This window comes from Cyrtonyx montezumae, unplaced genomic scaffold (assembly GCF_038088225.1).
Source record: "Cyrtonyx montezumae isolate F1298 unplaced genomic scaffold, pur_monq_1.0 scaffold_8, whole genome shotgun sequence".
Classification (NCBI taxonomy): Eukaryota; Metazoa; Chordata; class Aves; order Galliformes; family Odontophoridae; genus Cyrtonyx; species Cyrtonyx montezumae.
In genome coordinates, this window is record NW_027072089.1 from 61,562,004 (window position 1) to 61,840,448 (window position 278,445).

Sequence of the window (278,445 nt, forward strand, 5' to 3'; positions counted from 1 at the left end):
CTCAGACAGCTTTAGGGCTCAATCCCATAATAAGATATAGAACGTGGCACACAGATAAATGGCTTAAACAAAGAACTGTTGTAATCTTGCCCATAAGGTGTTAATAAGGATTTCCCACATCATTTCAAACACTAAAGCTTGTGTAGGAATGGTATAACTTTATGGCATCAGTACAATACTGAGTTCAGCCAAAAGAAGACCTGGAAATGACAGTGATTTAAAGTGAGCTAATACTGTGGCTAGGCTTGGTTTTTAAAATAGGACTGTACTTGCTGTAGCAGGTGCAGCAGTAATGAAGTCAGGTGGTTCAGCTTGTTTGATTTGTTCTACTCATTTTATCTGCTGATAAGGTGCTTATAAGGGAACTGACACCAGGAAGATTGTTGTGATTTTTTTTATTTAATTATTGCTATTTGAAAGATTAGCTCCAATGCAGTTCTGTTCCCATGTCCTCCTCAGTTCCTTGGGAACAGCTGCATATGCCAGCTCTCTGGGGTTCTAACAGATCATGTCTATTTCCATTGCTCTCATTAAGCCAGCTATGTTTGACCAATGGAAAGGAAGTTTATCACAATATGGCAAAGCAAAGCTATGCTCCCAGAAAAGCAGTGCGTCCATGATATTAGATCCAAGGGTCTTTACCCTGAATATGTAAAACTGGCATGTAATTTGCAAAGATTATTGCATCTTTACCATAAATACAGAATTCATGCTTGTAAGCTTTCAAAATACTTACAAATCCTATTAGGAATTATAAGACTATAACATGCTGTATAACCACAACACTAGTATTATCTCTCAGAAATCCCTCTGAAGCAACTGAGATATGGAGTGCTTAATAGTTTTATCTTCTTTAGTTGATTCCCCATGATTTAGACAATTTCCAGTCTGACACTGCCTTGCACTTTTTACAGCATTCCTCATTGGTAGATCCCAGAGCTCTTTACTAGAAAGACTAAATACAACTTCACATTACATAAATAAAGAAAGGGGAAGTAAGGGAAATCATGTAAGACCACAGACACAAAGCCAAAGGGCCTATTCACTTTTGTTCTGTGGATTTCATCTATTCTAGTTGGCGCACAGTGACTCTCATGAGTTCTCTCTCCTTTTACAGCTCCCATTAATGGTATTTTTGAACCTACTCAGTCCATCTTTTGCACTCTGAAACAATGTATGTTCTGAAGAGCTTCTAGGAGATTTCTGTCTCTGCAGTCTGATTAATCAGATCTGGACGCTTGGGGTGAGAAGTTAAGCAATCCAAGCTTCTATATGGAGCTGCTAATTGGACTGTTCCACCTTCTGTGATGTATGTTACAGAATGGAGTCACAGTAGTTTGGGTTTTTCTTCACAAACTTTACCAATTTGTTAAATTGGCTAGACATGGAGAGTGATAAACCTAAAGTTCCCGAGCACTGTGCTATTTGTGTACCTTGAAGCAGGGTCCCTGAGCCTGAGCCTCCACCTCACGGGAAATGACTTCTGACCAGCGCAGGTCTGTAAATATCCCCTAGGGAATACTAGTTACAGGATGGGGAAATGTGTCTCTTCTGAAGCACAGTGACCCACTGGCTACCAGCAGTTCCATGTAGGTCTGACAAACAATGAAGCCCATCCTCTAATGCAAAATATGAGAGGTTTGGCATTGCCAGCTCATTGCATCATGGTTGTGACAGTAGTAGGTCTTCTCACATTATCACTGATAGAGTATTTGTAAATTAAATTGGAGTCCTAGGCAGTGGAAGAACCTGCCATAAACTGCAACTGGCTCTTAAGGTGGAGATCACTGCACTGGCATGCAACATGACATATCACTGAGCCAAATCCAAGATCAGAAACTGCTGATGGCCGAATCCAAGAACCAGACAAAGTAACTGGAAGCTTTCCCTGGCCTCACTGCCTCGAGGTCAAACCATTGCTAGAAAGAGTAGAATTAGAGTATACAATGATTCAGGAGTCCATATTAATTGGAGCAAAACAGAAATAATCCAGAGGATGCTAAACAGTATGTAGCAAGATCATATATGCTGGAGAGTCAAGGCAGGTAGTCATTTCGGCTCACTATCAAAAAATAATGAATGCTGATTCATTTGCCAGGTAACAGAAACCTCTGCTGGATATGGGAGTGTAATCTCTGCCTAGTTTCATAGCTGTACCCTCTTTAATTAGCAGTATGTGGTGGATTAACATTTTAAGAATTCACATAGGAATAATTAATATGCTAATGCTGTTTTTAATAATCTTCATAAAAGCTTTTTAATAAGTTTGGTGGTTTAGCCTGGCCAGTACAATTTAAAAGCTTCAAATAAACACTTGCCTCTCTTTAGGAAGAGCTATCTCTAATATCAGTGCCATAACAAATGGCTCTTTATTAGCACCAGCTATAAAATGGGGAAGGAGACCAAATTAGTAAAATCTCAGTAGGACAACAGCTGCATCTTGTTTTATTGCTGTCTTCTTGGGAGAGCTGTAGAAGAGGAGGAGAGGCAAGACCATACAAAAGATGACAGCCTGCAAGAAGGAGGCAGTCATCTCCAGATTCTGTGAAGTCCAGAGGCCTTTAGCCAGGTGATGGGGAATTGCTGGGAATTGCTCTCACCTGAGGAACATGGCCTGCAACAGGTAGAGCTGTCTCTGGAAGGGAGGTCGTCTCTCCCATGTTGCACTGTCTGATTGCAACTCAAAGCCATAGCACTGTACAGTATATCTGAACCCTTTCATTCCTTAATAAGGTGTTGCATTTGATGTTTCAGTGGGAATGAAACCTTTCTGTAATTCTTTTTTATTTACTGGAAGCTCAGATAAAGGTAGACACAGACTACTCTAGATCAGACCATGGGATCTACAAATGTCCAGGGGAACTGGAAAATGCAGCTGTTTGAGAAGGACAGAGAAGCTCTAAGGACATAGGGTTACACTTCCACTGTAGACTTTGAAAGCCTACGAGGAAAAAAATAGATGCACCTGTGAACATGGGCTGGAGAAAGAAGGATGCAGGTGAAGGAGAGAAGAAGTCCAACAGTATATTCCACTAGGATTTAGTTCCTACAGCTCACCCAATAGAAAAAAGATGTATATGCTAGGAAGAAACGAAATGTTTATTCTCACTTATGCACTCACCTTGCAACATCTAGTGTAATGCATTTACCCTATGTGCAGAAAGGGGAATGACAAAAGGGACTGTGAGCTGCTGCTGAACAGTTGCTGTTCACTCCTCCAAAGGCAGAGGAGTGTCTCCAGTCTTGTTTTGTAAATCCAAATCAGCCAGGCATAGCCTTGGCTACATTTACCCGTATGTCTTTGCTATTCCAGCCAAACCTGTGACCTCCCTCAGGGATATAGAGAGAGGAGGTCTCAAGAGACAAACTGTAGTGACTACAAAAGAGATACACTTGAAATCCATAGATGAGAAGCTTTGCACCCAGGCAAATCTATTTGCAATGGTAGGTTTTAGTTCCCTACTCGATCCAGGTTTATGTTAAAAGTTTACATAGCCAGATGTTGTAAATATAAATTGGTACATTAATGCTCATTTAAGAAAAAATAAACTATTGCAGATATTCCACTGGGAAAGCTAGAGTATGTTTTTCAAGATCCCTAAAGCCAGGAATTCTCATCTGCTTCATTTAAGAGGTAACAGATATTTGGTTTTGCTCTGGGAAGCAGAGGCACTAAATCAGAAGGGAGTTAAGGAAGAGTCCATTTTTCAGGACTCAAGGGGATTCTGCGTAAGTTGCATGAAGTAAACTCAATTTCAGCACTTTGTAGTGTTGTTTTCTGTTACTCACTGGCTGTGACTCACCTTGATTGAGATACAGCTACCTTTGCAAATGACACTTTGGGTTCTGTGCCAGGGAGCAGTAATGGTAATGACAGGTCTTATTGCAGAGATGCAGTAAGGTTTATCAAAAAGCAAAAGAGGATATCCTAAACCCTTTTTAAGCTGAGTTGTACAAATAGTGGTATAAGGCTGAGTGGTGTAAGGCTTCTAAATGGCTATTTTGCTTTATAGTTTTTAATGACAGTGAACATCAGCAAGGAAGAACAGGCTGATATTCTCTCTACAGCTTGTCCTAGAGTCTGCTACTATGTTAAAACAGTGCAATACAACATCCTACCTGTTTACACTTATGAGTTAGTTTCTTAAACCCAGCTCCAGCTGTCAGAACTACTATGTAAAACCAGCTGTGGTGTGCATTGGGCCACTGGGGTTGCCCCATGCCAAATACGGCCATTTCCAGACAGCTCCAATAGACCCACAGTAGGGCACATCTGAAACCATAAACCATGAGTTTATGGTATATGCTTAGGAAAGTGTAAAACTCTTGGACCAGCAAAGGAAGAGAAGAAAAAAAGGGAGGAAGAACAGCATGAGCAGAAAAGTGAGAGAAAAAAGAGGGGAAAAGGTGATCCAGGTGCTGGAGCAGAGATCCCCTTACATACAAAGGAGAGGACTGCAGCGGAGCAAGTGGATGCTTCCTGAAGGAATAATGGCCTGTAGGTAACTCATGCTGGAGCACCTTTACACTGAAGGACTGCAGCCTATGGGAGGACACACACTGGAGCAGGGGAAAAGCGTGAGGATGAAAGAGTGGTGAAGAGCTCTCATGGACAACCCCCAGTACCCATTGCCCCGGGCCACTTGAGCATGAGGAAAGGAAGAGAAGCTGAGAGTGAAGTTATACCTGGGAAAAAAGGTGTAGTAAGGAGAATGGGGTTTTTTGTTTGTTTTTTGTGTGTCTTAGTTTCTCATTACCCAAATCTATTATAATGGGTAGTAAGCCCAATGGTAACAGATAAGTGATTAGATTGTCTTTTTTTCTCAAACCCACCTCTTTCTTCTTATTTTGTGTCCTCTCCCCACACAATTGAGGAGGAGTGAAAAGCAGCGGGTGGGGGCCTGTCAACTCACCACACCTGAACAATTCAGAAGTTAATTTACTAGCCCTGCCACACATCTAGTGTCTGATACTGGTTGTCTGCCTGTGCTCTATAGTTCTTCTATACTGTATTTTGTGCTAGTTTTTCAGTTCTGAGTTAGAAGGCATTTGAATTTTTCGGGACTGAATGAGGAAACCTAATCTAGAGACTAGGGAGGAATTTATGAGCGTGAAACAGCTAAACATGGAATGTAATGAGCAGAGAGGAGCAGATAAGGTAAGCAAAAATTGGCTAGGGAAAAGGAAGGATATGTGTGTGTTGGCACAAGAGCAAGCGCCTGCTATCAGGTGGTTTCAGAGCCATGTGTCAGCTTTACTGGAGGCATAGTGGAAGTACTATCCACTAATCAAGGTTTATTGACAGTGTCATATTTTGTGTCTAAATACTTGATGTAGTGGGGAAATCTATGTGTGTTTTTAAAAAAATATATGGGAAGAAGATTAATTTGGATTCACCTTATAAGTTTATCTGCTTAGTATTACTATCAAAAATAATTAGAATCACCAAAAATTATTTGTGCTATTCACCACACTGTTTCTACTTACAAACCTGCCCAGTTTTTATGTAGGTTTTCCTAGGTTTATTTGTTTCACACGACAGTAAGTTTGCATATGCTATGGCTATTCCATATTTTTCTGAAAGGCTTTCATTATTAGTAATGTTTTCCTATAAATTATCATCTTTCTATCTGCTAACTTTTCCAAGTTGCTTGCCAGTGCAGCATTTATCAGTGTAGCAAATCAAGACACTCCTAAGATAATTATATTAAATATATGGCAGCCCTGCCTTCCTGAGAGGATCTTTTTGAAAACAGTCTGTTGGAAATTTGGAAACAGGTTTTTGTGTATAAACTGCTCACTACTCTTACATCTCCAAATTTTTTCTCTGAAAGAGTGGTCAGGCACTGGAATGGCCTGCCTAGGGAGGTGGTTGAGGCACCATCCCTAGCGCTGTTCAAGAAGCATTTAGATGAGGTGCTGAGGGATTTGATTTAGTAGCTTAGTGGGTAGGGATGGTGATAGGAGGATGGTTGGACTAGATGATCTTGTAGGTCCTTTCCAACCTAATGTACCTATGAACCTCCTCCTGTTTATTTGCTTTTACAAACATTGCTGGAGAGAAAACTGGGAACCAGCTCCTGTGGCTAGGGAGCTCGTTGAGGAAGGTTGTATTTGAGTGGAAAGTTGCTCTTAGAATGGCAATCACTTGCCAGAATCAATGTCTCATTATCAGCATTTATTTTTATGGTGTATTTTTAAGAAGGCTTTCATCAAAGCCATCTGAATGGATTACACTATCAAGCAAATTTTGACATGCTGTGGGCAATGTCAGGTTGTATTCATTCAGGAAGCAAAGAGGGAGTAGGACAAAGTTTGGATTTGTGTTTACCTCAAGGGATGATTAAGTCTGTTACTGGATGAAGAGAGTTTATATATTGAATTTATTTCTATCTATCAGATAAATGCTAAAAGGAGTGAGGCACATCTGCCAGTGTGGGAGCAACAAATGTGATTTCCTCCCTTTTTTTTTTCCCCTAGCACAAGTGCATTTTAATTAAAAGTAAGTGGCATATATATTGCAAAACCGACCAGATGGGAAGGCTAGCCAGGTAACTAAGTGAACTGAACCATGCTCAGCATTGTATCCTTCCAAATTCACTTGGCAGATACTGTAAAATACCCTCTCTTTTGAATAATCTAGCATTGTGAAGTGCTTCCACTTTTGAACTGTAAAATGTGAATTTTTCTTTCAACCTACAGCTGTGTGGCTACAAAACATTCACCAAAGTGGGTGATGAGGTGTCACACAGCACAGTATTTTGCACTCTTGTTTGGGGATCTCCTATTTATCATTAGACTTCTGTGCCATGTATCTAATGGGCTTTGTTATGGAGCTGAGATCTACAGTAGCATAGATTGTGTGTTGGCTTTCTTTCACAGGCAGGTTTATGTATTTTGTTGCACACACTGCCTTTCATCCTAACATCTATCACAAATGTAAGCATATGGATCTCTCAAAATGAAACTTTCAGTAGACTCAGCTTGTTTGATGTACAAGGAAGTAGAAATTGAAATGTATTTGGTAAGGTGACACAAAGTCTTGATGAAACTGATGGACCAAAGCCACTTGGTGTGGGTATTGCTGTTAAGTACTGTGTAGGTGTGAATTCTAGACACTGCATCAAATGGAAAATATTGGGCAAGGTGTTTTTATTGTTTCTTATTGAAATTGATATATTATCAACAATAATGTCATTTTGGGGCATTTTTATTTATAGACTTTCCCTGAGAGTCATCCAGCAGACAGACATCTATTAGCAGTTCTCTATAATCTTTCATCAGACCTTGAAGATGGGTTAAAAAGGTGTTCTGAATTCCTACAAACATTTCAATGCTGTGAAATGTTGAAGGCAGGAAGAATTTTATGCTGGGCAGGGCTCTGAGCAATCTGATTGATCTGCACATGTCCCTGTTCATTACAGAGGAGTTGGACTTGATGACCTGCAAAGGTCCCTCCCGACTTAAGAGATTCTATGGTAATTTTGTGACAGAAGTGTTCCTTTATGCATGTGAACCAAACTGGCACAAAAACGTGAATCCTCTTTCAGTTAAAATACCTGAATAACAACAGCAGAACTTGATGTCTCACTACACTGCAAGACCAAATCCCATTTCAAATGCTGATGAGGAATCCAGCTGATTTGCACAGCTCCTTATGATCCAAGGATGCTGACACTTGACATGCCTTCAGATGGGAAGTGGATCAGCCAATGGATGATGACTTATTAGATCACTGTTAGCTAACTGTGAACATGAGCCCTTTATTTCTCCTAAAAATAGCTCATGGGTTTTTACATTGTTCAGGAGCTTCTCTCTGTGCTGGTAAATAACCCTTCACGTATCTTATGTCACTTTCTAATAGTCTGGAAAACCTTTAAAATCACAATAAATGTGCCAGAATGACCGCTTTAAATAAACAGCCATTTAGCTTGCTCGCTAAAAGTAATTTGCATCTCAAGAAATAGAAAGTGGGTGTTCACTTTATAGATGAGTTTTTTAAATTAAGCTCTTTATATCATTCTGGGAGTCTTAAGAACCAATTTTCTCTTCCTCATTCAAAGTGTAATCAACACCTGCAGGGACAGCATTGTGTTATTTGTGTTAGCAGAGACCTGAATGCACCTCCCTTAACTAATGGGCTGGAAGGTTTTATACTGGTATATCAGAATTTGCTATTAGTGGTTATAATGAAGTTAGCAAGGTAATGGATAAAAGAGTCGTGGACTTTCCCAAGGCATAGAGCAATCAGAAGTAGAGGACTTTCATTGCCCTTGAAGATGGAGACTTTTGTTTCAACTTGTAGAAACAGTAGTACTTGGTATTAAAATAGAGCACAGAAGGTTTAATTTGTTGCTTCTGACTCAAAATAAGGGATAAAAGTAATTTCATTTTAAACTTTGGAAATCAGATTAGTCTTAGCAAATTATCTTAACTTTTCCTTGCAGTTAGTGAAGAATAACAGGTAGCTTCAGATTAAGGTACCTGGGCTGTGCTGACCAGGGTTTACCAAAGGCACAGGCTCTGATTTGCACAGCTTATTTCTCTGGGGAGGTGGTCAGAACGCTATCTATGATCAAACCACCCCTTCTTAAGTAGCCTTAGCTCTGTAAGTCCTTTCAGACATGGGAGTGGAGGAGATACACAAGTAGTCTTTGAAGCACAGATCCAGGTATGTCTTACTTGCCTTGATTAAGAATGGAGTATTTTGAAAGCTCCTATTATTCTGGCTCTTGAAGTAAACTGCAACCCCCCTCTTTTTTTTCCCTCCTCTCCCAGGGATTCTCTTTCCTATGTCAATAGGAGACTTCTCTATAATGGTGCTTGAAATCCCAGGTATACCTACAATTTATATTCATGTCTATTAAGGGATTTAGGCTGCAAAGTAGAACTGAGTTTAAAGGGGTTTCTCATCATTTTGTTATAAAAAAAGCTGTTACAGTAGGATGCTGAAAAATGAGATATACTGAAACAAAGACTATGGGAAACAAAAATACATTATCTCCTTATCTGTCTTAACACTCTGTCCTCCTCCTTGAGCAATGAAATGCAATCCTCAGGTGTTTCTCATACCTGCAAAAGTAGAAGAGAAGCAACAGGTGACACTATCATTTAAGGAAGGTGAAAACTGTTTTCCTCTCCCACATTAAAAAAAGAAAGTGGCATTTTCCTTTCTTCAGGCTGTACCTTTTGTGGCTTGTCTTTTCTCAGACCAAACTACCTTAGATGGTTTCTAAAAAATTCACATAAAGTCACCATGGGAACTGACAGAAGGATAAAAGGAAAATAAAAAAGATCAGAGAGCTGAATGGTGGAGAAAGAAAGAGCTTTTCAAGTTCACCCTGTGCTTGAAGGCACTTTGCTTATATCTATGCACTCATACACAGACGTACACTCACTCCTGACTATTGAGTTGAGATATCCATGGCAAAAGCTAACAGGAAACTTCAGAAAGTTTTGTTATGAAGAGTGTCAACATAGACGCAAATGTCAGTGGGACACTCAAGCGAAAAATCAAAACAGAACCAGATCTTGCTGCTTCACGTTTATGACAAAGAGCAGGGCTGGATGGGCTTGTCCTGTAACACTTTGTCCCAGAACTGAGTAAGCTTTGAAATGTGAACTACATGCTAGGCTTGCTCATGGCCTGTGCCAGTAGGAGCTGTGTGGCTTTTCTTCACCCACAAGCTTTGCAAAGATTGTTTCTGAAGTGTTCTCTTGCCTTCATCCTACACATCCTCTATAACAACCAGTGATGGAGACAGGTGATACTGCAGGGACTTGTGTCCTCCTGATGATTAACTTCTTGGTAACTAATATCAGCGAGACTGGCAAATGCCACAGCTGCTTGTTTATCAATCTGCAATTCTCCTGCCCTGCAACAGAGAACTCCATCATATCTAACCAGCATATTGTTGTAGTCCATGGCACAAATCAAGCTCTTTCTCCATGAGCTGTGTTGCAGCTGATTTCCATGTCTGTTAGCTGGATACCTTAAGCATTGGAAGAATCCTGAATGTTGTGTTCCTGCACTGAGCAAATGAAACTGCAGGTCTGCTTGTCAGAGATTTATGGAGGACGGGGGGGGTCTAGACCCACACTGGTGCTGGAAAACTTACCAGTTTATAACCACTTTCAGTCTTCTCACTGCTTTTTTTCTCCTTTTGTTTTCATTTATCTGCATGTCAAAGAACTGAAGTGTCTTGCTGCTCTGCTGCCATTGCCAGCTGTTGAAGTATATGTGGAAAGAAAAAAAAAAGCAGTTTTGGTGCTTGGGTAGGAAAACGTTGGCTGTATTGGATACTGGCAGATGGCAATTTCCCTCTTTCTGTCGTCACATAACACATTTTCAGTGAGATGTCTTAGCCAAAAAATGAAAACAGACCACATGCTTTAAGTAACCTGAGTTTCTTTTGACCAGATCCGAGCCTCTTTCCTTGTCCTCCATATCCTCATGTTTTCCTAGTCCCACGGGGACTGGGCAAGGTCTTAGCCTCCAACAAGAACACATTTTCTGTGGACAGTACTGACAACTGCTTGGCAGGATTGTAACCACCTGTAGGTACCATCTGAATTTTCACAATTTCTCTGTGCTTCTTCCTGTTTCTTTCTCACTTTTGTGAAAAATGTCTTCTTGCAATATTTATGCCTCCAAGGAGGCATTTTTTTCTGTGTCCTGTGCTGAGTCTGAAAATTATAGAATCCTTAAGGCTGGAAAAGATCATCTAGATCATCTTGTCCAGCCATCAACCAGATCTACCAAGTTCCATCGCTAATCCATGACTCTTAGTGCCACATCCACATGTCTCACATATCTCCAGAGATGGGACTCCATCACCTCCCTCTGCAGCCTGTTCCAATGCCTGGCCACCCTCTCTGTGCAGAAATTCTTCCTAACGCCCAATCAAAACCTCCCCTGGTGCAAATTGATGCAATTTCCTCACATCCTATTACTGGTCAACTGAGAGAAGAGAGCAAAAATCTCAAGTTATAACACGAGGTGGTGTTAAAAGAATGTTATAAATATAACATACAACAGCCAAGTGAAGAACTATGTCAGTAGAAAGCAGGGAGTTTTCTTTTCTTGTTGTTGATGATGACATTGTTTGTTGTATGACCAAATGATTCTACTCCTGAAAAGATGTGGCCAGTGTGTAGCTTGAACGGTACCTGGTTTATGAGCAGGCACTCATTTTTTGTTATCCTTTCATTATTTTATGGGCTATTTACCAAATTCTGTACAAGCTCTGTCATGAAAAAATGAGTTATCTTTGCACTGTGGGTCTTCATGTGGCATTTATGGCTACAGTTCTCAGCACTTGACAGATATTATTTTATCAGTGCTCCTTTGAGTGAGAGAGGAACTATCATCATTTCTACATAGCAGAGGAAATATGCAGCTGAGAATTTCATGAATGCTGGTGCCCTGCTCCCAGTGCCAGCACTTCTACCTGTGCGAGGTCTCAGTGCAGCAGGAGCAGTGCTTGCCTCCAGCCTTCCATGCTAGACACCAGGGGCTCAAACTCAACAACTTGCCAGTAGCAAGCTATCAGTAAGTTGGTGTTGCAGAAAAGTCTCTCTTGCTTGCTTATTCTACACAGGCATGGAGAGAAACTGGCCCTTGAAGGGTTCCATTTGGCAATGACAGCCATGAGATGGACCAGGGGAGAGTGGCCATTCTCCCCTTGCATATGTGTCTTGGCTGGTTTCCCGCAGGTCTTTATTTAGTCACAGATAACAAGTTGTAATTTTAAAAGCAGCAGCCCCATAGATAGGTCTATCCTGGGTGGGAAATAAAATTGGAGTTCTCAGAAAAGCATCAGAAACACGATGGTGACAATTAGCAAGACAGTTCATTCCCATGAGCTAGGAAAGCATAGCAAGCTTAAATTTCACCAGTGACTTTAATGTCATCATAGTTAAGGTTTAGCATTTCACTTTGAAAACTTAGTTTTTTTAATGCACTAGCTGCACTTCTGATGAGAAAACTAATGAGTTCTATTCTTTCATTTTAGATTACCTAGTTCTAGGTGATGTATCATGTCTTAAGTTTTTCATATGAATAGGAAGATGCAAAACCCTTCCTCTTTCCCTTCACCACTGTTAAGAGACAAAACAAAGTCCTGCCTGCACGCACAACTCACTCAAATCCATGTACTGTGGCATCCGGTCTTAACACAATGCCTTTTCTCTCATGTAGGACCTGAAGTCCTACCTGAAGGAAATGCCTTTCTAGGAAGTTGGAAGGTCACTGCAGCTTTTAGCATGAGTCACCTTGGATTAGCTCAGCCATAGGGCAGGAGGCCCTGAGCAGGGACTGTGGTGTGGCAGCACCTGATCTGCAGCTGCATTCTTGTGAAACTTGCTGTGCAAGATCAGCCCACAGTGGTCACGGTGCATACAAGGAGCTTTGGGATCTGAAGAGCAGCTGAGCTCATAAATCACTTCAAAATAGCGTAATTTTTATTTTCCCCCTTTCTCTCAATTCAGAGCATCTCCTTTAGTCCCTCATCTAAAACCGACTGGAATAAAGAAATTCATTTTGTAAACTCTTTTCCATGTCAGACTTCAACTATGCCCTAAATTTTATATTCTTTCATGGCCAGATAAAGTCAAGTACTTGATTTTAAGTAGTTCCAGTATTTTTGATTGGTATGACTTCAAAACAATATTTAGTTTATGTAAAACAGGTTTATTTTTTTCCATGAAAAATGTTTTAATTTTTTTCTGTTTTGTCACACTCTATGTGCAGTTCTTTTCCAGTCACCCTGACAACAGCAAGGCTAAATGGTGAGTACCAAAAGGCTGCTGCTCTCATACGATGCTATGACAGTCCCCCTCAGCTACCTGGAGTGATTGCTGGCATCCTGATTAGTGCCTGATGACCAGATTGTTCTGCATCTAAAGAGATGGGATGAGTGTTCTTCTATGGGTGTCCTGCCTAACAGATGTAATTGCCATTGATGATGTGTTATCGCTGAAGTGATTTGACTTGTCAAGCTTTCAACTTTGAAATATTTGGATTTTTCTGAGGTTTCAGCTAAATGAATATTGTTTCACTTTCCAGTGTGTGCTTTCTAACCATCCCTTTATGCTTCCTTTATTCCACATGCTGTGGAATGCCAACTTAACGCAAGAAAAATTTGTTGGCAATTTGTGTTATATTTCTATATGTAGTATGGATTAGTTCTAGGAGAACTGCTCTCAGCTACCTGAGGTGCGGTCAGATGAGTTTCTTTAACCTGTACCAGCACCATAGACTCAATTAAGGTTGGAAAAGACTTCTAAGATCAAGTCCAACCACCAACCCATCCTCACCATGCCTGCTGACCATATCCCTCAGTGCCACATCTGCACATTTCTTGAACAGCTCCAGGAATGGTGATTCCACCACCTTCCTGGGCAGCCTGTGCCAGTGCCTCACCACTGTTTCTGAGAACATATTTTTCCTAATACCTAAACTCAACCTTCTCTGGTGCAACTTAAGGCCGTTACCTCTCACCCAGTCTCTGTTACCTGGGGGAAGAAGCCTAGCCTTTTCTTCTCCAGACCAAACACTCCCAATATCCAGCTATGAGTATACAGTTTTGAATGAAAGTGAAATGAAACAGTTGGAGTTCAGCAAAATTAAACAGCTACAGAAATGGTAAATATTCATTAGCACTATATTGTTGTTTTGTTTATATCTGCTTAAAATAACAAAGCACTAAACAAGGCTCTCAGAATTGTAAACATAGCACAGTATCAGCAAGATATACAGGATTCTCAACAGCGTCCTAGCTGTAAGTGATAAGAAATAGGAGACAAAATGAACTGTAGAGAAATCATTTTGTATTTAATTTCACGTGTCTGTTTAACCCAGCTATTTATTGTTATGAACAACTGATGCTATCAATGTATAGGAATGCAGCCAAACATGCATTTAATAGCTAAAAAGAAAAGTTTGCAAGTTTCTAATCAAGAAACATTATACATGTTTCTATGCTATCAACTCTTTAAGCACCTGTTTTACATTATTAGTATATGTGTGCAAACACACATACTGCAGGTTTACATTTCACAGCCTTTCTAAAAGGAAGCTGTATTATTCAGCGATGCCATTTCTATAGGAAGTTGAGCTGTGTGGGATTTGCAGAGATGTGAGTCCCTGGGTCCTCTTCTTGAGTCCCAGCCTCTTGGTGCTGGGCCTGTGAGACTGCAAAGGAGGTGGCTTTGGGACAAACAGGCTTGTGTGGCTGTGGACCATTCTCTATGTAGGTCACAGGACTAGACCTAGAGCCTCCTGTGGGCCTGGCTGCCCTTCTGCAGCAGCACCGTGGTGTATTTGGGGACACGCTCTATTTAATGGTATTACGTGGGGAGGGACAACCTCCTCCCTTCGTTTCTTTCTGATCGACCCTAGGTGGCTGACGTCACATTGGCAACCCTGCATGATGGTGACTCACTGCATGCAAAGAAGAAGTGCCAAGGACACCTCAGTAGAATGGATTTGGGTCTCCTCCTCACACATCTGATGGCTAAACTCAGCAGTATGTCCTTGTTGGACAGGGTCTTTTTATTACTGATACTTCTATTTTTAGCATTGGATCTATGATGAAGCACCAACGAACTCCAACATTACATGATTAATATCCCAAACAGAGCAGACTGCTATCAAATTATGAATTGCATTTATTTATTTATTTTCTGAAGATCCCGACTTTGTGAGCAAAGCAGCTGCCAGTGCTCCTTCCGACTGCAGAGATCCTTGGTATCCCCAGCCTCACTGAGACAGGCGGAGCAGAGAGCAATGAGCTCTTGAGGGAGGAAATGAAGGATAAAGAACCCTGAGAAGAGTTCAATGACAAAACAGAAAGGAGGGGAAGAAGTTTTTTATGCTTTTGCATGCAGACTTTTTCCACTACTCTCCTAAGGGTCCTAGTAGAGCTTCCATCATATTTACTCACAAAATTGAGCAAGAGCACATTTTTGCACATATACTAGGACAGAGCAGAGGTCTAATAAAGCGTTAGGTTTCTTTTCTATTTGAATTATAAAAAATTTTGCTAGCTCTCTTCTTTGTAATTTATTCTCTTAAACAAATCGACTTGCTGTTGCATTATTTATAAAACCCAACCCATCTTCCTGGTGTTTCTTGTTTATGGTTGTACAAATGCAAGTTTTACAGCAGAATGTGGTGCCAGCCAACCCTGCTGGAAAAGGGCTTGGGTGCCTTCCCCCAGGAATTATCTCAGAGGAGACCAGCTCAGGTTAGTTTATTGAGTTTTTTACAACCAAATTGAAAGACCAAGAGCTGTGGCTATTCACACTGGAGCCCTTTATGTTGGATTGCATGTTTATGAATCATTTTTTCTCAGAAAGATCAGTGAAGGCAGTGGCATAGGCTGCCCACAGAGGTGATGGAGTCACTGTCCCTAGAGGTGTTCAAGAACCGTGTGGATGTAGCACTGAGGGACATTGTTAGTGGGCATGGTGGGGATGGGTTGGTGGTTGGACTCAGTGACCTTAGAGGTCCTTTCCAATCTTAATCATTCTGTGATTCTGTGTTCCCAGAATACAGTTACTTGAAGCCAAGCTCACTGGGAAAAACTGAGCCTGAAGGTGAGATGTTTGGCACGACTTTCTAATTCTACAAAAAAATGTTCGTTGTGTTGCACATTCACCAAAGAAGCAAAAATTTGAGGGTTTGAAAGTTTTATATTATGATCTTATTTCCATTCTTCTCATTTGCCTCATGATCATGAGAGTATCTTTATTTATTTATATACCCACTTAAATATGTACAAGACAAACAAGTAAATATATCTAGCATCATTTCTGTCGTATCAGTTGTCTCTTTTATTTTCTGTGAAAACTGTAAACACAAGCTGACACAGCATTAATAAGCTACCTCCAATGTAATTAATATAAAGAGCAGGCATGCTTCCCTAAGGAGCACCAAATCCATTCAATTTCTATTTATCGCAGCAGGTTACTAGTAAACAAATCTGTATGTATTTTGCTCCTTGTGACCTGTGTAGTGATATTGCAAGAGCAGGACTCACACTTTGCAAAGGCTCGCTGCCATAGCTACCACACTACCTGTTCTCCCAGTAAAGACCATGATCTCTCTTTTGCCTCTGCAGGGGGAAGATAATGTGTTGTGGGCATAAAGGAACGAAGTCTTAATATCTCTGATCAACATGACTGAAAGTATTGACATCATGTTAATATGACAGATCATTTTAAGAAATCAGAATGATATTAGGATGCTTTACTCCATGCTTGGCAATAGCATTTAGGTCTGACACCCAAGAGTGCCTAAGCTAACCTCACTATTCAGCAAGGCCATAGAATCATAGAATGGCTTGGTTTGGGGGATCTTTAGTATCACCCAGTTCCAACCCCTCTGCCAAAGGCAGGGTTGCCACCCACTAGATCAGGCTGCCCAGGGCTCTATCCAAGCTGCCCTTGAATGACTCCAGGGTTGGGGCATCCACAACAAAGATGAGGAGATTTACCTGCACCTTGCTGTCCTGATGTAGACCTCTATTAGCAGCTAGTGGAACCAGTCTGCCTGCCTTAAAGAGTTAATAGAAAATTTAATGGAAAAGGAGTGGTGCTTATCTGGACACAGAAGGATGGTGTTGCTTATAAACACTGAGGCAGACAGAGAAAGTTCAGCAGCAATACATTAAAGGAAAAATTAAATGCAGGCTGCCTAGACAGATTTTTTTTTAATATCAAAACATCACTTTTATCAAAAATATTGATCTGTCTGCCAGGAACCCTAGAGATATTCTAAATGCAATTGTAAATATATTATACTGAGATAGTGTCTGGTGTTTCCAAAAAGCCATTCAGGACATAGAGCGAGTGTCTTGCTGGGTTTCTCTGAGGCGGCTGTGGCTGAAAGATGCTCAAAACTTTTAAGTGCTGTTCTACACTGAAGAGAACCAATCTTGGCTTGACTGGGGAGGTAACTGGTTCAGCATAAGTAATTTCATTCTACAAAATCATCAAGGTGATCGGCTCAAGAAGTTGATGATCTTCATCCAGGTATTTCATTCAGGCTCTGCTATGTTGGTGTTGCTGGCGTTAGTAATTAATGAATACAATTTTAATCCTGCACTATGCTCCTTTTCAGAACTCTCAAAGTGACTGTGAGTTGCTGGTTACTCATAGGCTTAGTTCTGCATTTGCTTCCCATCTGTAATCAGGAAATATCTTCCCCAGAAATACTAGTGTTGCACAACTGAAGCAGAGCTGTGACACCATAAGCAAGCACTGTGTGTCTGCTTGTTTTGCTGCATGCTGCAACCCCAGCTAGCTTACATCATGTCTATCAATCTACCAGGAAAACAGTCACAAGCTGGAAGGCTACAAAACAGCCTGTGGCAGATGGCTACATTTCTGTCTTACCAACCTGTCACGTGCTTGCAGGTGTATTTCTGATATGTATTCCATCCAGTGTCTCAGACGTGATTCATTAAGGTTAACGATTCTTCTGTCTGCACACATCAGTCATTCTAAGCTGCATACTTCAACCACAATGTATTTAAGGACTTGTCATTAATTAAATGTAGTTTGTACAGTGATTTGTAAATGTGAAGTGCTATCTGAGGACTAAGGATTAATAATTGTCATATCCTCAAGAAAATTACAGAAGTACGTCCACATTTTTCCCCCGTCTGTTATCCTGGAAGGAATGCAATCTCTCTATCAAATGTAGTCTGCAGGGAGATGCGTGCAAATCCTCAGACACCTGTGTTTAGTATTAGAAGCATGTTGAGCTATAGAGGTCTGAGTGTTACATAATCCTCCTTCTGATGCCCCCTGTTTGTGTGTGCATGCTCAACAACAATGTGCATGACTGTAAGAAATGGGGCCTTTCTCTCAACTTTCTGGAAATATCAAGTACCCATCCTCACGGGTTCTGTGTTTCCTGTGCTGTCTTTGGGATATGGATGTAATTTTGCTACATTTTGCTAAGGGCCAACATGGGGCAATTCTGCTGCTCCACCTACAAATATGCAGCCAGTCTGAACTTTACAGCTCGCTCAGACAGGGCATTGCATCCACTTGCCAGCGAGAGAAACAAAAACATAAAAAGTGTGAGACAGAGGACTTCTTCCTCAGGGGTGAAGTAGTGTTGGAGAAGAGAGCACATCAGGAACTTATTGTTAGACAATTTATGTGCCTAGGATCCCAAGGCATGCTTGTGAGGATTTGCTGATATACAGAGACCGTTGTCTTTAGTAACGTTTGAGGATAAGCATCACACTGTATTCAAAACTGATTTCTGCAGGGAAAGAAACGGAATGGATTTCTGCAGGGAAAGAATGCTTTGTCTTACCAGGCACGCCAGCAAGGCTGGACAAGTCAGAGCTCCACAGATTTTACTTACTTACCACTGACTTCTGCAGAAGGTAAGTAGAGTGTGTATTTTCTAACAGTGCAACACTTAGAAACTTAGCTGTTGAAAGCATATTAAGAAAAGTACTTCAACTTGGAAGCTTTTAAACTTGGCGTGGGTTGGCAGAATAGGCTCATTTTCACTCTTGCTGCTGGCCATAGTGTCCACCAGAGCGGGAACGCCTCAGCAGACTTAGTTCAGGGAACCCTTTTCCACATGGAGGTCCTTGATGGGAGATAGGTTTGCAAAGGGATACCAGCAGAAAGAACTAAGAAAGTGAGGTGTTTTCACCAGAATTTCTAGTGATTTGTAGTGATTATTTACTTGCCCTTTTTTATTCCCGTACCTTCCTCATCATATCCCATTACATGAGGATATGCTCTGACAGGGGATGAATGGAGTGAAGTTTCCCCTCAATTTCAAGAGAGCTTGCAGTAGCTTTGTCTCTGTTTCCATGACCAATATCTCCCCTGTACCATACTGCTGATCTCTAATGGCCATCAAAGTCTTGCTCAAAGATATACAGTAGACCGGTAAATATCATCATCCATTAGTAAGCACAAGAAGAAAAGCTGATTTAAAAAAAATAATCAAATAATAAATTAATAAATTAATGTTGTTTCCGGGGTATATGAAAGCATCTTGATCATAGGATAATTAAATATTAAACTGTGGCCTTTGCTATGTCTGCACACATCAGGTTATGTGCCTATGTTGCAATTAAGGACTAGCAGATCCCATTTTTAGGCATGGAAAATTTTGCCTACCTTTCATGAGTATGCCATGAATCATAACATTTCTTTGATTACATTTCCTGCGCTACTAGGACTTCAACAAAAACTTTTGTTTTATTGTTCAACTTCAACAAAAGTATCTTCTTTGTTGCAGAAATAGCAGCCCTTAGTTAATTCAATCAAAGCCATAGACCTGAAAATATAAGTATCCTCATACCATTAAAAAGAAAGCAAATTGTTATTTTGGGTAGCCCATTACAAATCCTTCCTTAAGAGTAAAATATTGTTACTGGGTTTTCTACTGATTTTTGTACATTTGAATGTCATTCTGGCACTGATGAAGCAGTACATTGACAGAATATACGAACCTTTAATGAAAACATAAAGATCCCATACATCTTGCAAAACAATCTTCACATATATTTGGCTCTATATTGTTGCAGGTAAAACCTATACCTGAGAGGGAGTAGATGAGGAAACAGCATCATATTACAATTGCTGCCACAGAGGAAGTCTTTAAGCTGGAGACTGTGAGTGAAAGAGATTTGACAGAAAGGAAAAATGAAATGTAGATCTCACGTCAGGAAAGAAGAAATACACAGTAAACAACTTCTTGAGGATACCAAAATGTAATAAGCAATTTTTAATATGGTTTGTTTGTACATTTTTCATCTTTTTTTTATTACAATTTTGGTTATGATTTAGCTTCCAGGCCATTCCCTCCATAAAATCCAGACAAACTGCTTCATGCTGCTATTTATAATAAATGACTAGGAAAGAAAGACTTGAGTGAACAAGTTTTTATAGTTTAAAAATAATTTTTGGTGGATGATATTTGTTTGGCTTGTCACCACTCACCATTTCTCAAGGCCCCAGGAACTTAATGCTTTTTCAGATATTACTTTTTACTTTTGACAGTACGTTTATTTGCACAGAAGATACAGCTGTTTGCAGGAGTGGGCATAGAACAGGTACTATGAAACAAAATTCTTCAAAAACAGGAAATAAATTAGCCCAAGTGCTCAAAAGAGATGGATATTTAATCCCAACCTTTATAAATATGTGCTATGATACCTCAATGCATTTGCACTTGGGGATAAGATTTATCTCTTTTTTGCTTCCTTTTCCCTGCCCTTCCTAACACATCTTTTTTTGTGGGGTTTGTCTATCTGCAAGAATATTTTCAGACCTTGCCATTTGCATTGATCAGTGTGCTGATTTGAATGAACTGGTGATGAATGCCATCCAACCTTCACCTGATTTCCATGCACTGCCCTTCTCTTGTCTGACACCAAGGGACATCTGTCCTCAGCTGCCATCCACTTCCTGATGCTCCTCTCCAGCAGTAACATTTTTCTCATCTCTGTGTTATTGTTCCTGTCCTGGGATTCTGTTCCTCCAGCTCATTTCTCCCTGCACCTCTTCTACTTGTCAAAATCTTTCCTTCATCTTCCTGGGTGACTCCTGATCTTCCTATCCCACCAGTTTCAGCTTCTCCTCCCACCCTTGTGGCTAGTCAGGCCAGGCAGTCCCACAGTTTCTGTCTTGTTCAAATTCTGTAAGTCCAGCCCTTGTTTCAACTCTGCTTAAAGCAGGGCAAGGTCACATGGGATATATGGAGATCTTGGAGTTTGCCTGGAGCCATGGAGGAAATACTGGAAAGTGAGCTTTTATAATAGCACTTGTGGAAAAGCCTTTTTAACCAGGGATGAACAAGCATTCATATATTCATAAATCATTTTCTTTAAATATTTTAACATAATTTTTTATTTAGTGTATTTTTGCTATACTGGAGTAGTGTCACTAAACTGTGTGTTCACTGGTTACACAGAAGTGAATCTTTCTGAAAGAATTTGAAATGCAAGGTGAGGCCTTATGTAAATACATGCATGTGCTTAGGTTGGTCCTCATCTATTCTTTTAAAGAAGAGTTCTGTGATTTTGATGTAAGTTTTTATGATTCACTCACTGGCTCTTTTATTTATTCATGTAGTTTATTCTGTACCCTTAAGCTATCACAGATATTGTATATGATGATACTTAATTGTTTTCAGCCACCAAAAATGCTGATTGAAAATTAAAATGTTCCCATTCATTCATTTCTTTCTAGAGATATGCACACTGAAGATTAATAGATTTGTTCTTATTACTTACATGGAAAAAAAAACACCTCAGTAGCATGGTAAAATGCTTAAATTAATAGTACTACAACTAGAAGTCCTACCTGCAGCTAGTTGGGGTTTTAATTAATATTCCACTTTAGTCTTGACCAGCTCACTAAAAGCCTTAGTATTTGAACTTACTCTTCATTATTTGGTTAATGAACTAAAGAAAAAAAGATCAAGATCAACACATATTATCTTTCAGTGAAGATGTACGATAGTCCATTGAGGTAAAGTAAATCCATTAAGGAAGGGGGAAATTACCTTGTAAGGCCACCATGCTGGTGAAGCTCATTCCCGCATTTTCCTGGGAAAGGAATAGCAGAGGCAGAATGAGGAATCATTTATGCCCAAATTAAAATGGAATGAAGATAACATGGCAGGTTCTCTCAGGCAGATGGCAAAACAAGGGCTGGGTTTGATATGTTATGTATGAGACAATTGTGTATGCCACCCTTAGTGTGGAATTAAATTGATTCCCAGATGTTGCACGCTCCAGGTATTTCACCACTTTACTACCTTGCATTCTGCAGGACAATTATGTCCTGTCTCTTTGTGCCCATCAGGAATATTGGTGCACAAATGGGAATGAAGTGCACCCAGTTACATCAGATTCGTCATTAACAGTCTTATACAAGTAGAGTTTATACCAGCAATACAATTCTCATAATTGAAATTGATTAATGTGTGAGAAGTGCTTTCTTTTGCTGCACTAGATTTGCCTGCTGGCCACAGGCAAAGAAAAACAGGAAAGGAAACCTTCTCGGAGTTACAAGATCAGAACAGAGAACAATGCAAAAAACTGAATATGTTTCCAGATCTTTATGATTTGCTGCCAGCTCTGGCATCAGTACCTTTGCATGTAGAAGCAAAGGCAGGTAAGATAACTTGAATACGAGTTAGAAATGGTTTTAGCACCGTTGTCTGGAATTACAGCAAACCTTGGAAACAGAGCACAAAATGTATTTGCAAATGTTAAATATTTTAGAATTCAGCACATCCCTCTTCTCTATACATGCATGCATCACAGCTGTGAAAAAGTGATGTTAGTCATAAGTTCAAGCCTCATGCCCAGCATTTCCCAACTGGCAAGTTTTTAATTACATTAACATTCGCATTTACTTGCTTCCTTGTTCCTCAAATGAAGATTAATTTTCTGTACAACAGAGTTCTGAATGTCACAGGATTTCTGCTGTCATCATTCACAATATTTGCCAGGGAGTAAATAGTGAGAGCTATTCCAGCTGTTGTGAGGAAGTCTGAAGGTTGATGACAAACAATTGCATGATCTTTCAGGATCTCTTGAGAATAAATACCCAGTGCTCACTCACTGTCTTGATATGGATAAACCTTTGCTTAAATTTTGAAGTAACAGTGTGACTTCCAAAATCTGAGAAGTCTGTTTTGTTCCTTTGTAGTGTCTTCGTGAGTAGAAAGGCTTGTGGCGTACTGGAAGATAGAGAAAGTAAATCACTGTAAAGTGAAATAAGAACAGCAGGAAAAGTTCTGAGTAAGAATTATGCTCTGTGGTACAATTTGGACAGAGGGGATTCATAATTTACATTAGAAATAAGATAAAGGACTTAAAATGCTGTAGGTACTTTATTAATGCAGCTATTAATTAATTTTTTATTACGGATATGAGAAAAGATGGATCATCTCACAAGTATCCTTTCCTAAAGACTGTGCAGTAATTGGATGATGAACGAGGCAGTGGTTGCAACAGCGGTAGGAATAAGAAAAATGTTGTTGTGCAGAAGGAAATAATGAATGCCTTAGACTGAGAAACAGCATCAGAGACTGTGTATTGCTGCTGTGGTTTTCAAGCTTTGCATGCAACTGCAGCTGCTCTCCTGTTTCTCTTTTATTGTAGAAAATGTATTGCAAGCTGACTCAGTGAGCTCTTGAAGTCCAAATGGCAGCAGAGCAGTCCAGGTAGCAGAAAGTTCAGTAGCTATAACATGCACTGATGCACAATGAGAATCTGAGCTGATATTTCAGCCACTGGTGGTAGCATCTTAAATACCAAATCTTTTCATCACGAGGGGAGAGATGAAGGGGCTGTCTTCTGCTGATGTCTGGGATATGCTGCCAGTGATGAGTCCAAACTTAGTGTCCATGGCCCCGGGGCCTCTCAGCTGTTCCTGTGGGACAGTAACTCATGGATGCATGCTCCCTGTGTGTGACCCTTTACTAAAATTAAACTCCCACAAGTGCTTTGTCCTCTGGGTGTGGATGCAAAGCAGGGACACAAAGAAAGATGGAAAACACAGCACTGAGGACATGGAGAGATATGACTCTGTTCTGGTGTTTTGCAGAAGAAGGTCAGAAACTGGATATGTTCCCGGATCAGTACTTGGGGAGGAGACAGCTTAATTTATTTCTTATAATAATTTAGGATCAGACTTCCCTTCCAGTACTTGAGGGGAACTTATAAACAGAAAGGAGACATGATCTGATTGTGACAGGACAAGGGGCAATGGCTTTTAACAAAGAGGGGAGATTTATGTCAGATGTTAGATGGAAATTCTTAGAGAGTAGTGAGGTGCTGGCACAACTGCTCAGAGAAGCCGTGGGTGACCCATCCCTGGTGCTGTAGGCCAGGTTGGATGGGGCCCTGGGCAGCCTGAGCTGGTGGGGGGGGCAGTCCTGTCCATGGCAGGGGGTTGAAGCTAGGTAGGTTTTAAGGTCCCTTCCAACCAAAACTATTCTATGATTTTGTAATTCTATTACGATTTTTATAATTCTGTGATCCTATTATGATTCTAAGCATAGCCTGAATTTTAACTCTTATTCTTCCCATGGTGAAACTTTCACAGGAAAATCACAAGATGTTAAAGTTTCAGATACCCAGCTATTTGGCTTTAATTTATTTACAGCAGCCAGGTTCAGTGCATGCCTGCTGCCATTGCATCCCTGCTATTTCACTAAAACCACTTCTGCCCATTCAGAGCACTCTACAAAGTGCAGAAGCGCTTGCTGCTCAAAGGAGATTTGTTCTGCTCTTGCAGCATTTCCACCCTTTTGTGTTATTATCAGTTTGAAAGCTTTCAGGAAGATGTGATCCTCTTTGGAGTGCTGTCCTTCAGCCACCCCTCAGCAGGCAGGCTGGCTGCTGCTCTGCGCCCATCAGCAGTTGTGCCAGCCTGTGCTTTGCTGCCTTTTGACCTGTCGTGAGGCAGGCACAGGGACCTGAAACCATAGAACAGGGAATACTGCATCAAATTCAGCAGTAACACAATCTTCAGTCAGCTTAAAATGACATTGAAATGGCACCCTCCAAACCAATGTGATGCTGCTGTGACCCCAGAGGCAGTTGGCAGAACTGGGCCATTTAAGCTGTGACCTTGTTAGTGGGGGTCACTTCTTAAAAGTATAAACTTCATTTTTTCACTTGCACATTACTGGTAGCATGCTGGTTTATGACTATTTCATCAATTGTCTTCCACCAAGTACATTCTGCTTCACACCTCTCCCAAACATCAATACTCTTTTTGCTGTCGCAGCACTGCTGTCCCTGTTGCTGCCGAGCACGTTGATGCTAATGGGGCTCACCACAGACCTGTCTAAAATGCAGCAATCCCCATACACGGAGAGACTGCTAGGAGTGCCTAAGTCAGAGCTGGTGATCAAAGTCTGCTGCTGTACCAAGATTGCACTGTGCTGGAGGCAGTCTCAGCTGCTGGCTGAAGATCACTTTGTGCTGCTAGGAGGGGTAGGAGGAGGGGGATTTCTAGGGAAGCTGTATTTTTTGAACAGGACAGAACCAAGAGAGGCTGTAGAAGGGCCATAAAAATAACATCTTTATCAAGCAGTGCAGAAGTAATAGATGACTTACAAGAAGAACAATGAAACAGAGGGAGATTGTGGTGCTGAGGCTTTTTAGGAGACCCAGTTTTCAATTTGATTGTGTCTGTAATAAATCTATTGGGGTGCATGACTGACAAACTGGCTTGCACTACGACTTGCTGGCATGGCTTAACTGTTTGATCTGGGCCTAGGTCACCTGTTTTTCAAAATTATCACATATACACTGACTTGGTGGAAGCATGTGGCAGGCACTGCATAATGACAGTGGTAGGACACAGCATCTATGTAACTCAGGATACCCCCTGTACCTGAAACCCCAACCTGGCACCGTTTGTCCTCATTTAGCAGCAACCAGCACAATCTGAGACAGATTTGCCTTGGATCTTCTACAGTTTCTCAGAAATATACTCATCCCATCCCCCAAGCCTGTTTAGTGGAAATAAGTTTACCTAAAATGTATGCTAAGGATTTCCGAAATGAAGATGGATTCTAAAATGCGAAGTGAAACAAATTGGGAAAGATGGCTGGAGTCTCTTTTTCAGGACATTTGAGATTCGAATAGATGCCTGGCGAGGCCTGCAGAGGTAGCACACTAAGCTGAAGCCCACAGAAATAGATTACAAGCTATTTAGGTCCTCCTTGATGTATGATCAGTTTCTTTAAAATCCCAATACTTCAGAAAATCTTGCCCACTCCTAATATCTACAGATGCTTCTATAAAAGCGAATATAGCTCTAAGGCAAGGGAGAAGATTTTTTCTGTAAACAGATTCCTTCTCATAAAGTGATTTGGATGAGCTGAGTGAGTTTTGAAACCAGAGCCATTGCTGGGAAATTGTTGAGCCCTCAGAATAGTGAAATGTTTCTGAAATCTTCCCAACCAACTCTGTTTACAAGAGCAATCATATTATTTATTGTTTTACTGTCTACATTTTAAACAACAAAAAAATAGTACAGCTTTTTTTCCTTCGCAAAGGGCCCAATGCTATGTTGCAAGCAATAATTACTCAAATGGAACCTTGATAACGAATACAAGTATAAAGCCACTTAAAATGATTTTTGTTACACTTGGCTGAATTGGTTTGTTTCATTTTCTTTATTGGTTTACAACGTTCAGTTTAATTTCTCTCTCTTTCTTCAGTAAATGTGACATCAAAGGTTCTCCTCTCCTACCATTACATCATTAGCATCCTACCAAAAACCCTCAAGTGCAAGCTCTGCTCCCAGAGTAATGTCTGGTGACAGATAATAGCAATGAGCAGTTAGTAATCATTTTAATTGTGGTTTGGAAAAGCGACTGCTGAGCCAAGCCACGTGGCTCAAAGCTACAGCCGTACAGATTTTTTTACCTCCAACAGCTGGGGAGCACTGAGCAGTGCCGTAGGGAGCAGAAGTGGTGAGTCAGTTCTCAGCCACCAGCCAAAGCCCAGAATTGTTGGCATTACTGTGTTGAATTTTACTCCTAGTTACAGAGAAGACAAGTTAATAGAACATTCTCGCTTGAAAGACCTCTTATTTAGCATTTGTCATCAAAGGAGGTTCGTAACATGTTGGTAACAACGTCCAGTTCTTGATTGTGTTGATACAAAAACTGATGTTAGCCAGTAAATACGGGATGAGGTTTCTTTTCCATGCTGAAAGGATATCTCAGGCTAACTTGTTTTCATTTATTTGTGTGAAGAAAGGTGGGACACAATTTTTGCTGAAGCAGCTTTGCCATTTCCAATACATACATTCTGGGAATTTTTCTTTGAAAACCTCTGTCATTTTAGCACTCAAGCTTGTTGAGTTCATTTTGTATGAAAGGCTTTATAACGCTCAACTGTCAAGGGACTCAAGAACAACCTCCCTTAATAGGATGATTTGATGGAGAAGAAACCAACATGATTAGGATGTACCAGAAATTGAGTCATATAAGCTTTGGTTAGAAGGTGACCTTGTGCCATACAGCATGACTTCATTTCTTGGCTAACGCTCCAACTTTACTTCACTCTTTAAATACTGCTAAGCTGCAGTGACTGGTGTCTGGCTTTCTCACAGTATTGCTCTCACTGGCACCATGTACAGGTTCCCTTTCTAACCCACCTCACTGTGGTGCCCTTTGTGAAGTGACTTTCTAAAGTCCTGAGGTCAGCTCACACCTTTCCTAGGAACAAATGTGGCACTCAAGAGGGAATTGATGGAAGAGGTCTAATGTTGCCCCTCAGAATAGTGTTGTAGAGAGAGCATCTCACAGCCTTTGTACTCTCAATGCAATGGGAGAGACAAAAAAGCTGTCATTACCTAGAGAGACAAAGGTGTTAAATAATATACTGCTCCTGGAGTACAGAGGTTTGTTTCTATTATTTTAGTATGTATTCCAGAGCTCAGTATACATTTTTTGGTGTAAAATCTAACTTCTTTCAAAAGGAGGGTGGTGCTTCTTTCCGCCACAGGGAATATCTGCATTTTGTGGTGCTGAGGCTTTGTGCCACCGAAGTGCATAATCAGTGCTAAGGATTTCAGCCTGCTGGAAAAGACAGCCTGCAGTGTAGGTAGGAAAGGCACATGGAGAGGAGAATTTGGAAACAGACACATCGAGGAGTTTAATTCCAAAATCTCACCACAGAAAGCGATGCCATACTCCACAGCTCAAGAAGAATCTGCGTAGAACAGAGGAGACACAAAATCCATTGTCAGTAAAGAGTTACCTTTGGAACTATATTTTAACTTGATTTCTGAGATAATTGCAAAACTAAGAGTGTCTATTTTTAATATTCTTCCTCCCACCAAAGAAATCCCTCAAGAATGGGAAGTAGCACCTGTTTATAGGCAAAAATAGTGTTGATTGCAGTAATGCTGCATGCCAAACTGGTACATGATGCCTACTCAGGTCTCAAAAATTGACAGCTATTTGTAACTCAGCGACCTCTGAAGGTCTCAAGTGTCACCCAGCTTTACAGTTGGAGGCCCTAAATTTAAAGGCCCTTAAATTTCTTGCTGCAACGGAGAAAAGACAGTCCATTATTCTCTACTATCTATGACTTATAACACGTCAGACAGTATTATGGGATTTTTATTATGAAGACTTAATTCTGGGTCAATCAAGCTATATTATGCTGTATTGGAAGTCAGCATGTAAAAGTGTGAACAAGATTTAGGTAAAGGAGAACAAATGGCCATACACAAGCAAAACTGAAAGATCAGAGGGGCACACAGAAGCAAGATGAAACACATACAGTTGTCATAGATAGGAATCCACTGGTCTTCCAAAACTCAGAAAAGAGAATATCCTGTTGTCCACCTCTGTGTGTCACATCAAATCTTGAGGCCAAAAATCCAGCACTGGATGCTCCTGGTCTCTACATTATGCACATCTCTTTGTCAGTCCTTAACAAGACAACTTCCATGACTTCACTGTGTTTCTGCTGCTATCACAGACACTTATGGTCCATGTAGGATTTGCTGGTGCTGCCAGTGAGCTCTGGACAACAAACATATGCCTGAGGAAAGCACTGTGAGATAGGACAGGCCATCCAGCCAAATAATGCTGTGCTGCTCTGGGAAGGACCCTACAGCCCAACAGTAACATATGCCCATCCTCAAGTTACGTTGCTCATTTATTCTGTGTTAAGCTATGAAGGTAGTGCTGTTATCCATAACTAGCTGAGGATTACCATACAGATAACCTCTGACTTCAGATCACATAGCAACAGAGTGGGAGGCAAGATGTTGCTGCAGGGAGGGAGAAAGGCAGAAGAGAGGGACTGTGGCAATGCCTTCTTTACCATCACTGCTCTAGAGGGCTTCCTTTTCCTACATGGGCACTGTAGTCTGCATGAATAAATCTCTAATGGGAAAATAAATAAAAGGATTTAGCACTCCCAGACTGCAGAGTGTGGCAGTGCTGTGAATCCATCTGAAGAGATGATCCTTGAACACCTTCTGAAGAAAGGCAGAGACAGTGGCAGGGGGAGGGGTCTCTTGGAGCCTCCAGGGGAAAGTGGCAAATCTCACAACACATGTACCATGCTCTCTTGACCTCAGAGCATTATGGTTCCTCCAGGCCAGACTGCAGAGATCTCAGTTACCCTGGTCACATTCCACTGGTGAGCAGGATCTGTGGGGTTTCAGAGCAATCTCCTCTCACCAGTGGGGAGGTCCAAAATGTTCTCAGCATGAGGCTGCTTCTCTGTGAGCTCTGCTTTCTGTCTCTTAGTCAGCAGCACTGAAAATGCTGTGTCTTTTGTCACAGAGACTTGAAAGGAAGGTTGGCAATCCAAGATTCACAGCAGCAAGCTGCTGCAGCACTAATTCCTCTTTGCTTCCTTCTGAAGTGGAGAGCTGATGGGAGCTGGGTTCCCTTCGTCCTGGAAGCAGCTGAGTGGTGGCTGCTGATCTCCAGCTGCTGTAGTGCAGAGGAAGAGTCTTTTCACCACCTGAAGAGCATTTGTGAGTACATCCCTTGTCACCTGGCTCCTTTCAAGGAGAGACCAGTGGCTCCTCATTACAAGAAATACACTGAAGCCCCGATGTGTGTTCAGAGAAGGGCAACAAAGCTATGAAAGTTCTGGAGCACAAGTCTTATGTGGAGTGGCTGAGGGAACTGTAATTATTCAGTCTGGAGAAGAGGACACTCAGACCTCATAGCCTCCTGAAAGGATGTTGTGGGAGGTATGAGTTTCAGGTATCAGATAGTATGAGAGCTAATGGCCCTCAGCTGTGCCAGGGGAATTTCATGTCAGGTATTAGGAAACATTTTTTCTCAAAAAGAGTGGTGAGGCACTGGCATAATGCCTTAAACATCTGCAGGTATTTAAAGAAAGTGTTGATGTGGCACTGAGAGACATGGTTAGTGGGCATAGGTTGGTAGTTGGACTCTATTATCTTAGTAGTCTTTTCCAACCTCAATGATTTTATGATTCTATACTTTATGTAATAGTCCAGCAAGCCCATATTTCCTCTGGAACCAAAGGACCCTTCTCAGATACTGGATGTCAGCAGGCTTCAGCAGACAGCCTGGCTGAGAGGAGCACCTGGTGGCATGAGGTGATGCTCAGTGTGTGAGCAATTCCTCTTGCCAAACAGGGTGGAAGCAAGCACCTTCAGGAAGCAAACTACACTTTCAGTAGTGTGTGTTTGGGTGCAGCTGCAGTGTAAGTGTTGAAGCCTGTATCTGCTGTCGTGTGTTGGAGAGAAGGAAAAAACATTGTTCTTCTTTGGATGAGTGTGCATGAAACTGGACTTTTAAGTGAAATGTATCCATATATGTAAGCAGCAACCTGTGTGCTCAGGAACTAAAATGCGCCCTATGTGCATATCCTAAAACAAGTGAATACTCCTTCCAGTACTTTCTATATGCACATAATCAGGTATTCCTCATTTTCTGTTACGAGATTTCCCTGAATTAATTTTCTCTTTGCTGCTGAAACCTATTAAAAGCAAATGATGGTGCAAGCAGCTAGAACTTATAGGTGTAATGTTCAGTTGTTTTCATAATCAAAAGAAAATATAATCTGATGGATCACCTAATAGAAAAACAAAAATCTGTGCACAGTCTCCAGCAGTATTTGCTTAATGAATTTAAGATGGCATTGGTAACAACATTTCTCATTGCTGATACATTATAATATAAGGGGAACTATATTATGCACACAATAATTCTGATGTGTGCCTTTTAATACATTTTTACCATTGAAATGTAGATCTGATGGCTTTAAATGAGTGCACTTTTCATTTATATGTAGAAAAGTGGAAAGAAGAAAGAGGAGAAGGCTTGGAAAAAAAAAAAAAAAGAACATTATTAGAAATTAAAAGGAGAATAAAGGGACTCTTTATGACCTGAAACATTTGGGTCATCCTTCATTTTCACCCACCACACATATCTTATAGGTTCATAGGTACATTAGGTTGGAAAGGACCTACAAGATCATCTAGTCCAACCATCCTCCTAACACCATCCCTACCCACTAAACTACTAAATCTATGTGTAAGCAAAAGAGGTTCTGAGATCTTGTTACAAATACGTGTCAGTGAGAACACATCCAGCTGCCATTGCTTTTTGGAAGGTTCTTACAGATTTTTCATCAGCAGTATTATCCATTTTTTGCATTCCTGCAGAGCTGGAACCCTCGTGTGAGTGTATGCACTGCACCCATGGACATTTACATGCATGAGGTAGCTGCTGCTAATGTATTCCTTTGGGCTGATGTAAGAAAGAAACGGAAGAAAAAATGGCTGCTGGAATTTCTTAATAAGGTTCAAAGGGATTTTAGTTTTAAGTGATATTTTGTATTTCAAAAAAAAAACATACAAAAAGTTGCTGAGTTTCAGCAGCTCTTTTGTCATTGTTAGAAAATTTGCCACAGGGGGTATATATGCAGAAGTGGAAAATTCATAGTACATTGCCCTCTCTGTTGGAACTGTTGTCTTTCATTATATAAACAACAGAAATGAACTGCTAAAAGATTGGGCGGGTAGGGGAAGCCATCTTTTTCTTTCATTGTAATCTGTTTTTCTTTAGCTCCTATTATTTATGAGAAAGATTTAGGTTAAAATCCATCCTGAATCTTTTCCCAGAAATGCCAGCAACACAGACAGTGAGAAGTCGCTTTTCTCATGTCTTGGTCACTCTGGCATGGAACAAAGCACAAGACTGCTGCAATTTATACTCTGTAGCACTTTTTGCTAATTAATCCTGACCCCAAACAAAGCAAAGGAGAGAAAGAGAAGTGACGAGTTAAAATAATAAAACTAGCATTATGCAAATAGAACATTCCCCAGTGGTTTGCAGGGTTAGCATACATCTCCTCTTTTTCTCCTCATGTCCTCTTTTGCTTCTCTGTTTTATTCATTCTTTTTAAAATTCTTATTTTTTTAATTCATCTCCATATATTCCAGCACAAGCAGCAGAGCACAGATACAACTCTTGAAGCACTCTGGTTGTGTGTATGAGGTACAGCTGCCCATATTGGGGTTCTTCGCTATGCAATGGTATATGATGGTACATGCCCATCCTCAGGCAAAAAGCTCTGAGCCAGCGGGGTGTTGTGATACAAATAGATGTGCTGTTACGATCAATCACAACTATATGCCCAGAGGAGTTGGTCTCAATGATCCTTATGTGTCCCTCCCAACTTGGAGTGTTCCATGATTATATTGTGTCTGCAAGTCATCCCTGGGAGGTAAAAATGAAAGGCTTATACTTCTTACTGTCATTTTTCTCCTTTACAGACCAAAGCAGCAATGCAGGTCAGATAACAAAGGGCCATGCACAAGCTCAAGAAAATGAGTAGGTGTTGCCAGGTCCCAGGGAGACTCCTCAGCACCTTGTGCTCAGGGTAATTCTGTTCTGCCAACTCCTCCATACTCCACACTTAGCGATTTAAGGGTATTTCAGTAGTAAGCAATGTAAGCAATAAAATAGAAATAAAAAAGCTTTCTACGTCAAGACTGATAGGATTTTGACATCATTCCATTTCCCCTTTCAAACCTACCTATACTACCATTTCTGCAACTCTGTGTAATATATCTTGCCAGGACAAAAACGCAGTGATGCTCTGTGTGGATGAGGGACCACCATTTTTAAGATGAAGGAAGCAAAAATACCAGAGTTTTAACTAACTCAGATCACAGCATAGGTGCCTTGTGGTTTGATGTCATTCATTTTCATTCAAAGCAGATGATCCAAGAAAAAGTTCCAGTCAGTCCTTCTTGACACTGGTAGGTTACACACAAACAGGAAACTCCTTCTCATGAAGGACTGAATTCAGAAGGCGTGTCCTTGGCACATGTGCGTACAGTGTGTACTGCATGGTGTCCTGGAACACAGTTGCAGACACTGCAGTATTGCAATTAACAAGGAATTGGAGCAGGTCTCTGTTGCACAGCCTGTTCAGTCTTGATGTGTTACATCCGTTAGAGCTGATGGAAGAGCAAGCTAACAGCAAACTGAAGAAGTATGTCGACTGAAGTGTCCTTTGCCTTGAAATGTTTGGGATCCCAGCACAAAGTTTCTTCCCGTCTTGCAAAGAATAGGCAAAAGTTTCCAAATATAGAATCATAGAATTATTCAGGTTGAAAAAGACTACTAAAACCATCTAGTCCAACTGTGACATAGTGGATGCAACATGCCAGGTGCAATCAAGAGTGAGACTGAATGCAAATTAACTGTCTTGATAAATGAAATCTAAATACCTACACCAAACTACAGCCTTCTGCTCACTGCAGTTTTGACATGTGAAAACAAAATGGCGCAAAATTTTGTGATGAGCAGGAGATCTAGAATCAAAGAACCACAGAATTGCTAACGTTGGAAAGACCACTAAGTTCTTCTAGCCCAACCACCTACCCAACCTCACCATGCCTAGTAACCATGTCCCTCAGTACCACATCCCACGGTTCTTGAACACCACCAGGGATGGTGACTCCACCACCTCCCTGGGTAGCCTTTTCCAATACCTCCTCCTTTCTGAGAAAAATTTCTTCCTAATGTCCAATCTGAAACTCCCCTGGAGCAACTTGAGGACATTTCTTCTTGCCTTATCTTCCCACTGTAGCTGGAGTACAGGTAAAGAAGGGGTGTCATAGGATTCTGAACACGGACAGGTGGTCCCACACCTCACAGGAGGAGGCTGTTGAAAAAGCAGGCTGCCCAGATCTTTGTGTTTTAGCTGTTCCCTAGCACTTGCTAGGCATTGCCACATTGCTCAAGCTGTATAACGGAGACTGGCTTCTTCCCTGCTACCACTTTGAAATGGCTAATACTTCATGTTGCTTTAGAAAGACAGTCTCTCACAAAAGCAGAGAGAGAGATGAGAGAGATTTCTAAATTATTCAACAAGTCTATGCAAATAGTAACTAATTTTTTGTGATGCCATGACAAGGTGGGTAATTATATGTTATCCTTTATGACAGGCAGAGACATCAGGTTTGAATCGCTGGCTCCAGACCAGAAGAGAACTTTGAAATAAATTTTTGTGGGTTCAGGTGAATTGCTGGATGAAATCCTAGTTTGATCAGAATGCGGCTTTTCATTTTCCATTTTTGTCTCATCAAGAAACCTGGCTTGGAGGAACATCCTTTGGCTGAGCTGCTACAATACGTTCATAAATTATTCACTTGAACCTTTCACAGTCAAAAATGACACTGAGTGTACCATGGAAATACATTTTTGAGGGTAGATGAGTCACCTGGGTTTCGTTGCAAGTAATGATAAAAGATGATTCTGTTACTTACCTAAATTTTATCCTGGCTGCCTAAAATGCTGTTACTGCATCCTCTGTGTGCAACCTGGCCAGCCAGGGCTAGGTGTGAGGTCACGTCCTAGATGAAGCAGCCACTGCTGTGGTGTGTCAGAGCTGTGTAGAGCTGGAACATCTGCACCCAAGTTAGGTGCAGCCCCTTAGCAACCTGGAGCTGGCTTGTGGTCTGAAACAGATTTTGTATCTCTTCCAAAATCTGCCACCTACAACAACTCTATTATCCTACAGATGACTCACTGAACTCTTGTGGCAGTGATCTCCAGATCCTAATTAGAGCAACAACCTGAACTCTTTATTTGCATAGGTTTCCTGTTCTATCTGCACCTTCTCTCTGCCGTTCCTTATTTTACTTCCCTCTGACCTGTCTCTCTATGCTTGTGCCCTTGCTGACCTTCCCTGCTTCTTGTGTTTGCTCTTCACTCTAGACTCTGCTTGCATGAGTGAAGATAAGGTGACCAGAACAGCACACAGTGCCCCAGCAGCAGTGACACAGGAGTTACACAGCAGCATGATGACAAAATACTGTTTCTTCTCCATCATGGCACCTGGCTAACAGACCTTTGGATTGTAGGCAGGCTCTCACCGGAGGTGTCAAACTGTACTCACTGATGAAGGCAATTAGCCTTGCCCTTCGAGTGCCCTGGGATAGCCACATTCATCCCTGAGTACATCATGCTGAGAACTGAAATATTCTACTTCTTTTGTGGCATGTTATTAGCTAAACAACCCCACAGTTTTGCTATAGTTCTGCTTACTTATTTTAAATAAGGTGTTTAGAAATCAATTCGTGCAGTGATGTTTACAAGTGTGTACAAGCAGATATGGTATGTACTTCTTTAAACTTTTCTTCCATGTTAAAATACATAGAAAACTGCCATCTACCCACTGCTCAGAGGCAGAAACATGATTTTTGGTACTGACAGAGGCAGGGTTTATGCATGCAGCTAGTACCCAGATATCCTTTTGCTTTAGAATCATTAAGGTTGGAGAGATCACTAAGATCACCTGGTCCAACTGCCAACCCATGTTCACCATGCCCACTAACCATGTCCCTCAGTGTCCCGAATGCCTCCAGGAGCAGTGACTCAACCACCTCCCTGGGCAGCCTCTTCCGATGAGGAGTTTTAGGATTCTTCATCTCTGAAATGGGGGGTGGAAACTTCCACTCCAGTATGACAAGGCAATAAAGATGCAAATACAAATGACGTTGAAGGTGACAGCTTTACCAAACAAATCAAAGCCATCTTTTTTTTCCTTTTCAGTTCCCATTATCAAAACAGAACCTAGGGTCTGTCTGTGAAGTAACTATCAACCAATCCATACAGTTAAATATCAATTTTCAAATCCAGCAGATCATGTTCACAAAGCTTTAGAAGCATGTATGTTCTATCAGAGGCAGAACATCAGTGGAGGGGTCACACAGGACAACTGAACCCATTTATCTGTTTTTTCTGGAATCACCTCAGCAGATTTGCTGATTAAATAATAAGCACTCTTTGCTCCTGCTGGCTGGATTTAAGGCTCAGCATACCTCTGAACTGTGTGATGACCACAAATCAGACTCAGGGAGTGGCACTTTTTTGGACAATAGGTCAGTGTCTGAATGTCAGCAGCTCAGTTTATCTCCATTCTTAATTCTGGCAATGCTAAAGTTGAAAACAGCTGATATATTTTCAACAGCATGAGAACTTAGCTAAGATGAATAAGAGAATACCAAGCAGTGCATTGAGGCCAAAGGCTGATAGCTTTCAGAACATGTTTTCCCCTAATTACCCTAATAATGTTTTTTTTTTTTTTTTTTGGGGGGGGGGGAGTGGTTGTTTGTTTATTTGTTTGTTTTTCAAGTAATGGGTTTACCACAGTTTTCCAAACAGATTCTTACATTTATGCTTTCAGTGTCTGAGCAGGCATATTATCTCTCTCTCTGGATTTGCATCCCAGGGCTACATGTGTAGTTAGGAGCATCAGCTGTGAGAACAGATTGTTTGGTCTTTATTATCAAAAACTTCCATCCTGGCCAGTGAGTAAATGGAAAACAGAGTATAAGCATTCTATGAATAATACGGGGCAGCAATAAGTAAAAAATGCTAAGTATTGTTAAAAAGATAGAAATTCCTTTTCAAGCACATCTGTAAAAAGATCCTTGCACTCTTCAGGTCTGATAGGTTTAGCCTTGAGCAGTGGTATGCCAGCAAATTGCAGCATTCTTGTAGTTTTAGTCATTTACACAGACATAACTTGGACCAGGAGAGAAAAATAAGAAGACTTATTTTGTCTAAAAAACTGGGAGTTTGAAATTTTCCATTCTGAACGGAGGGAAAAGAAGCTTGCTCAGAAAAGAGAACACAGATAACAGAATGAATGTTGCCAGCTGAAAACAATATGGAGATTGCTCTGTGGAGAAAAAACAGCTGAGTGAAATAGAAACACAAATAAGTCAGCCTGTGCTTCTCATGGCTCAGGCAGCTCCTTGGACAACCAAATTTCTAAGTATCTTTCTTTTAACAGTGGTGATCCTGTTTTATGTATTTAGCTAAGTATTCATTAGTCTGAAAGCAGAGGTAAGAGGTCCTCTACATCTCAGAGGAATGCTTTAATCATTTAGCACTTCTTGGTATGAATCTCAATCTCCTTTGCACCTTAGAATCAATTTGGGGCTTGGAAAAACTTCTGGATTAATGTATTGAGTTAAATGAACCTGTTTCACCTACCTGAAACTTTTTCTTGAGATAGACTTACAGAATAATTCCACATCACCGTTGTTTTATATACGTTGTGTGAGAATGCTTTCTATTTTGGTGACCTATTTTGGTAGATGTATTCTGGTTAGATCAAAAAAGACCAAAATAGGTTTTTCCCATTGCTTTTTCTGTTTTTGTTTAGATGCTGCATGCAGGGGTTGTTGGGAAATTTATTTTCCTATGTTCCCCCTCCAGAGAAATTTGTTTTTTCCAACTCTGAGCTTCTGTTGAAAGGAGATGAGTAACAAAGCCTGGAAAATACTGAAATGTTGTCCCTAAAAGAGTGCAATCTTCTACTCAAATAAAATGGATCTAAATACATGCAGAACTCTCAGAAGAATTATAAAGTGTCCTAGTGAATCTACCTGTCTCAATGCTGAGTTGCTGAAGGACTGCTAGAAATAGTGAGCTCAGTCACTAATGGTTCTACAGTCTCATGAGATCTGATTTCGAGTGGTTTTGTAAAGTCTTCCAAATGCTGCAAAAGGTGTTCTCTAATGCACAAACAAAACTCTGCCTAGTGGAAATGGTGATCCTGAGGTGGCATTTTTCAATCAGATATAGGATCCACAAAACAGAAGACTTCCAGCTTTGTCAAAAATATGTAGTTTTGTCTCCTAATTATATTCCTGATATGCCCCAAAGAAAGCTCCAAGACCGGTAGGATAGGCTAACATGACAAATAGCTTGTGGTACAGAGAATAGGATGCATGAGAAGGAAGGGAGGAAAATAACTGAAAAAGAGTAGAATTATTGGAGAAATAGAAGTGTGAGTAGCCTAGGAAGAAATGCTGAGTCCCGTTGGAGGCCTGTAACAAGCAGTGTTCCCCAAGGGTGGGTGCTAGGCCCAGTCTTGTTCAGCATCTTCATCGATGACTTGGATGAAGGGCTAGAGTCCACCTTCAGCAAAGTTGTAGATAATACAAAGCCGGGAGGAGTTGCTGACCAGAAGGCTGTGCTGGCACTCAGCTTGATCTGAACAGGCTGGAGAGTTGGGTGGGGAGGAAGGACAAAAGTATAGTCCTACACCTGGGGAGGGGTAACTGTATGCATCAGAAAAGGTTAGGGGCTGACCTGCTGGAAAGAAGCTCTATGAAGACAGGCCTGGGTGTACCGGTGGACAATGGGTTGCCCATGAGCCAACGATGTACTCTTGTGGCAAAAAAAAAAAAAAAAAAAAAAAGCCAATGGTATACTGGGGTGTGTTAAAAAGAATGTGACTAATGGGTTCAGGGAGGTGATCCCCCCCTCTAATCTATCCTGGTGAGGCCACATCTGATGTTCTGAGTCCAGATCAAAAAAGACAGAGATTTCCTAGAAAGAGTCCAATGGAGAGTGACAAAGATAATTAAGGGCCTGTAAGAGGAAAGGCTGAGAGACCTGGGTTCTTCAGGCTGGAGAGAAGACTGAGAAGTGATCTCATCGCTAGTTATAAATATCTAAGATGCAGAAGTCAAGTTGATGGAGACAGATCCTTCTTAGTGGTGAGCAAAAGTGGAAGAAGGGCAGTGAGCAGACACTAGAACACAGGAAGTTCCGTACAGTTTTTTCTCAGTCAGAGTGACAGAGCACTGGAACAGGATGCTCGGAGAGGCTGTGGAAGTCTCCTTCTCCAGAGAAATACAAGACCTATCTGGATTCATGCTACCTGCTTTAGCAGTGGGGTTGGACTCAATGATCTTCAAAGATCCCTTCTAGCCACTACAATTCCATGATTCTTTGAAGACATTTTGATTGAAGGAAATCTGTGAGGTATGATGCTGAAGAGTACAGAAGAAGCATTTATTTTACAGGAAAATATCCTAAAGCAAGTAACTTTGCTAGATTTGGAGGGAAAACAAGGTGTAAAAGAAAGAAGAAAAAATGAATAAGGTACACACCTTGTGTAGGCAGGTGTCAGGAAGGCACTGCCTATATATGGAGCAGCAGAGAAGAGAGGGGGCACCTGGAAGGAGTTAGAAAAGCATTGAACAAACTTGATGACCTGGAAGGTATAGGAGAAGATAGGGACAAAGGCCTAATTGAATGCTTTTGAGAGTTAGAAAAAAGGAAACTGGTTCACGGGCCTGAAATGATGTAAGTAATGAGATGAAGGAGTCAGAAAAAAAAGAAATTGAAAAAGGAATAAATCCTTGATGCAGCTCAAAAGGAAGGAAAATAGGAGAATTGGAGATTACAAAAACTGCATGTTTGTTCATGTTTCTCTGGGTATGACTTTCTTTCTTCTTCCTGGAAGATCTCTCTAGTATTAGAGGGCAGTTGCAGCTTTGACCAGAGAGGTGGTGGATGCCCTGTCCTTAGAGATAATCAAGGACAGGCTGGACAGGGCTCTGAGCACATGGTCTGCTGTAGGTGTCCCTCGTCATTGCAGCAGAGTTGGACTAGATGACTGTTGAGTGTCCCTTCCAACTCAAATTATTCTATGATTCTTAAGGGTTCAGTGTTCCCATGTTGCATTTGAGTTGGCAGAGACCCAAGGATCCTGATCCCACAGAGAGCCCAGCTCGGTGGCACCATGTGGGAATCTGATGCTGCCATGTGAAGATAAGTTGTGTGGCCTTCTTTAGATATGTCCTAGGACCAGTCAGGGTGGAAAACTGAGGCAGTTTTGATCAGAAGTTACGTACACAAAAAGGAAGAGGCGGATAATACCTCATCTGTACTTTTATAAAAGACTTTGACATTACTGCCATTAAAATAATTTGGATAAAACCTGAAAAGTGCCACAGAGTGCAGGTCTCCCAGTGTCTGCCCTGACTGGTGGTATGCAGTGATTTGGATTCCTTGGAGTACTTCACAGTTTGGCTCATTAGCTTGGTTTGAAGGAGCAGGGCACTGGGGGGACAAGAGAAGGTATGACAGCAAAATGCAGAAAGAGAAGACACAACATGCCATTCTACAGTGGGATTGTTAGTTGTAAGGTAAGTCAGACATCACCTGTGAGCTTCAAGCTTCTCTATGCTTTTCAACATCTATATGTCCATGTAGGAATCCTTCAAATGCTTAGTTATAACTCAATAATTTATTAGAAAGTTTCTTCACTGATACTTTGCATGTTTCATTCCCAAGACAAGAGAAAAGAGGTGGAAACATCTGTTCTCAATACAAATCAGATCAGCCCCCTTCAGTTTCTTTGTCATGGTAATTGGTAATTACAGGAAAAAAAAATCTTAATTTAAAATGAAGATTTCTCCAAGTACCTTCTCTACACATGATCTGTCAGCAGCCCACCTCTTGGTGACATGTACACTGGAGGTTAGAACAGGTCACAAAGAATCCCAGCAGCCACCTTTCCTCAGAGCATGAGGAACGAGCACAAGGGCTGGAGCTGGGACAGTGAACATGGAGACCAAGCAGTAGGCAACAATTGGATGAAGGATCTCTGCCTGCTTCTTCTTGGGAAAAGCAAGGCAACCTTGTGTTACAAGGTACGCCAAGGTCTTCCCATCAGTGGTTCCTGTACTGCCCCGTCCCATAGAGTTTTATGGATGGCCATGGGAAGCTGGCTCCAGCAGTGTGGTGAGCTGCTCTGGCAGGTACTTGGGCTACATAGAATCATGGGATGGAGAGATTAGGTTTGAATAAAGTCGATACAAGCTCAGCATCTGGTAATTTTCAGAGCAGAACCAAGAATTTTAAAAATGGTCCTGGAAAAGGGGAATGTATTTATTCTTAGGAAAAGGTTCTGCTCACATTGCTGAAAGTGGTCTTAATTTGATTAAAAGACAGCAGTGTGTCTTTGTTTTCTTTTGACTGATATGGGAGCTTCCTTTCTGATTTTGACAAGATACATGCATTTACTTATTCCCAGCTTATGCTGTAGTGCTCCTGTTTTTTCCAAACTGTTGTAAAATATGGAAACAGAAAAAAAAGTACTGATATGAAAGACAGTTCCAACTGGCTCTGATACCTGACTGTGTATAAGTGTGCTGAAATAAAAATGTAGCCTCTCAGAAAATGTGAAATGGGCAAACCTGCACACCCTGTGTGCAGCAGAAGAAATCTTCTGAGAGGTAATAAATGAATAATACTGGTAGTCACCAACCTAAAACAAATATGCTTCACTGCTAACCAGAGGACGTGTGAACTCAAATACAGTCGCAGTTTCAATTATAGAATTTTATAAGACATTGTATTTGTCCAGAAAGCTTTTAAATTTAAAGGTAGAAAGCACTAACTGTGTATATTCAGTGAGAAGTATCAAACATGCCTCACCAACAGGGGTCATTGTTATCTGAATTGGGCTGGTCAAATCTTACCTCTCCTGAGAGCTGGGGTAGTACTCTATACAGATAATGTCAAACTGCTTTTAGCTCTTCTCACATTATCTGGACTTTCTAACTGTGTAGCAAGCAATTAGTTGCCATTTACTGGTAGTTTCTCAGTCCTAATGGAGTTAATCTAGAATTATGATGGTATTACCATTAACCCTTTTCAATCTGGTTTTGCTTTACGAGATTTTTGAAGAGTTGTTTTTGCGCTCCTATTCATTCTTTACCATAAAACCTGTCAGAGGATCTCATACATATAGCAAATACGGTGTATTTGTCCAGTATCTTGTGTCAGACCTAAAAAAGAATTTGTGGCAAGTGAGCTCATGTGGGAATATCTGAGTGTGCCCCAGACATTAAAAAAAGGCTACTACATTACAAATAGTTGTGATATTGTTTTGGGTTTTGGCCATTTGAGCCCCAGGTGAGAGCCTCAGTCCTTGAGGGCTTTGGTCATTTATCTGTGTGAAGGTTTATAATATTCCTAAGGTATAAACAACTGTAAACAAAATGTTATTGCTTCTATAGACTCTAACACTTTGTGCAAAATCACATTCACACTTCACTTACCATTTATTCCTTAGCTCCAGAGAAATCAGGACCATTTATTCCGAACTGCGTGAACATAAGTGAGAAGACACGGAGGGCAGGAGCTGACTAGGCGCACTTTAAAGGAAGTTTGCAGATCAATAAATACAGGTATATCTGCTACAGTTGTATCCGGAGGCTGCACAGAAAGAGGTAAGTGTACTTTTGCGGATCATAAAGCTTCCTGAAGTTCTACAGGAAACGTGGCTCTGAAATTGTTTCTTTTGCCTTCATGAAGACTGAGTGTAATGAATGACATAGGAAAGCCACTGCCTTTCTCAGAGACAACTTACACTTCCTAAGTGGCTCATCAACTGTCGACTCTGCTGATGCCAGTGAGAGCACAGTCAATAAAGATAATTGTGTCTAACTCAGGAGATGAGAAGTAAGCAGTGCAGTAAGAGAGCTTGCTTGGGATCTGGACACCTTTTCCAAGGACAGCTCTGACACTTTAGCATGAAAAATCATTTTAAATTGCAACTGAAAGACAAACATTTGAATTTTTTACTCTATTTAAAATTTCTGGGTATGTTGACTTCATAATCTTCTCACTTGAGTCATATTTGATTGTTTCATTTAAATCAGGAAAAAATCTATGCTTTTATTTACCTTTTTGGTTACTTTCATTTACAGACATCACGTTAAATGCAGCATAAGTTCCAGTGCAACATTCAGTGAGAATCCATTCTGTCTAAACTTTCTGACCTGTTGCAAACAGAACTTCATTAAGAGCTCACCATGTTTCTGAAGGCTGATTTGTCTTTATGTACATAATAGAGTTAAACTTAAGTATTTCTATATGCTTTGTAGTCAGACATGATTCCTGCATTCGTTACATAGAAGTTTAGAGGGGCAAATTATTTCTCTCCTGGAGCACAGCTTAGGACAGACAGAACAGGCTTTTTGCTATGCCCTCCACCCTCTTAAACTTTTATCAATATTAATTTGCAGCTCTTTTGGTCCCTCTTGCTTCCACTTTTTCCTTTAATGAGCATGGAGAAAACTGCTGTATTATGAAATAAGAACAAGATTCAGGTGAGTGATGTTGGCTGAGAGTTGCAATATGAACGTGTAGAACAATCTTTACTTCCACCACTTCCATGTCTTAAGCCCTAATTAACTTCCCAGTGCTGTTGGTGGGACTACAAAGTAGCTTTGGGGCTGCCATACCACAAAGCCTGCCCACAACAAGGTTTGGACCTGGATGTTCTTTAAGGTCCCCTTCAACCTAAGCCCATCTATGATTCTGTGATTTTTTTTTTTTTTACCTTTCATTCACATCATTCAAGATTTGTGTATCACTTGGGATTTCTTTGAGCTTACCCCAGCATGCATAGTCCCTGGGCTTCTTTTTAAGGGCTGCTCAAAGACAGTAGTCCCTCTGTTTATTGGACTCTGAGACCTTACTGTCTCAGTGCCAGTTGCATGGGGGGCAGTTGGTGGTGTGGGGGTGTGACACCTTTTCTGATGTTCCTGCTGGCCCACCTGGCTTCCAGTCACTGCTCCAAGGAGCAGAGCAGCAGGGGATCTGCCTGTGCTGCGCAATTTAGGGGTGCCCGAAATGGCAGTAGGCACTGCAAATGACTGAATCCCAATGTACCTCCTTTTCCTGAAGGAAATAATGGGAGGAGAGAATCATGAGATACTGACGTGGAAATCCAGGCTTCTAGCTGCTACTGTCCACAATGTTGCTGCTGTAGCCCTGCAGTTGCTCTATAATCGCTCCTCAATGGCTTTGCTTTTCCTTTTGATTACTTTGCTTTTAAAGCTGCATGTTAGGAGCTGCAGCCTCACTGTTTCCTGACTGAAAAGAGCTTGTGTGAGGCAGGACTGAGTGAGGCTGCCCGTGGGAATCACTGCCTGATGCCCTTGGTTGGCTTCCATCCTGGTTACTCTCTGTGCTGCAGACACCAAGACCCAGGTGCAGGGGGTGGGATGATTTACTGTGCATCCCTGCCATGCACACAGAGCAGCATTTAGGGTATTAACAGAGACAAGGAGCTCTGTTTCTGCAGCTCACTGGCTGCAGGCTGGTTTTAACCAGTACTCCCTCTTGTCCCATCCTGATGGTGCAATCCAGTGCTGTTGGTGCTAATTTTCTAACAGGAAAATGCCTCCCAGCCTCCCTAGTTGAGGATTTTTCTGTTCTCTTAAAACACAAGACTTAAATTCCTCCCAAAACTACATTTCACTTCTGTGAGAATTTCTGTGAGACCTCTCCTGCATTTCTTGAACCAGGAGGAAATAAAAGGATAATTATTAGAAGTAAAATACATTATTAAATGGGAGATGGCATGTGTCAGGCTTATTGATGAGAACTTTCATAAAATGTAATATTACTTCATTCCTACCTTAATTGAAGATATTTTCAGCCTAAGTGATGTGTAACTGCTCAGTGATTTAGCTCTCTTTTATGAATAATTATATTACATGTATTCTCTCTGTATATTTCCATTGATACATAGCATTAGCGTCTCTCATAACAACCTCCAAAGGGCCAGGCAGACCTTACTTTATTGAATCCCTTTGAAATCATTTTATTTTGCTCTCCTAAAGTCAATAATTAAATTAATAAACATAATGAGAAACCTTTCAAATGAGAGGAACATTCCATCTGCTTATGATCGAATTCCCTGGACACCCACCTACTAAAGATTTGACAGGAGTAACACGAAGCTACAGCATTCACTATGTAGTTCATTTTTTATCAAACAAGACAGAAAGAATGAAGCCTTGCCTATGTTTGAAAGCTGTATCGTGTTTCTGCCATTTCTTTAGGCACTCTTACAGAAACCTTTTAGTTCTCCCCTTTTCATCTTCCGCAGGCTAATGCGGTAGAAATAGCTGTTCGGTCATTAAAAAAATGATGGTGATTTTCGCATGAAACATAGGTAAAGTCTCATCTTTACCCCGTGTTCTCATGAAATAACAGATTTTGAACCATGATGAAGACAGAAATAATTACTAACAATTTAGCAAATAAATCTTCTAGAGCCATATGTAATATTAACTGCTACAAGGAAAACTTCCCAGGCAACAGACCAAGCTGAGATTAACAGGATCTTTTTTAAGAGGCATTTATAATGTAAATTTTTAAAACCAAACAGTAAAAAACACTTTGACCAACCTTTCCATTATGGCCGCAATCCACATCTAGACCCAATGAAATAAAAGGCAGGAAAACTTCCAGCAGCCAGGCCAGGGGTATGCAAATGTCTTGTTCTGCAGTACACTGATAGCAGCCAGAGAGCTCAATTTAAAAGCACTACTTCAAAGCTTTCCTAGGAAATAATTGAACACTTAATGATTTTAAAGTTCCATGACAGCTCTAATGCCAAATTGTGGTTTAATTTAATATATTTAGCTAATGATCAACATATATGTCTGGATGGTGCTTCTCTGTATATGTGTATTTGTGGCACTGCTGCAGAGATTACTGAAACAAGAGATGAGGTGGGACAGGAGACTTGCCCCAGAAGGCTGGGGTGGGATGGATAGGTGGGGTTTTCTGATGAGGTGAGAAGTGTCCCTGTAGGTAGCAGAGTAAATTTGAACTGTGTTCTTTTATACCAGCTGGTTTTGTTTCCAGAGCAAACCAAGAACACACCTTCACAGCAGAAGACCCAGATTTGCCTATGGTAAAGACAGATTGGCTTCTGCTAAGGCATTATTCGGTGACTCTGGTGCCTCTGCATAAGGTAAGCTGACTGTTGTCTCTCTGTGAAGGGTTCTCCAACAGATAAATCAAGATCCATAGTGATATCCACAGACTGCTCTAACAAATTGTCTCTCACACACACACACCTCTCTGAGGCCATTTCCCCTCTCCCACCCACTACCTTCACTTACAGAGATGAATGTCTGCAGCCCATAGAGAGTGACTCTGTAGGTGAACACAGCAGGTGTAACGCAGCTTGGCTCCAAAGTCAAGTGAGAAATAGTAATTTGAGGAAGGAGATAAATTGGGTAAAAGGAAGCAGTCAATCCCAGTCTCTAATCCCAAAGTGCAGAACATCCCCATTGAAATTGCTGTTGTGTTTTCTCAGTGTATAGATGTTATTGATGAGAAGGTACAAAACTTATGAGGATTCCCAAGGGAAAAGTGAGGAAAATGTGACTGAAGCATTCATAGACAGAAAACATGTGAAATAGAGCCTAGGGAATGGTAATTCCCAATTTTTCACAGGATACTAGGATCAAAATAGGTAGTTCTGTCCCACACCATCTGTAATTCAGTGGTGATCTTCATTGCTGTGGGACAAACAGGCGTGTGTAGCTCCATTACACAAGGTCACCATGTGTTCCTCTTGCTTCTTTTCACTTCTCATGCTCTGATGGAGCTCCAGTTGTATCACTTCTATGTAGCCACACTACATTTGTCATTACTTTGTACCTTTGTTCATCATCTCTTCTGGTCTCAGGGCTGCCTCTGGCTTCTCCTGCACTCCTATGAATTCAGCACTGAGATATGCTGAATGGTTACCGCACAAATGTTTATAAAGTCAGGGGGGAACCAGTATTTGCCTTGTGAATAAATGGGAATTTTCAGCCTCTCAGTCTCTGAAAGGCACATGGCCTCAAAAGGCTGTCAGTCCTGTTGGTGAAAAAATTATCCACTGAAGCTCAATGAGTAAAAATGTTTGAGGGCCTTGCAGCATAAAGAGGGGAAAGAGAAATTTTAGCCAGCCTGGTCTTGTAGAGGGATTAATCCTTCTTTATAAATTAGACCCTTTGTACCTATGAGACATGTTTGATTCCATTCCAAACCGTGGCAGTTATTTGTGCCAAGTGGGAAGCCAAGGAGTAGAGAAATGTCTGATATTTAAATATTTTAAAAGCCCTTCTTCTAGGTTAATATTTTATTAGCAGCAAATATGCCTCTCTTTTAGTGTTTAAATATGCTTCTCACTGTGGTGAAAGCCAGACCATTGCCACATTGCTCCAGCACATTGACCAGCTAGTTGGTCAGTACATAACAGAATACTTGTTCTATCAAAAATATTAGAACGGTTTTCTTCACGTATTTTTGTTGAGGAATGTACAGTAGAATATCCAGAATTTGCATGAAATTTTGTATTTGTTGAGATTGTGGTAGTGACTCAGACAACCCTGACTAGTTCCTTCTTCCATTCTTTCATACTGCCAGTCCCACTGAACTAATTAAAAAATTGGGGAGCCCTCCAGTGGCTAAAATTATAGAGCCTAAATTCACCAGTGTCTCTTTAAAGAGGTACCTAAACATTCCATGGTGCCTTAAGACTTTGCAGAAGTTCTTAAAATTTAAAAACAGAATTTTAGAAATTGTTACCTTTTTACAGAAGAGACTATTTTTAAAAGGTCATTCCAGCTAAGTACACATGGAGGCACTTGGGTAAACAGTCCTATACGGAACATAAGAATTATCAACTCGTAGTTCTTAGACATCTGCTTTCATATGTATGCTCTGGGAATTCTAGCATTTTTTGCATTTGGTAATAAAATCGTTCTTCCACTCTACAGACTGATACTTAGTATTCTGCTCCAAAAAGGCTGAGGGAGGGGCAAAATCATAGTCTCAACTCTCTTGACAACCTGTATATTGATTTCTTTGCAAACTATGCTGTAGATTTATCAAGAAATGATAGTAACTAAAGTGGCTGTTCAAAGGAGGGAGAAAAATATATACACCTAAAAAGAATCCTAATTTTGAGTCCCAGAGCTGTAGCTTATTAAGTAAAGTGGCCAAAAAGTGTTGAGAGACTGCTGATCCTCCTGATCTCACTTCTAAAATGCTCATTGATTTCCTTGAATGAATATTTGGACTACTATTCTGTGGGGATGTGTTGAGAAGAAAAATAGAATTTTTTGTCCTTACAATGTTGATCACATCCTACCGCGTGCTTCATGTTCTGTATAATTGGTCACAGAATGAAGCAAAGGGAAAATAAATATTATTTCTATAAATTAGGGCATTCTGGACCATTTTATCTGTGCATAATTCCAACGGTCCAGGAACCTAATGCAAAACTTAGTTTAAGGCACAAGCCTTTAGCTCATGTTCTTGGAGAAAGATAAATGGACCAAACTTAGAAAAATTCTAATTTCACCTTTGAGCCATGCACATCCTCGTGTAGGAAGGGCTGCTGAAGTTGGTGGAGTCACCCAGCCCTGAGCTCCTGATCACCTGCAGTTCATGGCCATGATGCAGAACCAGTTTAATCAGCAGCCCAGGAAGCACTAGGAGCCTTCTAATTAGCCATGAAATGGTGCTGCTACCTTGAAAGACCTGTCGGCATTACTTTTCCTCCTCTCCTGCGTTGCAATGGGTTACTGCTGCCTCTGTGTGCTGCTCCTACTGATGGCCAGAGTACTTTGTCTGCAGCTGGAGACAACCTCCAGTCTCCCAGAACCTGAATGGTGGGATGTGTGTCATAGTCCTGCCATACGACTAACTGGGAGGTTGCTTGCCTCAGAGTGTCCATCACCCAGTCTATCAGCACTGGGCTGCAGGGACAGACAGCCACCCTAAGAGAGTCTGAGTATCAGCTTGCTCCTGAGCATGATGGCCAATGTCCCCGGTGCTGCACAGTCACTGGCTGCCATTGCTACAGAGGTCCAGTAGCTCATCCCTGAAGAAAAGCAGGTGCCCAGCACAGCCATTGATCAGCTGCAAAAGCACAGAAATAGCAGGGGGTGCCTACAGGTTGCAAGCAATCTGTGTCAAGAGCTGTCAAAAGCTGTGGTTGCCACAGGGATTATTGGTTTGTGCCAGCTGTAGTTGATGGATACCAAGCTGATGAAAGGAGACAGGATAATGTGCCTTCTGTTGTTTAATTAAGGATCTTCTAGATCTGCATAAACTGAAAGCTCTGGATGCTGAAAGCCACCCACATGCACCCCAATATCTGTAACAATGAGAGGATGATGGGGAAAGTTGGTTCTTCCCCAGAAGTACATGTGCCTATATGAAGACCTTTGTGCAGGATGAGGCTGTATAGCAATGCTCTCACCCTTCCTGCCCAACAGCTCCCTGCAGATTAATGTTTGTGAGAACCTTTTCTTATCACAGGGGCTGCAATCTTTACTTAATAGCCTGAGGGAGGGACACTGGGGGTTATTCTGCACAGCACAAGTGATTGAAATACGACAGAAAACTATTAACACGATCCCAAAAGTACTGGCTCACAGCCAAATATCTTTTCTACAGTCGTTTTGAAGACAGTGATTAATAGCATGTCAGGGAGTTGCTCTGTATACTGAACACTACTTGGAGGACTGTAAATAGATAAAACTGAATGATTAACCACCATATATTGAAATAAGAACAGGTACCCAAAGGGTGCTGGGAATCTCAATTGTTGAATTCTACTTTTATTGCTGTTAATGGTAGGTATCAAGAGGGGATGAATAGCTGCCAAATTAAATTTGCAGCTAATCTCATAGTAGGAAGCAAAGACACTATCACACAGGCAGAAACCTTATTTGGAGGATATAGTAATAAAATTCAACCTGGGCACTGCAAGCTAATGCAACCAGAATAAATGAACAAACGTGTAGCTGTTTGATGGGGCTGGAGGTGTGTGGAAAGCATCAGTGTCGAAAAGATGCTGGGGAATGGGTTGAGGCAAAGGCAGAAAATTGGCTGTCAGCTTGTAGCATGACCTGGCAGTGGGGCTGAGCAGTATGTAAGAACGAGACTCATGGCTGCGAATCTGAGCAATGTAAAAGGGGTGACCCTCACCTCAATACACTTGTGAAAGAAAAAAAGATCCCTTCTATGACAGCGGATTTGAAACTTGTGAATAAGAGGATGGTGATCTCAGGGTGAAGAGTTTATTCAAAGTTTTGGGGTGGCTTCCACACCAGGAGTTTCCACAGAAACCAGGATTCTCTAGTCTGGAAATAGACCTGTCCAAGAATGAACGTGCCAGCATCATCAAGCAGAGTGGGAAGGAGGGTGGAGAATGACTGCTGGTTGTCTCATGTAAGCCTGTTGTCACACTCAGTGGCACTGAAAGGTGACCAGGACAGAGTTAACCAAAGGAAATCATTCTTTGCAGAGATGGGGAAAATCAATCATACTAGTTTAAAAGCAACTCACTAAATTTACAATGATCTACTCAGTCTTTTAAGTGCCAGAATAACCCTTCTGGATCCAGAGATTTCCAAAGGCTAGAAGAATATTCTAGGAAAACGTGCCTAACCAGTTCTCTATTCTTGTTCATGTGGCTGCTATGACCATGGTCAGAGACTCCAAAGTGGGCCAAAATGACCCACAGCCCAATCCAGAATGGCCACTCTGATGCCTCTGTTGCATGCCACAGGTTTTCCTGACCATTTCCTCTTGCATAGGCTGTCTTGCCACTGTGTGAGAGCTGCACTAGGCCAATCTTGGTGCCTTGCTTCTCTCTTCTTTTATTGAGACAACTCATCTCAATCAAACTTCATGCTCTTGTGCCTTTAGTGACTATCTCTTTCAGTAGTCATTCAGTAGCAGGGCAGGCAGAAACTGAGAGGAATCTAAGTGTCTGAATTCTAGGAAATAGTTTTTTCTGAAGATTTTAGTGCTAACTTCTTCCTTCTGGGAAGAAGTCTTCCTGAAAAGTGATTTTTTTGCTTCCTCTGTTGATTTCACTTACTCCATAAATCACTTTCCAGTCTTGCTGGTGTTGCCTTTGCTATGATTCTCAAACCTGCACTGGGACAAAGCCTTGGCTAGGGCAAAGCATGCCACAGAGCGACCATTTTCCAAGGTTCTCTGTACAGCTTCTTAGTGATGAGTTTCTCCTGTTCCCAGACAGTCCTTCAGTTAAAGTTAATGGTTCTTGCAGAAACCTTTGTTGTACCAAGCAAAAAGCCCAACCCCAGAGCAAACATATTCTGTTTGACTACCCACTACATACAAATGGGGTACAGTGTAATGCCCTCTATCCTCTTCCAAGATTGTTGGTTTTGGGTCAACATACTTAGCAGGTGAAATTGCACTGGCAGCTCCGCAGGGTAAGCACTACATGCTCAGCTTCTCCATTTCTGCCCTGACACAAACTACAGATGCTTTTGAAGATTGTAGAAATAATCAATAATAGATTAAACTGCACGTTTTCTTAAGGCACCATGACTGTTTACAAGTAATAAGTGTTTATGAAATAAGGCATCGTAAAATCACAGAAATGCTTTGATAAACCTGACCCTAGATTCTTTTGCATCTACAAGACCTTTGATACCAACTTATTATGCTAGGGGGATAAATTTAAATCTCTGGTACACTTTTTACTTTTAGCAGTGACAAGCCTGCTTTGTATTTGGATCCAGGGGGCTAGTCCCCCAGACACAACGTTTTCTTAATGATGCGCCTTTTTTGATGAAGATGAGTTGGTAAAGCATGAGGATTACATTTAAATTCAGCTGTATTTATAGTTTAAACATGGGAAATTAGATGAGGAGAGGAAGAGAAGAGAGCTTATGCTAATCCAAACAAATGTGAGAGCTCATAACATTTTCAAATACTGTATTTGAAATCACATTACATTCTGTTTGCAACCCAGTGCATCTGTGAAACAGGCTGCCAGAATATGATCACCTGTTGTTATAGACCCACTCCCAGGCTTTTAATGACATCACAGGACACAGCCACAGGAATGCCTGAATCATGTGTTGCATATGCGAAGGACAACAGAATTTATTAAATAACTAATCTTGAAAGCCTGACTTTCACCACTTGCAGGTGGACAAATGAAGACAAAAAGGCAGAAATAGCAAGTCTGTGGCCTCACAGCAAGCCTGACAGAACCAGAATGGAAACGCAGGAACATGACATAACCTCCAGAAGCCTGACTGCCCTGCTGGGGATGCACTCAACCTCTACCTGGAGATAGAGTACCAGAATATCCCCAGTTGGAAAGGGATATCCAACCTGACACAGCTCCATGCTGTTCCCTCAGGCCCTGGCACTGTCACAGAGAGCAGAGCTCAGCAATGCCCCTCCACTCCCTGTGAGAGCTGCAGCCACCATGAGCTCAGCCACCTCAGCTCCTCTGCTCTGCACTGAGCAAACCCAGGGACCTCAGCCACCCCTCATACATCTCCCCCTCTAGATTTTGGGGTTGTTGTGTTTTTCAATCATCCTCTCCATCAGTGCACATTAAATTGTTTTACTTTATCCACTCATTTCCATCCCCCACTACTTACTCCTATAAAACAGGCCTGCTGGCCTATGTTTGCAGTGCTGGAAAAGGTGTAATAACAATATTTCCAATATTCAATATTTTTGTTCAAACCATCTTGAGAAAACATTTTTTAATGAAACACATTTACTACTCCTCGATTCTGTGTGATCTGTCTGATTTCCTAACTCTTCAAAATGACAAAAAACATTTGTCTGCTCAGAGATGCTGGCCCTAAGCCCATCTCGCCTACGGGCTGCAGTTGTATGATAAGAAATGTTTGCCTAATTCTCCATACTCTGGAATTATAACCTTAGTATAATGAAGAGAAAAAGCCCGTTACATAAGCAATTCCACCAGAACATGGAATTAAAGGACGAATCCAATCTAGGCAACTCAGGGGAGCAGATGTATTTGCTTTCAGAGATTACCTCTTGGAGAGTGCAAGGATACCACAGTGAGAGTTGCTGCTCTAAAATCAAAATACAGATGACTGTAGTTGCAGTGAGACTGCTCCTGAGTGTACCAGAAATGTTTCTGCCTTTGCTATCTGCAGCTTGCTCTTGTAAAAGGGTGGCAGGTAACCAGTGCAGCATGGTTCTAAAAACAAAAACAAAAACAAAACAGAGTCCAACTTTGTAAGCTGTCAGCCTGCTCAGGTAGATGTTAATTGACCTCAGCTCTTGATTTCAGTGCTTTGCTAGGCTGCTGGGCTAGGCAGAAGAAGGCATGTGATGCACTCTGCTTTTAACAAGACTCTGTCTGTGCCATTTTATTTCTGCTGTGGATGGGATGAGACACAGATGGTAGTTCTTGGTGAGTTGTGGGTATTTCTGCAAACACTTAATGACCTTGCAGCAATTACAGAAGATAACATTATATATTCTCCCCCTTCCTCTATAAATCACATATTTATGTCTTTTAGGCTTAGGGATACAATTGTCCCATTGCATGGCTCACAAAACAAAATGTTTCTTTCTCACTGTGGTGACCTAATACTGTGCAAATACCTCTTTGTACTTCCGGATACCAAAAGCTACTCACAAACAATAGATGAACTCTTTATGTTTATGCGGCTTTCCCCTTCCCCAAAATTGTCACAGCAGTTTCATTTTGAATACTCTAGCATCTGTGAAGTCTGTACTCCACAGTGTCTTTGCATTCTGTTTCTAAGCACTCTCTGATATGTTCCTTCCTTGACAATGCTAAGCAGCACAGGGGCTGATCTCTTACCTCATTTCCAGCTTTCCCAGGGAGCTATGGATGCTCCTCTGCCTGTTCTATGAGTGAGCATAGTGGCCAGTCACAGAGTATTCTAAAATGGAGAAGAGCAACTGACCAGAGACTTGTAGGTGAAGCAAGCCCCTGAGAAGTCTGATGCTGGTCATATGGGTTGGTCTTGGCCTATCCACACACACTATTTTCCATCCTGTGATGAGCATGGCCGTGCTAGAAGCACAAGCAAAGTGTTAGGTAGATTCAGCCAGCCTGCAGAGCAATAGGATGTACTCTGTACAAGGGAGAGTTCAGTTGCACTGCCTCAGGACTTGTCACCACAGGACAGCCAGGATACCAAGCTACTGGATCACCAAGATGGCAGCCAGGTGCTGCCTGCTGGGGGAGGAGGAACCTCATGCAGCGCATCATGGCATGGCCATCTCAGCATGGAGATGGGCCCCTGGGGAGGAAAGGCTAGCCAACGACGGAAGCAGATCCAGTTTAGCCATTCTTGTGTGTGCCACCAAGCATTCAAGCAGTACAAGTGTAGGCGCTTGTGCTCTTCAGTGCTCACCTCCCACAGCAGCCAGTCTGAAGGATCCTTTCCCTAGCACTTCTCTTTACTTGTGAATGGCTTCTTCCACAAATATCTACTAAGAATATGGACAGAATAAACCACAGGTTACAGGCAATTTTTTTCCCTCTGTTGCTTTCATCTCTTAAACTAGCTGAAATAAATTAGCTATGCTGCTGCCTTCAATCACTGATCACCTTCAGCAAGGCTTCCACTTTTTCACATCAAGCTTGCAGATCAAAGTCCTATTCTTTGTCAGATTAGCTGATGTAGTTTGAAAAGTAGCCAAGGTTTGGGACATAATGGTTTCTTTTTTATATTTGGAATAGAAGAAGCAGAAAAAAAAAGCATCACTTTTGAAATACAGGTGAATCAAAGCAATTTCTTCTCTCTTTCTGGCAACATGTAATTATTTACATAGATTTGACTTTCATATCATATAAATATTGGGGGGAAAATAATGATACTTTAAGTTTTCATTAGTAATGGAATAAAAGTATTCAAAAGGAGCGTTCACAACCAAAAGTCACTTTGCCATGAAAATTATGTAATTGCTACAAAAAAAAAAACCACTAACCAGAAAGCATATTTTCAAGACTGGAATCAGCTAACAAAAACTCTTTATCCAATGAACATATATTCACAGCCATATTCAAAATCTCTTAAATTCAATGGGTATATCTTGATAAGAATTAAAACAGACTTTGAAATGGGTGCTTTTAAAGCCAAAACAAACAAACAAAAACCACCGGGCTGTTACTGAGGAAGCTTCCTCTCCATTATGAAAGATAACAACTGCAAACCACAGTTTTCTTGCAGATTCTTCATTCACTTTCGTAATGAGCATGAGTGCTTAGTCCACCCCCTGAAAGTCCAGACAAAATTTGTTAGTAGATACTCCATTTCTACCGTAAGAACTATAGCAGCTCTGGAGCAGGGAACAGAAAAGTAATTGATTCTCACCCACTGCTGTAAATTCATTGTTTCTCTCTTGTCAGTCACTGTCAGGGGTAGTGTAGGAGAATGACTGAGAAGCAGATGGCTACATCTAATAAATTTTGCAGGCTCATTTTGAAACCAGCAAGGCAGTCAGCAGAAACTCTTCTGCCTGTGTTCCTGTCACTAGGAGCACTGAAATCATGCTCTGTGTGCTGCTGGTTAGTAAGCTGGTCAGGTAGGCAGTGTCAGCCTCTGCTGAAATGCCCAAAATACTAGAGCAAGTTTCTTCCTCTTTAGTACATGTCTCCTGGAGGTGGGAGCAGAGGAGAAACCTGGTGAACAAGAAGAAATAAATAGAATGATACATACCTCCTTCTCGAGGCCACTTTGATGCTCGCTAGCACAGCTGCGTGCACGATTGCCAAGGACTTGTTAAGTATTCATCAGCAGCAAGAATCAATTGCTGGATCGTTCCGCTGGTGGTCTTACTCCCTCAGCAGGACTCATTCTCCTTCTTGCTTTCTGACAGCTCAGGAAGCTATTCTCAGTGCTAGGTTGAGTAGGCCCCTGTAAAATGTTGCATATGCTTTCAGCAGTTTTTCAAAACAGTGGTACTTCGTATGTATGTATGCATGTACACGTGCCGTTATGGGTACATTATTATTAGGCAGGCACGTTTTGCAGCCATGCCAAATACTTGCTCTCTGAAGAGAGTGCAGGGAGTCAATTTCTGTTGTCAGTGGAATCCAGGAAAGAAAAGAAAATCTGTCTTCAAGGATTCCTTTAAGTGAAATATATAATATTTTCTGTAGGTAAAAGTTTTCTCACATTTCTTCCATTTTACTAAGTAGGTGTGAATGCATATTCTGAGCATATAAAATCGATGGAGAATAATTACACATTTACTAGAAGTAGGAAAAATGGTTACATTTTACTTTTAGCCTGAGAACAACTATGGAAATAGTCTTCAAATAGGAAGAAAATAATGGTTCACCTACTTTTGATAGAACATTCTTGCAGGTACCATGTGTCAGAGTATGTCAGAACAGTTTCCCCTTTCAGACAATCTGCAGACAGAGGACTCAAATGCTGTTGGATTTTTTATTTTATTTTATTTTTTAATATAATTTGCAATTGAGCAGGAGAAAGCATATTATGCATGTTTTTTGTCAGGGGAGTTCTGTGTTGTAGGCTAGAGCTCATGGAGTGGAGCAGGGCACTTACCAGCACAGCGAGGCAGCTGCCTTGCAGACCTTCACAGTAATCCATGGAAAGAAGGAAAAAACAAAAGATCAGATAAAAATTTTCAGAACAAAATCACATCAAGATGGCTTATTTTCCAGTTATGTAAAAAATCTGGATGCTTTTTAATCAATAGCTTCCCAACCAAACCTGAACATTTGTTGGTTTGCTTCTCTGCATACTACGATAAAAGCAAAGCATTTGGTTGAACATTCTTGAAAAGCTATTTTTGGCATGTACAACTTAACCATAGCTTGCAAATTTTACGTTTCAAAATGCAACTAAACATTTCATACGTTGTTTAAATATCTTCAATCTACTACCAGGTTGTAGAATGAAAAGAAATTTAAGCAGAGAAGCCACTGCTGTGAAATCAGCCTTTGAAGAAAATACATATTGCACACCTGATAAAAGAGCACTCTAAGACAGAAAGCCCAGTGCACAGAGACATACAAATAAACGTTTGATACAACTGTGGATCTCCCACATGTTTAAAGAAGCCAAGCCATAGACAGCTAGGCATAATGGCCATAAACACAATTAGTGCAAATAATGCATTGTTCCAGGAGGTTAGGTCTAAGAACATGACTTCCATGCTGATCTCTGCTTTTCCATGCTGTTTTCCTGCTGGGAAAGCATTTACTATCTATGAAACCTCTCCTTCATACCTTCTCGTTTACTCATGAGTATTTTTGTTAAACACCACAGGCAGCTTGTACTTTCTACTTTTTAATTTGTACAAAACAGGTGATCATTTCGGAAAAGAAGGGAAGATCACTTTGTTTTGGGAATTACAAGTATATTAGTATTAGAGGTGTTGTTTTGTGATATTGAACAGCTGATAGTTGTCTGTCCACACATGCTTTCCTCAAACTGAGGAAAATAATATATAATTTCAAAGACCAAAGGTGTCTAATACATTCTACTGAGTTCCAGCATCAGGAATTTACTGGTGTGAATGCCTCCTTTTATAACTCCTCTTTCCCCACCAGTAGTATTTCACCATTTATGTGAAAATAATGCAGGACACAAATAATATTTTCCATAAAATAGCAGTAGGTTTCAGTCTCTGCCATGTTTGTTGTGTTTGCTTACAGCAATAAATTACTTTCTTTTTGTGGGGAGACAAATAAGATATGCTAGTATATAGTTTACTTTTCTTCAATGTCTATCTTGCAGATTGAGATAATTGCACATAACCATTGGTTATGGAATAAACCTTTAGAGACTGCAGCATTTCTAGCACTACACAAAGTAGAAGGTGTGGAGTTTTGCTACTTCTTTTATGTGTTGCCCCTACAGCAGGTATTTTGCCTATGAAAAGAGAATATGGCAAGAAAACACACTTGCAATCCTTCCAGTTTCAATAGTTTGTGTCCATTATTACAACTTAAGAGCAGGCAGACTATGCAATTACTCTTACAAGACACAGACAGGCAATCCTTACCCTAAGAAAATTGTGCTGATCCTACTTATACATGTGGGTAATTCTACCCATGCAGGTGATGCTACTGAAACCAGGGTAGCTCCCCACCTGATGCAGTTCTTAGCAGCTGGAAATGTGGTTTTTGGACTTGGGCCCTTTAATATTATTTGAACCATGCTGTGGTTCATTTCTCATAGTGGGTAACATATTACTCCACGCAGACTCCCTCTGGCTTCGGGGAATCTGTTCACATTGCAAGGACCAATTCAGCAGTCAAAATCTGACCTTGGGCACTGCGTGTGTTATTAGAGCAGAAATTCATTTTGAGCTGTGCTTGGGGAAAGCCCTACACACCTCCCCAGGTGGCAGCCATCAGTGTGCATGGTGCTGCTCCCCAGATCTACTCCATGCAGCAGCTCTTCTACGTGTGCTATGCAAACTGCCAGAAGTACTATTCTCACAAGCTGCTGTGCAAACCTCTCCCATCTCTAAAGGCTGCAGGCTCCTGGGTTCTGCTGGCTGTGCTGCCCTGTCCCATTTGTGAGCCTTGGTGAAATTGCTTCTGAACATTTAGGACCTGGAGTGAGATGTCAGGAACAACAGCTGTGGGCTCTGGCACGAATAAGATCCTCCAAGCCAAATTTAGGGGAAACTCCACAAAACTCTATTGATTTTTTTTCTTTTCTGTACTTAATTCAATATCACTCTAGAAGGATAGCAAACTGATAGGATTGTGTTTACAAACTGATAGGACCGTGCTTTTAATCCTTTACCACGATGTCATTTCAAGATAACTGCCTGCTTTTAAAAGGATGTGGACTGCCCACAACTATTTTGTCTGCAGGAGGTATCTGCACAGAATTTTCATTGTTGAGTGCAGAGTGGCAAAAGCATTCATACGGATGGCTCACTGTGAAACCTGGAACATACAGCACCCACATCAGTCTGTTGATCTGATTAGGTTTCCCTGCTTCACTTCTCCCCTCCAGCGAGGCAGAGCTGGTTGCCACAAGCATCCCCTCCTGCTGCTAGGAGGAGCAGGTGAAAGATGAGGGAGGGAGTGACAATGAGGGCAGCAGAGACTCAGGAGAGAAGAAAGCAGAGTCTTGAATGACTCACACTGGCATTTCAGGGATTGCCCTTAAGGGTGTCCACTGGTTACTGCTCTCACATCTGCAGTGTTTGAGGTGTAGGAGGTCACAGTTCTCAAGATAAGTGAACAAACATAAGCTTTAGGGCAATGCCCCTTCATATTTCATTCCATGGAAAGTATCTTTCTATTAATACTCCTAGAAAAGGCCAATTGCAGAATAATCTGTCCTAAATTCCCCATCTCCCATTTGTTACACCCATGAAGTTATGGGCACAATCAGCTTGATCCTTAGGATTACTCTAACACAGAATCATGGAACAACCTCTTACAGCAAGGGCCAGATTAGACCTACATTCCTCTTTCATTTGCCTGAGACCACAGTGCATGAAGTTCATGGCTTTAGTGTAGATATGACCACTAAGAGGCAATTCATGCCTTGGCCATTGGTCCCACTGTTACTTCAGAGTATGCAAATTTGCAGAAGGCAGCAGCAAATTGGTGCCATTATAACTCTTTGTGAAGACTGGAACCTGTGCTACAGATTTTTCCCCCCCTTTTTTTTTTTTTTTAATTTCCCTCAAGTCAGGAAAGTAAATATAGAAAGAACTCTACAAGAAATCTTGAGAATTATGTTTCTATGAAAGAACTTCCAGAAAGTAACAAGTGACTAATATTACTGATGCAACATGAATATAATAGGTGAATCTCAGCAGTATATCACAATCATGATACCTATGCCTTAGGGTATTAAGACGTGATGTAAACTTGAGCACTTTAGAGACCTTTGATCTCTATTCTGTTACAGAGATCTGAAAGCAGTATCTCATTAAAATGAGGGGGAAAAATGAAACAACACTTGAGTCTTTAAAAAGCTGCTGCTTTCTGGAATAAAATAATAAAAAAAAAAGATATGTTGTTATCAAATTTCAGATGTAATCATGAGCCTGCAGCATGAAATCTTGACAGCATGCTATTGTGATAAAATCTATAGGAAAACTGTCTGGACTCTTTACATTTTTTAACAGAAGTTCAAGGAAAGGAAAATATTAATTGGAATGGCCACAACCAGATGAAATTACACATTTCTTTATAGACAGTTATCCAACTGCTTTGAACAGGACACGGGGGGAGGAATTCACTATGAGGAAAATCAGGTATTGGAGCAGTTTGCTGTGGGCTGTTGTACTGTCTCCATCCTTGTAGGTTTTCTAGACTTATCTGAATAAAACCTGAGCGCTCTGATCAAATAGATCTCAGAGCTAACCCTGCTTAAAGCAGAAGGTAGGACTGTGGACTTCCTTGAGGTATCTTCCAACCCAAATGCTCAATGTACACTTTTGAAATTGCACCTCAGCAGTGGCTAATTGTCCTGCTTTGTGAACTATATATTACACTATATATATTACACATTGAAAGGGGGTTACCTTTTTATGGGAAAAATGAAACCTGAACATTTACATAAAAATGGAAGGTGTGAGAGTGTCAGCTGCATGCTTCTGAGCCTTCTGGCTAGGGTGGTGGCTCCAAGGGGAGGACACCCATCTTCAGGTCCCTGCTGCATGACTCAGAGTAGAGGTTTGCACCCTACACTTCTCCAGATGGGTTGCAAATGGCAAGCTGTCTGGCCCAGGGTATGAATCAGCTTGCTAATCACCCTTGATATGCATATGGTCACCACTATGTCTGTGCCTCAGTGAGGCATCTTGGCTTGAGAAACAAATCCCAAGCCTTGAATCCAGCAGCAATCACAGGTGGTGCAGCTTGGCCCAGCATCAGAGGCTGCTGAGTCTGTTTCAGTTCCTTGCTGTTTACAGGTTATGTTTGAGATTCTGCAACGGCTAGAGCAAGGTCACACGGCAGCTTTACTCCTTCCTGACATGGCCCAGCTAGGGTAGATAAGAAGCATGGGGGTAAGAGCAGATGTTAGTGGCCAAGTTGGTTCCTTAGCCACCTCAGTGCCAGAATAGAGGGCTGCAGAGAACCCCTAAGCATGCCAGGGTTTCTGGTGCTGCTCTGTGCTCCCATCATGCCACTAGAGGCTGGCTACAATGCACAGAGCCAGAAACTCCAGACTGTTAATCCTGCCTCTGAAACAGTCTCCTGAGGCCTCAAGGAAAGCATTTCACCTCTCTGTTGCAACTTCTCCATCTGTAAAATTGGGATAATGACATTTTACTAGATTGTAGGAGTGCTGTGAACTTTAATTAAGACAGGGTTTGTAAAATACTTTAATGAGGAAAGCACTAAGAATGAGTAGATTATTTGATTAAGCTGGCTATTGTGGTGCTCCCAGACCTGCCCAAATGACCCAGGATCCGTGTGCACAAACTGCAGATTGTTATCCTGAAAACCTTCGAAGATAAGCATTGCAGGGCTTGAGTCTTGGGCAGATGGGATTTGGTTTGGGAGCTCCCATTTTCAAGCACAGAAGTGTGCAGTACCTCCACTTGCTGCCAACCTATTTTCCTCCATTTTGCAGATAACAAACAATGATTTACCAAGAGTTGTCTTAAAAAAAGTTACAATTCTAGATGATGGAATAGCCACAATACCAAGTACTGGATGCAGGGTGTCCTTTCTCATGGCTTTTTTTTTTTTCTGTGTGGTTGAAGCTGCATACATAAGGTGCATACATATCTGTTGTTGGTCTATGCTGGTCCCATCCAGTCCACATGATGATGGACTGGATGGGACCAGTACTTCAGCTCTTACAGCCAAAGGTAAATCAGGATTGACTACACTGTATCTTTGGTCTTTCAGGTTGCCAAAGGACACACACATAGGGATGCTGTGGGGAAGTTACACCTCTCTGCAAGGACCCTTCCCAATACCTCTTCTTTTCTGGGTGGACAGAGGTGCAGATGCCACTCCCTCTTGGCACTCCAAGACTATCAGGAAGGAGCAGCTCCTCCAATTAAGTCATCTGGAACAACAGTTAGGCTTGCAACTCCATATTTTAATCTGAGGAAGATTTAATCAGTCTGGCTCTTAATGCCAGCCTGTTGCTCTCTGATCGAGAATTATTTAAGCTATTATTGAAATATTGTGCTCAGATTTCTATTACGGTGAGTATTCACAGGCACAATGCTCCTCTTGAGCAAATAAAGCGGAGTTGCTTGTATTAAACAGAATTCCACATATTCACTTTGTGTTACTTTCACACTGCTGGTCAGGAATAATGATATTTGTCTAGTGCTAGAAACAATTACTAGGAGTCATATTTTGGAGACATTTCAAGCAAGTTTCTGTGATGGAAATTGGCTTTCGGCATTTCCAATTTCTTTAGGAAACCAACATCTGCCTGGTTTGGGGGTTTTGCACTACAACTAGTGCCAAGCTTCCTAACTGAGTTTCCATTCTTTAAATTTTAATCATGTTTGCAAATTTCAGACACCTAAATCAGTTTTCCTTTCATCGGATATAAAAGATTACTGTCCGGAAAGATGAAAAGCCACTAATCTAGCTAAATCCATGCTGCTCATTTGTTGCTTTTTGCTACAGACACCTTGGCTCCCAGGTATCCTCAAGATTAAGCAGCATCTTCTTTTAGATTTCAGGAAAGACTATTTCAGAGTAGCTGATACAGAGTCAGAACAATGACCACAGACCAAGAGTAATGAATTTAAATGTTTGCTTCTACTGCTCAGTTCAGATTCCTGACGTGGTATATATGGACATGTGGGTAAAGAAAAATTAAGCTGCTGAAATGAGCTACCATTCAGGCTCAGGAAATCAGTCAGTGCTACTGATAATTACAATTTCAGAGAAAAGTTCCAGTGAAGTTTTTTTGTTAAAGTGTTCCTGAGAAAAACTCTGTTCCCCTTTTTTCATTTATGTGTTCTTAATGAGGGTTTCAGAAAGGTACTTTCAAGATGTATTAAGAATGAGAGAACTCCAATGGCTGCCCCACTTAAAGAATATTTTTAATTGCTGGGTTTGTCATGCATTTGAAAACCACTGTGTGGTAAATCCAATAATCCAAATTATTGTTTCTTAATCCAATTAGCCATTTAATTAAACTGTACAGAGTCCAGCGGTGCTGCAAGATTTAATATCTGCTTTTGGGTTTGCTTTATTTTAGAATTTCTGTGTGCCATCAGAGGACAGAGCTCTAGCTCAGAAAAACAAAGGTACCCACCATGCTGCCATACAGAGCAGGGGCTCTCAAACATTCCTATCACATTTCCCACTACAGCTGAACCAGATAGAACTGTAGATCCTATCATTAGCAATGGCATTTTGTCCATTCCTCTGCCACCATCATGCTCACTGCTGTGTACTTACTTCAGTTTCCCCAAGACCATCAGACGACTTTCAAATTTGGACAGAATGCTCTCAGGGGTTTTGAGTCCAAACTGGTGCAAAAGTTTGGTTATATGAAGTATCAAAGTCCAGGAAAAAAGACTAAGGGGAGAGGATGCATGTGAAGTCTGTGAATTATACCAAAATAATCATGAAACCATAGAACATCCCCAATTGGAAGGGACCTACAAGGATCTTAGAGCCCAGCCTCAGCTCCATGAAGCATCACCCAATATTCAAACCTGAATATTGAAATCTGAAAGTGCCGTCCAAGTGCTCTTTGAACTCCAGCAGTTTGGGGCCATGCCCACTGCCCTGGACAGCCTGTTCTATGCCCACCACGCACTGGTGAAGAACATTTTCCTGGCACCCAATCTGACCCTCCCCTGACACAGTTCCATGCTGTTCCCTCAGCCTATCACTGTCATCAGAGAGATCAGCAGTGCCACTCTGCTCCCTATAAGGAGTTGCAGCTGCCATGAGGCCCCAGCTCAGCCTTCTCTGCTCTGGCTTGAGCAAAGCAAGGGATTTCAGCCACTCCTTTCACATTTTGCTCTCCAGACCATCTTTTTAATCCTCTTTTGGGTAATTAAAAATAGTTATATGACCTTATTATATTGAGCCCAAACCTGCACACAGTGCTTGAGGTGAGGCTAAACTGCAAAAAGCAGAGCAGGACAACCCTTTCCCTCACCCACCTGGTTCTGATGTACCACAGGGTACAGTGTGCCAGGGCACACTGCTGACTCAGATTCAGCTTGCCATCAATCAGAACCCCCCAGTATAAGCAAACTGAAGTAAGCATGAGCAATAGTTGCTTTGCTCTTGACAGAAGACCTCAACTATTCAAACATACCTTTCATACCCCAGTATATCTTGCTACATCTCCTCTAGTTCTTGTGGAAGAGAAGGAAGGATGTTAATGACAGCTCCCTCGTGCCCACATCTGGAAACTCTTCCACCCTTCCTCCTCGTGCTGGAGGTGAGTGATCCACACAATGCTTCCTCCTCCTGTACAGAGGGAGAGGCAGGCAGAGCATCAACTTCCCTGAGCAGAGCTCTGATGAATTCATACATCCTGATGTGCCACTTCCTGCATTAGCACAAGCTTTGAGCCAGCAAACAACTTCACTAACAGCTCTGAAAGTGAAACCTTTCCTTTTACCTGCACACAAAAAATGCTCTTTCTGAAGCAACTAAAATTGCTTGCTCACTCTGCTAGGAAAGCAATATGACTGCAACTGTGATTTATGCTCTTGAAGATGGGACATTAGACTTTGCCCATCTCTGGACGGAAGGTGGACATGAGAGAGAACAGAAAAGAAGTACTTTATTTCTCTAACTTTATTCTTTGGTGCTTTACCCTTTTGTCAGGTTCACTCATTTTATTATTTCTTTCATTTTCACTGATCTTACACCTCCAAATGTCTCCTCCAAATCTCTGCCATTCAGGAAGACAAGAATAAGCCCTTTCATGCTGCGATGCTGCTTATCAGACAGCTCTGCTGCCTGATGAGTGGAGGTCCGAGTTTCACTCTGGCTGTGGAGTTCTCATCAGATGCTGACTGCGATTTGTGAAATGATACATTAGCTGATAGCTGAGGCATATAATTGCACTATTAATTATACCTGCTTCAAGGGGGTGGTAAAAAGATTCAAGCCAAAAAGCCAAATACGGACCATCATCCTTGTTAGCATGAACATTACCTCTGCCCTGCACCAGCCTTTGTGATGTGCTTTACCTTAGACTCCAAGCCCACTCATAGATACCAGCAGCCTGGCTACTCCTCCATAAAGACACAGTCATGCTGTGGAGAACTCAGTGCGTGTGTCTCACAGATGGCAAATAGCAACTATACTCTGCAGCAAGGTTAGCTGTGATCTGGACTGCGCCTGCCTCCCTGCTCACCCTTTCCCCCATGCCAGCAGCAGAAGCAGCACAGAAGCTGTGCATCTCAGAGTGGGAGGTGTCCATGGGTAGCCCTCGGCTCTCCCAGTTGGCTGGGCAGAGCTCCAGTATGGGATGGCTGCCAGACTTTTTGCCTGAGGACAGGGCTGGGGGGGTTCAGTTATGTGTAAGCAAGATTTTTTTGGTCTGACTTTACCAGAGGAGGCCATATCATTCTAGATTCCCTTTCTTAGTTTTACAGAAACAATTCTGTAGGCTGCAAATGTGTGCCTCCAGGCACTTTAGGAACTGCATAACACCTCAGCTGAACATTTTATCTTGGAAAGCAGGGAGTTATTTCACTGCAAGATGGAGACGGTCCTTGTTATGTAGCTAGATAAGAAAGTTTTCAAGAGAGTTACATGTCGGTTCTAGATTGTACCTGACTATGTTCCCATCTGAGTTTTCTGAAGACTCTAAGGTAAGACTTTTTTCTGTTTAACAAGCTTGAAAAATTCAGACTTTTCACCTAAGTGAAGAAATTAAAATTTTTGTGGGTGGGCCAGAGAAAGAGCAAAGTGCATGTTTAGTTCCAGGGTTCAAGGGAAGGGCGGTGTGTGAGAAGGGCCATATCATGATGTTCAAAGCACACAGTGGTATACAGATCTGGCAGGACAAAACACCATGCACAGTCCCATTTTTTTCTGTCACTCTTGGAAATTAAAATATAACTTTTTTTTTCTCACCATGCTGTGCAGGACTGTCACAGAAAGAATGTCATTGGACAAGAGGGCTTGGCACATTCATCCAGAACACAAATTTAAGGTAAGCTGATCTTCCAAAGAGCTTGTGCATGGACAAGCAAACACTCATCTTTTCCCCACCTCCATTTATTTATTTATTTATCTATCTATCTATCTATGTATTTACTTATTTATTTTAGTCCAAGACTCAAGTTTTCCTCCCACAGCAAAGGCGCTCTTGGTAAAATCCCGTCTGGGAGCCCAGTAGCTCCTAACATTAGCATGCATCATTATGCAAATACACCCCTGCTGTTCCCACACTTTGGGCAGGTAGCAATCTCAGCTCCCCAGCACATCCCACAGCTGCTTCCAGCCACTGCCACCAGACTGTGGCTTAAGACTGGATTGCCATAACCACATTTGTCTCGACTTCAGTTCTGACTTCTTTTTCAATAGCTTCTGTGGCTAGGTGCTCTTGTGGTTCTCATGCTCTGTGTTCATGAGTTTCTCTACCCCATTTTTCAAATGCAATATAACATTAATTGTTGAAAATACACAACATCAGCTGCAAACATTTAAGACAGATGGTAAATGCAATGTCGCCATCACAATGCCTTTATGTTTACATATAAACCTAATTCAGTAACCTTCAGTTTACCTTTTCTGGATAACTGTATAAACCTGCTCAGCAGATTCAAAAGGCTGAAAAAAGAAAAAAAAAATTGTAGGTTTTTTTCATTTATAACTTCATCTCCCAGCAAAGCCTGAGAAGGCTTTAGAATTCCTGACAAAAAGCAAGCAGTCCATTAGCCTTTGGTCAAGAAACACAAGAAGCACACTAAAATCCCCTGTTCACTCAGGTCAAATAAACTACACTGGCCCCAGTTCTTCATGAAACAGGATCCCAGCCAGTGTGAACACACTGGAGGCTGAGCAGCACAGGGTTCTAGGCATTAGCCTCTAATTGGTGACTTGATGGTCCTGGACTTAGTTTTGCACAGTGAGTGCCCAGAGAGTAGCATGGTTCCATACACCTGTGGTGGACAGGTCTAAAAGAGCTGAGATGGCCCTTTTCTCTCTACCTTTCCTCAAAAGACCCCCTTGCCTCCTCAGATGGAAGGAGGGAGAAGCTGGTGACCCCGCTCCAGCCACAGCGCCTTTTCCAGTGAGGCAGCCAGAAATCTTTCCTGCTATCACCAAACCTCTGCATTGCTCCACGCAGAGTAACCCTCACGGAAAGAAGCATACAGCCCACTGGATTTTCCCATTTCATTTTGTTCATCTGAGGTGGCAAGAATACTTAAATGCCTAAACAGAGAATACTTACGGTTGCCTGCCTGTTAACACAATTTTTTACGCCTGTCTCCAAAGATGTAAACATGGGAATCAAACATCTGCTGTGCTTTCAGCAGGAGATTACAGGGAGGTACTTCTTTTTTTTCCGTCTTAATTTTTGTTCACTTAATTGCTAAGAGGTTTAGCACAGTAATACAATATAAAAGAACTTACATTTAAATAGGCTTACAATTATTTTCACTATATATTAATAATTTGGATGACACATGTCTCCCTGTTTTGGAGTTGCCAGGTTAAAATATCCTGTCTAGCCCAGCAAGCTTCACCCTGCATGGCTCCACACCAGGGAGCAAGAAAGGAATTCTTCTCTTTGAGTCTCCACAGGCTTTGCCAAAAGCCACTTAATGACCTTGCCTAGTCTGCCATAGGTTACACCCATCAGGGTTTAAGACAGATGTTTTCTGCACTGCAGCTGTGAGGAGAGTTCATATGTTCAAGTCTGCAAAGGAGTGAGGTACATCCGTCCCCGTCAACTGTGTTCAGCTGCGGCTGAGAGCATGCAAAGCACTTTAGAGACTGCCTATTAGGGCTAATGGTCTAATAAAAAACAAAGGTGCGTAAGTGGATTCTCTCTGGCAGAATTCTCTTTAGTAGTCACACTTGTTTTTAAAGTGACTTAAGTTTTAGACAGATTTCTTGTGTGCTCTAATTTGGACTATATTTAAGGGAAATTAAGTAAACAAACTAGTTGCTTCTGTCTCTTCAGCAATGTTTTACAATACTGCCAAAGCTATCAAGCTTTCTCACAAAAATACCATAAAAACATTTTAGTAAAATTAAGTACTGGGACTCATATAAATGATACATATGGGATTAATCTTTTTTTTTTTTTAACTTGTCCTGATGAAGATGTGGTACCACTTTGCTTTTAGATCATTATGCAATCATGCCCTCTGAGCAGAACCAGTTTTTAATCAAATGCCTTTCAATGTGTTTTAGAGAAAGTATGTCTTTCTTTATCATTGACTTTTGAAAGATGAAAGAAACAAATGAATTTCTCTGTGTGCTTGGGACTCACTGTCTTTGTCTGATACTCACAGAATACAAATTTTCTTCTAGTGACGTAAGGAGGATTTTGTGATCCTCCTTCTCTGTGTTCCAGCCAGTCTACATTGCTGTAATTTTGAGTTTTGGAAGGGGCTTCTGCAAACTGGACAGAAGTTTTGCCCCATGACTCCAGCCACAGAAGAACATGAGAGCATTCTGATGCCTTCATGGCAGCGAGGCGTGGGACAGCACACACAGCACAATGCAGGGCAGTAAGAACAGGAAGATGTTGGGCACAAGGAAATGTCTTTTTACATGATACGTACAAATTAATTTGTGACAGAGGAGGAGAAGAATACAGAAAAATTTCCTTCAGCTGGAGCTGTACTTTTAATTAAATCTCCATATACAATGGTAGGAAAACAGCATGTCAGAAAGCTAAAAAGTGATCAAGTAGCTGCTAAACCATTTAACATCTTGAAATAGAATCATAGAAACATAGAATGGCTGGGGTTGGAAGGGACCTCAAGGATCACCAGGTTCCTACCTTCTCACTACAGGCAGGTTTGACAGCCCCCAGATCAAGTACTGCCCAGGGCCCCATCCAACCTGGCCTTAAACACCTCCAGGGCATCCACAACCTCTCTGGGCATATACTAAAAAAAGATAACTGTGATACTGCTCTCCAATCCTACTGTGGTTCGTTTTACTGTAAAGAAACTTGGCTTTGTGTCTGACAATCATTCTTGTAAGCAAAATCTGATGGACACTCAGGAGAGGGCTGTGTGTTCCCCCATTGATATGCCATAGAACTGAAATGAAAAGCCATGGGGTGATCAAGTGATTTGGTCCTTCTTGTATTTTTCTTTTTTGAACATCAGTGCAGATTCCCTTTGTGTTGCAGATTCTTGTTCAGTGGGAAGTAGACGGTGTTACTTATTTCATTCGATCATCAGATAAATTATTGTTATTAGTCAGATATAGAGTACATTTTAATATTTTTTGTATTCTAAAATGAGCTGATCACTCTCTTGGAAAACACACTTACTAAAAAACAAGAGTGACAGAACATTTCTACTTTGTCAAGCAATATTTCAATAATATAACTGTTTGGTTCCAGATCTCAGCGAAGCCTTTGTGGTAAGCAATGTTAGTTTGCAAACTGGAAATGAATTTTCTTTTTTAATTTAAATGACTGATGCTGATTGTTCAGTGCTTCAGCCTCAACTTTTTCTTCCTGTTTTCTTGTTATTGGTGGACACGGGACAAAGAAAATGATACAGGAGCCACGTGAGCAGTTGCATCCTTTTTCTTTTTTGTTGTTTTTCCTTTTGTTCACTTAGAAATACATACTTTTCTTGCCTCAGTTTTTCTTTCCTTGACTAATTTGCCTCCATCAGGTTCTTCCATCTGCAAGGTTCTTCCTCTCGTCCTGTCCTCTTTCTGCTCCTTGATCTCTGCCTCTCTGAAACAATTTATGAGATTAAGAGCCCGAATCTCCACATAAGGAGATTATATCCTTTCTGCTGCCAACTAAATGGAGCCAGGGAGAAAAAACTCTTCAGTATCTGACTTAAGTGTCTTTTAATTATCTAAATCAAATGGGATGTACACTTATTAAAACTTTCCCTTTTGTTTCATTTCTAGGATGATGTTCAGTGCACATTGAAGGTTTCCTGGAGCTTTCACAACTGATTCACTGCCTCATCATACCCAAACAGAGTAGCATTCAGCATTGCTGTGTCAGTCCAGGGACCTTTGTTGTAAAATTTGGGTCTTACCAATTTTTGTAAAGCACCGGAATCAGATATCTCTCTTCCTCCGGTGACATAAAAGCAAATAATCATGGTTAGAAAGTATTTCAAGGACAAGTTAGTGTTTCATCATGCAATATTTATGTATAGGTAATATTCTAAGTGGTATCTTCATGGCTCCCCTATAATTTAAATAATCAGTGAAAGGATGCCTCCTCTTTTTTTTTTTCAGCTGCTCATTTGATATCTCTGCCATTTAATGTATCGAGAACATTTTCTTTCATGCTTTAAACCTAGATTTGAATACATGTATTTTCTATGAACTGAGCTCAGTACAAACCTGATAAAATCCTCACTAAAGAAAAGAAGAACACACGGTGTACCATTTATTGGGTAATACTGAACTTGCTTAGTAGATGGATGTGAGGAACTGCAAAAAGTTGACTCAGCAAGAAATCTTTCTGTACATTTTCTAAGGAAGGGTGTTTTGTTCTTGCATCTTTACAAACATCTCTGGATATACTACAGCAGCTCTATACGTAGACACACTTATTCTGGAATTAGTTGTGTTTTTATTAGCTGAGACAGGAAAAAAGGTATTTTTCCCCAGAACACAGGAATGACACAAACAGCAACACCTGCTGAAGTTCACACCTGCTCCAACATTGTATCTTGTACACATACTGTAACACTTTTTTTAAAGGAGAAATACTAAATTTATTTCCATGTATCATTCTCCCATATCATTGGAGTTAATGTATTATTAAGGAAAGCCCTGTCGAAACCTACAACTGTGTTGCATGTTCTGCAGGAGTACATCTACTAGCCCTGATAACATGGCCATGTGATTTTCATACTAACTTCCTGCCTATCTAAATTCACATGTCAATTAAAATTGTGTGTGAGATTCCCAGTGCTCTTTTCTGCTGCTAAACAGATGCTGCATTTCAGACTTAGTGAAACTGTTCCATCTATTTTTCTTTTTTCCTTCACAGAACTGCTTTGGGATCTCTTTAGCTAAAAAATAACATGTAAATTTAAATCACCCTTGGCCACATAGCTCAGAATTACTTCTGCATTTTCTTCTTGATCTGTTTCTGTATATAGACCATTCCTGAAAGACAGTGAAATTAGATTTACTCATATGGCTGACCTGCTTTGGGAAAGCAAACACATGATAGCCTTGTGCTACACGAATGTCATGATCTAATGAATGCTCATGCTGAAAGGTACCTCTTTTAATTAATTGACAAGACAATTTAATTCCATTTATAGCTTTAGAAAATAAACAAATATATATATATATCCCAAAGCCTATATGCATGCATCACACCTCTCAAGTTTCTTTTTTTACCTAGCGTTATTAATACAGACATATGTGTTTGCACCAATAATTGCTCTTTGTTTGAATCCTTTTAAGCAAGTCTCCTTTAGTAATGACTATAACAAAACATATTCTGGCAGAATATGCAAAATTCTGCAAAAGATAAATCTGCTTATGTTACTCAGTAAAGATATAACGTTTATACAAGAAAAGAAGCTCTACCTGCATGCAAATTAAATACAGGACACAACTTTGCAGATAGTTAAAGTCTATCAGGCCGGGAACAATCCATGAATGTGACAGAAGGTAAAGAGAGCAAGAGGTCTCTGATTTTCAGGCAGTGCATGTGTACCCAGCAGAGGAAAATGCCCTCCATGGGACAGTCAGTGGTTTGTTCACCATCCACAAGAATTGTCTGCCTCTATGAAACTTTGGAAAATCGATCAGAAAAACAATATGAATAAAAATGAAACTCCAATTAAAAGAGCTAGAGTCAAGTGCTCACTACATCATATCTTTCATTTGCTTTCATTGAGTCACAGCTAGCCAGTGGTTACACACCACACGTCTTCCTGCCACTGCCCAAGTTCCAGCAGGGGGGTTAAGATGAATACTCCCCCAGCTGCAGGCTGATTAGCATAGTGACAAAAACATGGACAGTGCTGGTTTACCTGCCCAGTATGCTGCCAGAACTGCCATGCAGATGGGTACAGATGGCTCACCCGAGTTCAAGAAAAGGGTAGATGTGAGGGATGGTTAGTGGTTGGTCATGGGTCAGTGGTTGGACTAGATGATCTTGTGGTATTTTCCAGCCTTAACGATTCTATGATTCTGTGACTTCCACAGGAGACTGGGGAACTCTCTGGGAGGCAGATGTTGCAGTGAATAGCCATTCTGGTGAAGATTTAAAAACAGTGTATGGCATAGCCAAGGGTTACAGGACTGTAGTTTCTGCATGTGCCTCAGATGGGGAAGAAAGCAAGCAAGCAATAGTTATGCTGAGGAAGCATCACAGGACAGATGTACCAGCAAAACAAATCAGCTTGCCCAGTTGAAAATGAAGAGATAACATAGAGAGATAACGTAGTGCAAACCAGCACCTAAACATTCATTTTATCACCTCTCATCTTGCGAAAAATGGATAAATGTGTCGTGACATCCTCCATACCCACAGCTGCTCAGGGCTCTTGTTTCACAGCTAAAGATAACTCTGCTGGCAGCACGATACAAAGCAATGGTGGATTGTTTTATGCCAGCAGGAGCTGGCTACCAAGGAACCAGCCTTATTTTCACCCTACACCTCTCCAAGTGCTGCAGGACTGGACCCCATGCACTTCAGAAACACAGGGAGAGACGCAGGAGCAGGGGGCAGCTAGTTGGCGCCGTTTTAGCCTTGATACGAAGCGATGAGCAGAGACACTTTAGAAGGCATTACAGCCAGCCAAAAGAGGGACTGCAGGTTGCCCGGAGAGATGGCGGATTCCCATCCCTAGAGACACGCGAGGTCAGGCTCTGAGCACCTGGTCTGCTGCAGGTGTCAGCCACCGCGCAGGCGCCGCCCCGACGGCCGGAGCGAGCGTCCCGGCGGCCGCGGCAGCCGCAGGCGGAGCGGTGCGGCGCTTCATCCCGCCGCCGGCCGAAGGCGCGCGGCCGCGGGGCTATCGCCACAGGTGGTGCCCTCCTTTCGCCCGCCTCAGCAGCTCCCCCTGCCCGCGGTCCGCGGCAGAAGGGGCGGTGGCGCGCCCCGCCTCCCCCCCCCGTGCCGCTGGCGGGCGGTGCTGCGGAGGGAGGAGCGGGCGGTGGGGGCGGGCCGGCCGGCGCCCGGCGCGGGCTGGCTCCCGGCGGGCGGCGCTGCTGCGTTGCTCCGGGAGGCGCCCGGGGCCGGGCGCGGAGCTGCGGGCTCGGGGGTGTGAGCGGCCGGGCCGGGCGCCCCCAGGATGCTGCGGTTCCTGCGCAGGACCTTTGGCCGGCGGTCGATGCAGCGCTACGGGCGAGGAGCGGGGCGCGGGGCCGGGCGAGGCGGGCTCGGCGCCGAGGGGGACGAGCGGGACGGCGGGCTGCGAGGAGCCGCCGCCGTCGCCGTCGGCTCCGGGGGCTTCCCCTCCTCGCCGCACCCCGGCGGGGTCGCGCACGGCGCCGGCGCCCCCGTCCACATCCCCGCCGCGGGCGGCAGCAAGCCGGTGCTGCAGTGCCGCGTCCTCCTCCTGGACGGGACCGAAGTCAGCGTGGAGCTGCCGGTGAGTAACGCGCTTCGCGGCGACCCCTCCCCTCCGCATCTCCCCCCTTTCCCGTTGGCGTCGCCTCCTTCCTCCCGTCCGCCGCCCGCATACACCTGCTGCCAGGTGCGCCGCTCCTCCCGCCGTGGCCGCGGCCCCATCCTTCCCCGGAGCGAGCGCGGAGAGTGGCACCTGCGCCTCCACCCCCCGCCGCAGCCGGCGCTGCTCGGAGCCGCTCGGGGGGAAGGGGTGGGCTCGCTGCCGCTCTCACGTCCTCGGCTCCGACCGCGCATCGGCGGTCTCGCTGCTCCCCACCTGTGGAGCCGGTACGGGGGTGCCGTGGGGCCGTCGGTGCGGGGTTGCCTCCCAACTTTCCTCCCTCCCGTCGCTGCCGCGTTCCTGAGCGCGGTGGGTCGCTCCTGTCTGCCGCTTTCTGGGGGCGTTTCGGCGGCGCCGGAGCCCGGTGGGTGCCCTCCCGGCTCGGTGGATGCCGTTGTGTTATGGAGTTTGGGTTCTGCCTGGTGGTCGTTCCCGCGGCTGCCGAGTGCCAGGCGGCCGTCCCTTCTTGCTGCCCCTTCCCCTCCCCCGTGAGAAGCAAGCTTTCCTGCGAAGCGGTGCTACCGTTTACCGTATCGGGAAAGCATGTGAACTTGTTTCGAAACTGAAGAATCGGCAGCCATTAAGCGTGACCTACAAAAGCAGGTGGGAGAACTTGGTCACAGCGTGGTATATCTCACTATCTCACGCTACTTTTAGAATCATAGAACATCCCGAGTTGGAAGGGACCTGTAAGGATAGAGTCCGACTCGTTTTAATCTCTACTGGTGTGGAATTCCGTGTTTTGTTTTTTGTTGGTGGTTTTTTCAGAGTACTTCTTGAATTTTTTTGGGTGCCTTTCATGCTAATCATCACCTGTGTGTGCTGGCATGATTAAAATATGGGAATTAGGGTCCCACTGGTTTCTGCTTAAAAGAAACCTAAGAGATGGAGTACCACTCCAATGGGAGAGCATGGAATGGGGCCACCTAGAGATGCTGCCTTGCGCTCACCCGGTCCCTTCTTTCACAGAGCTGATAACACACCTCTAGGCACTGGCAGTGCTAATTCCTTTCCTCTCTTCACATCTCCTTCACAACTTGCTGCAGTCCTCCTAATGTCTCAGCATGAGGCTTGTCTAAAAAGAGCTTGCATGTTATCGGTGTGCTGAGGATATGCTTATAGACTTCTGTGTAGATAAGCTCAGTAAATATTTCAGGTAAGGCTATACTACCTCCTATTTATCAGAGTCCAGCTATTGCTATAGAACCTGTTTAAGATAGTCTGTGCGTTTGAAACGGTAGGTTGTGGTAAACCTTGAATAGTCCTTGAGTATTGGGAACATGTGTTAGTGTATCAGCTTGGTCCAATAAAGAAGCTGCAGAATGTACTTGCTCGTTTTGTGGTGCCCAAGACAAGCCTAGGCTGTCAGTGACGACACAAGATGCACACTTGGTGGTTGTAGTTCTTTTATCCAGTGAGAGGATAAGAAGTCAGTGTGGTCTTCGGTGACATCTGGAGGATGCTGGGGTGCAAAAAAGCTTTGTGCCTTGGGGATTAAAAAGGGTGCCATTGAATTGCATCTCTGTTTCTCATGCTTCTTCTCTTTCTTTCACAGAAAGTAACACCCACACTGAGAGGCAGAAAAACTGAAAGAGGCGTTGCACCATTTATAGAATTTGATCAGGAATGTTTCTCTGAGCTTTGAAACACCAGTTTTTATGGGATTATGGCCTGAGACAGAATGCGCTTTAATACTCAGAAGCTGTTGTACTTGCTAAGCTGAATGAACTGGGCAGTATCTTCTCTATAAAATTAGAAATGAGAAAATCAGTGTATGGTTATTTCTTTACATTTCAGCTTAAATGTTTTGGCAAGGGAATGTGTGGTCCCTGCACTAGCAGTGAGACAGCTTACCCTAGAAGTCTAGTATGTGGGTAATTGCTGAGGACTTTGTGCTGCTGATCACGCTCGCGAGCACTTATTTCAGGAGATACTGGCATCTGGAAAATGTGCTCTTTCTATTGCCTGTGAACATTAAAACCCAGCTGTCTTTCTAGGGGTAAAAGGAACACATTGGTATTGGGGCACAATAATTTCATAACTAACGCTTCTTAGACTGCTACCTGAAACGTAATTGGAATTGATTTCAAGGCTTGTTAGGTATTAATTAAAAAGACTGCAGGGTCTATGTGTTTGTGTGGAGGAATGACAGAGAAGGCAAGGCTGCTTGAAATCTGCTGCATATGCAGAAAAAATGTTCAGTTGTTTTGGTTGGCTGGTTGGTTTGTTTAACATACATTAAAGCTAAAACTCTAACTCTTGTCTAGGGTAAATGTATCAGGTGTTTTCTCTTATGTGGGGGCTGGTGGTATTGCTGGAAAAACAAATGGCACGTCAGTAGGCTGATACCATTTTTGAAGTTAATATCATTTATGCAATAGTAGCTACATTAGAAATGGTAGAGTTGGTAAGCTTTTGTAGCTTTAGTTTGTACTTCCATAGGCTGCGTGGAAGTATTGTGACCAGACTAACCTTTCTTGTTAATCTTCATTTCCATATCCCCCCCCCCCCCCCCTCGCCCATGCTTCCTCATGGGATATTTACACTTTACTCTTTCTTACTGCACGTGCAAAGGGCCTCCCCCATCTGCCTTTTACTTGCAGGTGCTCTCTGACTTTCCTGAACTTGTTTCCTCCCCAGCTCTTCCTATAAAATTATTCTGAGCTGTAGAGAGCCCTGGATAATGATTTCTGTACTCAGCTTCTTGCACAGAATTTCAAGGATTGCTTAACAATAGTGGCTTTTTGATTGCTCTTAAGGCAAGGCTTAGAGTACTTTGAAAATATTATTTCCAAACAGAATAATGCACTGGATGGATTTTTAAACCCACAAGCTCCTCAGGGCCTTGTGCTGAGTCTCTGATGCTCTTGAGATTGGCTCTGGGAGTGGTTGTATGGGAGTGGCAGTTTGCCCATTGTGTTGCTTTGGGGTGACTTCCCATGGCAGGGGGAGTGTAAAGGGCGGGGGGGGGGGGGGGGAAGGGGGAGGTCATTGCTTCTGGTTGACTCGATGCCACACCTATGCACATCTGAAATCTGGTTATAGGGATTGATGCAGGAAAAAAACATACATGCAATGAAAAACACATTAGGAAGCTGTTATGTGTTTGGATCTTGCATCTCAGCTGTGGGTAGATAGATGGCCATTGCTCACTGCTGTCAACACGATCCTACCTCTGTTTTCTAGAGGACTCATGAGTTTAATGAATGAAACTGGTTGCAGGTGATGCTGTGTTCTTACATAAAGAATACAGGGAAGGAGGATTGACATTTACACAGCAATGATGAGGACTGCTAGTTAATACGTAAATGGGAAGGTTTGTAGATGGCTTTAAGATAAGGACATAAAATCCTAAATTTTTGTTGACGTGGATGTTGGCATTTCTAAAAATTGAGTGGCTGATTTTTGATTCATTGCATTTTATGAAAGCTAAAAGAAAGATTCAGAAAAATGACTTCTTGAGATGGTCCAGACTAGCAGGGATTTACGTTCCTTTTTTTAGTGCCATTGAAGACAGTGTTTTCTGATAAGATTTGGGGAGAATGGGGGCTGTAGAAAACATTTTTTTGTTTGTTTGTTTAATCTAAGTGAGATGAGAGTGAGGGAACAAATAGTAAGCTTACTCTCCTGTGGAAATCCCCATCTTGCAAAGCAGACGTAGGAAACCATATGTTTTCAGTGACATGGGGCCACAGCGGTTGAAGTTCTGTCTGTCGTAATACTCATCACAAATTTCTGTGCTGCCACAGACATCATTACAAAGCCTTATATGATGTATTAGGAAGTAGGTGATGCTTAATGATTAAATTAATGAACAAGTTATATATAACTCTTGAAATCTATGGATTATTTTCAGGTGGAGATTGTTTCTTTGCCTTCCTCTTGGTGTATCTGTTTTAATAATTGTTTTGGCTGCTATGGAAACACTTCAGGATAGGGATAGTAAATGTTCTTCAGTAGCCTTTTTTAATCTGCGTAATCTTCTGTCTGTTGTATCCTCTTCTTATTAGACTATCATGAGCATAACAAAACCTATTTGCTGGCCTCTGTGCTTAAGTAGAATGTAAATATTAAATTAACTCTGGAATAGTCATCTCAATGTTAAAGTTAGTAGTATGGTTGACATGAAAAAAGTGATAAATATTTAGAGAGGGGTACCACTCCAAACTTTTGTTTACATAGCATGTGATTTGCTAATTACATTTCAGGAATAAAAAACTGTACATACTTAATCTAAGGTGTTCTCTGGAATGTCCTAACTGAAGATTTATTCACCCCTTAAATATATATTTTATATCAGGTGTGGAACAGGCACTTTAGAATTAATTCTTTAAAGCTTTTCTAACGTGCAAAATTAATAATGTAGTTCTTCGTGTAAAAGGTACCTTTCAACAATCTAAAACCAGAGTGCTTGAAATGTTGAAAGCATGTTTTCAGGCCTGCAGAGGCCACCTTGTGTGCATGAACTAGTGTGGCTACCACCTCCTGTACTCCCCTTCATAAACTGATTGAGCTCTCTTTGTAGAAGTGGCTTTTTCCTTCTGTCACTCTTGTTGAAATGGTTTTTTTCATTACCATGAAGCTCTGACGAAGTAACACATCGAGCTCTGGCTATGGTTATCTTCTGGCAGTAGCCTTTAATTACCTTGTGCATGCATCACATGCTTCAGTGCATTGATGTGTCTACTGTAAGTGTGTGGAAAAATATTCGTAGTAGAAATATCTACTAACAGCCAGGGACCTGTGGTTCCCAGAGGAATGGGAATGAGAGGAGGATGTACACATGGGACTGCAGCTGTGTTTCAAACTTGCATGATGAGTAGGTTCTTGACAGAGAAGGGGGAATTTGAGGCTCTTGGCATGTTCACCAAACATCCTTAATAAATCCACAGTAGGTGAAACACACTTGAACAGCATGGAGTGAGAGAGGGATGCAGTGAACAGCGTTTTATTTTGACACATAAGGAAAGTTTCTGAGTAGTTAGAAAATACATGTTTATTTGCAAATAGAGTACATATGTGTTTGTTTTTTTTTTCCCAATGGTTCTATTCTAGACAAGATTACTAGGTAGCAAACCTGTAGCTTTGTGCTCCTAGTAGAGTTGCTGAAGGGGAAAAACAGCATGTGGTTGGACACATTAAAAAAAAAAAAAAAAAAACTGTGAGGGGAAAAAATAGGAGCAAAGTAACTCTGGAAGTTTAGACTGTGCAGAAGAACAGACTAGTTGTGTTTGGATCCCAGAATGTAGCACAGGAAGAAGCAGGCTTAGAATGGGAGAAAAATAGATATACAGGAAGAAACAGGCTTAGAATGGGAAAAAAATAGAGATCTTGAGAGGGAAGTATAAAACTGACAACAAGATAGATGATACAGAGGAAAAATGAGACTACAAGGTCACCCCAGATATGCTCAAGAAGCAACTGCTCTTAGCTATGAGAAAGGAGATAACCTGCAGTATAAACTGTAGTGCTTCATCTCAGGGGCTCATCAGGATGAGAGTAATTTTATGTTCTGGGATGTTGAAAGATAAAGGAGTGCAGACATGGAGACAGTGTTGTGGGGCCAGGACAGTGGAAGAAGAATAGTTTCTGAGTATGGAAATCAAAAGACAAGGGAAAGAAATGGGTTCTGCTCTCTACTGTTGATTTTCTTCCTTGTGCTTCTACTTGTAGCCTCTCTGTATATAGCTCTTTTCCTGCAACTTTGAGAAGCTGATTCCATTTAGTGTCTCTCCTCTAAGCACAGGTCCTTTTTTTTCCTTTTTTTTTCTTCCTCTGTTCAGAGCTTCTCTTCTTCAATTTCCAACTGTTTCCACTCATCCTTCTCCTTATCCAGCTCCTCCCTGAGCAACTATCTATACTTCCCCACAGACATAACATAATGTGTTACTAGTGTGATACTCTCTGCATTGCCTTTATAATAATAACTGTTTTTTCCTCACTCTGTAAGAGCAGTTGTTTTTGCATCCCCACAGCAGCTATAAAAGCTGTGAAAGTTTTCTGTGAAGTATCTCTTTCGGGATGCACTTGAAAGAGCTATAGAGGTCTGCTTCCTTCTGTTTGGGTCCTTGAGCATTGCTCTCTGTCCCATCCCTTCCTGCCCATTTAGATTGTTTCTGAGGCTCTCCACAGTTGTCAGAAATCTGGAACTTCCTTCTGTGCAGTTCTTCCCCACAAAAGTGCATTTTCACAGCTAGGGAAAGTTATACTGGAATGATGAAGTCAACAGCTGTTAACTGTACATACAGTGTTGCTGAGTTAGTATTTTATGTTACTTGAGAAACACACACACATATATATTTTTAAGTATGTTTTCCAATACAGACTACATTCTTTTTTCTTTTTACATTGCATTAGAAATAAAAGGGTTGGAGAGTAATGAAGTGCTTAGAGTGACCATCTGCTCTTTATTTGACTTGCTATTTTCATTTATTTCCCTGTATCAGTTTAAATATGTCCTGGACCATTAGCTATATTATGATGAATTATTTTGAAATCTTTGTTGAAATGACAGGTTCAGACTCCAGCTATGAAGCATGAAAAATACTGACTTAATTCATCTTGGTTGTTTGGCTGTTTACATTTTTGCTCTATTCAGTTTCTGACCAGTTTGCTTCCTTGTTGATAAGGAACCACGGATAGTTAATCCAGAAATATGTGATGTCTTTTAAGTAGCATTCTGAGAAATGTGTTGACTTGAGATTTTACTGTATTTTTGTGATTTTAGTACATGTGGTGCAACTTACGTGACAAATGGACACTGGAAATCCTAATGGTGGATCTTATCTTTTGCTTGTGAAATATCATAGGTAACTCTGCATTCAGAGTCTAAGCCCTTTATTTTGAAGAATCCAGACTTGTATGAACATAGCAGCACCAAATATACAATTAGAAAAGCATTGTGTTATGGCTTGAGGATTGTGACCTGTAATTAAATTAGTGTTATTTTCAAGGTTAACTGATACAAAGATAAATCCCGTTGTGGGTGTTTGAAAGCAATGCTTTTTTCATTTTATTTTTATAGTACTATTAATTATTGTATGTTTGATTTCCTCCAGTATTTTTTTTGTGTTACGTATACACATTACAAAATGTGTATCTGAGAGATTTCTCTAGCTTAGCAGGTTTGGCTCCCCATTTTTTTTTTTCAGCTGAAAGTTTCTTACTTCGTACATTTCAGTACTTGGAATCTTATATGTTAGGTATTAGACAATAAGCAGCGTATTGGTTGCATTAGGCTTTAAAATTATCCTATTGTACATAGTCTTCTAATATTGACAGATGAAATAAGCCTGCTAACTGCATCACACCTTCTTGACTGGTGTTAAGTGTGAACAAAATTGTGTGATGTACAAATGCTACCTGCTATCAGTTTGCAAGCGAATATTTTCCACATTCTTGAAGAAAATGAACAATTGTTTGCTTTTCTTTTTTTTCTTCCTTGTACCCATCCAGTATCATTCAAGGTTGTTTTCTGTCGTTTAAATTTCTTACATACCTTGTTAGTCATTCCAGAAACTGTGATATATGATTCAAAATTGAGGGCATGCATTTATGTAAAAAGACCAGAACCAAGAGCTTCTATTTTTACAAGCAGAACTGAGAACACCAGTGCTGTGTACAATCATCATGTTGCAACAAAGATCACTATTCAGTGGAGATGCAAATCTACAGTATGTAGGTTTTGTTTTCAGGCTACGTACTGAGTAGCAATTCTTCCTGAGTAATGAACCTTCCATGAGTGCTTTGCTTTTGAGAGATGATGATGAATGATGAGTGCTATCTCTTTGAATTGAGCAAAATAATTAAAGAGCGATATTCTTTAAAATAGGTTGTATTGCTAGGATAGGCAGTGCTCTGGAAATGTACTGTTCATTGGAGGGATCCACTCACCTTCTGTCACATTTTGATCTTTGGTTGCTTGCATATATCTATGTGAGTTGAGGCCTCCCTGCTGTAACAATGGGATGGGAAGAGCTGGTTTAATAGAGGAGTAATAGAACTTGTTTGCTCTGCAACGGACTTTTCTTCTTCCTGCTATTTCATGTGTTGAGCGCGGTTTGTTTGTTTTCCCTTTCCCTGCTGTTCACCTTGCAACCCCCTCTTCGTTGCTATATTGTTGTTACAGACATCCCCTTTCTCTGGGGTGGAGGCTTCCTAGCCTTGTTGCCTAGTTGATGCGGAGTCTGGAGATGTTACCTGTGCTTGGAACACCTTGCTGCAGGCTGCTTTGTGCAACTGGCTGTGTGTGCCTTGGAGTTCTGCTCTTGACTTCCAGTTAATTGAAGGTGTTAATGTTTGTGGAATTCCTTTTTATTATGGGGACCTGTGTATTAAGAGGCTGGCTTCTAAAAGGAATCAGCAGTGCCAACTGTAGTGAGATGCTTCTGCTTTGTGCTGGGTTCAAACTGGTGGCTTAGTTGTTGCCAAGTGTGGCTGCTTAAAGGAGATTTCTCTTCTTGAATTAATGATTTTTTTTTTGGTAGTTCACAAGTGGTCCTATATTTTAGGAGTTAAGTATATAAGGAAATAATCTGTACAAGAAATGTTTTTTTATAGTTCTCTTAAATTCAGAATTAGGAACAAGATGAGATTATTTACTGGCTTCACTTCTTTTTCCTCTTGAATTCTCTGAGCCAACCCTTCTCTGCTTGCTGAAAATGGCTTTTTCCTCTGTAGCATCTAGATGCAAGATTTCCATCATAAATTCATCCTATAGTAAGGCCTTTCTGATGAGAATTCATTTGTGGCTTTAAAAAGTGAAGATGATGAGAAAACATAGGGAGAAATGAGAAAAGTTTGAGCAGTTGTCTGTATGTTAGCAAAAATAGGTTGAGGCTGATTACTGCATTTCTCAGTTGGGAGTGGGAATAGAAAAATTCAATGCTGTGAAATGAGAACAAGCGTTTTTTGTTTGGTGCTATTGAAATTTGCCAACAGATGTTCTCGTTTTACAGTTTGTGCCTGGATTTTGATGTATTTTCACATTAAGCACCCACCGTATTTTGGTTTAAACTTGATCACAAAGTGTATGTAAAAAAAAAAAAAAAAAAAATAGTTGAGCTCATTTGGTTAAGATATTGCTTCTTTAAGAATATGGCTATGGCCAGAAAGGGGGACCTTGATTTCTGTCCCTACGTTTTGTAGTGTTAAATGCTGATACATTTAATCTTGCAGACGTAATGGATGATCTGGTATTTCTGTTGTGATCAGCCTGAAGTACTGATACATGAAACAGGAAGATGTAGGGTTTTTGGTAAGCATAAAACATTGAGTGGTATCTTGAAGGATAGCCCTCCAAATGAATTTTCTTTTGCTTTCAGGCAACAAGGCAAGCGTTTGACTAGCTTGAGAGGAAGGTAGGGTGATGCTGAGCTGAAGAGTACCAGTTCCTATTCCTTGTGTATGCATTAACCTCATTAGCAGGCTGCTGCTGCCAGGGCTTGAGAAGCTCTGCCTCCTGGGAGCTACCAGCTGCAGGCAGTGGGAAGCCTCCCAGTGCAGGCAGCTTGTCCCTGCAGAGCAGCTCCCAGCACTGCTGCCCACACTCTTCCAGCAGCTCCTCCAGCTGTAAAGACCCAGTACCCAGAAGAAAACTTTTCCCCTGCTTCTCTTTACAGCAGTTCAGTTCTTGCTGCCACAATGCTTCAGTCATTGTATTTCTTTTACCAGCTTTTTTTTTAATTAAAAGAAAAAACAAAACACCCTAACACAACAACAAAAAACAAACCCAAACCTTTTTTTTTCCCTCTTGTGTTCTTCAGCTTTAAGGAGTGTAGTGGCAGGCTTTTGTTAAGAGCGAAATCATGGAATTTTGAGCATTTCAGCTGGTGACTGTAGTTGTTATGAGCCTTAGAGAACTGCAGATTTCTTGTTCCAGTCTGTAAAGTATGGGAATAGTCTACACTGTGGAACTGATGCTAGTGAGATGGAGTCCATTGGACTGTGGCTTTTTGCACAAAAAGTGAAAGCACTGATTGAAGACAGATGGCCAGATAGATGTCCAATTGCAATCCAGGTGAAGATTGTCTTACTACAAAATGTCCCTGAAGGCAAAATGAGAAATCAGTGCCGTTTCATAGTGATGAGGTGCTTTGTCTGCTTCCAAGAGCATCAACTTGCTTTGCCTGAGAAGTTTGTTCAGTAAACATCCCAACTCAGATAACATAAACAGGAGCAGATATGTTGGTGGAAGTTCTTAGATGAACCAGGGGACGGAAGGCTGAGTGCAGGGCTGATGAGGAAATGTGTGCTGTGGAGTGTACTACTATTTCTGTCCTATGCACAGACATAACCTGCCTGCAGTGCTAATAAACTTGGAGTGGTTGTATAGCTAAAGGGTAGGTTATGAATGTGGAAACGGGCACCACAGTTACTGCTAGGAGGCAAGCATGCAGCTTTGGTTTCAGATCTAAATGAATTTATGATGTTATTCAAAATGACATTTGTATCTTAAAAAGCCCTTTTGAGGCTGTTGGTTCCTGGTGGCATAAAAAAGCAGAGTTGATGTCTAAGGTAACTAGGATTTATGGCACCTATTATTTTTGTACTCTCTGTGCTTGAGCAAGTAGGTAGGGAGATAGTTCCCTTATGGCTTAACTAAGTGAATGCATACTTACATATAGTAACAGGATCACATTGCTCCTTCTTCTGTTTCTGCAAGCAATTTTTAAAAGGGAACAATGCTAGAATGAAAGGTTTGCAGAAAATCACTCTTTCTTATTTGTCTTTTCCTCTCTCTTCTGTGAAGGCCTGTCAATTTTATTGCTGCTGCCGATAGTGCCACCTCATTTGCTAAATGAAGAAATTTTGCTTCAGCTAAGTGGCTAGCAGAGGTTTCAGCTATCTTTGTTCTCATTTGTTCCCACTTGTAACATCTTTTGTTAAGGTTGTTATGATTACATTAAATGGAAGTTAGCTGTCTGTTCTTACTTGGTGTCATTTAGAATATTGCTCTTTAGATTATATGGGATAAGTCACATGGTTGACTGTAAAGGAGTGAATCCTGGATTGTAGATTTATTTCAGGTCAGAGTGAGCCATTATGAACACTTAATCTCTTCTCTTTTCCTGACCGGTCACTAGAACTCCTTTCAAAATGTTTCGATTCTGTCACTTTTTAGTGACTTCTCTCCTTGGATTTAAATAATTTATGTACTTTTAAGAGTCTGTAATGAGAAACAGTTACAATCTAAAGCAGTATGTGGATTCTTAAGAGTAATAACAAGCTTTTTAATATATCTGATATTTTTATGATCCTTGCTGTCCCATCTCTTAGTCTGAGCAGGCTTGCGCTGAAGAGACCTGTGACAACGGGATAAATATTCTCTTTGTGAAGGCTTACGAAATTCCCATGCAACTCGCCTCTTAATCTTACCTTCATTCTAAGTAGATAAAAAGAAATTTGATTTCCAGGTGCCTTTCAAGATAACCAAGAGTAATTCTGAGTTTATTTCTGACTATGCTGATGTGCTGAAACGCTCAGACATTTGAGCTGAGTGCAGTAATGTTATTGTAATGGTTGGTGAGTGTTACATGAAATGGCATTACTCCATTCCTAATGTTGCCTTCTTATGCATTCAGGGCTCATGTTTACTTCCCTGGCTCCAGTGTTCTACTGAGAGCTCACGTTCCTTTGTGTTTCTGTTACACCTGAGTTCTTACAGTGCTGCTTTTAAATCCAGGGCACTATCTTTGACCTAATGGGCGTAACCAAAACTCTTGTTTGTGCGTGTGACCTGTGACTTCACTGATTTATGCTATGGCAATTCTGCATGCCCCGAAGATGCAAATAAGTCTATGCAACCAATGAGACTTGTCAACTCTTTCTACTGTGCTGCTTTGGTGAAGTTGAGCAGCAGTGATTTTATTAACTCTTTCACAGTGAAAGCTCATGATTGTGAGCAGAACAGAATTGCTTCAGGATTGCACAGTGCTGCTTTCCCCTTTGCCCTTCCTCAGTTTGTTGCCTTTTCTTAAATTATTATAATATTCTTTCTTTACGCTCATCTATTTCAGGAATGCTTACCCTCATTTTTGCCCAGGTCTCTCCCGGGCAATATGAGCAGCTCTTGGTTTCTTTTTCCATCCTTGTGCAGAAGACAGGGCCCTGCCTTTTCAGCTGTTTGTGTGGCCATGCTGAAAGCCAGCTCAGGGATCAGATCCAGGTATATTTCGCTCAAAAGATGCTTTTGCAGCATTGAATGTCAGAAATCCTTTCTGTTAAAGGTATGATACAAAGAAGAGACCAAGCAAGCGGAAAAACCTGACACAGTGCATGGCAGGTCTTTAAGGCAGAAGCTCTGTGAAAGCCTGTGTTGTTGAACTGAGGCTTGCAGGTATAAGCCACCACTTTAGGAATGGCTGATTCACAAACTCATGTTCCTTACCTGCACCAGTGAAATCAGCCTGCTTAGTATGACATGAACAAGATACTTAGTTGCTGCACCAGCGGACTTGGTGATAGAAAGGGTAACACGAAGCTCAAGCCAGATCTGGAAGAGCTGATCAGTGCCCAAGTCAGATGTCTTGTGAAAATCTATTATTCTGAGGTTCTTTATTGATGTTATTTATTAAATGTGCAGTCTTATGGACAAAGAAATTACTCATAAAATGAGATTTAATTTTCTTCAAACCATTGAGTGGTTTAAATCATATCATCTAATTTATTCCTTACTGGACCCGACTCTCTAGTTTTTTATTTCTCAGAACCTAATAGAGAGCAAGAACTGATGAAAATAATAAAGCTGATACTGAAGTCAGGAAGATAGATTCTAAGAATTTTAGAGAGAGTCATTTCTCTTCTGGGCTCCACTGGTGGAGTTTCACATAGAACCAGAGCTGAAAATACTTCTTGATGGTCACTTTTTAATGTGGAGATCCTGTGAGGGAGCACTTTTTCTGTACTCCTTATCTCTTTGAAAGTGGCTGCAAGTGAAGTAAAAGACATCTGTGCTACTGAGGGATAACAATACTGTGTTAAACAATGGTTGGATGCCTAACCTGTCAGTGATCCACAAAAATAAAGCAGTCTGAGTTTATTGCAGCTTTATGTATGTAGATATTCCAGAAATGAATCTTGCTGCTAGTGCAGTCATTCTTGTTCATGGGGGAAGTGGACATATACCGAATTTGAATTGAAATGTCTAATTCATGAATTATTTTGTCTCTCATTTGAAAATCAGATTGTGTGTGAGTTTGACTTCACGATTAGTTTTCCTGATTAAAAATGGTCTTTTTATAAGAAGAAAAATGTTTGGTTTAAGAACGTGACAGCACTTCTTAAGTAGTAGATGGAAGATTGTCCTGAAGGCACTAAAGAACAGTTCTGAATCATGTTAAAAAGAGTCCAATGGAAAATGTTTTTTACCTTCAAATCCACCAGTTACATTAGAAAGACAGGTTTCAGCTAGAATGACAACTATTCTAAACATTTGAATAGACATGCTCTTTGTTTTGTTTTGCATTTTTCTGAGGAAAAAAAAAGGAACAATTTTGCTTCAGTATTTCCTTTGTTATAACCAACTAGTTGCATTCTTCTTGAGTTTGTGGAATGAGCCCGGTTTTGAAAATGCTTGAGAAAACAGAGTTCCTGGGCCATCTGATGTTTCTTTGTCTATGTGTGCCTGCATGCATCTGAAGTCAGGGACATTGTGCTGGAATCCTGTGAGCGTGACACCATGCAACTGCAGGGTGATGGAGGGAATTGGAGCTCCTGGTCTGGGAAGCCAAAGTGAATATGTATTGACCAGAGAGCTAGAATCTGCTATTATCAGCCATCCTGCGTGAAGATTTCCAATTTAAGATTCAATTTATTTTACAATTTTATTTATTATTAGCTGTAGGCATTTGTAGCTTCTCTTGTGGTACTCTCAGAGCTTCCTTGGAGATGTTCTACTGTCTCTATTGTGAGGTGATGATGTTGGTAATCTCTTCCTGGACAGGAGGATTTGAGACTTTGATAAACAGCTGTAAAAAGATTACCAGAGATTGCTTAAGATGTCATTGCCTTCAGCTATCTTGCTCTGTGAGTAAACTGGCAGAAGGCGGTGTGTTCCAGTATCTGAGTCTGTCAGCTGGAGTACCTAAGTATAAACGACAAAACCCTGTGCTTCAGTGTCAGAGATGAAACTATGTTTTGTGCAGTGGAGTCAAGGACGGTCCTCAGCAAGCCATGGCAGTAAGCACTGAGTACAGAGTGCTGCTCTGTTCAAGAGCTCAAGCAAGATTTGTCAACCTGGATGTCCATCTTAATAGAAAGTCTACTCTTGCAGCATGCTTCATCAGTGTGGAGGAGCATCCTTTGCTCTTGTTTTCCCATGAGCTTGCTGTTTCAGTTGCCAGTTGTCATGGGAGATGAGCACTGTTCTGGTTCTGTAAAGAGCTGGGAGCAGTGGTTGCTTGTCCTGTTGACTTCTTGGTACAATTTTGGGCTGCTCATTATACGTCCACAGTATTATTCTCCAGGGGTTTTTGTGTGGGAGACCTCTGCAAACTGCTACAAATGTATTTCAAGAGCAAATTTTGAGTTTTATACTGTCCAGAATGGGATCTCAAACTATATGAGAAATTAGCTATTCATTAGACTGATAAACTACGAAAACATAAGACATACTGTGTAGAAGTCACATAAAGCTCCCTGACCAGCATGAGATTGAGGAAATTAGTTTAGATATGCTGCCTTTTTGTGTGGACTTTGTTCTAGAAGCAGAATTTCACCTTGCACAAATAATGCAAGTTGACTAAAGGTATTGCAGCGTTACAGTACAAAGTTCCTTTTGCTTTCATGTTCTTTAGTGTATGCGACAGAAGTGACTGTCTTGTGGGAAACCTTGTAGGGTTGAAAAGGTGAACTTTCCTTCTGGAACACCCTGTGTGAATCTCCCTATAAGATGAGATTAAAAGCTTACAGCTCCTTATGTGAAGCGGTGCACAAAGAATTTGGTAAAGAACAGCACTTAAGTACAGCAGAAGATAATTTATGAAGATACGGTTCTATCTGTGCTCCAGCCGATCTATATAGGTTATAGGTGTTCTGAGTTTGTATTGCTGACTTAATATAGCTGTACACTTGAAGTCACAGAAAGCCAAACACTTCGGATGAACTTTTTAAGTTTGTGGATGAAATATCATTGGGCATTCCCCCTGCCCAAGTGCTTAGTACACTGTAGGTTGTACTAGGTGTGAGGTACTTTGTAGTAATTTGTAGGGTGGAGAGGTGGGAGGAAGGGAGGCTCTTCAAAATTAAGTCCTCTGTTTGCTTTCCAGCTTGTTAAATGCTTCTGCTGATCTGAAAGTGGAGAAACAAAGTCCATCTGTTTTTGTCTAAACGTATGTATGAATTCATACATTTGACTTGTTTAAACACACAGATTACTAGTTCATTCTGTCAGGGTAAAACAAATTAAAATAAGAAGCTGAAATGCAATATTCATATCTTGTGTATCACATAAAATACTTCCATATAGTTTATTTACTAATTTACTAGTCTCAGTGAAGTATAACCTTAATATACACTCCGTAATAACCATGTGTTGAGATAAAACACTTCTCTACCTTAAAACATGTTTTTCGTTAGAACTGTACTGGCCTGAAGACTTGCTAAAGCCCTGTAGCTAAGCTCCTTACTTTCCTCCAAAAAAGAGAATTTTTTTCTACTTATTGCTGATGCTGCTTTTGTGCACTTGAATTTAAATATGAAACGTTATTGTCCTGAGTTGGCTGTTTCTCCACCAAACAGTTAAATACTGATATCTGAGGTCAATCCTCCTGTACTTGCAAAATCTATGCTAGAAGTGGTGTGTGCAAGACCCCAAGTATAGAAGCTTTATGGCACTTCCTGCACCATGGTTGGTGGGTAGCTACAGAGTAGAAAGCACTAAAATTCATGTTGATTCCAGTGTTTTAATTAAATCATCTTTAAATACTTTTTCAAGGACAGTCTGATTCTGAAAATACTGGAAGTGCTTCATAACAGGATGTTGTTAATTGCATATTGAAGTTTACAACAAATCAGAGGAGAGGAATTAACAAATTCCTTTTATTCCTTTTTTCTTCTGTCCTCAAACCAATTATTTTTAAAATTCAACCTGAGAGTTCAAAATAAACTTTCTCCGTTTTGATACTTTTAGTGTGAAGTTTACATTGTAAATGGTGATTGTGGTGTCAGAGTTTCATATTTGCTGTCAGCATTACATGTATAACCTGAATACTTAAGCCTCTATATATATATAGAGGATAACAGATTGAACATAACTTAGCCAATATGTTTAAAAGAAAGGACATGACACAATATTATTTCGCAAAGATATTGTTTAAATAGAGCTACTTTTCTAGTGGGTCTACCATTTCTTAATTTTTCTCACTGGTAATTTCTTGTGTCACTTTTCATTCTTTCTCATTCTGTGTGTTCTTCAGCAGTATTTAGAAGACATGAATGTTTTCATCTTGATATGTAAAGCTCTAAGTGTCTCCTGAGTGTTCACCTGCAAAACTGTCATCCTGCCGATGTAGGAACCAGCTGTTTTACTCTGCTAATTATTTTGAATCAGCTTCAACTATATTGATTGGTATATTCAAGACAGTGTTAATGTGACCAGTGCTGTAGTGGATCTCTGCCCTAAGATGGCTCTAACAGAGCTATCCTGTCTTCCCCACTGATGATCCTACTTGCACCACGGTGCTTCGTTTCTTTCTCTAAATTTGTAATGCTTTCTATGGTCTGGTATACCAAGCTCACAGCATGTTGTTTTCTAGCCTAGTGGATGGAATATTGTAAACTTGCTTGGGTGGACACTTGGCAAATAAAGTATGGTTCAGTTTGTCAAGTAGCAGTGACCTTCATGATGCCCTGAAATTTAGTACTTTGGCATGCAGAATTCATTGAATGCTTGAGAGAGATTAGGTTAAATTGTTCTTAGGCCTTCTGTTGAATAAGGCTATCAGGAAGCTCAGTTTCTTATTTTTAAGGCAGTGAAATCAAGAAAGCATTCAAAGGGTGGGTTTAACTGATTTTTATAACCTAGTGATATTTGGATTTAGTTAAATGGAATGTTAAGCATTAACACATGAAAAGATTAATGGCAAAATACTGAAGTTAGAACAGCTTATAGAGATCCATGTAAAGCGCTATGATGATTTGCATTTTTCTAAACAAAGATGAAGTCTTCCTGTGTTTGTTGAATGTAGAGATTGTGTTAACTACTGGAAGCATGTGCAACTTACTGTAATCTGTTTATAATGGTAAGAAATAACACTGCAAACTGTGCATGCTCACTTGGTGGTTCTGACAGAAGAAATGACGTGCCTTCAATTTGCTGCATGATTTCAGGAAAAAAAGATGTAAAAATCCTAAGATCATCACATGTAGATTTTCCCCACTCCAAGCAGTTTGGAGGTTTTTGGTAACTTGCACAGAAATAGATGTAAATGTAAGATGTTGAAAGTTTGTAAAGCCTTCTATTTTTAATAGACAAACATTTGAATGAAATTACCGCTTTCCTCAGTGATCTTACGTTCGCAGAGTGCACTAACTTGATGTTTTTACTTCAGAAATGTCAGAGTGCTCGTGTTATTCAAAAACAGCTTAATTATATATGCTTTGTGACTATCTAATGATCTGTTTTGAGTTACCATGACTCATTTGGGGATAGGTTGTGATGACAAACCAAACTCATGACACCAACGTTTGGCTTTTACGTTCTCTTTGCGAAGATGTGCTCTTCACGTGTACTTCTAATGACTGCTTCCTGACTTCCTATCCTATGTTGGTGCATTCTGTGCTTGCTTTGGGCAAAGGAAGTTCCAAGTACAGCTCTGGTACCTAAAGGTATACAGAGTGATTAAGAACTTATTTCTAAATCAGTAGATGAATAAACTAGCAGCGATACCTAGCACAGTGCTGGGAAAACTGATGTGAAAGCAAACCTGAGCTTGGGAAGGTAAGAAATGATGAGTTTTTTAATTAACAGACAGTGTTGCTGCTTGTTTTTCTAGTGTGGATCATGTATTTGTTTAGTCTGAAAAGAGTTGTGGAAGAAGGAGAGGCTTGTGGTCAAAGACATATGTGCACTCTTGAGAGAAACGTGGGCAGTCCTATTAGGATAATCTCCTATGGTCAAATAATAGCCATATAATTTCTGTTTGCCTTTGTTATAGAGTTTGTCATAGCCAGAGGATATTTTCTTTGTATGAGTGGTTTTTAGGTGTCACACATGCATTTGTAGCATGAGGTGGTTTGTTTATTTATTTTAAATTTTATTCTGCCATTACTTTTTAAATCAAGGTTGATGGGAGGTTTCTGGAAACTACCAAGAATAGAACCTCTGCTTTGGAAGGCGTAGTGTAAAGGTTGGAAAACTTGTGTTAATTTAAAATGTCACATGAATGAAAGAACAGTGAAATAAAGGGAAGGACAAAGGCAATAAGAATGTGACTTTGGTAGCTGGCTGTGGTATGTACACACCTTTAATAGCTCCACGTCACAAGCGCTCTGTTGACAGTGATCACCTCACTGAACTTCTGCCACAGAATGAAGCATGACTCGGGCTTTGTTGGTTTTTTTTTGTATTTTTTGTTTTGCACGTTTTTTTTTTTTTTTTTGCATTCTGCTAATAACAAATCCAGCAAAGATCTAAATCTGTAATGTATTTAAATCTTGATTTTTTTTCTCTTTATTATTTCTTTCCCCTTGTATTCCCTAACTCCTACAGCAATTGTGAGATCTGAAGCTTTTTTTTCCACAACCACTGCATGAAATTTAAAAGCTGAGTAAAGATAAGTGTAATGTTATTTTGTTAACAGTGATCTCTAGAGATCCCTTCCAACCCCTATATTCTGTGATTCTGTTATGACTGTGCTGTTTGTCCTCTGAAATTCTGAAAAATTCTGCCAGCCCAAAGTGAGCAAGAGGGAAAGTATTTAATAAAGTGCAATATATGAAGAAGATAACTTCGACTAATACTTCTCCTTACAGTGATTTGAAAAGCAGTAGTAGTTTATCCAGAAAACACCACGCATTAAATGCTGTTACTTATATTGTTCATTTAGCATGAGAGCCAATTTTCAGATAAAGGAAGTTGATGGGAACAGATTGAGGTCAACAGAGTTTGTTTTATCCTTGATGTTTAAGGGATTATGTTCTTTTAGTTCATGTTGTAAGGCTTTTGCTGGGAAAATGCATTAAAGACTATATGAATCAACATGATCAGTTCTATTCAATATTAAATTTGTATTAAATTTGAATGCTTACTTGCTTTGCACAGATTTTCCAAAATAATATGTATACATAGTAATTAAAACACAGCCAATTTAGTAGGCGCTACTAAACCTAAGGATGCCAGGTTTGAGGAAACCATGTGTGCGCTGTTGCTGGAGAAATTTGTCGTTTGAATTGAGAATGAAGCCTCTATTGAAAGCATGCGAACTAGGAAAGAACTGATCCAGCTGTAGTATAAATGGGTCTTAGAAATAGCTGTAAGAGCAGCATTCATTCATACTGCAAACTTCAGATAAATGCTTGTGACAATGTAAGAATATTTAACTGTTGCATGATGGTTTTATTTTTTCTGGTAATTTGGAGTGGGGACGTGGGAGGCAGGGGAGGAAAGGTACATTAAGGAAAGTTGTAGTGGGTCCGTCCCCTTAATTCAAGAAATCTAAGCAAGTTGATCTGCTGGTGTGTTCTCAGTTTTGATATTAATGAATAGGTTTTGAAGTGCTTTTTAAATAGAGGCTGGTGGTGAAAGTGTGTCATTACCAATGTCAGTTAATTGTAGTAGTTTGTCATTAGGTATTTTTACCTTCATGGATCCGTTTTTAATGATGTACACTTTGAGCATACTGAGATCGTTCTTTTTCCCCAGTAGCTTCATGTATGTAGCTTATATGCTGCTCTACTGCCTTCCTTGAAATCACATTTCAGACTGTTTTCCACTCTCGTTACTGATCCCCAAGGGGAATATGACTCCACAGCACTGTGCTTAAAACTCCGAAAGACAACTAAAATTTCTGGACAAAACCAGAGTGAAATTGGTATTTCAGAGTTTATTGTGGTGCTAGCAAGCTGGGACCTGCTTATGCCAGAGCTCACCCTTGTCAGGAGGCAAGCAGGGAGTGCAAACAATAATACTGCACTAGGCCTTTCACCTGTGCAGAGCAAACAAAGGCCTGGTGGATAATCTTGGCAGATGTTATTCAACCAACCATGATGAATTTCTCTTTGCAGTTCAGATCTGGCATAGATCTGTTTGTCCGTACAGGAAATATGCTTTGTGCTTTAAAACAAATACTAAGCTTCAAACTTTGTTGTCTCAGTCTTCTTTCTGCCTGGTTTTTCAGTGTTTATTAGAGGAAGAAGAGAAGGATTTAAGAAAGTAAGGAGTCAGTGCACACGTAGCAGTCTACAGCCCGCCCTTCAGATTTGCTGTCTTCTGTTTTGGAAACGAGTTTATTAAGAAAATAGACCAAGACACCTGCACCATGCATCAGGAATCTTTTGCAGAACTGCATTACTGCAGGTGTCTGAGCTCATCCTTTACATGTCACTATTTTTTCTAAGAGGGATGTCTTATGTTTGCTCCTATTCCCACCTTGAGCAATTTGTTTTATCGTTATTACAGCCTACAAAGTAAGTCATTTCTGAGCCATCACTTGCTAACTGAAATAAACTGTATGAAAAGCTAGAAAAGCCACTGCCTGCTGTAGCTGATGGGATTAATGTGCTGCTCTGATCCTTCTAGCTACTTTTTCTTCCTTCTCCAGTTACTTAAAATGCTGATTTTGTTTCAGTTCCATGAGAAAGTTAGTTGCGCTCATATTCTTCCCTGAGTCACTTTTAGGCCTAAGATATCTTTAGTTCTGTTAGATTTGTTGGTAAGAAAAAACACGAACAAATGAGGAGACTGCTAACATAGGTGCTCTTTTGCATTTCCAAAAGGAGGCCTGGCAGCTTCTGTCTGCATTCAAAATGAGTAGGTGTGCAGTGGAGGTCTGCAGGGCAGCTGCTGCATGTTGAATTTTTCTTTTTGTAATTTAGCAGCTGCTCAAATCTGGGAGCTCAGTCCTTTTGTTCATCTATTTAGGTATATAAAGGTAGCTGGGACTAAACAGATTCTTATACTGCAAATGTTGAGATTTACTATTTGTTGCCACAAGTGGGATGTGAGTAGGCAGAATGTGAGGGAACAGCTCTTACACAACCTGTGGTTGTATGGCCTGTATGCGAGTTTTACTTGGCTTGCATTCTTTCCCTGCCCCCCTTTTTTTCAGCAAAGTTGACATGGAGATATGAACGTTAGCAAGTGTGGAGACTAAACTAACTTCATAGATGATATACACACATCTGGGGTGGCTGAAGCTCTAGAGTTCACACTTTGCACAGTTGAACAAGCTCCATGGATACTGCTGGCTGGGTGCTGTCTGAAAAATGTCAGATGCTTGCCTGGAAGAAGTGGAATCCAGGGAGACAGAGATGGTTTCTTGGTGGAAGCCCAATTACTGAATATAGCTAATGGTGAGGTTCTTCCTTCTTGTGTACCAAGTGACACCATATTCTGCTCTTTCCAAAAGTGAGTGCAAGTGTGTGGTGAAAGCAAGTACCGAAGGCAATGCAGATTCAGAACAGAGCGATGTTACTGAGCACTGAAACCAGAATGAGGTTTTGGTTCCCTTATTTTCTGTGTGCCTGTTTTCTGACAAACATGAGAACTGCTAGCTAAACTTTGCAATTTTAACCCTGTATGCAAGGTCTTTGCTATATGCCTTTTCATTTCATATGTAATCTTCTATATGATAATTTTCTCCCCAGAGCATAACAGAAACACATCGTGATTTTTATGCTAATTTTATTTCACAATCAAATCCTGGTATATGCAGACTCTCATGGAGAGGTTAAAAAAAATCACAGCACCGAACACACCAAATTGATTTATCAGCTTATAGCCGTGGGTGTTTGTCACAAATGGTGCCTTTGACAAGAAATGAGCAGGGGCACCAAGTTTGTCTGTGATGCTGAGATGTGGTTTCAGATCCTATGTTCATACTTAAAGGATAGATTTTAATGTATTTCAAGATAAGCTGATTATTTCTAGTGCTGTACTCTGACAGATCTCCAGCAAATTTGCTGTGTGCTTGTGTTCTGATGCAAAAGTGAATGAAAATTTAGAAGAATTAATGTTCTGTTAGAAAGATCATTAGTTTTCTTGGAACAGTTAAATAAATGAGGTTATCTCTTCTCCCCTCAGAAAAGGCTAAATTAATGAATGCTTTCATACCAACCTTTAGGTGTGGAATCTTAATTTCAGCTGAAATGAGACTGGAATGTTGTTTGTTCCTGTGCATTCATGTGTGTGTCTGTGTGCATATGTTCAATTTCATGACAGACTTACGCTACAGCTCTTACTACTGACATCTGCTTTGATTCCTGTACTCTTTTCTACTCCTAAATGACATCTGCTGGAGATAGTTGCTTATTTTTTTTTAAAGCAATTTTGAAGAATACTCATTTTGGTGAATCTCTTGGCTTCATCAAAGATATTAAGAAGCTGTACTACTGGGATAATAGGACGCTTACTCTTTATCTTCCATGAAATTATTTACATTTTGTTTTTTTTCTGAATACAGTCTTTATTTTTTCTTCCTGAAAGCTGTTAGTATTTGGTTGAAAGGCAATTGAATAACTTTTTTTTTTTTTTGCTTTCATGTATGAAAGAATTACGATGTAATTAGAGAGCCATAGGAAAGATGACATGCCTAGCAGAGTTGAATATCTTTTTTCACTACAATAAATGGGAAAGATACGGAATACTTTGAAACCAGTGAAAATGTCAAAATCTCAAACAGTAGAGTAGTTTCAGTAAACTAGAACATTTTGAGCATGGAGAAACTGACCTTATCACTCGTAATGTAGCAGAAGTGCTTCAAACGAAAGCTGAACCCGCATTCCAGGATTATCTGATGTGAATTGTCAAGAAAAATTCCTCATACACTGGAGGAAATACAAACTCAGTACTATTAAATGATCTGTAATAAAGCAGGCTTCTACCAGTCAAAGCTTGCTTGTAACACGGAGTAATACACAGGAGAAACTAATGTAGAATCATTACAAACCTACATTTCTTCATCTGAGTTTTGGATGTTGAAACAGCAGTGATAACTGAGAATTTGCTTCCGTACTTAGAACCAGATAGACATGCTCAGTGACCCAGAATAAAGAACATTCTTACTAGCAGTAATATTGAGAGCAAATACAGCTTTTTATAAACTGTGTTTCCGCTGACATAATCTGAACTCTCTGTAGACTTAATTGAAAGCAGCATAGACCTCTGCCTGTGCTGTGCATTGTTTACATCTCAAAGCATTGCAGACAGCTGTTTAACAAATTGAGAAAATAAGGGACTGAAGCGATTGTGAAAGACAGGGTTTAAAACTGGAAGTCTGCCTCCCAGTGTCATTATTTCTGTAAGCTGTTACCTTTATTTATTCCTCTATGTGAACCGGAGGTATAGCTGAAGGTTAAGCTGCTTGAAGGCTGGTGGTGTGTGCCCAGATTTCACTTAATTTCAGTTAGGCATATGCTACTTTATGCTCCCTTGTAAATACCAACCTCTGTGTGTGTTTTTTTTCTTAATCTTGAAAGCATTTGTTTTGTTGTGTTTGATCTTGGCATGCATGTGTATTAGCTCTGTGGTAGAGATGAGTCACTGAGACAGTGTGCAGTGTGGTGCTGTTTATCAAGTAGTAACTTCAGACTTCATTTAAATCTATTTCATTTAGCTTGAAGGTGTGTGTGCCTTGAAGAACAGGCTTGACAAGATCTTGAAGTTGTAGCAAGGCATTACGAATGTGATATGTAAGGAGTTTATTGCTCTTAAGAGTAGTATTGAGAGCTGTTGAAATGATGTGGAGAACAGAAGAAAGATTGGTAGATGGTGAAAAATACAGAAGAGAAAATTGTAAGGGCAAGGTATAAAATAAGACTGGGAAAGCAGTTTGCTCAAGTCAACCCTGTAAGGAAGTTCTATTTACCTTAAAATCAAACTGCTTAAGAGGAGGACACAACAAATATTGTGAAATTGAGATTAAGAAAAAGCAAGAAGAATGTTTCAGACTTCGTCTTTTAAACTGTGTCTAAATACTGTATTGTTCATTCTCATATGTGTGCAGATGAAATTTCAATGGTTTGAAGTGTGGTCTGTCTGGACCTTCTTTGGATTTTGTTACTCCAGACTCTTGTGCAAAAGCCCAGAAGGGACACATACCCTCTCACAAGTTCTTCCCACACTAGTAGTATTGAGACAGAATCTAGAAGATGTTTAATCTGTTTTCTTTTTGTCACGACTCACAGACCAACTCATCCTTGGTTATTTAGTAAGAAATCTTACCTTCCTTTTCCTGTCACTTGAAGGCAATTTGTAAGTCTTGTACTTGGAGAGGATCAACCTCAGGCACCAGGGCATACTGGGGGCAATCCTGCTGGAAAAAAGATAGGCAGAATAGCCCCTGGGTGTCCTGACAAGCACCAAGTTGAACGTGAGTCAGCGATGATAATATGCTGAGCTTCGTTAGGAAAAATATTGCCAGCATATTGAAGGAGGTGATCCTTATCCTCTGCAAAGCGTTGGTGAGGCCTGGCGTGCTGTTCTCGGCCCCTTGGTACAGGACACAGGGCTACTGGAGAGTTCAATGGAGAATGACAGAACTGATTAAGAGACTGGAACACCCCTCCTACAAGGAAAGGCTGGGGCAGCTGAAAAAGGCTGAGTTCAGCCTGGAGAGGAGAAGGCTCAGAGCTGAAGGGCTTCTCATCAGCTTGTACAAATGCCTGTAGGGAAGGCATGAAAAAGTTGGAAGAAGGTTCTTTTCAGTGGTGCCCAGTGAGAGGACAGGAGGCAGTAAGCACAAACAGAAACATAAAAGATTCTATTTGAAATAAATGAAACTGTCGGTAATTGATTTTGTTTGTTGATTGTTTTTTATTGTTGTTGTTTTGTGGGGCTTTCGAATTATTTATTTATTTTTAAATGCGAGGTTGACAGAACACTGAAACAAGTTGCCTAGAAAGTTACTGGGAGTCTCCATCCTTGAAGATGCTCCAAAGCCATCTGGACATGGTGCTAGACAACCTTCTCTGGGTGGCCATGCTTGAGTTGAAGGGTTGAACTAGATGACCTCTAGAGGTCCTTCCAGCCTCAACCCCTCAGATTCTGGTCCTGACATGAGTGTTTTTTAAGTAACCAAATTCTTTAGAATATCTAGGACTTCAAACTGCAAAGATATTTTGTGCCATAGAAATGCAAAAGATTGGTATTTATTTGCCTGTGATAGTAGGTCTTAGTCAAGTCTTTTTAGACCACTTGTCAATCAAACTCTTTCAAATCATCAAAGGCAAATCAATTTTTTCCCATAAAATCCTTAGGTGTCATGACCCTTTCTTTGTCTTATTGTTCTTACTAGTAAAGCTTTATTCTAATCCAAGTCATCTCAGCTGCAACATTAAACCTTCTTGTTCTATTCAGAATGTGTGTATTGATAGTTGTCCTCTTCATAACGTGCTTTTGTATATTGAAAGACTGCATCATGGTTAGGCTGTGGGTTCTTAGGTGGCGAGCAGGATGATCTTTGGGCTTTTTTCTTTTCATGTTTTTTTGACAAATGTCCAAACAACCCTCTTACTGTTCCTTATGAGCCATATAATCCTTATTTGCTAAAGCCATTATCCTTGCTGTCTCCTGTCTCTTGGGTACTTTGTCTTTATTTGTTGTTAGTTTAAAACTTGTAGTTCCAAGCTGAATATTGGATTCCAGCTGTGATGCATTATTAGCAACAAGGAACAGTAATTGCTTTCCAGACCTCACTGAATGTCTGGGATAACACTCTTCCTAGAAATGGAACTTGCTTCTGTTGGCAAAAGTCTAGTTTTGGCTGTGTGCAGTTTTCAATGCACCATAAGCTCATTCTTCTCTTCAGTAGTGCTTCACTGATTTATTTCCTTTGTATAGTTTAGTTTTGTGTTGTTGGTTTTTTTTATTGTATAGTGTATTTGTATAAAAACTTTTGCTTGATACTTGCTTTATATTAAAAAGTATGTGATACTGGTGGATTTTTTTAATTGTGGATTTGGAATTTATTTTGGACAGTTTCACTGAAGTCATCTGAAATATGAGCTGTCTTGATGCTGTCTATAAATATTTAAACTGCACCCATTCTGTCATGAAAACCACTAATTAAGTTGTTGGAAAGAATCGGGTCCAGGAAATAACTAAAATGCCCTTCTGCTGGTTATTTAGCAGTTCAGTGCAGAGTTGTTGATGACTGCTGTCTTCTGACTGCAATTTTTCAACCAGATGAGTCCCTACACTGTTCTATTTTAGATCATAATTCTCCAGCCTGTTTATAACAGTACTTAAGGAAATTTATGCTGGGACCATATTAAGACTTGAACCTGTAGCTTTCCTTTCAACCTCTGGGTCAATTGATCTTATAGAAAAGAAAGAACAAGCTTTGAGATAACATCTATCTTGGTCCTTCTCTCAGCTATACCTTCTACATATAATCATTTGGAGTATAAATGGGAGATTTAGATCCCTGTGGAAATGTTGAAGGTAATTGTTCCAGTGGAAGTGCACGAAATGTTCCTGTCTGGGTGGATAGCATCAATTATGGACTCCCCTACCTAGGAAGAAAAGACAAATACTTTAGTGTGAACCTCAAACTACTGAGAGCTTACAGGAATAACTTAAGTGTGGAAAGAGGGCAGCCCTCTCCCATAATTCCATTCTGCTAGATATTAGGAGCTGCAGAAAGCAGCACTGAAGAGTTTTAGCATTTTAAGTACTAGGCTGGATGCAGTAGTTTATCAATAGATTAAACAGCTTGTAAATACTGTTATCTTCATTCTATTTTATAGACAAATGGAATAAGTTAAACTGAGAATTAAAAAAAAATTTTTTCCAGGACCTTTGTTCATGGTACCTGAGTTTTTCTTAGGGTGTGGTTTGTTTTTAGTGGGTTTTTTTTGTGTGTGTGTATTCGCTCGCTAGTAATTAATAAGACATAAAATCCAGTTGTGTGGAAGGGTTTATTCTTCTTCTGGAGTGCTTCATTTCATATTTTGGGAGCTTTTCACATTGTTATTTACATCACTGACAGAGACAGTATTTTAGGAGTAAGACAAATGACATTGTGGAATACCTTCAGTTACATAGTTGAGTGTTAAACATTTGTTATTCCCCTTTCAAAGGCAATAATGTTTTCTAGCATGCTTTCTGTTTTTCTTTTAATAGAATGAATCATATCCCCAAATTGTGTAGAATTGCAGGTTTGTAACACTGTTTTAATTCCAGAGACTTGAGTGAGGTATCACAGTCATAGATAGGTGAAGGGTCAGAAGGAAAAAAGGAGTTTGCAATTTCATTTAGGTGGCTCCTCTTTTGCACAGAGCTTGAGTATGAAAGCAGAAACACGCTTGTTGAGTCTGAGGCAGACGCAGAAATAAGAGAACAAAAGTGAATTTGCATGGAGGATTTCACATAAGATTTCTTCCTTGTTTAGCATTATTCGGTGCTTTTTGCAAGCGACTAGACTTCTGCCTGTTGTCTTCACAGAGGCTTTCAGCTATAAAGATATATTGCTGGGAGTGCCGTAAAGCTTTGGGCAGATAGTGTTGGAGGCTTGTAGATGAAAAATTCCTAACAGACAAGGGTAATGCTCTTTAGGCGTGTTTCATGCATTTGGCCACAAAAGAGGAAGAAGCTGGTAGGTTTTGAGCTGACTGATTTCAGGATTTGGAGAAAGGTGGTAAGCAAAGCAGTAAAATCAGGACTGTGGACTTCAGTTTACTTGAGCTGATAAATTAGAATCCCTGATAAGGTAATTCAGGAGGAACTTAATGAGAAAATGAGGATATTTAAAAAACAACAACAAAAAAAAAAGTATTGAAAGTTGAAGAGCAGACCAATTTTCCATGAAAGTCAAGACTTAAGCACTACTCAGCAAGAGCTTTTTTGATTATTGCAAACAGAGCGAGAGGATTCTACATCATAGGTAGAAAGGGCTCAATATCTAACTGACAATACATTTTGTTTGAGGGTGTGTACAGATGTGTAGCCTCTCTGAATTGCAGATACTCGATTAATGTACATCCGGTGCACAGGGGGAGAAGTGAGGAGAGAAAAACCATTACGTTCCTTTGAACAAATTTTTTTAATGCTTTGTTCAGCATTAGCATCAGTTACCTTTTGGGCTTAACCCTCGGGAGTACAATAATACTTGTGACCTCAGTACTGCAGTCTGGCTTTCCTTCCTATCAACTGGAGGCTAAACACAGTTCTATTATGCTTGGGTTTTTCTGTTTGTTTTTGTTTTAGTTTATTTTCCTCAAGATCCTTCTCATAATAACGAGGAACGTCCTCCCAGTCGTGGAATTCTAACAGTACTATTTGGGAATGCTTAGTAACCTTATATCGTTGTTTCTGATCAACCTCTGAACTGAGATACGTTTGAGAAAACAGGCTGTTAATTGTGCTTGAGTATCTTCACGTGTGCACCCACGTACACATTTCACTACTTCAAGAAGCTGAGGATTTCTCAGAAGCAGTTTCTTTGCAAGCTCCTCATATTCCAACAAAACAGTTATCCTGCAAAGGATTTCTCTGTTGCTGATGGACTGCCGTTCAAGATCAGCATAACAGGAAGAAACTTAAAAGCAGTAGAGAGCTTGTGAATTCCTAGGGTATGTTTGATAATCACTGACTGTGGCCTCAAAAGCTAGTAAAGCCTATCTGCATTCATGTTGAAAGACAGTTTTTATGTTTTGAGGTTTAAAATTGGTTTGCTGCAGCAGCACAGTCCAAACCTCTCCTCAATATGCTTAACATTAAATAACCTTTTATACTCATCAGTATACTACTGATCATCTCTATAACTTCATCTTAATTGCTGCTTAATTATTGTCTTTCAGAAGTGTTTGCCATACCTCTATACTTGCTGGAACTGATAGTAATTTTAGAATAATTTTTCTGTCATAGGCATGTATTGTGAACCTGTAGCACAAAACACAACTGAATTGTTTTTGAGTTTGTGTTAAAAAGCTATAGCAGGGGTAGTGGGTAATGTGAGAACTGTGCTTCTTTTCTGTAAATTTGAGGCACTGGCACTTAGGAGTTTGTTACACAATTTTCTGGGACTGTTTGGTCAGTGTTTTGCTTGGGTAGTCCTTTGAGTATGGGCTGTCGATTCAGGACCTTCTGCCAACTTATAGCGCAATACAATCTGTTCTCCAGTGCAGTTATGTCTGCATGCAAGCATTTTGTTTGTTTTGGGGGGAAAAAACACAGTTTTAATAAATTTGTCCATAAATAGTTTGTCTGTATTTTTTTTTTAATGCCATCTACCCCTATACCCACATCTTGGTCCTCCAGATGTAGCTTTCACGTTTGTTTTTGTCATTAAATAAGTTCTTAAGTAGCTTGAATCTGCAATAACTGTGTTTAGGCAAAACCTGTCTAGTTCTAATGCTGTGCAATACCTGTATTGTGAGCATCTAGATCATGTTAATTGTGTCTAGCCTGGCGCTATTAAAGGATGAGCATTGTAGAATCAAGCAGCAAGATGAATTCATGACTCTAAACAGATCTTTGTAGGACTCAGTAAAGTGTGTGTACTGTGTCAAATGGAGAAGAGTGTATGTTTCTGTTAACACTAGCAATACTACTCTGTGGATCTCACGTTAGTAGATGACAGCTGGCTGCTTTTATATTGTTCTCCACAGTCTCTTCCCCAAGCTGCATTCCCCTCATATGTGAAAATTTATAGCTCCTACCATGATCGTTATTCATGTTTTCTCAATTTCTTAACTGTCTTTATTTGACTCTTAAATGTCTCATGTAGTCTGAAACTTCCAATTTGTTCAGGTTAAGTCCTTCACTTTACAGCAGTGATTTTTTTTTTTTTTACTCTTTAATTTCTGAATCAGTAGTGTATGAAATGTTGGGTATGTACTCCTGGCACTGTATGGTTTTTTTTGCTAGGTAATTATCTGCCTATCTTGTTTTATACAAAGGGAGTACTTTCATCTGCCTTAATATCATAATATCATATGTACAAAAATTTTTTATTTGGGTTTACTAGCCTCCAAGCTATCTAAAAGCATCTTGTAAGATTCAATCGCTTTCTCAACATGCTGAAAAAAGAATGAGAGCAATGGCAGAGCTGCTACAAACTGCAGAGAATAAATATGCCAGCTACAGCTGTTTGAGAAAAATCAGATGTGATTTTAGTGTATGATAAAGATGTGTTTTCTCTTCTGTTGCACATGTCAAATGTGTGTCAGGCACTTCTAGTTTCCTTATGAAGTTTGGTAAATAGTGCAGTGTACCTGCTGGTATCTTCTAGAGTAAGGAAGATGTTTACCAATTGTGTAAATTCTGATCTCTTCCTTAGCAACATTTACATCATACTTAAAAACATCACTGCTTACTCTGTGTAGCAGACTCAGCTCTTACTTGTCTTGAACTGGATTCAGGACCATTGGTAGATGCATTTTTAATTCTTTTTAGAGATCTTTATTTTGAGCAGTGTTGCTGCGATGCACTTTTAACCCTTTTTAACCCTTTTCACCTATGGGTAATTAATTTCATTATGCAAGGGAAAATAATTAAATTAATGTCCTTAATATTATGGATTTATGGCATGGGGAATTTGGCTACAGCAGTTCCAGCAGACCTCCTGTTCTGAAACCTGAGAAATCTCTTTTGAATGTTACTGCAGAATAAATCACTTGCAGCATTGTCTCTGTGGCAGAATTGGAATATCAATTATCACACAGAGAAATACTCTCCCAGGCTTTGATGGTTAAGTATCCCAAGGTAAACAAGCTGTAGTTCACTGCTTCATCTGTATATCCCTGCCACAGTCTTCAAGTCAACTGTTAGCTTTTTGGAAGATGACACACTTGGAACAATCGACTGTGTTGGTTACAACCAAATTGGTTAGTTTTGTACCTTTCTGAAAATTGTTGTGATCCTTTATGTCTGGTGTATTAAACAGTTGTTTATTTTACAAATGCTTGCTTTCTGAAGTTAAACTCCATTTCTCATGCATACGCACTGTTTTGGAGTAGGATATCAGAAAAGACTGTTGGAGTATCAGCTTGATGTCTATCACTATTACTCACCTCTATGCCTGGGAAGATCATGAAACAGATCCTCCTGGAAGATCTGTTAGGCGCGTGAGGGGCAGGCAAGTGATCCGAGACAACCAGCATGGCTTCACCAAGGAAAGGTCATGCCCAATCAATCTGGTGGCCTTCTGTGGTGGAGCAACAGCATCAGTGGTCAAAGGGTGATGTCTACGTAACGTCTCCTACATGGACTTAGGCAAAGCCTTTTATGTGGTCCCCCACCACATCCTTTACTTCTAAATTGAAGAGAGACAGATTTGTAGGGTAGAGTATTTGGTGGATAAGAAGTTGGTTGGAAGGTCACTGACAGGGAGCTGTGGTCAGTGGCTCTGTGGTAGAGGCCAGTAGCAAGTGGTGTCCCCCAAGGATCTGTTGGGATCAGTACACATCGTCTTTATCAGTGATATAGATGATGGGATTGAGTGTGCCCTCAGCAAGTTTGCTTATGACACCAAGCTAAGTGGTGCAATTGATACACCAGAAGGAAGGGATGCCATCCAGAGGGACCTTGATAAATTTGAAAGGTAGGCTCTTGCGAACATGAGGTTCAACAAAGTGAAGTGCAAGGTTATGAACCTGGGTTGAAGTAATCCCAGATATGTATACAAACTGGGAAAAATATTCCTTGAAAATAGCCCTACTTAGGGGTCATGGCTTTTCACCCCTAAGTAGGGCTATTTTCCACGAGTCAGCCTGGAATCTTGGTATCTTGGGTCCCGTCAGAAGAGGGTTGGCCAGCAGAAACAGGGATGCGATTGTCCCTCTCTACTCTGCCCTTATGTAGCCCCAGCTGGACTACAGTGTCCAAGTCTGGGTCCCCTAACACAGGAAAGATGTGGAACTTTTGGAGAGTGTCCAAAGGATGGCCATGAAGGTGATCCAAGGGCTGGAATACCTCTATTATGAAGACAAATTGGCTGAAGGAACTGGGCTTGTTCAGCCTGCAGAAGGAAGACCCCATTGCAGCCTTCAAGTATTTAAAGGGAATTAATAAACATGAGGAAAGTAAACATTTTACTCCAGTAGATAGTGAGAGGGCAAGGGGGAATGGTTTTAAACTAAAGAAGGGGAGATTTAGGTTAGATGTCGGGGGAAGTTTTTTTTTCTGAGAGAGTGGTGAGGTGCTGGAACACACTGCCCAGAGAGGTTGTGGATGATGGTGTTTAAGGCCAGGTTGGGTGAGACCCTGGGCAATCTGATGTAGTACTTGATCTAGTGGCTGGCAATTCTGCATATCACAGGGAGATTGAAACTTGATGATGGTCCCTTCCAACATAAGCCATTCTATGATGATTATCTTTGTGTTTCACCATATTCCCACAGTTCAGTATACTGTAGTTTCGGCTTTATCCTTAAAATTCAAAACAATCAGATGCTTTAATGGTAATGAAAGCTAGATGACTGGAACATAACATGAGAAAATGCTTTGTTTATAAATGCTACATTATAAAGAAAACTCCATTAATTTAGTATGGGCTTCACAAAAATCAGGAAATGTTTGTTGCAAATACAGTCAATATGCTGTTTACTAGCAGGGAGTACGTTTAGGAGAGGGTAAAAGTGGGAGGGCTTTATGATTTGCATGAATTGTGAGCTAATAAATCTAAACCTACATTTACATTTAAAGTAGCAATGCTTTTAAATGCTTTAAAAGCACCTTTGAAGTTCTAAATATATGTGTAATATTATTGTTTGCATCCTTTATGGCTCCATAGTTAAAGGGGTAGAGGGTTCACTGTGAATGAAAGGATAACCCAGAGTGAGGAAGGATAATTTCAAATACACGAAGACATCTTGGGGCTCCTGGGTGTTGTGAAAATGAGGCTGGAAAGTGCTTGGTCTTGTTTGTAGGCATGTGTGCACTCTGAACTGATTCTCTGGCCCATTACATCTTAGCACACATCTTAGCACTTTTCCTCTCACACTGGAATAACCAATATTCTGGTGGCTTCATTGTCTCTGTGGCAGAAAATATATTATTAAAAAAAAAAAAACAAACACTAAAACTATAGTTATTGATTAACAGAATAGTCATTTCCTCTTCTGGATATTTGAGGTGGAGGATTTTCTTCTTCAGCAGAAAGAGGATTTTATCGTTTGCTGAGGACATGAGTTCTGTGCTTAGTATTGTGAGTAGAGAGTATTGCCTTTCCGTAAGGAGTGTATGGCAGATCTAAGATAACCTTATTTTAGGCTAGGACAGTTAAGAATGCTTAAGGTGACTCTCTGCTCAGTCTTCCCCCAAATACTGTCTATTTTGAATCTCATACTGAAGACCTAGTACTATGAGAAGCTTAGATGCCTAAATTGAGACTGAAGAGCCTGTGAAGGGAGGGTAGGCATCCATGAGTTAAACATCAAAAAGATCAAGTATTATGTATCCAAACCTGTTTGTGTGTCGAGGCCCACGGTCTGCTTCTTTTTCTTTTTCAGCCTTTATTTCAAACCTAATAATGATACGTGAATCGTTCTCATTCTGTGGTGAGAGTTAAGCCAGGGGGCATTTGTGAAACAGTTCAACAGTGATTTAGAACAATCAGATTGGATTAAAACAAAGCCCACCTCCCCGCTCTCCTGCAAATAAGAGGATGCACAAATGCTCTGCTTATTAGGGCTGTGCCAAAAGTAATGCTACATGTGTATGATTTAGAAGTCTTCTGAGATGTTGGTGTCATTTGAAAGCCATTAGGCAGCATAACTGTTACTATGGTCAGAGCTTGACTTAGGTAATTTTGTTCTAGAATAGAATGACCCAAGTCTCCCCTTGACATGGTTGCCCATGTCTACAGTTCTAGAAATCAGGAACCTTTGTTTGTATTAGTAAAATAATTTGCAATGGGAATTAAGACAATTTAAATCTGTTCCTGCTCTGACAGTCACCTTTTCTGATTATCAGAACACTTTGTGTTAATGCTGGTTTAGGTTTGGTTGAATATGTAGTTGAAATATTGCTAGTTTCTGGGAATGTTATCCTCCTGTGTTCACTTTAATTATGAAATAGCTATCCTGAGACAAAGCCTCTTAGTGATGCTTTTTATCTGCTTTTTATACAGAGATGTTTGTTATTATCTACATGGAGGCTGTCTTACAACTGCTAAGAACAGTCTTTGTTGGAGTCGCCATAGTGATTTCTTTTTCAACTAGATCATTATCCTTCCAACTAAAAGAGTGCTTTTAAGTGGTTTTGTATTACAGTGGCTTTTGGAAATGAACTTGAACATGCACAGCATAGTTGATATCTTCATATTGTACTTCTTGCCATTTTTTCCTGGAACTAAAATAAAACAATTAGTAGTTTCTTTTAAACAATTGAGGTGGTTGCGGTTCAGCAGTGTGTGACTCTGAACTTGGCCCAGTGTTTGATCTCATCTGTCTTGAGGTCTAGGCTCTGAGAAAAAGGTTTTCACAGAAGTTGTAAACATAGTAAAAACTTCTGTTGAGATCAAATATGTAGGTGGAAAGAGCCAGCTACAAGGCATGCCTCGTTAACATACAACAGGAAACTTGAAGTATTGCCAGCCTCAAGCTCTACTCTGTCCATATACTGTTACAATAGCGAATTTTTCCCATGTTTGCATGCTGTTCTGAATTAACTGTGTAAGTTCCTATTTATGTTTTGGTGATACATCTAAATAAGTCACAATATGTGTAAAATAAGTTAGTTGAGAAGCTGGCAATTATGGTGTTTAATTTCCACTATAGTGTTTTGGATTTTGTTTTCTTCCCCTTGGCATGTAAATATTCAGAATCCACTTAATGGCTTTAGAGGCAGGCTGGGTAGCCAAACCCAGTGAAAAATAAAGCTCTAATTTCTGGCAAATTGCTAAACACTGTAGCCAGATGCAAATGGATTTTCAAATCAAATCGTTAGTGTGGGGTCCTTCTAGTTGTTCCTAATTTATTTATACTTCTGGAATGGATGGAAATACAGCATACATTTTTATTTAAATATTTTCCTTTTCATCAGCATTTTTCTATATAAAAAAATCTGAAGGTAATCGTTTGATGTAGATCCAAAGAAAGTGTTGGCATATTGTGTTTTGTTAAAACAAGCAGCAAAAATAATAGTTTTCAGGGAACTTGATGGGGAGAAAAGCTGACACTTGTGCAGGTTTGTAATTTCTCTTTTGTGCATTTAATTCTTTTTTAAAAAAGTCAGTATTCCAGATTCTGGTTGATATTCTTTTTTTCTGCAAACCAATAGGGGATGTTGTTAACAGTCGCTGCTTTTATGTGCTCAGCTTGTTACTTAATTGGGAGATCTGATAGTTGAGATGAAATATATGAAACTGTATATATATAATTAACTGTAACTCAAAATTTTATTCCTCATATGGGCACTCTTAGGACTTTTGACTAAAATGTGTTTTTTCTTTAAAAAAGAGAAAAACAAAACCCACAAAAATCCCACGTCTGTCTCTTTTAGTTCTTCAGAATGAAGACAAACTGCCTGTTGCAGTGCTGTAAGGTATACGTTTCTTCTGCAGATCTGAGTATTTTGCAGTGGTTGCAGTGAGAGCGGGATTGGTCTCTTCTCACTGGTGACAGGTGACAGGACAAGGGGAAACGGCCTCAAGTTTCACCAGGAGAGGTTCAGGTTGGCATCAGGAAGAACTTCTTTACAGGAAGGGTTGTTAAGTGCTGGAATAGGCTCCCCAGGGATGTGGTTAATAGCGTCCCTGAATGTGTTGAATAACCTCTGGGTGCTGTGCTCAGGGACATGATTTAGTGGTGGGTTGTTAAGGTAGTATGGTTAGGTTGCAGTTGGACTCAGTGATCTTGAAAGTCTTTTCCAACCTGAGCACTTCCATGATTTGTTTGTCAAACCAGCAGTTACATTCTGAAGCATGGTGAAAATGTATCTTGCCTTCATTCTCTGGAGGTTAGGGCACAGTTTCTTTTCAATACAGTAAGCCTAGATCTGGTATTAGTTTTTCTTCTCTAAGGAGTCATATCATCTGAGAGAGGTGATTTCTGTAAGTTTGAGCATTGCATGTTTTTTTTAATTGTAGTGATTTTTTTTTAATATAAACCACATGACTGTTCCCATTGCATCTTCTGTTTGTGGTAGAGGTAAACTTAATATGTAATGATCTTCCTAAGTTGTATATACTTGGCTAATGATGTTTGTGTTAAAAAAGAATGTCTTTTCAGCTGCCTGCTAATGAACAATTCTTAGTGGCAAACTTCCCTGGTCTTCCTCTGTTCTTTATACTGCTGGTTATCGACCAGTCATTGGCAAGTCAGTTAGTTTTTCTTACTGACTTCTCTCAGTCTCTCGATTTCTAGTTCCCTTCACAGGCAAGCGATCTGAACTGATTCTTTGACAAGGTCTTGTGACTTAATATATGAGAAAACAAGGAGTGAAGAGTGCTGTTTGAAGTCTGTTGCCTACCTGAATAAATAGGTAGATTCTACAAGTGTGCGTTAAATCTATGGAGCTTCTGAAGAAAGGTCACCTTACAGCTTTATCCTGAAGTTCTAAACTCCTTTTGTGGTCACTGCTTTGATGTTTCATGGCTCTAAACTTCATCAGCTGTCAGTAGCTGTCAGGATGATCAATGATTACTATGATTCAGATGAAAACTTTACCACTTCCTAAAATTTTTTACTGGGTAAATGAATAGGTAATTAATGTTAGCATGTGTGTGCAATTAATTCCTGCTATGAAAAGTGGCACAAATAGTATGTATTTAAGTTCTTTTTTCTTTTTAAGAGAAACAGAAAATTGAATTAACTCTATGATCATAAACACTATGCGTTATTATGCAGGAGGGGAGGTGCAATCATATGGAACTTCTAATTTTATCCATACACGTACAATTGGTGCTGTGTCATGATGGGATTCTTTATCCAGTTAGTACATATGGAGAGCAAAGCAAAGAGATCTCTTTAATGCAGAGGATTTCGGGACTATTTCTGTGATTACAGAAACTTAGTAAAGAAAGTAAATTATGTGGTGTTTCTAAGAGTAAACAACATCTTCCTTTTACAGGCCAGTAAATTTGTGAAAAGGGTACAGAATGCTATACTCTTCCTTAAAAACAGTGAGCAGTAAAGCATTGTGTAAGGTGTACGTTCTTAGAGGCCTCCAGGGAGACCTCATTGCAGCCTGCCATTCATAAAGGGAGGAATGAGAAGGAGGGAGATAAAATTTTTACACGGGCGTATAGTGATAGGATAATGAGGAATGGTTTAAAACTAAAAGAGGAGAGGTTTAGATTAGAGTTAGTGGGAAATCTTTTACTTAGAGGGTGGTGAGGCATTGCCACAACTGCCCAGTGAAGCCGTGGTGCCCGTCCCTGGAGGCACTGAAGGCCAGGCTGGATTGGGCCCAGGGAAGCCTCAGCTGGTGGGTGAGAACTCTGCCCATGTGGTGGTGTTGGAACTAGGTGATCTTAAAGGTCTTTTCCAACCCCAGCTATTCTATAATTTGTGGCCTCTTCACTGCCCTGTTACCCAGCACTCAAGAAACAGCTCTTGATGTGACAGACCTTGTGCTGGGATGTACAGTGTGACCTGTAAGTAAATTTTTTAAAGATGGTGAATGTACTGTTAGCCTAAATCAGTAATTATGTTATACTGATGTAACTTCCCCAAGTAGTCACTTCCTTAATACAGAACAAGGTGTATGGATCTTCTGTCAAACCTCTTGGCTAAGAATTGGAAGCTGATCTTCTCAGCTGTGTCTATGCCAGAGGAAGGTTACCTGTCTGTAGAGTCTTAAAAGTAAACTCTTTTAAATGTTCTACTAAGGAACAAATGAAGCCTGAAAGAATTAAGTCAAACAGAAATGTGTCCATGTGGAAAATACTGTTCGTAGAATTGCATCTCATTAAAAACCACTCTTTTTGATAGAGTTGAAGTGCCGATGAAGAAAGATAAGATGTCTTTTGAAACTTTGGTGCTGCTATTAGCATAAGAAAGCGGAGATTCATCTCTTCTGGTAGCCCTTTCCTCTTTCTCCTTGTTCTCTTCTAGGTCAACTTAGCTTACACTGGTGTTGCATTACTTCTCAAATGCAGTTTAAGGTCTTTATCTAGAATCTTAACTAGATCCATCAAAACAGCTTCTGTATACTGTCATGACTTGTGCAGGAGGGTAAAAAGCAAATTAGCCAGGAGAAGCGAAAGAAACACTGTGTTTAATGCTTCCTTCCCTTAGAAGTGCCTGCCATTTGAACACCTGTTGCTTAGCGTTATCACATTTTATCTCTTTTTCCAGAGATCAAGAATGGAGAACTGTATCACAAGTGGAGAAATGTAAATTAAGAAGTTCTCAGCATCAGTTTTTGTTTTTTGCATCTTGGTTACTTGGTGTTTCTGCAGGTGTTATCTTCTGTCTGAGGTGTCTGTAGTATTTCAAGTGGGTCAGGAGAGGGAGCTGGCAGTCTAGGGGTGAAAATCTTCTTTCCAAGCGAATAATTGTTCTTATTGTGCCCCCAAGTGTAGAAATGTGATGGGGAAACCCACCTGTATCTGAGATTGCAATAATATAAGCTGGTCAGCAAGAGTCCATAGTCATTTCTAGAGCATAAGTCAGTTTTACTTTTTTTGTTGTATGGCCACTTGAATGTTTTAGCTACTTCCTGAGGATCTCGTTTAAAGTGTTGACAGTGCTTTTGTCTTTGATGAGGTATGTGTTGCCTGTAATGTGTAAAGGTAGGTGACAGGGACAATGAACAGAAATTCTCACCTTCACCCGAGTCCAATGAAAAAAATGTCAGTGCTGATATTAGGATTGCCAATAGTAATTGCACTTATGGTATCTGCTTGCTTGTCATGTGATTTTTGGAGAGAGTTAAGGCTTTTCAGACTGCATGCCCTTCACATGACCTCTGATGGGACAGAAATGTAAAACTACCCTGCATAAAGATTTTCCCTACCCAGTGTGTTAAGCTTGGCGTACATGTGAGCACTCAGTTACCCCTCTGATGGGCATGGGAGCTTGGGGTTAGTACAAAAACCTCTTCACCAGTTCTTTCTCTATACACTTTTCATCTGCTCCAGCATGCATCCTATTCAAAGGCTGCAATCTCTGAGGAATATCCATCTCTTCCAGCAGAGGCGAACTGTGGGATTTTTGCTCCAGTGATTGTCCAGGGATCATTTCTTCCTTTGACGCTGGTATTCCCTCTACTGTTTCTCTGTTTCTCTCTCTTCTCACGCTCCACACCTGGAGTGTTCTGCCCTTTCTTAAATATGTGCAGTGAGTCCACTCCAGAGAGGGCTCAAACCAAATTTGTTTGGCACAAGACAGCTCCTGACCTCTCCCTGCAGAGGCCATCCCTGTGGTGTGCTGACTACCAAAACCTTTGTCACCTGCACCCAATACACAATTTTCCTTCAGGAAAACTGAGCAAATGGTAAAGTTCTTCCTTCCAGATAAGATCCTGAAACATGAATTTGATGTTTCTTCTCACCAGCCACATGGACTTCCGAGGCTCTAGGTATGCTCTAACTAGTTTTTGAATGGCTCTGCTTTCATTTTTCACCAGCTGGTGAAAATGCGTATTTTGAAAACAAACACAGCTTTCAGAAAAAAAAAAATGGCATTCGGCTATTTAATAAAGCTGACCCACATGCTGTTGTACTTGCCCACTTAGGGAAGAGGTAGGATGTATTTGAGAACTGGAAAATAAAATTACTGGAAAGCAGGGAGAAGTGATCTGGCAAAGGGAAGCGAAACCCTATCGTTGCCTTTCAGACCTTGTCTGACCTTCTTGAATCTGTATTATGTTTCAAGTGTTGCTGTGTGACATCTTTCCAGCAGGTTACTTGGCATGGCTTTGGACTCTCTCGTGATTATGTGCATAAGGTAATTCCTCCTCTGCTGTCTTTTTTTTCTGTGGATTCTCTCCAGTGCTATGCTGACATTCCAATCTCTGATTCATCTAATTGAACTGTACTTTATGAATAATTCAAAATCCTTTCCTCATTCCTATCGTGGAGTTTGCAAAGACTGTTTTTTCCTCATCTTTGTGTTTTGAGTTTGCTGAGTTTGTTTTTCATTTTTTTTTTAACTTCATGGTTGATTTGCAATTACACAGCAGGTTAAAAGCTTTAATCGAACCTCCCTGACTATGTCGTTTTAACATGGTCAAAAGTATCCTGATGTGACCAGAAGTCCACTGCCATTTAGTTTTTTGTGATACCTTGCTACATATCAATCATGGTGGTCTACTTGTTGTTCATCTTCGCTTTCATGGCTCTTTCGTAGCCTTACCTTGAATCCTTGCTGTCCTGTTTAAAAAGAATAGAGGTGCCGTTTCTATGCTGTAGTTGTTAATCCATAATAACAGCATCTGCAGCAGGGATTGAACACTGACTCTTCTCACCAGTAATGGGAGGAGAGATGTGCATTTGAGTGCTGTTGAGGAGCACTGGTGCGCAAAAATAGTGAGATTTTACTGTGCCCACTGTTAGGAAATTTTTTCTTAATATCTGTCTGGGAGTTCACATAGGCATTTTTGCCATAGAAACTCAGCCCACTTGCACTGTAATGTGCCAATCTTCTAGCAGGGTGAATGCTCTTAAATGGTAGTGTGCTAACTTGTTAGTTGAGGTTCATTCCTGATAACCTATAGGAAATGTCTTGGGGGGTGTTACTTGTTCATAAGCAGCTTTTTGGTTTTCTTTTCTCCCAGAAAATTGCGATTTCAGATTGGGTCAAATGTTCGTGTGTTCAAGGTGATCATAAGTAAATGTCATCCAAGCAATTTATTTTCTTCTTCTGATGAAGGATTGGGGTTTTGGTAGTGCATGTACATATTTGTCATTTGTTAGGAACTGGAGGGGATTCCACTTTAGAGCAGCTAGAATCAATTTTGATTTTCCTAAATCTAAAATTTCACATGCATCATCAGATGCATTTTTTTTCTGGGCGCACACAGGAATGCTGTTTGTTCCTGTGGCCTGTACTGAATTTAAACGTAATTAACATGCAGTAGCAGGCTCTGAAGCAATGCATCTGTTACTAGCATGACAGTGAGGGGCTTAATGGTCAATTGAAGAGTGGCATATTTTAAGGAGCGCTTGGAGCTAGAACTGAAAACTTGAGTCAGCAGCTGATTGGTAAGAAAATAGCCTATCTTCAAGGAGCTCAAGCAAATTAGTTAGCCTCATGGAAATTTAAATGTGTCAAGAAATAATTCACTTTTCTTTTAGTCTTGACACTAAATTTATTGTGTATTGAAAGTAAGAAATGTTGGCAGACTTTTGAACACAAGTGCAACTCCATATATTTATGAATCTGTTCAAGTAGGTCTCTTGGGAGAAGAGTAGGACAGGCTCCAAGGTCATGGCTAGTTTGCGCAGAGCACCATGCCCCTTGCAGGGTGTAATCTCTGGATGGCAGTAAGAAACTGACGCTTGAAAAGGTGTTACTCTGATACTGAAACCTGCAGCAGCATTGGTGGAATAGCGTGCTGGTTTTTAGTGCAGTTTTTGTTAGTGGCCTCAAGTGCCTACTTGACTGCAGTTGTAAGATACCATAGCAATTTTACTGTATCATGTGCAGCTCTTTTTAGTTGAGAGCTAGCTCTGACATGCCTGCAGGAGTCACAGTCCAAATGGTAACCTCACTGTTGTCACATGCACCCAAGTGGCCAATTTGAAAGGGTGCAGAAGTTGTTGCCTGGGAAAACTGAGGGCTTGACTATTGAGAAGAGAGCAAACTAAAGGAGAGATAACGAATGCTTGAATCATAGAGTGGTTTGGGTTGGAAAGGGACCTTTAAGATCGTCCAGTTCCATACCTCCTGCTATAGGCAGGGACACCTCCCTCTAGACCAGGTTGCTTAGAGCCCCATCCGGCCTGGCCTTGAACGCTTCCTGCGAAGTGGCATCCATAGCCTCGCTGGGCAACCTGTTCCAGTGTCTCACCACCATCGCAGTAAATAATTTCTGCCCAGTATCTGGTCTAAATCTACCCTCTTCTAGTTTAAAACCATTTTCCCTTGTCCTGTTGCTATATGTCCTTATAAAAAGTCCCTCCCTGGCTTTCCTGTAGGCCCCCTTCAATTACTGGAAGGCCACTATGATGTCCCTCCAGAACTTTCTCTTCTTTAGGCTGAAGAGCCACAGCTCTCTCAGCCTGTCCTTGTAGGGGAGGTGCTCCAACCCACTGATCATCTTTGTGGCCCTCCTCTGGACTTACTCCAGCAGCAACGTGTCCTTCTTGTGTTGGGGTCCAAGTCAAGGTTAATAAGAAGCCTGAATTGACTTCATGCATGTTTTGCCTGAAATGTGTTCAAAATACTGGGAAATAGCATTGCCACTGGCTTTTAGAAGGCAAGCACATTCTTACTACTAAACAATAAAACCAGCAGAGCTGGTAAAGCATTAAGATTAGAATTGAAAAATGAATTGCTAACAGTTCATGTATAAGAGTTCTTGTGTAAGAGTAGTAAGCAGAACATAAGGAGTTCTTCCAGCGGGTGCCAGGGGGAGGTGTTGAATTCTACAGGGAAGTATAAAGCTTGAGGAGCATGGGATTGCTAGGTAAAAATGCTCTTTTACTAACTTTACAGAAGCTAAAAGTTGGTGTCTGCTATGAGCTCACAGATCACTCTTAAAAAAATATTTGATGCATTGCAGAGTACATAGTACTGTACTTTCCTAGCAGAAGATAAAACCTGTCCTACATACTCACTCCTGCTACTGCTTGCTGTTCAGTTTGGCAGAGATTACAGTTAACTGTCTTCGGCTTTTTTTCTTTTAAGAGGTTTATTTACTTTACTTTTCAGGTCTTTTTCTTAGCATGCAAGCTATTCCTTGTACTTTTGCCCTATTTGACAGGTTGTTTTCCCAAGCACCACTTTAGCTCTTTCTGAAGTCTATAACCACAGAATCATAGAATGATTTGCGCTGGAAAGGACCCTTAAGATCATGTAGTTCCAGCCACTCCTTGCTGTAGGCAGGGACATCTCCCACTAGACCAGGTTGCTGAAAGCCCTATCCAGCCTGGCCTTGAATGCCTCTAGGGAGGGGTCATCCACAACCTCTCTGGGAAACCTGTTCATGGGTTTTCTGCTTGAAACTCTTCCCTGGAACAAATTGAAATAGCATCATCCTCCAGTTTTGTCCTCCTTCCTTTTCATCTCAGGAGCCACTGCTATAACAGCTCCCAGAAGCACTCACTTGTGCTATAACAGAGAGTATTATTTGTTTTTTTAGTAGTGCTGCAATCTGAACTCTCCAGTGTTGTCTCCAACAACTGGACAATTGTCTCCAACAATTTTCTCGTTCACTCAGTTTGTACATTTGTAATGCACTGTATTTGGTTGCTCATACTACTGTTTGATCCTTTCAGAGCACTGCAGCTTTCCATCTTCGTTGTCTGTGTTCTGTGAGACTGATCAATGACATTACTGCAATGCATCTGCACTAGACTGGGGAATTTTTCTGGCTTCTGTATCCCCTTTCAATGCCTTCTGGCAGAAACTTAAAAAAAAATCTGGAATTGCTAAAATCAACACTGAACAGCATGTTTGGACTAAACCAGTTGATGTAAAATGTCCCTGGCTGATGAATTTCTCCTTCTTGCCCTCTGAAAGCATGTTAAAACCTTTTGCCTATTCATATGTCAAGCCTGGAAGAGTTCTGGTTGGATAAGTTTCTTTTTCTTTTGTCAGATTTCAGAAGACAAGAATTCCCTTTCATTTTCTGAGACTGGGAGTCTGATAACTAAGAATTTAGACTTACTTTAACTGTGGGCTGCGCTGTTGTCCCTATGGTTCTACAAGGGATCTTATGCCAGCGTGAGTCCTTGCAAGAGGACCCAGCAATAAGCCATCATATAAACTTAAGAGTTTTCTTTGATCTTTTGATCCTGTGGTTCATAATCCCAACGAAAATATGAGGGGAAGGTTATTTGACAAGGTCTTCCAGGATCAGAGTAGAAGCAGCTTGTATAACTTGTAGGTGTGAATGGCTCACCTGGCTAGCTGATGTAAGAAACTATTTTGTGCCCCCCATTTTTTTTTGTTGTTCTCAGTAGTGCTTATGATTATAGAGTTTCCCAACTGGAAATACAGTTCAATCTCTGTGCTTCCTCAAGGACAAAGAGGTAAAAGGGGATGCAAGTGACCACCTCATGGCAGTTCAGTTTCACCTTGTGCTGTGGTTGTAATTTGGTTTGTAAGCTTGACTTTTGAAAGGCCCTCAGTGTTTGTCTAGGAGGTTTAATGGTGCTCACGCAGGTTCTCTTGGGATCCAAAGAATACTCCAGCAAAAAGTGGCTGTGATTTAGCTGTATAAATAAATAAATGAAATGTTTTTGGAATTTTCATTAATAACATAGTTTTTCAGAATTATAGTAATTTTCATAACAACAAAGTAATAACTCAGAGTAATTTTGTATATTTTTTACCACTTGTCAACAGTTTACGGGCAGGTTCGGCCCGGTTCCGTGACAACTGGTGTGGGGGACTCACGGACCCATGCCCCAGGGAAAAAGAAGGGGGAAAGGGAAAAGGGAGATGGGCCTAGGAACAAAACAGTGGCAATAATCTGAGGAGGAAAGCTGATTTACTGTATCAGATATCAGAAAGCAAAATGACACAATATAATACAACATAATTGGAATTGAAGCTAATAAAATCAAATAAAATGAGTATGAGAGAGTGTCTGATAAACCGAAGGCCTTACGCTAATGCTGAAGGCGAGACGGCAGCGAGCACCCACTACTGAGTCGATCCCAAAGGAAAGAGAGTGTCCCGTGACTGCAGACAGTTTTTATCTTTCCCTCTGGGCAGAAATACAAAGCATTGCACAGTCCTCTGGCGAATGTAGTTCTTCTTCTCTTCCGAGACAGGTATACCTGGAACTATCAATGATCCATGGAGCTGGTGCATTAACTCTTGAACTCCAAATGTACTACATGATGTTATGATGTGGAATACCAGTACCAAAAATCATAAAACCATGACACTACTTAGTCCTTTTTTGAGATGTAAGCTATGCAAATCTTCTGAGAGTTCTGAACCATTTATTTAGCAAAGTAGGGTGATAAAATATTCTTAGCCTAAGTATTTTTTTAACTTATACTTTCAAAAGATTTTCACAAGTTGAAAGTCTGTAGAGAAGGCATGGTTTGTTGAATTCCAGCTGATTGTATCTTCTGTGAAAAGTTTGTTTGATGTTGATTTCATACTCTTGATTGAGGTAGTGTGTTGTTGTTTCTTTAGCTTTTGTTATCTAGAAGGAAGGGAGGAGAAAGACTCAATACTCTTATGCATGTTAGCCTATGCAACTCCTGAGGAAAACCCCTTCATATTATGCCTGTACCATCCATTTGATTAATGTCATTGGTACCAACTTATGAATCTGCAGTCTTGACTGGTTGTTAAGTCAGTGTGGAGACAGAAGGAAGGAGGACAGGTCATCCTTTACTGTTAGCAGATAAGTGTTAACTTTATTGTTCCCTATCCATCTAGCTGTCTGTCTGTCTATCTACCTATCTAATGTCAGTAATTTGGCAGCTGCAGCAGCCTTGTTATCTGCATGGTATGAATTACTGAGAAATCTCATTTAGTGACAAGTTAAATGTTGTAACTTCCTAGAAACTATGTATGTAGGTTGCTCCAAAAGTAATGCCTCCTGTTTATTTTCACAGAAACTAGAACAGATACAAAGAGCGCATTAACCCTGTTTGATAAATTCTTAGCTACAAAACACTCTTTTTCAATAGTCAGCACCATTAGCTATGCATTTTTTGCCAGGGTAGAACAAGAGCCTGCATACCGCACTCATAAAAATCTGCACCTACTGCCGCAGTCACCACTGCTGAAATGCACAACACCTAACCACCTTGCTGTGTTCACAATCACTGGCTGATCTCAATAAAAGTTCAGCAAGCCTTAATGAATGTCAGTGGAAGCATCTTTGCTTCACGTGGACTTCCATTTTGTCAGTCTGTTCATTTCTGCTATCTGTTTCATGGCAACAGAGTTTAATGGGTTATTGTTGGGGAAGTTCAGCCTCTATTGCCGTATCATCAACATCTGCCTCTGACGTTGCAGGCTAAAATAGAAGACATTACTTCCAGAGCAGTTCTTGTATGTGGTACTTCGTTTTACAGTCTAGCTGTGCTGAGGAGAGCTAGTCTCCATGTGACACATGTTGAACATTAACTGCACTTTGGGTACAGAAGGTGGAGTGAGCACTCTCTGGTTTCTATTGAGCGTATAGCGTTTGAAGATAATCATGGTAGGTAGTTAAAGCCATAAAGCAAGCAGCCAGGAATAATCACAGGGCATCAAATCTGTATTTCCTGTTCTTTGAGCTCCTTGTTTCTTGCTTTTTGTTTGTTTGGTTGGTTTTGGTTTTAATTGCTTTGGAGGGTTTTCTTTTCCCTCATTGGAGCAGAATTGGTTTTAATTCTTTTGTGCTTTGTCTTGGCTTCTTCTGACAGAATAGTGCTGAATTTACTGTGTGTGAGAAAACATGTTCTGGATACATTTTTAGCAAATTTTTGTTTTGGTTTATAGCTATTATTGGACATCTGAAGTCTGTGACTTCTTTGTAATTTTCTGCTTTGAGATGTTACCTTCTCATCTGCTTTCAATAGTTTCTTGAAGTTTGGTTGTCTATTTTTAACCTCTTGCTCCCCTGCTCCAAAATAATAGTTCAGTGCTTAAGTTCTTATGGAACTTATTTTACTGGCACTCCTAATGCTGTTTCTTTAATTAGTTATAATTCTATTTCAGTGTTTTTGCATTTTTAGTCCAAAAGAATTGTCACTTAGGTGTAATTAGTAATGTTTATTTAAACTTGCTTGGCCTTCTTAGGAAAACAGAGAGAGATGAAACTCATATCTTTACTAGAGAAGATAGACTTTAGGCAGTTTGGATGCCTGGACAGGAGATCATGTAATGACTAATGCTGGTACTGTACAGAAAACCAAATCAAACTGCAATTTATTTAGCTCTCATTCAGTTGAAATCAGTGAATTCTGATAGGATTTGGGGTGAAGTGGGAATACCTTATAAACTAGAGAATTAAGGATTATTATTTTTTTAATTATTATTATTCTCAGAGTTATAGGATAGCAGACAGAGAACTGGTTTCAGACCTGTGTACTGTACTTTCCTGTATGTGCTACGGCTGTAGTAGCTTCATAAATCTTCCTGAGATTTACGATACTGTCAGACATCCTGAATAACACAAAATGGTTTGCAGAGAAACTGGTTTGTTACTCTCTTCCTACCCACCTGTAAGCTCCCTGCTGAAACACCAAATGCTTAAATTCTTGGTTTAACCTCTGAACGTGAGCTAATTGCAGCCCAGCTTTAAGGTCAGCTTACTTTCCCACAAGTACCCGTAGCCTATGATTTGGGTTAGTTTTATTTCTGTTCCTGCATGTTCCAAGCGTCATGTCAGATGAGAATTAGAGCTATTTACCTGGCTCCATTTGAAGGCTGTAAATGTGATTGCAATTAGCAATATTATTGAAAGGTTCTCATCAAATACCAATAATTTTCCTCATGGTGCTCTTCAAGTATTCAAGCCATCCAGAATGTATTTTGTGGCTTAAGACAGTGTTGTGTGACACTGCACAACTGCAGTTGATATGTGATAACTGCAGGCAGATTTCAGGCAGATTGTTAAGCAAGTGTTTGTTGTGGAGTTTGGCATCCTGGAGATTTTAAATGTTGGCTCTGTGACTTGGAACATTTACAGGACAGAAGTCTTTCATTTTTTTTCCTGTGCTGTGAGTTTCTGAACTTTGAAGGTTTTCTTTGAGGATCCAGTCTTATGCTGTTGGAGTAGCTGCAGATGGAGCGTGTCACTTGTATTTCTTGAAGAAAATGTTAAGAAAATGAAATGCTAAAATGTTAACATGGTTCTTTAGAACACGTAGTGAGACACTATTTCCTGATATGCAACTCTTCTCCCCGTATTTGAACCTGGAAAAACAGAACCAAAAACACCCATATGCAATATCCCCCCCATACATACACATATTAAAAACAAGCAAACAAACCTATTTTTCTTTGTTCTGTTCCAGAAACATGCAAAGGGACAGGAGTTATTTGACCAGATTGTGTATCATTTGGACCTTGTGGAAACGGATTACTTTGGCTTACAGTTCATGGATGCTTCCCAGATTACAGTAAGTATAACTTCAGTCAAATTGTATGTTCTACTATAGTTTGTGTTGCCTATTATAGATGTGTTATCAGAGCAGTTTCACAGAAAGATGTGTAGGCAGTAAGGGTTATACTGCTGAAACAAGTGGTATAATGTTTGGTTCCTGCAAATAAAGTTGTATTCTCAAAATCAGGCATGTCATTTTGTGATACGTGCATGACTTGTTCGTGCTGTGAATAAGCAATAGCTGCAAACAAAAGAGAATGTGCTGTGTTTAATAGTCTCATGATATTAAAAATGGGCTAAATTTCTCACAAACAAGAGTTTTGTGCTACTTGTATCTTTGGTGTTCCTGGTACAGGTTATGTTGCTTGGTAGATATAGTTTAATTTGCAATAGGAGACAATCATTTTTCCTTCTCTCCCATATACTGTGATCTCCAGCATCTACAGGTAAAGGAAGGAGATGAAGAATGGGGGGAGTGGAAAGTATGCTATTTATAATGCAGAGAGATATGATTACAGTCTATCAAGGTTTCAGTTCTTTATTGTTGTTTTTTTCTCTTTGCTCACCTTACACATGGAGTTAATGTGTATGACTGTAGCTCAAGTTGTGAATAGAGAGTATATGTAATTGGAAAAGAAGTGTGTGCTTTTTAGATTATCTGGTTGTTATGTAAACATTTTTTTCATAAAGAATAAAAAATTATTCTGAGATATTAGAACAATATAATTAGATAATGTAGCAGAAATAGTGATGTCTTGTGAAAAACTGTGATCTCACAATTTTTAATCTTTATTCTCTAGCAAACATGTGTCAATGCAATTAGATCAGATCAGTGTTTTACCAACAGGTTTGTGATCTGTGTGTTAGCCAATGGCTTTAAGTAACAAATAGCAAATCTGTCCAAATATTGTAAGGAATCGATATTGAGAAAGTGGATCTGTGCTTTTTGAGAAGAAAAAGCAAGTTATGTTGATAGTTTAATGTGTTCATGATAAAATGTATATTACGTGAAACATATAGCCTTTCATGATGAAGATGTTCGCTAGGATGCAGCTAAAAGAGAAGTGCCTGCATGTTGCAAGTGAAAAGGATGATATTGTGATTGACTGATGTATGGGGACTGCTGAGTCACAGCCTGAACCATTGACTGAGCACCTGAAGGAAAGAGCAGGTCAGCCCTGGGACCACAGGTGAAAGCAATTCACCTGTGCTACCAGAAGTCTTGGGTGGAGGCTGGCTCCACCCCTCTTAGACTTCATTTGAGGGCTGACTGCCAATGAGGACGGATCTCTTGTTGGAGATTCCTCCAAACTTTGGAGTTCTTTCCCTGGGAGCCTAGGACCTCGGAGATGGGTGAGCATTCATTTTTCCTTCCTTTTATAGCATCTTCTTGTTTGTGCTGGTCTCTTTGCAATTGTCAAAGTGCCTAATTGGGAACTTCATAGCTAAGAATAGTTATAAGAAGTACAGTAACTTCTTGGAAGAAGGAAAGGAGAAAGGGAGAGCTGAACTTCCTTTCCTAGCAAGAAGCAGAGCAGACCAGAACCAGAAAACCTGGTTTAGGAACTGAAGAAAGCTTATGTTATTGAGTATTTGCAAAACAGAAGGATTTTTCATCATCATGAGTGGTAAGGAAGGTGAAGCAGAAATGTGAGCAAATATGGTTTCCATAGGTTGCTGTATCCCTGGTGTTCAGAGCAAAATGTGTCTGTGTTCTAGACCTTAGCTTTGTATGCTACTCCTTTCTTTAATAGCGTAGGTGGAGGTGAAAAGTGTAGAAGTAAATCAGAACATACGCGTTAAAGAGTGACAGGAGCTAGGACCAGCTTTTGGAGAAATGAAAAACACTGTTTGGAGGGCTCTGGTAGTAGGGTTGTGGTTTTCTGGATCAGAGTGGGTGTCAAGGACAGGTGCAAGCCTGTGTCATCTGCACAGGTGCAAGCCTGGAAGCTCCCATTTGTTTTAGGGTTCTGCCTGGCTGAAGCTGAGTCAAAAGTAGAAATTAAAGGGATTCAAGACTCAAGCTTTTATTGTCCCTAGCACTCAGAGCAAAGAGATTCTATGCCTTTCATGGTCTATTTTGAACTTGTGACCTGCTCATTTCATTTGCATAGCAATTAATGCAGAGCCTCCCTGTGCCTCTGCATAGTGCCAGCCCTGCCACACAGTGGCAATTGCGGGAGAGAGATTAAAGCTGTGTAAACCCCTTGAAGCTCTAAGCCTTTGCTTTTACTGCGTAAACTTCTGTAAGACACTATTGTAAGTAAAACGATACAGAATAGTCTTTGAGTGGTGGCAATTGCTTCTGTGTTACAAGGCCTACAGTTTTTCTGTGCGGTACATCTCTTAGTAACTTTGCCAGAGTTGGACTAAGCAGTGTTGATAACTGGTTTGTTAAAGAAAATCAGAATTAGACCTTATCTGCTTATTGTTTGAGCAGTTCATTCTTAATGTAAAAATGAAAGTCTTTGATACAATTAAAATACTGTAATGTTGGAAAAGGCAAGATGTCAGCAGCAAGACAAAAAATAAAGACTAATCAGTGGAATTTGCATTAGTTTGTATTGTGTACCATTTGAAAATATCTATAAGTAGAAGGACGTAGAGAATCACTCAATATAAAGGACTGTAATGGGTTTATTCTGAGGCAAAACTTTGCATATTGTTGTGTTTAGTTTATCTTGTACTTAATCTAGAAGCAGAAATGCTAGAGGAGGAGCAGAGTTGTTTTGTTAGTGTGCAGAAGAACTTCATGTGGTGGGAAGTCTTTATTCATAAATGAGAAGATTTAAAGCATGACAGATGCATTGTCTGACAAAATCCACTACCTTAACTGATTTAATCAGTTGTAGATAAGAATAACACTGCATCTTACTGTGATTGTGTTGTGATAGATTTGAACCAACTGTTTCCTACAAAACTCCTTGAGCCTCAGTGTTCTGAGCTGTTCTCGTGTTCAGAAATGAGTGACTTGCTGAGCCCAAATCCTGTAGGTTAGGGATCTCCAAATTGAGTTGCCCAGGGGCTGTGCAAGGTGATCCATTGGAAGAAAATATCAGAAATGCTACTTATATATATATTTTAACCTAAGTAATGGTCTATTAATATTTAGTATACAGCTTGGCACTGAAATATGCGCTTGTTCTGGATGCTAGACTGTCATGTCACATACTTGTACGGTAGGCAACGTGTCCTGAGGGAAGATTGAATGTTCTGCAATATGGAGGCTGTGACAGTGGCATTCTCACTCATTTATTCTTTCAGCATATTGTTGTGAAGATGTTGAACGATTTTGGACCCAGTAGTAACTTTCTAGGGTGCAGCAATAGTTATTGGCCTTCAACTAGATTTCCTACAACAGATCACCACCTCTTCACTGATCACCACCCTCAGGAATAACCAGTCTGTCAGTTTTCAATCCCACCTCACTATATACTTTCCTGTTGCTCCTTCTGGTGTAAGGGGGAGAAAAGTGAAGGAAGAAAATGGGAGTCAAAGAAACCATGGTTATCAGTAGACTCTCCTTGTCTGTCTTGTTCAACTAATTGTAACAGCAGTTATACAGGGAAGCAGTGCTTGGGATGAATGAAGAATCTCACTCAAATGTAGGAGGTCTCTGAAATAGTTTAGTGGCAAAGGAAAGCTTGGGGTTTTTACTTCTAGTTACTTCTACTGTGGGGTGTGTGTTCTAGGAAAGTGGGAAGACTTGAAAACTTGCTGAGGGTGGAAATAGCAGTAGTGGAAATTTTGTGAGACTACACTCCACAAGTTGAGTTGCCATGAGGTAGCAGTGTTTTTATTTATGGTTTGTTGTCTGCTGTTTTTTTTTCTTTTTCTTTTTTTGGAGGAGCTGGTCCATGTGAAACATTCCATGGTTATTTTGGGCTCCTGACATTTATTTTAAATTGTTGGTAGCTAATGATTACTCATTTTTGCTTTTTTTTTTTTTTTTAAATCCCTTACTCCAGATATTATCATAAGAAAAACCTGTGTGGTTTGTTGCTTTTTATGAGCTGCAACATATGCTAAGATTTTGATAGAATACTGATCTCTTCTTTTGTGGTGGTGTTCTTTGTCTTAGTTGTCTGTCCTGTGATAAACGGGATGCCCTCCTAGTCTCCCTTGTTTTAAGGAATTCCAAACAAAAAGATTGCCATTGTTGATTAGCTTGAAATTTCCTTCTGTCTCCTTCATGATTGTTCCTGCTTATGAGAACATTTCTAGAGTAATAGAGGAGGAAGAAAAATGATGCATGTTTGGTTTTTGTTTATTTCCAAATGAGCTGCTATAATCCTTCAGGTGTGAAACATTAGTTGGGAATGCGTGATAGCAAAAATATTAATACCTTTTGTTTTTTAATTAAAAAAAAAAAAAAGGACTTAGATGTTCACTGAAACCTTGATGTCATCTCTAATGTCACAAAGGCTCCTCATCTCTGGCTTAAAGAAGGGCCCAATGGAACAGACATAAACAGTTGGATACATATACTGCACTCTGCAGACGGCTGTGCCATATATGTGCACATGCAGTGAATGTATCAGGCACATTGGGATGCACTGGATTTATGATGTGTACAACAAGCCTTCTGTGCAAGATCTGCCTTGCAGATACTGGTTGGCCAGATGTTCCCTGAAGAGGTGAGAGGCAGGACTGTCCTGCAGCAAGTTGTCTGGACAAGCTGCATTTTGTCTGAACTTCTTAATATTGACTGATTCCTGAATAGGGCTTTCATTTTTTTACAGTGAAAATTGAGAAGACAGTGGTGGGAGAAAATGGAGAAGAATCTTTTTTGTGAAAGCAGTATTCTACGTAAGAAAGTAGAAGGAATGTGAAATGGCAAGAACTATGTAGCGCTAGCCATCAACAATATATTGGAGTCACCTTGACGTGGGCTTTGAGATCTTCATCTTTATGAAGATGCCTTTCTGTCCATGTTTTCTGGAACAGTCAAGATCATATATGCTTTACCATATAGTTTTCCAACACTGCAGTGTAAAGTAAGCTGGACAACACAAAATAATGTGTATCCTAATGTGTTTCTCTGTACACTATAAACTAGACTAATGGATGTTTCAGTTGCTATTGGCTCAGAGCCCTGCTGTAGCTGAATTTTCTTTTAAGGGTTCATTGTCATTCAAATCATGAGTTTTTATCCAACTGCTCACTTTTGATAGTACTACTATTACTTCTTAATTGTGTGAGGGATGTTTAAAAAAAAACAAACTACTCAAACTAGTCAGTTAACCTCATATTGTCTTATCTGGGAGTATTTCTCTTTATGTACTGCTTAATACTGTAACTATGAGTGCTTGCTAAGCAGAAAAAGAAAATAGGGAAAAGCCTTACCATTCAATACACTGATACTGGGAGAAAGGGAGACTGGTAAATACTTCTGTAATGCAAAAGGTTTTCTTTCCTGCTTCTGACAGAAGCATCTCATTTTTCTTTAAATCAGTTCCCTTAAATAAACTATCAAATTAATCTGTGACTCTGCTCCCCCTCCCTGAATCTCTTATTTCTCTGGATTACAAGCTCTTTGGGATTGTGGTTGCTGCAAACTGTGTGTATGGACTGTAGCCCAGAGCAACAAATACAGAGCACAGCTGGAGAGTTCCAGGAGCTGTGCAGGTAACATTGGCAACTAATAGTTGACAGTGATATGAATGCCAGCTTAGTAACTGTTCAAAGGCAGCTTAGCTGACTTTATAGCAATGCTGAACATCTAACAAATAACTGCTACTAGCTGCAGCTGCCCAAGGCTGTATTGCAGCCTGTGAATGCTTTATGGCAGACTCTGAAACACTAAGAATTCCACTGGTTGGTTTTACAGTGGCCTTTGCTATTTTCAGAAGGGCTGGTGACCATTTCCTAGCGCAGACTTGGGAAGCGGTGATGCAGGACAAGTGGTCACGACACTGTCTATTAGTAATGCTTCTCCACCTCTCACTGGGTGTACAGAAGTCTAACGTTCTGTCTGTCAAGGACTGAGTATTTTCTTGTTATCGCTTGTGTATGACTGCAACAGAAGTTGAAATGGTTTCCTTTGTTTTCTTTCATGTATTTAGTCAGGATTGTTTCCTGTTTGTTACAGGCAGTTCATTTTTATAGGGTGCAAGAGGTGTTTGAGGATAGGCTTCACAATTAAAGGTGATTTTACTGCTGGAATTGATCTGCAGTGGAATCAACTTTCTTCATTTTTATAATAAATCTAATGAGAACTATGGTACACTGGACAATGTATTTATGTAACTTTGGGAATTTTTTTTTGTTTTATTTCTGGCATATAAAATTTCACAGTCGTGAAGAAAAAATTTGCACATATAATTAATTGTTCTGTGTGATAGTGATTATCAATCTTGACATTCAGTTATAATACATTCTGTTTCTACCACTGCAAGTCTGCAAAGCAAAATCCTGGTTGGACTAGAACAGATTATCATATGTATATGAATTAGGATAGGATAACGGTCTTGAATTACGCTCCTGTGACTCCATTATTCGTGTGTTGTTTATCTGGACTGCAGATAAACCATGTCGTGTGTCAAGATACTTCTGAGATGGCTCTGTACAGATTCAGAGTAGGATACTTGAGGTTTTCATGAATGCTGCTGCTTGACTATATTGAATTCCAACATGCTGCACTGTGTCCAGGAACAATACTGTGCTTGGGATTTTTCTTTATCAGACTTATTAAAAACATTACCGTGGAGCTTTTGAAATTTGTGAGATTATTTTTGTTTAATTTCAGTGCATAAAAAAATTCTTCAAGTAATTCATACAGAGTGTAATCGGTAAAGTTTTGAATTGAGCATAAGCAAGGCCTCTGTGACAGCCTTTTCTTGTTAGAGGATTATAGGTTAAGTAGTAGTTGTTAGTCTAACTGATTTGGCAGTTCATTTCAGCTAAAAGTTACCACGTATATTCTGAAAGTAGGATCAGTGTTCTGCACAATGGTCAACTTCAACACTTAAACTTGCTCTCATCCTAAGGGATTTGATTTAGTAGTAGTTGGGTAGGGATAGTTATAGGAGGATGGTTGGACTAGATGATCTTGTAGGTCCTTTCCGACCTTATGAACCTATGAACCTATCCTGTTTTTCTTCTGTGGCCAGGAAAATGCCTTCTTCTGACTCTAGAAAAACCCTGAGAAAATGCTTGCTCTGCATCTGAGCCTCAACGTGCCTTGCTTAGAAAATGGGATCCTGGAACAGGAAGTAATCTCCCATTTTTTCTGCTCTAGCCAGGCATGAAATGTAAACATCTGTATTGCCTTTGAGATAAACATAATCATTGGATTTTTGAATTTTTCTGACAATGACTGATATTGCAGATGCCCATGGTACCACTACTGGAGTGGAGTACTACTAACCACTAGTACTAAGGACTACACAAGTGAACTAAGAGGGAAAAAAGCAACACTACTGGCAGCAAGTTTGAGTTAACTATACAAGAGTCATCCTTTCCATGAGAACATTTTTGAAGCTTGAATTGAGAGAGATGGAAAATTTTCTTGCAATCAAGAATTTTTCTTACATCACAGGAATAGAAAACATTTTTCTTCCAAACATAGCTTGTTTAATTATTTTCTTAGCTTATCTCTGTGTAACATTATCACTAACAGCAGCTGTTAAACCATTTTTGTTTTTCAGTTCAGAGGAAAGTTGCCTCTGTTCATGGTAATCATGGTCCAGAAACATGGCAGATTATTTTCATCCCGTATAATAATCTGCACTTATTAGACCATTACTAATTCCTCTACCTGAAAAACTTTTTCAATTCAAGGATAGGTTATTCCATAGGAAATGTAATAGTACAAAAAAGTCTTATATGCCTTTGCCATTTATGGAACCTTACAAGTGTTTAAAATAAAAACTAAAAAAAAAAAAACTCCTTTAGAAAAATAACCTCCCTGTCAGTTCATCAGCTGACAAAGCAAACTGGGAATGTTAGGAGGGAGGGATAAGTAGGGACAGTTTCAGTACTCATTAAACAGTAGCCTAGAAATTCTTAAACAATTTTCCCATACGAGTAGAAGATCTGGTGGTGAAATAACTCCTGTTGATTTTTTTTTTTGTACTTCAGGTGTATTCAGTGAAATGGGGAATTGTAATACAGTGAGATATAAATAACTATCTTACTCTTAGATTTCTTTTGTAGTATGGGCAAAGACCATATTCATACTGAAATAGCACTAATCAGGTGCTAAAGGGTACCAGGAAAAGGAAACCAGGCCTTATTAACTACAAAATATTGTGCTCGCTCTCTCTCTATTTCCAGCTCTGAGGTGTTCCCTCAAGTTTCCCACTGTCAAGCTTACTATCAGTGTGTGGTATGAAGCACTGGCTACAGAACCAGAAGTTACAGTTATGGAGTAAATAAGTTAACCAGGCATGCACAAGTCCAAGTAATGAAAAAGGAGTGTATTGAGGGGTGTCAAGGAATTTGGTAGAATTCATTGTAAGGGCTGCTGTCTCTCATCCTGGGGAGGTCATAATGATCATTGAAGGTTCATGAGCACTAGAAAAAAGACAAAGCATTTGGCCTGTATGCAGTACAAACAAATAAGAGGATCGAAAACCAAACCAGCTGATATAACACTCTGTTCATTATATGGGAAGTCTAGGAACAGCGTCTGCCAGAAGATCACCGAGGCACATGAAGGAAAAGGTGGGGCATATGGGAACATCTAGCCATGTTCAGATACCTGCAAGGACAGAGACTCTGTAGCCTTTCTGGACAACTTTTCTGTATAATCACCCTTGTTAGAGTCAACCTTTTATCTAGCTGTATCCATCTGCAAACGTGGGTCTGGTGTTGCTTGTCCTTCTGCCAAGGAACATCCCTGAGAAGACTGTCTTCCCCTTCTCGACACCTTCCCAAGTGTCAGCTGTAGCCAGCAGCCAGGCCTACCTGTGAGCCTTCTCTCCTTAATACAAACCAAAGAAGTCCCCACCCATATGTATGCTGTATACCATTATCTTGAATGCCCAGGGTGGGGCCCACACTACATACATCAGGCTCTTTCCTCTACTGCAGAGATAAGAAGGAGATGGAGGAGTCCACATGCAGTTATAAAAGTGTCAAATAAGAGCAGAAAATTTTTACTGATTCGCATTTATTATTATTATTGATATTCATTGTCCTGTCTTGGGAAGGTCTCTTAATGAAGTGTCTTGAATGGACCTCAGCATTCACTCCAGTACTTCTTCCTGGCAGACCTGAAGTCTTCTGCTTCATCAAAGAAGCAGCTCTCTCCTACTTCATTGACTGATCTGCTGTTGTTATTTGTGCACCATTATGCACCCTGGTGCAGCAGCCAAAAAGAAGCTAAGTCCACCTTTGCCAGCTTCCTTGAGAATACATGCAGAAGAGATGAGGCATCTCCACAACGGGCAGAGATGGGAGTAGAGAAAAAGGCTGGGCACAAGGTCTACCCTCCACCTCTCCTCCTCTGCCCTTTCTTCCGTCCCCTTCCTCATCCCATGCCTGGGGTCACTGTACAACAAGATTTTATCAAAATTTTTTGCGGAGGTTCAGAGATCTGCTGTTTCCCACCACTCCACCCCCCTCCTTTCACTGACATGGCTCCTTGCCAATTGGTACAGCAAAATGCACCCGAGTGGAGCTGAGAGCAGACAAAGCTCCTGGATGTCCTTTAGGAGAGAAAGGGAGGCGTGCTGGCCTGCACAGTCTCCCAGCAGTCAGTAAAGCATTGGTTATGGTCAAGTGCTGTACGAGCCCTTTCTTAGTGTCCGCTACACTTACCCCTGCCCTAGTGGCACGTAAGTGCCATGTCTTGTACCTTGAGCCCTGAGGGAGAAAGGAGAAAAGACCCAGCCTAGGCTGTTGTTGGTTACACAGGGAGTCTGTTGGGAGGCCGCTGGAGTCTTTGTGACCTGGAAGTGTGGGGCATTGGTGAAAGATAAATGAGGTGCTCCCTTCTCTAGAGTCAAGAACAAATCACACTGCTCTTGTGGCATTTTGACTCCTGTGTTGGAGGAAAAGCTCTCCTGTTTGGTTGGAAGAGTCATTAACAGCTCCTGACTGATAGCATTCAGGCAGGTTTCCAAGGAAAAGCTCTTGCCCTTTTAAGAGATCTCCTAGAACATGTGCAGTCACAGGGCTGTTGTTGGTTAGGCTGTGCTTAAATTAACATCAGTGTTTGGGTTTAAAGCTGGTGATTGTGAGGAGCAAGGGTCCAGGTGGTTATAGGACAGAAGCCATCTTCCATTTGGTTTTGGATGTCTGTTCAAATATGCTGAGGCAGGATGGCTGACCCTCAAAGGTCCAGGATGATAGGAGAAACATTTACATGTTTTTGGTCCAAGCAGCTGCTCAGGACCTTCTTTCTTCCTAGCATGTTTGGTGTTAGAGGGGCATAAAAGCTTGTCCACTGGTGGGCCTGCTACAGGGAGGGTTTGTTTTTGTAGGGCCTGGAGGGTTGCGGGGCTGGAGGCCCCTTTCCTGTGGATGGTTCCTCTATACTATTTTGTATACTATTTTGTTTTCCAGGAAGGCTACCCTGCATTCCACTGTGTGTTCTGGATTCTATCAGCCCCTTATCTGAGGAATCTGGTGTTATAGGCTTGGTACTCACTGAAGAGCATGTGCAGTTGTCTGAGTGTGCTAATTCAAGGAATGGGCCTACTCAGTGGCTCTAACGCTGCCTAGGCTAGGCATCTCTTCCAGGGATTTTTCTTCTCCATCATGTACCACATGTTCTTTTTCCCCTCACAACCACAGGGCTTTTTCTACAAAGCTGCTCTTCAGTCAATTCCAGCGTTGCATGCGTACCCGGGCTTCTCCACTGTGGGCACTGGCTGCTACAATTATCTACTTTGATCTCACAGTTTCCATATTAAAATAATTTCTTTAGCCACTTGAGGTCCCCTCATTGTATGCTGCCTGTGTAGCAGCTCTGTGATTTGGGCTCGTCAGTAGCTCGCTTGAGGTGCATTCAGCCACATCACTAACGTTACTAGTAAATATATTAAGCACTGTTGACTATACTGTTCGTTAAATCTTTTATTCAGAAAGTCCAAGAAGTTTTACCTGAGCAATTTATTTGAAATCTGTTTTGCTCTATGCTTACGTTTTCAATTGCAGCCTAACTTTCTAGGATGAGTCAAAGAAGTTTAGATGGATTTATAAGGAAAGACTTTTTCATCGTCTAAGCTGGGAGCTGGCAGTGTTTCTAACTACTTGCTTGTTTAGTCCCTGGTTCTCTGTGCAACCCCAGTTCTGGTCCAGGTTTCTATCAGCACCACAATAAAATTTAATAGTTGACCATCAGAAGAAAAGAAAAACAAGAGTTAATTCTCTTTTGTTACTTTTAATGCTAATGATGTATAGACAAGGTCCCAAACTGTGGTTTATTTTCGGGTTATTACTTTGGTAGGGTTTTCATTGGACTTGTTTTTCTCCTTTTTTGTTGTTGTTTAGGGGGGAGCATGATTCCTTACTCCCATACGTTAGAATTTTATCTGCTCTGGCTCATAGCTAATGGCAGACAAATAGGTTTTAGGGGCCTAAGAAATCTTATAGCAGAAAGATAATAGGAAAGGGTAGTTAAATTTTGGGTTAAAAGTTGCTAGCGTTTATTTAGAATGCCTTCTTTTCTGAAGTTGAGCAGTTAACACCGTTTTGGTTTCTTCTCTCCCGCTATTCCTTTAATAACTGCTTGAGAAAGCATTTAAGCAATATTTTGTACACAGTAAATAAGACTTCCAGTAAGAATGAGCTTTCTGCCTCTGAGAGTTAATAATATAATTAAGTATAAGGAAAAGCAGTCTATTTAAGATGTTCTTCGTGCATTTTAAACTAGCAAAGCAAGCCAGCCAAAAAGGGTCAAACCCAACTTTTTTCCTTTACAGGTCACCTTTGAGGGCTGTATAGACCAAGACCAGGACTTTTCATTCTTTTATGAAGCAAGTGGAATTTGGAAAGCTCAGGTGTGTGATGGGTTTGTGTCAAATTGTGGTACTCACCCTTCAAATAATCTTTTTAGCAGTCATTGTGGTCCTCATTCAGGCTGCTTCAGTAACTACAGATTGTCTGCTATATCTTGACACAAATACATCTTTGCCTTCCTGTATGACAGTTAGGCTTTGAGAAAATATTGATTGCTACCACTGAAGAAGTGTTAAGGTATTTATTTTTTCATCTTCAGTTAGATGAAGTGTGTGATTAACAGGGTAATGTGCTATGTCTGTGCTTCTGCTTCCAGTTTTTTTATAAATCTTTTTTTTTAATGAGCTTCTTAAAATTTTTGTTTTGCTTTAATGTGAAATTGAATGGTATTTATTTCTGTGGCCACCTGACAGAAATTACTAATCCTTTCTTAAAAATTCAACGTGTGAATCCCAACCAGTAACTACTGTTTTACATTAATTAATGCAATAAAAAAACATTATTAATTTGGCAATAGAAAAGAAAGGAATTATACTGAGATTAAATAGGAATAAAAGGAGGCTAATCCAGCATTTGAAGTTCTGGTTTGCCCACCAAGATTGAAAGAGTTGCAGAATCTTTTTTTACCTGCAGGCTGACCAGCTTTTGTTTTTGTGGCTTTCTTTTTCTTTAGTGTGGACAAAGTAGCTTAGAAGCTATCTTTCTGTTGTAAAACAGTCTTAAACCAATTAAACTCTTTCCTTTTCCTTGTTCTGCCCTGATTCTTTTGAGTTTAGTCTGGATATGGGAATGTAGCATTGTATGGTTTAAATGTACACTGTGACATCCATAGTTATCTCTTTGAGTTTGCGTCCTGAAATAATGTGCAGTTGTTTAGGCAGAGGTATAGTCATGGACTGTGACAGAACAAATGCCACCTCCATTTTCATTCATTTTCTACTTAGTCTTCTGAATTCACCCTTTTCGCTTTCAAGTCCAGAAGTCAGCAAGCAGCAGGTAGTCAAGTCCAAACCTTTTTGGCTATAGCTGGAATGCCACATCATCTTCAACTCAGTGTTCGGAGGTTTTCTTCTGGTTAATTAAGAAGTGTTTTTGAGAACATTTGCTACACTTTCAAAGGTACTCAAGACTTCAGACCTCTCTGCTCTTTGTTACAATACTAGCTTTTCTCAGTACATGTACTGTGTACTTATGTGAAAGGGAGTAATAGGATGACACTACTTGAGTTCAGAGGACACTTGGAAACTTGGCATGATTTTCAGTGTGAAGAAATGCTCAGTATCTGAAACAAAGGAATGCTGGAATTTGGTCTGGTTTTGACTGCAGTAACACAAAATATTGGATTTATATTACCATTAGTTCACAAATCTGCATGAATCCTGCTGGGTTTGGGAATTCTAGGCCAAGGGTACTGCTGGTCCGTGTCCTACCACTATATTTTTACTTCGAGATGTGTGGTGGCCCTTTCACAGCCATGGTGTGCCACTTGGGATCGGGATTAGTCTTTTCTCTGAAGAGATGGGCTTAATGCATGTTGTGTTTTATCTCCAGGATAAGCTGTTGGACTGCTTGGGTATGGAGAACGAATGGCCTCCTGCAGATAGCTTCCTAGCTAGGTTGCATTTTGTTTAATGGTGTGAATCAGTAATTTCTAGAGTCTTGTTAGTTATTTTTCAGCCACCTTTAAAATATTTACGTTTATGGTTCAAAAGTTGCTGTTGCGTGAGTTTTAGTATACTTAGGGTGACACATTCCAAGATTGAGACTGTCATATTAACTGATATTTAATTAGAAATTATGAAAAAGCATCAGAGATTTTTTGTCCGTAGGACAGAAGTTTTTCATGTTTGTTTTACAAATATGAAGCTAATGTTTTCTTTCAATGGAATCAGGATATACTGGCTTTGTGACTAATTAATCTGTAGCCAAAATGAATAGCGGGGTGAGACAATTTTATAGGTAGATATTTGAAATATAATAATTTAATTTGCTCTGGAGGTGTGAAAGTAGCAGATCTTTGTAATTTCCAGTGGAATTTTACTTTTTTTACTTAACATTGGTCTTTTTTCCTCATCAGTAATTTGAAATTTCTTAAAGCTCCTGTGAACTGCAGTAGTAGTAATAATTCATAAGAAGTAGTAATTATTCATAAGAGAGCGAAGTAGAGACAAAAGGAATTCCTTGCAAGCCTAAGGAATACCTAAAGTGAGATTGCAAGGACAAAATTCTTTGACAGCCTCACTTAAGGAGGCTTAGCAGATCTCACATGAATAAAAGCACCTTCAGAATAGTAGTTCCATTTCTCTCTTTCTCTCTTTTTCTTAACATTTGTTTAACTTAGAGGTCTTAAATTGGCAAACTTTTTGAGCTATACTTATCCACCCTGCTAAATGACTCTTTGCCTTGGCTTTAGGATATAATTTTATATATTTATATATATTATATTATATATTATATATTTTATAATAAATAATAAATACTTATCAGTGCCATTATCATAGAATTATAGATTCTTTTAGGGTTGGAAGGGATCATTAAAGGTCATTTAGTCCAACTCCCCAGCAGTGAACATGGACACCACAGCTAGATCAGATTGCCCAGGGTCTGATCCAGCCTCACCTTGAAAGTCTCCAGGGATGGGCATCCATTTCATCTCTGGGACACCTGTTCTAGTGCCTCACCACCTTCCCTGTAAAATACTTATACCTTATATCCAGCCTAAATCTACCCTTTTGAGCTTGAAGCCATATCCCCCTGTTCTGTCCCACAGACCCTGATAAAGAGTCTGTCCCCTTCTTTCCTGTAGCTCCCTTTTAGATATTATCTAAATTATCTAATTTACTATTTAGATTATCTAATAAACAGGTATTTACCTGTAGGAGAGTGACATAATGAAACAATAAGTTATCACTGAGAGATTCTCCTTTTTCTGAAAGTGGTAGCACTTTTATAGGGAGAAAGAAAGGTGTTTTTTTCTGCAATAATTTTGTTCACTAGTACCTACTTATTATCACTTATTTTGAAATAATGCATGCATATAGAAAAAGTGCACTTGTTTCAAAGAAGTCTGGATACTCTTTTATTACCCTGAGGTAGGAGAATTTAGGTGACGTTGCATCAGCTCAAGCTGTAGTTTGACAGTAGGACTTTGTGCAGCCGTAGATAAAGATTCAAATTACATTTACACCTTATGGCTACTTTTTGTAGGTGAATCTTACACTGATAAGAGTGCATGAACTTTTCTTGGAAATATACTTTTTTTATCACCTTAGTTGCATCTGTTCAAGAGCTTTGGGAGAATATATACGTTATTTTTTCCGAAGTGCTTTAATGAGTTTAAGTTGGGAATTCATCATTGTCTTGAAAAAACTTGACTATGGAGCAATGGAGGGCTGAGCAGTACAGGATCTGGAGGGTTTCCATGAGATAAAGGAGTTGAAAGAACGAAAGCCAGGATTCTGACCTGAGGATACTCAGTCAGATATTTGAACTTGAGGAGGAAAGCGTGTTCTCCTTGCATACTGCTGTTCGAGATTTTGGATTTTGAACTTTCCCCTTTGAAAGAGTGAAACTTCCCTGTCTGTACTGATGCCTATAAAAGTCAAGCTTTCCCTCTTGGAAAGAAGGTGCTTGACGACTGGTAAATGTGCAGATAAAAGTTAAGCAAATAAGCATGATAATTTTACATTTTAAGAGATATTCTGCTGTAATGAGTTTAGTATGATAACAAAATCTTGGCATGGAGCTGCTTTTAAATCTAGATCTTTTTTTTTCTTTTTTAGCATTGGTTGGACCACTCTAAATTCATTAAGAAACAGATAAAAAGTAAGTACTGTGTCTCTGCCTATTTTATTTCCTTAAGAGTTTGGAGTATTCTAACATGACTGTGTAAATATGACCTTTAACAGATTGAACATTTCATAGAAAATAGATTTAATTTAATGGCTAATTGGCTGACTACATCACAGATGTCAAAATGCAAGAGCACTTAGAAGGAATAGATAGGTCTTCTGTATCCTCATTAAACATGTCCTGTTTATTTGAGACAGAGTAGGTTGCCAGGTAATTTCAGTATGATCTGTGAAAGCAGGTTGCCTGGACACAGATCTCAGTTTCTGTCATTGCTTCTGATCCATAACAGGCTTTGTGATTTTTTTTTCCTTCCAAGAAGTAAATGGAAAATATTTTATTCTGTAGATCTCACCATCTTATTTTGTACATTTTATTAAAACCACCAGAAATACCTGGCATTTCTTCAAAGGGAGTTTTGAGCAGAGGGGCTGGGTTTGGGTTTCATCACTGAGTTTTTTGTGGATATTTGCTAAGGTGGGCAGGTTGCTCTTGCAGCTCTTATAATTTGGTTGCAGTCTTGGGCACAGTACAGTACTAACCTGTTTTGTTGATACATTCTAGTAGACAACAACCATAGGGCAACTGATAATACTGCTTCCATGAGATTTAAATGTGGTGTTTTTCAAGGCAGTTTACCTGTTTACAGGACCCCACAGTTTTGATTTTTGACAGTGATGCTTTACCTTTCTCTATAACAAGCATCAGAATAAGCAGAACATTTTTGAAGTGAGTGGAATTCTTCTCCAAAGGCATTTAAAAGACAGTCTGCTTGCACTCCACACTGTGGGATGTCAGTCTGCTAGACTAAATTGTAAAGATACTTGATATGGGTAATTTTTTGTTGGTTGGCCTTCTCTCGCTTGTTGATAAAATTGCAAGCAGCTTTACCTTAAGTGGCAAAGCAGTTTCTAGGTGCACTTTCTGTAATTTCTTTGTACTTTTTCTGAACTTTCTTAAAATGTGGGAATTCTACAATTCTCTAACCCCTTCATGCAGTTCAGGTGCAGTTTTGTCTGTGCTTAATCTAGAAAGTGCCTGTATTAAAAGCAGACTGTCTAAACTCTGGACTGAGGAACCCCTGAAGAGTGAAGCAACTTGAGGAGTGTTGTAAAAGTCAGTCTCACTATGGGATACATTTTATTACCTTTCATTCAGTGGGTGCTTTAAGAAGAATTCCCCTTTCATGACAGATGTTGCTTGGTTCTCTTTTTTGCCCCCTGATAATGGGCAAGAGTCATTATCTTTCTGATGCTGATTGACCAGTGGTGCCCAGTTGTGAGCCTAGAGTGCTATAGCCTGTATCTTTTTGGAGCTATCCTTGGAGACAAAATCAAAGCTTTAATAATCAGTTTTGTCTAAGGTCTTTTACAAAAAAAAAAAAATAATAATTAATAGGCACATGTATACCATGTTGATGTGGTGCTACAGGAAACTTAAAAAAAAAAAAAAAAAAAAAAAAAATGAAAAACAGTCATTTTTCCAGCACTTCAGGTGCTTGACCTACAAGATGAGGCTTAGGCAGTTAATGCATTGACCAGTCTCATATTAGTAGGGTAAAATTTTGTTATCTGCATTTATACAGGAAGTCAGACCTAGTGCCCACCTTCCGGTGGTTGAAAATAATGATGCTTACATCTCCACTTGATGTAATTTCTTAGCTTTCTTTGTTTCTTAGCTTTTTGTGCATTTCAGAGTAATCTTCTGCACTTTTCACCTAATTTCTCTTACTTGTTATCATTCAGTTGTATCAATGTAATGAAAGCTGATCTACTGGATTTCTTTTTTTAATTGTTTGTACCTTGTTGCAAGAAGCATCACCCTCTCCCTCTCATTCCCTCCCATTTCTCCCACCCTTCAGCAGAGGAAAGTGTACCTGAAGTTTACCTCTGAACAAAAATGTGTTTCCTAAATGTACTGTTGTTTGATTAAACAATGATTAAGGAATCTTAAGGTGCAGTAGTCATCTAAATTTTTTATAATTATTATTGCATGCCTTTTAAAATCTAGTCACATTAAATACTTGGTTCTCTTCTCTGAAGAATTTAAAAGCATACTTCATTTTGAATGTCTTCAGTTGTGGAGTGGTGTTGCCTGTTCTGCTTTAGCAAAACTGAAGTAAACTGTTGTGTTGTTTTTGTTTTTCCCATTTAAAATCTCTGCATATACAGTTGGACCTCCGTACACGTTGCATTTTCGAATTAAATACTATTCATCAGAACCAAACAACCTTCATGAGGAGTTTACAAGGTAGGGAACTATGCATGGTTCAATGACTGACTGGCAGAAAGGTAAATAAGATAACTAAAATACATGGGAGTCCTTAAGGCAGTGATTTGAGCTTTCTTAGCAAGAGCAATCATTTTGTCTGACTTCCTAGCTGTTTTCCTGCTGTCAGAGAGATGTCTTCTATTTGCTGCCAAAATACATCTGAGGACCCCTCCAAATATCTTAGCCAGCAGAAGATCAAGTCTGAAGTTAGCAAAGAGCAGTGAAATAGATGGCTTGAGTTACCTGGTTGGCTGGTTTAATCTCTTTCACTTTCCCACAACTTTTCTGTTGTGCTGAAGGTATATGAAATATACATTGTGTAAAGACTTCTTAAAATACCTGGAGATCTTTTGTTTCAGTCTGTTGGGCTATTTTCTAGGCTGTGAGAGCTATCCCTTGCTGGGTTTCTACTATCCTTGGATGATCTAGAGGATACTCAGAAAATTGGGAAAGGCACAGCTGGAGGACAGGGTTTTGTAGCTGACTTCTTTGTGTTCTTTGTATGGTAATCATCTATCTTAATGTTCCTTTACAGTCTTTTATCCTATTCTCACAATGGGGGCACTTTTTTATATCTTCTAATTTTCTTGGCAAACGTCACCATCATCCCAATCAGACTAAGGTGTTTAAAGATTGTTGATTGTTTTAGTTCATGTGTCTGTGATGTTTACATGAAACTCAGGTCTGCAGGCCCATGTTTACTATCTCCTTTCCTGTCTACTTCGTCAACCATGGTTTTTTTTTCACAGTCTAGGACAAGAAGATCAAAGAGCTAATCATCACCACCTTATTATGAGACTGCAATGGAGGCCTTATTATCCATTATCAATTTAGTGCAGCAGTGTTAATCCAGTAGAAGGGCGTATTCGTATGCGATACATAATTAACCTATAGTACTCAGTGCCATTACATAATTGAGTATAAGATCTTTGTTCAAAAACCAAGATGACTTTTGGGCTTCTCTAATGAGAAAATGTAGTTAAAGTAGTAGGAATAATATGTATTTTCTGAAAATTGATATGTCTTCATATATCAGGGTACATCTGACAAGTATTAAATTTCCCCTGTGGTCAAATTATCCCATTACTGTCTGCCACAAGATTTGTTTCATAATCCTCTGAAGCATATGATCCTTGTCACTGTGAGATGTGGGTTTCTGAGCCATGTGATCACTGCTGTGATCAAGTAAGACATTTTCTCTTAAAGTATTAACTTCTGCTGCTTTTTGATCTAACTATTGCTGAAAGTTGTAGCATTTCTGAAGACTATTTTAACTAGAACAGCACTTTAATTAGCTAAATTTTCAGTGCTATGATTATTTTTTTAAATTATAAATTTGACAGAAAACCACAGCAAAACTAGTAGCAAAAATGAAAATGAGTTGAAAATTGATTTTATTGTTTTTTATATTGGGGAAAAAGTAATTTTGGGTGCTGCTGGTTATCTTTTTTTGTTTGTTTGTTTTTAAGAATCGTTATGTTGGTTGGATCATATTTTCCATGTTTCACATAGAGTAAAAAAGTGTACTCAGAATTATTCCAAGCAAGACTAAGAGAAGGAAGAAAAACGATCATTACCAGTAATGGCCTGGTTGGGGGAAGAGGAGTTGTTGGAGGCTTCTTGTGCAGACTGGTTTTTCAGTAGGCTCCAGTTCCTAGTGAAGCTGTAAACATCACATTCTCATAATTAGCACAGTAATGGGGAAGTGTTGAAACCCTTCACCTGCTCTGTCCTATTCTGATTTAAAAACACAGCTGAAACACAGTGTATTTTGCAAGACAATTGCTGTCGCTTTTATGGGACCTTGATTAAGTTACGGTAGAAAAACATCGGAGGAACATGTCTGCGCATGTGTTTTGTAGGGGATTTTTAAGACATTTTGCTGATTTGAAATATCAACAGTTGAGATGCAAATGCTTGTCTGTTTGCATGTGGAAAAGAAGCAAAAGTAAGCCATGCCCAGCAGTGCTCAAAGCTGCAGCACTGTAAAAGCAAGTTGGCACTGAGAGAAGTACTGCCCAGATTTTTATTGCAAAATGAGATGAGTTCATGGGATTGCAAATCATAAGGGAAAAACAGTAAGAACAGGAAGTATACTAGTCTGTCTTTGATCTGTGTGCACAACCAGATTTGACTGGCAAGTCAGATATTAGCCAAGTACGTGAATTAGAGATGTGACGTGGAACTAATGTGGACAGATCTCACTCCACTGTATGTCACAAAGTCTTTTTATCAGTTCTGTCCTCCTTTCCAATTCCAGCTATACATTCTTAATCATGTTCACAGCACATCTCCTGTGATGCAAAGTGTATTGTCTTTCTAGCATCTTTTGTAAAGATAGGTTTACATCTGCTTGGTTTGACAGCAGTGCTTAATGCTTTCTTGTATCGATTCACTCATCATGGCAAGCCCCACCCCTCAGTTTCCAGAGCAGTGCAGAGCCTGCTTGTGCCATCCTGTCCTGTACAGGGTTCTTGTGTGGCCTGGAGCACTTCTGCATGCCTCATACCTCAGCTCTGAGTGTCTGTGAAACACAAAGCACGCCTAGAGCTGAAGATTAACAGGAGCTTAAAATACTGCTGTTGGCAGGCTGTAAATACCTACTTGACCATCTTATAAATAAATGTGTGGGCTCTGTGGAATCTGAGTTTCTCTTATTCAGAACTTTTCTACTATTAAAAGTGAAAGTGCAGTCTTGAACTTCGTTTTGCTTAGTTTGAACTTCTTCCTTGTTCTCTCTCTCCTACTGAGGAGGCAGTCTCACCTTTCTTTGTGTCCCATGGTTCAGTGCTCGTCTGAATTGGGCAAGACCTAGTTGAGGAAAATGTCAGCATTGGTAACTTTTAGATTATTCTGTTGTGTGCTCAGAATGGGGTGGAGTGTTTTATTGCTACCTAAATAGTTACCTTGTACAACCTATTGGGCTCAAGCAGTAGGTGAAGAATGGTCCGTTCTTACTGGTTATGGTGAAAGGAGAACTTTGAAGGCTGTAAGATATATCTCAGTGACCCTCAAAGACCCTTTTTATTTAAGAGAAAGTTAATGAAATTGTTGGGACTATTTAGTGAGCTGGGATATTTTTCCTGACTTTGATGCTAGAAAGACTGCACTGGAATTGTACTTTGACTTTCTGTGCTTTTATTTGTCAGGTACCTGTTTGTGTTACAGCTCCGACAAGACATTCTTTCAGGGAAGTAAGTACCTCTCTGCTCTTGCAGCTGTAATTTAAAATTTTTATCACTTGGTGATCCTTTAGTTAATCTCTTAGCAATTGGAAATTTTTCTTTAACTGTATGATCTTTCTCATTCTTCATAGTATTCTTGCACAGGTTGTAAACAAGTTGTGCAGTTCTGTATGCATTCCTTCCTTTAGAATGCAGAAGCACATGATATGTGATTATGAGTATATTGCTGAAAAATAAAACCTTTTATGGATTGACCAGTATATAAAGAAGACAGAGGCTGTCCTGACTTCCGTGTCTTTAGCTTGCCATATTTTCCAGACTGACAGGTAACAAGAGGAAGAAGAGAAGTGCAACACTCCTCGTAAAAGTCTTCAAAAAATTTTTTTTGTATGATTACGGTCTCACCCTGGCCAATAAATTCATATCTGATCTATATTGTTTTTAATTAAAAAATGACAAAACAACATGGTTGTCTTCATTAGTTCAATCTAATGTGTTTCATATTATTGAGAATGTACTAGATGAGAGATTAATCATAAGCAGTAACATAATTCTTAGATTGTTTATATCACTAGTGGTTTGTGGTTTAAGTGATCTAGTGGAAGTAAATGTGTTTATTTCATCTCTCAGAGTACCCTTTAGTAGCAAGAAGTCACTGAGAATAAAAATACATCATTTTTATACCTTTTTTGTTTTTTGTTTTTTTAAAGACTGAAATGCCCTTATGAAACGGCTGTTGAACTAGCAGCTCTGTGTCTTCAAGGTATGCAGTCTTTTCTAAGTGATTTGTCTTAATGTATTTTAAAACACCCACCTACTGACTTTCTTTTCTGTCTTTGCTGCTAATGAGTTTTCATGGCCAATATGTTGATGGCGTTCCTTTACTTGATGAGAAGAATCTCAGGGAGATCTCTTTTGTGCGTTCCTTCAGTTCATAACTTCTGAGCTCTCTTAGCCCAGATCAGCACATCTGACAAGGGGAAGGAGCCTCAAAGGCATGGGAGAAGATTGCATGGAAACTTGGCGAGCAGGGAATTAAAAACCCAAATAGTTTCCTAGTGATGGAGAAGGTGTGGTGTGTGCACAGTGTTGTTACCTGTTCGGCCTGAAGAGGAGCTGAGCTGTCAGCATGCACTTCATGGTACACTGGTCCTTGCAGGTGTAGACTTGAACATGGGCTTCCTATTGCCTGACCAGTACTTAAGAGAAGTCCTCTGCAGTATGTGGAGCAGGAGATGGTTTTAGCACAAGTGAGGGAATGGCACAAACTGAAGAAGAGAGAATATTATGGAAGGGTAAGAACTAAAATTACTTCCGTGTCAGAAGCAAGGGCTGCAAGATTTTTTTCCTACAATAGAGAAATGTGCTTTTCCAAATATTCATTCCATTTCTGGCCATTTGATTTTCAGATAGAGAAGAAATGTGTAATGAAGCTCAAAGTTCATTTTTTTCTAAAATATAATGTTGTGATCTGGATCATTCTAGGCTTATCAGCAGCAAAATGAATTGAAGTGAAAAATACTGTTCTTGTTCTGCTGGTGGCTGGCAATGACATATGGAGTTCTGAGGCAGAGGCTCTTAGTTTCATACAGCGATGAGGATAACTCACTGGTTCTAGGCAGACTTGACAGTTAAAACTGGGAATTCATTTCCAGACAGCAACAGGTGTAAATCTTAAGGCAGTGAGTTGTGTCTTAGTTTCCATTTGCACCTGTCTGGGACAGCTCAGATTGTTAGCTGTGCAAAGAACTACTGCAGGCAAACTCAGTATGTGCTTTTAAGATGGAGAAAACCTGGCAGCCCATATTTGATTCATTGCTTCAGTTTTCACAGATAAAAACAATGGTAACCTCACCCCTCATCTAAGCAAGGAGAATCAAGCAAAGAATACTAGGTTGATGCCTCAACATTTTGGGTAGTTATTAACACCTGTGATTACTATGTAAATGTAATGCACAGCCATCCATCACCCATTTGTGGAATATAGGTATTTATAATGTTTCCAATTAGGTATCAAAACCAATACATCTCTGAACTGTTTGTGGAAACACCTAAATTTTGTTGATGTTTTTATACTTTTCTGCTGTTAGTTTTCCACTATTTCAACATCATTGCAATACATTTCTCCAAAATTGTTTTAGCTATTGCAACAAATTTATTATCTGTGTTGGCATATACTGTACTTAGCATTTATGTATAACATTTATTACATTTGTATTGATGTTGGAAGCTTTTAATTAAGCAGAATAACTGTCATGGTTTTATGATTTTTATTATTGGTAATGCCACATCATAGCATCATGTGAGGCACTGGGAGTTAAAGAGTTAATGCTCTAAGTCCCTGGACTGCTGAATTTCCGGGTACCTGGTTCTCAGAAGAGCACAACCACATACTGCAGTGGACTTTGTATTCCTGTTTTCAACCCAGAGGGAAAGACAAAACCGCATGCAAGTCCTAAGATTTCCCTCTTTTGCTGTTCATCTCAGCAGTGGAGATTCCCTAGCCATCTCACCTTCAGCTTTAGCACAAGGCATTTGGTTTCAGACACTTTCTCTCATTTTATTTGATTTATTAACTTTAATTCCAATTATATTGTTATTTTGCATCCCAATATTTAGTTAAATTAGTTTTCCTCCTTGGGTCATTGTTGCTGTTTTGTTTTTAGGCCCATCTTCTTACACTCTCCCTTAAAGAAATATTAGGTGATTATTCCATCCTCATAGGTTACCCATGAAAAACCTCACCTTCTCCTTAGGGTGTCTTTCTTTAAAGTGAGAAAAATGCTAAAAAGCTATTTAGAAATAGGATCTCTACACTCTCGGAAGGAAAGGCTTTTTCTCTTTATGGGACAGCTTTAAACTTCATTATGTTTTCTTTATAGAGGACATTGTTCTGTTACATTCGTTCTTTCTTTGTTTCAAACAACAATTACATAGGCTGCTGTTTTTTGTATGAATCATCTTTCAAACATAAGTTTTTTTTGTTGCCTGTCCTGGGAAGGAATTCTCTGAAGACAATGTCAGTTTGCAGTATAGCATAACTTGTAAAGCAGTTGCTTCACTCATGCATCATCATTCAACTCACATGCTCCACTTAATGGCTATCCACATAGCAATTATAATCAAAGCAACTTGAATCATCATTGGTAGAATAAGTTTCTAACTATCTCATTAGTCATGAACAGTTTTTGTGTTTAACTACGTCTACTTTAGGAAGTACTAAATAAACTCCGAGGAATGCGTTTTCTCACACCTCCTATTTTCAGTTTAAAATTGAAAGACCTGCATAAGACCTCTTGGTGGGGGTACTGCAAGCTTCTTTTCTCTCTGTACTAAAGAATTAGCAATGTATTTGCAGATAGATAGGTTTTTGCACTTTTCAAAAACTGCTAGAAATCTTCCTTTTAAAAGTGGCCCTTGATTTGTGCAGTTATTTAAGAACAGGGGTAATGAATATAAGCAGGCAATGTAACTGCCTTCCATGCCCCACCCCCCAAAAAAGAAGCAGAGGAGGGGGCATGCTAAAGCATGTTGTTGTCCAAAAGCACTCACTGCACTGCTTTTGTTTTGAAAAATACTTGTGCTGATGAGCCAGGCATTCAAGGAAATTAATTCCTACAGGAAGGTCACTGAGAGCATCCTCATACTGACCCTGTGCTTCCACTTCTTCCTCTGCCCTTCCCCTGTGTCAGGAGCTGATGCAACCCTTTGGGTCTTAGAGAAACCCAAGTTGGAAGGGCCCTCTGAGATCATCAGGGTACAAGCAGGGCTGGATAAGACTGTCTACTACTTTGTGTATCTGAACCTTAAAAGTTTCAAGTGCTGGAGAATCCACCACATCTGTGGGAGGTTATTCCAAAGATTGATTGTTCTCAAAGTGAAAAATGTCTGGCATACAACTTGTACCTGTTCCCCTTGCCTTCTCCATTTGGCTTCTTATAAAAAAGGAAGTCTGTCTTTTTTGTAACTGCCCTTTAAATGCTGGAACATAGCGATAAGGTCTTCCATGAGCCTTCTTTTCTCCAGGCAAACTCAGTTCCCCCAGACTTTGCTCATATGGCAGGCTTTCCAGTTCTTTGATCGTCTTAGTCGTTGTCCTTTAGACCTTCTCTAGCCTGTCTACCAATTTTTTATATAGTGGGGACCAAAATAGTGCACAGTGTTCTAGGTGTGGCCTGATAAATGCTGAGTAAAGTTTGATAATCACTCCCTTATCTCTGCTGGTGATGCTGGTGCAACCCAGGATGTTGTTGACTTTCTTTACTATGTCAGCATACTGTTCACTCATTGAAGTCCACCAGGACCTCCAGAGCCAGACTGGCTTTTACTGGCTGGTGGTTGTTGTTGTTTTTCCCCTGAAGTCCTCCTTACTGATACGTTTATTGTAGTTCCTTTCTTACATTCTGGAGCTTTGACTGCCAGTAGTTCTTAGCAACAACTGTTAAATAGGCTCTCAACTGAGGTAAAACAGCAGTAGAGCAGAGATATCTCTGTTGAAGACTTATAGCTAAGAATACTGTCGTTAACCAAAGAAGAATACCGTTGAAGACAATAAAATTTGTGCAAAACAGTAGTTAACAGGTTGCATTTTGAAAGTAACTTATTATGTTTTAATATAACCTGCTCAGTTTTTTTGAAGGCTGAGAGTGAATTAATGATTTATTAATCTTGATAATGAATTTTTGCAACTGTTATGTGTAAAACTTCCCTGAAGCAATAACACTGTTTCCTTCAAAGGCTTTCATTTCCTTCTTTTTTCCTTGTAGTAGTAATAGTAGAGAGATACTGACTTCCAAAGCACTGTTTTGGAATCTTTACATAGCTTACAGTTTATAGGAGCAAAACTTATCACAGCCTTATGTAATTTTGGTGCTCAGCACTTTCATCTCCCTTACTCTCATTGCTGAGCTCAGTAGAGTTTGGAAGCGTTCAGCTCCTAGAAAAAATTGTAGCAGTTCCTAAGTAAGTTACCGTAAAGTGATACTTCAGTTATGTTGATGATTCAGCATTACTTTCCTTAAAAATAATCTGAATGTTACACCATCATGATGATTTAAAGCAAACAGACCAAAACTTTATCACTGATTTCTTGAGGCTAGATATTATCTTACTGTTTGGACTCCTACAGTAACATAACAAAGCAAGCTGTAGAGTGTCTTGGAATGAAAAGTATGACCTCAGTACAGTGAGAAAAGACTTCAAAGTAACCTCTTGTGAAATAGTAGTGTGTTGATGTGTTGTTTTGATTTAAGAGAAACTAAATTTCCTTTAAGTTCTTTAAAATCCAGAGAAGTGGCTGCAGTTCTTAAATGTTACGATGTGTTTTGATTTTGAGATTTTTTTTGGTTGTTTATAATTTACAACATTGCCTGAAGCATATTCTTGGGCAACACACAGTGATCTTTGTTTCTGACTTTCCAACTGATTATTTTCAGCTGAACTGGGAGAGTGTGAGCACCCAGAGCACACACCAGAACTTGTGTCTGAATTCCGGTTTGCACCAAACCAGACTGAAGCAATGGAATTTGACATCTTCCAGAAATGGAAAGAGTGCAGGTAGGGTACCTGTTTGGGAGTGGTTTCTGGCAATAGGTTGTTTTCCTTTCTTTCGAAGTCAACTATGTGATTAAGTACCCCCTTAGCAAACATAAAGCAGTAGCTATGCTTGAGAGGTGAAGCTGTATACTAAACAGAAACCTTCTCCCAGTCCTCAGAAAGAAATAGATTTAGCTTAGAGAAGGTTGGTGGAGTTAGGTTTTGGTTTTTTTTTTTTTTTTTATCTTCTTTTCATTGTTTTGTAACAGTTTATGCAGTCTGATTTTTTTTATTATTATTACTACTTTTTTATTTGGTACTGTCTGAAACAGTTTTTTCATGCATGTACTCACAAAGTTTTGTGTTCAGGGTAGTAGCAAAAACTTTTTCTTCCTCTTAATATTTACAGTACATTTTGGTAATCCTTTCTAGCTGAATTCTCATGCTTATTGGCAATTGTAAACCTTTTTTAAGTTTTTATCACTCTGATTTATTTTCATTTAGAGGGAATAGGATAAAAGCATAAGCTAACCTTGAAATCCCTTTAGTGTCATTAAGATGGAGTGTTCAAAGACAAGGGAAAAGAAATTAATTTCTAACACAGAGAAAAAAATTATAGTGTAATATAAAATAATTCTTATGTTCTTAGGGGAAAGAGCCCAGCACAGGCTGAACTGTGCTACTTGAACAAAGCCAAATGGCTAGAAATGTACGGGGTAGATATGCACGTAGTTAAGGTAAGATCCATGTTGTACTTTGTTTTATCGTGATGAGGTCAGAAAATTAAAATGAGATGCTGTTTCAGGCAAAACAGTGTAGACTCTGGGAATGTCAATTTAATATACTGCCAATTAGCACAAACTTTTAATTACCAGTTTTGTTACTGTGGAGAAAGAAAAGAAGACAATAAAAGAAGGATTGACAGAAACACGAGCACCTTCCCTCCCTGTTCCCTAGACTTGATTTCCAGTCTTGCATATTTTCTCTCTTCTTCCTAGCATCAGTTCCCCTTGTTTTCCCTGCACGTTATACTCAGTCTGTCCCAAGGCAGGCCACAAGGTTGGGGTCATCTGTGTAACAGCTTTTTTTGTGCTGCTTCCTGCTTCTTCCTTGTTTTCCTCTGCTGCGGATGTTGCCCACAGGCTTACATTCCCTCAAGGACATCCCTTGAGAGGGTTGGACTAGATGATCTCTAGGAATCCCCTCCAACCCCTACTATTCTGTGACTGCGTGTGCTTCTATCCTGAGATGGGTTCTTTGTGAGCTTCAGTCCATCAGGGCTGTCCCTTGTCCATTGTGGGGTATCTGTGGGCAATGTGCCCACAGATGTGGGCTTATTTGTGGGCACAAAGTGCCTTAAGATTGTCCCTGGCGTTGTGGGGCTACAGTCCCTCAGAGTTGTCCCTTTCATGATTTGAGATGTCCAGAGGCCATGCTGTCAGAATTACCTCCTCCTGCATGGTCAGACTGTTCCAAAGAATGCCTCTCCAGCCAAGTCCCTTTCCACATGCCTTATCCAATGCCTGTGATTTTTTTTTCTTTTGTGTCTACTTCTGGCAGCTACTTCTTGCTCTTATACATGTGTGAGTATTTAAGAGCTCCTTAGGTGTTATGCTTGAGCTCCTCAGGTATCACAGCTGCGTGAGATAGCATATGGTCTCCAACAAAAGGTGCTCTGCAGCCCTCAGCTGCCAGAACCATCTGATTTACACCCACTGCAGGTGCATATTCTTCTCTGTAACGATAAAAAATGCAAACCTTATTGTATAGATTAAAATCAACAGATTTTGATGCAGTGTATATAAGATTGCATATTGACTATTAATTGCATATTGATTATTGGTTCTGTCCTTGCTTGTAGGGAAGAGATGGTTGTGAATATGCTCTTGGACTGACACCAACAGGCATACTGATCTTTGAAGGAGCAAATAAAATAGGCTTATTCTTTTGGTAATCTGCTTTTCTTTTCTTTTGTTGTTGTTGTTGAAATGCTGAAGTCTTTCTGCTTTCCTGTGTTTTGTAATGAAGATTGAATCTACCAGTTTAAAGTAGATCCAGAGGTCAATAGGCTTGGTTAGAAGTACCATTGGTAAATGTGAAATATCTATTGAAATCATGCTACGTTTCCAGGGAATCATAATAAATATAATAATTAAAAAAACTATAATTTCTGAGGTGTTCTGGGATTGCAAATCCCTCATATATGTAGGATATATTGTCCAAAAGTAGAAAGTGCAGTTTTTCCACTAATTTTCTGTTTGCTTCCTATGTGTTTAGGCCTAAAATCACAAAAATGGACTTTAAAAAGAGCAAACTAACACTAGTAGTCGTAGAAGATGATGAACAGGTAACTTTCTGCCCTTACTTTGGCCTGATCCAACAAAGTGTGCTTCAACTGATAAGAACACAAGGGAGACTCAGCACAATGTTGGATCGGGCTGTATTTTTTGCCACAGACAGTAACTAATATCATGCATGCCAACTTCCAGAGCTTTTGTTTCTGCATTTAGGGCAGAGAGCAAGAGCACACATTTGTTTTCCGGTTAGACAGTGCCAAAACGTGCAAGCATTTGTGGAAGTGTGCAGTGGAGCATCATGCTTTCTTCAGACTGCGAGCCCCAGCAAACAGTAAATCTAGTCGCTCTGACTTCATAAGGCTGGGATCACGCTTCAGATTCAGGTATTTAGTGAAGTAACGACAGGATATTTGTTTTACAGAGGAGGAGGTACAGCGTTCAGCAAAAGACAGCAGTTAACTTTATTTTTTGTATTTTAAGTGGACGGACAGAGTATCAAGCAACACATGGGACAAGGTTACGCAGAACTAGTACGTTTGAAAGGCGGCCCAGCAAGCGATACCCTTCTCGAAGGCACTCGACGTTTAAAGGCAAGTGCATGTTCCTTCCAAGACATTCCTTCCAAGGTATTACAGGGGCACTTCTATTTCCACCTACTCATGTACAAAGGGGGGAAGCAAGCAGCCATGCTCTTTAGAGGCTGTAAGCCCCCACCTCCCTTCCTTGTCTCTTTTACAGACATATACTGAATTTCTGAGATAGTACTGTTTGATACGTGAAAGTAAATTATGTGATAAGTGTGGATGGTTTCTTAAGTGGAAGTTGAGATTGTTTTAAACATATGGTAACAATGGGATCTATCAGGCCTTGCACTGCAGTCCTTCCATACAATGACTTACATCTGTGGGATGGAGTGAAGAGAGCGTGGCTTATGATTTTTTTTCTCTATGCACAGCAGCTGGGCAGAACTTCTCCTGTACCCAGATGATCTCCATCCTAAGATCCTGATAGAATATTTAAGTTCGTGCAAAGACTCAGTTTAGATTATTCTGTCACACAGCTTTTGGTTGTTACTACTTTTCCTAGTAGTAGCCCGCTTTTGATTGTGTCCTAGCTCAGTGTCTCTGCATGTACTTCTACAGTGTCTGATCAAGTCTGTAGTTCTGACTGAGTTCTTTCTGACTTCAGCAGTCTTGGATTTTCAGTTATTTCAATTAACAGTCTTTTAGTGCTCTTTCTGAAAATATGGTGTCAGGAAAAAGAAATAATACATCCCAGCTATTCTGCTGGCTTCTTCACCATTTGTGTAGCCTGTCTAAGGAACAATCCAAGACTTTGTTGCTGAAGATTGCTTGATGCTTCCCCATATTCCTAGCTAGTAGCTTTTTTTCATTGCAGTAACACACTGGTTGTTACCAACCTCAAGAATAGTCAGATTTCTGTGAGATGCAAAATCACTATGGAAAGTAGCTTCTGATTTCCAAAGGACTCAATGTTACTGAAGTAGTAGCTATAGTAAATTGAGAGAAGTGGTGCTCTGACTACGCAGAACTTGCTCTGGCCAAAGTCTTTCTTTCTGGCTGCTGGGAGAAGTATTCTCCTGCAGTCATCTTTGATGGATCTTGACTCTTGCAGAAACAAAGGGAAATTCAAGTCTGCCTTGCACTTTATGAACTAATGGTATTGCTAGAAGGTGCAGGATGAGGCTTGGATTCTGACGTACCTGTGCAAATGTACCATCCTAGTGATGATATCTGTAAAATGACTGATGTTTCACATGTCTTATGGTGTTGGTTTTTTTTTTTTTTTTTTTTTTAAGCAAACAATCCTGTGAAAGCAGCACAACTGTGGTGAGTGATTCTCTGAGTTCTCTCTACCTATCAGTAGCTGTCGTAAAGCAAAAAGGGATCCTGAAGAACGTTTCTGCATCAGGATTTGCTGACATTAATTCTCTGGTGTAGGACAGATTGCTTGGGGATCTGTCATTATGCCACGTCTCCTTGGGGACGGACTGTGAGACTTTAAGTGCTTTCATTTTTAAGGTGTTTCTGTTTGAGATCAGATTAAAGTAAAGCATATTTCTCTCCTGCTTATTGCTGTTACTCTAATTCATCTAGCATTACTTGTTCCTGTTGCTGTGGTTTATATCTTGAATAAACTACTGATGTCCTGAAGTATATGTATTTTACTTCACTGTAATACTTCCTTGAAGAGTAGAAGCCAGAGCTATAGGAAACTGTGACGTGGATATTTTAATAAAAAGTAATAACTTGTTAATGCAAATAAACTCTTCTGGCTGTGCAACTGGGTGAAGCACAAATAAGAATAATGGCTCACCAGTTGTTCAGAATCCTAAATTTTGTAACTGAATTGTCTTAAGTAGATTTAGTAGGATTCCAACAGGAACATATCGTCCATTGGACACTTACAGAATCAGGCCTATAATTTTTTTAAGTACTGATGAAAATGAGATTTTCTGTGTATCTTTGGGTTTTGTCATTATTGATTACATAAAAGCTATTTTTTTTTCTCCCTCAGTGCTAAAAATACTCCTGAAGTCCACAATTACCAGGTAAGCATAAATGTTGTTGAGGAAGGTATTTACTTTTAAAATTCTCTTACTTAGTGGCAAACAATCTTTCTGGCCTGTAGTTATGACAGTTGTTTTGCTCCCTTTCCTTCCACTGGATTGTGTTCAGAAATTTGCTGCGTTAGATTGGGAGTTCAGGATAAAGTGAAGGGACTATTCTAATTTGCTTCCCTTGTCTTCTTGGATGCTCTGCATGCTGAATACAATCAATTTGCTATCCACTTTTGCTTTCCTTCCTGTGAGATTACAGGTTAAAGACAGTGGGACTGTGCACATGGTGAACTCTGGGAGGATGCTTTGTGAACAACACTTTTGTATAAAACAGCATCTTAACCTGGGGGAGCCCTCACAAATTCAAAGTTGTGATTGTCTCCCCTTTAACAATGCTTAATAAGTTCATTGCTGGTCAAATGTTTATAGTGATGGGGTTTTTTTGTGTATTTTATCGTTGTAGATTGTTTTGTCTATGCTTTTTTTAAACAACCTCTTTTATAAGCTTCAGTGGAAAAACCTTACCCAGTTGTCATCTGCCATAGTAATCCAAGCTAGTGAGAAAGCAAGGCATGCTGTCATTCAAACTGAGCATGTGCATGAGAATGCATTGTTTTTATTAAAAGCCTCACCAGTGATTTTATTTTACTGTTTCTCTTCAAGACTTCATGGATATAAGAGAGAAGTGCTGTCACCAAAGATAGTTGACCTTCTGAAGGCATCTACTGTAATAACCTTTCTCACTCTCCACCTTTGATTAAAGCTGAGTTTTCTGATGTGTTTTCTATGAGAAGGACTGGATGTGCCAGGTTGTCACTTGAACAGAAAAGCAATTTTCTTTGTATTTGTCCACGAGTATGTCCTAATAAGCAAACTCATCATTAAAAGACCTAAATGGCATGACATGGAGTGTGCTAAATGGTATAGAAGAAGGTCTGAAACAGTGGACATTGTAGGGCTCGCATGTAGCATGTTCCTCATGGCTCCAGAAAAAAATAGGAAGTTGAAATTACTGAGGAGTTTTTAGATGATTTTTATTAACCAGGTTTAATGTTTTCACTTACAGCCACAGTATCATCCTAATATACATCCTGCTCAGCCACACTGGCATCCACATACACCTGTGAATGTAAGGTAAGCGACCTTCACTTCACAGAAAAGATTTCTTCTTTCTTAATCTGTCAGTATGAAGCTTTAGTGGACATATCAGATGATTTTTTTGCATGCAAAAAGCAAGTAGGAGTTAGAAATATAAATGAGTGAGTAGATTCTTGCATTACAGAACTTTCTTTTTCTTTTTTTTTTTTTTGCATAAATGTATATGGAAAAATAACATGTACATGGAATAATATCAGAAATTTTACAGATATTGGTGGAACTATTTTAGAACTTTTAATTTTTTAGAACTATTTAAGAAAAAATATTCCTGTTGTGCTACTGTGTGGCAAACTAGTAATGGGAGAAATGAAGTGAAAATAAAATTTGGAAGAAATTCAATCTGGGCTTGAACCATCTTGGTGGAATGCACAGGTGGAGACACACCTGATGGTGGATATGTGTCTGTGCATGTACATGTGTTTAAAAAAATCAGCTGTTATTTTGTCCTAATATAGAGTAACCTTTTTAGGTGGTTCAAGATTTTTGGCGAGTACTTACTGTCTCAACTAAAAAATACCAGCACCCTAATCTTTACTCTTATTGATTTTACCTTTTCATTTCTGTACGCTTACATCAAAATAGCTAGACTTGGTTCTTGGAGTGGGTGGGATCAGGAAATGAAGTTGAGCTTAAAATGGATGAAAAGACAGTTTAGCTTGAGTTTGAAATCTCAGAATGCAGGGCAAAGGCAAGTACTTATTAGGCAGAGAAACAGGCATGCACATTGTCATCTCAAAATTCCCGGTGCGTAAAGCAGTAAAACAGACATTAAAATTTTGCTGGAAACAAAAGGCTGTTTACATTGGATAATCGACTTTGCCTGTACTTTGTGTTCAAGATTCTTCCTAATGTACTGTAAAGTGTGCAGGAAGTCTTCCCCCCTTCACACCCTGTGCTGCCTGGGCAAAGATTAAGGCCAGTGAAATATGAAAAGTGGCATTTTATTTATTTTTTAATCTAGGATTGTAAGGATATTTAAAAGTTATCCTGCAAACTCATTAGAAAAGATGCTTAGAATTATTGTTCCAGTCTGGTAAAAATGTTTAAATGTGTGGTTAATGTGGAAGGTTCAGGTTATTTTAATTTGGAGTCAAAGTAGTGGAGCTGGACATTTAACATCTTGGTTAGCCTTATTAGAGAAGATTTAATCCATTTGTCTGTGAATCTGAGATCAAAACACAGATGCATGACATTTTTTCTGTTGGCCTTGCAAGTCTAGAATGGGCTGTGTGTTAAAGTAAAACTAAACATGCACTACTGCTTGTATGTATTTCTTTATAGCTATTTATTATTTAAAAATTTTTACAAATATATGTACAAAAATATTTGTTATATAATATATGGAATTGTATCTGTTTTCACAGTAAAGTCCTTTCAATGAAGTTAGCTTGCATTTAACAGTGTTCCCTCCTGTGAGAAAATTCATTCCCATTAACAGTTGGGATTACAGAACTTTAGAATATTTTGTTTTGTTTTTCAAAATGATTCAAGAGAGACTATAGAGCTGGTTGAGGTTAATATCTCTAAATACCAGTAAGTAGTGAACAAAAAAGGAAAAAAAATCTTTTCAAGCTTTTGCAATCTTCAGCACATAGTCCTGCATAAAGACCTCTACTACCTATAGGCTCTAGGTATTCATCTTATCAGAATAGTCTGTATTGTACAGGCTGCTTTGGGGTAACTAACTGCACCAGTGGTGTGTGAATGGCAATATTTATGGAAGAGCAATTTTCATTCTTGATAGGATTGTATTTCTTAATTTTTTTTTTTAGTCCTAAGGGATATTTTTTCATGCATTCATCTTTTTGCATTATTTACTTTACTTGTTTGTTGTACTTGTGTATGTCTTTCTGTGGCCCCACCATCCCTCTGGGATTCAGGAGCATTGATGCACGACACTTGAAAACAGAGAGATTTTAAATGGCTCAGCTCTAATTCAAGGCTTTTTTTGAAGTGAATTAAGGATTCCCAATTGCATCAATAGAGTTTTATGAGACCATTTTCTTCCCTTTGTGGTAGCTGTCCATCACAATGTATGCATGCTTAGCATTTGCTGGATGAACTCATGTTGCTGTGTAGCTCTCATAAGTTTACTTCCATCTCTCGCTAACCAATGCCTATGCAAATGGTGCAGGCCATCGTATCATGATGACAGGCCATATTGGAAACCCACAAGTGGAGAGGACAGCAGTTTACGATATATTCAAGAGCAAAACCAGAAGAATTTAGGAGAAGTCCAAAGTATGGTGTACCAAGATAAACTCATGACGACTCTCTGAAAAAGTCATCTTCATTTCACCTGCCATCTTAGATGATCATTGCATTCCATGGTCCCTGTCTGTCTGCAGTATGTTCCAAGCGTATTGTGCATGAAGTGTGTGTCTTTTTACGTACATCTTTTTATGTACATCCATCCTTGTTTAGCGTTCATGGACATTCTTGGGAAAAGTATTTTCCATGTCTTTGTAAAAAGAAAAGATCTTGAGAAATCCTTTGTGAAAGCTGGTAAGAATTTTCAGTGTCCCAGGAACAGAAATATTTCTGGGGATTTACATTCTACCACACTTACGGAATCTGCGATCCTCTGCCTGCTGTTGAAGGTCAGCCGTTCCAGCCTTAATTAATTTCATTATCTCATTTGCTTTGACTCAAATTAATAGATGAGGTTGGAGAAATTTTGTCTTTTAGTTGCTGTGCAAATAGAAGATTGGAGGGAGAAAAAAGAGAAATTAGATTGCACATTGGCAATCAAAATGGCTTGAGGCACGCCACCAAAGGGAGCCTGCTGAGGTAGTCATAGGTTTGGGTGTCTTTTGCTTTTAGTTTTTCTATTCTACAGCAGAATTAGAGGTGCTTGCCTAACTTGGAAAACAAAGAGCACTGGGAAAGAACACTGTAATGAAGTTCATCGAGTACGCGTGTCGCTTTTTGACTTAGCGATTACATAAACAGCATCCCCCCAAACCATACCTGCTGCTATACGTGCAAGAATGTTAGAAATGAATCCTTGCTAAAAGGGTGCTGCTGTTTTGTTACTTCTAACACGACTAGAAAAACGAACGACACAGTTGCTTAAAGCTATGCACTGATAGCTCTTTTCTGCGTGGATTCAAGACCACAGCTTATCACACAGTCACAGAATCACAGGGGTTGGAAGGGCCCTCTGGAGGCCATCTTGTCCAGCCCTCCGCTAACGCCTATTCCCTGCTGTAGTTTGCACAGGACAAGAGGAGGATGATCCAGTAAAATAGCTCTATTTTTTATAAGTTAGACATTTGAAAAGTTGAATAGATCTTTTACAAACCTTAGTTCTTCAAGTAGACTGGCTGGTATTTTGATCACTTGCCGATTTATTTTAACTGGAATCATAGTGCCATCTTCGCTTGCGTGTTCAATTTGGCCTTATGTCTGTGGTCTCTCCAAAGTTGTTGGAATGAATAAATCTTTATTTGGGATATTTGAAAGTGAAATAATTTTTAAACTTGATTTTGATAAATATACATTTATAAACAGCTATAACCATGATTATTTTTTTTTTCAGAGCAAATTTGATAGTGTATATCTTTTTGTAAAGTGTATTTGTTTACAAATGCTATCTTTTAATATTTGTTTTGATCTTTCCTGTATGTGCTAAGTACAAATAAAAATTCTCAGTCTTTTTCTTTTGGTTATGCTGCATTATTTATTTTTGAAAGCTTTATGGGAAGGGTTCGTAGATGTTATTCACCTCTGATTTGTACCTGTTTTGCCCTGGGATCACTAATGCTGCACTGTGGTGTCTGTGTTGCTGCAGATAACGTCTGTGCTACTCGTGTCTATGGGGCAAGAGAGGGGAAACAATAAAGCAATTGTGCACTGGGATGTGACAGTGCCAGAGTAAGCCGCAGATCATAGAGGCTGCCTTCAGTTTCCCAAGGCTGGTCTTTCTCTTTCATCAGCGTTTTATTTGAGAAAGGAAGAAATAGAAACTTCTTGCTGGAGCCCGTTGGAACAAGAGCCCAGTACAGCTGCACTGAATGCCCTCTGGGGAAGGAGGTTTTTCTGGTTCGAGGGTGTTTTTCTTTCAGTACACGTTAGTGAGGTGGAACATGTGTTGCTTCACAATTCACACACCTATGTTCATGGCACAGTATTGTTTCTGTCACATGAATTCTGTGCGGTCTGTTGTCAGCATTCCTCCTCATCATGTGTTTTTATTTGTAGTTTGGTTTATTGCTGAGGTGCACTGATCTTCCTGATGGATCTCAAGCACAGACCCTAACCAGTCTTTGTATGTTAAAAGACCTCATGCAGGAGATCTGAGGTCTGCACATAGATGAGGAACATCCTGTGGGACTTTTGTGCTCTGTGTGTGGTGCTTGTCACATTGCTTCTCTGAAGAAGGAACTTGCACACTCTGCGGTCCCCTTACACTTCTCCATTCCACATCCTCCTTGCTGCCTGCACAGTTTTGTACCGACATTGTCACCAAGCATTCAGATAGGTAAGAACAGATGTGGTTTCTTGTCACAAATATGCAGGGATTTGGTTGGGAAAAGGGGACATTGCTTTGTTTTCACTCGTCTTGCTCTGTCTCTTACACCACCTGAGCAAGGATGGATGTGGTTGCCCCTGCAGTTAGCTAACTAGCACAGATATGTTGCTCTAAATCAACAAGAATCAGAAAGCTTCTTAACTTTTTTCCCTCCTGAAATGAGCACACTTATTATTTAGAAAACATTGTTTTTGACAAGTGACTAATATGAATCTTGTGATTTTAGGAATACTGTTTTTGTTGGAAACAACAAAATGTTTTTAGGGTGAAAACCAAATTATGTGAGAGGATGGAGGAGAGGAGAAATGAGGAAAATGTTTGGTAAACTCTACTGTTAAATGTAGTGGCGCCTTTAGCTTAAAATAAAAGACTGGGAATGTTCTAAAGATATAAATCAGTGATATGCTTTAGATTCATGCTACTGCAGGAAGCCAGTGGTAGTTCATAGATCCACAAACCCAATGCAGAGTCTTGATATGTCCTAGTAGGCGACATACCGAGTTTACCTTGTGCTGAATTATTGCAATTAGTCTTTTCTTAGGAGGGAATGCCACATACACACATAAAAAGAGCGTGTCGTGTTCATCACAGGTACAGCTAAATCAACAAATTTTGTATGCCTCGTAAATGAACCAGGAAGTTGCTTTTAAAGGAAAAAAAAAAAACCCACAAGCCTTGTTCATGGCCTGAAGGAAGTATTGCTTTGTGAATCCAAATGAGGCGTGTTCTCAGGAGCACCCTCTGAACTGTTTGTACAAACTTTCCCCACCCAGTTCTGAAGACTGTTCATTGTGCAAGTCTAAAATCTTTTTACAAGTCCAGTGTGCACTTAGAAACTCTTCTGTAATCTGATTACAGGTGATAAATGCTATTCTTGAGTGATCTGAGCGGGGTAAATTCTTTGAGTACAGTGCAAGGCACTGGAGAAACTGGACTGATCTGGAGTGTGATGTGTAACTTGCTATGTTCTTCCACGTGGTGGGGAATTGCTTGGTGCCGCAAGGCTGAGAGTACCTGCTGGTTCATCTCTGTGTGTGTGTTTCTCCTGCATTTTCTACAGCTGTAAACCAATCCTTTCCCAGTATAACTCAGGGCCAAATTAATGATGGATGTCGACGGCTACTGAAATACGATACTCAAATACAACACTGAAAGTGCTGTTACTTTCAGTAGATTGTCTTAGCGCGGGCTTTTCCTTTACACTTCCATTTTCAGCTATTTTTCTTTAGCTGATGTGAGTCACAGGCAAACGGAACGAACGAATTGGCTTTTGCAATGTATTTCCAAGGCTAGCAATCTGAAATTTGCATGTTTAAGGACAAGGACCAACACATCCTTCCAGAATGTTGTGTCAGTGAACCTATGTGCAAATCAACCAGAAGGAAGATTTATTTCTCTTACTGTGGACAAAACCAAATAATGTATTATGGTTTTTTGATGTAAAATGTCATTCTTTCATTCTGCATAAGCGTGGCATATCTCTTTTCTACCTGAGAGAAACTTTAGACCCTGCAAGTAATTTTGAAAATGGAACTTCCGCTATTTACAAGGAGCTGAGGAACCTGTAGGACAGGGAAAAATTGAAGGTAAGTATATCACTCACTTCTCATTTGTCAAAGCTGGCAGGATGGAGATCTGAAGAAAGGGAGCAGACAGCTCAGTGCTGCAAGCATCTGCCTTCAGATTTTCCACCAGTCGCTCCAGTTGATGTATCCAGCAGGCGGGCTACAACTACCTAGCTCCAGGAGGAGGGGAGAAGACATATCCACCTAACTTGACACATCTCATCTCTGGAAAGACTGCTGATAGGCACCTCTGCCTTATTCTGGCAAAGGAAAACTGAGAAAAACAGTCTTGCGGAGAGTGCTGCCCTCACAGGCCCGGATGAGCATTGCTAAGTCTTCAAAACAGCTGCTGCAGAACAACTAGCATTAGTGGACATAGTGAGGGATTGTATTTCTTGAAATTGATCTCAGACTCTGTACTGTACTTTGAAAAGGGACAGATCCACCAGGATTCTGGTTGCTTGTGTTAAAGGTATGCAGGCCAAGGATGAGAGCCATTTTGAAGTAGTGTTCTACCAAGACTCTGCATCTCAGCTGCACTTGTGCTGCAACATTCAGGATGGAGATTTCGAGCCTCTAAAAAATGAATACTTTTTCCCTACTTTATGGTCAATTTGTAAATGCCTGGAAAAGCACTGTGCTCTATTCCATGCTCATGAATGCTAAAGGGCCTGCAGGAAAATCAGTCCTTTTTTCCACAGACACCAACCAGGCAGGAAGATTCAGCTTCTGAGCACAAACAATGCCAGTCAAAGTAGATAAGCGGTATCATAATGTAAATGGAAGTTGTGGACCACACCAATCTACCTGTTTGTCTCCTGTCATTGTAAGGCAGTGTGTGATAATGAGGAAGACCTTGTTCAACCTCAATTGTTCTCCTTGTTTTTCATGTATTCTCGTACCTGGAAGGGACTGGCCAAATAGGCCTCCTTTCTGACTGTGTGCTGTTTGTCTCATTGCCACTGTGTCACAAAAACAGATAAAAGCTGGATTCAGCTGGAGTTCCTCTTTTAAATGAGTCACTTACAGTAAGTTTCTGCAGGTAACATTCTGCTTCTAACTAATTACTGATGAATGCTTCATGACTGTTCTTGAGAGCAAGACAACTTATTTTTAAACAGTTGATTTCATGAGTGTTAATATGAATTTCGTTTTAAGGTTCTCAAATCAGGCCTCGCTGTGCACTGACTACTGTGTGTATTAGTAAGATAACACAGAAAACATAAGCACGTCTTCTGCGATCACTTTCCTATTTTCAGCATATAACAACCTTCAGTTTTGAACTGGAGGAAAAGGGTTTTTTATTTTTTTCTTTAACCCAGTTTTTTTAATCCAACTTTAGTAAAGATTATGGTTTTTATTTATAATTTCTTTTTTTTGGGGGGTGGGGGAGGGAGAGTGGGGACTTTTTAAGTAGAGTCTTAGCAGATTTGCCACAGAAAGAAGTTAGGAAGTTCCACCAGCCTGATATCTTACCTCCGGTGTTACTTCTTGGCTTTGAGTTTCTGGGATAATGGCTTTTTCTTGTCTCTGTGGGACTGCTTTTGATTTGGTAGCATCTTATTTTCCATGACACGTTGCATGTCCATATGAATTGAGGAAATGCAAAGAAAATGGCATGATTTCTTCTTATGAAGAAATCTGATTCAATTTCTCTCTGAGAGAAGAAGCATTCATAATGGCTGCCATAGTCATCAAACCTGAAAAATGAGGACCCTTCCAATTTAAAAAGTAAGATAAAAGCTGAGCTATTAAACAACCAATGAAAATACCCCGAGAGTTTTGTTTTCTCTTGCCATCAAAATTAGATTTTCAATTTTGATTTCTTATTGTACTTCCAGTCTTCTGAGTTTGTAACATGTTTGTGTTTTCCCTTCTTTGACTTTTTCTGTAGTAGTAGTCTGACCTTCAACTTTAAAGTACCAAAACCTGTACCTTACAGTGTCAAAAACAGAATTAAAGCATGAACAAGTAGAAAAAAAAAAAGGAAAACCTACTATTCTTGAAATAACAATATCATATGTTAAAGGATTATATACATTATATATATATATATTTAAATAAAACAAAATATCCTTTGCTTCTTGCCTTCTGAAGAAAATGGAAGAAACAGCCACAGCAGTAGTAGTAGTAGGAAGTACTGATCTACTGCAATTTAAACTCCAGGTAATAAGATACCTAAGTATTTTATTTTCCCCACTAAATCCATTATAAGCTGTGCTAGTATTATAATCACAATGGTTCACCTGTAAGCTATCAATTCCTGCAGTATTTTTTTAAGACAAGAGGTAATGGTCTCAAGTTGCACCAGGGGAGGTTCAGGTTGGATATTAGGAGAAATTTCCTCCCAGACAGAGTGGTGAGGCAGTGGCACTGCTGCACAGGGAGGTGGTGGAGTCCCCGTCCCTGGAGGTGTTCAAGAGCCGTGTGGATGTGACACTGAGGGACGTGGTCAGTGGGCATGGTGGGGGTGGGTTGGACTGGATGATCCTTGTGGTCTTTTTCAACCTTAATACTTCTATGAGTTTTAGAACCTTAGGAAAGTAGAAGTAGAAAAAGTTGCTCCTTATGAGCCTAGAAGGGCTCTGTTTGTTATCAGTCATTTTCAAATTCTACTGTTGCATTCAATATATATCTTATTTTCAATTTCTGAACTTAAAAAATAGTCTGGAAGTTGCTTTTAAGATGAAATGAAATTTTTTTGCTGGAAATCTGTTGAGTTGCTCAAGTGTTGCATAGAAACATAGATAGGACAGCTTGTAAGACTGAGAATAACCTTGCTGTATGTGCTGAGTGATTGATTTTGTGTAACTTTTACCTCTTGATGAAACTTTTTACTTGCTATACACTGTACCTGTTCAGTGGCTATACTGATAATGTGTTTAAAAGAATGACAAAAATCTGTAACCTAAACGGAGTCCTCTTGTGTGGCGATGATGTCAGGTGCAGTCATGCTAGACTTCAAAGTTATGGCACATTCAGGTGACCCTGTTTCTTTGGAGGGCATTGGAAACGTGGAATCAGATTACTCGGGGAGCATGACACTTCTACAGTTTAATTTATTTTAAAAGAGTTTTTTGAAAGTATTTCAGCTTTTACAGTAGATTTTTAAGCCCTGCTGTGGTGGTTGGGGCCAGGCATAGTGAGCGGCAGGTGGCTTACGTGTTGCTGGTCCCTTTCCTCCCCTTCCTCTCCATCTTCTTATGCTTCTGCTTCCCTGATTTGCACAAACTGCTCTATTTTCTTCTCTTGTCTACTCTCAGTTAGTTCTATTTTCCCTGTTGTGTCTTATTTGTTTGTTTGTTTGTTTGTTCTACTCTAGAGGTATCTGTACTCAAATTTCCTGGGGCTTTTCAGGTATTTTGGATCCTACGTAGTATTCCTGATAGCTTTTCCTAGACATTGGAAGATGCTTCTCACCAAAATTCCTTCAGTGCTCTGTGATGTTTGGCTATTACTCATGTAACTCTCCCTGCAGAAGGTGAAATGAGAAAGGCAGGAGTGTGCCTAGCTTGGAAGAGCTGAGTTACTTCATGAGTTAAATGGCAGGGGAAGCTGTCACCTGGGTTAGCCTGCTCCTTGCCTTTGCTCCCAGAATACCCCCGTGTTACCAGCTGGTTTCCCAAGCACAAGCTGAGAGGGGAGGGCTGCACTGGCTCGAGGTGGGATTTTGTCTGTCTCAGAAAATTTTGTCTTCCTTTTGGAACTACTTTTGGAATTCTTCTCATCTGCAAGGACATCTGTGACAATGAATTTTTTTTGACAGGTGATTAAATATCATTAGCTATCGTTATCATTAATTAAAACAGTTTGTAAATGAAGAAAAGCAAGTTCAGTTCCCCAGTGGGGATATTTTGCATGACACTTCTGCAAGGCGGTATTTTTTTAATGATCTTTTTATAGATAAGGTGAAGTCTGTGAGGACAATGGCTGTATCGAGCTGAGGTTTGTTCCTTGGTGCTTTATTAGAACATGCTTTGCCGCAGGCTCTGCAGATTAATTGGAAGCTGGATCTACTCCTGCTTCAAAGCTCAGCTCAGCTTCTCCTAATGCAGGAATTGGTGCATCTCCTACAGGAGAAACTCTTTCTGCTCTCCCTGTTGTTTTTCAACACCTGCTTTCTCATAGCCATTTCCTCCTCCCTTCCTGGCTGGCTGGTTGGGCTGGGAGAAAGCTGCTGGCTGCCCATCTGCTTCCAGGGTGGAAGAAATACATGGCTTTCTGAGGTGTCCCTACAAATGGATGAGGACTGCTGCTGTGCATCTCTCCAGTTCTGTCATCTGCTGGTATCAGGGCAGAGCATGGAAGTATGACAGTGGGGTCAGCTTTAGGTATGCTTTCTACATTTTAGTAAGCTAAGAGATCTTGGTTATGTGGTGCAGGGGGAAAAAATCATATAGGTAAGCATGTAGGGATCATAGAATCATAGACTGGCTTGGGTTGGAAAGGGTCTTAAAGACTATCCAGTTCCAAGCCCCTGCCATGGGCAGAGTTGCCACTTACTAGACCAGGCTGCCAAGGGCCCTATCCAACCTGGCCTTCTTTACTTAGGAACGCTTGTTGCTGTTCTATGTCCCGGTCCTTGGGTGCAAAAATGAAACTGCGCCCTTTTTCTTTTATAAGCAGTCCTCCCTCCGTAGTCTGGCTTCCCTTCATATGCAATGCTGAGACCTCTCAAAATCTTCTGTTTCAGCACACTGGCTCTGGCTGTTAAATGATCCTTGCTCAGGGCACCACATTCTTTCCCCATTTCAGTGCTGCCCAGAAAGAACTTTCTGGTGTGCTAGTTATTTCCATGCTTTCTGTGGCACTTAACGCGTGGCACAGGGAGTGTACGAGATTCTGAATAAGTTGAAAGCAAGCTTTACTAAAAGTTCACTTGTTTCATTTTGAACTTCTTTTGAAGCATGGGCAGGGAATAAGCCCAAAGACTCCTTTCTATTTTTCCTCCAAATGCAGAGACTAAACTAAAAAGTGAGTGCTTGGCTTGACACAGCTGTGAAATCTCATCCCCCAGCTGCTGTGGTGAAGCTTAATGTGCAGTCACTGCTTTCATTAGACTTCTGAGAGTCTGCTTCACTCATACACGTTAAGGTGCACCTTAGTGATCCCTCTGACTGCTGGTTGGGAGTGCATCTACAGCCTACAAGAGGAGAGAGAGAACACGGACAGGGTACAGGCATGCTCTGGGATAGAGGTGAGGAGCACCTGCAGGTCTGTGTGGTAGTGTTCTCCAGGAGAATGAGAGTGGTAGCTGGGAATGTGGTATGGAAAGGCAAATATATATTTTTTTTATCTGTCATAGTCAAAATGAGAGGTACTGCTACACCATCCTGTTGTGAGAGAAAAATCCTGCATGGGTTGGTTATGACCTTAGTGCATGTGAAGGGTCCAGGATGCAGCTCGGGAGGGATGAATGCTCTTAGTTCTAAGCAACCTGCTTCACAGCTCAGGAGGGAGGGACACCTGGCTGCTTTAGGAAACAGTGCTGTTCCTGAAGATGAGAAGCTAAATGTGAGTCAAGAGCTGCATGCTATTTAGGAGAAAGCAGATGTCATTTTGCAGTATATACACAAGAATTGGTCCCGTAGGACATGGGAAGCATGTAATGCCTCAGTACGAATGCACAATGCCTCAGAGATGGAGCAGGGGGTGAGTGTGCAGAACGGAGTGCAGGAATGATTGGAGCTATAGAAAATGTGATGAGTGAGGGACCACTGAGAGTTCAGAGTGCTTCAAACTGGAGGAAGATGTGAAAATTATTTTCACAAACATGGACTTCTGTAGCAAAAAATAACTTGTTTATTGAATCTGTGATGGATGGGAGGAGAAATAAGAGGCCTAAACTGCAGTGAAGGTAACATAGGTTAAATGGAAAAGGTAAGTGCAGGCATGGCTTGACACTGAAATAGATTGTACAGGGAGCTCATAAAGTCTGCTATGGAAGGTTTTAAAGGTTTAGCTCAGGCAGTCAACTGGTGTAATGTGGGCCTGAGGGGTCCATTTGTGAGGAGAAAGGTGAAAAATTCAGTCTTCTGATTTCTTTCTGAATACCTTTCTATTCCCCATTTTTCCTGATCTCCTAACACGTTTGTCTGTGTGAGTTGTACAGCAGAGGCATGGTTCAGTAATGCAGCAGGTAGCTGGTGTACATTACATTTGAGAGTTCCATCTGAAAATATCTTCTAAACCAAAGAGTGAGAGCTGTTAACATTGGGATAGAGAGCTAGTAATGAAAATAAAATTCAAACAATGGAAAAACTAAAGAGAAAATATATACAGATTGACATATTCCTCAACAGGCTGTCTTTTTGGTAAGAAGGAAGTAACTGTGGAATTTTGTGGCTAATGGCAATACCAAGTGTCTGTGAATTTTAATTGTCTTTTTTGAAGGTCCACCTGGGGCTGCAGAAGCATCAGAAGTGCTTTGCCTGTGTGCAGAATGGGGAGGGAAGAAATGTTTTCGTCCTGTAGAGAACTGTCTGTAGGGCACTGCCTTTTTTCTTGAAGGGCAAGAGTTGGTTAGATAGGGAACAGCTGGAGCTTGATCAGAAAACTCAACAGGTAAATAAAGAAGGAAACCTGCACAACAGCCTATTGCCTGTTGAAAGGCAAAGCAGATGTGAAACATTGGTATTTACAAACAAATACAGGAGAAAAGATGAAATCCCATATCTGCCCATGTCTGCATATAGTTTGAGAGCGTTAGTTGATGTATAGGGAACAACTTTGAAAACCTGGAGAGAGTAGGATATAGTCAGAAAGCTGACAGTGAAATTACTGATTTACTTGCATCAGTGGATGGAGAAGGATGTATGAGCACTTCCAGTATTCAGCTAAGTCAGAAACAAGAAATAGAAAGGAATGTTAATGGCAGAAAAAGATGCACTGGGGGAAAAGTATAAAGACATTAGATTTAAGATAGTGGGAGAACACTAAAATTACTGAAAATAGTTGTGACATCACTGCTAAATGATGCTACAGTGATGTCAACTAGATACCATCTGGTAGCAACTACACTATGATGCCTAATGTGCTCCCAAATTAAACAGTATTGAGTACACAGAATAGGAATTTGGACAATTTATTGTATATATTTTTTTGGTTAACTGTCAGCTTCTCTAGAAGACTGAGGCTGCTGCAAGCATGGTAGAATCAATGTGCTCTATGCCAGCCCAGAGTGTGTTTGTGCAGAACCCTTAGATGGGAAGGAGGGCACAGATGTGAAGTCTTCCTCACACAACCCCATATCCATCAGAAGTGCAGGAGATAACTGAGTGGCAAGATGAGACTGTGCCTGTTTCTGCCAGCCCCAGAAGAGAGCAGGTGACTGCGTTCTTTTAGTTGGGCCAGTGTTTTCAGTAGGGGATTGCCCATCAGAATGCTCTGCATGGGCTTGGATTTCAATACACATCTGAATACCAGCTTTGTTGGGCTCTTCTTTGAAATAAAGGTCATTCTGCATTTTATGTGACGAGAGCTCTCCTGACTGGACAGTCTAGAAATTCATCTAGAGAACTTGGTGCAAAATCAGAATCGTGCCAGGGCTGTTCGGTTCACTCAATTGCCCAGGCCATTCCTGTTTTAGCATGAGAGCTTCCTCGTGCCCATAGAAATATCAGGAGTCAATGTAAGGATTCAGTATGATCTCATTCATTTTGAGAAGACTGGTGAAAAGTCTGCTAAACAAACCTGCCAGCCAGTGAAATGAAAGCAATTCCCAAATTTGTGGTGCTTTGTGTCCTGAAAATGTTGCATCGTAGACTGGAAAAGCAAGATATGCTGAGACTCCAGCTCCAAATTGATAATATTTCCATTCTGTGAACAAAACCACCTCTCTGTCAAAAAATGTCACTTCAATCCAAAGAGCTTGAAGGGAGAGTGCAGGTGAGCTGTTACAATTAGTGTGCAATCTCATTAGCCTGTACCATTTTTTCCCCAGTAGGCACTTGGTTAATTTGATTATAACAGTGAAGATATAGTACAGTTTCAAAAGACTGTCCTGGATTATCTGAGCTCACCAATGCTCTTCCCTGTGTATCTGACCCCTATTTGTGTTGTTACCTTAAGGCAAATAGAGCATCAGAAGTGCCTTTATTGGCAGCCCTTGCTACATGCTGGGAGCCTGCCAAGGTGAATACACAAAGCCTTCCCCTCCCCACCTCCTGCTTTCAGAAAGGTAACCTGCATGAAAGCGTTATTCAATTGCTACCCAGTCAGAAACCTCATGCTGTCAGTTGTTGCTAAGAAGGCAGTCGTTACTCATGATGCACTGAGTTGCACGCTTCAGCATATCCTTGGAAATGATGCAGATGTGTGCGTGTCCAGATGACTTGTTAATTTTGCTTTGAATCAGTAAGTAATCTGCAGAGAACATATGTAGCGAGTAGTGAGGTATAATTCATTCTTTGCTCCTTTAATTATTCTGTTTGTCTTTATTCCATGTTGTCAGGTTTTCAGCTGCTGTTGGTAACAGGAGCAAACTGAACTCTGATGTGGGTGGAGAAAATTTTGTTAGCGTTTTCCAAATGGACAGGGTTTTTTTCTTTTCTTTTTTTTCTTTTTTTTTTTGGGGGGGTGGTGGTGTGCTGGAGAATGAATTGATTTACAGCAACTGTTGTCTAATGCAGTACTGCAGAATTAGATAGAATGTTATAAATGTTTTAAAGACACCATTGAAGGGAGTACATCCAAGTCATTTGCAGGATCTGTGTAAAATTATGTCAATCTTTTTTGGTTGCTGGCATGTTTGTAGGCATGCCTCATCGTTTGAGATGATAAACTGAAACAACATCCATTATAACTACTGAAGAAAAGTAGTATGTCACATGACCCACCTAAGTTAGAGATGATCAGTTAAAATGTTAGTGTCTCTGTTTCTCTGTATGTTGTGGATTGACAACTTAGTCTCATAAGTAAACTTACGCAACAACAAAAGGTATTTACCAGCAGAGATGTGATCCCTTTATGACCTAGTGCTATTCTCTGTGTTGTTACCCAAAACCTTTTCTTTTCAATGGCATCTTTCTCCATTTTTTGATAAGTCCTGTATTTTTCACGAAGCCTTTTCACTGTTATTTTGTAGCCCTAAATTGTCACAGGAATATAAGGTAATTCGAGGACTGTTCTTCGCTTTGCTTTTCAGACAGATTCACTTTAAAGGAATTATTATTTGTTTCCTGACCTTTTTCCTATTGGGGGTGAAACTGCAAATTCCTGCGAAACACATTTTGATGTTTTTTGAGAGTCCTATTCCATAGTTCAGTTAGAATGTAACTGGGTGAAAGACTCCAGCACAGCTTGTGCAGTGTGCAGAATCAGAAAGAATTCTCACCTTAAAGTCATGCCAAACAAGCAGAGGAGTCCTTTTTCCTCATCCTGTGATGCTTCTGTTAACAGGAAAGTATAGAAGTCATTAAAAATTGTTTGCAACATAAAGAAAACTATTTTTTTCCCCCCAAAGGAAATTTGCACTCTGTTCCCTCCAAAAGTGCAAGTTATCCTTCCATTTCCCACTCTAACTTGAACTGAATTTATTTTGTAGCTACCCCTTGAACAACAGCGATCTGCATCAGTTCAACATTGAGGAGAATGGCGGAGCACCGTATGCCGCAAAAATGCCTGCGAGGCACCACCACCATCACCGCCACCACCACCACCACGCCAACTACGGCGCCCTTGCTCCTGACAGCAAAGACATTGTTTCTGGAGTTCCAAACCCAAACAGTAAGTGTACCGCTGTCGGCGTCGTGTCAGTAGCTGAGCTGGTTTTAGGGTTTTCTCTGGGAAGGAGGCAAAGGAAAGGAAAACATCACACCTTTCATTTTTCCTCTGTGAAGAATATACTTCTTATTATTTTCTAATTTGGTACTGTGTGCAAATGAGACAAGATGTACTGTTTCTTGGCTTTGCTATGGGACTGTGGGATTTGGTGCTAGGTTGGTGTTCTGCAGCTGAGCAAATATCCAATTAGTCACAGATACCGAGTCTCTAGCTTCTTGGCACAGGTTATTTTTTCATCGTTACTGTTTATCTGAATATGGCAAACCTATCCCCATCCACCATTGTCTTTTGCTGATCTGCCCAGCTGGCCTTCAGCCCTCGTTGTTCGGATCTGGCTCTTGTTTTCATGTCTGGGCACAAGCTGCAGAAATTTTGGAGCACTGGGCAAACACCATTGTGCTCTCTGTTTTGATACTGGGGTCCACAGCTGTGGGGGAGGAGTAGCTGAAGAAAAAATATTGTGCTGAGGCTGAGTACAGTCCAGTGCAACAAACTCTCTTGGCTTTTTAAGAAAACTTCTGCAAATGCCATAGATTTTGGTAAGAGTGGCAAAGATGCGTTCCCATTCACAGGCTCTCATAAATGTCAGAGAAAAAGAAGAAAAGCTCAGAAATACCTGAGAAGCTGTATAAAAAAGAACTGTTTTACGCTGGCAAAAAGACACAGAGAGACGTCTGTCAGAAGCACTCTTTTCATGCCTAGGGGTTTACTGTCTTCCACAGCACTGGTGCTCTTCCTTCTTGAGACAGAGTGATGTCTTTCTCTGTGGTGTGTAGGAAGGGCACGCTTCACCGTACTGACTTCAGTCCCAGTGGTTGGCACCACCTTGGCTGGCAGTAATGTGGACGATCCCCACTCAGCCCCAGCTGCCGCCCGTGGAGTACCCTCACTTGTTCTGTGGAGAAACTCTGGGCATGTAGAAAGCAAAGAGGAGAGAAACTTGCCTGTTTCTGATATAGCCTTGGAGAGTTCAGGTATACATCTCTGCTGCTGCACATGTATGGGCTTGTAAAAGGTGCATAGCTCGGCCAGATTTTTGTAGGTTTACACAAAAACTGTAAGGAAAACATCCCTGCCATTGAGCAATCCTGTTTCTTGCTCTCCAAATTTATAGACTCTGCAGTGTGTGAGATGCTGTAACTGTATAAGGATTTCAGAAGGTGAACAAAACAAGGTGTGACCTATTATTTTCTTTACTTCAGGGGTATGCTAAGTCTTCCTCTGTCCGTATTTTGGCTTTATGGATGTGCGTCACTCTGAGGTAGTTTCCCTAACAGATGCGTATCAGTTTGTAACCAGAATCTCATCATGGATGATGCTAGGTGCTCTTGGCTCCTGGCTGTCCTCCCTCAGCAGCTGTGCATAGGCACCTGTCAGTGCAGATGCTTTATTCAAACTTTGTGTCAGAAACCCAGACAGCTTTTCTTTAGTTTTCTTTCCCAAGGAGAAGGAGGCAGCAGATTTTAGCAGCGAAGCACAAGGAAGAAAATGCAAGGAAGGCATTGTGAGTGTTTGAAAAACAAGTCCTAAGCAGCAATATGAATTGCATGCTGGGGCTTTAGATGAATCTACTCCCTTAGCAGCAATCTGCAGTAGATCTGCTGTACTCCTCTATGCTTGTGCACTGAATGCTCCACCTCAGAGGACCTGCAGAAGGGAAAATGCTGCTGTGGCATTGCTGTGGTGAGGCTGCCAATGGGAAAGGGGGTGCTGTCTGCTTGATGAAGCGGGGCCGAAGGCTGCATGCAGCCTGCCAGCCTGGTGCTGCAGGAGCCAGACGCCTTCCCATGGCTCTGTTCCAGCCTCTATTTTTATTTCCCAAATTAGAGGTGAAGCATGCCAGTGGAAATGCAGCCAATGCCAGCAGCAGTGCTGCTGAGGGCCTGGGCCCTGAAGACACTGCAGGCCTGCCTGTCCCTCTCTCCAGGGGCTTCCTCATGGCCCAGGCCCCCACATCTCCTGCAGGCCATCAGCATCTGCCCCAGCAGTGCTGTAGCAGGACCAGATTCCAATTCCTACAACCCTGCTCTGCTGGGAAGTGTAATAACAGTAATAATGTTTCCTGCACCAGGCCACTACTCCAGCACACAGGCCAGACACTGCATCCTCTGCCCAGCAGCTACCAGACTCCCAAAGCAGCCCAGATTTTGGCCCCTTTGAGGAAACACAAAGGAACATGAGTGCCTCCTGCACAGGGGCTTTGTAAGCTGGCTGTCCTGAATGCCAACTGGCCGCCTCAATGCAGATCTCGTCGTGGTCCCCAAAAGCGCATTTCCCCCAAAATGTAGCCCTCTATTAGAGCAGGCTGCTGCTTGTGCTTTTGTAGTGGTGATGGTGTGGATGGGACAACCTCCCTGGAAACCCTGGATCAAAACTACCCCTTTGTATGCTGGGTGCCAGCTCCATTTGGAGATCAACCTTCAGCACCTTGGCTGTCAGCTGCCTCTCTGGGACCTCATGTATGGCAGTGTGGGACCAGAAACACCGACGCTGAGAGAGGAGATGCTTTCACAGGTCTGGATAAGGACTGTGGGGACACAGGGGCTTCTGTCTGGCTGAAAGCTGTATGAAAGGGTTCCCACTGGGAAAGTGTTTCTACGAAGTACGTGGTCACTAACCTGAGGACACTTTCAGGAAGAAGGGTGCTTGTGACCAAAATACCTCCAGAGGACGTGCTTGGAAGGCTGGAAGATTCACAAGAGGAGTATCCTAGCCAAATGGAAACCTCCCTGGAGGCTGAAAGTAGTGAGGCTGTGCATGCCAGCTTGGCTACATGATGGTTTTCCAGGGGACCTTGAGTATTTTGTTACTTGCTCCAGTTCCTACGGGACAGACCCATCTCTCAGCTTAGAAGTGATTTTAATTGTATGCAAACTGGAACTTGAAGTGGCCCACTTGTCAGTACATAGCATGTGATTGAGAGAGGGGAGAATATGCCTGGATTTTCTTCCCATAGATATGCTATGATAAACTACAAAATTTCAGTGCCGACTCACAGGGTATGGGAAGGAGAGGTGCACATGCGGGTATGGGCAGCCAAGGTTCCCTTTAAAATACTGCTGTGTGTTTCACAGCAGGTACACAGCCTGGGAGTTTGTTACAGAAAACAAACCCAGGCCAGATCTGCCTGATTTTTCACATTCCAAGTTGTTTGTCTACTTTGATTACTGGAAGAAGTGAAATTGGGTGAAATAAATCTGGTGTGTGTTTGCGAAGGCATTTCAGCAGAAGATGTTTTCCTGCATTCAGACTAATTATGGTATTTGCAGTGCTGCCCTTCACCTTAAATCTAGAATACACAGAGTCTATTTTTTCATGCAGGAGATCTTTCCTCTTGTATTCTCACGGTCACTGTACCAGGGACCACTGTGTTTAGCAGCAGCCAGCCTTGCAGTGCCAGCACCGCTCACTGAGCCGAACTGGGACAGCAATGTTGTACGTGGATTACCACGTGCACGTGAGCAAACCCACTGGCAGCAGCTGGGGCTGTCACAGAAAACAGCTGCCAACAAGTACATCATGTTAGCCCACAGAATTTTTATGGCAGAAAATGACAAATGGGAAGAAGAGGCTCAGCTTGCCTTCCAGGCAAGGGGGCTGAGGCTGCAGGTTATCACTTTAAAAAAAAAAAGACATCCTTTATTCCTGACTTGCATGATGCAAAAGTCCCTGTGTAAACATGAGCAGAGGATGGTAAAATACAGGCTGAATTTCAGGCTGGAACATTGCTTTGTAAAAATACAGTCCTGCCAGATCCTTTCTTGAAATGAAAGCCTGGTTTGCCAAGACCTAATGCTGACTCAGTAAATGTATGCCAATTTTTTGCCTTTTATTGATATATGTATTTTTTATCTGTTTGTAAGGTTGAATAAAAAGGCTAAAATAGCTTGCTTGGTTTCTGAAGCTATCTGTTAAAAAAAATCAAAGGCAAAAAAACAAACAAAAAACAAAAAACCCACCATCTAACACGTCAGTTTTAAATTGCAGCAAATGTGCATACTTCAAATAATGCACTTTTCCCCTCTGTTTCCTCTTGACAGGTGATAGAGTGTCCATGTTTCTTTAAAAAGAATCACCATGTAGTCTTATCTGATGGCTGGGATAATTTTTTCACTGGTACAGTCAGGTGGTTTCACAGTATTATGTCCATGGAAGCAACCATAATGTTAGAAATGCTGAACTTTGCCATCATCAGCTTTTGATGAGTGACCACCAATGGGAGATTAGTGCTGATGTCGTAACCCCTTCTAGGCCACTGTTACTTCTGACTATGTTTCACCTGTGCCACAGTAGCTTTTTGCTTATATCCCTCTAATCTGGCATTAGCAGTTTGTCTCTAGTCAGCAAAGCCCTTAATGTATATTTAAACAGCTGTAGAATTAGATCTTGAGTGAGCAATATTTAATATTCTTAGGACAGCTTAAGAAACTGATCCAAACGGAACTGCAGGCAGTGCAAAGCTTTTATTGATTTCACTGGGCTTTGAATCAGACTCCAGAGAGTACTGAATTGTTCCCAACTATTATTACCTAGAATCTATGGCAAAAAGAAATGCAGAAGGAGGGAGGGATTCGTTAAATCATCATGCAATGAAGCTCTCATTTTTCTCAGAATACTTGCAAATATGCCACACCATCCCTAGGATGCTGTGTCACAAAAATATTTTACCTTGTCTTTCTCTGTCAGTGCTCAAAATCTTGTCTTTTGTCTTTGCTCAAAATCTCTGTTGACAAAGCACAGCAAATTCCTGACAACATTCTTAAAGAGACTGGCATATAAATAAAGATATCTGAGTGGAGCCAAAAGCTATACTCTGATCTCTGTACACATCACATGTTCTGAGAGAGGCACCTTGGCCGCATAAATAAGTTCTCTGATGTCAGTGAGGTTGACATCAGTGTCAACTCTATTGCATGTAGGGGGTGGCTGGAAGAAGAAGCTTGCCCTTAAGCTGGGAAAAGCCCTGCCAAAGTGTAGGGGTGGGAGAAAATGAGCCGGGGGGGTGGGGGAGGAGGGATTTTTTGCTAAAGAGAAAAAAGAAAAATGACCCAACAGGTAAAATGACCCAACAGGCACTGGAGCAAGCCACCAGAGATGTTGTAGAGTATTCTTCTCTGGAGAAATTCAAGACTCCCCTGGTCACTTTCCTGTGCAACCTGCTTTAGCAGGGGATTGGACGAGGTGATCTCCAGAGGTCCCTTCCAACCCCTATAATTCTGTGATTCTATGACATTTCTGAAAGATTTTAGATGGTCTTAGAGGGAAGACGGTGTGCTGACCTCCAGCTCTTCAAACATAGTTCAGTGACTTGCTCTGCTGTTCTTCTGTAGCCTCCCTTCAGACTGTGTTTTCTTTCTTTCTCTCTCTTGGGCATTTCTTTAGAATTGAGCTCAGGACTTCCCCTTCTTTATGATGAAACCTCTCATCTGAAGAAAATAGAAACGGAGAGTGTGAAGGTAGTTGGACCATGGCCAGCCCTGCACGTCAGCATGAACAAGGTATAGCGTATATATACATATTTTTACATATATATGACAGAGAGCCCTTTGTCACTTCATATGCAGAAGCCTCTGCTTTTCACTTTCAGTTCAAATCAACATTCATCTCTAACTGTCTTGCTTTTTATCACCTCTCACCATCTCCTTGTGGGGCAGGGGCTTGGTTTTTTGATTTAGAAATTCCCTCCTCACCTTTTAAAATTTCAAAAGCTGCTGCAACAATGTCATGATGTAGTTTTAGTTTGGTTGTGAAGAGTTAATCATTTAGGTGGCCCTGAGCTGTAAAAAAATAACAACACTTAAAGTGATACAGAAAAAAACAAGAAGTTATTTCTCTACATGATGTGTTTGTGTTAACTCCTCCTCTGATAATTGATATTACTGGGTGCTTGATCAATGGACTTCTGCAGGGGTGGCAAAACAGCTGTGTCTCATTGCTTCTACTGGAGGCTTCTAGGTCAGGGGGTCCATATGAGGCAAAATCCACTTGACCCTATTCTGTGGTATGCCTTGAGGTGAGTCTGGATTAGAGCTACAGAAGTCTGCAGCAAGCACTCTGGGGTTAGTCCTGAGCTGAGCCCAGTGGAGCCAATGAGACGTTGCCACTGGATTCCAGTGAGGAGGGTCTGTCCACCCAGGGACTATACAGATGTTAAAACAAACATTTTTGGACTGTTTTCTGTCAGTTCAAGGGAAAACTCAAATTATTTTACCTTGGATTTGAAGGCAGCTTTTTATTATTAATGCTACTCAGCAAGCATTAAGGAAGTTATAATCAGATATTGGGCTATCTTTTCTATGTTCTAGGTAATTGAAGTCAATATGTTGTGGAAACTGTAATGATCCTATTCTGCTCTCTATATCAAGAGCACTTATCAGGTTGTGTCTTCCCTGATGCACTGGGTTTTCCCTCATCAAGAACTGTTAGAAGAGACATGAGGCAATGACCTATGTTGTAAGGCATTGTATTGAAGGTGCTGAATTAACGTCTCAAGGTGAAATATCTTAGACTTCTGCCCAAATCTATTCATTACTAGCTGTGAAGAGCTGTCGTTGTTTGGTATGAAGGGGGCTAAAAAGTTAAATTGTAAAGGAGGTAAATAAGGAAATGGAAAATCCTGCTCCACTCCCTGGTTATTTGCCAGGTTCTATAAATATTCTTAACTGGAAATAACTACAGTTTTTTATAGGCAAAGCTAATTAAGCACTGACATAGTTTGCCAAAGGAAAATTCTTCATCTCGTGGGTTCATCCGGTGAATACCCAGTGTCACATGAGGGGAGCACTGTAGTTCAGTTGTAATTCTTGATACTCTGTCTTAACTCCAGCTCAGAACACATACTTACATCTAAAGCCCAAAACGTGCTTTAAAAGATAGTCCTACATTACTGACCTTATTGACGGCTCGGTTTGGCATCTAAAAAGGGCTAAAGCAAAGCATCTGGAGGACTCTTCCATGATGACCATAGTGCAGAAGTGGTTAAACTAGTTTGGCTTGTGTTACCCTTGTGATCTCAAAATGAGTGGATTTATGACCTTTTTTTAAATTAAAAGAGAACTTAGAACACTTCAGTTCTATATTCCACCATACCACAATATTTGTCTCCAAAGACGAGGCAAGGGAAGAATTCAGCTCTTCTATAACTAATGATTTTCTTTGGCCTTTCCTGACAGCTCTAGAATCTTATCCACAGTCAGGTGGATTATTTATTTAAGTACAAATGAACAAAACTCAGTACCACAGCAGGTCAATGCTCTCAATAAATTCAGCTGCACAGCAAATGCAGCCTGTGCCTGCTGCAATGAGACTTCGATCAGTCAAAGCTTAGCTGATGAAAATGTCTTGCACTGAGCACTAGGAACTGCTAATTGCTTCTGCTTCTGGCAGAAGCTCTGCAGAAGGCCAGGCAACAGACACAGGCAGTCTGATGAAAACCCTCCGCTGGCAGCCTGAGAGGATTCAATTTTAGGAGCTGGGCAGCGATCCTATAGTTACTGTGTAGTGAGTGCAAAGGCTTGGCCCTCAAAATTTATGAAAATTACTGTTCTGAGCCATCTGACAGTTGTATGTGCTGTTGAAATATGCCAAGATGCCCCACTGGAAAGCATCTCATCAACCAAGCCCCCTTATTATAAGAAATACGTTGTTGTGACCATTTTGAATTCTTTTGGCCCTTCACTTGTGGTTCCTTCCCAAAGCACCATTTTCTGACTTAGATCCTACTGAAATGTGTACCCAGAGCTTGTGAAGCTAAAACAAACAAACCACTGGTCTTTGAGCGTTGAGTAGAACATGGAACAGCCTCCGCAGATGGCTTCAGCGATGAAGGGAGGGCTGTAAATGTTGGGCTAACCGCAGGCTGAAATGCTGCTGAGCATCACGCAGCGCAAAAGCAGCAGGGCAAGTTAGACAGGATTGAATGGCATTGAACTCTGACAAGGTTTTTCCACTGAGAGTGTGGCCTTCTTAAACCTCCCTTGGTTATAGTTGTTAACTACCTACTGAGTCCAGCAGCAAACAGGTTTTAATGAGTGCTCAGTGTGTCTAGCTTCTGACAAAAAAAAAAAAAAAAAGTGAAGCTGTAACATTTCTCCTGCACCACATCATTGCTTTCTATTCCATGAAGTGCTTTTTATTCCCTGGTTTTGTGTCCTCTTAAAGAAATTATGCTTAAACAAAACTAGTGGAACACTTGGGAAGCTGCTTCACTCACTCTGTTTCTGAGAACAAAGCAATGGTTTCCACATCTATTGTGGAGTCCCAATATTCATTTGATCTCTTCCCATTGCTAATTATTATTTTTTCAAGCAAAGTGCTTTGGGGCTGGAATTTGTCAGGCCTAATAATCAACCCAGAGGAGAATTAACAAGAAATTGGGTAAATTAGATTCAGCAGTTAATTAATTTGATTGTTGGCTACAGCAAACTCTGTCTCATGGGAATGATGAATGGATGTGTCCAATCTCTTTTCCAGAGCTGTTTGGTACTGTAGAAATGTCTGTCCACCTACTAAATGACAAAAGTCGATTTCAAAATGTGTTTCATGCCCTTTTGTGCTGGTGGATTTCTTAATCTCCAGGAGACACAGGGCCAAGTGCTGCAGATAAGAATGTTATTCTAATTTTCTTTTTTGCAAGCCTTTCTGTGGAATATAGGTTTTCATCCTCTCTGGTCTACGTGTGGATACATGTGTATTTATAATATAAAACCAAGAACGCATAGTTACAGTTTCAGAAATCTTTAGAGTCTGATCATTATTAGTCTGGGTATAATTATTACAGAAGAAGAAAGAATGATGGTACAGTTCATGTTGTTTCTACCACTTCACTGGTATTATGCTCACCATCCTCTGTGCTCCTGGGTCCTAAGGTTGGTGGCTTCACTCTGAGGTGAAGGGATGCTATGGTGAGTACTTCAGCAGCAGGGATGTGATTTTCATTCTTCTTCCTCCTAGGACCTGCCTGGGGCCTTTTTTGCTAACATGGTTTTTTTGCTAACCTGATTTTTTTGCTAACCTGATTTTACACTTGGTCTTTCTTCATTGATCTGCATCTTCATGTCCCATCCAAATTTACTATACTTGGTGGCCTTCACACCTGCTAGCTACTATGCTTTTGTTGCTTTCATTGCCCCCTAGAAACCAGTTTTGTTCAGCTCCAGTTCTGCATTTCTTTATTATCAAGGGGTCTCCAGCCCCAGCCTGTCCCCCTACTGTTATCATCCCAGACCTGTGTTTCTCCTCACCACATCCTCATGTCTTTTCCTCACAAGGTCCCTGTTGCCATACCAGCCCTGTATTGCTTTATACAACATAATTCTGTTAGTCATATGTCTTTCTACAAAGAATTGACTGCTCGTGTTACCATTATTTATATAAAGTGATTGCTGCAACAGCAGGACCTAGGAAAACAAAGCAGCAGGCAGGCCAAGAAAGATGCAGACAAAGGAAGCCTGGCAGGCCTTCATATAGAGGCTGTGCAAAGCTCACAGTCTGTTGGCTCTTCAGTTTACTGCACTGAGCAGAGGCTATACTCTGGGAAACAAAGCTAGTATAGCCCAGTGACACTGTCATGAAGTTTGGCACTGACAGAAGCAGAGTCTAATAATATTAAATAATATTTTGTGATATATTTGTGTGATATATATAATATATATTTTGTGATATGTTGTTCTAATAAAATATGCAGCTCCTGCTTTCTAATTATTTCTCCAGTAAGAATAGCACATAATCAAACAGGTGTTTCCATTATGATGTCTGTTCGTAATTGCTACTTATCATATGGAAAATTTTATATAAATTTTCTAATGAGAAGGAGGTGAAAGTGACTAGATTTTCATACATGTTAGCAGGTATAGATGACTCCTAGGAAGCCAAGGGTTTTGACTGACAGAGGTAATGCAGAATCAGCATAAGAATGCTGTCATCATTAAAATTTTGCCTCCTACCGTGATTACTAACAATGAACAACACACCCTAAACAAATTATTCATTTGTCCTGAGCCAAATATGTGTATTGAACCAATTGTTTGGCTAAAAAAGTACTGATAAATTATCAGAGGCAAAAGATAACTAATATTTCTATTGGTAAGAAGTTGGATGTGGAACAAAAAATGAACCTTTCAGAACAGTGGGTATGGAAATGTTAAGGATAGAAATGGTATTGCTGTGTTTCATTTTTGTATTCTGTATGTGTACTTAATATTCAGTTAGCTTTGCAAACCTAAGCTTGTGTCATCAGTATCTAACACTGTACAAATCTGCCTTACGTTCTAGTGTCAGTGAATGTAATTGAATTTAAAGTAAATATTTGAGAAGAGAAAAGTAAAACTAAGTCCTCATTTGCAAAGAGAAAAATGCATCTAATTTTTATGTATATATATACATATACAAGTTTGTTCACCCCACTTCTATCAAATCCATTTAAACGCAATCTCCCCCTCTGGAAAAATAAAGTTCTGCATCAGTGGTGAGAGTGATATGAATGCATTGCTATCTTATAGCACCAGAGGAAGTGGATATGGAATACTGGAGTGCCATCAGGTATTTTAGGTTGATGTAGACTTTTTTTTTCCCATTTATAGACCATTTAGGTTAAATTTAGATGCAGTTTTAAGCAAGAAGTTTATTTATTTCAAATGCAATTTTGACTCTCAGTTACTTAAAACTAGCATCTCAGACATTTCAGAAGTGCATAATAAGAAATAATAAAATAGGAAGTTTCATTAACATTGTGCCATATTTAGACTACTAATGACTTCCACACTGAATGCTCTTAATTTTATTTTTGTTTATAAACTTTAATAACTGCTAACCTCGTGCAGCATCTAAATACCCTGCTGCTGTCTGCTTGCTTCCCTCATCAGTGCAAGCAATAAGGGTTCTGGAAACATAAAATGCCTTTATTCTGTGGCAAAATAAAGTATATTACAGCTCTCCTCCTTGCAGCAGGAGTATATAAAGACTCCATAGTGCAGTCAGGTTTTAGATATTTTGTTATTAACTAGGAAAATGAACTGTTGAAGTTACAGTGTGTATTTGTGTAGTCATTTTTTTCCTCCTCAGTGACAGTGATACTTGAGGAGATTAATTAGGAGATTAACAGGGTTATAGATTCATAGATTCATAGATACATTAGGTTGGAAAGGACCTACAAGATCGTCTAGTCCAACCATCCTCCCATCACCATCCCTACCCACTGAACTACTAAATCAAATCCCTTAGCACCTCATCTAAACGCTTCTTGAACAGTGCTAGGGACGGTGCCTCAACCACCTCCCTAGGCAGGCCATTCCAGTGCCTGAACACTCTTTCAGAGAAAAAATGTTTCCTCAGGTCTAATCTAAATCTTCCCCGGTGCAACTTGTGGCCATTCCCTCTCGTCCTGTCATTATTTATCAGGGAGAAGAGGCCCACCCCCTCCTCACCACAACCCCCCTTCAGGAAGTGGTAGAGTGCAATAAGGTCTCCTCTGAGCCTCCTCTTCTCCAGACTGAACAATCCCAGCTCCCTCAGCCGCTCCTCATAAGACTTGTGCTCCAGACCCCTCACCAGTTTTGTTGCCCTTCTCTGAACACGCTCCAGGGCCTCAATGTCCTTCTTGTAGTGAGGGGCCCAAAACTGAACACAGTACTCAAGGTGCGGCCGCACCAGAGCTGAGTACAGGGGGATGATCACCTCCCTGCTCCTGCTGGCTACACTATTTCTAATACAGGCCAGGATGCTGTTGGCCTTCTTGGCCACCTGGGCACACTGCTGGCTCATGTTAAGCCGAGCATCAACCAACACCCCCAGGTCCTTTTCCTCTCTACATTCTTCAAGCCATTCTGCCCCAAGCCTATAGCATTGCATGGGGTTATTGTGGCCAAAGTGCAGGACCTGGCACTTGGCCTTATTGAATCTCATCCCATATGAGGTTATATGTAAAGACTGATGGCACTAAAGAACAATGGGAACTTACATAGCTGCTTAGAAGTGCTAATAGTCTGAAATAACAAGTTGCTACTTTGTTCAGTGATTCGAGTTCACATTTCATCTGGATCTTGGGTGCCACTGTGAATGTATGTCTAATAGGCTCAGATAATCAGCTGTGTGAGGGCTGAGTTCAGGGCTGATTCAAAGTGTGCTGCACGGTGGAAGAGGCTTTGTTGTTGCCAAGGCAGGTTGGCAGAGATGTGTTTGCCTTTTCTTCAGAAGCTACAGGACTCTGGGTCAGGTTGAGCAGCCCCAAGCCCTGTTAATGTTTGTGTGCAGTCAAATTTCCTCTGGCGGTAAGCAGAGGCAGTGGCCTTGGGCTTCTGGCTCAGCACCTGGGGAGCAAGATGAGCCCAGGCAGCAGCAGTGTCTGCTCACCTGTGGGCAGTCTGCAGAGCTGCTGCTGCTCACGGTTGGATGCAAGTGAGCTTTGCTTGCTTGAAGGCTGAGACCTTATAGTCTGACCCAGATAAAGGCTGGTGCAGAACTCAGTGCCCATTTTCAGCCAAGAATCTCAGTGTGAGACGTGCACATCAAGGACCACACTGGGGATGTATCCTGATATAATCCTAAGTACAGCAGGTGGCTTAGACCTGTTGGGGATTCCCAGTTACAGTACAGGCCTGAGGATTCTTGGTCAGAATGGGGAAACTGGGCAGGAGAAGAACATAAGGACTGGAAAATATCCCAATATTTTGGGATTGATACCCAGTATACCGGGTAACAGGTAGAATAACAGGCTATGAAGCAAGCTTGTGGCCTAGTAAGCATCGGTTATCTTGATTTAGTTAGTGAAATGCAATTACTTAATCTTGCTTCGCTGAAATGCTATTTAATTAGAATCCAGTGTTAAAACAAAGGTAGGGTTTTGCATGGCCTTTAGAAATGTCATTGCTTAGCGCGTTACTCTTTTTGCTGTTAGAAATCAATACTATTAAAAGTTGACAACAGTGGCAGCTCTTTTGAAGAGTACAGCAGTGTGCTATGGTTGGCAAGGCTGTTGATAAGGAAAAGTTGTACTTTCTCTATGTGTTTGTTTGTGTTTTTTTTTTCCTTTTTTATTTTCTCAATTTCTTAATCTTCATGAGTACCCCAGAAAAAAAAAAAGGAAAAAAAAAGACATGGCAAATGAATATTTCTTTTTCAGATGCTTGCCAGAACAGTGAAGACTAAATAGATAGCTACAGTTCTGTAAGTTGCTCCAGCCAGAAGCTGTCACTTTTCATTTTTAATATTTTCTTTTCCCCGTAAGAGTAAAGTGAAGAGAATGAAATGTCCAAAAATATCTTCCATTAAAAGTAGTAAATGTGGCTTGGCAAATAAGCCCTTAAGAGTTACTCGAGATTTGACAGAGAAAGAAAAATCTCCGTATGGGCAGTCCTTTAGCAATAAGTTGTTTAAGATCGTACCTGGCAGCTTTGACATTTTGAGTACAGGAGCTTGCTGGACCAGCTTTGAGAACACATGATAAATATCTTGCAGTCTCAGTACAACTCTGGCTCTTCCCCCAGTAGCATTTGCAGAATAGTCTCCTCAGTCAACAAAATTGTATTTGTGATTTGCTTCACTTAAAGTAAGTGCCCCTGAATGTTGAAGTTCTTTTTTGTCTATGGTTGATCTTGGATCTGAGAGAAGATTCACTAAGGTTTTAGTTACCATCAGCCTGTGGAAAAGCCCAGGGGGTGGCAGAAGGAAGGATAAAAGGAGACAGATTTTGAAAACTAAGGGCTAATCATATGGTGATTTAATATAGAAACAATGAGTAAAAATTGGCCTGTTCCATCTTGATATGTACTTTGCCAGAGGTGAACCTCAAGGATACGCTGGGTCTGGTTTCCTGATGCCTTGTGTGTGTTCCAGCTGGACAGGAGGTTACAGGGAGCCCAGTGAGGTCTGAATAACAGCATTATGCTCCCGTCTGTCTGGGCATATGCAGCCACTCACTCTTCATAGCAAAACGAGAGGAAAATGAAAGCATAACGTGGGCTATTATTCATGTGTAGTCCAGACCTCATTTCCAGAAAGAACAGGAAAGTTAGCAATGGCATAACAGCCAATTCTTCTTTAAAAATGTGAGGAATTACGATGTGATTGGTTGTGTTTGGATTTACAAGCCAGGTTTCTTTCATACCCTGTTTGTTTATACATTAGTATTACATTGTCCTTTTATTTTCTTTTTTTCTGCATGGGAAATTTATTCATGCTGGCATTTCTGCTGGATGTTGTTTGTTCAAGGCATGAAACTTTTAGGTCATGTTTGAACAGGTCACTAAGCTAGCTGTCCTGAGGCTTTAGATTTGTGATCCAGAACACTGAGTAGGTAAGGGGTTGACATCAGGTGAGCGGAAGCAGCAGCAGCAATGTTTAAACACTCTGATAAAGGAGAACTCACTTGGCTTGCAGTTATGTGGATGTCCCTTCAAATCCCTCTGGTTAAATTTCCAAAGCTCCTTTACATTCTTAGAGAGGTATAAGAAACCAGCGTTCACTGCAAGTTGAATGCTGTGCAACTTTCCCACTTCTGTCTGCCCGGAATGTTCTGGAGGTAATGTGCTTCCTTAGTGTGATCACAGGTTTGGCAGTCACTTCAGAGCCTGGCTGGGCTTTCTCCATCTCCAGCTGTGCTACAGTTCTTCTATTACTCAGACTTTCCTGATGTTTTGTTGTTGTTGTTGTTGTGGTAGTAGTATCAAGTCATTCAGTGTTCTGAAATGTTTTATTCTAAGACATATTCATTTGATTAATAACATCTAAGTTTTATCCTGCATTGGTGAATCGAGTTGTTGCATGCAGAAGTCTTACTTCACCCTGCTGGTACATCTTTCTAATACATGTCATTGTGCTTGTCTTTTCTATTAAATACAGGTTGAAGAGAAAAAGGTTCCTGAGAAGACCCTTCATCCCCCTGTGTCTCCTTCTTCAGTCCCTGAACATATGAAGTGCAACATCCTTAAAGCTCAAGTAGAAGCTGCTTTCAGAGTAGGCACCCAGGTAATCTGTGCTTGATATTTCCTCTTCCTAATTTAGGTATAGCTTACAACAATTTTCCAAAACCATGTCACTCTTGAGGAATCTCCTTATTTTATCAGGTGTATCCATATTGACGTAGCTTTCTCTAGCTGCTCTGCAGTTTCTTCAGGTATGTCACTGTGATTGATATGATGGAAATGGGAAATTTGTCTGTACTGACACGAATAATACAGCTGAGAGTGTCTCAGGAAATCTCTGTGTTCTGATTCTGTCACTCCAGCTGTTGCTTACTTTGCACCTGAGAAGCATTAACCTCTGGAGTTTTCTGAGGCTGCCCAGCATGGAAACTATGGCTAAGGGTGTTGTAAAATAACATTATGCAACCAAATGCAGCCTTTTTTTAGGGGATTAACTTCAGATGTCTAATGTGGAATGTTATCTTCTTAGTGTGCCTTGTACATGCTGCTATTTTTACTGCTTGGTCAGTGCTGACATCAGATACACACCACATTTCAAAGACACCACAAGTTTTGCAGCAATACCATGCAAATGAAAGCTACTGTTAGGTGGCAGGACTGTAACAAGGTAATTTCCCAGTGAGAGGTAAATCTAAGTGAAACCTAAAATATACGATTTTTTTGCAAGTGTAATTAGTGGACAAAAGGTAATGCTATTTGTGCTGAAAATAAAGCCAAATGGAATGCCCTAGGAACAAAAGTAGAGGCAGAATGATTTTTATGACTTATCCCAAGTTCCTATGTTGTCCTTGTGCATGCTATTCTCTTGGAATACAAATTATGTCAGTGTTTCCATCACTTAGTGTCTTTTCACAATAACACAGCTGGTCAGCTTGCCCTGGAAAGATTTTGTTAACAATCATCTTTGTGTATTTGTTGTTCCCTGGCAGATCTTTCATCTGAGAACTAGATTACCTCTGGTCTACCTAGACCTAAGGAATTATCTTTTTATTTTTTTTTTAAATTCTGATTGCCTTAGATTTCACAAACAAAAATAAATCTGACATTATACAAGGGAAGGAAGGTTGGTTTTTTTTTTATTTGTTTTGCTTAAATCAGTTCTCACCTCTTTCTGAAATCTGTGCCATATCAGCTGTGTTTTATGCAGTCTCTTTCTTGTCTGATTGCCCTTGGTTTTGCCCTCTGTTTTTCCTCTGTGACTGTTTTCTACAGGATGTCATGGTGTATTTCTCACGTTTGTATTTTCCCCAGAATATACTTAATGATCGTGTTTGACTGGATAGTTAAAGACTGGAAGCAGTGTGTGCTGCTGCATTCAGAGTACAGCATTACCAAGGCAAGACAGGAAATGTGCTAAACATATGCATCTCTCAGTTCACCTGCCCTGACTTCATTTTTCGCCCTGACTTCATTTTTCACCCTGAGGTCTTCTGAGGGAGAACATCCTGGGTTTCTTATCATGCCATAACTGTTGGTTTTTTTCATCATGCCATAACTGTTCTTTAACTGCTGCTGTCTGTCAAGTAAGGTTCAGAACAAGCTGAGCATCTCTCTTTTTCCTTCATACACACGTTGTTTTCTTCATACACACAAGGCTTTAGCAGTCAGGTTGGATTAAATACATGTCAGTAGGCTTTGCCCCTTATGATTTCAGGTTGAAAAAATGGAAGGAAGACTGCTGCAGGATATATTGTGGAAATATAATGGCATGCAGTTCAGTCTGAAATTCCTGTAGTGCTAAAGGAATATGGCTTAAGAGGGGTAGCCAGCAAGCTAGGACCTTTACTTGGAAATCCTCCTCCAGCTCCCTTCTTAGCCACAGAAATGCCTCGGATACTGAGATGAGTTCTCCCTGCACATGTATGAATGATTATCCTTCCCAAATACATTCCAAAAAGACGTAGGTAGAGATGAGGCAGTGGTCAGCCATTACAGTAAGAAGCTGTGACTGGGCAAGTGGGGGGAAAAGTAGAAAAAAGGTGAAGGAGGCAGCAGTAATGCATCGTCTGTCACCTAGAAAATGGGTGGATGGAGGGAGCTACTTGGAGTCCCATTAAACTGCCTTACCAACTTGCCATAAAAATTCTCAGTTATCTCCTGTACTCCCTGCTGCATTGAAATCTCACTGAATACGAGTAACTAAACCATTTCCCAGTGGCAGTTTAGTCACCTTCAGGGAAAAGGGAGCCAGGATGGTACTATGATGCTCAGAGATACTTAGAGCATCCTTTTCAAAGAGCAGACAACCACTGAATTCCATGTATTCCTTCAGGGCTGTGATTGTGCCCCTCTTTGACCATATCTGTCATCTCCTGTTGCCCAGTATGTCTGAAGGACTAACCCTGCTGTCCTCATCCCAGCACTGTCTTTTGACTTCAGTAAATCCTTGAGAAGCCTTCTGGCCTTATTCTTTTAAAAGCGTACTCTCAAATTTCTCATCTCTTGTCTTCTGTACTGACATATTTCAATTTACAAGGCAGCCTGGCCAAGAAGTACATCTACTTTCTATAAAGAAAAGTCTATTCCAGTTACTGTAAAGAAACACAGGCTGATTTTCCTCATGTTCATTTCCTCAACACCACAGATGTTTCTTTATTATATGGTATCACAAGAAGCTGAGGATTTGCTCCCCTTGTTCTTGTAAAAGGAAGGAGAAAGAACCAGACCATGTCTTATGCATGTTCTATTTGAAATAAAATGTTCTCTTAAAAGCTGGATAGAGTATCTACTAATCTAGTTTTTAAACACCCTCAAAAGTGTATGGCCTAAACCATCCTTTATGAAATTTCACAGGACATTATCATATAGTTGGGTGTAAAAGTGTGAACAACATATTGATGCACTGTGTGATCAGATCCAAAATTAACAAACTGTTGCTTGAAATGTTCGTACCAGCTCTCTCTTCTAAGCAGTGAGGATGTTTTCAATACCACGTGCTACTAACATCAAGATGTGACAGGTTTATAAAGGCACGTCCTGCATAGAGAAGAAGCTCTTTGTCATTAATGCTGGCAATGGAGTATATGTTTGTGAGTGAAAAGTGAAATCTAGGGCATGAAATTTTATATAGTTTTCATTCCTTTTGGCAACTAGACATCAACTTGACAGGGTCTTAGAAATAAAGGATTCCAGTACTTACGATTTCAAATGTAAAAATAGGGAGAATAATGTAATACATTTGAAAATCATAGAATCATAGGGGTTGGAAGGGACCTCAAGAGATCATCGAGTCCAACCCCCGAATACATCCTGCAAGATGGTTTCTGCACTACCTCATTTCAGAATCATGCTGAAGAGCTGTTTTTCGTTTTCCTAGGGGGCAGTATACCATCTCCCATGGCTATAGCCCCGACTTAGAGATTGAACATTTCTAAATGTACAGTGACATTCGCTGAGCCCTGTGTGTGGTTTAGAGTTATAGAGCAGCAGGAGACTAGCAAGAGTGACTTTATTTATGTGGTGAAGGTGGAAATATTTCTGTGCCATTCTGCAAGTCGGAGAATCAAAGTACAGTGTGCATGGAGATACTTGAAATTTGGTCCAGGAGCACGCTGGTGTAGGCACCACAGGTGAGAAATGTGAGGAACCCACACATTACTGAGGGAATCTGTAGGTTGCCCTACCGGGGGTATCTGTCAGTCTAGAACAAAACCACAGTATTTCACAACACACCCTTCAAACTGTGCCACAGGGATCTGCCACCTTCCAGCTGACAGACTGCGTATCACAGTTCCCACATAATTAAGCTCCAGGGGAGCACTAAACACTGCAAAGCAGCTGGCATTTTTCTTTTTAGTCTTTTTTTTTTCTTTTTCCATTTATTCCAGACTCTTCATTTGAGAGAGAGAGAGGTATAAAGCAGCAATGAGGAGCTGCTGGAATACAAAAGCCCAGCTCTGCCTGTCATTTAGAACCCCTTTGCAGCTTGCATGAGTCAGTGCTGATATACTGTGATTGACTGGACAACTTGTTAGTATCACTAAATGCCCATTTTGCCAAGCAAGTCTGTGGCCCAACTGATGGGCACAAGATACAAGCAGATTTTGGTTTATATCCACTTGGGTGTGGACAAATCCTAATTATCCTTGGCATTAAGTGCAGGCTCCTGAGCAAATGTACAACCATCTCAGCAGGGCTTCTTCTTTTGGCTTAGAACTTGTGTTTTGTTCCAGAAGTCTTCTGCAAGTGGTGTTTTGTATTCTCAGCCTCTTGCAGCTGTGGGTTGCTTGTTAGGACAAAAGTGATGGAAAAAGGTGGTTTGGGGATGTGAAGTTATTTTATAAGCAAGAACATGCAGAATCCCATTCCCCACCATGAATTCCCCTGATCTCTGGTTCTTTCCCTGAGGTTTTTTCCTCCTCTTCCCAGGCACAGCCCTGCCAGTCAATACTCTATTCTCTGCTTCTGTTTTGTCAGCCCCAGGGGAAAGTCTTGGTCAGGATCTTCTTGGACAGGTCTAGGTTCTTCAGCAATTCATTCCCCTGCCTTGATTCTTAATAAACAGAGGCACATTCATTCCTCTGGTCCCTTTCTCACACTACCTTTCTTCGCAATCCTATACACACTTAGATTTTTATACTGGTGTCAGTTGCCATCTCTCTCTTCCCTCTCTGTTCAAGAAGCAGGTGCAGGTGGTGATGATGCAGTTTTGCTTCAAGTTTTTCAAACGTGGAGAAGTGCATGTTGCTTGTGCTGACTTGAGCTGCCTCCAGAAGAGGACTGAGCTGTGCTGCAGGAAATGTCTCAGGTCATGCATGGGTACCAGTATCATCTTGTAGCCTGTATTCTCTACACAGATGCAAGCCATTGCTACAGATGTAAATGAGACTAGGACATATGCATTATTTATAGTAGAAAGGGTGTGTTAATTGAAGCTACTCAGGGATCTCGGCTACATTTTTGGTGATTCTTTACCTTTTTGGTGGTGCCCTTTATAGAAAGATTCAAGTGTAAGCACTTGTTGTCCTGAATGTCCAGGTATATTTGCCATTGCTCCTAGAAATAATTCACTGTCTTTATATAAACTGAGTCTTTGGAGCTTTATCTGCATAAGGATAAAGCTCCAAACCCTGGATTCAAACCCTAATCAGGTCATGAATGAAAATAGAGTAGGTGAAGGGAAGACACTTGAGGATTTATAATCTTAAACAGTCTCTCTTTTAACAGGACTTAAAGAAATCCTTCTGGATTCCCTGAGGAGCTCGCAGTTTTCATTAGATATTGACTTAAGTACCTTGAAACCATCAGCTTTTCCAACTTTTTAACCTCTTTCTGTCACAAAGGAGTTCCTGTTTGCTTTCTTCTCTTCCCTCCCTTTACGCATCCTTACTGACAGCAAAACGCAGCCTCACAATTTGACTGTCTTTGCCCAGAGATCAGGGCTGGAATTAAACAGTTACAGCAGGTTGTGACTGAGATGTTTGGGTGGTGGGAGAAGCCTGCACAGCTCCCAGTGCACACGATGCCTTGCTGCAGCCTTTGCTGTTAGTCACCCACATTGGATGAGCAATAAACTCTCCAGAAGTTTTCAGGGTAAGGAAAGAGAAGCAATTGGGCTGGGACTCTCAGATCCAACATAACAAAACTTGTTAAGCATCAGGCCTCCTAGGCATCCTTACACAGCCAGAAAGGGCAAACAGTGTCAAGTATTTCCAGACCACTGCACTGAGAGCCATAGCTTCTTCACTGCTGAAGATCTCCAAACATATGAAAGCTGTGTTGTTACTTCCTTTGACCGAGGACTTTGTGAAATTGCTATGTGTATCATAAGAACCTTTCAAACCCTTTTCTTACTAAAACAAGATCCTGGCTCTTGGCTGCAGTGATCAGATTCTCTACAAAGCCTTTTTGCTGATTCATGTGATTCCTGTTGTGGATCAAATAGGATGAGAGCCACAGCAACTCACCTTGTGACGGAGGAGGGATACCCAAGATGATTTTGCTGTTACTCAAATGATTTTCTCTTCTTTTCATACTAAATTTTCTTAGCTGTTACCTATGAAAAGAATCTGTGCAATGGCATTTCTCTTCATGTATGTCTCTTGTCACTGGAATGAGAAAATAATGCTTTCTTTTCTAGCACTGTTGAGAAAGCTAATGGCATATGAAAGCGTAACATTAAGATTTTTTATTTCTATATTTTTGCTGTGGGCCCAGGGCAGATAAGAAAGGAGAAAAAGAGAATTATATTGTGTGAATTGATTTATGGATCAACCTTTAATTTTGTTTGCTTTGTAGTCTGGTAGCCAGAAGAACCAGCTTGTTTCTCTTTGGGTAATTAGCAAGTGAATCTGATTCTATATAAATTATTACTGTGAGTGTATGTGTGTGGTGTGTGCAATCATAACCCTCATTTTATGTTATGGGACACATCTTTACAATAATGTTGAGTGTGTCCTTGCACAGTTATTGAGTGTTATTTGCTTAATTAGAAGGAAAAACTGATGACTTACATACTTTCTTCTGAAAACAAACCAAGAAGAAAAGCTCAGCAAGGGACCAGGTAAAGCAAAAGTACTGATGGCTGAGGACCTTTGCAGAAATGTTCACAGGTGTAACGTTTTCCTATGGCTGTTCATCCATAGGCATAGAGAGGTGTAGAGCTGGGGAGAATTACCTCATCCTTACTGATGTGCACTTGCCAGTGCACACTTGCATCACCTGAGGCTTGGCCTCAGGCTCCTCCATTTCTCTCCCCCCCAGTTTAGAGTGGGATTACTTGTTTACTAATCAACAGTATTTATCTGTAGGTACCCTGGTCTCTTCTGTTCTCTGAAGCATGAGTGATAATGGAAAAAAATAATACAAAGGAGATTTCTCAGTATGCTGTTCATGCTGCTTAGTATGCTACCTCATGAGAAGTAGGCTTAACCTTCTTTTTTGTAGAGAAGTCAAAAGAAGATGGTAATGTGGCCACAGAACACAGAAGAAACCAAGGGCCAGTTGTTAGGGAATAATACAATGAAGCCTTCTCAACTGGCTAATGAGATCTTATGGTGTTTAAGTAGGTGGAATTTTAATCATTTCAATCCTGGTCGCAGCCCCTGCACTGCATCCTCCACCCCCATGTTCTCTTTATTGTTGTGTTCAAGTGCATCTCAAAGCACAGCTCAATTAATTTGGTGAAAATTGGAATAAAGTAAAGATTATGGTTTTAAAAGGTAGCCAATTTGACACATAATAAACAGCTAGCTTGTCAAGCTTAACAATAAGATGTTGCTAAGACATCAGTGTGAAAGAAGACGCTGTGTATTAAGTTCCTGATGGGTGGATTCATATTTACAGCTTTCAGAAACCCAACAGCTTTATAAAAAGCATTATAATTTCTGCAGAACAAAGAAAAATTACTTCAGTGCTCTTCTGTGTCAAGAGTGATTTTCATGCTTTCTCTCAATTCCTTAAAAAAAAAAAATCACATGTTCTTTCCTTTCAAGAAAGCACTAGATTGTGACTAAATATTAGGCTAGACAGAGCTACCAGGAGATCAGTAGGAAAAAAAAACCACACCATATTTTCTAGAACTGAGTTAAATTTCTTATGATTACAATTTTTTTAAAAGTAAAAAATAACGCTGCTGGTTCTGAAATTATTCATGGCATGATGCTAATTCACTGAAAACTTCTGCTGTAAAACATTTGGTGGCTGTGTTACAATGGTAGCAGTGGTTTGATTGTGTCCCTTCTTTATCTGACTCCTTACTACTTAGAGCATTTGCAGGGGACTTAGGAAACTTCTATCCATGCTAAATCAGTGCCTACTGCCGGCCCTGTTTCCCTTTGTGCAAACCAGTCCCCCAGGAGGGGGATAGACCTGCTGAAGATGATGATGATGGTTTCAGCATTAAGATATAAGGTGCAACAACTCTAGAGGGAAGGGTTGAGGAGAGCCATAAGTCAAAATACTGCCTATCTCATCACCTCAGATATTTGCCTGCTCTGAAGCAGGCTCAGGAATTAATTCTCTTTCTATCAGACTTCCCGGTTTAATGGACCTTACAGGTAACTGTCTGTACAAGGGTGCAGCATTTATTCCCACTATGGCTGAAGCTGAGCTGCAAAGTGGGAATGGGGGGTTTGTTCACCCAGGCACAAGGGGGAAACTAACCTTAAACTATCACAACTTGGGTGATTTCTCCAAGCACTTGAGCATTGCAACTGATATTTTTTAGTTTACTACCAAGGTATAGAAGAAACTCTTGCCTTAATTTCCTTTTTTCTTATGAGCACCCTCAAATGGAACGTATTGATCTGTGTTGAATATCTTGTCAAATTTACATTTTTTTATATGACTGTAAAATCCTTTTATTTGATTTGAAGGAACCTGTCTCATTCTCATTGAGCTGAATGAGACTGACACATTTAATGCAATTTGATCTCCACCAGTGCCCTCAAATTATTATGGTTCAGATGTTGAGCACTGAAGAATCACTCTGTTGTAGACCTGCATCAGCTCCATCTATCCATTAAAAAGAATGGAAATGTCAAGGCCTGCCAAGTCCATTACTGATTTGGAGATACTTTTGTGTCTTCAGCCAGTACTTTCTATAGAGAGGTGCAGTGTTGCCCTGACATGGGCATTTACACATGGATTGTGGAACCCTGTGTCTCAGTTGATGAGTATAATCTACTAACAGCTGCCTAAACTGGGCTTTTCCTGGGCAATCAAGCAATTTCCATGTAAGTCATTTTTCAGTGTTAGTATTTTCTACTCCGTAGACAAATGATATGGGAGACACAGGATGCTGTAATTTAGCAGGGAGCAGTAGTGGGTGAGATTTTCTGTGAACTGCATGTGCAGAGTGATTATTTGTAGGGGATCTCATTTTTTCAGTATATTTTTCTAACGACTGAATGAAAAGCTGGCGAGTTGGCATGGTTTTGATTAGACTACATAAATATTTATTTTACTTCAATTGAAAGAGCAACTCAAATATCAGCATGTTTGCCTGGACTGATTTTTATTTTTTCTGCTTTCTGGGAGAAACATTAATATCTGTGTTCCTTTGCTTCCCCTCCCTTATCCTTACCCAATCTCTTCCTATCGCTGTTGGTCTTGATGTTGTATGCTGTAGCTCATCACAGTAAAACTCAGTGTTAGACAATGATTTAAAAAATACCTGTGCTTCTTAAGTCTGATCAGAGAAGGCATTTTGGTCATTGCAGTTTTATGAGGTACTTGCAGGAATATTTTAAGATGAATATATATAATCCTAAGCGTATGGATGTTGTACTAAACTTTATCTCCTTCTTTTAACAGGCTGTGAAAGAAGAGACCTCTTTTGTAAATCCCAGTAAGACCTCCAGCCTGCAGGACCCTAATGTAAGGTCTGTTGCTTCTTGTCCGTAGGGAAATCAAATAAATACATGATCTAGTGAGCCATTTTCCAAACTTTATCTCAAAAAGTCCATTTGCTCATACCCAGGTTGCTGTGTGAAGTTTGTAAGTCCATCAAGCTATGACCTGAGGGGAAGATGTCTAACAGAAAGTGGCTTATCTTGTACATATGAATCAGATGTAGCTGAAGAATCAATAAAATCTCAGTTCTAAAAGTCGAGTATCAATATTTAAACAATTGGTAAGAGCAAGGTTAATAAAAAATCAAGTCTAGTGACAAACCTGGGAAAGCTTATGCAACAATGTCAATGTTTATAGCTTTTGGTTTTGTTTGCAGGTATTCTAGTAGGAAAAAAACAAAACAAAACAAAAAACATTTGGTGCACAGCCTTCAAAAAAGTGACTCATTTGCATTTCTTACCAGGCAGGAGTGACTACTTTGGATTGTACTTTTATTCTGTTAGTAGTGGACTTCTGTCTTTCTTCTTTGGATGGAGGGGGGATTATTAATATTATTTAAATGTTATTTGAATAGCACAGTATGCTGTCTTTCAGCGGGTGATTAGAGTGGAGGTTACAGCACAGGTATTTGGAAATTGTCCGCATCTAAACATATAGTAGTGCCATCACTTTGGACATCTTTAGTGTCTATCATTTTCAGTTATCAGTTTCTATCATTGCAATCATCACTGTTAATCAGCTGATTATGCTAATGCACATGCTGTATATGTATTCATATGTATGTGTACTGAGTATCTCAGAGCACTAGTTATCTCTTTTTTAAAGTATATATTTCTAGTGTTGACTCTTACAACTAAAAGAAGGCATTGAAACATTTTATAGGAAAGGCTGGCTGAGGGTGCTAATGAATTATGTTTGGCAAAATAAGTTATTTTGAACTCAAAACTGAACAGCTATAATGTTGAAAATCTGCCAACTCTTTTTTCCAACTGTATACCCTTCCTAGGTGATAGATTAGCAAGTCTTCCAAAAACATTTCATTCAAACATTGCTTTCTGATCAGTTTGTACTAGCAGTGGTGCTACGTTTGTGTAGTGAAAATAGCTATAGAGAGAAGGATGATGAGGATGGTTGGTGGTGCTGAGGCAAGAAGGTGCACAAGGAAGAATGATATTGCTTTCTGTGGCAGTCCCTGAATTGTCTGTAATAGAGCTATGATTCTGTTTCCCGCATCTCTCATCTCAGGACATCCTGCAGAGCTATTCTTTCTAACCTGGCAGGAAGTTTTTTTCCTTATGTTTTGTCTAAGGGTCTGCAAGGTCTAGTTGGTATTTCAGATCTCTCATTCTCCTCTATCATTGCCATTTTTAGGCCATTACAACATTTTCCTGGACCCATGAGAAAATTATTTATGTATGTTGCACAATGACTTGTTTTTTTGTTTAATAGAAATGAATTTCACTAATTGTCTTTGCCACACCCTTTGCTGAATTGCTGTCCATTCCAAAAAGAGTTTGGGAGGACCTGGCTTGGAAGACAACTGAAGACTTATTTTCCTCATTGACCTGTGTTGCCCTTCTGCATAACATCTGTAGGAAGACCTTTCTATTTCCCATTTTGTGATAGATTCTCTTCTTCATCATGCTGAGTTGTAAATGACTTGTGTGCTGTGTGAGCTGACATGCTATTCAGAGTGAGGAAGATTGGCAACCTGGCTGAAAAGCTCATTTTACTGTTTTCTTTTGCATATATCCAAGCTTATGAACTCATAACAACCACTCTGAAGGTCTCAGTATATAGCAGTCTGGTGTGAACATATCTCATATTTGTATCTAGTTTATGTCACGCATTATTTCCTCCATGGTCAGTTGTGCCAAATGAAATTGTATTGTTTTATTGCTTCTGGAGGTGCAAATATACAAGTAATCAATGCTCAGAAACAGACTCATTTTAACAGCCTCCATTCATAATCTGAAGCATAATGCAAAACAAATATGTTTCCTAGCCAATTCTCTTTCTCCTTCAATTGGCTCTCTGTTCTGCAAGGACATACACATGCCTGCACACAGTCAGTAAGTTGGTAACCTATTTGCAACCAGTGTCCTAAGTAATCTCTATTTTGAAGACTTGGATAGACAAAAAAGAACCTTTGCTTTGCTAATAATTGTATACAGATAGAGTAAAGGGTTTGTTAATACTAGCTAGAAAAGTCACCTAGGAGTTTTTCTGTGTGTATTCCCTCCTCAGGGAATATAATTTCTATTCTTGCAAGTATCCTTGCGGACATTCTTCTAGGTTTCTGTGCCTATAGACAATATCCATGTGAATGCTTGAGGAAGAGTGTTGAATTCTTCATACAGACAGGGTGATAGGACATGAGGAAGAAGGGCAGTAGTGTTTGTTCAATTAAAAAACGATGTTCTCTTTCCTACCACCTTGTCCTCTCATCTATTGCCAGTCTGAAGATTACGCTTGTAATGATTTAACTGCTTAGATATGGCCTGCAATCCCCCTGAGCAATTATTTTAGCATCTGCCATGGCAAACTCAATTTGGCTAACAATTGCTATAACTCTTCATAGAATTAGTTCTGGTTCATCTAGCAATTACTCATATATATGGGTAGAATAACCATTTTTGCTACAAGCAGGTTTCCAGTCATTTTGTTGGGCATTGCCACTCAGAATGGCGTAGAATGTTGTGCTTATGCTAAGCCATCATATATCTGTTAGTTTATTCACTCATTCTTTGTCTGCTGGCAAGCTGCATATCATTCCATACCTAGGTGATCACATATGGGCAGGAAAAAAAAACAACACTGCTGATGTTGAAATTGCAGTAGTTTTTCTGCTTTCAGGAGGACAAGGCTTAAGAAATTTGTTCTGTCAGCAGATGCACAGACTGAAAGTAGAACATTTGTCTCCTGATTTTCCTCGTAATATACCTAACATGTAGACATCAGCTTAAGCTGCAGGACGATGTGGGCCCACAAGAGGGTAGAGTCCTTTCTCCTTTCTACTTTTGGAAGCTGCCCATCTTTATGGCTCCTCCTCCTCTGGAAATGGCATTTCTTTTTCCCCTAAATTCATAGAATCATAGGGGTTGGAAGGGACCTCAAGAGATCATCGAGTCCAACCCCCCTGCCAAAGCAGGCTCCCTACACCAGGTCACACAGGTAGGCGTCCAGGCGGGTCTTGAATATCTCCAGAGAAGGAGACCCCACAACCCCCCTGTGCAGCTGTGCCAGTGCTCCGTCACCCTCACCATAAAGAAGTTCTTGTGCACATTCGTGCAGAACCTCCTGTGCTGCAGTTTCTGTCCGTTCCCCTTTGTCCTGTCTCCACACACTGCTGAAAAGAGTCTGGCCTTGCCACTTTGTCCCCCACACCTCAGATATTTATAAACCTGGATTAAGTTCCCTCTCAGTCTTCTTTTGTCAAGGCTGAACAGACCCAGTTCACTTAGCCTTTCTTCATAGGGGAGATCCTCCAGGCCCTTCACCATCTTTGTGGCCCTGTGCTGGACTCTTTCCAAGAGATCCCTGTCTTTTTTATACTGGGAAGCCCAGAACTGGACACAGTAGTCCAGATGAGGCCTCACCAGGGCAAAGTAGAGGAGGAGGATCACCTCCCTTGACCTGCTGGCCACACTTTTTAATGCATCCCAGAATGCCATTGGCCCTCTTGGCAGCAAGAGCACACTGCTGGCTCATGGTCAACCTGTTGTCCACCAGGACACCCAGGTCCCTCTCTACAGAGCTCCTCTCCAGCAGCTCATCCCCCAGCCTGTACTGGTTCATGCAATTATTCCTCCCTAGGTGCGAGACTCTACACTTGCTTTTGCTAAATTTCATCCAGTTTCTGGCTGCCCAGCTCTCCAGCCTGTCCAGGTCTTGCTGAATGGCAGCACAGCCTTCAGGCGTGTCAGCCAATCCTCCCAACTTTGTACCATCAGCAAACTTGCTGAAGGTGGCCACTATCCCCTCATCAAGGTCATTGATGAAGATGTTGAACAAGACTGGATCCAGCACGGACCCCTGGGGGGCACCACTGGTCACAGGCCTCCAACTGGACTCTGCACCACCAATGACAACCCTCTGCACTCTGCCAGTCTGCCAGTTCTCAACACACTTCACTGTCCACTCATCTATCCCATACATCCTTAGCTTTCTTATAAGGATGTCATGGGGGACAGTATCAAATGCTTTGCTTTTAGTTGCTGGTTCCCATTCAGTTAGGGAAAAAGTTGGTGACTCAGTCAACCCAATACATGCTGCTGTGTCCTAGCTTTTGCCCTCCTTATTCTGCAGTTGAGGCTAAAATAGTGCACCATGCACTGACACATAGTCATGCATCTCCTTTGCTGGCTCTGTTGCTTTGCTGATAATCCCTAGCAGGACAGCAGATCTGGACAGTGGCAGTGAGGGAAATTACACTCTTGCTTCAGCTGGATCCATCCAGGCTGCACATAACAGAACCCATAGCTGAACAAAGTCAAATGAGAGCAACAAATGCAAGAGGAATTTCAAGAGCAGACTAAATAGGAGAGCCCCGAGTTGTCTTGATAAGACACAAATCCTGCCAAGAAGAGTTAGAATTGTCCTTACCACAGGTCTTTTGTAACAGACACCCAAATAATACTTAAAGTGAAATACAGTTCAGCTACAGCTGGAACATAAAAAATCTGGGCAAGACAGAGCATAATGCTGTATTATATAAAAGAAGAAACACATGGAAAATGGATTATTTATTTACACACTTTCATTTATTTAAATTTATATACTGCCTACATCATTCAGGAAGAAATGCAGCTTGTTTGTAATTACCACCTTGCATAGTGAGGGCAGGTCAGGTAGCAAAAATGCACTTGTGTGAACACTGGTCTAGTATAGAATTAGCAGTGCCAGTCCTTTTCCAGTGATTTTTTTTAATAGTTTCTCTTTTGGGATGTCCTGTATATGAGAGTTAAATACAATCTCATTTTACTCCTTCAAGTCTGGAGCAAATTTGATGAGCAAATAAATGCCTCCAGCCCATATTCTCTAGCTGCAATTACTCCATAGAATTGGGAAGGCTAAGAATTAGCTGTGGTATCTCACAGACTCTGAAGTGATGAATTCTGTATGCTCTTAGAAATTCAGCAATTTGGAAAAGTCATTGAGAGAACAACACCCTATGGGAAGGGTGCAGTGTGCAGCTCCCCAGGTAAAGGAATGCAATGATCTTGTCAGTCACTTTTATATACCAACAAGAGGAACTTGTCTTCCATGAGAGCTAGAAAAGCCTTTCTGACAGAACATTTTCTTCTTTAGTGTTGTTAGAGGGAGATCTATTGTGATATTGATTGGGCCAGAAGGGATTTTGAGGAAGTATCAAAGGTACTGCCTTGTCTGTTGGTAAATTCCCTGCACTCAGCCATCTAACTAGGTGTCCAGATCAAAGGGGAAGTGCTCAGGGGGAATTCCCTGATACCTAATTTATGTCAGCTCAGAGATTACTGCGGATTCTTATGTATAGTTTTGGCAAGGCTCTTATCACCTTCCTCCAATTGGATTTTATTATTTGATTCTCTTAGTCTTGACTGATCGGGGTTCAGGCTATCTGCCAGGAAGTTTGTATAACCTATGTAAATATTGTAGAGAATATAAAAATAAAAATTGTTGTCACCCACTTGATTGCTAGCTCTGGTCACAGTCTCCTCTTGATCAGAGCCTGTCCCATCTTGTGAGGTTTCTCACTCGTAATATTATCAAGGGAATGTGAATCACATAGTTACCTCTTCACCTTTTTATAAACCTCACCTACTTCATAGTAAAAGGATAAGCTGCTAGAGAGATAACCTACTGAACATACTTTTGATAATTTTTCCACTTAATTGCCAGTCTACTTCATCTGTTAAATGCAATAAACATATGACTATCCACAGAACCTCATTAAGAGAATTCTTTTCATGATTCCTTCCCTTGTTCAGTGCTTTGCCAGACAGAAGAACAATCCATACAACTTCCCCAAGGTCAGTGTCTGAAAACTCTTTTACGTATCTATTTTTCTCTCTGGCTATAACCACCTGGATACTCCTATACTGTGTATGTGTGAATTCACAGAGACTGGCTCTATTTAACTTAAAGGTCTACATATCTCTTGTTTTGTTATCTTCTTCAAATGGCTAAATGTAATTCCTGGTATCACTCTGGTCCACTCATTAGTACAGATGTTAGGAATTGCTGATACTTTGGAACAGATCAAAATACCAACTCTCATCATACATAGACTGTTTGCCAAGCTTAACTTTCATCTTGGGACATTTCAGACAGTGAAAATGTTAGCAAAGATGGCTGAAGTTGAGCAAAGTTTGATAAACATTGAAGTCAGTGTGTAAGACGTAAATCCCAGTGACAGGATTTGCTGATAATGTACTTTTTATTCATGGTTACTTGTAGTTCAGGGAAGTTCAGACATGTTATGTCTCTCATTCTGGTGATGTGGTTGAAGGTCTTCAAGAGAAGGTAAAAGCAAATACACCTTCTTCATTATCTGTAAAACATTAGTCTTGCAAGTAGTTGTTTACTGTTACAAGACTATCCAGATGTTAAAAGAGCTAAAGATGCATTCTTTTGAAGTTAGTTTTTGAAAAATCAAATAATAGTTAACTTTTTTTTTTTTCCTGAGAAGTTTAAGTTCATTATCATAGAATTGTGGAACTGTTGGTTGGAGGCCATCTAATCCAGCTTCCTGTTCAAAACAGGACCATCACCAGCACAAGATCAGGTCAACTGCAGTTTTGTATTGCTGACTTTTGAAAACTTACAAGGCTGAAGGTTATGCAGCCTCTCATGCAAAGTACTGATCACACACTTAAATGCAAGCTCCTATGTTTCTCAGGGAGGTGCCCAAGTTGTCAACAAAGGGCCTTCTTCATCTGAAGTCCTCTCATTTTCTCATCAACTAGGACAGTCGTCACTGTTGTGACTTGCTACTGTGCACCATGTGGTACATTTATGGACTGCAATGTTTGTTCTCCCTTATAACGTTTGTTACCAGCGCTGGCATGCTTTACATCCCACATGGTTCAGGATTTGTCTGTAGATTTCTTTCTGTTTAGGCCAACTGCTGCATCACTTTTTGTTGATCCTTGTTATCCAAATTATCTCATCTTTCATAGGATTGCATAGGATTGTGGGAATAGGTATAAAGCACCAGCTGGTGCTTTGTGCATTCATTTATTCTAATTTTTTTGTAAATCTTTCCATCCAAAACCAAATTATGCAGTTACATTAAGACTAATTACATTAGGAGCTGCTCAACATGTAATATAAAATTAAATGCTATCTCACAGCTTGATGATGTTGCACACCAGAAAAAAAGGGTGGAAAATATTAAATTAAATCAAGTTGTACAAGCTACAGATGAATGAGGAGAAGTAGTCTTAAGCACTCTTCAGTGCAGGGTAAGCTTTGCTCATGCAAATTGTCAGAATGAGATTTCTCTGCCAGGGCTCATGCTTCTCGTGTGCACTACAGCTATGAGATTTGCAGCTTTTCAGCATGATGTGGCTATGTCCTATGCCTTTTCTTTCTGGACAGATGGTATTTCTTATATATAACGTACATGTATCATCAAGGGCAATGTGTCACAACAGGTATTGGGCCTTCTTGTGCTTTTCACTTTATACTTTTCCCTTTCTATTCAAGACCCAAAATAACAAATGTTGTTTAGGAATTTCGTAGTCCAGCTGTGGTCCACAAAGCTCTGTTGGTCACTATATCTAATAGCAAGTCTTAACAGAACTGTCAACTGACTCCAGGTCTGTAAGACCAGGGCTTTGATCGTGGATAGTTTCTAAATAGATAGCTTCTAAACATCACAGAGCTGAAGTTCTAGGTCATCCAATGATAGCTGTGGTAGAAGATGTCCATGCTGGCATTTGGAAGCTAAGAGTATGCAAATCATGTGGACAGTTATGGGCAACTTCTGTTCTCAAGTCAAAGAATTAATTTCCCTTAACAAATGGATGTGTACAAAAGAACACTTAGGCCAAAAATGAAAATGATAAAAAATTATGAGTTTGGTTTTCCCTGACATGGACTTCCGTGAATCCAAGCAGATTTTGTTTTCACAGCATCACAATGAACTTAATTCAGTGAGGCAGAGTTGAAAATATATTCTTTTATTAAAAATAAATATCTCTTAAATATATTATGAAATATTCTTGGAAAACTAAAAATGTTATATATACATATTGACTTTTTCTTAACAAAAATCAATTGTTTTAAAAAGCTGATTTCTTCATTCAACCTCCATCTTAAAAAAAAAAAAAAAGAAAAAGTAATTTTACAACTGAGAAATTTCAACCAGCTTTACCAAACCCAAACTAAGTAGCTAAATGCACATTACCTTGGCCTCACCCCAGTAGACATCTTAATGCATCAGCTACTCTGATGCTTTACAAGACAGAACAAGGAACTCAACCAGTAATTTCTGCATTAATTTCATAATTCAGGTTGAACTCTTGCATACCACTTGCCTGCCAGTCTGCATTAATGACTGCAGATAGGGCACCTACATATGTACTTTGACTTCACTGCAGATATTAAAGACCTCTGTCTTGTTGCCTGAGGTCAGATGCTGATGAACTATATTCTTGATCTCAGATCTACAGAGAAAGGAGTAGTACTCAGACCTTCCAGATAAGGTAAAATTGACTAAATATCCCAGTCAAGATACAAAAATAAAATAAAATTAAAAAAAGCTTGATTCTGAAAATTCGATGCTGAGAATAGCTTTCAAATGTCCTGACAATCTTCTTGGGGGCTAAACATTTATTCTGGAAAAAGCTGGCCTGTCAGAGTGAAAGGACACATTTTTGTTTTTTAGCTTCAGTCATAGCTTTGGAAAAGAAAGAACTGTGTGAAACCCTTAGAGTGCAGACTGAGAAAAGATTTGTGTGTTCATGTATGTTTGCTTTGCTTTTCAGGCTATGTCATTGATATACAAGAGAAGGCACCTATCAAATATTTTTCCTCTTTATTTATCCATCTTTTCTCTCCTCAAGATTTCACAGCAGTGTTATCACTCAAAGGAATCTTTGAAGGCAAAAATCGACCAGTATTTTATTTTTCCCATAAATTAGCATGCAAATACAAGTTAGCCTTCATGCAGGCATCTGTATCCTTATAAACCATGGAACTGTTAACCTCTGCCTCTTGACTTGAAGAATTTTGGTCTCTGTGGCTTTGCTGAAGGCTCCTTTTTTGAATTTCTCGGCAGCCCTGTTTTGGGGGTCTCTCTTTAGGACTTAGTTGGTTCAGCAAGGCTTGATGTGCTGGGGCTCTCAGTGCAGAGGTAGTTACTGCTGCACGCTGACATCAGTCCTGTTAGTGTTATTCTCACCAGGAGGTGATATGTTTCTATGTGAGGTGCCAAGTCATTAGTAACTCCATCTTAGTTCAGTGCCTTCATTTTTATGCTCTCGTGGTTAGATACTGTTACAGAGGAAAAAGATGCTTATGAATTAATGACACTGAAATTGAACATTATAAAGGAATTATAATATACTACACTTTTTTTCCTTTGAAGTCTATGTCATCTTCAACTCCAGCATTTCAGGTTTTCTTCAGGCTTGCAGAATTTACTACATATGGGGCCATACACTACAAATGGTCATATTGCACATTATGATTCTTTTTAAATAGGCAAAATTACAGCAAGATTTCTCTTCATGAAGCCCACCTTTTCATTTAAGATAATAGATTCTGGCTGTAGAATTCAAAAGATAACAATAGAAGTCATTCTGCTTTATAGCTGCTTCTTTTTCAGGAATACCAGTGTGATAGATCAAGCTCAGCACTTCTTTCATCTGATGTCTGAAGTTGGGGTAGCAATGGTTTGGAATTGTGGAAGTGCATTTAGGGAAAATGCACCATGGAGATGAAAATGGAGTTGTCAAGGATTTTTAGGCTGGTGTTGGAAGAGCTACACTAGCAGGGTTTTAATGAGGGTGAGAATCAATCTCTGCACTGGGTAGAACCAGACTAACATTACATGTCGTGCTTATGGTAGACTAAGTTCAGCCAACATCCTTGGATGGAGGCATTGCCACTGCTCCTTTTAGTTCCAAGGTCACATCAACGTATGTACCCGCTAACCTGCAGCTGCTTGAAATGTGCCATTAAATGGTACTTAGGTCTCTCCCAGAGGCCTGATAAATATCATCAGCAGGTAGTTGCTGCATCCAGCCTCAAACAGAAAATGACTTCAAAATTTTACAGAGAGAGAGAAGTGTTTACTCTTAAAATTGTATTGTTTTCGCAGGATAAGTGAGTGGGATACTTCACTGGTGTGATATAAAACACAAGTAAAGTTTATCTGACTAGTTGCAATTGCTTAAAAAGAAGGTGTGTCCTGTGGTGTTGTATCTTGGCATTTTCTTGATCTTTGAACATACACAGCTTTCAAAGGAAGATAAGAAGTTTTTTGGATTAGAGAATAGGTCTTTTGGTTCTTCATCACCTTTAATCACGGCTGAGTGAAATGTTTCATTGGAACTTTTTCATAAGGGAAAATCGGACATAAAACGTTGAAACCTTTCATGAATTTAAATCAATTTCCTCCCTGTTTCTTTGAAACTATTATAAACTGCCTTTGCTACAAAATGGCACAATTTTTTTTAAAGAAAAAAAACCTGAATTTGAGGGCTTAGATAACCGCTTCAAAAGTCCCACTTCCTTCCCTTTTTAAAGACTATAAACCAAGAGAATGAAAGGAGGTCTACAGACTTTGTAAAATGAACCTTTCTGAAGGAACTGAAATGATCATTTCAATTTTTCATTTCTATTAAAGTATCTGGTTTACTTTCATCACAGATTGTAATGCTGTCTTCAGAAATTTGGAGTGGCAGTGAGCAAGAAATAGATTTGTTACTGTGCTGTTTCCTGAGTCCTTTGAAAGTATGAGTGCATTGCTCATTATAATTTTTAAGCACATATTTCAGTGTAGTTGATATCACTGTTTTTACTCCTGCTTCCTTTAGCTGATGGAGAGGTTTAGCCTTTGAAACTGTCATCATAGAAAGGTACTGAAGAATTGTATGAACTGGTCACTCCAGGCAAGGATTTTATCTGATATATTTCTGAACTTGTGAGCTGAAAATAGTGGAATTACACACATTTGCACCGTACCCCTTGAGGATTTGACCATCAGATTCAGTCATTAAAAAAGGTCTTCACTTGTTTATCCTACTTACGTCAGAACTTGAACTGAAAATCACTCTGATAAATGTAGCCTGCATTTTTTTCAGTTGTCAAAAGCTACTTTTTGTTTAGCATGAGCTGTCTGCAAAGCAGTCTAGCTAGAGCAATCTTCCATTCTGAAAGCCTGACTTGAAAATGTTGTCAGGGGCTTCCATCATGATATAGATTTACAGATTTCCAAATGAGTTGTATTGACTTTGAGATTTTTTAGAGAAGGTGGTTTGGGCTTTTTTGACCCTCTAATTGCCAGCCTAGGAAACTCGGTACAGAGTGTGAAAATCAGACTGGGTTATTCTTCATTAATCTTATTGTAAATCTCAGATATTAATGGCTGACCCTGACTCTGGCAGGGAATGAGCTCAAAGAGGGTAGATTTAGGGTAGATATAAGGAAAAAGTCTACAGTGAGGGTGGTAAGGCACTGGAACAGGCTACCTAGTGATGTGGTGGATGCCCCATTCCTGGGAATGGGCGAGGAATGGGCGAGGCTGGATCAAGCCCTGGGCAACCTGATCTAGCTGTGGTATCCTTGCTCACTGCAGGGAAGTTGGAGGAGATGACCCTCAGAAGCCCCTTCCACCTCTCAGGATTCTACAATTCTGTCATTCTAATGAGATCTGAATTGTGTTGCAGTCTGTACTGGCTTCTTGAAATTAATGGGATCAAGAAGCAGAAGAACACTTAACCAAAGTTTTTGCACGAGAAGTGGAACTATATGATTGTGTGTCCTTAGTACACTCACAGAATTCTTCCAGCTTACAGTCTGTGTGCAATGACAAAGAAACACATAGGAAAGCAGAAAATATAGTCTGAAGGCTATGCCTTCCTTATGTGTTCTGTTGTAGCTGGACAACAGGTTCAGAAGTTGTCAGATAATTTATGTATTTTAAAACCCACAAGGGCATCAGTGGGAAATGCAATTTTGAAGATTATGTGCTTATCTTATTATGACTTTACAAGTCTGATTTACAAGTGGGCTCAGAAAATTCATTGCAAACATATAATTTTTGAGACAAGGTTGAATGACTTCTGCCAGATGTGGTATGTTCCTTAGTGCAGGAGTAGTCCCACTGGCAATCAGTAGGCCTACTTAAGTACTTAATATAGTGTCTGACTTCAGAGTAGACTGCAAGAAACAGCCCATGTGTTATTTATCAATCAAGTAATTCAGTTTATTCCTTCAATATTTGGCATGTTTATTGTGTTTATAGCATTTTTAATACACATGCAGTATATTACATCATAATATGATGTTGCTTCAAGTAAGAGTAGTTTTAAATTCATTTCTCTCTTCATGTCACTTAAGCTCATGACTGAAAATGTTTCTTCCCAAGGTCATGAAGAACTCGTCTCCAAGTCTCACTTAACTCTAAGAATAAATGCTTGAGGAGCAGATCCTTTTAGATGAGTCTCCTCATTCCCATTTATGTTCTTTACTGGAGCTCTGCAGTTGTGTTTCATATTCATGAGCATCTGAAACAGTCTCAATTTTGCATTTATTTCTAATAAGTATATTCTTTTGGATCAAATCCATTAGTTCATTTCCCTTGAACTGTTCTTTCCAATACAGTTTTTTACCCAAAATTAAACGTTATCCTATTTAAAGCAGAACAGGTTTTGCAATCCATAAAATTAATTTTTGCTAAAGGCTTTTTGGGTAAAAATATTTCTGACATGACTGAATAGCTGGGCCATTATTAAAATGTTGACTTTTGGAAACAGCAGCGCTTCCACATGGGCTCTTACATAGGTTCTGTATTTTTAATCAGTCACTGCTTTTATAAAAGGCATGCAGTGCACAGGAGAGTGGATTCACATGTCCTTTTCTGTTCATGCACACTGGCCTGTGGGCTATAAATGGAACAAAAGGATGAACTTCAACAAGCACTTGCCAATTTGCGAGATAAACATGTGTTGATGAGTTAGAACTTCGTTAACATGCCTGAAGTAGTTTAAATAAAGACTGTGTCACATATATTTTTCTTGTTATTTTTAGAAGTCCAGCTCCAGTGAGACCTGAAACTACGCCATCATCTGGCCCTACAGAAAAGCAGGAAATTAAAGTTTCTCGTGTGAGGAAGTTAACAAGACAGTATAGCTTGTGAGTAGCATATTACACTATCTTTATGTTTCTGTCTGATACAGCTGTAAAAGAAGGAGATGCTAATTACTGCTCTAGCTATGCTTTCTGAAAGGCATGAGTGCAATTACATGATAATGATCTTAGGCTGATACCATTCCTTTCATCTCTGAGAATCTGAAAGCTTTTAATACTTGGTGAATTTGCTATCTCTCTGTAGTTACTAACCTCTGAAGTGCAGCCCCTTTGCTTTTTTGGAGCTTACTGATTAGAAATTAAATATCTCTTCCACAAGCAATGTCAAAGACCTGGTTTCCTTCTCTGGAGGCATTCAAAACCCACCTGGACGCCTACCTGTGCAACCAGGTCTAGGGAGATGCTTTGGCAGGGGGGTTGGACTTGATGATCTCTAGAGGTCCCTTCCAACCCCCACCATTCTGTGATTCTGTGATGTGAGCTGGAGAAAGCTGCTCTGCCTCTGCTTCATTACAGTCACATTTGCAAAATGAGGAAAACACTCCTTAGCTGCTGGGTGTTCAAGCTGGGTTCAGCCATTATCTCCTGGGTAATGGAAAGTGAGAAAGGGTGAGCTCTCTCTCTGTGATTTTGTAACATGCAGAAATTAGTGAGCATACTACAGCTATGGCAGATAAGCTAGGACCCTTAGTCCTGGCAAGAGTGATCTGTGCCTACAGAGCTTTGGCATCCCATTTACACCTAGTTCATCTAATTTTAGAGTCTAGAAATATAAGTGGAAGTCAGCTTGTTGATTTGTCCTTCATATGAACCATCAGAACCATCAGATGGTTCAGGCCATCAGAAACCAGAGGATTAAAGGAAAATGAAAAAAATGAGTATCAGCATAAATTTACTAATACAAGGATGAAGAAAAATATATATGCCTTCTATGTGGAATGGCAACTTTTAGTTTTAGCAATTGAATGTCCTCGTGCCACTAAATATATAGCACAATCAGCAAGATTCCCTCCCATCCAAAAGATTTCTAATAAATGTCAATATGTAATTATTTTCCGTCTCATTGTCAATAATGCCAGCTTTCTGTGTGAAACAAAAATAGCAATCTAGATCAGTAAAACTGAAAAATTATTTAGGAGAAGAAACAGGAGAATTAATCAAATTGAAGGTAGGAGGTAAAGGTCGGAGGTAGGTAATATCTAGCCAAATCTTTGCTTGTCCAAGAGACCACGGCTAACATACAGGAGTGCAGCCACAGCTTTGTAAGCAGGTCATGATACAGGCTCTTTTACTATACATCAGCCAGTATGGTTTGAAAATGAGATCAGAGATGGGAATTGACCACTCAAGGTGGGAAGAGAACTCAGATTTCCATCCTGTCTGCTAATTCTGAAGATAATACATAACAGGTAACTTGGCAGCATTTGCTAGCAGCAGTTTCTCCAGGCTTGAAAGCCTGCTTACTTACTGCCTGGCAAGCCTCAAACACCAGTAGGCTCTTCTTGGTTGATACACCATTTCTACTACCTCTTTTTCTACAAGCCAGGAGACAGAAGTTCCCTACATACTTCAAGATGCTTCTGATTTATCAGATTTTTATGTAATGCAGGGAATTCTACATAGTCAGTAAGAAAAAAGGCTGTGACATTGAGTGGACAGATTATGTCATGTTGTGCACATGAGAGATAATGAACTGAGCACAGTAGTCAGTGTTTGAGCACACTAACATGCAGGAATAGAAAAATCTGTCATGTTGCAGGCATAGTCACATGTTTTATACACATACTTGGAAGATTCTTTGAGCTTTAACCTAAAGGAGTTGTTAAAAAAAAATTGTTGAGAAAAAGATTTGCTCTAGAGTAGGGTGGGTCTGGAAAAACTGGGCTTACCAGTAAATAGAAAGTGACCAACAAAGGAGGATAAAGGATGGTAATTGAACATAGAATAATGAAAATAGATGCCTCAAGGTAGGCAATGAAGAAGACCAATGCTCAGACTTACAGCTAGCATGCTGATAGCTTGATAACTGACAAGACTAAAGCCTAACACTTTAGTTCCCAGATCTGAAGAAGCTGTTCTGAACTGGCAAGTTCTCAACAATTTTCCACTTCCTTTTATGCAGCAGAACAGCTTTACACAGCAAGGATGGGGAGGGTGCCAGTGTGTTCCTACTGAGAGTGGGGAGCAAGAGCTGAGAAAATGTCAGCTACGTGTTTCTGAAAGAGAGATTAACTAGGTCAACAACCAAAATTTGGCTTGTTGAGTTAATGAAATGTGTGCTTAGTAGGTCCAAAAGATTTTGTATTCTCTTTCCAGCATGAAAACAATATATAGTATATGCTCTGGTGATAAATTCTAGCCTTTCCCAGAAGGAATAAAATAATGAACCATGAAAAAGAGAATATTAATGGCCATACCTTTATACCATATTCAAAAAATCCCATTTTGTTGTCGCCCAAACAATCTACCACAGGGCTAGGTACCCTGTATGTAAGGTAGTTTTGAAGTATTGTGTTGCACAGTCATGCCAACTTCAGGTAAAACTAAGCCAAGTACAGTTGTGTTCTGCAAGTGTCTGTTAAACTAGCATGGCAGGGTTCCGTGCACTGAGACTACCTAATTGGTATTAAAATTTGTGCCATTTTCTGAGCAGAAAAGAAGTCATTTTTCCCCATGCTTTAAACTGTCAAACTGTAGTCTTTCCTTTTCTCACATCATTCCCACTAATAAAGGTTCTGTAGGCCAGATTGTAACTGTTTATTTCAGTGCAATTCCAACTAGCAATTGGAAAAATTCTCACCCAGGGCTGACTGATCCCAGTGATTTATAGTCAGTGGGGCTCTACAAACGTAAATAAAAGTAATATATTCTCTACTGTCTCTCATTTTAGTGGTGATGTTAGGTGAGATGGAAAGAACTCAGCTTGTTGTTCTAGAGCCCAAGGGAAGTGTGCAACCTGGTTTTAAATAAAATCTTTTCTCTGTAAACCAAATAAATGGGACAGAAAAAAACATAACTTCACAAGAATTTTTCTACAGAGCACCGTTCTGGAGTCAGTCAAAATCCTTTTAAAGTCAGTCTGTAAATAAAATTATGGACTAACTGCTAAATGAGCACCAAATTGGCCCTTAGACTGAAGCCAGTAACGTAGTCAGTCCTGTGGATGGACGTAATCAGATCTGTTATTATCAATAAAGCCTCTGGAGAAGAGAGTATAAAAATTAAAGTAGAGTAATATCAAATAAGTTAATGTATTCACATAAACATGCTCTATAGAAACACTACTTACACATCAGACCCATTAGATTTCCATTTGTAGATTAGAGTTGACTATCCAGTTGACTTTCAAGGAATCTTTAAAGCTTAATAAATTTAATTCAGTTGCAAACTTAGCTATAAATACTGCATTACAGATAGAAGAGTAAACAGAACTTCCAGCAGCTCCTCCAGAACAAGTACAGTTAAAGGTCAGGTAATAATTCCTAATGTGAAGATCTGTCGGTTTTTCTCAACTGCAGTGATGAAGATGACCTTCCTCCAGCACTGGCAGCAGCAGCAGCATCGACATCTGTGTCTTCAGCATCTCCTGGGTCACAGAAAATGTGTACACCACAGACGTCAGAAGGACAAACACAGCTTTCTCCTGGTGGCAAGGTAAAGTGCAAAAGATGAGCTTACGTCAGCTGGAGAGTCTTTAGGAAGGCTTGGAGGGAGTTGCAAGTAATACTTTTTCTTAGATGAAGTAATTCTACGTTTCAGAGAAGTTTTCAGTGCATAGGAGTAGCAACACATTTAAGTTACGTTGTAAGAGCAACTGCTAGAAAGCATTCAGAGTCTGCTTCGAGACCCAGTGGAAATCCACAGTAGGTTTTCCGCAACTTTGGAGGTCAGTAGATCAGGATCTGATTAATATTTAACTTGACCTCAAAAGTGCATGGTTTTGTTGTCTGTCTCTCCCGAGGAGCCACGTTTTAAATAATGTGTGCAATTTGAAATCCATTTGGCAATTTATACTTTAAAGAATTCAAAACAAAACAATCCCACAATAGGATTGTAGAAACTAAATGCTTTCTCAAAGCTGAGTTTCTCCTTCATTTTAGAGTTCCACAGATGCTGGAAGTACTTTTGCTCTGGAGCCAGGTGACCTTCTGATGGATTTCACAGAGGCCACACCTATGGTAAATAATTACAGTTTGCGGCCAGAAAAAATGTAAAAGTTTTCAATAATCTGTCTGCAAGTGGAATGAATGGGATGCTATGCAGTGTGTTGGATAATGCACGGGAATTAAGTAAGATTGCTTGATTTTCAGTGGTCCTGATCAACTGTCAAACTCAGCTTAGCATCTCAGGTCAGTTTGCATCAACAAGGCTGAGCTTTTGAATGGGGTTCCTTATTGTTGGATGGCTTTTCATTTCTCTCTCCTACCTAAATATCTTTACATCTTGCTGCACTGGTTTTGTCAGCCTCCTATGACCCTTTGATGTAGATTCTTAATATGATGGTAGATTTGCTTTTGGTATTTTTCTGGAAAGTTTATTCTTCTCAATACAAGTTTCATTCAGCCTTTATCCAACAGCTAACTCAAAGACGTGTACATGCACTTTCATATGTCATTAGCACAGTGCTGCGCTTCAGTTTGAGGCAAAATAGTCTGTTACATGTTGATTATTAACTTCTTTTTTCTAGAAGTATGCTATCTGTGTTTTTACTTAAAAGCAGAGGAGAGATGCTGTCCCGCTGAAATCAAAATGGTTCTTGATTTCAGTGATCTCAGGCTTTCACCTCAGACTTCCAGCTGATTACTTGAAGGATCACAGTAAGATCCTTAACTTCCTCCAAATGGTCCTGCATTGCAAACAGCTCTAATGCCAAATAGCTATGCTGCTGTCAAAAGCCATTTTTGCTGACTTCTAGATACTATGTGTGAAGAATATGAAAAGCACAGCAGTACGTCTGCACAACAGTACACATTAATATACTGCTCTGGATGTTGCTTTCACTACTCGGATAGGTCCTAGTTTACAATATCACAAAGGTATTGTGGGGATGTGCCTTTTGCTTCAGAGATATTGTGGTACTAGACTGCAAATAACTGCATGTGTATTCTTTCTGCTGGATAAGCGATGTGGCTTCCCCCACAAGCGTGATGAAGTGAAGACTCATCCTTCCTAGATTCTTCCTCACTTGCAGAAAGAATGGGAATACCCAGCTGTGGCTTTTTGGCTTTGGAGGCATGAGGCCATCTCTGCTGAGCCCAAGAGGCCCACTTTAGGATGAGCTCCATTTCTGTGGATGCCTAGTCTCTAGGTCCTTGTTAGTTGAAATGCTAGGCCATGCTTATTAGGAATTCACCTAGTATTCTTAGTGTACTTCCAGTGAGTCTTGTGTTAGCACTGAGCTATGGTGTGGGCATGGAGTGTGCTATACCTAGGGACCTGCTGCTGTGGATAGAAAGACAAATTTAGTGCAGGGGAGCTAAGGAAATGCTGAGATTGCCATTGGTATGCAGGAGTTTAGGATCGGATGCTCCCCCTAACGTGACAGAGATCTGGAAATCTTGTCTCACTGATGCAATTTTGAGCCTATGGGATTGTTTCTTCACAAAGAGCTCGAGTGCACATTATGTTCCCTGTGTAACTTCAGCAGGGTCAGTAAGCAAGTTTTATGTTCTTCGCCTACCATCAAAGTCCTGTTCATTATCTCTGCCCTTCAACCTGGCACAGCTGAACAGTCCTTGCATAATGCAGATGTTAAGTCTCTTAACTGCAGCAAATGAAATTTAAGGGTCTTTCTGGACCACTGGTACTCCTTGGTGAGAGAACTGTTCTAGCACTAGCAAGTGCAACAGTGCTTACCTCCCCCACATCTACCATATAGGAGAGATGTATCTGTTTTTTTCAGCTACAGGTACCACTCGAGTTTGAGGGGTGTCTACTGAAAAGGGAAGGATTACTTAGGACCTTCCAGAAGTCCTAGAATGTGAAACCATCCCATTCCAGAAGGTGATAGGAGTAGAGGTATCCAGGGTGAAACACCTCCCCCTGTACACTTCCGGGGGAAGAGAAAATTAGGACAAAGAAGAGGAAAGAGCTGTGGGGTTTGGCATCTTTGTCTGTAGTTGGTTGACAAGACACAGGCAAGCTGAAACAGGTTATGTTGTACTTCTCCCTGTTAAAAATGGTAGTGGCTAAACTGCAAGTAATTATCCTTTGGAGATTGCAAATATATTTCTTATTCTAATAAAAAACATTACAGTATATACTTTTGTAACCCAGATTTTTGAAACTGAGTCATGGAGACTTCAGCAGCTGATCTGCTTTAGCTAACATGGGTTTGTGTTTTGCTTCATTTGAACAGAAATTCTTATCACAGTCTTCCTTTTCCAGCCAAGAACATAGCTTTCTTCTCTAAATACTCTACCCTTTGAGTCTTTCCTCTTTCCCACCCCACCATCCCCTGACAAAATTCCTCATGCTTTATGTTCATAAACTAACCTTCCATGACTTTCTTGGTTTTAATATTTTGGAGAGCGTGTACTGCACGGCATCAATCAGCCCTTCTTGTTTTGTTTAACGTCTGTAAAGGTCAGCCTGTTCTCTAAAGAGTAGTTACTGTGTACAGACCTTTCCCTGCAGTTTCACTGACTATAGATTGCTGTCAACTGAGGTTTGAATGAAAAGTTTGCTCATAAGGGAGTGAGGCTCCAAACAAAAGAAATCTAAAGGGAAACACACAGGTCATTTGATGTTGTGGCAACATGCGCTGTCATTTGAGGGTCAGATTATATTCAGCTTAGCTTTGTATTAGTGGCAGTTCAGTGGTAGCATGCTGGTTTTACACACTGTGCTCTGACCCTTGGGAAGTTGCTGGTAATTGTACGGGTGTTTGTTTGCTATTCAGAGGCATGTACAACGCCTGAAGGGGTTGGTCACTCCCGTTGCCTAATTTGCCTGAGGTAGTAGAGCTGTAAGTGCAGGTTCCTACATAGTCAGGGTTTCCTGCAGAAGGACATTCAAACAGATGACTTTCCTTCGGTGCCTGCACTAAGGCTCTTAAGTTGGGCACCTAAAACCAATTTTTTTGTTGTTTTTGTCATGATGTATGCTGCCAAACTTCCAAAGAGCTGTTGTTAATTTGAAGCAGTTTCAGACATCCTTCCTACTCTCCTGTAGCACTTCTGACAGAGTGATTCATAGTCACTGACTCAGGTGCACAATCTTTGTTGTTCTGTGTCTAATCGCTGATCCTTCTTGATGGCCTTGGGTTCTATCCATGCTCTGCTTCTGTTACCTATAAAGTGGAAGCTTTAAAACGTGCTGAGCATCTGAGTGAGAAGTGGAGTTCACAAAATCAAATTAACTTATAAAAATGGAAGGATTAGCAAATAGATTGGATTAATGGTATTCAGCCAGCGTACCGTGCAGGGATCAGAGCAGCCACATTTGTCTACTCTGTCAGCCTGGAGGAATTACTATGATGTGCATGAGAACCAACTGAGCTCTAGTGGTCACTTAGTCATCAATACTTGGACTGCCAATAACAGCAGGGCAACAGTGAGGCAGAAAATCATTCTGCAGGAGAAACAATGTATACTTAGTAATGCAGATTGCCTAGAAGTGAAAATCATCCTTCTGAGCTCTGCATGCCTCAAAGCAGGAGCTTCGTGCAAAAGTTTTGCATTTTTCAAGTAAATCCTATAGTTAACTGATTACTGTGTGACTATTAATATACTGCATGCTGTCCTTAAAATCATTGCAGCACACGCAGAACAAAATTCCCATCTTTCTGTACCATTTCATTGAGACTTTAAACACTGCACCTGGCTGTACGTTATCAAGATGCAATGCCTGCTGCATTCTGTATTTCAAAAAATGAACTGGATTTTTTTTTAATACAGCATTATACATGAAGCATTGTGGTATCGCATTATAAGCATCCTTACTGGAGTTTATTAAAACTAGTCTTGTCACTTTCATAGGCTCTTTCTGTCATCAAAATGCATCTCTCTCTCTCTCTCTCTCATGTTTCTAGCTTTTATGGAAGTGGAAATCAAAGCTTAAGCTGACAGTTATTCTGTTCCAGCTTACAGCGAGCATGATCTGTGACACGGGTGTGAATGCTGAGCTTTCTTGTTCGATTACAGAAAGCTCATTCCCAAGCTCCCAAATGAATGTAGCAGCTGCTACATCATGCTGACAAATACCTTCCCAATTGAGACAGAAAGTCTATATGTTCCAGCTTCAGTTTGACCTAATGGAGTAGAGCAAAATGAATAAGAATGCACGGTTTTATATGTAAAATTGAACTATTCGTGAACTGCTAGCTAAGTTTTATATTGCAAAGTGTACAGGCTAGGATTAAACCATGATCACATCTCAGAAGATACTGGAGAGCATTTATTTACAGCTGGCTGCATACTTGCAAACTTTACATGTTATTTCACGCTGGATCCATTGGAGAAATTTCTAGAGCTTCACCTGCCATCTATTGGTGGAGAAAAGTAAATAGATCATCTAGCTTTTTCAAAACTTGAGATACAACATTTAAGAGGCATAAATGTTTGCACGATACTTTAAAAATGAAAAATGCATGGCCTTCAGTGTAAAATTATTTTATTTAAGACAAATAAGAAACAAATGTTTTAGTTCATTACTAATGTAAGCACTCTGTTCATTGAAAGCAATCACACTGAGTCTGAGGCAGCACAGAATTTTGTGCATTAGCACCTACAATTTTGGAAGTTAGATGAAGGCAACCAAGTCAAAAGGCAGCCATCTGTTGGCAAGACTGTGAGAAGTATCCGTAACTTGATGGAGGCATCCTTGTATAGCTACAGTGAGTCAATGGTTGTGAGTAGTGGAGAAGTAAATCTCATTCCACTTCCCATTCAAATTAGTTATTTTGATAAAGAAATACTGATTACAGTTTTAGTTGCTAAATTTTCATGGCAATTTTGCAAGGTTGCGATAAGACAAATAACAAGGGAGCCCAAAATTGTTTATCTTGCCTTCATTTTGAATAACTTTTCCCTTCAGGTTTCAGTGGAAGACAGCTAAACAAATCCAACTTTAATAGCCAGTTTTTTAAGCTTTAATTACTAAATAAAATGCAGTTCAAGACTGATATTTGGTAAGAGCACTAGGTACTGCAAATCTACTCTGTTTGGCTGAAAATACAGATCCATATCTCTGCATGCCCGAGAGATCTCAAAAACCTCTTAGAGACAAGTTTATAAATGCTTTACTTATTGTGAGCTACATAGTAGATAAACTAGGTCTTCTCAGAGTAGGTAGGCTGTGTGGTATATTTCAGAATGAGAAGCTTTTTACTTAGACATCTTCATTAAATATACATACACATATATTTCTTATTAAAAGGTGAACCAGAAGCCATAAATAGGACCTGCATTCAAAAGAAGTTAAAAATCTTTTTTTTTTTTCTGAGCCATCCTCTCAATTACAGTATTTGCATGTTTAAATTGGACAGCTGATATGCAAGGTTCAATTATTAGCAAAACAGTTTACTCAAAGGAGAGGTTTGTCTGTTGCATTTACACCTATATGTACAAGTAGGAACACAAAGCACTAAGCAACACGTTAAATGTACATTTATTCCCAGTTTCAAGTTCGTGCCCTTTAAGATCATATTAAACTAAGAAACAGCAAAGAGCAGCAATTGCTAAAGCAAACAACCTTTATACAAAAAGCTTATAGCAACAGGCAATAAATCTAGTTCTGTAGGAACCCAAGGAATACTTTAGATTGAAATATTGATATTGCAAAGGCTCCTTTTTCCCGCTGGAGGAAAGGGCACTGCATGTTCAATCAGATAAGATTGAAAGGGGTGAGCAGTGCTACTCAGGCAATTTGGGTATGAGACATCTGAGAGGGGATTGCAGAGGGGAGGTGCTCAGCACCGCAGGCAGTGCCAGGCTGCTGGGAGCACTCTGATTCAACCAAATGCTAATTACCTGAGCAGCCTTCGGCTTATGTAAAGTGTGCTAATAACTAGAGAGGTGGCTTAGCATATTCAAAAGCAACCACAGCACTCAAGCAGCCAAAATGATAGGTGAGTCTTTCACACCCCTCGATAGCTGCATCTGATAATGTACACACGCAAAGCACTGTGAAAACTACTATGTAGCTGTGCACGAACATGCAGCTTTACTGGTGGATGCCAGTCTTATAAGCAGTGTATTGAATTACTAGCATGCAAGGTAACAGCATGTCTGGGAATACAGTCAGACCTGGAGGCTGCCTGCTGCATCTTATTTTAACGTTCTCTAAAAAATGTGAAATGCTTTGCCTTCCACTCAGCAGTTTGGGAGTTAGCTCCCATTTTCCCATTATAGAGGGGCACACAGAGTTAGCCAAGAAGCAAAGGAGAAAATGCTCAAAGATACACTGTGAACATTTAGATTTACCTTTTATTTTGCCCCTGATTTAAGGGATTTAAATTCAGAGGCTCAGTTAATGTCTATTTTCCCTTTATCTGAATGCCAAACAGAACAACTTGGTATGCTCTGTAAATGTGTGACAGATGATTCAACACTTCCCTATTCCTTTAACTAATTGAAAGTGATTTCTGCAAAAAGTGAAAATATCCAGAAGGTAAAATCCACTGCTGACTATGCACCAGTGGACAATGTGATGAATTGGACTGGATGTGTACATGAGCAAGAAAAGGTACCAAAAAGAGGGAAGGTGTTAAGTGGAAAAAAAAAAAAGTGCAGGTGTGTGATGCTGCAACGTGCCTACTCTGTAATTCACTGCTTTTAAATGCTGAATGACTCACTGGCTGGTTTTTTAATAAAACTTGTGATGATGATAAAGATGCAATGTCAGAAGATAGTTTGGATCAAGAGGGCATGAGCTTTTTTTCCTGGAGAGGTGATAAAACCTGCCGTGTACAATTATTTTTAGTCATTTCTGTATGTTTTATGGTGCCCTTGTAAGCATCCTTGAGCATTCCATGTCCCTTCTCCATAGCAGCAGAAATCATTAAATGAACAGAAGCCTGCCCATAAATCTGGTTTCTGCAGATCACACAAAGCTGGTCCTGAAGCCTAGAACTTAGGCTGGCCTCCATAGCAGGCCTGGCACATGGCCGAGCTCATTTGAGATGCCAGTTACACCAGGTGTTTACACCAGAAGACTGGTGGCTCTTCTACCACCCATGGGCCTACAGGGAGATGCAGTCAGGAGAATGCTCAGAGAAACCCTACTGCCCTATAACTAAAGTCTGTGGGGCTGTTGCCCTGTGTCACATTGTTTGCTGTACTCGTACAGTGGTTTAATAGCAGTTTATGAAGAGCTGCCTTTGAGGCTGAAGGAGAGAGGTTGCGGTGCCACAGCTGCACACATAGATCTTCCTGTAGATGGCTGCTGAGTGGTTTCACCTCTCCTGCCTCCTTTGTGTGGCTGTGACAGGAGCTGGATCAGCTCATTGATCCCACTGAACACTAACCCCACAAACAAAATAATTTAGCTTTAGGTCAAATCCTCTGAGAAACCACAGAGTTTCTCCCGAAGACCAAAGGAGCGATGAAGTACATTTGTAAGCAGTGTAGCTTCTGGAGCAGTACTCCAAGTGGGACTGCTGTGGCAGTTGAAGTAATTTGAAAATGAGATCTGATGAAATTATGAGTGGGGCTGTAGGATATGGCCATCTGCAGTTAGTGACTGGAGACCAACAGACAGAAACAGTACTGGGGAGATTGCTCCCAGACAATGCCAAGCACCTGAACCTGCTGGACACCACAGGTGGGGAAGTAAAGAAAAACTGTGCTTCTCTTTTTGTATAGGCCGTTTTTAGCCTTCCTAAATATCTCCAGAATAATATAGGTTGCCACCCGTTTTCTTTCCTTAACCTTGAGTTCTTTGGGTTTGGACCAGTAGAGCTTCAGAGTTCCTTTCCAACATCAGGCATGATGCGATTCTATGAAAACTTGAGGACTGTAAAGGTTATCATAGCTTAATTAAAAATAAAAATGCTACCTACAACCTCGTTCTCCTGCCTCCCTATCAAAAACATTGTAATTTCACAACTGCAGTAGCTTTCTTTTTTTGCTTGAAATGAACATCAGAATAAATAAGGGGATGAGGTAAATGCAACAGATTTTAAATTGCCTTACATGTAGAGGGCAAATCTTTTAGAACCTGCACAACCTTGTAAATAATGTTGCTTTTATATATTTTATTTTTTAATTTTGAATTACTGCTTTATTTTTCAAGTGAAGGTGTTTCACATCCTTAGCAGCAGTAAGCAGGTGTAGCATCTTCCCGAGAAGAATAAAAGCAAACAGTGGACACACAGGGCATTTCAGATGTATAGCAGTAACTTTGGATGTACTGAGTCTCCTTTTCCTCTACAGTAATCCATGTAATAGAAAAAGGTCCCACTTCTGTTCAGAAGCCTACTTGAGAGTAGCTGTATCTTTTTACACTCACTCTCAGTGACACAAATATAGTAACGTGGATATTTTGCTTCAGACTTTTGATCAAGACATACTAATCACTTTTTCTTTGGCCTGAGAAGTACGTTCATCATCTTTTTGTCTCAGCAACTGTGAAATCTTTAATCTCTCTTCTTCACTACGAGTAGAGATAATTGCTTTTAGATCCAGTGAGTAACTATTGTGTATTTGTTTTCTTTCCAGCGTACTAATGAAATGATATATGTGTAATTCTAATTCACTTTTTTCCAGTGTGATAGCAAGCGTGATGCTAACTGCTTGGCTGTTCTGTGAAATTTCAATTGAATGCCTCTAAGCTGCAACTAAAAATGAAAACATCTGCTTTCTGAGCTGTTTTTTGACTATCTAGCGGGTGTCTCAACTTGTAAAGATAGCAAAAAGAGCAAGTAAAGCTTCTTTTTATTTACCACTCAGCTGAATAATCAGAATTGATAGGAAATCTTTTTTTTTTCTTCTACTTTGAATTTAAATAAAATGTAGATGCCTACATTTTCCTTCCAAAGAAACAGCCTGAATAAAATCTCAGAGAATAGTGAGAAGGTTGAGAAATACCAGGCCAGTCATAAATGCTTTCATTTCAGCAGTTTTTAACTGTTTCGGTTTCAAGTCATGTTTGTTAATCAGTTTGAAAGAAAATGAGGTTTTCAAAGAAAAAGTCATTTCTAAATTAGATACCGATAACTCCTCTTACAATATAAAAACAATTGTAAGCTTTTTTTCTTTTTAAGTATAGAAAAAAAATCAAGTCAGCCTGATTCTTTTTTGTAACACATTCAGTTTGAATGAAAATACATTTTCCAAAAGCAGTCTCTTCTGATGAACCATTAGGTGTACCCCCGTGACCAACAACTTCCTGTCATCTACTGATTTGTCCTCTGCTTTTCACTGTTATTCACAACAGTGAAAAAAATCTCCTGCTGATGCATATTATCTATTTAAATTTGCTGTAGCCTATCTACTAGTAAAAAGGAAAGGGAAGGAAAAGGGAAAAAGGAGATCCAGTCAGTGGCTTGTGAGATTTCCATCAGGAAATGCTTTGCCTTTGTACAGAGCCTACTACAACAGTCTCCTAACTGAGAGGAATGGCAATAACAGAAATATATGGTAAGATAAACTGATAAATTTCAGTTTGCACAAGTCTCAGATTATTTTTTTTTCTGGTAATTGTACAGTTTCTATGCCTCAACCACAAAACCATAAATCATAATCGAAAATCATTAATTAGTCATAGAAGAAAGAAAAAAAAGAAAATAGTTTATCAATTCCAGACAGTCAACTGTCATGCTAACTGGATTGAAAACCAGTCAACACAGTAGAAAGTGTTATCTTCAGTTCATTTTCACTTGTATCACCCTCTGAAAAACAAAATGCTAAACTGTTTTGGGCTAATGAAAAAAAAAAATCTATGGGGGTAGATGTCCTTTACATCATAGCAGTTGAAGCCTGCTGACAAGAAAGGAGTTCTAGCATGCTGATTAGAGTTATTGCCTGGAACTTGGCCAGAAAACCATTGCTATGGAGGAACCATGTGTTTATGGCTTGTTGCATGGCACGGCATGCATCTCACGTTCAGCAACCAAAGACCAAACCCCCTCTCATGGAGGAACAGCCCAAGAGGTCAGAAAGGTGAACCTCTACAAAACATGTTTAACAAGTTAGTCATTCGTTATTTCTTTGCAAAAAAAAAAAAAAATCCAAACAGAACTGGCTAGTCTTCCAGGTTGTCTAATGCACTGGAGCATCACCTGGCCACTATTAGCAATGTAACAGTTATCACCAAGATGGCATAAAAGAAGGGAGCTGCCTGTGCTATCTGGCATGCACACCAAGGCACGAGCACATGTGTCCTGCTGGGAACCTTGTTGGCAGAACTGGAGAGGGGAAATTGTGTACAGTGGTCTTCTGACCACCTAAAGTTGTGTGCAATTTGGCACTCATCTCATGCTGCATTCAAATCAAGCAAACTGTCAGAATCAATACTCGTGAAGCTCAGGAACACACATCCAGATAGAGCCTGTATGTTTGCATCAGTGACTGAGCTGCCCAGACTTGAGACAAAGCTTGGTCTCTCTAAGATGCCTGTGATCAGCAGAGCCACATATTTGTATGTGCTCCTACATCAATTTTGCTTTTCAGATGTCTCCTGTCATGCTGCTAGTGGATTTAAAAAAAAAAAAGGTGGGAGAAACTGTGGTTTCTCACCATGGACACTTAGGCAGTGCAAGCAAAGGCTTTCCTTCACATCTACAGTGTGGCTGAAGTGGGCACATTCCTACACCAAGAATAGACAGTTCCCAAGCTCACAGACATAACATTCCTAAAACAGCAGGCAAAGAATTAAGGCATAAATATTTACACCCGCCTGTCCATGAAAGTAGAGTTTACCAGCTCTTAGACTTCAGCTTCAGTGCTCCTAGGAAGAAAGAGTGATCACTATAGTGAGACATCAGTATTAGACACCTAATTACTCCCCAGTTATGCAGTTGACAGGACCAGCTTCTGCCTCTCTTACAGTTTAGAAAGGCTTCAGGGTTTTTTTCTGAACTGAATGAGTTAACCATAATGTCCAAGGGACCATAACATCAGCAGAGGTTGCCAGACAACAGTGTGTTTTGGCCTCCATTGCATGGTGCTGGGAGAAGCTCTGGAAGGCAGCAGAGCTGGAAATGTCCAGCTCCCAGTCTGGCTCACCTGCAAGCTCCCACTGGGATGGGCAGGAAGCCCCTAACTGGGGACTAGGATCTGCTGTGATGTTTTTTCACAGTGTGTTTCTTCCCCCTGAATTAGCACCACAAGCAGAGCTCCAAGGACAGGGCTGTAGTGATTAAGCCTCTCTCATTTCCTTCTTCCTTTACTGTCCAGTGCAGCATTGTAATCTTCGGTTGCTTTCAAAGAGATGTCTTTAATAAAGGATCCCTTGGATCCTCAGCCCAATAAACAAATTATGGGGAAGCAGAGCTCTGCTCCCAGTGGTAAAGTATCCTCCTGGCATTCAAAGTGCTGTCATTCCTGGGCCAAACAGAAGAGCTCTGCTATTCCTCTCAGTCCACAGAAGAAATTTATGCTGTAATTAAGAGTGAGCCGTGTGCTAATAGCCCTAATCGATTGGGATTATCCCTTGGCTGGGACTAATCTCATTTGCTATGGAAGATGCCTAAGAACAGTGGCTTTTAAGGTAGCATCTGTTCTTGAAAAGATGGAAATAAACTGAGAAAAGGAATAACAGATTAACTTTGATGCCAGATTGCTTTAATGAGGGACATGACAAACACAGAGGCCTCTGATGTGTTTTGTGGCACTGAATTCACAAAGTATTATGATGTGTTTGATTTCAGAAATGTATATGCTTAGTGAGTTTCAGTATTTGCCCCAAGATTTTGCTTTCAGACAAGGCAGAACCTTTTCTTAATTCCAGCACTCCATGGCTGGCAATGTGGATGGTTCCATAGGCAAGGACATGAGGCTGTGAATAAATAGATTTTTATATGTAGGAAATATCACCAAAAAATTATGAGATATGGGATTGTGTGAATCTTAAATCAAACAAGAAATTATTGCTTATAGAATTTTACCTTCTAATCAAGATGATCTCAAAGACAGCATCAAATAGTTTTGTATCCACAACATTTGAAGAAGCAGTGCTCTGTTCCCAGATTTCATGTTGGAAAGGGTGACATTCTATCATGGCAATAGCTTATTGTCATGTGGAAGCCCAGTTCAGGGCAGGCTGTTACAGTGGTGAGACTGACAACAGCGGTGCACTCAGCATCTCTGTGTATCTGGGTAGATCCCAGTTCATGAGGGGGCCAAAGTTCCCAGGCACGTGCACAGATCAAGGCTGCAGTAGTCACTAGTACAAGTCACGTGCTGAGGTTGAAAGTAAGCTACAGTGTCCTTCTGGATAGATATACTAAAAAGTGGTCCAGTTTGTCATTTTATCACTTGTTCTGTAGCTCCACTGATGTTAACCTACCTATGCTATTCTTTTCCTTCAGAATAATGAACCATATAAACTCTTGGGATTTTGGCAGAGCTTAATAGCCCATAAAAATAGGACAGAAAACTAATGCAAAATATTCCTCACTGTACTGACATTTGAGGAGACCACAGTTGGCTGAGATTCTGGAAACCTAAGGGCTTTCAGCCAGATTTTGCTGTTAAACAAGTAGAGATTGATCACAATAGAAAGACAAGCTATTTGCATTGGGGAAGAGGCAGGCAGTGCATTGCTTGCATCGAACTGTCGAATTTTCAGTGGATGAATACGATGCCAATGCCTTTGAAAATGTGTGCGTGTGTTAAGTGGTGAATAGACACAGCCTTTGTTAGTATGTACCTGAGTTTAAAATCTCCATGTTAACAAGGCATGCTGATTCAAATGTTACTGGATGATGAGCTGTCAGTGCCCATTCCTAGAAATAATGGCTAGTGGTATGTTTCCACCTGATATAAAATGCAGTCTATCTGCTGGCAGTCAAATTGGGAAGTATATGGCTTACTTGGGGCACTCCGATGTGACAGGAATCACAGTACTCATTTCCTCCTCTTCATGTTATCCATCTTTAGTGACTTCCTTCTATGACAAAAACCTTCAGCTCTACAGACACCACTAGATTCTGTTGGCTGTTCTTGCAGTCTAGGCATTTGGACAACTGTTGATTGCACTGGTAAAGATCAAGGGGCAAAAAAGATATCTTTGCATTAGCTGTCCTAGCAGTGCAACTAACTTACTTTGCAGCAAAGTTGGAGAAAAGCCAATTCCAGCGAATATAGCTACTGCTTTTAGTTTGCTTCATTTCCATTTTCTAAACAAAGACCAAACAAGTGCTGGAGTCTTCAAACTGCATTTTAGCCAGTACATCAAGACTGTGACATCATTTTGCTTCACGATGTTTTCCTCAGGAGATGTTGACTAGGCTGACAGCCCATGCTGAGGTTATGTTTTGCTTAAGCTCGTTCACCTTCACAGCATCAGCAAGAGAAATCCTGAGGACTGTGACAGCATGGGCACTGTCATGCTTTCATCGCATCTCAATTGTCCTTACTCTGTACTCTTTTCAAGAATTAAATGTCTTCCCTGACATCGTCTCAAGGCAAAGCTACATTGTAAAGCTGAGCCAGGACGTGCACTCCCTTCTGATGCACTGTAGAAATGCTGGGCTGACTTAATAATGGTATTTCCATCTTTGACTCCAGAACCTCTGAAATGACTGCTAGCAACCCAGAATTACAAACCACAGTGCAAAGATCAGCAGTTTTCTATCTCTGAGGGCAGCATAAGAGAAATGCTAATACCAACATAAATTAGTCCTCGCAAATTAGTACAAAAGTTGGCATGAAGATTCAGGATTTTATCTTTACTACTATGTTTTGAGTAGAGCTGCTTGTAAATAGTGTATAGCTTATACTATAACCACAAACTGCTATGTGTTAAGATGTGCAAAATGCTATAGCTTCAGCAAAGCCAAGCTCTAGCAGAAGCTGAGCCATATACATCACTTCCATGAACTCTCTTAAGCATTCACTTGGGAGCCAGAGATCACTGGAGCACAGGCAAGGAGCCACACAGCCACTTCCTGACAACTCTTCCTGGTAGGAAGGGTTGAATAAAGTGACTGTAAGTGGAAGGAAAATATCTGATGGAAAGTATTAGTCCTAGTCTACAAGGTCTGGTGAGACATCAAGAACGTGGCATCTGCTCCCAGCCATGTTCCAGGATGGGTGAATTCGGCCCAGAAGGCTCAGAGAAGGGCTGGTGTACAGCAGTGAGCAGAGGAACAGAATGCTCATCATCCAAGGGGCACCCAAGAGAGGGTCACTCAGAGGGGTCACCAGGGAATTCACACAGTTCTCGAGGTGGCACATCCTGTTAACCCATAGGACATTTTTGGGACCTGCTGGGAGAGGAACTTGGTTCTGCAGTCCTGCATTCAAGTGGAAACCCAGGCCAAAGAGTAAGTCAGAAGAGTCAAACAGCTGGATTCACTTGGGCAGGTTTTTAAGTGTCAATGGTTGTTGTCTGAAGCAAATCCTCAAACTGCAATCCTTGTCAATTCTTTGCAAGATGAGCAAGGGAGACCCAAAGACCAGATGGAGCTGGGAATGAGATGTCACAGTGTTACCTCCACAGAAGGAACAGCAGCATTGACAGAACAGCAGGGTGATTGCAAACACATGGTGTTCCCCTGGCTGAGCACAGAAAACCATCTTCTTCAGAAACTACACATTTGGTGCTTTAGGGTGTTTTCAATGGCACATTTCTGAAAAACAGCTCCTCTTTAATGTATGTGAATTGGATCTGTCTGCTGACTCTAACACCTGGATATCAGTTCAACAAGCAGAAGAATCCTCTCTCCCTTGAAAAGGAGGTGTTCTGGGATGCAGTACATGTGGGACTCGCACCAAGTTTATTTTGTCAGGGCATTTAGTTCACACAGCCTTTTCCTAGACTGATTAAGAATGGCATTGCAGATTTACTTCAATATTCTGTCACAGGTTTATTGGACTGCACTAGTTTGGTCTGATTTTTGCCCTGTGCTCTCAGGCAGTGACTAATATCTACCTATCGTGCTATCTCTGTCACCACACAGAATGAGTGAAGTGGGATTGTTATCACTTGAGTGATCATTTGGAACCAGGAGCTACTTCCACTCCAAAAATAATTTGTTTGTCCATTAGGGTATCGCATGGTTAAAAACACCAAAAACTCTTTTGATTTCACATTTTCCACCTCATTATTCATTTCTGCCACTGAAAAGATATGCCAGCAGCCAGGAGGTATACTGAATGATTACAGAGCCCAGAGTTGTATGGCATTTGGAAAGCAAGTCTTATGGATAACTTGTGCTTTAAGTGTGTCATTCATCAGGACTGGGAAATGCTAATGCAACGTACTCCAGTAGTTTCAGGTGCTGACTTTTTCTAGTTTGAAAAGTAGAGACATCTCTGTGCTGGATGGATGTGACAGTGTTTACCTTATAGCATGTATTTTTAAATAAAGCACCGCAGAATATTTCTCTGGTTGCATGTGTATACTGAGAGCTGTATTTATGACACCCGCTCAGGCGTTAGCAGCTCTGCTTCAGCTCCGAGGCACAGGGAGCTGTTGAAGTGTTTGGCCAACAGTCTGCCTTGCATCTGGCCAGTGTACAAAGCGACAGTGCAAGTCCCTTGACAGCACACAGCCTCTCCAGTGTGTTGTAAGGCCCCTGGTCAAGGTGCATGGGATGGGCACAAAGCCAAGGGGAATGAAGAACAGCAGTTGCATGTCAGCAGCACAACGTGGTATCGGACCCTGGTAGAGTGTGTTGTGCCAGGGCAGTGGGTATCCTGGGTACTCTAAATGTAGGAGAACATACCCAAATTAAGCACACTGTTCCCTAAAGCGTGGAAAGCATTATTTTTTTGGGTAGCAGAAAAGACATTTCTAATATTCCCCTCTGATTAGAAATACCAAAAATAGCTGATTTTATATCAATTAACACATTCCAACTACTGACTCACTTTTCACCACTCTCCTGCTGTTTTCATTTCAGGTGGGAATTCTCTTTTTGTCTCTCTGCACTTCTGTTTGCTTTTATGAGAACATTTAATTTCTTTTTCTTCTAGCCCATTTAAAAGGTGTTTCAGGAAAGTACAAGTGTTTTTACTGTGATTTTAAACTGTCCAGAGGAACGTTTTGCACAAATGCACAGAGAAGGAGAATGTTCATATCATGTTGTCCCTTTTCTTTCTCCAGCTTCCTTCGTTCTAATTTGCAGTATAAATTTCAAGGATATTTAATGCTGTTAACTCTTTCTAGTTGTGACAGATATCTCCAAAATATGACAGCTAATAGTGTAACAAGAAAATCTGAGTTTTTCTTTATTATTTTCTTTTAAGAGCCAAGTGTTCTTTTAAGCTTAGTAAATTCCCAACCTGCCAAGCTAAACATTCTAGACAAGGAGCTACTTGTCCAAAGCAGTTCTGCTATGGTGGTACACCCTGACCATTCAAGCAAGAGACTGTGGAATGAGCCCTCAGCATGTGCAGGGCTGCTGGGGCATGCAGAGACTTCATTCCCTTTCCATGCCATGCCCCTGTGACACAACAAGTATCTCCAGTGCCTTATTTAAAGGTTGTTTTGTGGTTGTGACTTTGTCTGTAAGACTGTTTTCACTCCTGTGGGAAGAACAGGTGTGGTTAAGGTCTTGTTTTATACTCTAGCTGGCCACTAGAGCCCAGATGGAGGTGGCTCTACTCTTCTTCCCTTCTCAGCCCTCAGGCAGTGACACTTAGGTCTCGGCCTCCTGTTCTGGTCAGGAAATAGTTCTGCTTTGTGAGCTTCTTGGAGTTTGACAGTACACAATAAATTCATCCCCAAGGCAGGGCTCAGGAAGTGTCTGAGCTGACATCAACACCACTCTCCTGGAGTGGTGGGGCAGGAGCAGGCAGGGTTTTCTTCCTCCTCTCAGGAGCTGGTGCAGCTGCTGCCCTCAGCACACTGCTGGCTATGGTGAACATGCAGCACAAGAAGGCCAATGTATATTCTTGGTCAAATTGGCCTTTCAGATTTCCGAATACAGTTTTATATAAGCCAGATGCCTAACTGATGCTTTTCTTTACTTCCTCCCCATCTTTCCTTAGCTTCAGTCTGAAAAGTGTCCACAGAATCACAGGGGTTGGAAGAGTCCTGAAGAGATCATTGAGTACAATCCTCCTGCTGTAGCAGGTTTCCTACAACGGGACACACAGGCAGGCATCTAGTTGGCTCTTGAATATCTCCATAGATGGTGACTCTACAACCTCTCTGGGCAACCTATTCCAGTGCTCTATCACCCTTACTGTAAAAAAGTTCCTCCTCATGTTAGTACAAAACTTACTATGTTCAAGTTTTAGGCCCTTCCTCCTTGTCCTGCTACACACCACCAAGAAGATCCTGGCCTCATCCATTTGCCTCCCACCTCCTTTTAGATATTTATAAACATTTATCAGTCTTCTTTTCCCCAGGCTGAACAGAAACAGGTTATTCAGCCTTTCCTCATATGGGATATGCTCCAGGCCCATAGTCATCTTTATGGTCCTCCGCTGGACTCCTTCTAGGAGATCTCTGTCTTTTTTGGAGGGGAGCTCAGAACTGGACACTAAATGTGGCCTCACCAGGTCAGAGTAGAGGGGGAGGATCACCTGCCTCGACCTGCTGGCCACACACTTTTTAATGCACCCCAGGATCTTGTTGGCCTTCTTGGCCACAAGGACATGCTTCTGGCTCATGGCCAACCTACTGTTCACCAGGCCATCCAGGTCCTTCCAGAGCTCCTCTCCAGCATGTCATCCCTTAACCTGTACTGATGCGTGCGGTTATTCCTCCCCAGGTGCAAGTGTTCTTGAATATATGGATTTTTTTTCTGCACTTGGGTGGATACCCGTTTCCTTCTCAAAGGAATCAAACTATGAATAGATAAAGGCCTCTGACAACACTGAGCAGGCAGCAACAGTGCTCTTATCAAAGCTCAGGGCAGGCAAACTAACAAACTGCTCAAACTGCCCAAACTGCCTAAACACTGAGCAAGATGGCTCCTCTTTCTCACTCTTAAATTGAACACAATTACACTTTATTTTTTCCCCTCTGTCCTGTAATTTCTATTTTCAGCTTCATTAAAATGCCGGAAATTGGTGGTTTTAGAACCTACAGAGTCTTTCATTTGTCAGGATTGTCTTATTCCTAAAATTAAATAAGCACAGCTTCTCCAGGGAGGAATTCCTGCTGACAACTAAGCCAGATTATCTGTTTTTTTGCTGGCGTCTGCCATAGGCACAGTTCACAGCACTGATTTTACAAGAAGGAGCTCTGCACTGCTACGTGCCCGCTACGTGTCCCATACACCTCTGCTCCCATACCTCAGTGGGCTCCTGAAAATCATTCCATGTCATTTTTCTTTTCTATATTCAGTAACTGCTCTTCATTTCTTTAATGAACCCAACCTGCAAAATGAGAAAGACATTGGCTGTAGCTCGTCACACTCTGCCTATCTATGAGCAATTGACTTTCTATCCCTGTGCCGAGTTGCCCTTGGCTGAAAGACTGCACCTATAGTGGAGCATGCTTGTGCTTTGTCCTGTATTGTTTGTACCTGCAAAGAATTGTTGCATCAATGCCAAGAGTAAGTTCAACCAGCAATATACCCTTTACTAAGACAAGATTATACATCTATTAAAAAATTGTGACATTTTCTTGAATATATTTGCACCAGAAATTGAAATTTAAAACATTTTTCATTTGCACAGTTGTTTGCTCACTTGCACCTCTGTGACTGACTTATAGCCACCTCTGATCTGTTAAAAAAAGGTATGTATTTTTGGTATCTATAATCCTCGTGTGTAAGAAGCCGACAATTAAGGCCAGCACTAATTCCATGTATTTGCAGAAACAGCCCTACAGATGGCTGTTAATTTCCCTTGGCATCCTTATAAGCCAAATATGTTTCTGTTATTTTATTTGCAAAATAAACACTATACATTTACTTAATTATATTTGATGTCACAATTTCAGGTTTTGCTTTGGCTTACAAGGGCTCAGGGCCTTCAGGCTAGCTTTCTTGATTTTCCAACAGCAGTTTTATAGCTGTAGGTAGTGAATTATGCTTGAAAACATACATATGAAATGCACAGCATTTTCTATAATAAAGTGAAAAACACACCTGTTCACTGAAAAATGTGTTTTTTTCCAAAATGGAAAGTGTGAAGTGCCGTTCAAAGCTGATACCTGCATCTGATATTTTGTCTTCCTGTTGAGTGAATGAGTAATGTCCGCATTCCAGAGATGAAAATCATGAGAAATACCGCTTGCAGTGGAGCAGGGCAGAAGCTGTTGCTGCACTGAATATTCCCTTAATCTCCGTTAACGTTGAAAGTAGTTCTAGAGGCAGAAGTGACTTCCAGCAGGCCATGGGACAAGTGACGGTACACTTGGGGCTGAGCCCTGGCCATTCTTAGCCCTCGCTTGCCAGGGGCCCAGGAGCGTGCTCATCTCTGACTGTGGCCCCAAGTCCTGTGATGAAAACCCCTAAAGCTCATCCCTGATTGGCAGCCCGCTGCTGGACAACAGGCAGACAGCCCAGCCCCAGCAGATGCCTGAAGCAAACCACTGCACAAGGCATGTTTTACAGAGAGTTGTCTTTCGATCCCACCTCAGTGATTGTTTGTCTTGGGCAGCAATTGTGTAACTGAAAATTTGGAGGTCTGAAATATGTATAGCATAAGTAAAGTTCTTCAGATGAAGTTTCTGCAATGGAAGAAAAAAAAAAGGGTTCCTGCAGTTTAGACTGCATGTTTTACAATGTGGTGCTCACTGAAGGAAGCAGGTAACGATCTGGTGACTGTTTATGGGATCAGAAGGTACTTCTTGTGTGCAACAAATTTAATTGCGTCTCTCAAATTTTCACATTATGCTTTGACTGTTCCTCATCAGGTTTCTGTATGCATTTCTGGAGGGGTCTTTTCTGGTCTGGTCCAAGCGCTGCTGAACCGCTCTGATATGTTGGATATGTCATTGTAGTTGCAATGCTTTGCTGCTTTATTTTTTTTTTCTTTTCCATTTTTATGCTCTGAAAGTAACATTTTTTTCTTTATCTTTTTTAAAGATAAAGACATTCCCTGCTGATACATCTAATCCTTTTTTCGATCCTTTTACAACAGTACCACAGTTTTCTGTAAGTAGAATGTGCAACTGAAAAGCCGTGTATTTAACACAATTCCAAGGAATAATTTAACAGTATTAGAAACATATGCACTAAGCAGTCCTCAAAAAAAGAGAAACTCCAAGCAGACTTCTGAGTGCAAATCTGTTAAATATTCCCATTATGCAAATAATGAACGTGCCTGCATTCAGATGTTGATGCATACTAGACAGAGGACTAAGAATCAAACAGCAAAGCTCATTGCGAATGCAGCCAGTCTCCAAGTGCTGCTCAGCTGCTGAGGGCTCATGTGAAGTTCAACAACGTCTTTCCAAAGGAGCAGGGATGCCTTAGTCCTCTCTCTAGTGACTGCATGGCCTGCTGCCTGAAACTGCCTGCTGTGCCATCACAAAAAGAAGCCGGATTTTCACTGAATTTGCTTCTAAATTTTAGGGAAGAATTATAGGAGCATGTTGACGACCACAATTGGTATCCTTGTTTCAACTCCTGTGTTTACTTAATAACCCAAATCAAATATTGGACTTAATTCTTACTGAACTTTCAGAGATGTTGACGTTTAGAGCTTTTGTTAAGGTAAACTGTGTGTGAGTATGAACAATTATTAGAAAATTCAAAAGTAAGTCCAATCCAAGCTCTACTTCAAGAGTGGAACATTATGTAATAAGTGTGACAAAATGATCTACTCAGACAGTTCAGAGAATTTTAAGATTTTAGGGGACTTGATATAATGGAATATGGGATGTGGAACTCTGATTATAATCCTTCCCATTCTTTCCAGTGTGAGAAATGGTTCTGGTTTGTAAGAAACATTCCCTGCCTCTAATTGTAAACCACAGTAATTGGCTTCTGTTTTGTCAAATTACATTGACAGAATCAAGCATTTCAGACTCCAGCCACATCTTTTACTGGTAGCAGCAATCTATTTCCAGCACAGAATTGAAGACACGTAGCTTGCTGCTGGGCCATGTGCAGTGGCTGGCTGCACTTAATGATTTAAAGAAAGAGGCTTTTCTTTCACAATAAACGTGATCATGGGACTGGATCTAAATGCTGCTTTTCCCCAGCAAAGTATTTAAAAGGCAGAATTAGTCCTGCAGGTCCTCTAAGTATCCTCCAGTCACAGTCCCTGATGGCTACGAGCATTTCTGACTCCTGTTCCTTGTTTTATTTTCCTTTTCCCCGCTTCCCTTTCACTTTTTCTTATTTATTCATTTATTTTGCTTGGAACAGAACATTGAAATGTTATTGAGGACGTGGCTTCTAGTTTTGTGGTGTATAAGCAATGATGTTGAGGATAAAACAGAGAACTTGGTTTCCCATAATCTTTCCTATAGTCTTAAGTTAATGGAATTGTATCTGTTTAGACCAGCTAAATAATTTTGTCATACATATATATGTAAACACATAAAGATATATAAAAAGATGCATTGGATATGTACAGTAGAACCGCTATCCCAAGCAAACACACTTTAGGACTCAGGACAAATCTTCACTAAGTGTAATTTGCCATAGCACTGCTGGTTTCAGTGGGGCTGGGAGAACTTACATTATCTTCACAGGTGGTTCTTGCTCACCCCTTAGAGGATGGAGCGCCAAACCAATGTTCCTGTAGCCTGTTAGGCTGAGCTCTGAAAGCTGGGTGAGGGAGGAGTCTGAACAGGATAGACTAGCCAGTCTTTACGCATAAGATTGACCAGGATTGAAGACGGAGAGTTTCTCCGGTTGGTTTTATGCTTTCAGTTTTCTTAATTTCATGGAATTAGTGGAATTCCCATTGCTTCAGAGCTTCTCCTGGAGCACATCAGATGCTTTTACTTGAAACATGAGCTAAAAGTGACAGTAAACAAATGAACCTAACACAACCATACTTTCTCAGGCCCAGATAACTGTCCCACTGGTTGAATCTGTGCTTTTTTTTTTTTTTTTAGCATTAATGCCATGTGGCTTGCAGATTTTGAGAAAAAAAAAATTAAGAAAGAAAATTTGCTATTCACATAGCTGGATAAATATCATACAGTCCCTTGTGATGGTGACTTTTCTTTCTCCCTGCTGCCAAGTCTGAAGAGAAGTTACCACAATAGAAATCCAGCAGGGGCACACCCCAAGGGTCCCAAGGTACTGGCAGCCCTCAGTTGCTCCGTGACCTTCCCAGGTCCAGCGCTGCAAGCTGCAGCCTCTCCTCTTTATTAGGTACTGGTGTTGAGGGTTTGGCAATGAACAGGATGAAAGCGAGCAAGAGCAGTAGAAGCTAATCTACACTTTTTTCTTTCTGTGTCTGTGTGCATCTTTTGTAGGCAGAGTTCACAGACAGCAAATTGCAGTGCTGTGCAGTGCAGTCGTCTCCCAAGCTTTCACCAGTACCGAAATCGCCCGTGCTGAGATCCCTGGCAGAGTCTGTGCCGACTCCAACGGTGCAGACGGTATACACGTCACATAAACCGATTTCGCTGGCAGACAGGTAACTGTGCAGCTCTTTCACACACTGTGCATATGGGAATTGGCCAGATAGCTCTTTTTCTGTTTTAATTGCAGTGGGGAAAATTCACCTTCTTTCTAAAGCGCCTTTTTACCCCTGACACAAAAAGATTTTCAGTTGCTTCTTGATATTCAGCTCAGCTCAGAAGAGGTGGGTTTTGTGAGGAAGTAACTAGACCTCACATCTGCTCTGAGGCACGAAGAAAAACAAAACAAAACAAAACCACAAGAACTTAATTAACTGCTGCAGTCAGCAGTGCACCATTTATATAGTCAATGGCCTGGAGAGAAAAGGTTGTGCAGATTTTCCTCAGGCAAGTCATTTTCCCTGAACCATGGTTTTCCTTTAATAATTGCTATTCCAATTTGTGTTTTGAAATTAAATGTCCAAGGGGGAAAGCTGAAATTAAGAAATAGCTGCCCTTCTAAATGAAAAACAGACACTGGTTTGCTTGTTTTCTTTCTTTGTCCTCTTGGTAGTTTTGTTTTGTTTTGCTGTAATGTCAGCCTACAGTGATGTTTCTTGTAGTTACTCAGAAAAAACAAGCCATTCCATCTTTCCACTGCATTCAGTTTCTATACCTCCGTCCTACCAGTTTTGCACATTGACTTCTTATTTCAGAGTTTGATCAAAGCTGAATTTCCCAAGCTGATGATTTACTGAATACAAGTGTAGGAATGGATATACTCTGTACTTCTGGAGCACAAAAGCTCCTAAGCTTATGTTGAATAGGAAAATATTTCCTTGGCATTATGATACATTAGATGTTTTCCTTTTGGATTTAAGGTCAATTCCCACCTTCACTTGTTAAGTATTTTTGCAGATACTGGTTTATTTGCACCTTCACACTTGGTCAGCACCTCTAACTCACCTTAAAAGGTGTTGTTCCAGTGATTGTGAAGCTGTAGAGCTAAACTAAAAGAGGGGAAGTTTAGATTGGACATCAGGAGGAAATTCTTTACTCAGAGGGCAGTGAGGCACTGGCACATCTGCCCAGAGGAGCTGTGAGTGCTTGGTTGGATGGGGCCCTGGGCATCCTGAGCTGGCGGGGGGGCAGCCCTGCCCACAGCAGGGGGTTGGAACTAGGTGATCTTAAGGTATCTTCCGACCTAAGACATTCTGTGATTGTATGACTATGATTGTTGACTCTGTGAAGTCATCTTCCAAAGTATGACCCCAGATCAAATGGGTGATTCCACTCCTTCTTGTCTTCATAATGCTTTCCACTCTACCACTTCCTGAAGGGGGGTTGTGGTGAGGAGGGGGTGGGCCTCTTCTCCCTGATAAATAATGACAGGACGAGAGGGAATGGCCACAAGTTGCACCGGGGAAGATTTAGATTAGACCTGAGGAAACATTTCTTTTCTGAAAGAGTGGTCAGGCACTGGAATGGCCTGCCTAGGGAGGTGGTTGAGGCACCATCCCTAGCGCTGTTCAAGAAGCGTTTAGATGAGGTGCTAAAGGATTTGATTTAGTAGTTGGGTAGGGATGGTGATAGGAGGATGGTTGGACTAGGTGATCTTGTAGGTCCTTTCCAACCTTATGAACCTATGAACCTATTAGCTACTCAACTCCCAGAACAACACAGTAAACTGCTGCTTTTCTTCCCAATTTTTGCTATTTGTTAGAAATGAGACCAGTGGCACAGGGCACTCCAAGTGTGAGATGTGGTGTGTGAGCAAGGCTGTGCTTCCCCTGCCCTGATGTGAGCACATGAAGCGGGCTGCAGTAAATTCAGTGTAGGTGGCTGTCCATCCAACTCACACCATGCTGAGGAGCAGAGGGCTGTCACACTGTTCCTTTAAGTGCTGGCATGTACTATAGTCGCTTTATTTCTGGAGTCCTCATCCAGCTCCCTTTGAAACGGGTAGCCTTTAGCAGGAGTGAGGTTAAAACATAAACAGTTTAGCCGTATGGGTTTTCCTGTGTCCTTTTCCTTGCTTCTGTTTGCTCTTCAGAAATATCAAGCGGTACTTGCTTTTGAATCAGCCATCACTTATCAGCTTTTTCACTGAATCGAGTCTGACCTTTCTCCCCCTCTTTCGGTATTTCAAAAATGTTAATTATTTCAAAATGAAATCCGAGACTTATTGTGGTTGCCATAATTGGTTGTTTGTGCATTAATTACACAGCGCTGAGACTCTGAGGCGTGAACTTGAGAGAGAGAAAATGATGAAAAGACTCTTGATGACAGAATTATGAAATTCTCGCTTCCGTCTGACGGAGAATGGATCGGGCCTTTCATGTGCCTTCTGTCTGTTTACATTCCTCTGCTTCTGTGTACTCAACATAATGCATCGGGAAGACGTGTGATATTCCTGACTCGCCTGGATTCACTACGGTTGGTTAAAATTTAGTCTCGGCTAGACTTTAACTTGAAGGAGTTCCTTTATTCGTTTGCTGCTGGGAAATAAATCTTCAATCCTTTATCTCTCCTGAGATTTTATACTATTAACACAGTTAATTTCAGGTTTGGTTTTGGTAAATCTAGGGCAAAAAGGATCAGCAAGGAGCAAACTGATCTCTATTGGGAAACACTGTTCTGTACATATGTTAATAAGTGCACAGAAATTAATGTTATGCAGAATATTTTGATAGTAACATAGAAAATATGTCATTTTGTACAACTGAAAATTGCAATGAGCTACCGCTATTTGTTAAAGAACTGTTTTTAAAGCAGAAGAATGATTATTACATCCTAACCCCAGGACTGTTAGTCTCCACAGAAAAACGAATGGCTGTCTTACTAAATTCCTATCCTTAACCTTTACTCAGAGATACAAATAGCTGCAGGGGGAGGACACCCCTCCACACAGGTATACACACCCAACACTCCCCAGAGTCTGCCTTCTCAACCTCAACCTGAAATTAAATCTTACTTTATTTCCATTAATGACTAAAAAAACAAAACAACAGTTGTTTAAGGTGATTTGCTACTGACTCTCTCGCTTGATACTGACTTTTTGTAACTCAGTGTGAAGTTCCAGCTTCCCCAGGTTGCTGGGCACTCGGGCTTGCCCGCACGCAGATGGCTCCGTCTACAGAGCCTGTGCAGCACGGGTACAGCTGGCACAGCCAGGATGCTTCCCCTCCCCAACCCACCTTCCTGCTGCATTAATGTATGGATCACGTCAAAAATAATACAAATAGTTGGTGGCATAGGGTTGGGTGGGTGTCCCCGTCAGCAGGACTGCAGCCTCAAGGAGCGTGTTGCAGTATACAGGTAACATGACCAACAGTTTCCTAAATCTTAAGAACAGTTCACCTTTTCCCCCTGTCCAGCAGTGCAGGGTTGCCTACCAAGCTACCAACAACTGACTGTCAGCTACAGATACTATTCCAACAGGAAAGCTTGTGTGCGGTTTGTATGGCTGAAGATGTATATTTTTCTGTTACTCTGTACACTGTGTTCTCTGGTTTGTACTAAGATAAAAGATTGTCCTTAATTTGATACTGATTACGATGGCTTTATCTCAGCTTAACCCGTTTGTTTGTGTGGAGGCTGGGAAGTGATTGCTGTGAGACTGAGTTTCCGTCAGTTAGCTTGTGCTCTTTTGCTTCCTCCTCTTTGAGAGGAGAAATCTGGAGAGCGTTACAGGACTGTGGATTGCAATGTTAGAGGTATAAAATGACTTGTCTATCTTAGATTTACTGGGACAAGAAACTAGCATGAGGCTTCCCAGTTAAAATCCAGTACCCCAAACCTTTCCGGTTACCACAAAATGGGGCCAAATAAGCAGTACAACTGTGAGGCAGAAACCCGCAATGCAAAATGCAATGATGTAGCTCAACACGAGGAATGGGCACAAGGAGTCATAGAAACACACCTGGACTGGAGATTTCAGAGCACTCCGATGACATTGCTGGGTAATCAGACACAACCTGTACGCTGTCCATCTTCTGGTTATGGTGCCAAAGCGTTCCTATTCCTTACGTTTTCACGTATACCTCTCCATCGGTCTGAGGTTATTAGAAATGAATTAGGAACATTAAATCGCTGTGGAGAGATCAGAAAGGAAGGGAAAATGCAACACACATCAAAGACTGCATCTTCTGTTTCCCGTTACTCCTTGCTTACCACTTCCCAAAAGGTCCCAATGGAGGGAGGGGCAGCAGCACCTTTGTCCGCGCCCAAGTAGAACTGAACACTGGAGAGAATACATAAAAGAAAACTCTAATTAGAGATGCTGTTTCAGGAAAGCAAAGTAGGTTTGCAAACGGCACAGCACTGACCCTAGCTGGATCTGGTCCCACTTGTGTGCAATCCGGTGGCTTTTTTCTCAAAGTCATTACTGAGGGAAAACAAAGGAAATCAAATCGGAGTGCACGCTTTGGTTGTACTGATTGCCTTGGAGTGGACACTGAGAACCCTGCAATGTGCCTTCAGGCCTGGGGGCAAACATTCAGTTCCCTGCATTAGGGCAGTCTGGTCACATATGCAAAAGCCTTTAGCAAAATGGAATGCCTGACTCAGACCAGCCCTTCTGATTTTCTTGCTCATCAACAAGCTATTAGTTTATCCTTTTAAGCGCAGCCTTTTACTCCCATTGTCTAAAAATTCTTACGCTAAACTGTTCAGAACTGGAAAACAAACAATGAGAACCACGGTGACTTTGTGGTGGCCGTGTCCCCGCAGCTGGGGCTGCTCTGGCATAGCTGAGCTCCTCGGTAGCCCCAGATGGAAAGGCTGGTGTGGTCACTCAGTTCCAGTGGGGTATTTCCCACTGAAAACCCCCACGTACGTTGCCTTGTCTTGTTTTAGTGTCTTATCTACTGGCTGCCACTGTTTCCTATTCTGCAGTCTAATGGAGCTTTCTTTAACACATTAGACTGATACTGAGCTAAACTTTTAGCTGCAGAATGTCATCACGTTGTTCTTTCTTACTACGTATTTTCTTCAGCCACACCTAAGCATTTCAGTTTCCACATCCTTTGAATATCAAACACTCCTGCCTCGCCTCCGGTTGGGAATTGTAACTTTAGGACACCTGTGATCCAAACTACAGCTACCTAGACAACATCAACGTGAACATATGCTGGGGGCATATAGTCTAGGCTTGCCCCTAGGCTTTGACTTTACAGGTGTGAAAGGATACTCTGCTCGAAGGAATGCCTATATAATAGCGCAGAAGTATCTGAGCTAGCTTTAATGAGCTTGCATATGTAGTTGTGGCAGCATGAAGCCCAGCACAGGCTATCATTATCATGTGCACTGACACACGTAAAGACAACACATTTAAATAGCAGCCTTCTGAAGCATGGTCTCCAGAGCTAGTGACAGAACAGGGTACCCGGAAGGAGCCTGTCCTCCAGCCCTCCAGGGACAGGGTTCATCTCACCTAATGCTATATGTCCAGCTCTCGCCTGCAGAGAGATCCAAGGGACTGCCTTCCAGAGGTGCCTCTGACTTCAATGCCTACCTTTATATTGCTTACAGTTAAGTGAGATCAATCCTGCCCTCTGTCCCTCTGGCTAGGCCTACATTGCAAGCCCTTGCCAACGAGGCTTCACCGTCTGGGGGTCCTCTGAGGTTCAACTTGTGACCAACGTAGCTCTGCAAGCAAAGCCTAGTGTGTTAGATGTAAATATGCCACTGAACCCCCTGTTGTCAGGACAGTTTTCATCCCTCAAGGGGAGAGCAAAGAGCTGGGACAGCCATCAGTGGCTGGAGCTGAGAGGTATCAGCTGGTGTTGTGAAACCAGGACAGAATGCAAGGTTGTCATGCTTCAGCGATTCAAGCAAAATGTAGTGGCCATTTCAACAGCTATGCAAGGAGTTAAATATTGTCTCATATTGCAATCTCTTACGGAGGCCAACCAATCGTGGCTCATTTTTGCGTGGCTCAGGTGTTTTCACTACTTTGTTTTAAAGGGGCTAACCGGGTTTTCCTAGGAAATATTGTTTGAGATCCCCAGTCTCAGTCGGATCCCACACTGTGTGCAGATTTCTCACATTCTAACGTACTCAGCCCCTGGAAGTGCAATATTTGAATATTAACTCCTGGGAAGTTTCGGCTCGTGGCTTCACATCTCTCTTGCAACAGGACCCTACGTGCTCATGAAACAGAGCTGGCAATGCAGGGAAATGTTTCATTGGAGGCAGCACTATGTTTTGTTTGAACTGTTTACCAATTTCCTTTGTTTTTCTTTCTTTCTGTTTATTCTTCTGAACACATGTCTGGTTCATCGGCTACAAAAACCTACACGCAGTTATGCAACGGAATATTGTTTCCTTCTTTTCTTTAATTTTCTTTTCTTTATTATCTTTTTTTCTTTTTTTTAATTTTGATGTCCTGATGTTTAAGGAGTTTGCAATAAATATACTGGTGCTGATCTGTAATTGCATGTAAGATCAGCCTCACAACTGTGTTTTGTAAAGTTAAGTGCCGTAAAAGAACCCGCGGGGGGAGGAGGAAGAGAGGAAGTGAGGGGAGGAGAAGGCTTCTGTGGCAGCTGCAGCCTGGGCTGGTGGGCAGCAGCTTTGAGGAAAGATTGCTCACCCCATTTTGTTCCATCTGGGCAGCAGCATGTACCACCAGACAGTGTGTGATGGCATTTTGTTGAAAACATGCCTGGAGAGAAACTTTTACGGCTCAGCTGTTTACCTGTTCCTGTATTCATGCCTGCAATAAATGAGATGAAAAACAAACCACAGAGTCTGAGCAATTTGTAGTCACATCAGTGGCTTAGGAGGCATGGGACCTCCTACACATGTTACACGTATATTCCACGAATGCATATAAAGACACACAGTTGAGCTGTATGTGCTGGACATCTGTGGGCCCTCAGTAGGGCACGCTGTGCTGAACACCGCAGCAATGGCACCTTGGTGAGGCCAAGGCAGAGCAACATGAACCATGGCATGCTGCTGGTATCACTATTAAAACATTTCACTTGGATTTTGCCCTTGGTTTTGCCAGCCTATCAACGTCTAATGAGAAGCTGCTTCACAATGAAACATTTCCACCTTCTTTTGTTCAAAGATTCCTAAATTAGGACATTTTGACTTTCACTTTCCCAATGCCATTTATGAAATGAAATCCCAGTAACATTCAGCCCATTTTCTGAGGCTGCCAAAACACTGTACTGGGAAGTAACACGATCCCATCACAATTTCTCCAGCTGGGTATTTGTCTATTTTTAATCTCTACACGGGGAAATGCAACAGATCAATGTTCTTCCATCAGCACTCAATTTATACCAAGAAAATTGATTATCCAGCCAGCAAACCTAGTTAATTAATTCCCCTTAATATCTGTCTTTGCAAAAGAAATAGCGTTCTGTGGTGCGGGGGACGAGCAGCTGTGCACTGAAAGGTCACCAAACACACCTGCATAACTTGGCTGGGACTGTGAAGCATGAGGACGTTAGAGATATGAATCTGAAACATTGCTTGTTTTAGCATCAGGTGACTGGTCCATGGGAGTGAATGTGAGGTCATTAAGATCATGTCTCTTTCTCAGGGAGCATGCTTTCTAGAGAAGAAAAGAGACATTGCATGAGAACTATTAACTTAGAGGGACGATGAGGCCGTAGCTGGCAGCCCAGCCGTGCTGCACAAGGCCTGCTGCAGGTCAGGAAGGTGCTGGTGCAGATGCAGGCTGGTGAAGCAAGCCCCAGCCCTGCCGGGAAAAAGAAAGGACCCATAAGGATAATCCTGTCCAAATCCTGGCTGTGTACAGCACCACCCAAAACTCAGACCATATGGCTGGAAGTGTTGTCCAGACACCTCTTGAGCTCCAGTAAGGCTGGTGCTGTGAGCCCTGTGGAGCCTGCTTCAGTGCCCAACCACCCTCTGGTGAAGAACCTGTTCCTGATATCCAACCTGAGATGCAAAGGGATGAGGGAATTAATAAAAGATCAGCCACTGCCCTCCTCCAGCCACCCACAGCAGGTTCATGGGAGCATCCCAGCCCCTGGTGGGAGGTGAGAGCAGTGTGGCCCTTTTTGAAAGAAGCCAAGCTTGTGATTTGCTGTGCTGTGGCAGCAGACACCTTTGGCAGTCCTGATCATCACAGCTCTCTCCTGCGTGCTGTCACCAGCACATACAGCATATGGGGTGGCTTTGTTCCAGGCTCTAGGGCCTGTGATGGTCAGGGGAGAGGAGGGGAAAGCAGCAGGGAGAAAGGGAGCAGAAAGCCACCCACACCGTCTGCTGCTGGTGCCCTGACAGCCAAGCACCACCTAAAGAAGCTTTTGCCTTTTCAGTTTATTTATAAAACAACACATACAAAGCCACACTCTTATATAACAGGAGTCCACAACAGGACTTCTGGTGATTTCACCAGGAGGAGATTTCATGATACTGTGTCAGCCTTTGAACCACAGGAAAGAAATGTGGATGGGGTGAAAGATGTTGGGGGGGTAGGGAGGGAAGGAGGGTGGTCAACCTTTTCTCCCAGGTGATGGTGACAGGACAAAAAGGAATGACCTCAAGTTGTACCAGGAGTGGTTCAGGTTGGGTGTTGAGAACAATTTCTTCTCAGAAAGAATGGTGAGGCATTGGAACAGGCTGCCCAGGGAGGGGGTGGAGTCACCATCCCTGGAGGTGTTCAAGAAACATGTGTCTGTAGCAATGAGGGACATGGTTTAGAGGGCATGATGAGGATGAGTTGGTGGTTGGACTAAATGACCTTAGTGGTCTTTTCCAACCGTAATTATTCTATGATTCAATATCTTATCTCTTCATAAAGTCAAACTGACAACTTATTAATCTCCTTCAGGTGCTCCAAAGTAAGTGCTCTCTTCCCAAAGCAACACAGCTGGAATTAATCTTTCAACGTGTGCAATAAATCACAAGGGCAGTACAAGCTGGGTGCTTTTCTCCCTCTTCTACTTTTTTAATAGGAGCACAACCTCTCACCTGCCAAACTTGAACTACTATTGTGGCAACAAAATCAATAACAACGATCCAGGTTTGCCCACCTGGTCTCACAGGAGAAATACCATTAAATCTCAGTGAAACTATATTAATTGCTTTTTTCCTTTGTGTGTGCGTGTGTGTGTTCTGGGATAAACACACACCAACAAAAAAAACACAAAAATCAGGCCTGTAGAGCAGCAGCTAGCAAATCATAGTTGCTAAATACCTTTTTGGAAGGACAGAAACTATCTTCCAGCAGACAGAATGATGTTTCTCGGAAATGCAGTTTCATCTACTTGTGAGATATCCATCTCTCACCCTTCTCCACCAACCCAACTTTGGTTTCCCAGTATGGAGAACACTGCTGGTGCTCACACTGGTGGTATGAAACATCCTGTACAAGCTGCTCCATGCCTGCCCAGTTCAGTTTATTCAATGCTGGGAGGTGTGGGTGAGCTGCTGCCCTCACTGCATCCAATGGGTTCTACCATAAAACCATGTGAGGTCAGCAATGAATTCAGTAAAAAAAAGCGTGTCTTGGTAGATCTCAACAGGGTTGTCTCTCAGCTGTATGCACTACATATGAATGCAGCAGCAAAAACTCCAGGCTCTTCTTTCTATGGATATCTTAATCCTGAAATAAACTTTCCATCAACATTGAACTGGTTTGGGTAATTTCCACATGCCTGAAAGGAGCCTTAGGATGTGTAGGATTTCTCTCTTTGGGTCATCCCAGGGCAGTTCCCATCACCCCTGGCAGCTCCTGGCCATCCCATTCTGGCACTGCAACCTTTGTGGGGAGAGCTGGCACAGCTCCTTTGGCATGTCTTGTTCTGAAGTCCAATTAGTGTTGTTTATGCTCAGATAGTAACTGAAAGGATAAAAAAAGTGATGCTTCAGTTGGTCGACAAGTGCGAGGAGATAAATGTAATTAAAGTAAATGCAATATATTGTGAGATGCTACCATTTAATTAAAAGTATATGAATTATGCATGTGTATCTTCTACAGCCAGTAAAAGTGGGCTCAAGCAGTTGCTGATATACTCACGCTAGCGCCTCATGAAACGCATGGCTGCTTCAGGTCCCACTCACATCCCGTACAATTCCTTAGGGGTAAACAAGAGCATACTTGAATGTGCCTGGACTTATCATTGCTTTTCCATGCTCTCCAGCAGCCAGGCGTGAACCTCCTTCCACCTGGGGAATACAGAGAACACCTTCTGGGTAACTCATACAGCATCAGACCCCAAACTGAAGCCCCTTAGTGTTGCAGAATGGCCCAAAGGGAAGCAGTGGGGAAGGGATCACACTGCTGGCCCCCCAGGAGGACAGCAGAAAACCCACGGGGATATAAGTAAGACTGTCAAAGGAGGAAAGACCTCAGCACACACAGCTCCTCAGAGCTGGCACTGCCCCGTGTTCCTGTGGGATGCCTCAGGGCTGGGCTAAGCTGCCAGCAATCTGACCGCAGGCCCTGTCATTAGTATGGAAGAGCATCCTCCTATAAACAATTTGCTGTCCTTAGAAGTAAACAGGAAATCTCCCCATCAAGGGGGACAGATGCTCTTTGTGGAGCTGCCATGCCCATCGTAGCAGATTGCATGCAGGGCTGTGCCATCCATCTTTTTCTAAAGGCTGCTTCCCTCTCAGGCTCGTCTACCAAATACAGAGAGCAAGCTGCCGGGAGAGAAAACAGATCCCATTATTGTTTGCAGAAAATGCAAACTGTCCATTATGAAATTATAACAGGAAATGAAGCATCTGGGGTGGGGGGGTGGGGGGGAAGGAGGGAGGGAGATTCCTTCCCCTAATCACATAGCAGAGGTCTATACATAAGAGTTAGAGCTTGCAGTAAATCACATCTCATTATTGGCCAGATGTGCAAACTTACAAAATATTAATCCAAATGTTTCTCTCTGGCTAATTTACTGTTGATATATTTCTCATTTCCATGCCTTGCGGAAAAGAGAATGGACAGGGTCTTTCTCTTCTCATCCCATGCTTTCACAAATTCTGCCTGTTTCTTCTAGGTAAGCTTTGGCCTGTGTTCAGCAAGGCACTTAATGCTGCACCATGTGGCTGACTCTCAGGCCTTGCCCAAAATAGATGGGGAAATCACAGTGCCCGACTGCGTCCCGTGCCAGGAATTCATATCATGAGATTTCTGACCAGGCACATTTGATCAGCCAGGCTCTGCTGTTTTCTGCATGCTTTCATGCTGATGAAAAGAATAACACATAACAAAGCCTTGAAGCTGTAGCCTGCTGTAAGAAAGATGGGTGGTTTGTTTTCCTCGTGGCATGGCTAGGTAGGGATAAACACATTGCATAGCTTGCATGGCTCAGGGGATCCATGGGTCTCGCCACCTGCAGGAGGCTGAAGGCAAAATGAAGTTCATATAAAAACAGAAATAAAGTTCATGTAACGGGATTTCATCTAAAACATCTACGTGGAAATGGGATCACTTCAGAAGGACTAATAATGAAAGTACAGATATCAGTTGGATATTGAACCCGAAGAAATGTGACCTCTCTCAAAAAAAGAAGTCCTTTTGGCATTCCTACTTTGGCAGGACAATGGACAAATGCTGCATCTGCTTCAGAACAGCCCAGTTGGAGCTTTCTGGCTCAAGCTGGAGCAACTGGGCTGTCAACAAGAATTAATACGAGGCAGCCAGCATTGGTACACAGCATGAGTTATAAACAGTGAAACTATTAGGCCTAGAAATTGTGAAAGTGTAAACTCCGCTGTTGGTTGATACTACTGGGTAAGTATCAGAGGGGTATAAAAAATTAACATAGTGGCTTAACTCCTGTTTTCTGGAGTTATGCTGCCGAGCACAGACATAGCACCAGCAAGGAAAAGGTCAGCAGGCTGCATTAATATCGAGGTGCTTGGGATGCTTCTGAAGGCACAGGCTTGCAGTTGTCATAGAGTAACTCACAAAACAGGCTGAAATCCACAGTAGTGGCAAACCTGCTAAACAAGCTTTTTTTGTGATCAAGGCAAAAAGGGGTGCAGCAGGCTGAAAGGAAGCACTGCATGTGTGTACACAAGAGCTACTGAAATAAATTATTATAATACTTCTAAACACACGCTGAGCTGCATGCAGCAGCCTAGGCTGGGTGGCATTGGCAACCCGCTCAATGAACCAGAGGCACAGGAGTTGGAAGTGGTCCCACTGCAGAGGATGGTACCATGTGTGGCTTACTCTGATCTTGGACAGTGATGCCACTGGAAAGACGGGCCCTTCTGTGGCACAGAGCTTCTGCTGCATACTTTGTACTGCTGCTAGGTTTGTGTCTTTGTATCATTAGGTGTGTCAGGGTGAATTCTGGAAAAACGAATGCAGTAACAAACAACTACCTTGTTCATCCACCCTGTAAAACCTGAAAATGCAAGTGTTGACTTAAAGGTGGTGGGAATGTAGGGGTGGTAAGCAAAAAAGGATTGTCACTCATGAAAATTGGATTGGCTTCAATTAATTAAGAAATCATCCTCCACAATGTATGAAGAAGGTTCATCTGCTCCTGGGGGTAACATCTCCCAGAAAGACTGGTGGTACTGTTCAAAACAGTGAGGTGATGTAGTGGAAATACTAAGTCCTGGCCTGAAACAGTAACTAAGCACCTGGTGGGAAGGCAGGGCCAACCCGGGGGAGCTCAGGTGCATACAATGCGTACAATGCACCTGAGTGACTGAAGGGGTGGAGCCAGGACCCATCTCTCCCCAGACCTCATTTAAGGGTTGGCAATGGAAACAAGAGCCTCTCTGGAGGTTTTTGTGTTCTTATGGTCTTTTGGAGGTAGGTGTTGTTTTTTTTCCTTCATTATGTGTGTGTTGTTGTGTTTTAACAGAACCTCACTTGTTGCTGTCTGGGATTTTGCTGTTCTGCTGTTGTTTTGGTGCTTTCCATTGGTTTACGGGTGTTTTAGGAAGTCTTAGTGCTGAATTTTCCAGTTTCCCTTCTAATGTTTCATATCGCTTAATATGACATAGCCATAACAGTATTGGTTGGAAAGGCTCTCCACGTATCATCAACCTGATTTGATTAAAGTATCAGTATCTTCTTAAGTAAATTGGTAGCTTCTGATCTCTTATGATTCTGTGGGTCTTCCCCAGCCCTCTTGTCAAATAGCAGTCAGAGCATTCTGGGGTGCTCTTGAGAGGATGCTCAGCTTTGAAGTAATGTGCTCACCACCGGATGAAAGAAAGGAAAGCGTACTGGGTACTGATAAAGAGGGTTGAATGCTCAGATTGTTGCTGTTTCTCTAAGATTTACTGTACAGCTCTGAACCACTGTCCAAATTGGAAGAAGCACCCAACAAATATCATGAGATGATAATATATCATGAGATGATTACCTTCTCACTGAGAGTGAGAAGGTAATAACGTCTTGTAGCTTGGTCAGAGCTTTGCTGCTCTATGAAGACTGTAGTGATAGTGGTGAGGGGCTTTTTGTTGTTAAAATTCACTGCAGTTGAAACTGAAACTGGCAGTTTGAGGAAAGGCATTTTGTAACATTACTCAGATTTCTTTTACGCTGCTTTGTCTGTCCCACCTGGTAACCTGTGGTTAGGGAGAAGTATGATGCTGTCAACCAAATCTTATAGCTATATCGCTTTCAGCAAATCTCTTGCAACCTCCTTTAACAAAGAAATGGAAATGACTAAAGCTCCTCTTCTTAATTGCCAAAGAGATATTCAGTTTGCTCAAACTGGTCAGATAAGTCCAGGGCATCTTGCAGTTTGTCTCAGCCAAAAGAAAATGTAACCTGCCTTTGTATGGTGAGAAGAGTGCTATCTGCTGTTGCATGATCTGAAGTCAGTCAAGATCAAAAATACAGGTGATGGTAAGCTGAAAGGCACCAGTACAAGGCACAGTAGGTGACCAAAAACGTGCACTTTGAATGCACAGACAATACTCTGCCACTAAGCAAGTTATTTTCTTCTTTTTTTTTTCAGTTCTCTTGGAAAGATTTGTGATGAGAATGAGATTGGGAGAGGTGGAAGGAAGGAAAATCATTTAAAAGTAAAAATCATTTGCTAGGGCACCTGGACACAGCTGAGCTATCCAAACCTTCTGAATCCTAAGGATTTAATCCTATTGTACTCAGTGTTTGCTGGGCAGAAACATACGCAGCATTTCATTTTGGTAAAGGAAACAAAGATTTTTTTAGTAAGTTCTTCATCATCAAAACAAACATTGCAAGTAGCTCTAGGTTTCTGGTGCTGGCTGTGTAAAGACCATTATAACCATGACAAATGAGGCAGGGGAGTTGGTGTAGAGGCTGACAACAGAGGGAGTGACTCACAGTAATTGTATGCAAAAATGCCATATCACAGCAACAAAATCAGATGAGTAATCTGGTAGCGAGCCTTGAGGCAGCTGTCTGGCTGATCTCAGAGATCTAACTGCAGCAAAATGTCAATGTTTTAATACCTCTGACATTTCTTTAGCTTCAAGAGGCAATAGTGAATCTTCTTTGGCTACTTAATAAGAGATGGCAATATCAGGAAAAGCAGGTAACGCTTCTTATCTGAAGAGACAGTACTGAAAATAATGTTATTTTTCACTGAATTTAAGAGTAACTAGCATCACATGGAAACCTGGTTAATTAACGAAATCCATCAAACTATCCTTGAATTGATAAGAGTGAAATAGATTTAATGCCTAGGACTCATCCAAGCAACTCAGGCAGATCCTGCCTTTTCTGCATCTCCAGAAAGGCTTTGTTCAAGGGAAAGTTGTCTGTAATGCACAGAGAAAGAGGCAGCACTCAGGCTTAGTAAGCTTCTGACATCTCTCAGGAGCATGCGGCCCAGGTGACTGCTGCCACAGCTCTGCTCTGCTCACAGCCTGCACCATCCCTTCTAGGAAATGAAGCAAATGGAGGCTGGTGAAAATAAGTGTGTCATCACATTTCTGAAGTTACTTTCAGTTTCTAGATGATGATAATGCAGGTGTTTCTTCTCAAAAAAGGCAGGTGCTCCTTTGTACCCACATGTACCTGCAGGACAATGTACATATGCATACAGTTTTAGAGAGCTCCAGGGAGCAGCCCACTGTGGGACTGAGGGGGGGTTTGGAAGAACCAGGCTGGGCAGACCGGTGGTTGTGTGAGGCCATTCCACTTAATTGAGAAGTGCTCATTGTTTCTGCTGCTCAGCTCAGGTAATGAGGTATTTGATAACTTTAGCCATTATGAGAGGAAAAAATTACCCTTGATGCTGCTCTGCTGAAGGCATAATGGATAACACAGGGCATCTCCAAATCCATTTTTAGGTTTCTGCAATCTGACAAAAGGCACTCTGCTGAAAGTGGCCAACCAAGTCCCAGAGCCAAAGCAGTGTTGCTGAGCCAGCATGTGGCTGTACTGTAACTGAAAGGCAGCACTGTAAAGATGCATTTAAGGTGTTACTGCTTATGCCTACATCTGTCAGTTTAGCCAGTGTCAGCTGGTCATGGATGATTGAATCACAGAGGAGAAATTACCAAAATCTGAGAAGTGCGTAGAAATGAGTTTGGTGGACAAATGACCCTACAACCCCTTCAGACCTAGTAACAACAACAGCAACTATCCTCAGCAACACCATGGCTGTCCTGCAGAGAGACTTCACTATTTGGGAGAAATGCTGCTTCACACTGGAAAAACTCTGTCAGATGGTGATATTTTCCCTGCCTGGGGTTAGGTTTCTTGTCTGGCAGACAGCACTGTGTGGGAGGATCAGGCAGGCTTCACGCCTGTCCTATATGCTGCTCTTCCTCTGTAACCACGCAGGTCTGCAAGTCTGGCTGAAATGAACAGCAACCCTTGTTGTGTTGAGAACTGCTTATTTCCAGGTAGATGCTGTGCTTATTTTGAAATTTTCCTGGTACTGCCAATCTTTAAGGGCTTTTCTAGTACGTTTTATTTTCCTCTTGTTCTCTGTGTAGGTATACATTGTCCCTGTAACGCGAGTCCATCCAGACTGCAGGTAGCTCTTCACTTTTTACTGGGGACCCTTCTCTGAAGTGCACTGTTTTCTTCAGCTTCTTTTGAGGCCCCAGGAAATTTCTGAGAATAAATCTGTCTGTCTTCTTATTGCTCGTGGTCAGAAATTCAAATATTTGGGAAGCCAAAAAAGTAGGCTTTCTACAAAGGTAGAAATACAAATATGCAGATCACTCCAAATGAAAATGTGAGCAGTGAGACTAAATTAATCGTCTTTTCAAAGATAACTTTTAATGAGGCAGCGGTTCTCTGCAAGGAAAAATGTTTTTGGTGTTCTTCTGAAAATTTCAAATGGAAAAATAAATTACATTTTGTATCACTTTCTCTTTAATGTGATTGATTGAATGGGGATGTTTTTAATTAAGACAAAAATCTCTATGTTAATAGTCTTGATTAAAAGGGCTTTTAAATAGTTTATCTGCCTGGCAACCTTCCTTCCTAACACTCTGAAGATGTCTTTCATGTTGAATTTAAATGCTTATTATCCCTTTGAACTCTGTCAGTCCACTTATTTGAAATGTTATTCTTCCCTCCTAGCCTGTGGTGTCGGCTCACCAAGAGGTTTTAGTAATGCTACTCACTGGGGAACGTTGCTGGCTTAGCTGAACCCTGAACAAGCAGGTGGGGGTAATATTTCAAAGACTGCTGTGATCTGCTGTCTCATTTCTGTGCCAGCCATGTAGTAGGGGCTCTTGACATCTGTATGGTTGTATCACCAGAAACAACAGAGCCTTGGTTTTGCCTGTGGGTCTCGTGTTACAATAGCCTCCAATAGCTAATAAACGGTTATCTTCACTTAAGGTGTTACCCCTGTGGTAACCAGGGAGCAGTAATCTGGGGGAAAGGGAGACAAGATGGGCAGGTTCATAGAAAATTACTGTTAAATATGCATACGAATCAATCAAAAGAAAAGGCCTTACAAAGCTTCCCAGTATTTTTCTAATGATGGATATCACAAATGGTTTCTTAACATCACTTTCGACTTCCATCTACCACATGGTGCGAACAAACCACTGAACAACTGGAGCCCCCTTCAGTGCTCTGCAGGCCTGTGTGCTAGTACACTCAGGAGCTCTTTCCTTTCTACTCATCTGCAATGTGTTCCAGGCACCTGCCAATGTCAAGTAAGGCAAGAAGCTCACCTGAAGGTTATGCAGCTGGGCACACATGGGCTGCAGGCAACTGCATCTGTTAGGAAACCAGCATGCTTGCTCGCTTGTGCCAGAGAGAGACATTAAACCAATCTGTGCTAATGTATGATGCAGTCCTCTGGATGGGAAGGCAGCATTTCAGCTGCAGTGGTGGAGGCTGGTGGGGTAGATCCATAAACAGGAGCTGATGTGAATAAATGGGAATTCTTATTCAGGAGTGCACAAAGACAAAGTTTCATTCCCCGGCACGCATCCTGAGTGTGGAGAAATGAAAGCACTTGACAAATGGATCATGATCCTCTCTGTCATGTGTCATGTAGCAATGGTCTCACTGCTGTTTCTCATATTAGAGGGTCATGCTAAGTGGTTTCTGCTGGGAGGGCAGCATACCTGGCCAGAAGGAGAAAGCACTAGTTGAGCTGCTGCAATTTGAGGCTGCACACTGTGAGGGGAAGAACTTCTACCTTCAGTAATCCCAGTAGCAGGTAGAGGGTGAGCCTGCAAGGGAGGACCAGTCAGTTCTGAAGAGAAAAATTTTAAGAAGGGCTTATAGGAACAACTGAACTCCACTCAGGCCCTCTGCCAGCTGCCTGTCAAATGTCCCAGCGTGGGGAGGACTGGAGGGAGAGAAGCATGAGGAGATCAGACAGAGAGGACAACAGTGAAGGAAAGGGAAATGATGTGAAAGTCAACTGTTTAAACAAGGAAGTACTATAAATGTTTGATCTTGTAATTCTGCCTGCACACCTGTGCCTTGTTAAACCAGAAGTTGTCAACTCAGCCCGTGTTGTCTCTGTGTCCCTAGGGCCTGTGGCCAGCTGTAGTGCTGAATGTTTAATTTGCAATCCTTTTAATAGTATTCCTTTTCAAAATAGAGCAGGATGGTAGTCTGTACAGAAAGTAAACCACCAGCAACAACAAAAAAAACCAATACAGTGCTGTGGAAGAGTTTTCTAATTCCCCAGAAGCTGAAATGTCAACACTGCAACTCAAGCCTATGCAGGTCTTGGATCCCTTAGGAGAAATGCAAAATGCTACCAGGTCCCTCCATTGGCACAGTCAGAAGCATAAGGCAAAACTGTCTTCTACTAAGAACTGTGCTACTGCTTAGCCATAGTTCTGAAGATCTTTGTGTGCCAAGTTTCTCAAAGTAAGTGGCTAAATGTGCTTTTTGACAGTTGCCCCAAATGTAGAACTCAAAGAAAAAAGACAAGATAAACACTGCTCACCTCCTTCATTCGTTACAAGCTGTCAAAGGGGACAGGTTCAGTGGAAAAATGAATGTGTGACTCTGTCATTAGAAGTTGAGTCACCATGCATGCGCAGGTAGCTGGGTGAAGTGGCTGAGGTGACTTGGCAACCTCAGCTTCAGCACGGCCTAGGTGTCGCGGAAGTCTAGGTGTCTGCCACCTTCTTAGAAGCAGGAATTTGAAGAAACCTTTCTTCAAACTGGTAATGAAAAGCCAGAATTCTCTGAGAATAAAGCTAAGTGAAGTATCAGCGTTTGTTTTTCAAATGATAACTGTTTGGATAACGGCAACCAATACATACGAATAGTAAGAACAGTACTATGCCATGAGTTTGAACAAAATGCTAGTACAAAACAAAAACTGGTTTCCTGAAGAAAATTTTAAAAAGGCACCCTTTTCTTGATGTTCACTGGAAAAGACTGTCAATATTGTCTGTCAGTGTACTTTCCTACAAATGAGGGTTTTGATGAATTTGAGGTTTCCTTCACTCTGTGCACTTCGGCACTGGACCAGGCACCCCGAACATGTGTCATGGCACTGAGCTTGCTGGAGTTCAAGAAACATCTGGATGATGCTCTCAGACATACGGTCTGATTTTTGTGCAGTCCTGTGTGGAGCCAGGAGTTCTACTTGATGATCCTTGTGCATCCCTTCCAACTCGGGACGTTCTGTGACTATGTGATTTGCTGTGGATGGAGAAAGTTGTGCTGCTTTGCAAGCATGACTGCCACACCATTCTTGCTTCATCCTAGAGGGAATATAACAGCATCCTGTTATAACATACCTGCCTGACACGTAGGATGCTGCCTGCAGCCTACACAACTTAAGTCATCATACCTCCTCAGCCAGTCACACACACACACTTGGGATTTCTCTCTTCAGCATGTGGCTGGCATTCAAGAGGACTAATGGGATGAGCAAAATCATCTCTCCTGGGGATGTCTAGAAGAAAACTGAGATGGCAGATTTACCGTATCTACGGCTGGCAGCAGCAGACATCAGCTCCACTGCTTTTTCAGTGTTTGGCTTCAGGTTTGTGCCTTTCTGCAATACGTGGAAGAAAGACTTTGTCCCAGCAATGCCTGGGGTCAGGGAGCTGTAGGGTGCTGGTGGGGGAATACTGCTACTGCTAGCGGGGAGTAGTGAGAAAACCTTAGCCTTTTTGCAACCCACAGCTACGTTTAGGGGTGTGCTGGCATATGCAAATATTTTCAAGGGCACTGGGAGAGCTATGCACACATGAAGGGAAACAGGATGCCAGAGCGGAAGAATTTTTTTTCCTCTGAGTACCAGATTGACGTCTGGATTTTTTCCCACTGTTTCCCTTTTCCACTGATGAACATTGGTTTCAGTAAATGCTGTAAAGACTATTTTCCTGTCTCAAATCAGCTTAGCAACAGCATCAGAACAAAACTCAAAGCATCAAGTTAGCAACACGCTGAAAGGGCTTCAGAATTCATCATACGCTCTCATGTATTTGGAGTATAAGGGAGGGGGTTCTGCACAGAGTGCACCTTAGGCTCTTGGCAACCTTTACTCTGTGCACGTGTTGGTTGCCAAATGAAGACAAGGCAGTTGAATACCTGTTCTTTAATTAGGTTTATCCTTATAAACATCTGTATGAAAAACATGGAAGTAACCTGAGGATATGTTATGTAGCTGCAAAACAGAAACAAGAAGACATAAGTTTATTATTTCACTACAAGAAAGGCATTGAGGCCCTGGAGCATGTCCAGAGAAGCACAATGAAGCTGTGAAGAATCTGGAAAACAAGTTTTGTGGGGAGTGGCTAAGGGAACTGAGATTCTTCAGTCAGGAGAAGGGGAGGCTTGGGGTGACCTCAATGCTCTCTACAGCTACCTAAAGCAAGGTTTGGGGGCGTTGGCCTCTTCTCCCAGGTAACAGTGACAGGAAGAAATGGAATGGCCTCAAGTTGCACAGAAGGGTCAGGTTAGGTTAGGTTAGGTTGGATAATAAGAAAAATTTCTTCTCAGAAAGAGCATTGGCACAGACTGCCCAGGGAGGTGGTGAAGTCACTGTCCCTGTAGGTGTTCAAGAAATCTGTGAGTGTGGCACAGAGGGATGTGGTTAGTGAGGATGGGCTGCTGGTTGGACTAGATAATCTCAGCTCTCAGAGGTCATTTCCAGCCTTAGAGACTCTGTGATTCCATTATTTAATACTGGGGTTGCATAGAGATCTTAACAAGAAAATACCAGCCATTTGTCCTTTTTGATAGTAGAAGCAAGAGAAACAACTGGTACTATAGAGTCTTTCCAAAGCACACAAATTCTCCTCCAACAACCCTCAACTGTGATGTTTTTGCCCACACAATGACCGGTACGTGTACTTTATACAACAGTCCTGTACTCTGATAGCTCTGGGAAAATAAACTATTCTGACCCCTTTGGCACTGCGAGAAGTACAACTGCAAGTGGCTAGTTTAAACTAATAACAAGTAAGATATTAGAAACGTCTCTTTTTAACATCGTTTGCAAACATTTCAATCCCTCCAGGGCTGTACTGGCAGAAGACCTATGGGGCCTTTCTCATAGCAGGGTAAGAGGTTTTATGCTGGGTTCACTCCTGCATCCAAGTCTCCCATGCACCTCAAGGATGTCAGCACAGCCTGCAAGTGGGGCTTCTGAGAGGCTCAACTCTCTTCATGAGGATACTTGGAGGATACCAAAGGTCTTGGGTGTAACTGATTACCTTTTGTTTTAAATGGAAACAAAAGAGCAGGTCATTCTGAAGTCAGCAACTGCTCTACACCCGGTTCTCTGACTTCAATACGAGCACAGGTAATAGAGCACAGATGCGCCTTTCAACAATGGCATGCAGAGAGCGCGGCTTCAGACAAAAGCGAGGATTTGCAGTGTAATTTCCTGGCAGTGTTACGCTACTCGCCCTATCACCTGAGAAAGCCTTTACTAATTGCATGTAGAGGAGTCTGAATCTTTTAGCCATACAAACGTCCCTCATCCCTCTGCACGCGTGTCGTGCTCCCTCTACCGCCCCAGTGGCTGATGGCTCCCACTAATTGCTTTACACGGAGAGCAGCACGGAAGGAAGCCTGTGGCTACCGCAGCTCCGTAGACCGCAGCCCTGAGAGCCCCGAGTTCATGGCGGCCCAGGCAGTCTCGCAGTGGGATAACGCAGCCTTGCGTCAGCTGTGGCGGGCACAAGCTGGGGGCAGCGCTCTTCCCGCGGTGCCGTGGCGCCCCTCGGCGGCCCAATGCCGCTACTGCCCGCGGCCCTCAGCGGGCAACGGCGGCGGCTTCCCCGGTGAAGCCCCGGGCAGGGCACGATGAGGCCGCGAGCCCTCCGCCGGCCCCAGCATCCCTACGAGAGATAGAAAGCTGCCGGTCCCTGGGTTGTCTGAGGCAGGTGTCCCCTCCTGAGGCTTTTGCTGAGAGCGATGCGATGCGAACGTGTTCCCTGGTCTGGAGCCGCCTCAGCTCCCACTGGCAGAAAACAGCAGAGAAGCAAACTAGAAGCTTTCCTTCTGCCTGCCTGTTAAACGCTTTCCAACATGCAGAGCTTTAGAAACTTTTTCTGCAGTCTCAGGAGGGAACGGGGATTTTTTTTTTTCTTTCAATATTTCTGAGTTCCTAACTAATTAGGATGAAATGACATTGTCACACATGGAATTAATTGAATTCTGCCAGTACTGCTTAAACTCCTTAAAACATTCCTACCTAAATGAGCTCTTTGCTAATACAAGCAGAATTTTCAGCTCTCTGGGCCAACTTTTGCACAATAAGTAAATGGTATTTATGCGCGGGGAGGCCTCGGTGCAATGCCCTCTATTGCAAGTTCTAATAAAAGGCTGCTCTGTTTCGGCTCCCTATTAGAATAACACTATAAATAGCCTCTTTGTAGCAAGGACTTCATAAAAATGGGCAAATGTTCGCTTCAGCACCTCCTGGTGCACACTGTGCCACCATCTGGCAGACCTGGCTTCCAGGGCAGCTCTACCTCCCAGCGCTTCATTCATGCTGGGGTGGCACAGACTGTTGGAGAGGTAAAAAAACAAAGTTTTGGAGAAAATAAGCAACTGCCTGATGTAAACAAGGAAATACACACACACACACACAAAGCTGCACCATTTCCATATGCTTTGGGAAGGCTCCATAGTGTTTGCTGAAGCAAAACTCATGCTGATTTAGCATCTAAAACTGCAGGACTTAGTCTTCAGATTGAGGCATGTTATGCTTTCAAAATAGAATCTAGAGACATTGCTTTTTTCCTTCATTAGATTAATTTTATAGAAAGAGCGCAGTTGTGAGCAGTATGGGCTACAGAGGCATGATGGCCCTTGGAGCAAGACCAGATATGTAATTCCACGTAGGCAGGAAAAGGAAGCTTTGCCAGTGTTAAGCAAAAGATGATCTAATAATCTAAAGCAGTTTTTTTATTTGGATGGTAGCATATTGAGAGTGGGTATTTTCTTGCGTTTTTTCCAGAAGATGCAAAGAAGTACCATGCCTACAAAAGCCTTACATATCTCCTTGCTTAGCAGCTTTCAGAAATGCCACACATCTTTTTCCTTGGTAGGGTTTTTTGTTTGTTTTTCTAAGGCGATCACTTTGTTCTCATTTTTCTCATAGAATATATTCTTAAATAATTGTCACCCAACATTTTTTTTCCGCCAACAAAACTCTTGAAAAATTCATCTCTGATTGCAAGAGAAAGACCTGGGTCTGTTCAGCCTTGAAGAAAGAAGACTCAGACGGGATCTGATCCATGTCTATAAATATCTAAGAAGCAGGAAGCAAAGGGATGTGGCCAGACTCCTCTCAGCCGTGTGTGGCTATAGGACAAGGGGAAATGGCCACAAACTGAAGCATAGAAAGTTCTGCAGAAATGTGTGTGGGAACTTCTTCACAGTGCAGTGACGGAGCACTGGCACAGCTGCACAGAGAGGTGGTGGAGTCTCCTTCTCTGTACACCTACCTGTGCAACCTGGGCTAGGGAACTGCTTTTGGCAGGGGGTTGGATTAGATGATCTCCAGAGGTTCCTCCCAACCCCTACAATTCTGTGAAATTCTTAGTGTATTTGCTCTCACATCAAAGCCACTGGCACAACAAATGTGTTTCTGTAGTCATGGGTAGTTCAGCATAGCATGAATGTCTCTTCTTCAAGAAGAAAGAAAAAAAGGTGACTGCTAAATTGCTAAAATTTGCATTGCTGTTTAACGACGAGAAGCCCAAGATAACTTACTGGCAGAGTAAATACACGTACCACATTGAACGAGTCTGCAGTAAGGGTTTGAGGAAACTGCATATGGATTACAAATTCTAGTTGAGATTATTGCAGAGCTATTGCAAGAACACTTCTGTCTCATGAGTTGTTTTATTAGCACTAGTGGATGCATACTGAGTTCTTGATCCATGCCAATTTGATGGAAATAGACAGGAGCACTAAAGTTTAAGGAGGGTCCCATGGGTCCATGGGTCGCATGCAGCCCAGCACAGCTTGCAGTATGGCCCACCCCCTGCACCCATTGACATTTATTGACATCTGCTGAACATTCGTAGAGACCAAACAGTGAACAGGAGAACAGTAAGGCAAAGGGTGATGTATTTCAGCAGTGATAGAGGGTCACCTCTGGTAGTACAGATTTTTACAAGTATGGCATGCAGGCTCTTGTTCACCTATGGCAAAAACACATAGCTAATGGAGGTGACTATGTTTAAAAATAGTATTTCGTAGCTGTGAATTTGCTCTATTAAATGGTGTTACTGTGCTCTTTGTATTTGCTATCATTTCCATGGAATCACAGCAACCTATGCATATGCAGTCCAAGACAATTCCTCTTCACTCAGTGAGGCTCAGACAAGCCAAAAGATTGGACTCTCATGCCATAACTTATTCCTGAAGCTTTCATTTCTAGTCCAAACAGCCCAAAATGCATGAGCCTCCATGGGGAAAAGTATGTTTTGAGCAACAAGCAGAACCAAGAGCCTCGCCTCCAGGGATCAGTGGGAAAAATCTCAGGATATTTCAATCTGGGATAATTCTGCTAGACTGGGCACTATGGCATCATGTGCCATCCAGGAAGGGTGTCACCAGGTTGTGCAAGCTGCGAAGTATAGTATTTGAAAGGTGTGAACATACAGCCATTAATGTTGCTCATGAAGCTGTTGTTTCATAGAATGGTTTGGGTTGGAAGGGACCTTAAAGATCACATAGTTCCCGCTGCCCTGCTATGGGCAGGGTTGCCACCCACCAGATCAAGCTGTCCAGGGCCCCATCCAACCTCGCCTCAAATGCCTCCAGAACTGAGATATCCACAGCTTCTCTGGGGAACCTGTTCCAGTGGCTCACCGCACAGAGTAACTAATTTCTTCCTAACATCTAACCTAAATTTCCCTTCTTTTAGTTTAAAGCCATTCCCCTTTGTCCTATCATTATCTGATCATGTAATAAGATGGTCCTCCTCCTGCTCTGTTGGTCCTCTCTCTCTGTCCTGGAGAGACAATGAGGTCTCCCCAGATCTTTCTCTTCTCCAGGCTGATCAAGCCCAACTCCCTCAGGCTTTCTTCAAAGGAGATGGCCCCAGACCTGGGCCACCATTTGTGACAGCCTCCACCTGGACATACAGACACTGACTCCTGCTAATATTTTTTGGGTGGCAGCCTTACTCAATTGCAGTGAGATCTTCCCAGGAGAAGTGCTGCCCCACAGGCACTGCTGTTAGTTGCATTGTGGTGAGGTTTTAGCAAGAAAATCTGCCATGAGTTGTTTTAATTTTTAATTTAAATGATTTAACAGGAAGGAGGCAAGCATAACATGGTGAGCAGCAGTCCCTTTAACTTAGTAAATGAGCGCAGCTCCAGCACAACCACTGACAGTACCTCAGCTGTCATATTTAAAATGACAGCTCTCACATAGGTGCGTGCCATACAGATAAACATCCCACGTGTTTACTGTTGCTGTGAAGCATTGCCTGTACCGCAGAGCTCTCAAGGCTGTTTCCAGCGAGGAGAAAATGCACGCAGCTGACAGCTGTTCCAGTGCTGAGCAAATGCTTCTTTACAAGCAGTATGGCAGTTGGGTGGCTATTTCCAAAAGGAGATGGGGGGGGCCTTCATCAGAGCTGATTATTGCTAGAAGGAATAAGCTGTAGCCTTATTTTCCCGTTAGCCTGATTTGTAAGGGTTTTTCTATTGCTGTTTGCTTGTTTTCCACTGGCCCTGCAAAGTTTGTCAAACTGCACTGGAGGTGGAAGAAGGGGCTCATTATTTTGTATCGGAGCGTGGTGCTGCTCTCCCACAGCTTCTCGCATCGGTCGCCACAGAACACGTTGAATTTGCACGTGATCCAAATTACTCTTGCACTTTTTTACCCGAGTGGATACTGCTATGTCTGGAGCGAGCAGTACCGGTGTTCGGTGGGAGCACTGCAGCAGTGTGAGCCTGTGCCCGGCCCTGGGGCATGTGCTCACCCCGAAAGCATCCCTGTCCGAGAGTAACTCCAGGCAGTCGTCAGCGATCAGAAACGAAAAGTATCACTGTAATCGTCAGGGTACCGCTAAGCACTTACTAGCCGCCCCCACCTCCCCGAAGAAGTCTGGCCGAGTAGAACAAGTGTAACCACGCAAAACCCTACCTATGGGCAGAAGGCGCAACCAAATCCAGAAGAAGCGCCCGGGGCCGCCGCCTTACCTCCCCGCGGGCAGCAGGAACACGCGGGGCCCGTGTCCCGCAGCCAGCCCGGCAGCCCCACCACGTGCGAGGACGCGCACCCGCGGGTACGCCGCACGCCACGCGAGCGCCTGCTTTACCTGCGATGAACGCAGCGCGGTCCCGCCTCGGAACTCCTCCAAGCCCACACAAACCCTGCGTGTGTAGCTCAACCCGCAGCTAGCTGGCGGGCGGGACGGCCCCGCTCGCTCCCGCAGCGGCGAGAGCTTTCGGGGTGCCGCCACGCGGGGCCGTCGCACGCCCTCCTCCCACGCCTCCGTCCCCCGTTCCCTCCCCGCACCCCCGCCGGCCCCGGGGCGGTCTCTCCTCTCCGCCGCGCTCCTTCCCCGCCGCCCCCGCTCCGCCGGCAGCGCAGCAGCCCGCGGCGGGCGAGCACCCGGGCGCGCTCGGCTCCGCCGCCTCCCCCACCCCGCCGCCGCCGCCGCCGCCGCCGCCATGGCGGTGCGGAGCGCCGGCGCTCGGCGGCTGCTGCTGCTGCTGCTCCTGGCCGGCTCCGCCGCCAGCCCGGCGGAGGAAGGCGGCGGGCGGCGGGAGGCGGGCGGCGGGGAGCAGGGCGAGGAGGCGGCGCGGCCGCACCACGACTCCTCGTACGGCACGTTCGCCAGCGAGTTCTACGACCTGCGCTACCTCTCCGAGGAGGGTGCGCCGCGGGGCGGCCGCGCGGAAGGGCGGGAGGGGCGGCGGCCGGGCGCCGGGGGCTGCGCGGGGCCCGGGGCGGGCGGCGGCGGCGGCGTTCAGGACGAAGGCCAGCGCCCGCCGCCATCTTCCGCCCGCAGCCGCCGCCGTGCTCGGGGAGCTCATCGCCTCGCGTCTGCGGGCCCGTGGGCGGCCAGGGGCGGCGGGAGGAGGCGGCCGCTGCCCGGCGTGCGGCACCGAACGCGAAGGAAGCGGCACGGGCGTGCGACGGAGGGGTTTCTCGTGATGTTAAAATTCCGGGTTGAGTGGCAGGAAATACAGCCACGGTTTTCTTTTGAGGAACAGATGTTGGATAGAGTGGGAAAAAATTGAGCGCTGTGAAGGTGGGATGTACTGCAGTCAGTACCGTGCTGATGCTCCGCTATGAACTGCTGTGAAATGTTGCTTGCTTTGTATGACTAAACCTGCTGACTGCTTTACCTAGCCTCTGGTGTGGCGAATGGAGGCCGTAATCCGCAGGTTGTGGCCTATTTCCTCTCTCCGTTGGCACAGTCAGAAGCCTACAATGGGAATCAAGTGCCTGGAGGCACACAGGGCTCATGCCACTGTTTGTTTGGAGGTGCTGCAGCATGCAACCTTCACAGCTCTTCCTGGCTTCACAACATAGTGCTTTATTTTTAAGTTGACTGACTAAAATCTATTGAAATACCAATGTTTGTAGGAGAAAACCAAACCTCAGCAAGCCAAAACCAATCTGCAGCGAAAAGCCTTATTTAATATTGAAGGTGTTTAGCAGTTGTGTGTTGTTGACATGATGGAAGGAACACAGAACCTTATGACTCTTAGATCAGATGAACCAGAACTGAAGGTGGCTACTTGCAAAACAAACCTTTGTAGTAAGATAAGAAGTGATAGCCTCAAGCTGCACCAGGGGAGGTTCATGTTGGAAATTAGGTGTCAGGGATGTAATAAAAGATGTATTCTCGGAAAGAGTAGTGAGGCATTGCAACAGACTGCTCAGGGAGGTGGTGCAGTCACTGCCCCTGGAGGTATTCAGGAAGTGTGTATGAGCATGTTGCACTGAGAGACATGGTAAGTAGACATGGTGAGGATGGACTGACGGTTGGACTAGATAATCTTTTCCAACATTAGTGATTCTATGATTCTAGGAGAAAGGTCTGCTTGCAAATGTCCACACTGTGTCTTCAGTGTATAACAGTACAGCAGATAAGTGATTTCCTGGAGTTTTAGATCTTTCCTTATCTGTTTCCTCTGCACCCTAAGTCACAAGTGATGGCAGGTCATTGCTGCAGGCATTGCCTGTTTTGATACTCTTCCCTTCCAATTCAGTGCATGTTTTGTATACTTCTTAAAGGAGAAAATATCCACTCAGTATCCATTCCTACAGCTGAGGAGTCAGAATTCTTTCCCTTGCAGATTTTCCAAGGGATCCGAGCATGCACGAAGAGCCAGACGAGTGGAGATCCCCAAGCCTTAGCTGAATGCCCTGCTCCATGTTCGTGCTGCCAAAGCTTGCATGGTCAGTGGAAGGCTTCCTGCCCTCATTGTAGCAAAGTTGTGCTCCAGCGCTGTTCTCTCCTGCCTGAAGAATGTTGCAAACCTGAAGAAATGTCTGTTTTCATTTCTCTATGTTATTTTAGTCTGGACCCACTGATGGAGGGATTGTGTCTGTGACAAGGTAGTCCCTCATTAGCACAGCTCAGTTATCAGCAGTCAAAGTAAACACTATCGAAACCCTTTCTCTTCAATGGTGCCACTTTTTTTTTCCTCCTTGTAGTTATTTGGTTATGCTCTTTTCTCATTCTACAGGTTACCCTTTCCCTACTGCACCTCCTGTGGATCCATTTGCAAAAATCCGAGTGGATGACTGCGGAAAAACGAAGGGATGCTTCAGGTCAGTCTGAGATAGGACACAGGTACCTTTACATCTGCAAAAGCTGACTGATTGCACTGAACAGCTGGATCGATGTTCCACATTTGTTTGGATATTTTCTTATTATTTGAGAACCTACTCTGTAGTGTAGGACTGTTTTGAGTAAATCAGATTATTTAAGGACATCAGAGTTGTGAACTAGATTAACTTATGATCCTTGTATTTTCCTGAAGCACTTACTTACAAAACAGGGACTCAGCATTTCAACACTGTGCATCAGTAATTGCTTGTCGTTATGATTAAACATTATATGTTCTTATTCTAAAAAAGTAATATTTGCTAGCAATAAACAGAACTACTGTAATGTGGCGTAATTTATGTTTTACTGCTACTCTACCAAAGTACATTCTTTTAGTTTTTCTCGCAGAAACAATCTCTGGGGTGAGAAATCAAAAGGTAAAGTGTGCCTGTTTTTCCAATTCCATTTAGGTATGGCAAACCTGGCTGTAATGCAGAGACTTGTGACTACTTCCTGAGTTACCGCAGAATAGGAGCTGATGTTGAATTTGAGTTGAGTGCTGATACTGATGGCTGGGTGGCAGTGGGATTTTCCTCAGACAAGAAAATGGTAAAGTTCTTAAAATTCTTCAATGACAATGTGAATGCTTTTGCCTGCTAGTGTATAAATACTTTATATTTTATCTGTCAGAAGCAGAGCATGTGTGTAAAAACTGACTTGCTGAAAGCAAAGCACCCAATAGCCATTGGGGAACAGGAGCTAGGTTCCCTCCCACTACTCAGCCTGCCTGCATGATAGCCCTCAGTCAGAAACATGCCTGCAGAAACAGGGCAGATGGCATAAGCACGATTCCCAAGCATGAGGATGTGTGCTGTAGCCCATGAGTTTGCCAGTTGTGCTTGGTGTCTAGGTCTGTATGATATGACAGTTCCTGGGACACACTAGCTATGCCTTAAAGTATATATTACCTTTCAGCCCAGTCAGACCAATCAGCATGTAAAGTCTCAGCTTCCAGTAATAAGAATGAAAGCTGAAGGTGAAAGATCTTCATTATAAATTTGATGCATATGAGAACTACCAATCAGCTAGACTAAAACAGCTGGTGGTTGTCTTTCTGTCTTGCTCCCCCACTGACCTCATCCCTTGTCATAACTTGAGGATGTTTTCATACCTGGGATACTTTAATGGTAGAATGACTTTGCGTCAAAAGAGCTCTGCTGTGAGAAAGAGGCTGTACTATGGAGGCCCTGGTGAAAACATTGTGGCCTGGATAGCCAAAAAGTTCAAAGAAAGAAAGTGTTTTTGGGTCATCAGATTTTTTTTAACTCCTGTGACCTATTTCTTTGTCTCAGATAACATTACAGTTTTCCATTCATAGGCTTTTGTGCCTACTTAGGATTTTGTAATGTCATTCTGTTAAATGAGGTGCAGAATTATTGTTTCTTAATGCAGAAACAGGTTGTTTTTTTTGTTATTTTGTTTGCTTGTTTTGACTCTTTGTACTTAAAAATGAGAGATTGGTTCTCAGAGGTAAATATATATATAAATAAACTTAGAAAATAAGCAATGGAAAGCAATGAGTTTCCATTGCTTAGGAATGGGCTAATGCAATAGGCTCAAGACCAAAGCTGGAAAGGTACCTGCAATAATACTGGGTACAGAGACTGTTGAAATGTGCTTTACCTGGTTGTTCCCTTATTCCCTCACTTTTGACACATTTTACAGGCCTCCAAAGGCATAGTCCCAGATAGTCGCACTGTGTCCCTTTTGTCTCCTTCCCCCATAACAGCAAACTGATGGGTGGTCACGCTAGCAAACACTGCTTGTGGTATCAGTGTGACTTATCAGAAAGAATTGCATTGGAAGAGTAGGACCTGTGTCTAACATAGTCATGCTACGTGCAGTAGTGGCATTCAGCAAGGTGTCTTGCATCAAACTTGCAGTATTTTAATGGTTCTTGACAGCAAGGCATCTACAAGACAGTGCTCCTAAATTTATACTAAGTCCTGAGTGATGCAGTGCTCTACAGCTTTGACAGCTACCTTGAATAAACTATTCTAATAACTGTTTTAATGTTTCTGCAAATATCTTACACAAACAACTGCCTCACACTTCTTTCTATGCCTTGTTTCTTTTATTGGTAGCTGGGAAGGGGCACATGTTGATTCATCTTCTCTTGTATTCTACAGTATTCTGTGTTGTTACTGTTTGCTGATCGTTTCTCATTTTCTCTTAAGAAAAATCAGAAGTTATATTATCGTGAGTGAACATGATATTAGGACAGAATTTATGGTAGAAATGACTGAGTTTATGATATTAGTTACACAGATCTAGTAGATTAATCTTCTGTAACTTATTTTGCTTTTCTGTCCACAATTTTGATACAGTAGATCTTGCACACATCAAGGAATCAAGACTGCCAATTTTACTGAAGCAAGATCCCACATTCACACATTATGAAAGAAAACAGCCTTCTACTGGTCAGTTGCATGAAGTCAGGGTGATATCATGCCTTACAAATAAGTTGTGTATGTTAGGTTGTTTTGGATCTTAGAGAGACCCAAACAAGATTGCAGAGCCAGTAAGAGTAAGGAAATGTCAGCGTTTACTCCGTGCTGTTCAATCTGGATGCAGAAACATTTGTAGGGAAAAGAGTATTTGTGTATTTGTAACGTAGAAAAAGGGAGTGAGAGACCCAAGTTTTGACTATTCTTTAATAGTTAAAGTTGTATCAATAATTGAGGGTATCCTTTGTAACACTTGTTTTTCATCTGCAAAAATGTTTTTACGATGCAGGGAGGAGATGATGTCATGGCTTGTGTTCATGATGATAATGGGAGAGTCCGAATACAGCACTTTTACAACGTTGGTCAGTGGGCAAAGGAAATCCAGAGAAATCCTGCTAGAGATGAAGAGGGGGTTTTTGAAAACAATCGTGTAACTTGTCGATTCAAGCGTCCTGTATATGTTCCCCGAGAGGAAACTATCGTAGATCTGCACTTGAGTTGGTACTACCTGTTTGCCTGGGGTCCAGCAATTCAGGGTAAGTTGATATCTGTGCTACTGACAGCTTAGGTGCCAAAATTGATAAATGTCTTTCAATGACATTATTCTTACTTATATATCCCCCCTTTTTCTTTCAGGAAGGTGAAATAGCTAGCAGAGTCCTATATGACATTTTTTCTTGGTTATGCAGCCATTATTCCCACTCCCCAAGCTAAATTTAAGTTAGGATACTTCATAACTGGAAGTTCTGAATTCCTCCGAAGGGTGTTTATTGCTTGCTTGAATTTCATTTGTTTTATTCAGAAGTTTAATTGCAGAAATCAGAGCAGTAACTACTCACTGACATTGTAATCTGGCATGCTGCTCTGTGTATGAAAATTAAGACTTCCTACCTATTTGATACAGCTTTAGAAATGAAATGCAGCTGACGTCATTTCTTTCTGCCCTTGCCTATTAAAGGTTCCATAACTCGTCACGATATAGACTCACCACCTGTATCAGAGCGTGTGGTCAGTATTTACAAGTATGAAGATATTTTCATGCCATCAGCTGCCTATCAGACCTTCTCTTCTCCATTCTGCTTGCTCCTCATTGTTGCACTGACCTTCTATTTATTGATGGGAACCCCTTGATGTCTGGAAAGTAACAAGAATTTGCCAGCGGAAGTTTCTCAGGATGGATGGATATATGATGGATGATGCATATTTGGAATTTATATCACACCACCATCATCATCTAGCTGCTTTTGAACATTGTTAGCTTCTCAGAAGAATGAAATAACCGTCTTTGAGTGGCTGAGTGGTGACAAATCATTCAAGAATAATCAGTGAACAAGTAGGAGACTGTGTTTGGTGTTGTGACTGCTAGCTTAACGAAGAGAAGACTTCTGTGAAATCATTCTGTGTGCGTGCGTGTGTGTATGTGTGTTTGGGAGGGCTGTCTGTATGTGTGGTTAGGACAGTTTAGTGATGGACATTTTATCAAATAACAAAACAACAACAACAAAAAAAGCCTTCCAAATGGCTCCCAGAAAGCAAATTTGGGAAAACATTATAGTACTTCTGGTGCAGAGGAAGTCCAAGTGTGGTTTCTGAACTTTGGATCGGGATGCTGACACTGCACTATAAAAGCTACCCTTCAGTAATGGACAGTTGGATGGTTTTTTAATTCATATTTATCAAGGTTTACTTGCTCTAGTACTTTCCAAAACTAGCCTTGCATAATCAAGCATGAACAGGATTTTTTTTTTAATGGAAAAAAAAATGATTAATGTCTTTATAACAATATTGTTTCATCAACCTTCTTAAAACAAATGTCTGCTTCTTTAATGAGAGAGATATTATGTCATGTAAACAAAGGGAAAAAAGAGTGCAGTCGTTTGAATTCTCCATACATAGGAAAAGCAAGTGTAAGCCAGAGAACACTGAAGTTTCTAACAAGCCATAGAACATCCTCCCAATCAATGAAGTATGTTTTTCTCTTTTTATTAAAAGCAGTAACGTTGCTGATGTGTAAATAATGTTTTTAAATAGCTGTGCAGTAGTACCAAGAAGTCTGTTTTCCTGTGTTGTATTCGACTATATCCTGTTTACGTTAAAGGTGAATGTGGGCAGCAGATGTTGGCTCACAAAGAAATGCAAATATAATTGGGATTAATTGTAAGGCGAGATAGGAATTAATAAAAAGATCGGTATCTTTTATTTCATCAAATCATTGCTGAAACATAGTTACAGTGGAGAAGGTGGGCTAAAAAGGAGATGCACTTCAATTTTTTATCACCAATAAATAATACAAAGATGAATACTAAATATTATCAAACTGTAAAGTGTCAAAAGACATTTGAGCCATAGAATGTTCTGAAAATTCTGGATTTGTGTAGAGAATTCCTATTATTCATGTGACAGGTAGAGTGTGACACATGTATAGGTGCAGCAGTTGAACCTGCTTAGATACAGTTGCTCATTTGTTTCCCAACTTGGGTTATTGCACCAAAGTTCTCTCTAAGGGCTCTGTAATGTAGGATCTGGTAAAATATGTGATAGACATTCTTTGTTCATTGCTGCATAGAGTATAAAAAAAAATAACAAGCGTTGCTGGGTTAGCATCTTTCTTCTTGGAATGAAGTTTGTATGTTTTTTTAGGTTCTACATTCTTGAAAGCTATTATTCAAGTATAGCTTTTCCTAAAGAGGGGAGAGAAGAATGCAGACGGAAGTGAACTTTGAGGGTGCATGTAGGAGCTTCTTTCATGTAAATTACCTTCCACAAGTTGAATAACCAACTCACTGTCTGGTTCAATAAGTAGTGGAAGCCACCTGACAAGGAAGATCAGCTTTGGACCTTCGTGGTTGTAGAAGTGAGGTTTGAGATTAGCTGAAGCAGAAAGCTGCAGTCTTGGATAATGAGTTTTTTAGTAAGCAGCCAGGTGAAGTGAGGAAGTTACTAGGGCTAATTCCTTCTCTCCTATGTTAAAGTGCAGGCAGTTGAAGGAGCTGAGATCACAGCTACTCAAAGTAGCTTCAGGGTTACTTTATCTTATGGCCTTGTAATTTACTGGTTTAGTTTCAGGCATTTCCCTGGCTAATCTAATAACTGAAGCATACTGAAGCGTGGTAGAAACCCATTTGGGCTCTGTTCATACAGTGCTGCTCTAGGTCTACTGGCTAGACCTAGGCAGAGACATAAGTTAAATATGACAATACTAACAGCGAGGTAGATGTACAACACACATAGAGCTGCTTTGCGCTCTAAGGCACTCCATGGGGAGTTGGAGCTGTGCAAAGGTTAAAAGTTCAGGCCCTAAAGCAATAGTGAGGTCAGAGCTGCAGTGCAGCCACTTGGGGGAATGCCCAGTGCAAAGTATAAATGGCTTCAGGCTGCAGATGTACCCATGTTCCAAACTACAGTAGAAATACAGTTCCTTTTTTTTTTTTTTCTAGTTACTCTTAAGCATGCTGTCTGGGGTTTCTGTTGCTGTATTTTTCTCTTTTTGAAATATTAGCAGAGATGTGCACTTCTAAATGACCTTGAGCTTCAGAATACTTAATTAGCACTAATTAAGCATTTCTAATTAATTGGGAGAAATAAAAGTCCACAACAAGCAGCAAATCAATCTATTATTTGGCATTTAAATTTATGGCTGAGCTACATTACTCCCTGGAAGACTGCTCTAAAATGTTGTGCGCTACTTTACAAGTATCAGAAAAGCTACTGTGCATTCTCCAAATGCTTGGCAGAATGTTTAAGGAGAACCAAATACTGAGAATAACTATGATAAATTAGAATCAGTTTCTTTGTATGTTTTTTTTTTTTTCCAGAGAAGAAAGTTTGTTGCATTGCGGCACTTTGTCTGAGAGTTGTTCTTCAGAGTAGGAAAAGCAAGATTAAGAGATTTCCAGAGTCAGGAAAACAAGGAAGGTACAAGCACTTGGATATGGATAGTAGGGAGTAAATATAGGAACAAAAGGTCCACATAAGAAATGAAGAGCCTTTAATTCATTGGTGCTTAGCTTTATATGGTACCTAATAATTATTGATATTTGAGTGAGCATGGAAAGTATTTTGTTTTTCATGTTTTCTTTCTTAATACTTGAAAACAGGATTGTTCCCCCCTATACAGTTACTACAAAGTAGCTCTCTTCACAGTAATTGAAAACTGAATCATTTTTAGATTCTTTATGCCAACTACCAGCAAGCAGCTATTAAATAACACATTTCCAAAGCACTTTAATTTTGAGAGTGAGAATAACTTGCTGCAGGGCAGCATAATACAGAAGCAGAGGCTTTAGAAAGGGCACGTTTACAGTATGGTGGCCTTTGGAAATTGGATTTGGTTGCTAATTATGGAGATAATTAATTAGAAAGATAAGACCAGAAAAGACCATAAGGCATTAATTAGCAGTCTTGAATATATTATTTCCATGCAGAACCATATTCAGCTCTGACCATAGCTTGTTATGTTAACCGTAAAACCACCACCTGCTCTCTCAGTCCATCTTAATAACTTTTTATACGTAAAGTTGAGAAGCTGTTTGAAAGAGCAGTCAGCTTCTTTGTGATGGTGCCCATCGCATAGGGACCTTGTGTTCTGGCTGTAGTGTCTGATAGGAGCTCCACTGCAAATACTAAGTTCGGCCTGAATTGATACTATAGTGAGTGGGGTAGGAAAAAGGAAAGTAAGCAGAGAATACAGACTTCTGTAGAGTCTGTTTTAATTCAGTGGCACCAAATAACTTCATGTTATAACTTCTAGATGCTATTTTTGCCCTAAAATAAAAGCCTAGCTCAGAATGTCATCCAATACAGGATGATGCTTTCATCTACAGTTCTAGCATTATAAGGGAATTATTCCATTTCTGAAAGGATATTTTGATTAGATATTTTGAAAACTCTCTGAGGCTTCCTTGTCTTTGTTGATGGGCATTGCAGTACTTGGGTAGCAGGAAAAGAAGCACTTGTAGCCACCCTAATTGAAGGGAGCTCTCCAAATGGGTTAAAAGTTCTGAAAGCTTTTTTTGGCACTGACTTTTCCAGTCTTCACCGCAAGGATCAGAGGGTAACTGGAGCAATGCATGCATCAGCCAACTGCCCAGGTAGCTTAGAAGCTTGTTCGGATTGCCATATCCTGGGGCTGGACCAAGAAGAAGAGCTCTTTACCTCTCTCCTTGTACTCAACGGCTACTGTGAAATGGTGTTAACGACTGTGTTAATGTCTTCCTCTGAAAGTACTGTGCTCCTTGTCACTAGCCTGTGTCCTGTCCCCGTGTACATAGCCAATGGTCGCAAGAGGTCCTGGTCCAGCTGTAAAGAGGAGATGTTAGGTAAGGAGGACTGAAGATCAGCTGTCTTCACAATTAGCCAGGTCACAGTTAGAAATCTGTGTTGTAGGTGGCACTCCACTTAACTCTTAAGTGACAATGTGAGCTGAGAGGGAAGGGAAGAGGCAGGCCTCCTCACTATTATTCTTTTTTTCAATCTTTGTTACCCTTTATTTTCCTGTCCTACTGCAGCAGACATTTGGAAAGAAATAAGTTAGTCTCCTCTTAAGAGGATAGACCCTGTGGTCTTTGATTCCCTCTGGAAACATTGGCCATTGGCACTGCACTGCTCTCTAGAGGCAGAATTAAAGCTCATACACAGACCTGCTAATTTTACTGGCATGTGAATTAATGACCCCTTGCCATACTGATACGTTGCAAACTGATATCTCGCATACTGATATTCTTTTAAACTTCTTCTCCGAATGGTTTGCCCAAAAAAACAGCTTTAGGAGAAGGAAAATTATTTCACAGGCAGAGGTACAAAAGGTCTAGCATCGCTCTTTTTCAGAGATGCCTACCATGCAAGTGCTAATGTTTTATACAAAGTGCAACTGGTCAGGAGTCTTACATTTATAGTAGAAGTAGAAACATATTACAGTCGTTTTGGTGCTTCATGGAGCTGTGTGTGTGTGTGTGAGCCCACCCTGCATGAACTGGAATTCTCCATTTCAACCCTGAGCCACAGTGTGTGGTGAGCAAGTGGAGTGGACTGCTTGGGAGCTGTATGATGCTGCAGAGGTGACCTCAAATACTTCAGGACAGATGAATAGAGAGTTTGTAAGTAAGGGTGGAGGACAAAGAAGGGCTCATGGTTTTGTTATACTTCCTATTTTTGCATGACTTTACATGCGGCAAACACACATGGAAATCACATGGAAATATTACTTGATATGCAAAGAAGCAACAGAATCTAGCTTTAACAGGAATTCAACTATTTTGCAGTCCTAGCTGTGCAAGGGCAAGAGGTGTGACTTACGCCTTGAGATATGTACTCCCAGAAAGCTCCAAGGTTTGAGCAAGGGGCTGATCTTGCCCTTAAAGGTGTGAAGAAAGGCCAGGACCCTGTGTGTGGTAGCAGCAGTTGGATGCTGTGTGTGCCTGCTCACTGGCTCTCTCACAAAGTGCCTGAGTTTCAGAAGAGGGGGTTCTAAATCTTAACAGCTTTCTTTGCCCACTGTCTGTTTCCCCTATTTGAAATTGCATTATCAAGGCTTCTGTAGCATTGTGTTAGGGCCTAATACAGTTCTTCCACAGCCTGCCCAGCACAGATAGGGGTCTGACTGGAAGCTTGTTGGCAATTTAAAGAAAATCTCAATTTCCTGAGTATAAACATTTGTTTATTTACTTGCCTTACACCAACTATTCAAATCTTTTTCTTCCCATCTATTTCGGCGCAGTTCACATGCCTGAGTGTCTGGTGCTTTTTTTTTTTTTTTTTTTTTGCAGATACAGAATAAGATCTAGATAAACCTTCTTTTTCTACTCCTGTTATTAGAATGAAATAATCATTTAGGTAACTCTTAGAAATCCATTTTACTTGTTTTGATAACATTTTGAGTTTTGATAAAAGTGTGTATATTTATATTCCATTATTTAACTTCTCTCATTTGGGCTCAGATAGTGAGGTAAAGTCAGTGTAATTCCGGAGGGCTTGTGCAGCTTGTGGAGTTAGTAGATGTGAAAAAGCAGACTGAACAAACATTACTTTAAAAATCTGTGATTGCATAGGCAATAGCAAAGAAACTGCTGTCAGGAAAAGGGCACTTTTTTTTTTTTCTTCAATTGCCAAGTAATTTCAATTGCATTCATTCCTATCTTGCTTCCATGTTTGTTACTGAGGTAGGGATGTTTGCTCACATTGATGTGAGGTTGGAGCACAAGGAGAACTTCACAGTTCTCATTTGTAGAAAGGCTACTTCTCAGTATAGACCAGTTCTGATCTGCAATTATAGACTCCTTAAAAGTGTCCTTACAAGGAGAATTTTTCCATGATGCTTTTAAGGAACATTCTGTAAAGGTACTGTGCTACGTACAGGCTTGATCATTACAGAATTACCTGTTAGGAGTTGTTTCTAAATGCTGCTTAAATGCAAACTCATGTTTACGTTTTTAAGGAAGGAACTGGATTTTTCTAAAGTGCCAAGCAGCTGCAAATCTTTTACGGCTCCGATGCCTACTCATGGCAAAATGATTGCAGTGTGTTACCTGATGGAGTCCTAGAGCTCTCTCTTAAGCTTCACATCATTCAGGTCAATTTTGTAAGCTGGTAATAGCAGAAGACTAAATAGGGGAAAAACTCACCTAGATTCTATGCAAAGGAACAAAAATATTATTGGTGATTTTTCACAACAGCAATCAACCACGTTTAGATTAATGAAAAATATTCTTCCCAGAATTAATATTTAGGCAGACTAAAATGTTGAAGGGATGTGAAAAAAAGATATAAGACAGTTTAAAAACACAAGGTTAGACCGTATTTTGGAAATAAAACAAACACAAACCTAAAACAAAATAGAAAATCTTACATGTCCCCTACTCCTAGCTGATATTTTTGGACAGAAGAATATGTATTAAAACTGTGATGTTGACTGCTACAGGATCATATTTGCTCTTTTAATATACTAACTTTTTGTTGTCTTCTTCAGTACGAAAATGTTAGCCTCACATTATTATTGGTGTTTATTTTCCCAAACAAGATGAAAAAAGATGTTAAAGAATCAAGGAAATATATTCATATAGACTGTCAGGGTAATTGGAGAGGAAACATGGATGTCATACTTAAAACACACGAGGCAAAAACCATATTGTTGAAACCATAAATGCCACAACTGTTACTGTAATATTAGACTGCTCACCTAATAATAAAACAGCCATTTCTTTTGTTGTTTTTCATGGTGATATGAACCTCATGACAAAAGTTGAGATTGAAAGAACAACCACAGTTTTCTTGAAAGCTGGAAGTATCATTCAAGTCTTGGCACAGAGAGTCAAAGATGAAATCCCAAACCTATTAACTTCATTAGAGAAATGGCATCCTATTTCTCAGTGATATTCCCAGTCTTCATTTAGGGAGATGAATGTCCTCAACATATTTGAAAGGTTGTGAGTTCTGTTTAGATGAAGTCAGATGCTAGGTATGTCTTGGTATTTCTGATTAATATACTCTGAGATCTGGTTTGCTTTACCTTCTCAGCAGTTAAGCAGACTGTCATAACTGCATTAACATTTGCCACTTGGATTTGTGTTACATGAATTGTAACGGTTGAAGCTGAAGTGTCATCTGCACCTTTTGATTTCATTCAGCATTCCCAAAATGGAAATTAGGTCTAATACACACAAAAGCACTTCGTAAGTACAGTGTTAAGTGGTGCTCTCTTTTTTTGGTGTTTTTTTTCTTTTACTAGATTCAGTTCTGTATTCCAATACCCATTACCCATTTGAAGACAACGAGCATTTAAACTTATTTATGCACCAGTCTTTCTGAAAAAACAAAACCCAACAACAACAAAAAAACAACAGTGGATGAGTACATAATGGAATGATGGTGACTTATGGGATTATTTTACAATGCATGCCCTAAAAAATTGCTTTGTAACATCTGTTTTATACTAAACGTTGATGTTGAAGTGAGCCTTGTTAGCTATTTGACAGTGACATATAGTATTTATAAACCTGTTACAATAAATGCTTTTTTAGTCTAGTAAGTGTGTGGTATGGCATTTATAAAAGGTTAAAAACAAAAACAATCAAACAAAAAAAGGTCTACGTTCTAAGTTGTGTTAATAATTCCTTCCCGTGCCAGCGTTTCAGTTTTTTACCCTGAGTAATTCTGTTTCAGTCAGTGAGCCTGGTCACAGGAACAAAATAACAGATGTGGGAGATTACTAATGTTTTTCACCATCAAAATCACTGTGAAGCTGTAAGCAAAAGAAATCAGATGTATTTTAACAAATCAACCTAACTGACATTCACTATAACTAAATTTAGAGGTTTCTGTGGTGTCCTCTCTGCTGTGTTTATAATATATGTGATGCAAGTATAATCAAGATAGCAATATTTAGATCTGGGTGTTTGGCTTTCATCACTGCCTTGCTGCAGCTCCTGAAGTGGTGCCAAAAACATGGTTTTGAAATGAAGCTGGAGATTGGAAAGAGGGAGAAGGGAGTCCTGTATCAGTCACCAAAAAAAAAAAAAAAAAAATCAGCACTAGAATGCTCACAGAGGCGCTTCAATTTTGATTAGCATAAAAAAATATATATTTTCCCTTTAGCCTAAAATACAAAGTGAGCTATAACTACAAACTTTGTATCTGAATGATGAACTACGAGGGCTATGTATTTTATTTCTTTAATCCAGCTCATCCTGAACTGGTGATAGTTAAGTATTTTTCATTCATCTGAACAAAATACTACTTTTTCACTAAACTAGAATTAATAAAGTGAGATTAACTCCAGCTGCATGTATACATATATTCAGTTACACAGGTTTAAAAACAAGAACAGTTTCCGAGGGAGGGACGGACTTATTCTCCACATGTGCAGGCCAGTGCTGACACCTGCTGGCTTTGGTGCCAAGTGGTTTCAAAGTTTTGTGCGTTTATTACAGGTATAAGCCATGATTAACTTGCTGTTGCCAACTTGCTGTCTGTCTCCTCTGCTTCCCAGCCACCTCAGTACCCATTATTTTGGTATCACATCTGAGACTGCCTGGCAATTGCAGCTGTGTTGACTGCACACCAGGTGAATGAGAGCTATGGGTTTCTTCAAAGGGCACTCCAAAAGCTTCAGTTCAGCACACACAGTCACTAATGCTGCAACAGACAGAAGTTACAAGTTTATCTATTCATGGGATAATATTTCATTAGGACTATCCATGTTTACCACATATGTACTTTTAGGCACCATGTTTTCTGTATCATCAAAAAGCACTCCTTTTTGGCCCTCTTCACCCTTGAATAATGACTAATAACAAAATACATCCAGAGGCTTGCTGTAGAATTTCTGGTATAGGTCCCTGAGGTGCACTATGCACATATAGCAATAGAAGTCCCTAAAACACAAAGTGCTGGGGGATTTTACGCCTAAATTGCCATCTAATCTAAAACCATATTTCACGACCGTGTTCAACAAAATCAGATGTTAAGGCTGAAGTGACTGAAATCTGTTCTGGAATTAAGTTTTCAGACCTCGAGTAGTATTTTGTGAAGATCCTCCCTGAACTGTCACCTCAGAGACTGCTTTCTATGTTCACATCTCTGCTTGTCAGTGTTCACATTGTGGTAACATGAGACAGGAACTCCCATTTCCTTGCACTTCTTTTTTTTTTTTTTTTTTTACCTCTGCTATGTTCAGTGAATCACAATTAAATAGGGAAAGTTTTCTACAATATATGGATCAAATCCTCAACTTGTGTAAATGGGTACTTATAGCTTCCCTCAAGTCAAAGAGGTGATATTAATTTCTATTTGTGAAGAACATGACTGCCCTTGTCTGCTAAGAAAAGTCAAAGGAGTAACAATGTGCCGAAGAACACATCATTTGCTGGCATCTCTGTAAATCTAACTGAAGAATTTTTATTCTCATCAGCCCTTCTCTTCCCTCCAAATCTCAATTGCTAATTGAATTTTAATGTGATTGATGTATTATAATGAACCATTAGAATCTTCCTTTTGGCAAACTTCCCTAGGAAGTGAAAAGGCTCAGGGAGGGTTGCACATTTGTTAGCTGTTTCAGAACTCTTCCAGAAGGTATTTGATCAAAGAGCGGTGAGTGACAGTATCGTTTCAAGGTACGGTAAGAGCTCTCTCATATGGACAGCTGCTTGTAATGCACCACTATGATCAAAGATGCCTGTAGGTCTCTAAATGCCTCTGCCGCATGAAGTTAAACTATTTGAACCTGCATGGGGTCTGTTTGGCAAAGGAGAATGAGGTGCTGCACGAGCCAAGAGGGACTCTGTAAGCAAAAATGGATATGTAACCAGCAGCAAAGCCTTTGTGGCATGGAAAAGTAGGAACTGGCAAGGCAAAAGCTCCAGGAAACTTGCAGGCCTTCCCCACCTACAGCTGTAGGATGCAGCAGAGTTGTACAAAGCACGGAAAAAAGCCTTGTCTTTCCTCCTTTGGCTGATGACACAGGTAGGTTTCTGCCATGGTCAGTTGTCAGTTTGGATGTTAGTAAAAACTTCTCAGGAAGAGTGGTAAGGCGTTGGAACAAGCTGTCCAGGAAGGGGGTGGAGTCACCGTCCCTGGAGGTGTTCAAGAACTGTGTGGATGTGGCACTGAGGGACAGGGTTTGTGGCCATGGTAAGGATGGGTTGGTGGATGGGCTAAATGATCTTAGTGGTCTTTTCCAACTTTAGTGATTCTACAGTTCTTTACATTGCTCTGCCTTTAAAAAGTGGGCTATGATCAGTTGTATTTCCATTTTATGAGTTAAAAACAATTGTGCTCAAGGTAATCACAGCCTTTGTACAAGAAACATTCCAAAGTCCTGGTGGTTGCAAATCTACCATCATGTTACATAATGTTACACTTGCGTGTAAGTCCTAAAAAGTCTAGCACAAAATCAAATTCCAGCTTTTCATGTGTTCAGAGGCATGCAAACTCTGTGTTTTAGAGGTGTAGTGGAAATGCTAAATCATGGCCTGAAACAGTGATTGAGGACTTGGTGGGAAAGCAGGGCCAACCCAGAGGAGCTCAGGTGCATGCAATGTACCTGAGTGACTGGAATGGGTAGAGCCAGGATCCACTCCTTCCCAGACCTCATTTAAGGGTTGACAGTGGAGGCAAGGGTATCTTGCTGGAGATCCTTTTGTACCTAAGGCCTTTCAAAAGTAAGTAGCTTCCTTAATTTCTGTGCCTATGGCTGTTGCATTTGAGCAAATCCTCACTTGCTGCAGCCTGGGTCCCTGCTGTTATGGCTGTGCTTTCCATTGTATTACAGAGGTTATGCTACATTTCCCCTTCAGAAAAAAAGGAGAATTGCTATAGAGGCCTTATGGCAATGGTGAAGTTTGCTTGAAGCTGTGATGGGCAAACAGTTGGCACAGCATAGTGTCAGCACCGAGCTGTTTCAGATGCAGTGGATCCCTGCCCTTAAAAAACTCCCTCAGATCAATCATATTTATAGAGGCATTTGGACTGCCTTTACAATGCTAGCTGGCACTTCATGTGTAGACACAGGTGTCTGGTGTATGACTGATGCAGGGAATTAGTTCCTCCTTAGATTATTCGCAAATGATTAAAATGACAAAATAAATGAGTCATTAATTTCAGGAAGAAATTTTTTACGCAGCTGTGTGTAGTGACAGAACAAGGGGAAATGGCCACAAACTGAGGCATAGGAAGTTCTGCACAAATATTCATGGGAACTTTTTCACAGTGCTGTGACAGAGACCTCACTGCACAGGGAGGTGGTGGAGTCTCCTTCTCTGGAGACGTTCAGGACCCACCTGGACACCCACCTGTGCAACCTGGGCTAGGGAGCTGCTTTGGCAGGGGGTTGGACTCGATGATCCCTAGAGGTCCCTTCCAACCCCTACAGTTCAGTAATATGCACCGTCAGGTCTAAATATCCTGTCAGAACTACTTTTTCTAGTAAGCTTAATGTCCAGCAAAAGCGCAGACGTTCCCCTGTGAAATAACCTGCTGCCGCGGTGGGCTCAGACAAAAACAGTTCTCACGCTGCGCTGACCCGTCTTGCTCTCCACCTCTACAGTGACACTTCGGAGCCGAATCATAGAACGGCCTGGATCGAAGACGACCTCAAAGCTCAT

The 278,445-nt window shown here is 41.0% G+C and overlaps 2 protein-coding genes across 4 annotated transcripts; both read left to right on the forward strand.

Annotated features, from left to right (window-relative positions):
* The first annotated feature begins 72,819 nt into the window (after positions 1 to 72,819).
* EPB41L4B (erythrocyte membrane protein band 4.1 like 4B) lies at positions 72,820 to 237,229 on the forward strand. 3 transcript variants are annotated; one of them, XM_065752645.1, is made up of 26 exons: positions 72,820 to 73,165; positions 121,429 to 121,533; positions 133,391 to 133,468; positions 137,210 to 137,252; positions 139,448 to 139,526; positions 142,697 to 142,741; positions 143,443 to 143,495; positions 148,168 to 148,288; positions 148,917 to 149,004; positions 150,129 to 150,217; positions 150,545 to 150,614; positions 150,778 to 150,947; positions 151,045 to 151,154; positions 152,384 to 152,414; positions 153,103 to 153,136; positions 154,212 to 154,279; positions 169,947 to 170,128; positions 175,568 to 175,683; positions 185,021 to 185,146; positions 194,359 to 194,426; positions 207,640 to 207,744; positions 211,218 to 211,353; positions 211,800 to 211,877; positions 231,797 to 231,865; positions 234,148 to 234,311; positions 236,462 to 237,229. In XM_065752645.1, the coding sequence occupies exons 1-26, from the start codon at positions 72,866 to 72,868 to the stop codon at positions 236,529 to 236,531; spliced, it is 2,598 nt and encodes an 865-aa protein (XP_065608717.1). In that variant the 5' UTR covers positions 72,820 to 72,865; the 3' UTR covers positions 236,532 to 237,229. The 3 variants fall into 3 exon arrangements, with proteins under 3 accessions (XP_065608717.1, XP_065608719.1, XP_065608720.1); XM_065752647.1 differs by lacking the exon at positions 133,391 to 133,468 and having other exon boundaries at positions 72,822 to 73,165; XM_065752648.1 differs by lacking the exons at positions 133,391 to 133,468; positions 169,947 to 170,128; positions 175,568 to 175,683; ... (6 more) ...; positions 234,148 to 234,311; positions 236,462 to 237,229 and adding an exon at positions 156,438 to 157,654 and having other exon boundaries at positions 72,836 to 73,165.
* Positions 237,230 to 260,730: 23,501 nt separating this feature from the next.
* FRRS1L (ferric chelate reductase 1 like) lies at positions 260,731 to 269,129 on the forward strand. The gene is made up of 6 exons (XM_065752444.1): positions 260,731 to 260,935; positions 262,762 to 262,846; positions 263,315 to 263,453; positions 265,641 to 265,887; positions 266,310 to 268,287; positions 268,367 to 269,129. The coding sequence occupies exons 1-5, from the start codon at positions 260,731 to 260,733 to the stop codon at positions 266,480 to 266,482; spliced, it is 849 nt and encodes a 282-aa protein (XP_065608516.1). The 3' UTR covers positions 266,483 to 268,287; positions 268,367 to 269,129.
* Positions 269,130 to 278,445: the final 9,316 nt, after the last annotated feature.

Bases quoted from the DNA above. Each gene is read 5' to 3' on its own strand.
- FRRS1L (XM_065752444.1), top strand. From the start codon at position 260,731: ATGGCGGTGCGGAGCGCCGGCGCTCGGCGGCTGCTGCTGCTGCTGCTC. The intron at 260,936-262,761 runs GTGCGCCGCGGG...CTCATTCTACAG, and splicing joins GCGCTACCTCTCCGAGGAGG to GTTACCCTTTCCCTACTGCA. The intron at 262,847-263,314 runs GTCAGTCTGAGA...AATTCCATTTAG, and splicing joins AAAACGAAGGGATGCTTCAG to GTATGGCAAACCTGGCTGTA.
- EPB41L4B (XM_065752645.1), top strand. From the start codon at position 72,866: ATGCTGCGGTTCCTGCGCAGGACCTTTGGCCGGCGGTCGATGCAGCGC. The intron at 143,496-148,167 runs GTATGCAGTCTT...GATTATTTTCAG, and splicing joins AGCAGCTCTGTGTCTTCAAG to CTGAACTGGGAGAGTGTGAG. The intron at 153,137-154,211 runs GTAAGCATAAAT...TTTCACTTACAG, and splicing joins CTGAAGTCCACAATTACCAG to CCACAGTATCATCCTAATAT.